This window comes from Bos mutus, chromosome 17 (assembly GCF_027580195.1).
Source record: "Bos mutus isolate GX-2022 chromosome 17, NWIPB_WYAK_1.1, whole genome shotgun sequence".
NCBI lineage: Eukaryota > Metazoa > Chordata > Mammalia > Artiodactyla > Bovidae > Bos > Bos mutus.
The window spans coordinates 2,716,152-2,990,420 of NC_091633.1; the positions used below are offsets into that span (position 1 = coordinate 2,716,152).

The 274,269-nt window shown below is 51.5% G+C and overlaps 8 protein-coding genes, 2 long non-coding RNA genes and 1 other non-coding gene across 26 annotated transcripts; 6 read left to right on the forward strand and 5 right to left on the reverse strand.

Annotated features, from left to right (window-relative positions):
* Positions 1-1,853: 1,853 nt before the first annotated feature.
* PATZ1 (POZ/BTB and AT hook containing zinc finger 1) lies at positions 1,854-20,203 on the forward strand. 5 transcript variants are annotated; one of them, XM_005908510.3, is made up of 5 exons: positions 1,860-3,981; positions 5,298-5,361; positions 11,328-11,499; positions 17,139-17,276; positions 18,685-20,203. In XM_005908510.3, the coding sequence occupies exons 1-5, from the start codon at positions 2,711-2,713 to the stop codon at positions 19,101-19,103; spliced, it is 2,064 nt and encodes a 687-aa protein (XP_005908572.1). In that variant the 5' UTR covers positions 1,860-2,710; the 3' UTR covers positions 19,104-20,203. The 5 variants fall into 5 exon arrangements, with proteins under 5 accessions (XP_005908575.1, XP_005908572.1, XP_070241927.1 ...); XM_070385826.1 differs by having other exon boundaries at positions 18,688-20,203; XM_005908512.3 differs by having other exon boundaries at positions 1,861-3,981; positions 17,204-17,276; positions 18,685-18,868.
* On the reverse strand, positions 10,193-52,035 carry LOC138991462 (uncharacterized). Its single transcript, XR_011467407.1, has 3 exons — positions 51,736-52,035; positions 42,803-42,891; positions 10,193-10,319 (listed from the first exon to the last, which is right to left on the reverse strand). It is a non-coding gene; the product is annotated as an uncharacterized lncRNA (long non-coding RNA).
* On the forward strand, positions 40,908-51,639 carry PIK3IP1 (phosphoinositide-3-kinase interacting protein 1). The gene is made up of 6 exons (XM_005908514.3): positions 40,908-41,124; positions 42,056-42,172; positions 42,264-42,383; positions 43,257-43,451; positions 43,547-43,625; positions 50,066-51,639. Exons 1-6 carry the CDS (start codon positions 41,055-41,057, stop codon positions 50,268-50,270), a joined length of 786 nt encoding a protein of 261 aa, XP_005908576.2. The 5' UTR covers positions 40,908-41,054; the 3' UTR covers positions 50,271-51,639.
* Positions 52,036-52,771: 736 nt separating the features above from the next.
* On the reverse strand, positions 52,772-107,323 carry LIMK2 (LIM domain kinase 2). Of its 3 annotated transcripts, none has more exons than XM_070385827.1 (16): positions 107,141-107,323; positions 92,505-92,604; positions 65,892-66,027; positions 65,107-65,216; positions 64,398-64,586; positions 63,136-63,241; positions 62,655-62,851; positions 61,405-61,591; positions 60,584-60,670; positions 59,824-59,955; positions 59,523-59,579; positions 58,058-58,123; positions 57,019-57,193; positions 56,286-56,341; positions 55,360-55,517; positions 52,772-54,209 (listed from the first exon to the last, which is right to left on the reverse strand). In XM_070385827.1, the coding sequence occupies exons 1-16, from the start codon at positions 107,154-107,156 to the stop codon at positions 54,065-54,067; spliced, it is 1,917 nt and encodes a 638-aa protein (XP_070241928.1). In that variant the 5' UTR covers positions 107,157-107,323; the 3' UTR covers positions 52,772-54,064. The 3 variants fall into 3 exon arrangements, with proteins under 3 accessions (XP_070241928.1, XP_070241930.1, XP_005908578.1); XM_070385829.1 differs by lacking the exon at positions 107,141-107,323 and adding an exon at positions 75,347-75,668 and having other exon boundaries at positions 92,505-92,590; XM_005908516.3 differs by lacking the exons at positions 92,505-92,604; positions 107,141-107,323 and adding an exon at positions 74,294-74,702.
* A 3,641-nt stretch (positions 107,324-110,964) lies between these two features.
* On the reverse strand, positions 110,965-141,127 carry RNF185 (ring finger protein 185). Of its 3 annotated transcripts, none has more exons than XM_005908517.3 (7): positions 141,017-141,127; positions 125,880-126,101; positions 123,149-123,167; positions 120,997-121,109; positions 119,250-119,304; positions 115,220-115,337; positions 110,965-113,347 (listed from the first exon to the last, which is right to left on the reverse strand). In XM_005908517.3, exons 2-7 carry the CDS (start codon positions 126,053-126,055, stop codon positions 113,250-113,252), a joined length of 579 nt encoding a protein of 192 aa, XP_005908579.1. In that variant the 5' UTR covers positions 126,056-126,101; positions 141,017-141,127; the 3' UTR covers positions 110,965-113,249. The 3 variants fall into 3 exon arrangements, with proteins under 3 accessions (XP_005908579.1, XP_070241931.1, XP_070241932.1); XM_070385830.1 differs by lacking the exon at positions 141,017-141,127 and adding an exon at positions 140,943-140,967; XM_070385831.1 differs by lacking the exon at positions 141,017-141,127 and adding an exon at positions 127,323-127,347.
* A 16,241-nt stretch (positions 141,128-157,368) lies between these two features.
* PLA2G3 (phospholipase A2 group III) lies at positions 157,369-163,317 on the forward strand. 2 transcript variants are annotated; one of them, XM_005908519.3, is made up of 7 exons: positions 157,369-157,992; positions 159,417-159,549; positions 159,805-159,939; positions 160,249-160,556; positions 161,206-161,335; positions 161,445-161,561; positions 162,142-163,317. In XM_005908519.3, the coding sequence occupies exons 1-7, from the start codon at positions 157,479-157,481 to the stop codon at positions 162,353-162,355; spliced, it is 1,551 nt and encodes a 516-aa protein (XP_005908581.2). In that variant the 5' UTR covers positions 157,369-157,478; the 3' UTR covers positions 162,356-163,317. The 2 variants fall into 2 exon arrangements, with proteins under 2 accessions (XP_005908581.2, XP_070241935.1); XM_070385834.1 differs by lacking the exon at positions 159,805-159,939.
* Positions 163,318-163,363: 46 nt separating this feature from the next.
* On the reverse strand, positions 163,364-173,853 carry INPP5J (inositol polyphosphate-5-phosphatase J). The gene is made up of 13 exons (XM_070385832.1): positions 173,477-173,853; positions 170,446-171,593; positions 169,977-170,093; positions 169,730-169,838; positions 169,404-169,520; positions 168,689-168,864; positions 167,821-167,932; positions 167,572-167,681; positions 167,243-167,426; positions 164,888-165,025; positions 164,653-164,730; positions 164,398-164,502; positions 163,364-164,180 (listed from the first exon to the last, which is right to left on the reverse strand). The coding sequence occupies exons 1-13, from the start codon at positions 173,657-173,659 to the stop codon at positions 163,671-163,673; spliced, it is 3,087 nt and encodes a 1,028-aa protein (XP_070241933.1). The 5' UTR covers positions 173,660-173,853; the 3' UTR covers positions 163,364-163,670.
* Positions 173,854-181,628: 7,775 nt separating this feature from the next.
* SELENOM (selenoprotein M) lies at positions 181,629-184,500 on the forward strand. Its single transcript, XM_005908522.3, has 5 exons — positions 181,629-181,936; positions 183,357-183,392; positions 183,590-183,624; positions 183,984-184,062; positions 184,150-184,500. Exons 1-5 carry the CDS (start codon positions 181,817-181,819, stop codon positions 184,306-184,308), a joined length of 429 nt encoding a protein of 142 aa, XP_005908584.2. The 5' UTR covers positions 181,629-181,816; the 3' UTR covers positions 184,309-184,500.
* A 162-nt stretch (positions 184,501-184,662) lies between these two features.
* Positions 184,663-207,582, reverse strand: SMTN (smoothelin). Of its 7 annotated transcripts, none has more exons than XM_070385836.1 (21): positions 207,434-207,581; positions 205,587-205,717; positions 200,618-200,766; positions 200,151-200,304; positions 199,981-200,059; positions 199,785-199,882; positions 198,374-198,697; positions 198,212-198,284; positions 197,563-197,634; positions 196,991-197,479; positions 196,626-196,798; positions 193,423-193,575; positions 193,261-193,336; positions 192,003-192,167; positions 191,855-191,917; positions 191,576-191,642; positions 190,471-190,644; positions 190,160-190,277; positions 189,265-189,416; positions 188,112-188,276; positions 184,830-184,969 (listed from the first exon to the last, which is right to left on the reverse strand). In XM_070385836.1, the coding sequence occupies exons 2-20, from the start codon at positions 205,635-205,637 to the stop codon at positions 188,132-188,134; spliced, it is 2,775 nt and encodes a 924-aa protein (XP_070241937.1). In that variant the 5' UTR covers positions 205,638-205,717; positions 207,434-207,581; the 3' UTR covers positions 184,830-184,969; positions 188,112-188,131. The 7 variants fall into 7 exon arrangements, with proteins under 7 accessions (XP_005908587.2, XP_070241936.1, XP_014337954.2 ...); XM_005908526.2 differs by having other exon boundaries at positions 200,151-200,244; positions 207,434-207,580; XM_005908525.2 differs by lacking the exon at positions 188,112-188,276 and having other exon boundaries at positions 184,663-184,969; positions 200,151-200,244.
* Positions 207,583-226,000: 18,418 nt separating this feature from the next.
* Positions 226,001-227,904, forward strand: LOC138991455 (uncharacterized). The gene is made up of 3 exons (XR_011467397.1): positions 226,001-226,110; positions 226,892-226,968; positions 227,772-227,904. It is a non-coding gene; the product is annotated as an uncharacterized lncRNA (long non-coding RNA).
* A 15,893-nt stretch (positions 227,905-243,797) lies between these two features.
* TRNAG-UCC (transfer RNA glycine (anticodon UCC)) lies at positions 243,798-243,871 on the forward strand. Its single transcript has one exon. It is a non-coding gene; the product is annotated as a tRNA-Gly (tRNA).
* Positions 243,872-274,269: the final 30,398 nt, after the last annotated feature.

The following is a 274,269-nucleotide window of genomic DNA, read 5'->3' on the forward strand; positions in this document are numbered from 1 at the left end:
ACTGACTACGAAGGGGCACACCCAGGTAGATTCCTGGATCCACCATTACCTGTGTGGTCTAGGGCAAGTCTTTCATTTTCTTCAATGGTAGAATGGGAACATCTCTTATCTTGGAGAGAGGCTGTGTGTTACACCGTAAGCACTCAATAATCAGATCCCTTCCTTCTTTCTTTGTCGCTGCTCTCCAACACAAAAATTGCCGGTTCCCAGAATCCACCAAAAGATCTGCGATGTGGCTCAGAGAGGTTAAGGCAGCAGCCTGAGGTGGCACAGCTAGTTTGGGCTTAGAATACAGATGGCCTGGCTCCGGGTCCAGAGAACTTCCTTCAAGCCTCTAAGCCTCATCACTTATTTTCTTCAGCAAGTGTTTTACACCTACTCTGCCTAGAAAGGCGAAGGTGTGTAAGTAGAAAGACCCGGCCCAGAATTACGTGCTGTGCAGACTTCGAGACAGGTGCTGCTGTCCTGGGTGTACCTATTAGGAAACTGAGTGTGCTTAACTAAGGTTCAGAGAGACCGAGTGACTGGCACCAGGACACACAACCAGCAAGCAGAGGTCTCGAATTCGAACTCGAGTCCTCCCGCGGTGCCACGCCCGGAAGCCCCCGGGCGCGCGTGGCTCCGCGCAACTAGGGCGCGCGGCGGTGGGAATCCCGAAAGGAGTTGGAAGCCGGGCCCGTTCATTTGCATGCTAATACCCAGAATGTTCCCCCGCCCCGCACACCGCTTCTCTTAATGGAAGCGCTCAGTTTGGAACCGTGGAAAGTTTGGAACACATACTTCGTTCCCTCTTTGCAACTGTGGGAACTTCCCGCCCGCACACGCTGTGCCTGTAGCCCAGGGCTCCAAGTCGGGCTCCCTGGCGGCAGTCGCCGGTTCTTCCCGAGCAGACGAACCTCTGCGTCCAACCCGTGCGCGGCAGCATCTCCCGGACAGCCGGGGACAAAGCGTCCAGGCCCGCCCGCCGGGCTCAGAGCCCGAGCGCTCGGCGACTCGCTGGGCTGCGGGCGCTGGGGATGCTCCCGACCTCAGGAAGGCTCCTTGGAGCCTCCTGTACCCCCATTTCCCTGGGGAACGCGGGGATGCCAGCTCCTGCCCACCGCCCTTGCCTCTGTTGTCGCCTCCCAAAACTGGTGACTTTCCACTCCCTAGGGCACAAAGCTTGGCGTGTGGCGGTTTGGGGGAGAGGATGGACGATGGCCTCGTATCCCCAGCTTTCCCGGGCTCGAAGCCCCTTCGGCTCAGTCAGTGCGCGGGGTCCAGAAGGAGCTCCGGCGGTTCGGCCTGCCCCCAGCGAGGACCCTGGCCCTCTCTGGGTTTGGGAGTGGGGAAGGCGGTCGCAAGCGACTTCTGGGGATTTCGCGCATCAAAGGGGGGTGCCGAAGCGTAGCCGACGCCCGCTGGACTTACGGGCGCACACCGCAGGCTGGGGGGCCCGGATCTGCACCCCCTTGGTCTCCCCCCTCCCCCGGCCCTGTCCGCTAGCCGCCACTCTTGGCGGGGAGGGAGGGGCAGTGGGAGCTGGTTTGCTGGCTAGGCGCTTCGTTTGCATTGGTCCGGGAGGGGTGAGACTGCAGCCCCCGGCCCCGTGGGCGGGGTGGGGAGGCGGGGGCCGGACGGGGGCTCAGTCTGCGCTAGCATTGGCGGAGCAGGGGACTGGGGAGGGGGGGGCAGGAAGCGGGGGGGAGCGGAGCTGCGAGGGGGGGTGTATAAATAGGGAAGGGGGGACGTGCATCCTCGGCTGAGTGAGGGGGGGGGCGCTCGGCACAAAGAAAGTGGAAAGTTTGCAGCGCGGGGAGGTCCGGGCCAGGGATCCGGGTGCGCACGTGCAGGGCCGGGGGCACCGAGGGCCCCCCACGCCGAGCTCGCCGTTTCTTTTTTTTTTTTCTGCAAGCGAGGGGGGGGGTGTTGTTGGTATCGCCCCCTCCTTCTCCTCCCCCCAGGGGTGAAAGTGCAAGAGGAAGTGCAGCCGCTGCCATCTTTCCTCCGCTCCGAACACACGGAGCCCGGGGCCGCAACGCAGTCGCTCAGCCGCCGTCTTCGCTCAGCCCGGGAAAGGGCCCGCCCTGCCGCCGCCGCTGCCCGCCCGCTCCAGCCTTCGCTGCCGACTCCGCCCGCCAGGCTCCGGGATCCGGCCCGCGCTGCCGCCCTGGTGCGCGCCCCGGCGCCGCCGCCGCCTTAGCCTTTTGTTTCCTCCGCTCCGGCGCCCCCGCCCCGGCTCGCGCTTTGCAGGGGACGCAGCGCGCGCCCCCAGCGGGCCCGGGAAAAACCGCGGCGCGCGCGCGCGCGCCTGCGCGACAGACCCCCTCCTCCTCCCCGCGCGCGCGCGCCCTCTTGGCTGCGCGCCGGCGCCGCCTGGCGGGCGGGAGGGGAGGTGGCAGGCGTGTTTGCGGGAGGGGCGCACCTCTTTGCTCGCGTACCCCCCCGGAGGTAGAAAGAGAAGGGGAGGCGGGCGGGCGGAGACGAGAGAAGAGTGCACGATCTGGCAGGGGTGGGGGCAGCTATGTGGGCGGTGGTGCGTCCTGCCGTCTAGACAGTCCGATCCGGGCAGGGGGCGTGTGCGCTCGGCGCACCTGCGAGATTACAGAGCCCCGGGCCGGCACGTGTGGGGAGTATAGACACGTTCGCTGCGCCCCGCTTCTCGCTGCCTAGGGAAGGGAGTGGGGCGGGTAAGTGCGGCGGCCCGGCTTGTGGGGAGGGGGCGGCGGCCATGGAGCGAGTGAACGACGCTTCCTGCGGCCCGTCGGGCTGCTACACCTACCAGGTGAGCAGGCACAGCACGGAGATGCTGCACAACCTGAACCAGCAGCGCAAAAACGGCGGGCGCTTCTGCGACGTGCTCCTGCGGGTGGGCGACGAGAGCTTCCCAGCGCACCGCGCGGTGCTGGCCGCCTGCAGCGAGTACTTTGAGTCGGTGTTCAGCGCCCAGTTGGGCGACGGCGGAGCTGCGGACGGGGGCCCCGCTGACGTGGGGGGCGCGGCGGCGGCCCCGGGCGGCGGGGCTGGGGGCAGCCGGGAGCTGGAGATGCACACCATCAGCTCCAAGGTGTTTGGGGACATACTGGACTTCGCCTACACCTCCCGCATCGTGGTTCGCCTGGAGAGCTTCCCTGAGCTTATGACCGCCGCCAAGTTTCTGCTGATGAGGTCGGTCATTGAGATCTGCCAGGAAGTCATCAAACAGTCCAATGTGCAGATCCTGGTGCCCCCTGCCCGGGCCGACATCATGCTCTTTCGTCCCCCCGGGACCTCGGACTTGGGTTTCCCTTTGGACATGACCAACGGGGCAGCCTTAGCTGCCAACAGCAATGGCATCGCAGGCAGCATGCAGCCCGAGGAGGAGGCAGCGCGGGCAGCTGGTGCAGCCATTGCGAGCCAGGCCTCCCTGCCTGTGTTACCTGGGGTGGACCGCTTGCCCATGGTGGCCGGACCCCTGTCCCCCCAGCTGCTGACCTCACCTTTCCCCAATGTGGCATCCAGTGCTCCTCCCCTGACTGGCAAGCGAGGCAGGGGCCGCCCAAGGAAGGCCAACCTGCTGGACTCAATGTTCGGGTCCCCGGGGGGCCTAAGGGAGGCAGGCATCCTTCCGTGCGGCCTGTGTGGGAAGGTGTTCACTGATGCCAACCGGCTCCGGCAGCACGAGGCCCAGCATGGGGTCACCAGCCTCCAGCTGGGCTACATCGACCTTCCTCCTCCGAGGCTGGGTGAGAACGGGCTGCCCATCTCTGAGGACCCTGACGGCCCTCGAAAGAGGAGCCGGACCAGGAAGCAGGTGGCATGTGAGATCTGCGGCAAGATCTTCCGTGATGTGTACCATCTCAACCGGCACAAGCTTTCCCACTCGGGGGAGAAGCCCTACTCCTGCCCCGTGTGTGGGCTGCGGTTCAAGAGGAAAGATCGCATGTCCTACCACGTGCGCTCCCACGACGGGTCCGTGGGCAAGCCCTACATCTGCCAGAGCTGTGGGAAAGGCTTCTCCAGGTGAGGAACGGCGCACCCCCACCCCCCATGACTTGTCCTAGCCCCCCTCCTGGAACAGCCAGCTCCTCGCCAGCATCTGGGGATTCACTTGGCCTTGTGGGGCCACATCAGGTTTGGGCAGAGGGTTTTAACGATGCTGACTTTTGAGATGGTGTGGTCACGACACGCTTTCTCTTGCCTCGGGGGACGTTCTCTGGCACTAGGCGGGCCCTGCTGCTCTTCCTCGGGGCCTTGTGGGAAGGGGCCGGCTGTGGCCACAGCCACCGGGCCTCACCATTCTTCTCCCTGGGCTCCCTTTGTGTTTCCGGCACCAGGCGAGGGGCCCCCTCTGGGGGCGGGAGGCCGGGCTCCTCCAGCGACTTTCCCCGCTTGAATGGCCGCCTGGCTGCCGGGGGAGGGACTGAAACAAGTGCCTCTGGGACGGCGTAGGACCCCACCCCCACCACTGGCGGTCCTGGGCCAGGAGACCCCGGAATCAGGGGCACGGAGTTGGGCACCCAGAGTCTTCTGAACAGCGAGATCTTTGATATGCTCTGACCTGGTGGCTCCAGAGCCTACCTGAACCCACAGATCCCCTTTATGTGCACTGGACAGAGGGGGAAGAAGGGCAGGATGTCTTTTTAGATCGACTTTTTAGTGAGACTGATAAGGAACTTGCAGACTTGTCTGCCAGCAGAGGGTTGTTTTTCCTCTTAAGAGGATATTCAGAATAAAAGGCTGGTTTTAGCTTGCCTGGGCTCTGAGGGCCTTATGTGTCTGAACACCGCCATGCAGAGAACTCCCTCAGAGGGGCCCCAAGCAGGAACCAGTCATACCGGTCAGGCAACCCCTGCCCACCTGCTCTGTCGGGCATCTGGTTTACCAGCCCAGCTGGGGACTTAGGGCTCCATTCCTTGGCCTCTGGGGACTGAATTCCATCCGGGTGGCATTCATTGGCTGCTGTGGCGGGAGAGGCTGGGGGAGGGGAACATGGAGTTTCTAAGGGGCTTTAGTCCGGACAATGAAGCACACACAGCCCCTCCCGGAAAGGCTGCAGCAAGGCAGCCTGGTCTCATTCTAAAGCCCTGTCCTTGGGACCTAGAAATCACGGAGTGTCTGGGGGTGGGGGCGGGCAGACAAGGTCAGAGACAAATGCTCAGCTCATTCCCTTCCCCCTCTAGAGAAAACCGGGCCACAGAGGCCTGGGCCTCAGGAGCCAGGGCTGCGAGCTGACTTTCCTTTGTCGTGCAGGGGTAGAGGGGGAGGTCTGGCCAAGCTTGCAGCCCCTGTTCTCTGGAGGTCTTGTTCTAAAGTCTCTCTTGGTCTCTCTTTTCCAGGCCTGATCACTTGAACGGACATATCAAGCAGGTGCACACTTCTGAGCGGCCTCACAAGTGTCAGGTAGGGGCCGGGCCGGGGCAGAGAGGGAACACGAGCCCGCTGGCGTCTGAGCGGGCCTGCCGGCTGACCGCCGCTGTGCACACCTCCCTCTGCCCCCTCCCCCTGCCCCCCTCCCCCTCGTCTGCTCTCCTCCTTTGTTCTCCCCCGCCCCCTCCCCCCAACTGCTGATGTCCCCTCCCTTCTGGTTGCTGGGTCCTGGTTCCCACCCGTCTCTGTCTTCGCTCTGCTGCTTGGCTGTCCTCTCCTGGCGTCTGCCAGTTCCTTGGATGGTGGGCCGCAGGGCACACGTGTCGTCCTGGGGTACTGGCAGCCCACTGCGTCCGACTTTGGTTCCCGGCGGTTCGCAGGGGCCACCGTGGGCAGAAGTGGTTTCGGAAGGGCTCCTGGTGGCCCGGCCCGCACCGCTTCCTCTGTGTGCCTGGCAGCCTGACCCGGCTTGGCGCTCCATCTGGGTCCCCTCGGCTCAGGCACCTCGCAGTGGGGGTGGTGGCAAGGAGGCAGGGCGCTGGTGCTCTCACCTCTGCACCGGCACCTGCTTAACCTGTCCCGAGCCACGTGTGCGCGCAGCCAAGGGCTTCTGAGAACTGGAGAGCGAGGTGGCTTCCTGTCCTGGAGAGCTCTTTGTGTAGCAGTAGGTAGGGGAGACTGAGCCAGATTCTCACCCTTGGTGTGTCTGCCTGAATGGTATCTGGGTGCCCTGTGGTGCCCAGAAAACCAAGCTTCCTCTCCTGGCCATTAAGCAGTCCTGTGTGGGTGGAAAACACGACTCTCTTTTCCTTGGTCATCTTCCCTTTCCTGGGCCGAGTTCTCACCATCTCAGGCGTGAGACCGTTGTGGGGTGACCTGCTTCTCTTTATCCTGTTGGTGGCAAGGAGGGAGTGCTCCGGGGAGACCGACAGGGAGGGCTGGACGTGCTGCAGGAGGGACGGGGAGCCCCAGGGGGCCAGGCATGGCGGCGCTCCTGCAGGCCTGCCGGGATGCATGTGCGCTCGCTGCCTCCTCTCTCTCTGACTCTCCGCTACGGAGCACGTTCTGACGCCCAGGTAGTGTGCTGAGCAGCCCAGCAGAGCAGGAGGTGCCCAGCGGGCAGTGGGGGCGTGCCCGGTGGCCTGGGGGGGTAACCTGCACTCTCTGCCCTTTTTCCAGGTGTGGGTTGGGAGCAGCAGCGGCCTGCCGCCCCTGGAATCTCTTCCTAGCGACCTGCCATCATGGGACTTTGCCCAGCCTGCTTTGTGGAGGTCGTCCCATTCGGTTCCTGACACCGCCTTTTCCCTTTCTCTAAAAAAATCCTTCCCAGCCCTTGAAAACCTGGGCCCGGCACCCTCCAGCAATGCTCTCTTCTGCCCAGCCCCCCCGGGATATCTGAGGCAGGGCTGGACGGCCTCTGAGGGTGGCCGGGCCTTTACCCAATGGCCTGTAGGCTAGCCGGGCCTCCTGAGAAGGTGTTCTGTGGTGGGGGCAGCGGGCTGGACCTCCTGCTCCTGGGAGAGACCTGTCCACTGTGCCCAGCTCCTCCTGGGTACTCGGGCTCTTCCCCAGCTCAGGGACCCCCATGTGGGGGCTGCAGGGAGCTCCTTCCTGGGCCCGCCGCGGTCTCCGTGTTTCTTTCAGGGCTTTCGGGCCTTGTTTCCCCCCTTTAGCTGATGGTACCCTGGGTGTCCGCCCCTGCCTGGAGGCCAGTGCCTCCCCTCCCCTGATAGCACCTCCCTGAAGCCTGGGGTTTCTGGAAGGGGGCCTGGCCTCCTCTCCTCCTACCCTGGGAGTGAGTCCTCCTCCTGCTGGCCAGCCCGAGCTGCCTGCTTCCCTTCCACTCACACAGGTCCTGCTTTCCTTGCTGGCTCGTGAATTAGACGGTTGTGGTTTTGAGTGTCATTCATTAGCAGGTCTGCTCAGGAACTAGACTAACCAGTAGCTTTACCTTGGGTCATCCTGATACATGGCTTTGGGGGCTGATAAAGCAGTTGTAGACCCTCCCCCTTGGATCCCAGTGGTGTGTCCTTTAGCCCCCTTGGGCTCTGTGGGAATAATAGGAGTGATGATAAAAGTTTTCATTCTAACATTTGAGGCTTTGTGTGTTTTGTCTTTGGTCTGTGTCATAACGCTGACCTCACGGTCTCTTGGTGTACGTGCCTGCCCTGCCCTGCCCTCCGACACACACACGCTCACAGGGCCGTGGTCCCGCCTCCAGCCCCACAGCCAGAACCCCCCTGACGGTGACCTGGCAGGTGAAGATGTGCTGCCCCTTAGGCTTAGGCTGGCCAGCCAGGTGTGCCGGGGCTGGGTTAAACAGGGCAGGGGAGTCTGTTTTGCATGGTGTGTGTGCTGAAAGCATCGGAGGTGAAGAGACGGCTCGCTGGGAGTTGGTTCCTGGGGCCCCTGGCAGGGCGGGGCACGGCCATACCTCTCGGCCCTCCTGGTGCCAGAGAGGCAGCGGTTACGGGGACTGATGCCTCAGCCTGAGGGCAAAGGTCCTCCGAATGCAGGGGCATGGAGGCTCAGCCTGGCGGTGACACACCAGTTTCCCTGGGGTTTCATGATGCCCCAGCACTGCTCATCTGCACGTGCTGTGGGCTGGACCTTCCCCCCACAGGGAGTTCAGCCTGACACCGAGAGGCTGGAACAGCTCAGACCTCTCCTGCTGCTCCCCGTGGCCCCACTTCTCAGGGGCTGGTCGGGGGTGGGGTTTGGGCTGGAGGGATAACTCATTAGGAACTGAGGTGGGAATAAAGGAACTGACATCCTCCAGAAGGGGGCCTGCTGGGCCCCCACACGTTGCCCTTAAGACTTCTACCCCGAGGCTGCCAGACTCGAAGGCCACCGGCGTAGGGTGTGCCCCGGTGTCCCTGCTACCACTTGGGCCCCATTCCCAAACTGCTCAACCCTTGGGAATCTGGGACTTTTGGAAGTCTGGGATGGGGAGAAACTGGTAGGGCGGGGAGGGAGCCTGGCTGGGGCTGTGGGTTGAGTGGTGACGACCAGAGGGGACTCAGGCTGGGGGCCCTGGCCGGTGTACCGCTGGCAACAGCAGGCTGCCTGCACGCGGGGCTGGAGCCAGGCGGCCGTCCCAGCACCACCGGGCCGGGGTCCTGATCCTGGCATGGTGCCCTGCCTTCTGCCCCTAGGACAGGGGCTGCCTCTGTCTTGAGTGGCCCCAGCCTGGAAGTTCTGGGCACCCCGTCTTTGAGATCCATCTCTCTCAGCCTTTCTGCTTCTTTTCCTGAGTCAAGTAGCCAGGCCCTTTATGCTCGCTGTTGTGTGAACTTCTGGCAGGCCTGGACTTGGGCACTTTCTCAGTTCCTCCAGAAAACCTCTGGTTCTCCGGCCAGAGGGTCAGTGCTGGCATAGAGAAGCCAACCACCATTCCAGCGTGGCTTTGTAACACAGGAAACGTTTTCACATTTTCTTTTTCCAAGTAGCAGATTTACACTCCTAATGATGCTTACTCAGGCTCAAGTTAGCTCTCATCCCTTGAGAGATAATCAGTGGAGGACGGGGTGGGGAACCTCAGCCTGGTCTGCGATTTCAGTTTTGCTTAGCGAATCCCCTAGACGGATAATCCACTTGTGGATAATTGAGGTTTGGTTGTCCATTATCTTTTGTTAGCAAAGCGTGACAGGTAGTGTTTATAAGGACACGTCCCAAAAGAAAGCTGGCAACGAGGCTTCTCCCTCACCTCCCTCTGGCGGCACCCTCTTCCAGAGAGCACGGAAGGTGAAATCCTCAGTGTGCGTTTTCAGCTGCGTTTTCTTACACCTGGTCCGTGGTTGCTTCCTTTCTTGAGTTGTGTTGTGTGGTATAGATTACACTGCCCTCGTCACGGGATGGGTGGTCCTCGGTCACTTGTCTAGCAGAGCCAGCTCTCATCCCTTCTCCCTGAGGTGTCCACAGCGCCCCTTATCCTGGTTTACAGTCTGGTGGGCTGGGTGAGGGAAGAATTCTGTTTCCCCCTACTGAGGCCATGAGACCAGACACCCATGATGCTTTCTGAGTCATGTGAGTGCCCAAGTTTCCCTGCACAAATCCTGTCCCCTCTGTCAGGACAGCCTGGCCCCCAAGGGCACTGATAAAAACTACCAACACCTTTCACCAGAAGACACCCCTGCTGAGGCTGGAGGTGGTCAGAGCATGAGCTCGGGCCGGCTCTCAGTCCAGCTGCCCCAGGTCCTCGCGGGACCTCTGCCTGCCTGCCTGTGGGTCGCGGAGGGTGGGAACACCCCAGGCTGACCACGGAGGGGAGGGCCCTGGCCCAGCAGTAGCTGAGCCCTCTGCTTTGTGCAGGTCACTCTCACAACTTAGCCCCTCATTTGTCACATGAATCAACTCAACATGTGAAGTAGGTGAAAGCAGTACAGTTGGCCCTGGAACAACGTGAAGGTGAGAGCGCTGACTCGGGCTCAGATACACACGCACAACTTAGCAGTCGGCCTCCTGTCCCTGTGATTCCTCCTTGTCCAGGCTCCTCTTCCTTGGGTTCGGCTGATTATAGGCGCTGTACCACCTATCACAGTATTTACTAGTGAAAAAACCTGCATATAAACGGACCCTTGCAGTTCAAACCCTTGAAAACTGTTCAAGGGTAAGCTGTATTTTATTAGCGTAACTTGTTCTATTCACATCTGTGACATTTGTTCAAGACATAACGGCCAAGAAGAACAGAGGCCGTCCTGACACACATATCTGGGGCCGGGGTGGCCACCTCGGCGTCTTCTATCTCCACAGCATCTCGCACGTTTGTTTCTCGCTTTGATTGTATAGTGAAGCAACAGATAAACGCTGTACGTGGAGACAGTGTTCAGACGCTTACCTTAAGACCTCGGGGGTCTCAGGATCTGTTTCTGTTCAACGGAGACTGTGGGAGCACCTCCATTCTAGCCAGTTGATGGGGGTGGCCCGTCTTCAGTGAGTTAATGTTCTGTCTTTGATGGCCTTAAAGGTGAATGTTGCTTTCTCTTATGGTTCTAAAACAGTAAACACACACGTAGGGAGAAAAGAAATGAAGTCAACCTTGACTCAAAGCTGAGACATATGCATGGAACCAAAATAGTTTGAAGGTCATCAGATTGAACCCTCAGGGCTTTCCCGACATTCCGTGACCTCTAGGGCTCTGTGCAGGCCCCGGCTTGGGTGGAACGCTGCGGGTAGATCCGGGACTGAGACTGAGTCGAGGGACCTGGGGAGCTGAGTGCAGCTCCCAGCTGGCGGGGTCAGGGCACAGCCAGGCTCGAGGGCCACCGTGAGGTACTGCCTGCCACTAGTACCTATGAAGGCGGAGCCTGGGCCTGCCTGGCACAAGGGGCACTTGGCCGGCGCAGGCGGTGCTGTCCCGGTTGGCACCAGTCCTGGGAATTCTCCAGATGCCCCCCAGGAGCCTCTCGGTCTCTGCTAATTTTCACATTCGCGCAGTTGACGCTGTCCTTTCATGGGCTGCTTTTTCAATGCAAATGCACGCGAATGTTATGAAGAGTAATTTCTGTTCTATCCTGCCTTTCCTTCCCATTTCCCTGTGGCCGCAACTGTCACTTTTGAATAAATAGTGAGTAAATGGAATTCTTCGTGTGAGGCAACCAGGGGAAACCCAGGGTGGAGAAGGTGAAGACTGCTCTATTTACATGCCAGCAGCTCTTCTGTAAATTCACTTACAGCCAGGGCAACGAAAGTCAGTTCTTAAATGTTCAAGAATGAAAAGTGCCTAGCTCTTCGTTTTGCAGAACTCAGCCTGCCATGAACCGGGCGTATGGGGGGCCAGTGGGAACCAGTGATCCCAGCTCAGGGGTCCCGTGGGGAAGACTGTGGGGAGCAGGAGCGGCTTGCTCGGCATCTGGGCAGGAAGCCTGGGCCACCTGCCGAATTCTCTTTGTACAGGGAGTTCCTGTGTTGGTTGGAAATGCTTTGTGGCACGGTGTGCTCAACGGGAGTCAGGTGTGGGGCCAGCTTTTACCTCACCCCGTTCTCCTTTCTGCCCTCAGACCTGCAATGCTTCTTTCGCCACCCGAGACCGCCTGCGCTCCCACCTGGCCTGCCACGAAGACAAGGTGCCCTGCCAGGTATGCGGGAAGTACTTGCGGGCGGCGTACATGGCAGACCACCTGAAGAAGCACAGCGAGGGGCCCAGCAACTTCTGCAGTATCTGTAACCGAGGTAATCGCCCTGCTGTTTCCTCACGTCGGGGGGCGGGCCTGCGCCCCGCCTCAGGCCCCACTCTGCACAGCCACCCCTCCCGCCCACCCCACTGAGCGGTGAACACCTCACCCTCAGCTAGCTGTGTGTCGCCCTTTCCTTTCCCGTCAACTTGGGGAGCTTGGAGTGGGAGCTCCCAGGAGGTCAGCAGGCGGGGACAGAAGGAGAGAGGTGTTTCCCAGGCTTGAGGCCCATGACGCACCTGCTGCCCCGGGGGCAGGATGGATGCTCTGAACCACTGAGGTCGGTGGCAATCGTGAGACCCCCGAGAGGTAGGAGAGAGAGAGACCGACCCGAGAGCCGTGCCGGCTGAGTCACAGGCATACGGGTGAAAGTCAGCAGCCAGGTAAAGAGCTCAAGTCCGTAGGTAAACAAGGGCCGGAACTTTCTAGCATAAAAATCCAGACCCGGGCAGACTGTGGCCTTGACGAGGGCAGAACATGGCAGGTGCTCGGAGCAGGGCAGCGTGCTCGCGGCCGAGGTCGGCCTGGCTGGCGTCTGACTGTCGTGTTGGGTGAAGTCGCCTCTGCCGGGCCCGCCGGCTACCGGAAGGGCTGAGGCTCGTGTTGTCTGAGGAGGAGGCTGTGCCGTGTCTGCTGACGGAGTCGGCGCGGCTGTCCGGCGTGCGTGAGGCAGCTTCTGCATGGTGCGCTTGGCTTGGCTGGGAGCGGGGACAGGGCTGCGAGTCCTGTTTCCTGGGACGCGCTGGTTCCAGTGCTCCTGGAAGTCCTATGTGTGGCTTCACGGGCTGACCACTGAGCCAGGAGGCGGGGGACCCTGGGTTTCGCCGGCCCCTCCCACCTCACCTTCCTGTACGACCTTGAACTCTCCCTTCCCCTGTGTCTAAGGCTCAGTCTCTTCATCTCTACAAGGGGTTGAGAACACCCCTTTGCCCACATCACAGGGCTGTTGTGAGGATCCCGGGAGACGGGGCGGGTGACCGTTCTCTGGGCCCTGCAAGCCACAGCACACTCGGGAGGCCCTCGTTTGTCGCCGTGTCGGGAGACACAAAGCTCTCCGACACTCTCGTCCGGACCAGGCACAGCACCCCTGCGGTCCTTGGCCGGGGTCTCTGAATCCTGTGGAGGGTGCCTGCAGAGTAGCCAGGTGTTCCTGCTGCCCTGGGCTGGGTCCACCCCCCACCAGGACTGCGCACTTGGGGTTTGCCTTGAAGGTTGCCGGATGCCGATGTGTGTACCACCAGGAAGTGCTGTGGAAGCGGGCAGGTTGGGAGGTGGTCAGAAAAGCTGCGGAGGCATCCGTCCTATTTTCTGCATGTCCGTAGAGGGCAGCGGGGCTGCCCGGCTCCGGGAGGAGACGGTTCCTTGTCTGGCTTCCTCTTCACGCCCCTGATGGCTCAGGCCCGCTGCACTGTGCTGCCAGCAGGCACTCTGTCAGGGTTTCAGAGTTGACGTTCTCAGCCTCAGAGTCGGCATCGGAAACCAGAGGTGGGAAACCGGTGCACGCGGAGGAGGATGCCAGTGAGGAGACTGAAATGAAGCCTGGATTACAGAGGCAGGGAGATCGGGTGGGGGCCCAGGGCCACAGCCCCTGGGGACCCTGCTCAGGAGGAAAGAAGAGCTGAGAGCAGCGGGGAGCAGGAGGGAATGCTAACCCAGTCAGGAGACAGCTGGTGTGGCAGAGCCAGCAACTGCTGAAAGTCAGGCTGTGTTTGCCCTGCGCTGGTGAAGAGGACTGGGCAGTGGCCACAGGCCACGTGGCTCCGGTGGGTGGGGGTGCTGGTAGAGTAGAACCAGAGCCCTCCTTCCCTCAGAAAAGCCCCTGGATCTGGACTGTAAGCAAAGCAGCTTCGGGTCCCAGCGTCAGAGCAGAAGTCCTATTCCTCTAAGAAAAGAGAAGTCCAAACCACCCTGGGTCCTCAGAAGGAAGACAGTCTTGGTCTTCGTCAGAAGAGAAGAAGCCGGGTTCTACCTTGGACTCATTCCTTGGGCAGAAATTCCTTTCCCCCCACAAAGAGGAAGAGGAAGGCAGTTTTTCCAGGAAGAGGACGGGCCACTGGGACATGGAGACCCTGGAATCAGATCACAGGGAGCTCTGGGCTGACCTATCAAAGCTGTGACGCAGGTGCTGCCGCAGGAATTAGGTGGATGTCCTTCTGTCTGCGATGGACCAAGCGGAGGGTCAGCCCGCCGATCAACAGGTGAGGCTGGATCAGGTCGGTTTCCAGGTGTCTTCTGATAGCCTGCAGTCCCAGCAGTCCTTGAGCAGTCAGCTCAACTACTCACCCATCTGCCTGTTTGCAGCCACACAGAAGACTCTTGCCCATGAAGAATGCGAGGGAGCAGATCCCACGCTGGAGACAGATGATCTCGTCTTTGAGCTGGAGACACATCGGGACATGGGCCGTCCCATCTTAGAGGAGATGAGTCCTAGCAGGGGAATTGGATGGTTGCAGAAGCCGGCTCCCTCACGTTCGAGTTGAGGAAGTCAGCCAAGTTGAATGGTGGGGACGACCTGGTGTAATAATTGCCATGCTCTCCCTTCTTCTGAAGTTTCTGTGGTAGGCCGTGTACACGTGCGGGTATCCTGGGACGAGGGGGAGCACGTTGGGAGTCTCCCTTTGACCGTGACCGAGACAACATTTGCACCCACATGTCACTGCTCCACGGGTAGGGAACGCCGTCGCTCCAGCCAGAGGCAAGCACACACATTGTCACCAACAACAGGTGTGCCATCTCCTGGGCCGTGCGGACACAGACCTGCTCAGAGCCCTCTCCAGCACAGCTCAGCTGGGCGCGGCCCCACCAAGGTGTGGACCAAGAGAAAGCAGCCTCTGACCCCCGCACGGATGTGGAAGCTGTGAGCAGAGGGTTTGCCTCCAGAGTGGGAAGTGCACACACCAGCCAAGGACATGCCGCAGAGGCCCAGTGGCTTCGTGGCAGTAAACTCTCTGCCCCTGGAGCATGGGAAGGTAGCCTGTTGGCGATGGGGGTGTCACGGGTGTGCTCGAGCCCCATCACCCCAAACCTTGTATCATGGCCTCTTTGGTTCTTGGTTAGTCAGTGATGGACAAGCAGGTGAGTTTAGAATTCCGGCCAAATGTGTCTGGCTTCAAAGATGTGTTTGTGGAAAACTCAGCTTTCAACCCAGAACTTGGCTGCTGAGCTGCCGTGTGTTTAAATTCTGGGCTCTAGGTGGCAGCTGTGGATGCTGCCTACCACCCACCACGTGGCTTTGCTATAGATAGTAAGCAGTCAGCAGCTAGGGCAGAGTCAAGGGGACCCAGTCACGTGGTCCCCAGACTGTTTTCCAGGAAAACGCAGTGAGCTTTCATTGAGCATCTGCTGTGTCCCCAGCACAGCTCTTCCCACAAGGAGTAGATATAATAGCTCCTGGGGCTCCTTCCCACCTCTTCTGTCCCTCTTGGCTGCCGTGGCCCTGTCCTGGTGTGCCAGGAGAGTGGTTCGCTCCACTTCAGAGGCCCCACAGGGATGAAGAGACACAGACTGCCTGCTGAAGCGGTGTCATCATATCAGCAGAAGTCTGATATTTCTGCTGCCTGCCAGGGCACAGGGCTGAGGTCCTCCATCCTGTGGGCCTTCGCTGCTCCTTCTGACCACAACCTCCCTCGAGGGAGTATTCCTGTGGGACCCTCGGAAGCCAGTCTGTTCCCATGCTTGGCCGCAGGCAGACCACCCAGTCACAGCGCAGGACAGCATGCTCTACTAGGCAGGGCGGGACAGTAGCATCCTGTCCCGGAGGATTTTCATCAGGAGAGGAAGCCCAGTTCACCGTGTCCCCCATTTCCCTCCAGAACCACAATTGCTACCATCGGGAGCACGTTTGTTAAATGAGATTCTACAAAAACCTGCCTGCCAGTGCAGGAGACCTGGGTTTGATCCTTGGGTTGGGAAAATCCTCTGGGGGAGGGCATGGCAAGTATTCCAGTATTCTCGCCTGGAGAATCCCATGGACAGAAGAGCCTGGTGGGCTACCAGTCCATGGGGGTCACAGAGTCAGACACAACTGAAGCAACTTAGCATGCATATGTGGCAGAAAAGTGCAGGAATTTAAGTGGTGGTAACTGAGCCTGTTGCACAAAGCCCGGGGATGTTTCTGGGTCCAGGACCAAGATGCAGGGACCATTAGACAGTCTGCCTAGTGGTGAAGGACTGTGTGATGCATGTGGTCCCCGGACTGGGTCCAGGCTCTGCCATTTAGCAGCTGTACCTGTGGCTGTGAAGCACAGCATGATACACACAGTATGCAGGGCCTGGCATGCCTCTGTCACTGGCTGAAGGTGACCTTTACTGAACAATAGTTCCAGCAGCATTTGAAAGCCAGGCCAATCCAAGCATTTTTAAAACTAGTCTCAGGGACTTCCCTGGGGCTAGAACTTCATGCTCCCAATGCAGGGGGCGGGCCCTGGGCTCGATTCCTGGTTGGGGAACTAGATCCCACATGCTGCAACTAAAGATCTCGCAAGCCACAATGAAGACAGAATAAATAAACATTAAAAAAAAACCCAAGTCTTGTGCACACGTTCACTGTACTCTCCAGCCACTGGCCCATTGGTTGTGGGCCCATTGCTACCCTGTGGCTACAATTTAACGAGAAAATGGAAGTACCCAAGGATATGTCAGCTGCCTCTGGACTGAAGGGATACCATCAAGGCACTAGCACTGCACGTGGGTCTTTTGCAAAGTTTGGGTTCCTGCTGAAGGCACTTCCGGATCCTTGGCTGTAGGGGGACTTGATGTCACAGCTCCTTCCCGTGACAGCCCAAGTAGAGTTCCTTTGGTCCAGCCAGTTCCATCTCCCAGGACTCATCGCTGCTGCGGAAGCGTCTCAAGGCCCAAAGTGACCTCGGAGCATCTGAGTGGGGCAGCTCCCAGATGGCGGGGTTGCCTCTCCCCAGTAAAGACAAGGACTGTCCCTCTTCCTTCTTCCTTAAGTGAACCTGATGGATCCTCCAAAACCTAACCAAGAAGACCACTGTGAATGAGAGATGACTGCAACCCTCCTTTTAAGACAACTTCCCATTTTCATTGTTCCTCAGAAGGTCTAAACAGTCACTAAACCCAGTCACTCTGCAGGTGAGAAATGAGCAGAATAGAGCTGGTCCTGACCATCAGGAGAAGGGGGACTCCGGAGGCGCTTCTTTGGGACTTCATTTTGCCTGCGTCCGGTCTCTTGTGCAGATGGTTTGCCTTCGTGTTAGGCAGCTGGAGTCCCGCGGCTGCCCTGGAGTCCCTTGTGTTTTCCTGACTGTGTTTCTAGTCAGGTCCCCGCAGTTGGTGTGGGGCTGTGAACCATCCGCTCTGACCACTGGCCCCCTTGAGGCACTGAGCGGTCTGGAGGCAGCGGGCCTCTGGCCCCGGCAGGAGTGGGATCTCAGACCCTCCCTCCAGGCGGACTCCACCGCAGCCTTGCGGGGCAGGCTCTGCAGAGACGCCGACTCAGGACGGTGCCGCCGCCCTCCTGAGCCTGGCGGTGGCTCCCGTGGCTGCGGCGCTCTTGAGCCAAGGAGGGCCCCTGTTAGAAGTGCTAGCCCGTGCGGCCAGAGGAGAGGCGAGGGGGAAGCAGAGAGAGGTGTCTGTGTGCCGGCCGCGGATCTCATCTCCTTTTGTCTTGTTTAGGTTTCTCCTCTGCCTCCTACTTAAAGGTCCATGTTAAAACCCACCACGGTGTTCCCCTTCCCCAGGTCTCCAGGCACCAGGAGCCCATCCCGAATGGGGGAGCAGCGTTCCACTGCGCCAGGACCTATGGCAACAAAGGCAAGCGACCCCTTGCTCTGCACTTTGCTTCTCTGCGCAGACTGTGTTGTGGGGGCGCTGGGCCGGGCGTGGGGAGGCGGGAAGGCGGCCGACTTGCTGGCCGCCTCGAGGAGGAGGCTCGAGATCCGAGTGGCAGTGGCCTCCAGGACAGAAGTCACAGTGGGGGTCTCACTGCAGGGCACTGCCGAGATCCAGCCCCCGCCTCCTCTTCCCCAGCCCTCCCCCCTCGCTCCTGGCCAGTCCCCACACCTAGAGCCCTGAGGGACGCCCCCGGCCCAGGCAGGAAGAGGAGCCCTGCATGATGAGCCTCTGGGCCTGTCCGTTGCCTGTGGCCCTTCCAGGAGGGCGTGGTGCTGCGGCTGAACGCTTTCTTCTCCTTTGAGCCTGTGGGCAGGGGGAGCCAAGGGCTGGCTTCCCCCTCGGCAGGGGCCTTTGGCTGCTGTGGGCAGCCCTTTCCGGAGAGCCTTTGGCCGCGTTTGTGAGATGCATGGCGCTGACTCCGACTCGGTTTGCGTAGAGCTCCCTAGGCCCCACCTCCACTGGTTGATTCCGGTTGTTCCGCGGTATTTCAAGTTGTTGTTGCCTTGTGGGTGATGCCCAGGTTTGGCAGACGGCAGAGCTGGCATGCTCCACACTCCCATCACAGACCTCCCTTCCCGGCATGGCGCTCTGAACCCAGACAGGAAGCTGCTTTTGGTGGAGGATGCCCGTGTGGGCCGGGCAGGGCAGATGAGCAAGGGCTGTCCTAAGGCCCGGCTTGTCCCGGGCCCTGCGTATGGACAGCAGCCGATGGAGTTGTTCAGTTCCTTCTAAGCTGTTGTGCTTTGACCAATTGGCCCGGAAGGCTTCTGGCAGGCGGAGGCGCGGAGGGCAGGGCGTGTGTTCGCAGCGTCGGGAGAAGGACCGGCTCAGCCTCAGCGGTCGATGGGGTCTGCCTGGGTCGAGGAGCCCACGGCTCTGGTTCTGCCTTGCTAGGGCGCAGCCAGTTTGGTGCCGAGGTGAGGTCACCGACATACCTGGTCAGCATCATTACCACAGCTGTTTTACCCGCAGAGGCACCTGAGAGGGCGCCTAGGAGTTGGGCTCTTGAGTTCTCCGGGTGGAGACAGTGGAGGCCCCCTCTCCATATTCCTTGAAGCAGGCTAAGATGGCGGTGAGCGGTTCAAGTGCGCCTGCGTGGAGAGTCCGCGGCGACGGAGGTCAGCGGCCCCAGGCCCTGCTGCCTCACCCCCCCGTAGGCACGCCGGGCTCCCCGACTGACCCGCTGCACTTCCGTGGGTTCTGCTGGGCGGTGGCTGGTCATCAGCTGCCTTCCACGAGTCTGTGAGCTGGCCCCTGGTGACCCCCTCCAAGGGGGCGTCCCCAGAGCCCGGCCTCACCCGCCCCTCTGTGTTCTGTTTCCTCCTAGAAGGCCAGAAATGCTCGCATCAGGATCCGATTGAGAGCTCCGACTCCTACGGTGACCTCTCGGACGCCAGCGACCTGAAGACGCCCGAGAAACAGAGTACCAACGGCTCCTTCTCCTGCGACATGGCGGTCCCCAAAAACAAAATGGAGTCTGACGGCGAGAAGAAGTACCCCTGCCCCGAGTGCGGGAGCTTCTTCCGCTCCAAGTCCTACTTGAACAAACACATCCAGAAGGTGCACGTCCGTGCCCTCGGGGGCCCCCTGGGGGACTTGGGCCCCGCCCTCGGCTCGCCTTTCTCTCCCCAGCAGAACATGTCTCTCCTCGAGTCCTTCGGGTTTCAGATCGTTCAGTCCGCATTCGCCTCGTCTCTGGTCGACCCCGAGGTCGACCAGCAGCCCCTGGGGCCCGAGGGCAAGTGAGGCAGCCAGACAGACGCTGCGTCCCTGCGGAGACAGCCGCTGGGGACGGCTGGGAAATGCTGTGAATGCGGAGGGAAGTTGTGTCTTTGGGTTCTGTAGCTGAGAAGATTTTTATTCGTTTTTAACTACCCCCGCTCCAGCCCTGTCGCCCCCACCCCCCACCCATCCCCCAATGGTCTTTAGAAATAGATTCTCATCTGATACTCGGCAGAAATAACCTACAAGACCCGGTATGGGATGAGGGCAAAAAACACTACACGCGGGCTTCCCGGGGAGGCCAGGGCCGGTTTCTCCAACGGGCAGCCCCCGGTGCTCGTCATTCTCAGTGGCCCCAGTCCCACCCCCACACCTGACAGCGTCCTGGGACCTCGGAGAGTCCAGTCCCCTGCTCTCCTTCTCCGACCCCTCATCCCCCCTTCTCATATCCCTCCACAGAAGCCACAGTAGGGTCTCTACCCACTTACACAAAGCTGATGCCCAACTGTTTTTAAGGAAGCTGGAAGCCCGCAGCAGCGTCCCGTGGACCGTGGGGGCAGTGCCCTCTGAGAGCCCCTCTGAGCTTGACATTTGACCTGGAGGGCCCCCACCCTTTCTCTGAGCCCTACCTGAAGGCTAGCATTCTGCCACTAGGACAGGCTTAGCATTGAGGACACTCCAACCCCAAATTCCAGTTCTTCTGTGATTTTTTAACCATTCAACTTGCTGTTGGGTTTTAATTCTCTAATTATTATTATTATTATTATTATTTTTTAGGACCAGTCGTAGTGAATTGCTACTGAAAGCTATCCCAGGTGATACAGAGCTCTTTGTAAACCGCAGTCACACTTTAGGGTTAGGATTAAAACTTTGTTTAGATGTACCATAATTAACTTGGCTAGTTGATTGTTTGAAGTCTATGGAAGAAATAGTTTTATGCAAAATTTTAAAAATGCCAGTCTGGTCAGGGCGGGCGGGGCTCTCTGTGCTGTTGGAGGGAGGCAGAACGAGCGAGGGTGGACATCATGCACCGTGGTTGTATCGCACGGGAGCAAGCCCGGGTCAACCCTGTGACGTGAACTGACCTGATCAGACTGTATTAAAAACATTAGTACATTACATTACTCTGCCTGCTGTCCTGACTCTGTTTTTTTCAGCTATGAGGGTCTCTGGGACTGGGGGATGGGCATCTGAGCCCCTGCACCCGTGTGCGGTCCCGGGAGGCCTCTCTTCCACTGGGACCGACAGGTGGGTGCTTCCCTGCAGACTGGGCTGCCAGCGTCCACCCACCCTCTCCCCTTTGTCTTCACTGCTCTCTGCCCCAGACCCTGAGGTCACAGTGGTGCCCAGGATACACTCATGGAGCTTGAAGGGAGAGAGACGGGTAACCAGTAAGCAGACTTAACCAGAGTCCAGATAAACATCCAAGGTAGGAGTAGTGACAGCAGGGGAGCAGGTGCGCGCCCCAGGCCCGTGAGAGGTGGATGCCACGTGCTGGGGAGCAGCTGAGCTCAAGCGCCGCAATCGCTCATCCTGAGCCGTAAGCTGCAATCACCAAGGCCGCACCCTAGCTCCCGGGCTCCACAAGAGGAGCCGCTGTGATGAAAAGCCTGTGCGCTGCAACTAGAGGGCAGCCCCGCTCTCCACAGCTAGAGAAAGCCTGTGCAGCAATGAAGGCCCAGCGCGGCCAAAAGTAAATAACAACGTGTTAAAAAGGCAGCACACAAAGGGACAGGAAGACGGATGGAACCCCGGACATCCTGAGGAACCCCAGGGAAGAGGGAAGTCCCAGAACTCAGAAACAGCATCTCACCTCCAAGCAGGTGGAAAGGAAAAGTGTAACGATGGGAGGGAAATAGACACAGACCAGAAGTAAACGAGGCGCAAAGTGATTTAGACCCACGTTAATATCAGTAATTACATTGTTCTGGCTTAAAGGTAAAGACTGGATTTTTTTTTTTTTTCTTTTTTAATGGAAATAGAGTTGACATGCGTGATGAGAGTTTTGGGTGTACCGCATAGCAATCTGTGTATCATGAAACAATCACCAGGATAAGTGCAGTAACCACCTATCCCCATACAAAGTTATAACATTATTGACTGTGTTCTTTACTATGTATATTACATTCTTTGTGGCTTGTTTTATACCTGGAGGTTTGTACCTCTTAATCCCCTTCATCTATTTTGCCCCCATCTCCCATAGCTGGATTTTCTTTAAAAGCCCGAAGCATCTACATGAAATTTGGGGTAAGTGGCTGGGCTCTGTGGAGTGTGTGATGCAGGCTTTGGGCCCTTTGGGGTGAGTGTCAGAGGAAGGACAAGGCTGGGAGGGAGCCTGAGCTGAACCCTGGGCCTAATTCTCAGCACAGCCTGTGAGGTGGGGTCCATTACTCCCCCTCCTGCAGGTGAGCAGATGGGCTGAGAGGTGGAGGCACCGCTGCCCTGCCCCCAGCACGCCCGCGCCCCATCACATGGGAAGGGGCGCCGGCAGGATTCACACTCAGTTCTGTCCTCTGACTCCAGGGCCTCTGGCCCCAGCTCCAGTGGCAGTACCTCTGCACATGGCCATACCTGGCACAGAGCTGCCTCTCTTCCCCACCAGGCTCCCACGACAAGGGCCTGCACCGGAAAAAGGCTGCAGAGGAAGTCAGGGTCAGCGCCAGGAGTGCCCGCGACAGTGAGGGCACTCTTCATCTCGAGACTGACCCCCTCAGCTCCCGGGTCCCCTTGTTGGTTAGTCCAGGCCGTGTCCTGCTCTTTTGGGACCCCATGGACTGCAGCCCGCCAGGCTCCTCTGTCCATGGGGTTTCCCAGGCAAGAATACTGGAGTAGGTTGCCATTTCCTTCTCCAGGGGATCTTTCCCACTCAGGGATCCAACTTGCATCTCCTGCTTGGCAGGCAGATTCTTTACGGGTGAGCCACCCGGGAAGCCTGGGTCCCTCTGAATGAAGATGCTCGCGCACCCCCAGCAGTCTGCTGGACTGGCTCTGGGCAGACCTGTCACACCAGGGAACCTGTCCAGCCACTCACTGCCTGGTGGTCTGGGCTAGGACAGGGGCACTGGCCTTGCCTCCCCACAGTGGTGATAACCCACAGCAGGGGCCCTGTGGCACCAAGGGACCCCAGCACATATGGCCACCAAGAAAGGTGACCACCGACAGCTGGGAGTGGGGGTGCCTGAGGCAAGTCTCAGGTGCTTCTGAGATTCTTCCACAGCCGTGGCGATGCTCCACGCCTTGGCCTCCTGACGTGAAGGGGGGACACAGCACTGACCTGGGAGGTTGTATTGAGGCTGAATCACACACATCGGGCACATCCCTGGGCGTGAGTGGGCCCCAAGCCTTCCCTGGCCCCCTCTGTTACTACTCTGCCCTTTTCTCTCCAGAGCCTTGTGGGGTCCCCAGAACTATTAATAACTTTCCACATCAGCTCGATTCCTCCAGACTCCCCGCTCCAATCCTACACTCTACGGGGGCTGCCCAGAGCACAAGCCCCTACTGGTGCGGACCTGCAGTCACAGCCCAAACTTAACAAGAGTAAGCGCGATAGCCGCCATACCAAGTGCCAGGTGCCCTTCTGAACACTTTACACTTATACACCCTCACAACCTCCCAAAGAGGCAAGGCTGTTCTTACCCTTGAACAATGTGCCCAGAACACACAGCCTTATGGGGCCTTCAGTGGTGCGGGGCAGGGGCTGGGACTGGCCCTGCACTGGGGTGAGTCCTGACCACCAGGCTCCACACTCCCCACCCCTTTTCAGCACCTCTCAACTGGCCCAGCCCCGAGCCTTTTCCCTGAAACACCAGCCACCTGGAAGGCTCTTCCTCCACAGCCCTGTGCACCTGAGTCTTAGCGTCTCCGTGGCCGCCTTCACCTCTGCCCTCCCCTGACCTTTCGCAGTGCCGCACCGGCCCCCTTCCCCAGACTGTCACCAGAGGCCCTGGCTCTCGGTGGGCTCTGAGACTGCCAACGGGGCGAGGGTCCGAGTACCACCTCTTTCTAACCCGGTAGCCTCTGGCAGGCGCAGCTCTTACTCTCGAGGCCGCTGTGAGGATTACACAGGCTGGTTCCTGTGAAGCACGTCAGGAGACATTCAGAAGGCTCCCTCCTAGTTCACCTGCATCGTCCCCTCCACCAGGCTATACCCACACAAAAGCACAAGAGCAGGACCAGCAAGTGTTTTCTGTGAAACAGGAGGGTACACACCTTCAGCTCTGAGAGCCCTGTGGCCGCTGTAAGGAGCAGCCAGGCACAGACACAGCTGGGTTCCCACAAGCCTGCATCAATGGACGCTGAGGTTCGAACATCATATGCTTTTCACGTGCTACAAAATATTCTTTGGGGTTTTTTTCCAACCAATTAAAAATGTAAAGATCATTCTTAGCTCATCCGTCTTATAAAACCTGGTGCATGCTGGCTCCCATATAGCCCGAGTCGGCTGACCACCACTCGAGACCAGCCTCTCTTCCTGTTCCTCCGGCCTCCCCTGGCTTCAGAGCTCAGACTTCTCTCAGACTCGGGGCCAGCCAACTGCGGGCTCACAGTTTATGTGAGTAAAATGGATCGGACACCCAGAGCTTATGATTTCTTGGTCTGCTGATCAGTCCATTGATCCCCGCAGAGCTCAATGCCATGTCCCCCAAACAAGGTCATTCAAAGAACTCCAAGCCCCATACAAAGGAGCACCTACTGTGCCCAGAGCCAGACCTGCCTGCCCAGTTCTCTGGTCACCTTGTTTTCATTCATGTCTCCTCTGGGGGAAGGGGCGGGGCAGAGGAGGCAGGTCAGAGGGAAGAGGGTGGGCGGGGAGCCCGAGAAGTGGGGAGTGAGGCCAGCTCTGTCCCCGTCTGCCCCAGCTTTCCCCCTGGCTTCCCCAGAGGCTTGTGCTCACAGGCACCAGGATAAAGGGCCAGGTCTGGCAGTGAGCTCAGAGTTTCAGTTCTCTCCAGTATTCCTGCAGGAGCAAATTCCACAGTCCTGCCTTCTGTTAAGCTGGGTGGCCACGTCAGACTCACCCTAACGCTATCCCCAGGGCCCCGCCAATTCCCGCCAGTTTTCACATCCCAGCCAGCCACCCAGCACCTGGCAGCAGGCCTCCAGAACTGGCGTCTTCACACACCCCGCCTCTGCCCCGCTCTCCGTGGCCAAGGCCTGACTCTCCCGGGCCCTCCCGAGGTGCCTGCTGGACCCTGGGAGGTGGTCCTCACTGGAGAGGTTCAGGGGACAGGATGTCTGTCTGGATCTGCATCTCCCACTAAACTGTGTGAAAGGAAACGCCAAACATTCACCTAAGAGACGAATCCGTCCTGACCAAACAAGGCTCCTGGAGGATAAGGCCGCTGAAGGGAGCCACCACAGGAGAACCACGCACCTCTGCTGCAGGGAAGGCCTGCTGCCTGCATTCCGTCCAGCGCCCCACACGGGGGAGGCCACACGGGCAGGGGCCAGGCCTGCAGCGCTGAGGGCGGGCCTGCGGGACCGACCACACCTCCGTCCGGCTAGCACGTTCCTTCTCCTCTGCCTCTCTCCTCTCCCGGGTCGGAACCCGTGCCCTGAGCCTGCCCACCCCACCCCGGCCCCCATGATGCTGCTCCAGGCACGCTTCAGCCGGAATGGATGCCGCGTGGTTCTTCCAGAGGATTCCGGCCTCCGTCACTCTCGGCAGTCTTCACATGGCATTCTTGATTCTTGGAAGCCTTTGCTTCCGTTCACATCCATTTGAGTGAGTAATCTTTCAGGTTTCAGCTAAAAAACTGCCCGACGTCCACGCTGAGGACCACAGATTCCACGCGCGGCAGGGCCTGTTTACTTCTTTTTGAGCTTTTCTCTGGATGATGATAAACTATTTGCCTTTTCGTGTCATTTCCATCTCCTGTCTACCTGAGGAGCTCCGTTTTTTTAAAGAAAATAATTCTATCTATTTATTTATTTGGCTGTGCTGCATCTTCACTGCTGCCCGGGCTTTTCTCTAATTTCTGCGAGCGGCGGCTGCTCTCTAGTTGCTGTGAGTGGGCTTCTCATTGCAGCCACTTCTCTTGCGGCTCTAACAGCCGCAGCATGTGGGCTCAGCAGGTGGGGCTCCCGGGCTCTAGGGCACAGGTTCGGTAGTGGCGGTACACGGGCTTAGTTGCTCCGGAGCATGTGGGGTCACCCCAGACCAGGAATTGAACCTGTGTCTCCTGTATTGGCAGGTGGAGTCTTTATCACTTGAGCCACCAGAGAAGCCCGAGAGGAATGCTTATTCATCTTATTCAGCTCAGGTGGCCCCTTGCCTGTACGGCTTTCCCCGCCCTCTCCAGGAGGGAGGCAGCTTCACCCTCACATCACTGCTCTGCGCCATGCACCGTGCCAGGGGCCCCAAGTACCTCAACAGCCCCGTGGTTGAGGAATGCTGCTGCTGCTGCTCAGTCGCGTCAGTCGCGTCCGACTCTGTGCGACCCCACAGACAGCAGCCACCAGGCTCCCCCGTCCCTGGGACTCTCCAGGCAAGAACACTGGAGTGGGTTGCCATTTCCTTCTCCAATGCATGAAAGTGAAAAGTGAAAGGGAAGTTGCTCAGTTGTGTCCGACTCTTAGCGACCCCATGGACTGCAGCCCACCAAGCTCCTCCATCCATGGGATTTTCCAGGCAAAGTACTGGAGTGGGGTGCCATTGCCTTCTCCGGTGGTTGAGGAGTAGGTTCTGTTTAATCTCACAGAGGCCCAGAGAGGTCAAGTAATTGCCAATGTTCACACAGCTGCGTGGTGCCAGAGTCAAGACCCGAATCTTGAACTGTCTGACTGTGGATCCCAGGGCCCCATCCCTAAGTGCCATCTCCCTGTTCTGCATAATTTCTACTTTTACATCATCCTTTTATGGATCCATCTCCCCACACGGGGCCAGGCTTCGTTGCAGACGGGGTTCGTGCAAAGATAATTCATCTCTGTGTTCCCAACACCTAGAATAGTGCTTGGCACTCAGCGATGGCTGATTCATTTGACAGATGTTCTGAGAGGGCGACGTGCCAGGAAGGGCTGAACTGCTCTCACGGTGCTCGGCTGCACGGGGAGGACAGGACGTGGGACACGCACACACAAGGAAACGTCCGAACCTCCGGAGAGGATGTGACAGCAGAGGGGAGAGGGAGATAAAGGCTCTGCTGGTTTGCAGGAGGTCTGAGAAGGTGGTGGCCCTGCAGCAGGAGCCTGGAGCAGGCTTCGACTCAGAGATGTAGGGGTGGGGTGGGGGGAAACGGGGCGGGGACTCAGAAAAGGAAGGACCTGGGCAAACACACGCTTGACGCCCAAATAACAGCTGACAATCACAATGACAAATGCCTTCATATCACTGAGGGAGAAAAGGGCCATTTCTGACTGTGTAGGGGCTGCTGGGGAAAGTCAGCCAGCAATCAGACAGTGAAGAAGAGCTGGCTGGGGCAGACCATGCTCCATGGTCTGAACAAAGACATTTTCCTAAGAGGAATTCTACAGCCAGGTTTAAATAACAAGTCTTCCCTCCCTAATAGCTCCCTCATTCATTGAGCACACGGTTCTTCTGATTCTCATGACTGTGACTGGTGCAGTCTCACCCAGTACTCATTTCACAGATGAGAAAATCGAGGCTCGGGACTTCCCTGGAGGTCCTACAGCCAAGAGTCTGCCTTGCAGTGCAGGGAATTGGGTTTGATCCCAGGTCAGGAACTAAAATCCCACATGCCACGGGGCAACTAAGTCCAAGCACACTACTGAACCCTCTTGTTCTAGAGCCCGTGTGCCACAACTAGAGACTCCATGCCACAACCAGAGATTCTGCATGATGCGACAAAGATCCCGTGTGCCACAGTGAAGACCGGATGCAGCCAATTAATTAATTAGGGCTTCCCAGGTGGCTCAGTGGGTAAAGAATCGGCCTGCAATGCAGGAGATGCAGGCGACCTGGGTTCGATCCCTCGGTCAGGAAGATCCCCTGGAGGAGGGCGTGGCAACCCACTCCAGTACTCTTGCCTGGAGAATCTCATGGACAGAGGACCCTGGCAGGCTACAGTCCATGGGGTCGCAAAGATTCAGACACGACTGAAGCGACTGAGCACACACACAGCACCTGGGAAGCCCTAAATGTCATTCAGTTCAGTTCCATTCAGTTGCTCAGTCGTGTCCGACTCTTTGCCACCCCGTGAATCGCAGCACGCCAGGCCTCCCTGTCCATCACCAACTCCCGGAGTTCACTCAAACTCATGTCCATCGAGTGATGCCATGCAGCCATCTCATCCTCTGTCGTTCCCTTCTCCTCCTGCCCCCAATCCCTCCCAGCATCAGAGTCTTTTCCAATGAGTCAACTCTTCGCATCAGGTGGCCAAAGTACTGGAGTTTCAGCTTTAGCATCAGTCCTTCCAAAGAACACCCAGGACTGATCTCCTTCAGAATGGACTGGTTGGATCTCTTTGCAGTCCAAGGGACTCTCAAGAGTCTTCTCCAACACCACAGTTCAAAAGCATCAATTCTTCAGTGCTCAGCTTTCTTCACAGTCCAACTCTCACATCCATACATGACCACTGGAAAACCCATAGCCTTGACTAGATGGACCTTTGTTGGCAAAGTAATGTCTCTGCTTTTGAATATGCTATCTAGGTTGGTCATAACTTGCCTTCCAAGGAGTAAGTGTCTTTTAATTTCATGGCTGCAGTCACCATCTGCAGTGATTTTGGAGCCCCCAAAAACAAAGTCTGCCACTGTTTCCACTGTTTTCCCATCTATTTCCCATGAAGTGATGGGACCAGATGCCATGATCTTCGTTTTCTGAATGTTGAGCTTTAAGCCAACTTTTTCACTCTCCTGTTTCACTGTCATCAAGAGGCTTTTTAGGCTTTTTTTTTCCTCTTCACTTTCTGCCATAAGGGCGATGTGTCATCTGCATATCTGAGGTTATTGATATTTCTCCTGGCAATCTTGATTCCAGCTGGTGCTTCTTCCAGCCCAGCGTTTCTCATGATGAAATGTCATTAGCCATTATTATTATTCCTTTGAGGAGCCAATTCTCTGAAATGTCTACTGTAACTTGAAGAGGACCCCTTCACTTGCAGAACTGGTGAATCTTTCCTCAGACCTGCTGTTCTACAGCCCCCGCCCAACCCCCATCTCAGTGAAGGGCAGCCTGTTCTCCCAGGCCAGGCCCTGGAGGCAGCCCGCACGCCCTGCTGGCTGTACCTGCAGCCCCATCTGCAAGTCGAGTGTTCCTTGGCTCCTGCTGCTGCCCAGCCCGGCCACCTCGTCTCTCCACCCCGTCATCCGGCTGGTCCCCTGCCCACACAGCCCTCCCTACCAGCAGTCTCTGCAGCCAGGGTGTCTTTTCAAACGTCAGTGGGCTCATGTTAGTGGGGGTTCCAAACACTCTGATGGGCTTTTCATCTCACTCAAAGCAAATCCAAATCCCTCTGTGAGGTGTGCAAGGCCCCTCAGGACCCGGTCTCCTGTTCCCTCTCTGACCCTCCCACCCTCACCCGGCTCTGGCCACACAGGATGTTCCTCTCACAAGCTAGCACGCTCCTACACTCCTACCTTGGGGCCTTTGCACTCGCTGTGCCCTGTCTGGAATAATGTTTTTCTTTTTTGAAGCTGTTCATCTACATTTTATTTCTTTATTTCAGCCGTGTGGCATGCAGGATCTTAATTCCCCAGGGATCGAGCCTTCACCCCCTGTAGTGGAAGCTCAGAGTCGTAAATCACTGGACCACCCACGGAGTCCCGGGAATATTCTTTCTCCAGGCACTCACAGGGCAGAGCCGTTCTCTCTAACCACCTAATATAACACAACACATCCTCCCCTCTCTGTTTCCCCAGGTTCTTCTTAAACCTTAGCACACAGCACACCTGATGTGTTAGTATTATATACTTACACTTTGTAAGTGCACGGTCTCCTTTCCCCCATAAGACAGCAGGTCACGGGCCACTGTTCCTTCCCCATCACCCTGCACAGAAATTAACTCCTTCCAGACATTTCATTGTAGGGACTGTCTCACAGTTACACCTGCCCAAGTCCAATGGCAATGTTCATGCCCTGGGGTTCTTCTGGATTGGGTTCCCTTCCTTATGTATTGGGGAAACTCTACACCCTGAAAGAGAACAAAAGCCCATTTTCCATGTTCAGCTCAGGGTGGAATTATCCTGGCTCTTAGGCTTAGGAGCTGGAGGGAAGGAGAGGGGCCCTGCCCTCAGGCTTGGACCACCTCCCACCCTCTTCCTGACGCCTGAGGCTGGCTGGAGTCTGGTGAGATGCGTCCTGCCACAGCCCATTTCCGGGGAAGTCGTGTTTTGGAAAAGAGAAATATGTGCAGATAACCAAGAAATGTGATCAAAGGAGTGGGGAGGTGTGGAAAATTTATTATAATTATGGAGGGTGGAGGGAGGGCCCCTCCATGCAGAAACATGCACCCAGAGCTCTGCAGAGTTGCCACTCGTCCAAAGAGCTGGGAACTGGGGGGATGCTCCTGCCTACATTCACCACCCTCCTGGCCTCGACCTCCATGGAGGCCAAGGTAGAATTTTGCAGCCCCCTGCCTGCCCAGTGACTATGTCTGACCCCGGGCTGCTGTGTCTTAAGGGCGGGAGAAGCCCAACTCTATTATCAGTACTGGCCTGATACCCACACCCTGATGACCTGCTCATTCACGGGCCCACGTGGCCTTCCAGGGCTGAGGCCCCAGCTCCACTCTCCTGACCGAGGTGGGCAGTGGGCCACCTTCCCTGTCCCTTCCCCGGAAAGCCGCCCTTCCCAGAGCTGTTTTCCATGAGCTGCTCTCCTCCTCAGACCTGCCTGGACTGGCCTGGCCACCTCAGGACAGTGTTCAACTTTCCCTTTGGCAGAGCTGGCTCTGGCATCAACCTGTCGCAGCTGTACGGGAGCGGCCAGCAGGGGGAGCCAGGAAAAAGCTGGATTCTGCAGCTGGACAGAAGGGGTAGTGAGGCTCAGGTGACTTCCTCCTCATTTAGACACACAGAACCAGGTGCACAGCTGAGGGTGAGGTTGGGGTGAGGGGAAGGCCAAATGGAATTCATCCAGTCAGGCAACAACAACTCGGTATTAAGCCCCTTCTCTGAGCCAGCCTAGACCCTCGTGAAGAGTAACCCCCAGCCCCTACCGTCAGGAGAGATGAGCCGGTAGAGCTCACGAGCGGAGGTCTAGCGCCGGGATCACAGGGAAGACACAGGATGGGCTCCCGGGACTCTGACTGTTGAGGCCAGAAAATTCCTGTGCTTCTGCCAATACCAAAAACACTGCCAGAGAGAGAACGCTGGGCTCAATAAAGCTGCTAAGAGCAAGCTAAATGACAGCTCACATTCCCGCACCTGAGGGAGACAGCTTCAAGAACAAGTAGAAACTGAAAACTTGATCAATATACTAATTTTCTTTCAAATAATGCAGTGGGGAGAGGGAGTGGTGGGGGGAGGGGAGGAACAGGACTGGCCTTGTGTTGACAGCGCCATAAGCTGGGTGACACGTACCTGCTAACTCGTTAGTCTCTCTGCTTTTGTATCTGTTTGAAAATTCCCACAGGGGAAGTTTATGTATGTCAACCAGCTGGTGGATGACTGCTACAGCCAAATTTCACAGGAGACACCCTGTTTATTATGGGAGAAAACTGGGCATCTCTGCTCACCCCAAATCTGCATGAGCTCAGGACAGACACCCGGAAGCTGTGGACGTGGTCGGCTATCCCTCCTCCCTCAGGTCTGCTCCAGGAGCCACGAGCCTGATCCTTTAAAGAACAGCAGAGCATGTGCACGTCCTTTCTCTGGGGTCCCTCGCCTGGTTATTCGCTAGAGCGGGAAGAAGGAACTTCAGACCTCCCTCGGGGAAACGACTGAGATGTAAATTCTGTCTTCAGTGGCCCAGTAGGAAAGCTGAGTTTGGCGAGGATGACAGGAGACTCCACGGGCATGAGGGGTGAATTCTGCTCCCGGGACACATGCGGGCGTTGTACAAGCTGAACAAGCCGCGTCATCCAGGAGCACCTCCTGTCTAAGGATGGGGACACGTTATATACACACACAGCACTTGTAGGGGCTTGTTTTGGCAATAGGAGAGAAGTTCAAAAGATAAGTTTTTTCCCCCATGTGTTTCCTCATATGGCTTCTCCAAGATAGTAATTTACAAAAAAGCATACAGCAGATTGTAAGGCTGGTGCCACTCCTGACCTCTGGAGAGCTCTGGTTCCACTAAGAGGTTTCTGGACTTCCCTGATGGTACCGTGGATAAGAATCCACCCGCTGGGTGCCGGGGATATGGGTCCGATCCCTAGACAGGGAAGATTCCACGTGCTGCGGAGCAACAAAGCCCGTGCATGCAGCTACCGTGCCTGCGTGCTCTAGAGTCCGTGCTCTACAATAGGAGAAGCCACCGCAACGAGAAGCCTGCGGACCACAGTGAGGAGCGGCCCTCCAGCTCTGCAACTAGAGAAAGCCCATGTGCAGCAACGTAGACCCAGTACAACCAAAAATACACAAAAAATTAAATGGTTAAACAAGAAAGACAGAGGCTTTCTTAGCAGTCCTTTACCCCAGAAATTCAATTCACAACTGGCAGGAGGTACTAGGTCTGGGCTGAGGCAGGCGGGAGTGGTCCGAGTTTCTGTGAGGATGAACTGAAAAATACAGCCAGCATTCTCTGACGTCTGAGGGTGGGACCTGAGACCTAGTGAGTCTGGCTCCAGAAAAGACAGTGCAAACAAGGCTATCTAAATAGTAAATACCAACTCAGAAAGCAGGATGACAAAAGAGGTTGATAAATCCAAGCACAGCACAGTAGGGCAAAAAAAAAAAAAGACACTGCATAATTATTTTAATGGGAAGGGTGTGCGTTTGTGCTCAGTTGCTCAGATATGTCTGACCCTGTGATCCTATGGACTGCAGGCCACCAGGCTCCTCTGTCCATGGGATTTTCCAGGCTAGAATACTGGAATGGGTTGCCATTTCTTACTCCAGGGCATCTTCCCAACCCAGAGATTGAACCAGAGTCTCCTGCATCTCTTGCATTGGCAGGCAGAATCTTTACCATTGAGCCAATGGGTAAATGGTGCTGGAACAGCTAAACAAACACATGTAAAATATAACACTCAAAGCTCAAACAACCAAAGGAAAAAAGAGACCAATTAGACTTCCTCAAAATTGAAAAACTTCTGTGCATCAAAGGACTCGCAGGGACTTCCTTGGTGGCCACAAAACGGAGAGGAAACCAAGTATTCTCTACCCCATTTCTAGATCATGTGGATTTTCATAACCATCAGCATAGCTGCTGATCTGGGATGGTGGCAGTAACAACAGTCATATCAATGGTCATAGCTCTCCATGCATGTGAGCCGCTCTTCTAAACGCTTTACGCGTGTTAGCACTGCCGTGTTGACTGGGGCAGCTTTTACTCTCACAGCCAAGGGAGCACAAAGTCAGAGCAGCAAGCGGTGAGACAGTTGACGGCAGAGCCACCCGAGGGGCGGGGAGCTTCTTCATGAATCTGACGGCTCTTGAAGGCGACAAAAGGCCCCTCGGCGCTGGGAGGGACAAGGTCCTATAAAGTGGAAGTGCCCCTCCAACACCTGGGCGGCGACAGCCTGGCTGCAACTGGGCGGAATTTCTATTTCTAATATCAGGACAATAAGGAAGCGGCTGCCAATACTGCATAAAGCTCGAGAACGCTAGGTGGCGATGGCTGCGTTCCAGCTGAGCCATTAAGGTAAACGTAGAAGAAAGTTCCAGGTAGAAATGCCAATGGGAACTCACAGGACACACTGAGAGCCTGAAGCTGATACGTGACCTCCTGTCACTGAAATCAGGGTCTTGCCAAGCTGGGGCCAAACTGCGTCCACTTATGACTCCCCTGTGACATGCTCGGTTCTGTTATCTGGGCTTCGCGGTAATAAGACGTTCATTTCCCTCATCCTTGCACCTCCTCCAGCCACAGTCACTCTTTGATCCTGTTTGGAATTTTTTTTTTTCTTCTCTCTTCATTTTACTGTAACAGAGTCTGGAGATTATATATTACAATGTTTATTAATTTTAGTTTATTAATATAGTTTATTTCTTAAACTATATATATATATATATATTTGGGGGAAGGGCTGCTCCGGGTCTTACCTGAGGCACATGGGGTGTTAACTGTAAGCAGGTGGGATCTTTAGCTGTGGCATAAGAACTCTTAGTTGTGGCATGCGGGATCTAGCTCCCTGACCCGGGACTGAGCCCAGGCCCCCTGCATCGGGAGTGTGGGGTCTTTGAGCCACTGGACCACCAGGGAAGTCCCTAAAGAATATCTCTGAAGAGGAGATGGGAGGAAGCTAAGTGTGGGAAAAGGTGGGTGAAGAGAACGATGTACGTGACAGTGCAGAGCAGGAGCGGGAGAAGGGGAGAGTGACGTGGGAAAGGAGACTCAGCCCAGACACAGCTGCTACTGAGGGAATCAACAGGATTCAGTGGAGGAGAATTTCAGGATTCAAAAGGTGGTACAGAGATATTTTCCCAGCTACATGCTAATTCCTGCATCCAGGACAGATTTAACAGATAAACACCCAGTTTACACACTGTTCACGTGAATATAAACGCTATTAATAACTACAGCCATGTAGGACAAATTAAAATAATTCACGGCAAACACCACGATCATCTAGGCACACCTGAAATGATACGGATGAGCGTTTTTACATTTTGAAGACACAGCCAAGGTTCCGGCAAAAGTGCTGCCTCCCTAAAGTCAGCCGGCAGAGTCCATCATGTCATGTGACTGCCCACACCAGACCTAGCAACTGGCCAAGGGCAATGACTCCAGCTCCAAACCCAAGTTGTTCCTTTCCTGCTTCCTCTTCCTGACAGTCTACAGCTCCTGGACTCCACACTTCTGACCTCCCCAATTTATGGCAAAAAATTTTTTTTTACTCTATTTGGCTGCACCGGGGGCCCTAGTTGCAGCATGTGAACTCTTAGGTGCAGTGCGTCGGGAGCATGAGGTCTCAGCCTCTGGACTGCCAGGGAAGTCTCACTGACATGTTCTTTTCAGCTCTTCCTTGACGCTCCTGGCAGCATTTGGCAATGCTGACCCCACCCTCCTTCCCGAAACAGCTTCTCTAACTTTAGACACTCTCCTGGCTGCCAGCCACACACCTTTGGCCACATTTTCTAAGCCTTTCCGCAGCCTGCTCTTCCTCTCGATCCTGGTTTCAGCGAGTGGCACCACCACCACCTCCGCAGACTCTGTAGGTCCCCCGGCTTGCTCCCGACACCCCCTCAGCCAGAGTCTTGCTCATGTGCTACATTTCCTCAGCCACACTGCCTATGTCTGTGAGACTATGAGTCGGACAGGTGTGTTTTGGGTGTTTTAATCCTCCCAACAAGCCTCTGAGGTAAATTTTATTACCATTTTCCATTTCCAGATTAGGAAACAGAAACACAGGGGCCTTAAGCAACCTGCCTGAGGTCACACAGCTATTAGGTGGTAGTTCAGCTCAGTCGCTCAGTCCTGTCTGACTCTTTGCCACTCCAGGGACTGAAGCATGCCAGGCCTCCCTGTCCACCACTACTCTCAGAGCTTGCTCAAACTCCTGTCCATCGTGGAGAGCAGCATTCACACCCAGGTGGCCTCAGCCCCAGGACAGGCCCACTGTTCTCTCACCTGGGCCACTGCAACGGCCTCCTCTAGGCCTTTCAGCTCTGTCTCAGTTCAGTTCAGTTCCAGTCGCTCAGTCGTGTCCAACTCTTTGTGACCCCATGAATCACAGCACGCCAGGCCTCCCTGTCCATCAACAACTCCTGGAGTTCACTCAGACTCACGTCCATTGAGTCAGTGATACCATTCAGCCATCTCATCCTCTGTCGTCCCCTTCTCCTCCTGCCCCCAAACCCTCCCAGCATCAGAGTCTTTTCCAATGAGTCAACTCTTTGCATGAGGTGGCCAAAGTACTGGAGTTTCAGCTTTAGCATCATTCCTTCCAAAGAAATCCCAGGGCTGATCTCCTTCAGAATGGACTGGTTGGATCTCCTTGCAGTCCAAGGGACTCTCAAGAGTCTTCTCCAACACCACAGTTCAAAAGCATCAATTCTTCGGCACTCAGCCTTCTTCACAGTCCAACTTTCACATCCATACATGACCACAGGAAAAACCATAGCCTTGACTAGACGGACCTTTGTTGGCAAAGTAATGTCTCTGCTTTTGAATATGCTATCTAGGTTGGTCATAACTTTCCTTCCAAGGAGTAAGCATCTTTTAATTTCATGGCTGCAGTCACCATCTGCAGCTCTGCCTTGGCTTCCTCTAATTCTGCATGCTGCGGCCCAAGTCAGCTAACTAAAACACAAGTCTGACTCTATATTGGATCTGCCTCATCTTCAGGATAACGCCCACATTCGGGAACCTCCATAACCTGGTGTTTCCCTCTTCGACTTCACTTGTTGGCTTCTCAGCCTCACTTTAATTACCTCCCTGAAGGCTCCAGCAGCCATGGCGACAGCCCCCTACCAGGCTTCTGTACATCCTCCAACCTGCCAAGAAAGTGGATCTTTCCCTTTCAGATTTTACTTTTTCTGATAAGCCTTTTCTGACCTCTTAAAACTAGACCACTTGCCTCTCCTGTGAGTCCCAGTAGCAGAAATCTTTAGTATTGACATCTCTGTGTGTGTGTTTTTTAAAAAAAAAAACACATTTATTTGGCTTCTCTGGGTCTTAGTCGCAGCACATAGGATCTTCAATCTTCTTTGTAGCACGAGGGATCTTCAATTGTGGCATGCAGACTCCCTGGTTGAGGCATGTGGGATCTAGTTCCCTGACGAGGATCAAACCCAGGCCCCCTGCATTGGACGCATGGACTTTGTCACTGGAGTATCAGGGGAGTCCCTCTCCACACTGCTCTGCCTGTCCACTGACGCCTGACCTATCACAAGGTTGTGAACTTCTCTAGGACAAGGACCTGGTAGGGTCCCTGTTGCATCCTCAGCGCTCAGCTTAGTGCCCGCCTGTGAACAGCATTGAATAAATAATCACTGAACTGATAAACCTTTATCATCTGTGTCAGACTTTGTGGTTGTTGCTGTTAGTCTCAAAGACGTGTCTGATTCTTTGTAACCCCATGGACTGCAGCACACCAGGCTCCTCTGTCCTCCACTGTCTCCTGGAGTTTGCTCAAGCTCATGTCCGCTGAGTCGGTGATGCCATCCAACCATCTCATCCTCGGTTGCCTCCTTTTCCTCCTGCCATGCCCTTCAACACCTACTTATAAATGCCCCATCTTGTTTTTATTTTCAAACGTGTTAGTCTGATCTTTATAACCAGATTGTAATTTTCTGAAAAACAGCAAATGTACTCAGTATTTCTAAGTTGAGGTTAGTGACACAAAAATGGACACATTTATTAAAAACTGACAATTAATTATTCAAGGCTTCATGAATGTCAACAATTCAGTGATGCAGGCACTGTTTTTCTCTCTCTCTCCCATATAAGGAAACTGAGTCAGGGAGTTTAGTAGCTTCCCTACTGGTAGCTAGTGATAGAGCTGGGACTTGAATCCTGACATTTGTGTTTGTATTCTCAACCCCTACAGTGAGAGGCTAAGGATACGTGGGATTACCTATGCTAAGTAATTTGTTTTTTAGTCGCTCAGTTGTGTCCAACTCTTTGCAACCCAATAGTCATTGAGGCTCCTCTGTCCATGGGATTTTCCAGGCAAGAATACTGGAGTGAGTTGCCATTTCCTACTGGAGGGGATCTTCCCAACCCAAGGACTGAACCCCCATCTCCTGCATTGGCCAGGTGGGTTCTTTACCAAGGGAAGCCCTTGGATGTTTTATTGCTTACCCTTAAAAAATTACTACTCTCTGTGGGCTTATTAGACTCTTTCCTTCACATACTTTGCTTTTCCCTTTTGTTTCAAATGTTTGTTGAACACTTCGTCATGTACCAAAATGTACATAACCTAACTCACTGAAGGCCAAACTTTAGAAACACCACTGGAGTTTAGCTCTTTTGACTGGACTATTATTTCCTAACAAGCTTCATAAAATCACCCCCTGCTCAGTTTGTGATTGTACACCCAAACACCTCTCAGCAAAATCTCAGTGGTCGCTTTTTTCCTTTCTGGCCATGCTGTGATGCATACAGGATCTTAGTTCCCCAACCAGGGATCAATACCAAACCCATGTCCCCTGTAGCAGACTCCTGGCGTCTTAACCACTGGGTCTCCAGGGAAGTACTTACGGCCCCTTGACAGCACATCATATGGAGAGAATATCTGGAGTCAACTCATCAGATCTCATCACAGACTTTTTTAAAACCAACATCTTGGCCCTTTCACTGACAAAAAGCATTCTTAAGCCTTTTAACAGATGAAGGCTTTCTTAGAGCTAAGTTCAAAGCAAACTGCCCATCCTTCTTGGGAAATGCTCTAGAGGCTCCCTTATGAGGTAATTCAATAGGCTTGTCTCTCTGGATTCAGTTCAGTTCAGTTCAGTTGCTCAGTCATGTCCGACTCTTTGCAACCCCATGAACTGCAGCACGCCAGGCCTCCCTGTCCATCATCAACTCCTGGAGTTCACTCAAACCCATGTCCATAGAGTCGGTGATGCCATCCAGCCATCTCATCCTCTGTGGTCCCCTTCTCCTCCTGCCCCCAATCCTTCCCAGGTTTAGGGTCTTTTCCAATGAGTCAACTCTTCGCATCAGGTGGCCAAAGTATTGGAGTTTCAGCTTCAACATCAGTCCTTCCAATGAGCACCCAGGACTGATCTCCTTCAAAATGGACTGGTTGGATCTCCTTGCAGTCCAGGGGACTCTGAAGAGTCTTCTCCAACACCACAATTCAAAAGCATCAATTCTTCAGGGCTCAGCTTTCTTCACAGTCCAACTCTCACATCCATACATGACCACAGGAAAAACCATAGCCTTGACTAGACGGACCTTTGTTGGCAAAGTAATGTCTCTGCTCTTCAATATGCTATCTAGGTTGGTCATAACTTTCCTTCCAAGGAGTAAACGTCTTTTAATTTCATGGCTGCAATCACCATCTACAGTGATTTTGGAGCCCCAAAAAATAAAGTCTGCCACTGTTTCCACTGTTTCCCCATCTATTTCCCATGAAGTGATGGGACCAGATGCCATGATCTTTGTTTTCTGAATGTTGAGCTTTAAGCCAACTTTTTCACTCTCCTCTTTCACCTTCATCAAGAGGTTTTTTAGTTCCTTTCTGGATTAGCAATGATTTAACATGAAACCAATAGTTAAACATCCCTGGAATAGTTAGTAAAACAGGAGTATTATATTTCACAATGTTATCTTCAGGAAATAAACAATCCAAAGTAACTATTTTGGGTAGCATTGTATCACATTATTATTGCAGTAATATTTCCAGAAGAAATCTGAAGTTTAGAATAACTATAGGTCACAAAAAATGACCAATATTGCACCAATACATGAAACAAAATTCAAATTTGGATCCTAAGGAAAAAAACAAGACATCATCAGTGATGACGACAGGCACATCTCTGAACTCAATCTGATTTCCCCGAGGAAGGGAGGCACTGAGCCTATTATAATAGAGTGTGCCTTTGAAGGACTGAGACATGAGTCCCTCAGTCTCAAAAAAATCAAATCACCCTGATAAACGCCTTAGTTACCAGGGAGAAAAAGCAGAGATGACTAAGCTGAAAGAAATCTCTTCTGGCCTGTTCTTTATCTCTTTCAGGCAGCACTTTTCCAGCTAAGTTGCACAGCACAAAACATGGTTTTGCCGTATATCAAAGTGTGTAAGTTAGGGTAGACAGCAGTGTTTTAAAAGGAGAAATTAGATGGTAAGAGCAACAGGTAAAGCAGCTTTGGGCTCCTGAGGAGGAAGTCCTGGCACTCCTATACGGGCACAGTGGATAATCTGAAAATGGTACGAGTGCCGGGCTGAGCACAGCTGTCTCTACTGTAATCAGGAGGAAAAGTATTATGATCCAGCGGAAGCAGCCCTTCAGAGTCTAAGGAGGAGCATTTCATCAGACAATAACTGAGTGCTCACTGCTTACAAAGGCAACAGATTAGATGCTGAGGGATCAATCCACAAGAATCTCCTGCTACTCTGAAATCAGAACTGCATCCTCATTTTCCCAAGCTGATATAGTTTATGTAATGAAATAAAATATGTATCATACGTCTCTCGCAGTGGTGTAAGAGTACTTAGGACTCACAAGGAAAACTGCACAGAGAACTTCCCCTTCAGCCTTTTCCCTGTAAAAATATCCTCCTTGAAAACAGTGTAAGCTTTCTTTAGCAAGTGAGGTACCACCTCCTTACTCTCCCCCTCTTATCCAGTTTCACTTTTTTTCATAACACTTAAGACCACCTGACATTTTTATAGATTTGTCATTTCTCTTTTTAACCTAGAATATAAGCTCCATGAAGGCAGATATTTCAAATACTTTGTTCACAGATTTCTTCTCAGTATTTCAGTATACAGAACCTTATCTAACATGTACTTATAGGAGGTTCTTAAAATTTTTGTAAAATTAAAAGTGTTTTAAAAAGACCCCTGAATATGTTAGAATTATTAAAGTATAAAAATTTGGCATATCAGTGTATTTATGTCTGTTATTCCCAGTCCAAGTCAGGAGTCAGAGGACCAGAAGCTTGTGTAGATGGGAGAGCAATTGCACAAACAAAGCAATGTGTCTTATTTGATGGGTGGACGGAACCCAGTGTCACCGAACTTCTACAGAGTCAACTCAATTCATCTCTCTGCCCTTTCCACGTCTGAATCTGAGTGAATTCAGATTCACTTCACATTAGTTGGCTTAACATTAGCTTTCTTCCTTGAGAAAACTTCTGAAACTTACGTAGTAAAAGTTTTTTTGTTCCCCTCCTCCCTAAATTACTGCCTGCAAGATGCAAGCCCTCAGATGGAAACCGTCTCCCATTTCTATTTTGAGATTCGCCTGAGTCACAAGGTAGTCTTGGCGAATCACTCTGCTCCATCCCTCAGTTTATTGAGGCTGCCTGGGAACAGGCGCTGCCAGCCAGACAGGAAGAGGGCCGTGTTGCCTAACTCCAAAAGGTTTCAGGCGTATGGATGTGGTGAGGTTTAATAATGGATATAAATTGCTGCAGATGGATTTCCCACAGGGTGGGGGTGGGGAAAGGGCAACCATTTTCCTTAACTTCCTCTATATGAATTCATGGCTGGTAGAGAGGCCAGGCTATTAAACACAGCTGAGCAAATGTCCCAATGTCTGCAGGACATATTTTTCCAACTAAAGAGACCCCTAGTGGGCTCCTACTATATATGACGCTCCCAAGCCCCAAAGAGAAGCAAAAGAATGTGACTGATATGACTCTGGCAAAGTTACACTGTTTAAAAAAAAAGAGAGAGTCAGTGTTTATAAACATGTATAAACCACAAGGCCCTTTTCTTTTTTTCAAGAACGGGTATAAAGAGCTGCTTCCACCTGGATTCTCTTATCTGTGTCCCATCCAGTCTTGAGTTCCTCCAAGTTGTGTAGCAAACATGTTCTCCCTAAGTGGTTCTGCCTTACTGACTATAATTCCAAACTCCCTGAGCCCCCAACCCCTAGAGATGCCTCTTGACAAAATTATTCTTTATGTACTCACACAAATGTAAACAGAAGAGATGAAAGGCCCCGGGGATGCAGCCAGTGCATGTCTCAAGCTGAACCACTGCTAAGCACGACCTGAACTTTTCTGCCTCTCTCCGCTTGGCTGAGTTCCTCTCTTGACTCAGGGCAGAGTGATGAGCATGGCATAGGAGGCTTAGGACCCAGGGGGCGCCTTTCAGCCGGAAAAATAAAAAAACCACCTCGCTGCAGTAAGCTTGCTGGAAGCTCCCAGTTCTAAAGAGAGGCTGTTTACCAGAAGCACATAACAAGAGCAGGTCTGACTGCAAGGCTGGGAACGGGAGGCAGAGCCGCCGCCTAGGGGGACCCCGGCTGGACTCTGGTTGGTCAGTCACCTGCAGGACGAAGGAGGTGAGGATGCTGTTGGCCTGGGTGCGAACAATCCTCGTCAGCAACATGCTCCTGGCAGAAGCCTATGGATCTGGAGGTGAGATTACAATCTTTCCTTTCTGCAGCAACTTAATGAAGCAGAAAGGGTGATGCTTCCTATTTTCCAAGCAGGACCACGACAGGAAACGGAGCTTGTAGCAGCTTCCTGTTGTCCCATGAAAGCTTTGTTGGTTTTGTTTTTTTCTTTCTCCTTTCCCTGCCTGGAGCTTGCAGCTCCATCTTTGCCATTAAGAACAAAGGCAAGTAACCACTTTCTCTTTTCTTTTTCTTGCCGGTGGCTCATGAGTGGATGGAACTTGGAGGTTCACCTCCCCCACTCCTAAGTCCTGTTCTTTTCGGGGGGCTTTGCAGGTTGTCTCCAGAGCACTTGCCCTCCTTACCCAGCCCCTTCCTGCGGCCCTCCTGCTGAGGGGAGTGGGAGTTTGGAGTCACATCCAGGCAGCAATTAGGCAGGTTCCCTCCATTTGAGGCTCTCTTTTGCCTGACTGGATATAAAGGCCTTTGTAGGATTCTCTTGGGAGGGAATGCTGCCTGTGAAAGTGTGGCCTCATCCACGGAGACAAGAACACCAGAGTTTATATAACATAGAATGACAACACACGGATGGATTTGGGGTCCTGCCGCCCCCTGACCCAAAACTCCCACCGTCTCCACAGACGGTCCTGAACCCAGGGCTCCCCCGCACCTTCCTCCAAAGTGGTCACAAGTTCCAGAGCAACAACCCCTTGCACTTGTGCAGTGCTTTCCGGCTTAAAAAAGAAAAGAAAAAAGCCAACACTGAGCAGAGGGGGCCGGGCACCGGCTAGGGGCTCTTCACTCGCCCGCCCTCCCTTCTCTTTCCGGCCTCACTACAGCCCAGCGAGGCAGGCGGGGTTTTCCACGTGAGGGCAGGGTCTCCCAGGAGGGGTGGGCCCGGGCTCCCCTGTCCGCCACTCAGTGTCCAGTCGGGGGGCTCCTCTTCCTCATAGGCTGCTTCTGGGATAACGGCCACCTGTACCGGGCAGATCAGCCCTCCCCCGCGCCGGGCCACAGCTGCCTTAACTGGCTGGACGCGCAGAGCGGCCTGGCATTTGCCCCAGAGTCGGGTGAGTGCCCGTCCCGGACGGCGGGCGGGCGGGCGGGCGGGCGGAGGCCGTGTTCCAACCCCGACCCATGGTGCCGTCTCTCCCCTCTCAGGCGCCGGCAACCACAGCTACTGCCGGAACCCGGACCAGGACCCACGCGGGCCCTGGTGCTACGTCAGCGGCGAGGCTGGAGCTCCCGAGAAGCGACCTTGCCAGGACCTGCGCTGCCCAGGTACCCAGACCCCGCGCCCAGGGCTTCCCAGGAGCTGTCGCAACACCCGCCGCGCACGTGCGGCCGCGCGACACCGGCCGGCCCCGCCCCGCCCCGCCCCGTCCGATTGGCCAGGGCTGTCTCCAGGCCGCGGGACCCGAAGCTCATTGGCCGGCGCCGCCGCCCGGAATGAGCTCATTCTCCGCAAGCTCCTAGTAAACAACTGTGGGCGGCTAGGCCCCGCCCCTCGGCCGAGCTCCGCGCCGGGAACGCCGCTGGGGGAGCCCCGGAGAAGTGTGTTGTTGGTCCACGCCCTTAGCTCGCCCCTCGGTGTTTACGGGCCGGTTTGTGTAGTTTCTGCTGTGTGCTAGGCACTCTTTCACAGCCCCCCTGCACCCAGTTTGGAGGATCTAAGATTAAAGAGAAGTTCAGCGACTTACCAAAGGCAGTGGCAGGGTCCAGATTTGAATCCAAGTTTCTTAGACTCTAGAGTCCAGCTTATGGCTCCCAGGGCAGCAAGGACGATTCTCTAGGATTAAATGGGATATGTTAGCATGTAATATAGGGATTGGCATAAAGCGTGGGCTCAGCAAATGCGAGCTGTTTAGAGGAGTTACGCATTGCCTCTTGGCATAGAGGGGGTACCCCTGGAGGTGAGCTGAGCTGGGCCTTGGAAGACGGCAAGAATTTGAGAATATGAAGACATGGGAGGCAGGTGAGGCCCATTCTCACAGCCTTCTTTGTCTTGTTCCAGCTGTGGTCCAGCCTTCAGGCCAGATCTTGCCCCTAGGTCTTGATTTCAGTGTGTACAGCGCATTCTAAGGTGGGCCCACTCAGCTTCCCCCAAACTCAGGCCACTCTCTGATGAGAGCTGTTTTCCCACTTCACCTCCAGATACCACTTCCCAGGGCCTGCCAACCTCTGCAACACAAACTGAGGAGGCCGCTGAAGTGCCAGGGGGAGATGAGGTGTTTGCTCCTGCCAACGCCCTGCCTGCCCGGAGCGAGGCTGCAGCTGTGCAGCCAGTGATTGGGATCAGCCAACGAGTGCGGGTGAACTCCAAGGAGAAGAAGGACCTGGGAACACTGGGTATGACTGCCCACCTCTGTCCTTGTGAAATTCAAGGAGAAATATTTGATTATCTGGGGTGGAGCTAATAGAACCTTGTGTCCTGTCCTTGGCAGGCTACGTGCTGGGCATCACCATGATGGTGATCATCGTCGTCATTGGAGCTGGAATTGTCCTTGGCTACACCTACAAGAGGTCAGTAGCTTCTTTTCTGGGCTCGGTGAGAGAGGAGAAGAAGGTACACAAAGTCAAACCAGACTCCTCTGTGGCATTCTTACTTGTAAAGGAAGTGAGGTCTTGGATGCAGAGACTTGGTTCTAGTTTTCACCAGGTGGCCTTGGACAAACCCTCTTCTTTGGTGCATTTACTTATCACCCAGAAAGCATGATGAGGTAGGGATTCTTATTCCCCGTTGTACAGGTGAGGAGGCCTTCATCAGAAGGGTGAAGTAACCTGCTCAAGGTTATACTGCCTGGGAGTGGCTGGAGTCACATCCAGCTCTCTTGACACCGATATTCCCTGCTATCTGGTGTGGAAGCATGTCTGCTGTGGAACCGGGTGGCCTTTCAGAAATGAGGCTGGGCTCTCATTGCAGGGACTGGGAGATTGAATTCTGTGAGTTATAAAAATCTGCTCCTAGAAAAGGTTCCCAGCCACTGCTTTTGCAGTTGGGGCTTGAATGTCCTGAGCTATAAGCAGTGGGATCTCCTCTAGGACAGGAGGAAGGAAGCGAGTTGGAGTGCATGATGATAATCAAGTTGTGCCCTGGTTGACTCTGGGAAGATTATTTGCAAAACATTGGGCAAAAATCAGGGTATTTGACTTCCATTCCTGAGTATCTGTGATATTTCTTTTCTGTGGTCTGGGAAGGCTTCCTATAAGGGAAGTAATGTAGTGGCCTGCGTTTTCCAGCGGTGAGGACCACAGCCCCAGTGGGTCACCCAGTATTAAATAAAATCGAGTTGTCTCTAGAGTGATGTAGTCAGTCTCATTTTACAGATGGAAAAGGGGACATATTGGTAAGAATAATAACAGTAAAAGCAGCAGTATTTCTGAAGGCCAGGTACTGCTTCAAATGATATGTGTGCTTTAACTCAGTCCTCACAATCACCCCTGATAAGGCCAATGATATTTACAGATAAGGAAACTGAGACTTGTTTGAGGTCACACACCTAGCATTCGGTGGAGCTCAGTCTCAGTCCTGCCAGTGACTAGCAATCTGTGTGACTTTGGGCAGGGTGGTTCTGTTTCCTACTCCAGGGCACGGCTGTCGCTGAGACTCTTGACTGCCTGGCCCAAAGAAAGAGATCAGTAAACTATAGCTGTTTTTCTTTTCTGTAAAATGTGGGCACACTGCACTTGTGCTCTCCAGGCTCCATTGCTTCTCTGATCTTCTGTGATTCAGGAAGCACAGGTTCAGAGAGGGGGGAAGTGTTGACCTGAGAGGGTCTCCTGTCCCCTAGCATAAGGTCGCTGCCCTCAGCACGACAGTGGATGGGGCAGGTTTAGGGGCACCTGTTTATCATTTCAGGGAGTTAGGGGGAATGATGGGGAGGCCCTGGTTACAGTTCGCAGCTCAGACCCAAACCGTGTTGGCTGAGTCTAGCTGTTGAAATATTTCCTCTTCAGCCACTGGATAGCACTGGGCTTGCCTCCGGTCTTGTGACAGTGTCCAGGCCTCCAGGTGCTTGAACTGACTGCTAAACGTCCTTAATTGCGAGCTCAGTTCTCAGGCCGGAGGAGGAAGCCACGCCTTTTGCTTCTAGATCTGCTCCTCTAGGCTGTCATGGGAGCGCCCTGAGAGCCTATATTTACTTTCCTGTAATCTCAGGGCGAGGCACCGAGTCACCAGACTTCTAACCACGGGACCACCCCTTTCCTCAGCAAAAGTGCCCCAAGCACAGCCCACAGGAAACGGCTTGTGGGCTGGAGGCAAGCGCTCAGCCCCCTCTCTCCCCAGTCACGGAAGTGTCCTGGAAGTACTGTGGAGCACAGGTCCTTCCACTTCTCTGCACCTCCTTGTCTCCTCTGTTCTGTGGAGCTGTGCCCCCTCTTCATGCACACCCATGCCCACCCCAGGTTACCCTTAACTGTTACATGGAGACAGCAGAACACCAGTCAGGTTAAATAACCACCACAGCCACCTAGACTTTCTTAAGACCCACTTGAGTGTCCTTCCCTGACGATTGCACCAAAGCCGCAGGACCACACTAGAAGGACCACTTTTACACCATTTCACAGCGAGGAGCTGAGACCGAGAGGATTTCAGCGGTGTGTCCAAGCTACATGGCCAATAAGGATTGCCAGTGTCTCCCAGAAGTCCAGCAAGGCTCAGGAGCTTCATGCCAATTTGCTTTGGAGTGCATAAGACAGTGCAGGCTTCCCAGCTGGCTCAGTGGTAAAGAATCCTCCTGCCAATGCACGAGACCCAAGTTCAGTCTCTGGGTTGGGAAGATCCCCTGGAGGAGGAAACGGCAAAGTATTCTTGCCTGGGAAATCTCATGCACTGAGGAGCCTGGCAGGCTGTAGTCTATGGGATTGCAGAAGAGTTAGACATGACTGGGTGAACACGCACAGAACCTTTCAAAATAAAACAGAAACTTTCAAACTATAACAGCTGGGCTTAAAAGTGAAAAGAAAAAGGATCTGGTTCTGGAACTGTGAGCAGTTCTGGGTGTGACACTGGACAAGTCATTTACCTTCTCTGCTTCCCTCATGTGTAAAATAGCACGGGGGCAGGTTAGCGATGAGCTGCCCAGCTCAAACGTTTCCTAAAGACAGTATTACTTGGTGGGCCGCAGGCAGTACTAGGTTCAGATCCCAAATCCACCCTCTGCGTGAATAAATGGTGGAGCCTCTCCACTTCTGCTGTCCTGTCCCTGAAACAGAGATCCTAATAGATGCCGCATAGGTCTGTTGTGATGATCAAATGAGTGTAGTCTGGGCAGACAGTTGGTGTTCCTGACCTTGGCTGCCTTGAAGAACTTGTCCTGAGCAGCAGTGTGGCACAGCGCCACTTCTGACGGGGACGAGAGCAGTGGCTCAGAGTTACGCAATAATTTGAGGCAGCCTGTGATGCCTAAAGGAGGTCCTGGGTGCCTCTATCACCCAGCAGGTGGATGTCAGATAAAGACAGCAGCTCCGTGCACTCCTGCTTTCTGGCCAGCCCGGCCACCAGGCCTGACCCTGGAGCAGTCAGGATAGAATTCCTGCGAGCCCTGAACCCTTCCAAGGGCCAGGAGGCTAATGGGAGGGAGTTTTCCCCTGGCTGGGAGGGGCGGGCAGGCACCAGGCTTCCTCTCAGGGGAGGAAGGGAGGCAGGTGGGAGCGGGCAAGGGCTCAGCCTGGTGGGCCTCTATCCTGGTTTTCTGGTTCAGGTGGCCAGCCTGCAGCTCACTGCCCCGAGCGCAGTGTCTGTGCTCTGGCTCTGATTAAAAGGCAAGGGGAAAACTGTCAGTCAACGCTTCAGCCCGCCCAGGAGAGGAACTGAGTTAGTGAATGAGTCTTTTGTTCTTTCTTGGCTGTCAGACAACAGCCTGGATGTCCCCCCACCTCATAGGTGTGAGAAGGGGCTGAGCTGCCTGACGGTCAGTACAGCCATGCTGGTGGCCTCTCTGAGACCCCAGAAGGAGCTGGGGGCTACCTTGGCACCTCTAGGACTCACAGGCGCCATTAGCAGGAGGCATGTGGGGCTGAGTGTGTTTTGAGGCTTCTAAATGGAAGAGACTGCCATCCAGACTTGTCCCGGCACCTGCTCCTTGCATTTACCCTTGGCTGAGCTTCAAGCCCAGCTCTGCCCCATTAATCCACATTGATTTTTCTCCCCCCCAAGACTTGTGTATGACGTAGCCTGACCATTATCAACAGCCCGGCTGACCACAGCCAGATGCTTGGTAAAGGAGGCAGCTGAGGAAAGCCTCAGTTTCTTCGGCTGTAAAATGTGGATGACACGCAGTGCTGGGTGGAAATGAGACAAAAATGACGCACGTATAAAGGGTGCGGCATCCAGCCGGTGCATAGGTGGCCCTTCTCAGGGTGGAAGGTGGGAAGGCCACTTCCTGGCACCTTAGTGGGTCCTTGGAAAGCATGAGTTCCTGCTTTCCTTCTTCCTCCAGCCCCTTAGGTTTTGAAATTCAGGCCTTGGCACAAGGCTCTGGGCACATGCTCTGCTGCTTTTGTAAATGGCCTTTGGTTCTCTGCTGGCTTGTTTGCGGACTCCCTCTTGTTCAGTCGCTCAGTCGTGTGTCTTTGCGACCCTGTGGACTGCAGCACACCAGGCCTCCCTGTCCTTCACTATCTCCCAAAGTTTGCTCAAACTCATGTCTGTTGAGTCAGTGATGCCATCCAACCATCTCATCTTCTGTCACTCCCTCCTCCTCCTGCCCTCAATCTTTCCCAGCATCGGGCTTTCCCAACGAGTTGGCTCTTTGCATTAGGTGGCCACAGTATTGGGGCTTCAGCATCAGTCCTTCCAATGAATATTCAGGGTTGATTTCCTTTGACTGACTGTTTTGATTTCCTTGCAGTCCAAGGGACTCTTCCTTAATAGAATTAAATCCAGACTTTCCAAGTTTCTCCTGACGTGGGCAGACTGTAGTTTTCTGTTGTATGCCAGAGGTAGAGGTGTTCTCTTCTATGTGGCAGTAGCCGTGACCAAGAAGTGCCCAGAGGCAGAGCGAACCTCGGGCCATGAGTGGGGGTGCGCTTGCTCCAGGCAGCCGTGTCCCCGTGGCCCTCCTCAGCCCCTCCAGGGGCTCGGGGAGCTCCTCTGCTGTGGCTTGGGGAGCCCGATGCGGATGGACAGGAGCTGCAAGGCTTACACGCAGAGACTTGGCCACCCAGGGCTAGTCGGGGGCATGAGCGCACAGGTATGCTGTCTGTGACCCAACAGTGAGGAGCAGGGGTGCGCGGGGCACACGTCATGCTCAGGATCTCACAGGATGTTAGGGGCCCTGGAGGTTCTCAAGTCCGGCTCCCTGTTTTACAGGATGATGAAGCTCAAGGCCTAGAGCGGAGGGCAGTGGTCGGGGTCACATAAACAACACTCACCCTGGCTGTCCAGTAGGAGAGTTCCTGTGGGAACCCAGATTAAGATAACGTTGCCTGGTGAGTCACATCACCTTCAGGGCAAATCGCAACAGCCCCCTGTGAGCTTTATAGCAGTCCCATGGTTTTCAAATGCTTTCCCATTCAGTAGTCTTGTCTGGAAAATCCCATGGACGGAGGAGCCTGGTAGGCTACAGTCCATGGGGTCGCAAAGATTCAGACACAACTGAGTGACTCCACTTTCACTTTCATCATCATATTTGGAGTCAGGTATCATTCCCATTTCACAGATGATGAAACCAAGGCTCCCCAAGGCGGTGTCACACAGCCCAGGCTGGGCTGCTCCAGGGGTGGAGAACTGGTTGATTTAAAGGCAATTAGGAGGCCCCTGCTCCTTTCCCTCCAGCGCCCTTGTCCTCAGCGTTTGTGACTCTGGAAATCTTTGTCCTTGCACCTCCCTGGGCAATAGCTGTGTCATCCGTCTGCTCTCGGTTGTCTCCCTGGGGACTCTGAGGCAGGCCTGTTTGCCGCACCAGGTCATCCATCAGCTGCTTGCTTCAGGGCCTCTTCAGGATGGGCTCCTTCCGGGAAGATTTCCTCTGACGGCTGAGCCGTGTCTGATTGCTGTGTTAAGGATGCTGACCTGGGTTCTGGTGTGCAATGTGCCAGGCGCACACCACCCCCTTTGGCTTGCAGTGGGCGTGGCCGGCCCAGTGGGGTGGACCCGACATGTGCAGCCGAAGACTGGGTGGGTGAGGCCCTGCCCTATCCTTTTTGTGGGGGTGACCCTGATAAGGTCAGAACTTCTCTTGAGCATCAGCCAGAGTCCAACAGACTTGGGCTCGAGCCCACCGTGTCATTTGGAGAGTTCAGCTTCTTTGGACTTACTTCCTCATCTATAAAATGAATGATAACACCTAATTGTTTGGGTTCAGAATGAAGTACGGTAATGCACGTCAAGCCCTCAGCATGGAGTGAGCACTTCATGTGAATAAAATGGGGTTAACACCTCAGCCTGATTGGGTCATGGAGTACCAGGAGAAGGCCTGTGAACACTCAGGGGTCCCATGGTCATTGTGTCCGTTTCCCGTCGACCCAAGCAGCCCGCAGAGGCTCCTTGCCCACTGCGCTTGGAGGGGATGGTCCCTCTTTGTAGCCAGGGCTCACACCTTCCGGGGAGGGGATGGTTCCCATTTCCAGTCAGAGCTCACACCTTCTGAGACTTTTGGATGAGGCATCTCAGAACAGGATGGTCAGGTCAGTTTTCTGGACGGCTTTATGGGTGAGGGCTGAAGGGTTTTCTGGATCCCATGGTGCCTTGGGCTGAAAAAGCAAAACTCCGTTTTGCTTTAAGCGTCTCTTTTGTCCCCACCATCTTCATTAGCCCCACTGCAGCTGAGTGAGGGTTGTGCTCCTGTCACCCCCATCTCACAGACGAGGTTTAGGGGCTCCTTGCTGAGTTGAGGTAGTCTGGCAGAACAGCCCTGCCTGGCTGTGACTGCGGCCAGCCCCTGCCAAGCTTCAGGGTGCTGGCCTATGAGCAGACCGTGCGGGAGGCACAGCCCGACTCTTCCCTCTTCTCCTGCCAGGGGCAAGGACCTGAAAGCCCAGCACGAGCAGAAAGTGTGCGAGCGGGAGCTGCAGCGGATCACCCTGCCCTTGTCTGCCTTCACCAACCCCACCTGCGAGATCGTGGATGAGAAGACCGTTGTGGTCCACGCCAGCCAGACTCCAGTCGACCTTCAGGAGGGCAGTGCCCCCCTCATGGGCCAGGCGGGCACTCCAGGAGCCTGAGCCCTGCCACGATGGGCAGGAGCCCATTGCAGACACTGTTGCGGGACTACCTACCCCCTCCACAGCTGGGAGGATCTACACTTTGTTGTGGTTGAAACCCCCCACTTTTTCTGTTTGAACCCGAAGACAGGAGCAGGTGGCACTGTGGGCTGAGAGCGAGGCTGGGTAGGGTCCTGCCAAGGCTCTCTCTCCATAACCGTGGAGCAGGGTTTTTCCCACGGATGGGGACAGCAGCAGCCCCCACAGCAGCGCTGTGACAGGGGCTTCCTGTGCCCCGGAACCAAACCAGGGATGGACAGGGAGCTCCCCCAGCTCCCCTTTGCTTCATTGTGCAAGGTGGCCTCAGCCTCGGCCTCCCCACGTGCTCGCTGTGGGTCTCAGTGGCGTGTGCTGTTATTCACAGTTCTGGTCACGTAGGTCGAGAGGCGGTGTTTAAAAAACATATCTGGTTTTTTCAGCATTTGGGACGCAGTCCCCTACTGACCATTTCTGAGAAATGGAAACGAGTCTGTACGAAAGTCAGCACTGTGGGTTGAGAACAGGATCTAGGCAGAGGTTGCTGGCAGCGATGTGCCTTGAGGACTGCGGGCCGGGCCCAGGGCCCCAGGGCTCTTTCTGTTCCCAAAGGAGAGGAAGGGCAGAACGGCACTGAACATTCCGCTGAGGAGGGCGAGGGGTCACAGCTGCCTCAGCCCCCAGGACCTGAGCGGGCCCGGGGCACCCCCGACAGCCTCCTCTCAGGGTGCACAGTGACCTCTCTGCATTCCTCAGGGCTGAGACAGCAGCCAGCTGACCTGCAGGAATGATGCTGTGGGCGGGGCCTCGTGAGCTGCTGCTCGGAGGTTAACCCCGGAGACCCGCCTGGAGGTGAGGTGATGGAAGGCTTCAGGACCAGCACCTTCCTGTGGGGAAGCAGGGTGAGGGTCACGACCCCTAACTTGTGAAACAATCACAGACCTATTGGAAGGGACCTTAGGGTTCCTGATGCCTTTTGGACAGAGGGGGCCTGAAGGGTGTGACACTACGGTTTGAAGAGGAAGCTACCAGTACAGTCAGCCTCAAGGCCCAGTCAGCCTCAAGGCCCTGATGGCACACTCCGGGGCCTCAGCAGAGCTAACCTGTCCGCAGAGCTTCCTTCCCAAAGCCCTGCCACCACCCTTCACGGAGGCCGGGTTTGTGGGGCCCTGTCTCTCGGGCAGGCTGTTCCCAGAAGTCACCTGCTGAGGGACCTAGGCCTCGGGGGGTCTCTTGTTGGTCATGATGCAGAGAACATTACCGGTTTCTACTTTTCTATAAAAGCATTTCTGTGTACATGTTTTTATATACCTCATTCTGACACCTGCGAATAAAAGCGCAGGAAATTGCTCTGCATTTGACTCAACGTTAAAAAAAAAAAACCCATACTGCCAAGTTTTTGTGGGGTGTCAGGACACTCCTCCTTAAAAGCTGGGAAGTGTTTGATTACCTTGTCAACACCTGCAGGGCGAGCTCCGCTGTCTGTCCTTCCCTTTGGTCCACACCAGGGGCAACAGCCAGGTGGTTGGAAACTGGAGCGTCATCACCAGGAGAGCCTCTCGGGTCGAAGCTGCAGGAAAGAGGCTGTGCAGCATGGCAGGGGGCAGCCAGTCTCTGCAGACCCTCTCCCCCTCAGCATTCTTTAGAGGCTAGGGAGGGGCTGGAGACAGGGTTGGGGGATGGGACGGCTGCAGCAGCCGAAGCAGGGATGGGTGTGCAGGGGGTGATGGGCTCCCAGGAGCTGCTCTGGGCCGAGGGAGGTCCCCGCAGGGTGACTCCTAGAGCTCTAGCAGAAGCTACCAACGGCAGTTTTTTGGGGGCTTTTTAGCAAGGATTTCACAACAGGTTCTTAGCCTCTAGGAACACCCAGGGCAACCTCTGCCTGTATCCAGTCACCACTCTATACTGCTGCCAGCAAGGGGCACCCTAGCACGTGTTTTTCCAGGAACTAGATCTTGGCCCCGACTCCAGCCAGCTTTGGGAGAAAGCACCTTTGGGTCTGTGGATGCGTGCTGTGCCCAGGATCCCGCGAGCCAGATCGCATCACCTGGCCCAGCTGGCACCCCACAGGCCCCATGTGCGGACGCAAGAAGCAGGTCTCCCCTTGAGCTCTTAGAAGGAGACACCAGGGGCAGGGGTGACGAGCACACACTTCCTCCCTCTGTTAAGGTGGCACCCAGCCCTGCAGAGAGGACTCCGGGACGGCTGGGCAGTGGGAGTGCACGGATGTCGGAGGGCGGGCCTGGGTGGGCCTGAGGGGATGGCGTGGCTGGGAGGCGGCAGGTCACCTGCCCCGAGGCCTGGCTGCCTCCAGGTTGCACACGTCCCCTGGAGCAGGCGGGTGTCTGTGTAAGGAGGTGGGGTCAGAGCACTCGAACCCCTGCTGTGGGGTCACATGGGCGGGGCCTCAAAGTGGCCACTGCAGCCTCCATGTGCGTGTCCCTGAACCAGGCCGCAAGTCACGTTCTCACTCTCCGCACCATCAGTCATGTTAACTGCTTAATTTATTTGGTCTGCTCCACGGCCTGATTTGGGCCCACCACCCCAACTCCTGCGGGGACCACCGAGGCAGCACCAGCTGCACGATGCCGGCCTCCCTGCTGCCGGGAGCCCAGGGCGAGGGCTCGCACGCTCCATACCTGAGCAGGGCGTCAACAGCAAGGAGACTGGCCAGAGGCAACACCCAGTCCCTCAGCTCACCAGGTCTGTCTGTGCACAGCGTTTCACACATCACCCCCACAGGTACAACACCGAGACAGTCTGAACGGCAACCGCCTTCTCCCGCGTCACCCAGCCGCCCCCGCCCCCAGCACAACCACACACACCGCAGTAAGGTCCCAAACCCACTCCTCACTTAGCAAATATGGTGCAGGGTCACCTCACACCCCACATGCTGGGCCTCCACTAACCAGTGTCCTCCAGAGCCCGCCCCGCACAAGCCTGGGCTCCTGGATGAAGCGCACGTGAGCGTGCAAAGGACAGCAGCCAGGACACCAGGGCTTCCGAGAGGGCAGGGCCTCTCCTTCACCCTGGCCGCCACCTGCGCTTGCGGGTGACTGCTTGTCGCTGGCAGGAGGGACGCGCCCACGAGCTCCCCGCCAGTCCGGAGCTCAGTGTGAGAACACAAATGGAGGCTCCGCCTCGAGCCTATGGGGCCCCGGGGCCCAGGAGGCGAACAGAAACCAGCCCTGCTCCTGACTCCTGGCCGGACCCACCACAAACCGACCAGGAGACGCTTTACAGCCCACTCCCTCAATGCTGCCCAGGGGAGGGCGGGACGCGCCAGGGCCGGGGAGCACCGCGGTCGCTTCCGGTCCTCGGACAGCCGCACTCTCTGCCACACTCCACAAGAAGTCCTCCTGCACCGGCCGAACCAGAGGCGTCAGGGCCCGCCGGCGGTGCACCCGGGAGCCTGCCCAGCAGGTCCAGGGTGCGCTGGTCAGTGTCAGCAAGGGCCTCTGGGAATCCACTGCCAGGGCGCTCCCGAGTGGTCACGAGTAACAGACTCCTCCTGGCTCAGGGACCAGGCTTTGTTTGTTTTCTTCACAGCTTCCAGGCGAGTGTGGGATTTACAGACAGTAACCGGGCTCCAGGACCTGCGGGGACGTTTCCCTGGTGCTGTGCCCGCTTGCCTCCGGGGACGTAGGAGGATGGCCAGTCCTGCTTCTGAATGAGCTGCCGATCCCCAGGAGGCCTGGCCGGCCCTGCCCGCAGCAGGGATGGGTGCAGAGGGGGCAGTGCTGGCTGGGGGATGCCCCCAGAAGGGGGTTGGGCCAGGGCTAGGGAGGCGGGTTCCGGATCAGGCCGTACTCCATGCTCACGGTGTGGTCCAGGTCCTCCAGCTCTGTGGGCAGTGGGATGCCCAGCTCCCCCAGGTACAGGGACAGTGCCTCAAAGAAGTCCTCCAGTTTGGAGAATGCCGGTCTAGAAAGAGCAGGAGGAGACAGGTGAGTCATGGGGGTAGGGGCGGGCAGTGAGGTGGCAAAGAAGGCACCCAGGCCTGTGGCTCCACCACTTCCTGGGTGTCTGACCTTGGGCGAGCCCTTAACCTTGGTGTGCCTCAGGTCATAGACTGCACAGGCTGCTGCAAAGACGAGAGGTGGTAACACAGGGAGAGGAGGGTCTGGCTCAAAGGGGCAGCTTGAAAATGAAGTACAGGAGGAGAAAAGCCCCTTCCAGGTCTCAGAGAAAACGCAATCATCACAGGTAGGTTTGGACTAAGTGCCCTTTTAAAGATCCTTTCAGTCCTGAGATTGAAAGTTGTTTCCATATCGATGGGATCTGCCCCGGGAGGGGCTTCTCACAGTCTTGGCAGCTCACCCCAAAGAGAAAGAGAATGCCTGGCTCCTGTTGCCCTGGAGACAGCTCAGGTCCATTCCTCCATCTCCTCCTCGATTTTGCTTAAACATCTTGTCACCTTCTTGGCAAGACCTACTCTGAGCACCATCTTAAAGATGGTGGTAACTTGCACCCTGAACAACCCTTTTTGCTTGGCTTGAGTACTTTTTCCATAGCATCTGTGTCTTTCTCACATATTAAATACATGTTCTCATATACTAAAGATAATTTTAAGAAGATTTCTTTAAAGGAAAAAATTGGCTAATGCATAAAGATGCTCACTGTAATACCTACTGTAAGGACAAACTGGAAAAACCTGAACATCTACGCATGTATGTTCCTACAGTCTCCTAGTGAATTTCACAGTCAACAGAAATGATAATCTGGAATACTGGGTAGTGACAAAAATGCAAAGAGAAATGTCAAACTTTTCTCTACTTAAGATAACTGTATAAAAAAAAATGTGTTTGGACATGGGAATATGGAAACTTGAAAACACTGTTAGCATGGTATATAGGTTTCGGTGAATTTCCTGCTGTTAAAGTTTAACGCTGTCTCTGGGTCACTTGCTACAAAACCCCCGTCTTTCTCCCTGCTGACTGACACGTCAGGGTCGTCAGGTGGCTTCAGTGGTTGATGGCCACATCTGCGAGCCTGGGAAAGGCTTGGCAATGGCTGAGGACTGGGGTGAGCATCCCAGGACCATGAGGGCTGAGCGAGGGGCGTGGACTCCAACCTGCTCTCAGGCTCCAGTCTGCAGCAGATGGCTGCCAGGGGGAAGAAGGCTGGGGGGCACTCTTCGGGGACAAACTTCTCCCAGAAGAGCTTCACGTTGAGGCCGAAGTCCAGTGTTCGGGGCAGGCAGTCAGGATCTGCATACACCTGCCCGATTATCTGCAGGTGGAGAGACAGTGGTCAGGGACGGTGCAGCCATGTGGTGGGGGAGGCGGGTGCTGGTGCGGGGACAGGACAGGAGGGATGGTCAGAAGCGGGAGGCAGAGGCTTCCCTGGTGCTCCAGTGGTTAAGAATCCGTCTGGCAATGCAAGGACGCAGGTTCAATTCTGGTTAGGGAACTAAGATCCCACATGCTGCAGGGCAACTAAGCCCTGTGCTGCAGCCACTGAGCCTGAGTGCTGCACCTCGAGGGAAGCCTGCGTGCTGTAACTAAGGCCAGATGCAGTCAAATAAACAGAAGAGGAAGGAAGTAAAAACCCAGCTGAGAGGGCTGCCCCCTCCCGTCTCTCCGTATCTTGCTAATGCAGGCTTGTCTCCTGACTAGAGAATCTGGAGGAGCCTCAGCACAGAAGCAAGACGCCCGTGACCAGCCTCTGGAGGGGTTGCTTCCACACAGCCCCGCCCTGCCCTGTGCTGGAGTTCGGGCCCTGAGAAGGGAGGCACTGGATCTGATTCATGTCCGAAGCCCTCTGCTGCCAGCCCAGGGCTCTGCATACAGTAGATGCTCAACTGATTTCTGTTAAGTGAACGATATTTTTAAAAGTGAGACTCGAACGTGTCCAAAGACCCGTGATAACCGACACGGCCCTCTGCTCCTGCTGACTCTGTGGCACTATGCATCTTAGGAGGAGGAGCCCCCGTTTCGACTGCGGGGGCCGGGCTGCCAGGTCTGCTGCCTCAGGCCTGGTCTCCGTGCTGGGGCTCACCTCACAGAGGACAATCCCAAAAGAGAAGACATCCACCGTCTCGTCGTAGCTCTTTCCTTCACAAAAAACACAGGAGAGCAGGCTGTTGTTAGGTTTGGTCCCGTCTCTGCTCTGCACTGCGTCTGGAGCCAGGTCAGGTCAGAGCTAAGAGCCAGGGCTAGGAGAGGTTCTGTGGGGGTGCCTCTAAGGCTGTGGGGACAGGCCCCGTCTGAAAACCAGTCAGCCTCAGAGAGGTCTCATGAAACAACACTGCCCAGGGTGAAGCCGCACGGGATAGTGAAAGAGAACTGGGCCAGGATGCGCCTGGACTCTGGCACTGCCTCCTGTGCACTCTCTGGCTGGAGACCTCAGAAACGGCTGCAGCGGGCCACTTCTGCAGTCTCACAGCGCTGTCTGGCTCAGGAGGCCTGGCCAGCATCTCCGGCTGGTCTGCGCCTTAGCCACGAGGGGGCAGCACACCTCAGTTTTCAGCAAGGAGTGAGAACAGGCAGTAAAGTGCCTGAGCGCTCAGCTACCCCTTGGGGCACAGGAACCACAGTCAGACCTCAGCGTGGGCCCCGGATGGGGCGCCAGCCAGCCTGAAGGCCTGATCTCGGGGAGGGAGGCGTCTTTGAGGTCCAGTCTGGCACGGGATGAAAACCATGCACCCCCGGCTTCGGGTACCTGGTCTACACACCCTGGGGCTCTGCTGCAAGACGTGGCCCCACCTCCCCTCCGGGGTGTCAGGACTGACCGTTCAGCATCTCCGGGGCCATCCAGTAGGGGTTCCCCACCACTGTGTAGCGCTTCTTGCGGTCGCTCTTGCGCAAGGTGCGCTTCTTGGTGGTGGCCTTTTCCACGGGGGGCTTCTTTCTCTCCTCGACTATGAGCCGTGACAGCCCGAAGTCAGCCACCACCACGGTCTTGTCCTGAGAGGACAAGGGTCAGGTCAGCCCTGGGGGGCGGGGGACGACCGGACGGGGACAGGACAGTCCCAAGAGGAGGAGAGAAGACGCGTATAACCAAGGGGGGTCTTGATGGTGGTGTTTGTCTTCTCAGTCTGCGCTCTTTGCATGGCAGACACCCCCAGACCTAGAGGGTGTTCTCAGCAGAGGCCCTGGGACCTGGAGAGTGGAACCCAAGAGACAGGACAGTGGATTTCGTTTTGCTTTTTTTCTCATCCTGCCTTGTTCTCAGAAAGATTTAAAGCTGGAACCAGGATAAGACAGAAAAAGACAAGATACAGGCCTTCCGTGGGGGTGGGGGGCGAAGGGGAGATAAGCTCTTCAAATAGCTACAAGGCAGTCATGTGGAAAAGGGATTAAGACTGTTTGGTGTGAGTCCAGAGGGCATGGCCAGGGCCAGTGAGTGGACACCCAGGAAGCTACACTGCAAGTCAACAGGAGTAACACTGTAGCGAGCAGAGCTGACCAGCAGGGGAGAGGGAGGCTGGCCCCAAACCCCTCCCTGTGAATTTAGTAGCTCTGTAGCCTCGGGCTGAGGCTTCAGGTGCCACAGCTGCAAAATGGGGTCCTTGGGGAGCTGCTGCCCCCAACACGGGGCAAAACCAGGAAAAGTGACAGGGCTCTACAAACAGTTGAGGAACTTCAAGTCCCTTCCAACCACAGGATTATTTCAAAGGCTGCTACTGGGAGGAGGTGGGGTTTGTCTGCATGTATGGGGATCCCCCAGCAGACAGAAGCCTGAGGCGATACCTCTGGTCTAAAGCCAGAGGGGCCAGGCAGTCTCGCTGGCAACAAGGGAGCCAGGAGGGCTGCCCTGGGGGCACGTACCAGCTTGATGAGGCAGTTGTGCGAGTTCAGATCCCGGTGGATGATACACATGGAATGCAAATAGGCCTGGAACAAGAGGTAGGAGCTGAGGCCCATGGCCAGTCAATCGGCTAGACGCTGACTCTGAGACTCGGGGGCCCCAAAACCTGCTCTTCCCCCAGGACACCCCCACCCCCCACGCCAGCTTAAGAACCCAAGCTGGACTCCAGGGCCCTCCTGCCGTCACTCCTCATCCCGGTGTCAACCGAAGGCCAAGGGCTTCCCCTCTCCCTGCTGCCGTCTCCTGCCCAGCAGCCTCTGTTCACCGATCCCAACCCAGGGGCTGCTCTGTCCTGAAGTTCCCGACTCCCTGGGCCCAGTGAGCACCCCCCAACCTATTTTACTCAGAGCTAGGCCACCCCCTCCCAGTCTCTGGCTTTAGCCACCCTGGATCCTTCCTGCTGGGAGAGGGGAAGTGGCCACCTCCTGGCCCAGCTGATCTGTGCTCCCAACACACATTTCCCTCTCTGTCTACACTTTCCCTGTGATCTACTGGTTAGCATTCAGTGCTCTCACTTAGGGAAAAAAAAATTTATTGGAGTGTAGTTGATCTATAATGCTATGTGAAGTTTCAGGTGTATTGCGGATGAATCAGTGACACATATACATATCCACTCTTGCTTAGATTCTTCTCCCATACAGGTCATTACAGAGTACTGAGGAGACTTCCCTGTACTCCTCAGTGCCTTCTTAATAGTGACGCACTTTACATATAGTAGTGTATATATGTTGATTTCATCCTCCCGGTTTATCCCTCCCCCTTTCCCCCTTGACAACCATGAGTCTGTTTTCTATATCTGTGACTCCACTTCCCTTTTGTGAACAGGCTCATTTGTACCACTGTTTTAGAGTCCACACATAAGCAGTATCATATGATATTTGTCTCTCTGTGTCTGACTGACTTCACTCAGTGTGACAGTCTCTAGGTCCGTCCGTGGCGGCGAACGGCCTAATCCATCCTTTCCGCGGCTGAGTCATACCCCACTGTGTGTACGTGCCGCATCTTCTTATCTCAGCGCTCTGACTTTAACCTCTCCCTCTTCCTACCCTCATGTGTCCAAACCAGTCTGTATTTGCTATTTCCCCATCCAGGCCTCCGCCTCTGGCTCTTGAGCCACCCTCCCACGCAGAAACCCGCCCCTCTCCCCGCAACACCAGTTCCCTCCCTTGGGCTCCTGGAGCCGCTCACAGGCCCACGGAACTCTTTCCAACCTGCCTGGCGCCCCTCCTCAGGGGGTGCCCACCCTTCTCCTGTGCCACCTGCCTCCAAGACGGTGTGTGCCTGCCTTTTCCTTCTGGCCTCCTCAATGTCAGCCCCTCTGGTCACTGTTAACCCCTACTAAGCACCTACACACCAGCCTCAGCAGATGCCTGTCCAAGCTCCTCCCAGACCCACTCTGCTGGCAGGGCTGTCGGCAGGACTCACCATTCCAGAGGCGATGCCTTTGGCAAACCTGACCTTCTGCTGCCAGGGGAACGGGTCCTGCAGGATGGAGGAAGGCCCGTCAGAGGCCGGTGGGCCTTGTTCTACTGGTGGTCCAGGCCCCGTGGGTCAACGTGATCTGCAGTAAACCCTCCCTGCCTGTGCCCAGTCCCACCCAAAATGGCCCTTTGCAGGTAAGGCAGCAGGTCTCTCTGATCATTGTGGTTCCAGAGCAGTGGTGACACAGGGGCCCCACTGATGACCCCCCCAAGGCTCTTAGGGACTCTGGGGGTGCTGTGCTCACCACGTTGCGCAGGAAGTCCTTCAGCGTGCCCCCCTCGATGTACTCCGTCAGCAGGTTCAGCTTCTTGTCCTTGTACAGTACGCCGATGAACTTGAGCACGTTGGGGTGGTCCAGGCTGCGCATCACCTTCACCTGCAGGGCGGGGAGGCCACGAGGGCGGGGCCCGGTTTCTTCCTCACCCCCTCCCTCGGGGAGTAAGCATGACACATGTGCCCCGTGTCTCCCCCTCCTGTCTCGGGTGCTGGGGAAGAAAGCCCCACGTGGATGGGGACAGCCTCCCTGGCCTCGTGCTTGGGACCCTGCCTTTCTAGGAGCTACATCTGGGGAACTGGAGAGGCAGGGCCCCAGAGTGAGGTGGAGACCAGGAGGGCAGCACCCTGTGGGGCGGTGGGGAAGGACACCAAGGTGCCAGGCTGGCCTGGCGGGGTGTCCAGCGTCGAGCTGCTCCAAAGCGCCTGCGCTCACCCCACACTCCACGAGCTCCATGAAGCACAGCTCACTGTACCAGTTCGTGCTGTCCTCAGTGTTTTTTGTACAAATAATGTGCCGTCATTTACGGGGGGGGGCAGGGACATTCCTCTAATGGTCTGTTCTGCCTTAAGAAAGGCAGGCAGAAAGAAAGTGACGACTCCAAACTAAGCTTCCTCTTCACATCTTTTTTTTTTTTCGGTGCTGAAAGCTGGGATTGAAGTCATTCTTTAGTATCAATTTCCCTCTTTCAACAGTGACACAAACTCCTAGCCCCCACCCCGCTTCTTACCTCAGTTAGAAAAGTCTTCTGTGTCTCCTCATCACACCGGATCAGCTCCTTCATGACCATCACTTTGCCCGTGGCTTTGTGCGTCACCTAAAAGGAGGGTGACTGTCACTAGTGCAGAGAACAGAGGCCCTTCTGGGGAACTGTGCGCAAATCTGTCGCTGGCCATCCCATGCCCTGGAGGACACGCTGACGTCATCAGCCGGATCAGACTGACAGTTCAAGTGCAGAACACACAGCAAGGGCCTCAGAAGGGAGCACACCTTCCTCCCCGGAGAGCTGGGCATGCACGGAGGAGAGGTGAGAACCCACAAAAGGGGCGTGTTGGGGGGAGTCAGGGGGAGGGGTGCTGCCAAGCCAAGCAAGGGTTCTGGTCATCTGACCCAGGAGCGTGTCTCTCGGGGAACAGGAGTCTGGGGGGCAAGAGGGTCAGTGCCACAGACATGCACCAGGGAGCTGGGGGGGTTGGGAGGAAGCTCTCCAGCCCCATGGCCCCGAAGGCTGAGACACATGGCTTACCTGACCCCCCCTCCCAGCTCTCAGCAGAGGAGGAGGAGGAGAGAGAGAGAGAGAGAGGTTAGTCCCCGAGACTGTTCAGCAGGGAGGCAGGAGCCACTCCCACGCCGAGGCCTCTGGGCACCTAGAAACACTCACTGACCAGAGATGGGGGGGCCACAGTCAACCTCATCCCACCCGGGGCTCCAGGTCCCCCAAGCTCACACCAGCAGCAACGCTGCCTTCAGGTGGCCTGGGAGGGCAAATAGTGAAAATCCCCAGAGGAGGGTTCGAGGGCTGGGGGGCACAGGGGCAGAGCTGGCGCTCACCTTGATGGCCTGCCCGAAGAAGCCCTTCCCCAGGACCTCGCCGTGGATCAGGTCACAGGGCCGGAAGATCTGCTGTGAGCAGCTACTGGAGCAGCGCAGGGACTCTGAGCGGCTGATGTCACGGCTGAGCAGGAGCGGCTCCTTGGGGGAGCTGGGGCCGGGGGACTTGGAGATGCTGTTACTGCGTCTGCAGAGGAGGAGGAGAAGGGATGAGGGTGGGGACAGGGCAGCCCTCAAAGACCCAGCATGGAAGCCTTGAGGCAGGAACCTCAGGGCCACCCTGGTCTTTCCAACCTCTGCAGTCAGGGTGCTGGGACGGGGGAGGGGGACTCTGACATTGGACAGAGGTGTTGTCTGGGGGCGGCAGACATCCGGAGTCTATGTAAGCATGGGAAAATCACCCGCAAAGCGGGAACTCTGAGCACCTCTCACCCAGAGTGAGGGACTAGACTCCACCAGCTGGCAGCACTGTCGATGGGTCGATGGGAATCCACCACCTTCCAGGTCTGCCTGATTTACAGCCCCGATTGGCTTAGAGCAACAGCCTACTACCACCCAAAACATGAGCAAATGGGACATCTCTGTAGTACCTGCCTGTACTTCCTGAACTTTAATAAGTGCGTATGATTTTTAGAGCAAAAAAGCCACTTTGTTTATGACATTTTTAAAGAGCAGCCAATGGTTGGTGACTGTCACTCTGACTTCCTAAAGAAGGGACTTCTGGTCCCCCCTCGTGCATTCATCTCTTGCTTTCTGGTTGTCAACGTCCTTATCTACACTTATCTGTGCCCCGTGTCCAGCCTCGGCACCCTATGCTTCCCCCACAGGCCTTGCCACCCTTTGGGATCCAGCACCGCTGCCTCCTGCCCAGCTCAGAGTTCAGTGGACAAAGCCTGACCCTCTGGCTTCTCCTGGAGAAGGAAATGGCCACCTACTTCAGTATTCTTGCCTGGAAAATCCCATGGACAGGGGAGCCTGGCAGGGAACAGTCCATGAGGTAGCAAAGAGTCGGACATGACTTAGCAACTACACTCTGGTTTCTAGGGAAAGCTGGCAGACAGCTGGGTCAGATCACACATGGGCCCTGGCTATGAACTGTTATCCTCGGGGGGGCGCTGGGTCAGCACAATCCTCATTGCCCACTCCCGGCCAGCTGGCTCCCTTCCTAACTCTGCTGGCCTCAGAGAGCCAGCTCCACTAGTCCAAGAGCTGGGCGTGGGGCAGCACAGAGCCAGGGCGGGACGGGGCACCTCAGGGAGCGTCTCCTCAGTGTCCCCTCCAGGTTCTCCTTGGTGTCCAGGGGGCTGAGGGTGTGCGCGTGTCTGTCATTCTGCGCGCAGGGAGAGAGCCGTGCATCCAGCTGCAGCTGGTCCAGGCGCTGGGAGACGGGGTCGTGTTCAATCAGGAGCTGCAGTGTCTGGGTCGTCTGGCTAATGGCGTCCTCCACCTGCAGCCAGGAGCAGTGTGAGGCAGGCCCGCAGGGCATCCCATCGTGGGCCACCCACCATCAGGCCAGAGGACCAGAGCCCGCTGTGGCCTCTGGCGGCCACTGGCCACACCGTGCCCTCTGCCCACAGCCTGGCACTCCCCGACATGGCCAGCCATCCCTGCTGCCCTGGGAACAAGCCAGGCTGACAGAGGGGGTCACCAGTGCTCACAGGCTCAGTGGCAAGACAAAGAGGGTCTGTTCACGGTCCGCCCCCCACTCCCCACAGGACACACGGCAGGTACCTCCTCCACGCGGAGCGTGCGCACGGGGGCCCCATTGATCTCCAGGATGCGGTCCCCAGGGTGGATGGCGTTTCGGTTGTTAGGACTGATGTGCATCCGGTTGACCCTGGGCCAGACGAGAGAAGGCAGGGCAGAGGCATCTTTAAAGACAGCCTGACCAATTTCACTTGTGCAGGAAGGGCTCACCAGGCCCTGGGCCCCGACTGGCCCCCAGGCCCAGGCCACTCAGGGAGAGGCGCCACCCCATCTCGGTGAAAGGCACCCCACTCACCCAGAGGCCTAAGCCAGAAACCTAGACGGCATTCCCTGCTTCGGGAGTTCCCTCACTGCCCCCCAATCCTCACGTCCTGAAGAATGCTCCATCACCATGGTTACCAACACCCGTCTCTTGCTCCATGCATCAGCCTGCTAACTGGTCTCTGTACCTCTAGGCCTGCCCTTCTCCCATCCCACTTCCACAGCAGCATGCTTCTAAAACACTCCCCTGGTCGTGTCACCTTGCTGCTTAAATCCCTCAAGAGACCCATTGGATCCTCATGATCCAGGCTCTCTGTGACTTAACAGGCCCCTTCTGGCTATTCCCAACCACCCAATCTATACCAGACACAGCCACAGACCTCCACCTCTGTCCTGAACACAGCTTCGGGCTTAGAGCAGACCTCACCTCCCTCTGACTTCCCAGCCCCAGGACCCCGCTCTGCTGTGAGCACCCAGCACCCAGCACACAGTAAGCACATGATCACCGTCTACAGGGCTGGGAGCCACAGTGCCTCACAACTGGTATTAGATGGACAGACCCTTTCCCCATCCGGTCGCCAGCCTGGACACAGCATGGAGTCTTTACCTCTTTCTCCTCCTTCCTCCATTCACTCACTCAACCAATGAAACAACAATCCATGTGCACCCACTATGTGCCAGGCACTGCTCCAGGCCCTGGGTGCGCAGCAAAGAACCAGACTAAGTTCCACAGGGAACTCTTGAGGAGGACAGATGATAAACAAACATAACCAAGCCAGATAATTTCAAAGAGCAAACATGATGGAAATTTGACCCGTGAAAGGTAAGCGGTTCTGGTGTTAGGTATCTGGCGGGAAGCAGTCATGGTGGGGGATGAGGGCGGTCAGTGCCAGGGCCTAGGCGTGGTGACAGCACAGTGAGCCCAGGAAGGAGAGACGCGATGTGGATGCAGAGCTCTGCTAAGATGTTGGGGCTCCAAGGCCTGCTGTGTGCTCCGCTCCAGAACCCCCATCCCAGGCACTCACTCTCTCACTTGCACGGTGGTGGCGTAGTTTGAGCAGGCACTCTCCACGGACACGGAGAAGCCCCGCCTGCCTTCGGTGGTGGCTGGCATGGAGATGTGTGTGACGGAGTAGGGCAGCTGGTCCTGGACGGATTCCGTGGACAGCCTCTCAAACATGGGTGCCAGTACCACCTCGTTGTGGCACTTCCCACTGCGGGGAGGAGCAGAAAGGGGGCTGAGATCCTGGAGCCCCACCTGGAAGCCCCCAGCAACGATGAGCCTTCCAGCGACAGAGCACATAGCCCCACGTTCACTGCCCTGCCCGATTCCAGCTGGCCGCTCACAATGAGCAGCTGGGTTCTCTGCCTCTGACTCAAGGTAAGAACTGGGCCTCAGCCTGACTTTTTTTGTCGACCGAGGCAGCTGGGCTGACTTCTCAGGGGCCTTTGCCTTTAACATCCTGGGCTCCCTCCGAGAGTCCCCTCCCAGCCATCATCTCCCTCTGGGAGGCCTGCAGGGCAGTATGCTTATTCTCCCACTAGGTACGGAGAGAAGGCAGAGACGTTCATTATCTCGCTCACAGCTTTCAGAGCTGGTCAAGAGCCATCGCTGTGACAGGAATACAATCAGCGCACCGAGACCCCAGCAGTCCTGCACAATTCACACTGCCACTTGCCCCGCCCGCTCAGCCACCCTTGTCAGGAAGGAGGGACACGGGGCCACCATCTTACCAGTAGAGGGTGGCGTGCTGCACCAGGGCGTATGCGTCCCCATCCTCGATGATCACCTTGCAGCTCATACAGGCGAAGCACTCTGGGTGGTACTTGAACTCCCCGGCCACCTGTGGGCAGGTGGGGAGCAGGGTGGACAGACGTGGGGAGGAGACAAGTTGGCACTGTTGCTGGAGTGGAGGCGGGGTGGGTGAGGGGCCTCCCATCAGGGCTCTACAGACCATCCCTGCCCAGTCATTGCTGACTTTGGCCCGCCCCGTCCCAGAGCTTCCAGGGAAAGGGCTGGACTGGTGCTTCTCTGTCATTTCTTTCTTTCTGTTTGTCAACACCATGTGACCTGCAGAATCTTAGTTCTCCAACTAGGGACTGAATCCAGGTCCTTGGCAGTGAAAGCAAGGAGTCCTAACCACTGGACCAGCAGGGAAGTCCCTCCTTGTCATTTCTGAGACTGTAAGAAAAAAACTCTCGGTCTCAGCCATGGGCACAGGCCCCCAGAAGTCATCAGCCCCAGGAGGGAGGCTCATGCTCCCCTTTAGGGCCCCATCCCATCTCACCGTCTCCCCTCCTTGCCTGCCCAGCCCTCCCAACACTGGACTGTTAAGTCTCTGAGAGACGGATCACATCTGGCACTTAATAGGTCCTAAAAATCATCTGTTAAGTGACTGAATAAATAAAGGGAGAGGCCTCGGCTGACGGGAAGACAGAAGGTGAATGGCCACAGGGAACCGGAGGCACTGCCAATGAACTCTGACGACGGAGGGGCAGAGATGGAGGGATGCACTCACCATGGCGGGCCCCGTCATCACCAGAGAGCACCCGTGGCAGAACTCCCCAAACTTCCCCCAGTAGTCCTTCTGGCAGTACAGCTTCCCATCCTTCTCATAGTACCAGTTGGTGAGGGGATCCTGGCATTCAGAACACCTGAAGAGCAAGGCAAGGACAGAAACCTAAACCTTTCTGGGCCTTGAAGCCCTTGGAGAAATTTGATAATTTGATAAGAGTCAAGAAACCTCTTGGCTTTTGAATTGGGATGCTGGAGAAGACTCTTCAGAGTCCCTTGGACTGCAAAGAGATCAAACTGGTCAATCCTAAAGGAAATCAACCCTGAATATTCACTGGAAGGACTCACCCTGAAGCTGAAGTTCCAATACTTTGGCCACCTGATGCAAAGAGCAGACTCACTGGAAAAGACTTTCATGCTGGGGAAGATTGAGGGCAGGAGGAGAAGGGGATGACAGAGAGGATAAGATGGTTGGATGGCATCACTGACTCAATGAGCAAACTCTGGGAGATAGTGGAAGGCAGGGAAGCCTGGTGAGCTGCACTCCATGGGGTTGCAAAGAGCCCGACATGACTTAGCGACTGAGTAAGAAGCCTCTCCCAAAAAAATACACACATGAGGAAAATGTGCATATAATTTAGGTATGGGGTACATGTCATAGGACTGAAGCCCATTCATGTGCCAGTTAAGAACTTCTGGTCAAGAATGATACCTCAATGAACCAAAGAAGCTCAGTGACCTCCACTCTTCAGAACCTACCCATCTCCAACAGCATTACCTATGAGCATCCTTGAGAAAAACAGATTAAGTGTACAGAAACAATCAGGCAAATCCAGAAAGGGGAGGTCATTCTATAAGACAACTGGTCTTTTCTGTTTTAAAAAGTTAAGGCACAGGGATTAGAAAAGCCCAGTAGACACAGAAACCCCCAAATGCAACACCTAAGCCCTGGATTCGATTCTGGATTGAAAATGAAAACAGGCAAGACTGACATTTTTGGAACTGAGGAAATCTGAATTTCGCCTATACATTAGATTATAATGCAAAATTACTGTTAATTTTTTAGATGCGATAATGATACTTTGCCTATACAGAAGAATTTATAGAAGAAAAATAGTAAAGTAATAAGGAGAGTCAGTTCAGTTCAATCACTCAGTCATGTCTGACCCTGCGACCCCGTGAACCGCAGCACGCCAGGCCTCCCTGTCCATCACCAACTCCCGGAGTTCACCCAGACTCATGTCCATTGAGTCGGTGATGCCATCCAGCCATCTCATCCTCTGTCGTCCCCTTCTCCTCCTGCCCTCAATCTTTCCCAGCATCAGAGTCTTTTCCAATGAGTCAGCTCTTCGCATCAGGTGGCCAAAGTATTGGAGTTTCAGCTTCAACATCAGTCCTTCCAGCAAACACCCAGGACTGATTTCCTTTTACTTGCAATTTACTTGTAAATAAGTAAAAAATAAAACTCTGTGTATGTGTGTATACAGACATATGAAGTGGCTTAAACTTAACAAATGATCTTAGGTGAAGGATATATGAGTTTTTTAAACTAGTCTTTCAACTCTTCTATATATCTGAAATTTTTCAAAATAAAATAATGAGGGGAAGAAAGACTCCATCAGCACCATGTAACACGTGCGTGTGAGCCTCAGAGCTCCTTTCTCCTCCAGTCACTGGGCTGTGAAGCTCCACACTCGGTCAGGCTGGGGGTGTTCTGGGGTCATGTCTATACACGCGATCATCCTCACGTCTGACCCTGGCACTCAGAGCTAAGAGCCCCTCGGCCGGGTGAGCCTGTCCCACCTCCCTCTTCCTAGTTAACAGACTGTTCTTGTCGTCGAGGCCTCGCGGCACCCACACTCTCCTTGCTTTCTGAGAGGCAGGGTGGAACTGTTCTTGGTTTGAATCCTGACCTGCCGCTTACTAGTCATGTCATCTTGGGCAAGTTATTTCACTTCTCTGACGCAGCTTCCTTATCTGTAATGTAGACTACTGTGAAAATAAAATAATACATGTTAAAGTACAGACAGTTTGGGACTTCCCTGGCGGGCCAGTGGCTGGGGCTCTGTGCTTCCACTGTAGGGGCAAGGCTTTGATCTCGGCTCGGGAACTAGGGTCCCACAAGCTGTGTGGCAGGGCCAAGAATATTTTTTAAAATAAGACAGCTTATATAAAAGGCCTAGCACTCTAACAATGCTGTAGCGTCCACTGCTATTGAGTGATGATGATAATGGAAACTCATGTTATTGGCCACTTACTGCCATTACCTGGGTGGTTTTTGGACAACTTCTCTTACTAGCTTTTTCTCACGGACAAAACGTGACCCATAGCATCTACTACAAAGAGCCACTATGAACAAGTAAGTTAATAAAGAGCAAAGTCTCCTGCAAACTGTGAAGGGCAAAGCAAGTGTGTTCTTAGAGTAACTTGGTAGGCACTGCAGATAGAAAAGATAGATCATACAGGGTCCCCTCCTCCACTTCCAAGAGCTTATAATGGGTTGAAGAAGAGAAAATCTAAACAAAACTTGATTAACAGTGCAGGGCGAGAGGCCAAGATGGGGCGTCCGCCATCAGCCACCCACCCTTAGCGTTTCTCATTTGTCCTCTGGCTGCTGAATTTCAGGTAGACGAGTATGGATGTGCAGTGCCCAGGACGGCTCAGTGCAGACCATGAGTTACAGGAGGTGGAGGGGAAGACCCCGTTCTGGGCACGCAACTCCAGCTCCTCTCAGCGTAAAAGGCACACTTTTACATGCGCTCTGAGCTGGGAGGAGACACCAGGTTCAGGTTCTTAGGAACCACATGTCTCTGGACAAGCCCCTCTCTCTCTCTGGGCTCAGTCCCCCCACCCGTAAACTGAGGGGATTAGACTTTCCCCTGGATGATCCAAGGCTCCAATCTCAGCACCATGTATCTCCCCCCACCCCGCCCCCGGGTGATCTCAGGCCAGCTGCTCGGCTCCTTATTTCTGAAGTGGCAACATCACCTATTTTTAGGCAGGCAGTGAGGACAGAACTCAGTTCTGGACGGTGGTGACGTGCCCGGCACGGGGGCCGGCAGCAGGGGCAGGGCCTTCCTTCATGCTCCCACCTTCTGATGTAAGGCATCTGGGTACCTGCCTTCTTCCTTCACTGAGGAGAGGAACAGCATCCCACTCACCCCTGAGAGACTCAGCACCGTGCAAAGGGCCTTCGGAGTAAGCCCTCAGCAAACACTTCCAGAGTGAACACTATGGGCGTGGCGAGCACCAGCGGTCCAGGTGGGAGCATTGGGGTTTCGCGGCTCCCGGTCACCGGGCCCTGCCCGCCCCTCTCCTGTCTGAGGTGGAGGAGAGCTGCTGCAGACGAACCTGCACCAACCATTGGCCGGGGCCCTGTTACACCCCTGCCATGGTATGTGCACTGCAGGGCACAGGAGCACCAAATGCGTCCTCCTCTCCACTGCCAATAGCCTCCCTTTGTCTGTTGCAAGTAGCCCAGGCCAGGACTGGGAAGGGGCCAGGGAGAGGGGCAAGTGCAGGCATGCAGGAGCCAGACGTGCTGGCCTCCTGGGAAGAAGACCTGGCCAGAGCGTGACACCACCACGCACATATCTGGGTCAAGGAATGCCTCTGCGGGGCACAGCCGGCTGCTCAGCCAGGGCCGGCCGCCACAGGCAACTTTGAAGAACAGGAAGCTGAACGTCTGACAGGAGGACGGGCTGCTTTACACAGGACACAAGTGGTTCTGGGCCTCCGGGGACACTGCTGCGGCAGATTCACTTAAATGTTCACAGCAGCCACGGTAACCTGTTTCGAGAATGTAACCATATTCTGCTGCGCTGTATGAGATACCTAACTTTCATGAGCTCTAATCCTGACCGCACCCTGCAGGGTGATAGGATTAGCCCTGTTTCACAGACTAGGAGACTGAAAAGCAGAGTCAAGTCACTTCTGCGAAGTTGCCCGGAACACACATGACGAAGCCGGAATCTGCACCAACGTGTGCCTCCGCTTCATGGTGCAGCACGCCCACTAAGCTGGGCAGTGGGGCTCGCATCTGTGAAGACACAGAGGCTGGAGCCCTGAGAGCACGCGTCCCTTTGCGTGTCAACACCTGCTGGTGCTTCTCCTGAAGCCCAAGGACCCAACGTTAAGTGGCACAATGACTCTCCTCCTCCACTGAGTCCATGGCAGGTTGGTCCCCAGCAGACTCTGCCCCTATTAAAAGGGTCCAAAACTCACTCTGGGAATGTAAGGTGTGACTCAGGAGAATTCCACCTTGATCCTCAGGGGCCATGGCCACAATACCTTCTCCCCAAAGCCTTTCCCAGCCTTCAATTTTCCGAAGTTTCAAGTGAAAATTAGCATGTGCCCTGGCTACAGGCCCAGGGCATCGAGCTTGGAGGTGGTGGGCCTGGCAGTGGAGCCAGACCCCAGGGCCAAGGCATCAGCCAACACACTCTCCAGAGCAGTGAATGGAGCAGAGACTCTCCAGCCACATGCTTTAACAACCTCCAGAACTTTCCCGGAGCACTATGGAGAGCCTGGGCAGCTAGAGTGGACCAAACCCTGATGGTCAGTTCAGTGGGCAGCTCAGATCCAAGCTAAAGCCTTTAGAGTCAGCAGGGAACATACTGGTTAAAAAATAATAATCAAACTTAAAGTTTCATAAATAATTTCTCTTAAGACCTGGGTCCACATTCCATCTTTGCCACTCACTATCTGAGTCACCTGAAGCCAGTTACTTCATGACCCAGGCCTCAGTGTCCTCATTCGCACACTGGTGATGATGAAAATTAAACCACGTACAGACGCCCAGCGAGAGCCTGGCCCAGAGCGGGGGCCCAGGAAGTGCTCATCTCCCCACCTCCCTCTCCGATTGGAGAACACCCAGGGTGAAAGGAGACAGACCCGTCCCTCTCCCAGGCCCAAGCAAGAGGGACCTGTTTCTTGGCCCAGAACCAAAGAGATTTCTGGAAACAGGGAAGGTCCCCAAATGAATTATCTATCTAGCCAGTTAGAAATCAATTGATTATAATCAATTCTGACCAATTAGGAAACAGTTACTGTTCATGGAGGGTGTGCAAGATGGAACAAGCAAGGTGCTGAGAGAAGCCAAGTGAGATAAGACAGAGGCCCCGCCCTCAGTCACATGAAAATTCTTCAGACCAAACGTTTACAGGTAAATTTTCCACCTTTGGTGGTGAGAGCGCCAGAACAGCCATTGTTACCTGGATTTACACAGGTTAAAGAACAAGCCCTCCAGCGTCCTGCTTGAGGGCCTGGCCGGAGGCTTGTCCTTAGCCTCTGAGCAGAAAGCAGAGTGGGAGAAGCTTCTTCCAGCCCCTGCCTCTGAGCACTGACTGGGGTGCGGGGGCACCTGGCAGATCTCTCTGCTCTAGCCTGAGTGAAACGACTGGGGTCGCCACACCTCCTCTGGGCCCGAAGGGGTCGGGGGCAGAATAGAGCAGGGGCCCAGAGACTCCGGTCCGTCAGAGCTCAGCCTTCTACCACCCCAGACCCCTTAATCACCCCTCCTTCCTGCAGACCCTGCAGACTGAAACAGGCTGTCAATTAAGCTGTAATTATTATGGAATAAATCGGTTGTTATCCTGTTTGAAAAAATTAACCAAACACATAACGAGCTTCTGATCAGCAAGAAATAAGTGTTGCCAGAGTGCGCTGACTCAGTTCCAACCAGAAGCCAGAAAGCCTGTGGTTTCAAGTCATCTGTGCCGTGGTGCTGCAGCTAATGGAAGAGAGCTTGTGTGTCGGAGGAGCCACGTGGGCTGCAGAGCTGGGAGCCACTCACCTGATCTGAGTCCTTCATTTTTCAGGGGAGAGAGAGTCCCAGGGGACCCAAGGCAGCTGCCAAATGTGACTGTGAAGGTGGGCAGGGTTAAGAATAGTTTCTCCCTTTGAACAAGGGTTGCTTTAGAATACAAAGATGCACTTGTTTTCTTCAAGAGACAATGTGTAAACCAAACTCACCAAATCAACGTCAGGCATTAAGGGGAAAGCTGTAAAAAGAAAAATCCTTTAATGATGTCAGACTAAAGTCCCTCTTTAATTTTCCTCTTCTGTAAATTCCGATCGGAGGGGTTTTCTTACTCGCGAGGACGCTCATGACTACGTCTCAGCCCCCAACCCTGGTGCACGGGCAGAAGGGGACGATGCCTGCCTGCCTGCCTGGCGGGCAGGGGCGCCTGGGGCACAGAAATCGCATTCTTCATCCCCGGCTCCCACTTCCCTCCCCGGCGAGCTGTCACGCCTGATCATGTCCCCATGGAATCTGGTTGCGTCACTCTCCTTGAAGCTGCAGACCCAGAACTGTGTGCTCAGGGCCTGGGGTCAAGGACTTAATTTCTTCCACAGAATCTGGCAAGGGTCGTGTCGAGGAGCCCAGGAAATCCAGTCCCTACGCTCCGCAGGGGAGGAAACCGAGGCCCAGGGTGGGGTCAGGCACCTGGTCAGAGGGCAGCCCTTGAGGACATCCTGCAATAAAGGAGGGGGCGAGGGCAGAAGCGGCTTTCTGACAAGGCAATGACACTGGTGACTGACTGGACTGCTACCTGGGAGAGGAGAGGGTCTGGGTGGTCCCTGGGTGGGGAGGCAGGGCACAGAGCCCCATGCTCGGCTAGCTCTTCAGAAGTGGCTTCAGGAATGTGGCCTCCCATCTCGGGGGAGGGGAGAGCGGCTGTGGCCCGCCAGTCAGCCCCCCCTGACTCCAGCTGGGCAAACAGAGTTGGGGGGAGGGCCGTCAGGTTGCCCGGAGGGGCTGGGGCAGAGCAAGACAAAGCACGGGCAGACCTGGGTGGCGCAGTGGCCGGGTCCTCACAGGTCCACGCTGACTGTCCATTATCTGCTTGAGCTCCTGAGAGGCTGTGTTGTGCCCCCAGAGATTAAAAGGGGCACACATTCCTGGCTTCTAAGGAAGCCACCCCACCCCCAGGCTGCCGATCCAGGATTAAGAGTAAGAGGGATTAATGAGGCCCTGGCTTAAACTAGTGGCTGCTTCAAACACTTGGCATCTTGATTCCACATGGTACAACTCAAGATCAATCCCCATCCCCAAAGGCCCTGCAGAGGAGGATATCTGCTGTCCCCGCCATGTGCCAGGAAAACTATGGGGAAGCCTTTCCCTGCTTGCTCCCTCTCTCCTCTGCGAGGAAAGCAAACCTGAGAACGGTCCTGGGGAGATACACGCAGGGGGAGATGCAGCCTCCCGAGGCTGGCCAGAAAGACCCTGCAAGTTAACTGTTGAAAGCAGCTACCACATCTGTAAAACGGGGACACCAAAGGTCTTGAGGCTGTCAAGAGACTGCAGGATGAAGTGCCAGGCAGGATGTCTGGAAGAGGCAGCCCCGAGGACCAGTTTTATCCCGCCCCTCAGACCCTGGGGTTTCCCACCACTCGACCAGGGTCTGGTGATTCTGAGAAGCCACGTGGTGCTCTGCTTTTCTGCCCAGGGCACGGCCACCCGACTGATCCCCACAGCGCAATCTGGGCAAGGGGCTGGGCTGGGGACGCCAGAGGGAGAAGCCGACCAGGACCACTGGTGAGGGGGAGGCAGACCTCAGAACAGGCTGCTCCCAAAGAATGAAAACAAGCTCCACCCCAGCCAGGAATGGCTCCAGCCAGGAGGGACCCAGAGGCCAGAACCCCCTGGGGAGTTTCTGTAGGGAGGTGGGGTGGGGCAGACAGTAGAGAAAGGCAGGTCGGAGGTAGACCGGAAGTTTCCACATCTCCCCGTGAGAAGCCCCGCAGAAGCTCAGGTCTGGGGACCTGGCAGGCATGGGGGCTGGCCCCCTAGCTCGGGACCCTCCAAAGCCGGCTGCCCCAGGTCTCACGTGCCCAGGACTTTGCCAGGCAATCCTACTCACAGGGAATGCAGGAGCCCTTAGAGGCCAGAGGCCAAGGTGCCTGCTATTAAGAGAACAAACGTGTGTAATGAGAGAGCTTACAGTGTACTGGGCTGCCCACACCCAGCCTCGCCGGCTTCCACGCTGTTTGGCAAAACCTGCCCATCCTGCTTGTTGGGACAAATTCCCGGGCAGGCGGCACAGCCCACAGGTGAGACGTGGAGAGCTGCAAAGAACAGCCCCTCCTGCGCTCCCCCAGGAAGAAGTAGCACCGTGAGCAGGCCAGCTCGGCAGCACCTTGCATCTCTCGGAGGCTCGTCCAGGTGCGTCTGGGAAGCCCCGGGAGGCCAAGCTCCCTGGCGGCTGCGGCCCGACCGCCCCTCCCCTCCCTGTTCCCAGGACCTGGGGTGGGGGGACCTGGTTCCGTGGGGAAGCGGCTTCCACTGGCTTGTGCCTGACACGCGCGATGGGAGGACAAGAAAAACCCAAGAGGCAAAGGGGGGTGGCCTTGGCCCTCCCTTCAGGACCGCGGCCCAAAGAGGAGATGGGAAGCGCGACTCACCGGAAGGGGTCTCTGGAGGTGAAGTAAGCCTGGACGGACAAGTAACTCCCCATCTTCTTCCCACGCCAGACACACAAGACACAAGCTCAGCTGCAAACCCGTCGGGGAGGGCCTCCGGCCTGCGGGCGGCCACCATGACAGGCCTGGGGCTCTGGCAGCGCTGGCTGCCCAGCTCACCTCTCCCTCCGGGGCGGCCGGAGGGGCGTGAGCGTTCTGAGCCCCTTGCCCCCCAGCGAAGTCCCGCAGGAGCTCATGGCTGGGACGCTGCTCCCCGGTTCTCCGAGGCTGGGCGGCCCCTCGGGACTCAGGAGAAGCACCTCTCTGCAGAGGCTACACGCACTCAGGCATTCTCAGGCAGGGGCCGGTGACTCGCCAAGAAAGAGGCGCTGCTGTCAAGTTAGCCTTCCTCGGCAGCCCCACCCCTGCCGGGGGAGGGAGGAAGGGGAGGGGCTCCGCGCGGAACGAGGTGTGTGGTTGGAGCAGCTATTAGGAAACAGACCTTGCAGGCAAGGGGTGGAGCCGAGCGGGAGGGAGGCTGCAGGCTGGCGCCGCAGACAATAACCAGGACTGGCTGGGTGTCCATCCCTCAGCCTGGGGAAGGGCAGGGCAGGAGACGGGGTGGGCACAGCTGCCCCAAGTGTCCCCGGCCTGAAGAGCTGCCCAAAGGATGGGAACTCTGCTCGGAGATGAAGAAAAGCCCAGGAGACCAGCTCCAGGCCAAGCCACACCCGCTAAAGGGGGGGCCCTCCGGCCCCAGAGGCCGGTCCAGAGACCCAGGGCCAGGGAGCTGCCCTCTGGGCTCTCGGCTCCGGGCTGGCATCTACTCGGTACTGGCACGAGGGTCCCCATTCATTCCTTCCCTCTGTCTGGCCTGGGCACTCCACTTCTGGGCAGAGCTGCGCCGCAGATGAGGAAACAAGGCCCAGAGCGCTATGTTGCCTGCCATTTCTCCTGTGACAAGCGCCATGTGATACTGTCTTATTTCTCTGACATGGGGGCTATCTCCTCGGTGGAAACAAGGGAAGCGAGGTACAGAGAGATTAAGTCACTTACCCATGGCCAAATAACTAGTCGGCGGCACGGCTGGTATTTAAATGCAGGCTCATGTGACTTTAGAGCTGGAGGTCTCAGCCGCCGAGCTTCATTCTGCCTCTTCAAGGTAAAACATCTCCCGCAAAACCCTTCTGCACACAGGAGGAGCACAGGGACTGGAGTCCAGGTCACTTGTGCCCTCTCATTCATTCATTCATTCATTCATTCCTGGAATGCCACCCTTCGGCCTCAGCAGGCAGTGGTGCTTCTTCCCCGGTGTCCACGGTAACCAGGCTTTTCACACTGAAAACCAGGGCACGATGGAGGGCAAGGCCCAGGGTGCCTGTGGGGACGATGAGCCACGTGTCTGGAGACGGGACTGGCTAAACCAGGGCCCACCATCGAGAGAGTCCCTTACCCTCTGCCTGAGGAAGACGGGGCCACATCCAGACCCCACTGTTGGACTTGAGGGAGCGACGCCTGCTTTCTCCCACCCGACACACGCTCCTCTCCATGCAAGTCACCCTGTCCCAGAGACAGGAAAGCCCGTGGCGAAGGTGGAGGCTGGGAGCTGGGGGGCCTCTTCCCATTCCTCTACTGATGGGGCACGGGGATAAGGACGCAAGTGATAAGACAGGGTGTCTGCACCCTGTTATAAGCTACCACTTATGGAGCACTTAGGACGTTCCAGGCCCTGCATTATCACTTATCTGTCATACTTAAATGGCCAATACATGGGGTAGATGTTATCACCCCCGTTTAACAGATGATGAAACTGAGGTTCCTAAGCGTTGTGTCACTAGCCTGAAGACAAACAGCTGCTGAGTGAGGGAGCTGGGTTTCAAATCCAGTAAGAGCCGGGGTTGGGACACTTTTTCTGTAAAGGGCCAGAGAGCAAACATTTTAGGCTGTGCAGGCCTAAAATGAATACAGATTGTGTCACTGCAGCACGACAGTGGCCTATATATATAAAACAAATGAATGGATGTCGCTATATTCCAATAATGCTTTACTTATGGATATGGAAGCGTGAATTTTGTGCTGTTTTCACGTGCCACAAAATATTCTTTTGCTTTCCTCTGTTTAAGAATGTGAAGGGACTGCCCTGGTGGTCCAGTGGTTAAGAATCTGCCTTCCAACGCCAAGGACATGGGTTTGCTCCCTGGCCAGGGGACTAGGAACCCACATGTCGCAGAACAACCACAACTAGAGAAAGCCCACATGCTGCAAGAAGACCCAAGGCAGTCAAATAAATAAATAAATATATTTTTTTTGAAAAAAAAAAAAAAAGATAAAAAAATGTGAAAATCAAAAGGTTGTACAAAAAGAGGCAGTGGGCTAGTCTGCTGGCTTCTGCCCCACAGGCAGCTCCCTCAACCACACTGTACCTGGCCTCTAATAGTGAAGACCACTTCCTGCATTCGTGCGGACGGCAGCCACGTCTGTGTCCTGCCACACGGGCCCCACGCTCCAGCCCCCGAGGCGGCCGGCGGGCAGTGAGCACTGGACCAGCACGCACCCTGCTCCAAGCCTGTGCGCAGCACCTTACACACATGAATGAACTTAAACCACGCCAGCTGACAGTCCTGTGACTCCCCCCTTTTTACGGTGGAAGGAACCGAGGTACCGAGTATAAACCCCATGCCTGAGGTCAACCAGCTGCACGTGTGAGAGGTGGAGCGAGGATTCGAACCTGGGCTGTCAATCCTGGGCTCTACCGTTGCTATGCTGGAGCCTGGCCTGGGACTGCAGCCAGACTGTCTGGGTTTGAATGCGACAAGGCCCTGCACGTAAGCCCTTGGCACGCAGTCTGGAACACATTAAGGGTTGATAAATGTTAGCTGCTAATATCATTAAGACCACTGTTACTACCACTACAGGCTCACTCTGTGGCCTTCAGCAAGTTGCTGCCTCTATCTCGGTCTCAGTGATGTTTCTAAAAAACTGCCAGCTTCGTTTTTCAGCACTATGAAGTTGCAGAGGGCTCCCTGTTTCCCTGGGTCTCAATTTGAGTTTAGACCTCTTGAGCTGACCCTGGGAGGATCAGGATTCCGGCCTGGGGGCCACACAAGAGCCAGGGGTGGGGGGCCGCACAGAGCGGAGGGGGGACGGCACGCGGGATACTGAAAGGCCCGCCCAGCTGGAGAGCGGGGAGCTCTGTTCTTCCAGCCAACTACTTCTCACCAAAAATCTATTATGTTCCCCAGTAATTTGATCAGGCAAGGAGGGGGCCCCAAATTAAGTCTGGAACTAGCAAATTATCTTCTAATTGCACCTTCCGATTTCCATCTGATGAACAGAGTGCGGGTGGAAGAAAATGCAAGCCACAGAGAGACAGGGCCAGGGAGCCCATGAGCATAACTCCTCTTGACATTTCACACAGCTCTGCTGTTCCAGCGGCGGCGGGCGCAGTGAGTCGGTGTCTAGGAATGCGAGCGAGGCTGCAGGCTCTCTCCATCCCCCTGCTCCCTCACAAAGCACTCGGTGGGTGGGTGGGCGTGTGGGGAACTAATGTGAGGACCTCCCCCAGGAAGAGGTGCAGCCACTTCCCAGGCCCCTCCCAGGCAGAGTCTGCTTGACCCCCATAAATCCAGACCTCCAGAGAAACCACAAAAGATGGGGGACCACCAGATGTGAGAAGCCGCTGGCCGCTCAGACCCAAGTGTGTGGCTCCTCGGGGCCAACTTCGAAGGGCCCAAACCCCTCAGAATGGGAGGTGAAAGGTCACAGTGAAGGCTGTATTTCTACGCCCTGCCCCTGGATATTGGTTCTGGGTGGGAAGCCACTCTTCTAGGTACCAGAGCAGCTGGCACAAGACGCGGCAGCTGCCAGAGGCAGTGCCGGGATCCCTGGACTGGCGGTGACGGCGGGGGAAGATGGCAGGAGAGGCAGTAATCTTTTGCACGTTTCTCAAGCTGGAAACCTGGCAGGGAGCCCAGCCGACCGACTCCTCGGAATCAGCTGAGGAGCGGGGCTTCAAGGTGGCTGGTGAGAGGCTGGAGGGGACAGCCCTCAGACCAGCGGCCCCAAGTGAACACTATGAATGAATGAATCACCCCAGCCTCTTCTCGGAGGCAGCTCTGGTCAGACAGCCTGATGCCTGGGGAACTCTGTCCCTGTGGGGCCCTCTACTGGCCGGGAGGACTCTGACCAGGGATGGGTACTCAGGGACCTTAGCCAGGGAGCAGCGTCAGCCCATCTGCTGGCCGTTCTTCCTGCCTCTGCTCCCCTTCTACTCCAGCTCATTTTCCACACTACAGCAGCAGTCAGCTCTCAGGAAGGGGAGTCCCAGCAATTCTACTGCTAGAAATCTTGCCCAGAGAAATATTCCTACAAATGTGCCGAGACACGTGTTCACAGCATGGTTTAATACTAAAAGATGAGGAACAATCCATGTGTCTGTCAGCAGGACTGGGCTATTGCACATCCATGAGACAGAATACTATGCAGCTGTTACAAATAATGAGGGAGACCTTAGGTCCTGAAACAGAAACTGTCCTGGATGAGGGGTTATATGAAAAATCTAGGCATCGGAGAGAATGTGCAGAGTGATCCCATTGTTTCAAAAGTCTGCATACATAGTCCTTAGCCATCCTGCTGGATTCTAGCGCATGGCTAATCGGTTTCCTCTTTAGGGCAGTGAAACAAGCAGCACAGATGAAACAGCATTCATTTTCTACCCTTTTGATACTGCCTACATTGTTTTCCTTACACTTAAGTGCCGCATATATATATACATATATATATATATATTTTTTGGTCTGTTCCAGGTCTTACTTGCAGCATGAGGCCTCTAGTTCCCTCACTAGGGATCAAACCTGGACCCCCTGCATTGGGAGAGAACAGTCTTAGCCACTGGGCCACCAGGGAAATCCCTAAGTGCTGCTTTTTTGGCTGTGCTGGGTCCTTGCTGCTGCACACAGGTCTCTCTAGTTGTTGCTAGCAGGACTACCCTCTGGTTGTGTGCACCACCTTCTCACTGTGGCAGCTTCTCTTGTTGCAGAGCATGTGCTCTAGGGCATGTGCGCTCACTAACTGTGGTGCACAGGTTTACTTGCCATGTGGCATGTACGATCTTCCCAGACCAGGGATGGAACCAGTGTCCCCTGCATTACAAGGTGAATTCTTAACCACTGGACCACTAGGGAAGCTCCTAAGTGCTGGTTTTTAAAATGATAAATGGACAAAAACAAAAAGAAGTCCCACGGTTTAGAGCAAACACCTCACACATTTTTCCTAGTGCTCCTGTCCAAAGCTAAGCCTGCCTGGGCGCCCTGCACTGGGGATCCCCAGGCTGTCTCCACAGCTTCGCTCCTGGGGTCATGGCTCTGGCCACCTCCTCCCCTCCACTTCCTCACCCGGCCATGCAGGCTCTCCCTGGGTAGTCAGTCCCCAAGCCCTTGTTCCCTTAGCTCCTTCTGAAGCCTCCTCCACCCCCAGCTGGCAGCTATCTCCTCCCTTTTCCAGGCCCACCTCCCACAGAGCACTCATATCTTCTCAGGAAGGGGATTCCCTGATGCGTCCTCAAGCACATCACATAAGAGGGACTTGGAGCCTGTATCTACCTACCTCCAGATCGAATATGTGAGGTCCACACCTGATGTTCACAGATGCCTAGTAAATGGTTCAGGAACCCTGTTATGAGCAACTTCTAGACTGGTGATGAAAACTAAGGTTTATAAAGTGTTTTCCATTTACAGAGAGCTTTCAAGCTCATCAGCCAGGTCAGTCCCTGCAACAACCTAGAAAGGAGTATGTACAGCACAGACAAGGCAAGGGAAACCCAGAGATGTTAGCAACCCATCCAAGTTACTGTGGGAAGCTCAGGGCTGAGATTAAAAGCCGGGTCTGCCGACCTCCAGTCCTAAGGCCTTTCCTCAACAGGAGCCCAAGTGAGGTATTCAGGAATCCGGCCTCTGCAACAACACAGGGCCCCAAAGTGCTGGGTACCCTGAACTTCTGCCTCTGATTTCTCCAGATTTCCTGCCCACATTTGCACTGTTAGGATATCACAAAAGATTTTATCCAATGCCTTGTAGAATTCAAGAGGACCCAGTGAGAATATGAAGTCAGGTCTAATGAGTCACGACGGATCCACGGCTGCTGGAGCCCCTGTCCTAAGTGTTCACTGCCCACCTATTCCATCATCTACAAAATTCCACGGAACCCCACTGGAATTCGTCCACAAAATCCCATCAGGACTCTGTGAAGGAGTCAAGCCAAAAAAGTAATGAGTACTTTTTCCAGGATCTCTATTCTTCCTTTTTGAAAACCAGGCCAGTTAGCCACCTCCGTTCTTATTCACGATTAGATCACCAATGCCTGATACACAGCAGGTATTAACAACTATACAGTAATAAGCAATTACACCCGGGGGGATTACCCCATTCTGCACAGTTTCTCAAAAGTTACTAACAGCGGTTTTGTTCCTACACCCATAAGGTCCCCCCACCCCGCCTTTCTTTCTTCAGTGTATTGAGGAATAATTTCTCCATCTAAACTAAACACATTTCACCTGACTGGGTACCCTTGTATACCTTGGGCTTTCCGTCCTCCCTTCCGAGTTCCGAGGGGCTGGACCCTATGTCTAAGGCTCTATTCAGACTCTGTGCCATCTGATTAAGCTCGGCGCCAAGGACTGTCTTTCACCCTGTGTTTGTTAACACGACACCACATTCCAGAAGTAGTGGACACTTGGCTCCCTTTCTGTAAAACACTGACCGAATTCCATGAGCCCTTTATTGAGGTGGGCTTGCTCACATAACATTTTAATTCTCACAACCCTGTGAGGTTGGGGTGTAACAGTTTCATTTTACAGGCAAAATACTGAAATTCAAAGAGAAGGTTATTCAAGGTCACAGGTCTGAGAATAGGGAAAGCTGGGATTTAACCCAAGACTTTGGATTCCAGGTCCAAGAGTATCATCTCCTTTGTACTTATGAAGAACTGAAGCTCAAAGAGAAGGTCATTCAAGGTCACGGGTTTAGGAATGGGCAGAGCTGGGATTTAACCCAAGACTTTGGATTCCAGGTCCAAGGCACTAACGTTGCCTCGAATAACTATTTTATACTTGTTCTTTGATTTATAGTGCTGTTTCTGAAACCGTGGTTAAAAGAACAGCAGCATGAGATGCCCCTGGACAGTGTGTTAAAAATCAAGCTTCCTGAGCCCACTCCAGACCGATGTAGTAAGAACTGCTGAGAGTGAGCCCAAGAACTGCATTCTGCGTAAGCCCCAGTGTTTCTGATGCAGACTGGAGGCTGAAAGCACAGCTTTCCTCTCTCTGTGCGCTCTCCCCCTTGATTCCATCCTATCCTCACACAAAATCCGAGAGGCAGGCAGGACAGATCACTAGCATCCCCTGCTACGAAGGAGGAAACGGCCACAGGCAGTCTGTTCATCTGCTTATTCTGGATGCAGCTCGAGTAAAGAAAGGTTTGGTGGCTGACATCCTGTGAAGCCTTGGCTCACTGGGGACGCCCCCCTCCTGGGGCTGTTCTTACGCATCTGGAACCCACAGTAGCTGCCTCTCTCTTGTCGTCAGTAACAATGCAGTGTTGCTGCTCAAGGTACACTGGGGAAAGGTGACTCCAGAATACAGGGTCATCTCATGAAAAGGCCACCTCTGGAATTGAAACAAGTTAACAAAGCAAAGCACAAGGGCTGACAAAAACAAAAACAGGGACTTCCCTGGTGGTCCAGTGACTGAGACTCCATGCTCCCAATGCAGGGGGCCCGGGTTTGATCCCTGGTTAGGGAACTAGATCCCACATGCTGCAATTAAAGAGCCCACATGCCCCAACTAAGACCTGGCTCAGTCAAATAAATAAATATTTAAAAAACCAAAAACAGCCGGTACTGCTACAAGAGTCAGTGCTACTGATGGGAGCAGAGTGGGGCTCCCCCAATCTAACCAGGATCACTACCGGGTAAGGCAGGACCAGAAGGTGACTGACGCGTAGAAAACCACTCAGATAATCCGGCCTGAGGTACTGGGAGGTTTTTCCTGGTCACGGGGAGGAGGGTGGAAAGAGAGCCTGTTAGCACTCTTCCAGCACTGCCCAAGGGAGGAGAGGTTCTAGCACCATGGGCTGGGCTGTGCAGAAAGCATGCCATCCCTCAAGGCTGCAGCACTGTTGGCTCCAGACTCTAGAATGACATTTATAGATGGAGGTCTTATTCCATGCCCCCATGTCAGAAGAAGCGGTCTCGCCTGGGAGAACACTGCAGAGCGAAGAGATGGTGATGACGTGTACTGGGCGGGCTTCATCCAAGAGTCGAAAGAGAAAGGTGGTCATTGGACAAAAACATGGTTCACCCGACAAACCCCAAGTGCCCGCTGTGTTCTTGGCACTCTGCCGAGCTCTGGGATACAAAGATGAACTGGATGCAGCTCCAGACTGAGAGAATTTCATACTCGGGGAGTGATGCTAGACATGTAAACAAATACTGACGGAGCCGTGCCTGAGGTTATACACGGAGAATAAGAGAAGGAGAAAGTCTCCTCTGATTGGTGGGGAGGAGAGCGGGTGCATGTGGGGAGGCCCCTCCACGAGGGATTGGCCGCATCTAACAGGCTGATCGCCAGGCAGACAAGAGGCATTCCAGCTCAAGGAACAACATGTGCAAAAGCACTGAGGTGGAACAGAGGAAGGCCCGTCCCCTGTGGCACTGGGCACATGTGAGCGAGCGAGCAGCGGGAGGCTGGGATGGTGAGGGAGGGCAGGGCAGACCACCATGAGCCAGGTCGCCCACGGGCAAGAGGAGTCATCAGAGGCATTAAGCAAGCAGAGGCTCTCAACCAAGAGAACAGGAAGACTGAAATACAAAGGGAGTGCCGGTCCTGAGCTGCCAGTTCCTCTCCCACTACTGGCATTTGTCTCAAGTCCACAGCTGACTGTGTGCACGTCCACTGAGGCCTGCTGCCAGCTAGTGTTCACTAACAGCAGAGCACAGCTTCATCCTCAGGCCAGGTCTCCATCGAGACGGTCCTTTCATTTATTTTTTTAAAAGTCAGTTTAGGGACTTCCCTCATGGTCCCAGGGTAAGATACAGCACTTTCACTGCAAGGGTGAGGGTTTGATTCCTGGTCGGGGAACTAGTATTCCACGTGCCGTGTGGCCAAAAAAAAAGAAGAACCCAGGAAGCTGAATTAGGCATCAGAAAGCTGTAATGTGAGCATGAACCTAAGATAAAGGGAAATGAAGAGTCACGGAGAGAAATGTCATTCTGGGAGTTGAGTGTTAACCAAACCAGCCCTGCCTGCAACAAAGAAGGCCCTTCTGGTGACTAAACCCAGATTCGGTATCTCTATGTGGACATACTTTTAGCTTTGCCTGACTTTTCACTTTCTGTTTCACTGCTGGACATTATTCTACTGACTTTTCTTTTCTTTAAAAATCACTTATTTTGGCTGTGTTAGGTCTTTGCTGCTGTGCAGACTTTTCTCTCATTAGAGAGTCGAGGCTACTCTCCAGTGGTGGTGCAAGGGTTTCTCATCACAGTGACCTCTCCTGTGGAGCACAGGCACTGGGGAGCACAGGCCTCAGCAGTTGCAGCTCACGGGCTCTAAAGCACAGATTCAACAGTTGTGGTGCATGGGCTGAGCTGCTCTGTGCCATGTGGGATCTTCCTGGACCAGGGATCAAATCCATGTCTTCTGCATTGGCAGGTGGATTATTTACCACTGAGCCACCAGGGAAGACTTCCACTAGTTTTTAAAATAATTTTAATTGAAAAAAAAATCATTACTTCTTTAAGTATGTTCAGTTCAGTCACTCAGTTGTGTCCAACATTTGCGACCCCATGGACTACAGCTCGCCAGGCCTCCCTGTCCATCACCAACTCCTGGAGCCTACTCAAACTCATGTCCATTGAGTCGATGATGCCATCCAGCCATCTCATCCTCTGTCGTTCTCTTCTCCTCCTGCCCTCATCTTTTCCAGCATCAGGGTCTTTTCCAATGAGTCAGCTCTTCGCATCAGGTGGCCAAAGTATTGGAGTTTCAGCTTCCACATCAGTCCTTCCAATGAACACCCAGGACTGATCTCCTTTAGGATGGACTGGTTGGATCTCCTTGCAGCCTAAGGGACTCTCGAGTCTTCTCCAACACCACAGTCCCAAAGCATCAATTCTTTGGCACACAGCTTTCTTTATAGTCCAACTCTCACATCCATACATGACTACTGGAAAAACCATAGCTTTAACTAGATGGACCTTTGTTGGCAAAGTCATGTCTCTGCTTTTTAATATGCTGTCTAGGTTGGTCATAGCTTTTCTTCTAAGGAGCACATGTCACCAATTTACATACTGATTCAGCCCTGGGAGACTCAGGGCTCCCTGGCAGCTACCAACAAGCAGATAATAGTGACAAGTGCTTGCTCTGCCAGCCCTGGCCCCACCAGGGCCACACACAGCTTCACTCACTCGCCCCCAAAATAATACCAGGAGGCAGGCAGTAGGCAATTTTCTCCGTTTCACAGATGAAGAAACAAAGCACAGAGAGGGTGAGTACCCTGCTCAAGGTGCCCAGCTAGTAGATGCCAGGGCCAGGATTTGCCTCCACGCAATCTGGTTCTAGAGTCTTTCTTAACTACCACACAAGACTGCTCCCATTCCACACGGACCCAACCAGTCTAACCCCCACAGGACAAACTTCATCTCCAAGTTCTTGGGGAAGTGCCCAAATCCACACTCTCCCCACCATAAATCACCCAAAAGCAAAAGATACTTCCCCCCCTACCTTACACTCAATGGTCATCTTTAGCTAATGCCATCTTTCAAAGATTTCTAAAAGTTTAAAAAACAAAATTTAAAACTTACAACTAGAATTGGGATTTGGCAGATTTCAGGGCAGTTCATGACCAATTTGGGCCACAGTAGCTGAGCCCCTTCTCTCTCCAGGGCTTACTCCTGTCTGGACTGTACCTACACAGAAGGACAGGTCAAGACCTGCTGCTGGACAGGAGGACTCCTGGGCCAGCCTCTCAGGCTCCTTTGGGAGCAGAAGACAAGTCTTTAACTTCTCACCTCAACAGGTGCAGGCAGCTGTCCCAAGTAACCCAACATTCAGAACCGTTTACAGTAACTGCAGCCACAGAGGCTGCTGAGGGAAGGATGTGGGGAAGAAAGGGCAAGGAAAGGAGTCACTTACTTCACATCTCTTGGCCGCCCCCTGGCAATTCATTCAACAACAATCCCTCCCATGCCAACATGAGCTCAGTGGTGACACATGACAGGTAAAAAGCCCTGTGGTCCCCAACCAAGTTATGCTAGCAGAGTACAGATCTGAGGATGTCATTAAGAAGATGATCAAGTGAATAAATGTGAGCTTAAACCCACAGAAAAGGCTTCAAAGGGAAAGGTCTGTGAAACAGGGGCCATGACCTATTCTGCAGCGACTTTCCTGAGACATCCATTCCTCATCCAGGTAGAGATCTAAAGGATGAGCAGGTGTTAATTAGACCAAAACAGGGTGAGGAGGCATTCCAGGCAGAGCGAACAGCAGGAACAAAGTCCCTTCAGAAGAAAGAAGAGCAAGTTTTGGATCTGTGAGGAGCAGCAAGGCTGAAGCAGAGGAAACAGAGGCTGTGGGGCGAGGCCAGGCCACAGGGGCTCTACAGGCACCCAAAAGGGCTGTGGCCTTGATCTAAGAACGCTAGAAAGCTGCTCAAGTGTATAAGGCAGAGAGATGACAGAATGTGATGTGGTCACACTGGTTTTTTTTTCCCCACAGATCACCTACTCTGGCTTCTCTGTGGAGAATGGACTGGGGGTGCAGAATGACTATGGACAGTTAGATGTCTACTGCGGTCATCAGGTGAGGGATGGTGGTAACCCAGAACACAGTGGTGATAGGAGCAATGGAAAGAAGTGGAGGCATTCAAAGCTATTATATTACTATTTAAAGAGATATTAAAACCAGCAGGCTTGGATACGCAGATGACGAGAGGTGAAGGACACCTGGGCTGTGGCCTGGGCAGTGGGCGGATGGTGGCACCATTCAACGGGACAGTAACAATGGAAAAGAAGTCAGTTTGGGGGGAAGACTGAAGGTCCAGCGGGGTCTGAGATGTCCACAAGACATCCAAAGGGACATGCGAGGTCGACAGAAGGACAGCTAGTCTAGAACTCAGTGGAAAGGTCTGGACTGGTACTGGTTTCATCAGTGTGTGGAGTATAGGTCACCAGTGTGTGCAGGACGACAGGAGCCGCGGGGGTGGGTGAGGCTGCCCAGGGAGGAAATAGAGTACCCGGAGGGGCGGCAGCATTTGAGCTGGGTAGAGAGGCGTGAACAAGCCACAACGACCAGAGAGATCGGGGAAACTCGGGGCAGCCAAGGGGAGGGGCCGCTTCCAGAGTGACTGAGACACCAACAGTCAACGCTAACACCTATTAAGTCCTGATTACGGCCAGGCAGTGCTAAGTGCACTGAGCGCACGGTCAAATTTAGTCTGCACAAAGAATGACCTTTTGAGATGGAACCAAGTCACTCCTTTATAGAGGAGGAAACTGTGGCAAAGAAAGATGAAGGTGGTGACTCAAGTGGCGCTGGGATGGAAACTCAAGCAGCCTGACTGCGAACTCTGGTTCACGTTACCACCTCCAGCGCAGCTCAGGAGGCCAGACAAGATGGACTGAAAAGTGGCTGGCAGACAGACTGGTGGGGCTGTCCTCTGGACCACCAACAAGGGAACGTTCCAGGGGAGAGACACAGTGGAAGACAGACTACAGCCCACTGTTAAGAATGCTCCAAGCTAGGAGACCAGGCCAAGAAGTCAAATCTGTATCCCCAACAGCAGCCAACTGCATGCTTTAATACAGTAGATGATGCTCTAAGTGAAGTCAGAATGGCAAACTAAGGACCAGAGTTGCCCCTGCAGCCGCTGACCCTGCGTTGCCCCATCCTAACACTCTCAGTGCTCTCTGATCCGCTACGTCTGTGATGCTCACAGGGACTTCATGAGGTGGGCAACTTTCACCATGTCTTAGAGATAAGAAAATGAGGCTCATTGTAGCTAACGACCTGGTCCAGTTACACAGCTGGCCTGGCTCAGTTAAAGCTCAAATCCAGGTCTACTGTTCCTCTGTGGAAGTCACAGTGGGAAGAAGAACCCCCCACACCCACCCCCGCCCCGAGCCAGAGAGACCTGAATTCAAATGTCAGCTCTGTGTGACTCTGAGCAAGTTACCTATCCTTTCTGGCCCTTTCTGTTTTAGGACAAAATGGGGTTGCAGGATCACTGTAAGGCAAGCTAAGTGAAACCGATTCAATCAGATAATCTAAGTGAAACTCCCAATACAATGCTTAGTAAATATCAGTTGTCCATCCCTGGCTCCCCACAACCCCTCTCCATCTCTGCCCCAGTAGCTGCTGCGGGGCTTCTATGGGATCTTAGTTTTCTCTTTCCAGAGAACAGAGCAGGACTAAGGTGCACAGCTCTGCTGCATACCAGCAGCCCCACCTTGTCCACGATGGAGTCCCCTGTGGGGGCAAAAGGCGGCCCAGCTGTTTGCCCTTTCCCTTCCCGGCGCGGCAGGCCGCAGGCCCCTGAGCACCCGCCTTAACGCCCTGCTGCTGACAGCTTCCTCAGAGACGAACTGGACAAACGGGTCAATGGGCATCAGGGGCTTGAGTGGCAGCAGCACCAACAGCAGGGGGCAGGGATGCTCCACCGACTCCCACGCCCGGAGCCGTTTAACAGCACTTTCTGTCGACACTTGAGTTCTCGAAGCCTTTGAACAGAGGCCCTTCAATGTTAGCTGATACCACTAGTGGTCTCTTTTCACCTTGCCTTTACAGAAGAGGAAATCTAGCCTCAGGGAGGTTAAATGACCGCCCCAGTCAGGAATGCAAAGACTCTGGTAAGCCAGGAGGCAGGACACCTCGATTCAGATCCCAGCTATGCCAGCTACTAGCTCTGTGACTGTGGGCAAGTAAGCTCCACTTCCCTATATTTGTAAAATAGGTAAGACCAGCACCACCATTATTAGGGTGCTGTGGAAATTAAATGAGATAATGTATGTGAAGTGCTTAGGACAGTGTCTGGTGCAGAGTGAGCATTCGATAAATGGTACCTGTTACTCTAATTATCAAGCTACTGTGCTTGTGTGGATAGGGGTGTGGGTGCTCTCAGCACCGCAGAAAACCCTCTGTCGTCAGCCAGCCCATTACACCACAGTCGGTGGCTACGTCTGTGATTTCTTCACCAGCCTTTCCTGGAGTCACAAATTTAGAGGAAATGGTCTGCAGCTTGACGAAGTGATGACAGCTTTCTATCTGCGGCATCTCTTTTCCAGAGCTCTGCCTTTAGCAAACACTTCTCGAAAGAGAAAGCTCTTCATGGCCCTGAGGAAGAAGGCCCTGAGCGTGAGCAGGAGCCGTATGGGGGGAGGGGGCCCGGTGTTTCCCTCTGAAGATGATGTCAAAGCAGGTCAGACAGCAGAGTTCTAGGTCGGGGCCACGAAGACCAGCAGAGGCAGCTTTACCCTCCTCCATGGCCAACCGTTTCTGACGAGGGTGAAAAGGACAGTCTTCAGAAAACCTGTCACCTGCTTTGCAAACATGCCAAGAGACCAAGTCACCACTCATAGCTTCTTGTTTTAACCTCAGCTACAATGAGTGCCAAAATATGGACGCTTTCGAATTGTGGTGCTGGAGAAGACTCTTGAGAGTCCCTTGCATGGCAAGGACATCAAACCAGTCAATCCTAAAAGAAATCAACCCTGAACATTCACTGGAAGGACTGATGCTGAAGCTCCAATACACTGGTCACCTGATGGGAAGAGCTGACTTGTTGGAAAAGACCCTGATGCAGGGAAAGACTGAAGGCAGGAGGAGATGGGGGCCACAGAGGATGAGATGGCTGGATGGCACCACCGACTCAATGGCCATGCGTTTGAACAATCTCTGGGAGACAGTGAAGGACAGGGGAGCTTGGCTTGCCGTAGTCCACGGGGTCACAAAGTCAGACCCAGCATATTGACTAAACAACAGCAAAGGGTGAGCGGCCCAGCTGCTTCCCTCCCCAGCAAGAGGGGCCAGTTTTCCAGAGAGCTTCAGAGAGGAGGGCCCCGGCTCTAGAGCCAACAGCACTGCTCATGGAGAAGGAAGGTCAGAGGAACTTAAGAGTCCAAATGGGCCCACTGCAAAGGCTGAGGGGAGGAAGCGGGAGGGGTGGTCACCAAGCATCCAGAGACCAGGGGGATCCTGGCCAGGCGCCCACTGGCACCAGCACAATTCCGGACTTCCAGGAGGTTTATCACCTGGCCTCCACTGTACAGCTGCGGTTCCCAGCCTTAAGTGATTTCCTGTTGTCCGGGGAACCTGAGAATCTGGCGGAAGGCACTATCAGAGGCAAGATTACGGATGTGGCTGCAGACAGAGGATGGGCTGGTGTAAGAAGGCGAGGGGAGGAGTTTGGGCCAAACTCCAGCAATTTCTCCATTCAATATCCAGCCCCACCCTGTGACTAGGAAAACAAAGGTGTGGGGGAAGGGGAGAAGAAAAGTCATTTCCTTTATTGTAACTGGAGCCCAGCTGGGTAAGAGCGGGGCTGGGAATCACAAAGAATGGATTTTCTTTGGGTAGCTGGAAGGGAGGGCCCTGCTTCTGGCAGACTTGAACCCAGACACTCTGAACCCACACTCTGAAATCAGATGAGCTGGGGTGGAAGAGACCTTTTAAGACAGTTCAGGCTGAGGCCTTGTGCTCCTCGTAACCAAGGTCACTTCTGGAGTCAGAGAGAAAATGCAGTCCTTCCAAGCCCTGAAGATATTCCTCCAATTTGGGGCAGAGTCAAATTAGCAAGATCGAAGCAATCAATCCTAAAAGAAATCAACCCTGAATATTCACTGGAAGGACTGATGCTGAAGCTCCAATACTTTGGCCACTTGATGTGAAGAGCTGACTCACTGGAAAAGACCGTGATGCAGGGAAAAGACTGAAGATGGGAGGAGAAGGGGGTGACAGAGGATGAGATGGTTGGATATCACCGACTCAACAGACATGAGTTTGCGCCAACTCCGGAAGCTAGTGGAGGACAGGGAAGGCTGGCATGCTCCAGTCCATGGGGGTCACAGAGACAGGACTGAGTGACTGAACAACAACAAATTGGCTCCAGAGCAGCCAGTCTCCCCAGGGCAAACCGCCAGGCTCTGTCTGAGGGTTCCACGCCATCCACTTCATGGGAAAGCTCAGGAGTCGGGAGACGTGCCCCTTCAGTAGAGCGAGATCAGAAAGATTCTGTCCTCGAGGCAAAGCTGCAAATAGGAGACTGACCTGAATGCTTCCCCCACAGGCATGACGTTGGTTTAACTGTGCCAGGGTGGTTCAAAGTTAAAATACACATGCGCATATAGGGGAATATAGACACACACTCAACATAGCACTTAATGACAACTACTGATTATTAATGGTTTTCTATGTGTCAGGCCCTATGCCAGGGACTTTTCACAGGTCACTACCTTTAATCCTCTTGAACCACCTTGTGAGACGAGAACTATTCTTTTCCCCATTTTACAGATGAGGTACCTGAAGCTCAGGGAAGTCACTGATGGCCAGTTAACAAACTGCAAAGCCAGGATTTGAAAACAGTTCTCTTTCATAGCCTGCACTCTTTGCCACCAGGATAACATGCCTCACTTCATTGTGAGCACGTACTTGTGTCTGTCTCATACACACACACAGTGCACTCTCACAAGCTAGCATCTCACCAGACCTACTAGTGACCCAAGACTTAAGTTCTAGAGCCAGCTCATTTCATCCATGGCCAGTCCATGTAATTTTTGTCTTTCTGGTTTCAGGCCTTGAGTCTGTGATATGAAGGGGCTGTATCATTCAGGAAGTGGTGCTTCTAGTTATAGGAGAATCCAGCAATTCTCCTATAGCTTGTTCTACCCATTCTTGCTTATTTTGGATAGAAGATATCCATAGAAGTAAGAAAATGGCAGGAACAAACATGACCATGTGGGTTGAAGGCCGAGGAGAGTTCCAGCCTGGGAACTCACAGGGCTCTGATGCTGGTTTGGCTGAGCTGTAAAATGAAAGGGTAGCCAGAGGCCCCTGCAGCTCTGACACTCTGCTCCTATCTTACCAAAGAAGCAAAACAGAAGTAGAATCAACTTCCCTGGGGATAAGAGGAGTAACCAAGGTAATCAGATGCACAGCGAAGACTGGCGAGCTCTGAGTTAGAGCTGAAAGGGCAGGAAAGTGCTCCAACTCCTCCAGAGGCCAGAGCCCTCCAGGCCAACCCTCCACGTAGTTCCCTGGGCGGAGGCAAGTGCTCAAAGGTCAATTCAGTAACTTGCTATCAGCACAGGGGATGCTCTGCTGTGTGTGGGAGCTGCTATTTACAGCATGTGGTGCCTGTCTGCACTCTGTCTCATTCTCTGTCGTGAGCACAGCCCTGCCGCTTCAGACCTCGAGGGCCACAAATGCCCACCCAGCCTCCCGGTGAAGAATGACTGCGGGCCAGGCGCTGGGTTATGCTCTGTATTATACAAAGACAAGCTCCTACTCTTGAGGATTCCAGCCATTCAGTAGGTACCTACCATGGGCTGGACCCTTGGCATATTTGACTTCATTAGATCTCAACAAGTCTGTGAGAGAGATGATTAACATCTGTATTTTCCTGATGAAGAAACTGAGTCTCAGAGAGCAGGAACAGATCTGACATTAAAGGCTGTGCTGTTTTCAAGAAACCAAGCTTCCACCAAACAATCATCTAAGAGCCACTGATATAACAGAGTTGATAATAAAAAGCAGGAAGCTAGGGAGGCATCCTGGGGTGAAGAAGAGCTGGCTGTGCCAACAGCCCTCAAGGCATCTGTGTAATCAGAAGTCCAGGTGTAGGAAAGTCGCACGTTCTCCTCCTCAGTCTCCTCATCTGCCAGGTGAGGGTGCTGGGACACCCTGAAAAGGGCTCCTCCCATCCCCAAACCTCCCATCTTTAGCCATACCTGGCCCACGTGCCGTTCTTCCAGTTCCATCTGGCGTCAGGGGGCCACACCTGACCTCTGCTCACATGCACTTCCTGGGCACCTCCCTCTTTGCCCCCTGAACATCACCCCTCGAAATGGAAACTCTCAAGTCAGAAGCATGTTCTGTATCTTCCAGAGGATGAAGGCCAGTGCCTGGCCCGCAGGGTGCTGGTGAAGACAGGCACATGGACTCACTTACCGGAAGCAGGAGGTGGGCCAGGCTTCGCTGACGGTCCTGTACAACCTCTGGTTTGGAGCGACATAGTCTCCACAGCCCTGACACCTCCAGGCATCGTCACCTGCACACAGAAGCAAGGGGTTCAGAGGCTGAAGAAGCAGGGAGTGCAGGGGCAGGATCCCCACCTTGTAGAAGATGGACTTAACAGACTCTGGTGCTGGAAGGGCTGAGTGATGCTCTGCTACACGCACGGTTCCCTACTCCACAAGATCCCTTCCGAGCAATCATCCAGCTGCTCATCTCCCCAGCAACAGCAACTCCATAGCCTCAAAAGCAGTGTCGCTCCACTTTTTAAAAAATGGTCCTGGCACTTCCTTGGTGGTATAGTGCATAGGAATGCAGGGGGCCCGGGTTCGATCTCTGGTCCAGGAAGATTCCAACTAAGCCCATGTGCCACAACTACTGAGCCCCTGTGCTCTGACTACTGTGTGCCTAGAGCCTGTGCTCCCCAGAGTAGAACCCCTGCTCGCTGTGACCAGAGAAAGTCTAAGTGCAGCAACAAAAGACCTGAAGCAACCAGTAAATAAATATTTTAAAAGCTGGTTCTGGTTGTTCCTTTTTTTTACTGAAACAAAACCTGCCTATTCCTTCCTTTCAGCCCATGCTTACAGTCCTGAGTACATGAAATGAACAAGTCTCTTTCTTTTCGGGTCGGCCTTTCCTACAACTGTCCCTAGCCAGCACCCAGAAAGGTCTGTTCTCTAGGTTACACAAATTGCAGCCTTGTCCTTCTCCTCAAAAGCCCTAGTTGTGCTGATTTCCCATCACTTCGTCTAGGAGCTCATTCATTCAATCAGCATCATGGGTCTTTTCATTGGACCCATCAGTCTAAGCTCTACACTGGAGGCTGTTGGATAAATCACCTTGCTCCTGGAAGAGGAAATGCACTGAAAAAGAAACATTCTTCCATATTGTAATTTTTTTTTACTGAGATGTTATTTCACATCAAAGTATTTAGTTCAGAGAAAGAAATTACCAGTACAGTAGGGAAAGAACAAACATTTCATGAACGCCTCCTACTTGCCAAGAACTGTGCTAGGTTCTTTCACAGACCCAATCTCAATTCTCAAAACAATACCATGAGACAGGTATTATTATATTCATTTAATAGGTGAGGGAACGGAAACTTGGGGCTGGGGGTGAAAGCTCAAGCAGCAGCATTAGCATCCCAACTCAGGTCTGGCTCACTCTAAAGCCTGTGCTCTTTCTAGTTCCTGCTCATTCTGCTCAGGGGAGCCAGTAAAGTGTCTGCAGGGGAAGTTGAGCCTTGAAAGATGGGGAAAGTTTACTAAAGCCTGAAAAAGGATGGGGAAGGGCTGTGTGGGCTCAGAGAAGTATGGGCAGTAGCACAGAGCCCGTCCATGTCCCTTCAAAAGGGACAGAACACAATGCTCCTGGTGTGATTCAGGTGCTAACTTCGTGAAATAAAGCGGGCAGCTGAGATCAAGTTGTGGTACCTGACTCGGGCCTAGGAAATGGGACAGGGTTGTTACAAGACTCTGTTGTGTGCCCGTGTGTGCAGCTTTGTTCTCTCTGGGTAACTCCAGACTGCCACAGGCACAGTGACAGGCACCGGACCCTGGTTTACAGGCACAGGGGCTATGAATAGACAATGCACGGCTCCGCACACTTCAAGACTGCCTGGCGGCCTTCCGGGGCAGCCAGGGCACCGGCAGCTGTCCTCGCAGCACAGGGAAGAGTTGAACAAGCTGGCAGAAGGTTTTAAAGCCTTGGCCCACCTGCTTCTCTCCTATGCACGCATCACCTCCTGGATCTAAACTTCTTAAGACTTTCAAGGGGGAGAAGCCTTTGTGTTTTGAAGGTGGTAGTGTTCACACAGTGCACCAAAAACCTCACAAACTCTGAGGCAGGAAAGTCTGAGACACTCTCTCCAACCGGTGGTTTAGTGAGAGGGTTTTTAGTGAATACAGACATCAAAATGAATCTTCCCAGTTCTGGAGGTACTGGCATGAAATGTTTTGGGAACTCTTAAATGAAAGGCCTGTTAAGACTGCCATGTCTCACCCCCAGCAAGTCTGATTATTTTAAGCTACACCTATTTCTTGCTTTTACTTTTAACCCACAAGGAACAGTCTCTGAACTGACCACCCACTTGCTCAACAATTTGTCTTGGCTCTGAGTGACCTCTGGCTGTTTCCGAAATTCAAGAAGAATCAGGACTTTCCACTATGAAGATATTCAAGCTAATTCGTTATGTCCATACCCTCCAGAGCCTGCGGTGCGCTCCAGTCTTCAGAAACTCAAAGCCATTAAACAAACACTTAACACGTGCTCTGTACTAGACACTGCTGCTGCTGCTAAGTCGCTTCAGTCGTGTCCGACCCTGTACGACCCTATAGACAGCTTCTTTTCCTGGTGTACTGCACAGTCTCGGCTGACTCGCCCAGACTCCCCAGTGTCTACAGAACTCAACTGTTGAACAATGTGCTATGATCTGGACTCCACCCCATCACACCTTTCAGAAGACAGTCTCCACCACCACTCCCTTTTCCACTGGCTCCTTCCAACTGCCATTTAAATAAGTTCAAGTTTTTCCCATTAAAAACAAATCTGGAGCCCGCTTTCTCCTCTAGCTACCACCCTTGCTTCTCCACTTCGTAGCCACATGTATTAAAAGCTGTCTAACAGAAGATAAACTTATGGGACTTTGCTGGTGGTGTACTGGGTAAGACTCACCTGCCAATGCAGGGGACTAGAATTCGATCCCTGGTCCAGGAAGATCCCACCTGCCGTGGAGCAATTAAGCCCGTGAGCCACAACTGAAGCCTGAGTACCTAGAGCCCGAGCTCTGCAGCACAAGAAGCCACTGCAACGAGAAGCCCATGCACCACAACGGAGAGCAGCCCACACTCGCCACAACCAGAGAAAGCCTCAGTTCAGTTCAGTCGCTCAGTCGTGTCCAACTCTTTGTGACCCCATGAATCGCAGCACGCCAGGCCTCCCTGTCTATCACCAACTCCCGGAGTTCACTCAGACTCACATCCATGGAGTCAGTGATGCCATCCAGCCATCTCATCCTTTGTTGTCCCCTTCTCCTCCTGCCCCCAATCCCTCCCAGCATCAGAGTCTTTTCCAATGAGTCAACTCTTTGCATGAGGTGGCCAAAGTATTGGAGTTTCAGCTTTAGCATCATTCCTTCCAAAGAAATCCCAGGGCTGATCTCCTTCAGAATGGACTGGTTGGGTCTCCTTGCAGTCCAAGGGACTCTCAAGAGTCTTTTCCAACACCACAGTTCAAAAGCATCAATTCTTCGGTGCTCAGCTTTCTTCACAGTCCAACTCTCACATCCATACATGACCACTGGAAAAACCACAGCCTTGACTAGATGGGCCTTTGTTGGCAAAGTAATGTCTCTGCTTTTCAATATGCTATCTAGGTTGGTCATAACTTTTGTTCCAAGGAGTAGGCGTCTTTTAATTTCATGGCTGCAGTCACCATCTGATTTTGGAGCCCCCAAAAATAAAGTCTGACACTGTTTCCACTGTTTCCCCATCTATTTCCCATGAAGTGATGGGACCAGATGCCATGATCTTTGTTTTCTGAATGTTGAGCTTTAAGCCAACTTTTTCACTCTCCTCTTTCACCTTCATCAAGAGGCTTTTTAGTTCCTCTTCACTTTCTGCCATAAGGGTGGTGTCATCTGCATATCTGAGGTTATTGATACTTCTCCCTGCAATCTTGATTCCAGCTTGTGCTTCATCCAGTCCAGCGTTTCTCATGATGTACTCTGCACGTAAGTTAAATAAGTAGGGTGACAATATACAGCCTTAATGTACTCCTTTTCCTATTCGGAACCAGTCTGTTGTTCCATGTCCAGTTCTAACTGTTGCTTCCTGACCTACATATAGGTTTCTCAAGAAGCAGGTCAGGTGGTCTGGTATTCCCATCTCTTTCAGAATTTTCCACAGTTTATTGTGATCCACACAGTCAAAGGTTTTGGCATAGTCAATAAAGCAGAAATAGATGTTTTTCTGGAACTCTCTTGCTTTTTCAATGATCCAGTGGATGTCGGCAATTTGATCTCTGGTTCCTCTGCCTTTTCTGAAACCAGCTTGAACATCTGGAAGTTCACGGTTCATGTATTGCTGAAGCCTGGCTTGGAGAATTTTGAGCATTACTTTACTAGCATGTGAGATGAGTGCAACTGTGCAGTAGTTTGAGCATTCTTTGGCATTGCCTGTCTTTGGGATTGGAATGAAAACTGACCTTTTCCAGTCCTGTGGCCACTGCTGTTTTCCAAATTTGCTGACATAGTGAGTGCAGCACTTTCATAGTATCATCTTTCGGGATTTGAAATAGCTCAACTGGAATTCCATCGCCTCCACTAGCTTTGTTCATATATGTGATGCTTTCAAGGCCCACTTGACTTCACATTCCAGGATGTCTGGCTCTAGGTGAGTGATCACACCATCGTGATTATCTTGGTTGTGAAGATCTTTTTTGTACAGTTCTTCCGTGTATTCTTACCACCTCTTCTTAATATCTTCTGCTTCTGTTAGGTCCATACCATTTCTGTCCTTTATCGAGCCCATCTTTGCATGAAATGTCCCTTTGGAATCTCTAATTTTCTTGAAGAGATCTCTAGTCTTTCCCATTCTGTTGTTTTCCTCTATTTCTTTGCATTGATCGCTGAGGAAGGCTTTCTTATCTCTTCTTGCTATTCTTTGGAACTCTGCATTCAGATGCTTATATCTTTCCTTTTCTCCTTTGCTTTTCGCTTCTCTTCTTTTCACAGCTATTTGTAAGGCCTCCCCAGAGAGCCATTTTGCTTTTTTGCATTTCTTTTCCCTGGGGATGGTCTTGATCCCTGTCTCCTGTACAATGTCACAAACCTCAGTCCATAGTTCATCAGGCACTCTATCAGATCTAGTCCCTTAAATCTATTTCTCACTTCCACTGTATAATCAAAAGGGATTTGATTTAGGTCATACCTGAATGGTCTAGTGGTTTTCCCTACTTTCTTCAATTTAAGTCTGAATTTGGCAATAAGGAGCTCAACTATACTTCAACTTAAAAACAAGCTGTCTACACATACTGCACTGCTTTCATTTCCACACTTCCTATTTACCACACAATCCACTGCAATTTGACTTCCACCCCCACCATTTCTCTGAAACTGTCTCACCAAGATCAACAGTGACTGCTTATTGCTAAATTCAATGGACATGCTTCAGTCATTCTTTCAGCAAATATTTATTGCATGCCAACTATGTATCTAACTGTGCTTGGTCGGAAAAGAGCAGCACACAGGAGACAGATTAAACATAGAGCATATATTAAACAATAACATAATTATTTTCACTATAATTGTGGCAAGTCATAGGAAGGAGATATCAAGTCCTTATAACGGAGCAAATGGTGTTGGGTAGGGCACACAAAAACATATTCCTTAAGGAAGTAATTTCCAAGTTGAGCTCTAAAGGATGAAGAGAAATTAAGCAGGCAAAGCGGAGGAGGAAAGGATAGCTGTGGAAGCTGGGATGGTGGGCAGATCTGTGCAAAGCTCCTAAGGCAGGAACACAAGCTCCTCACACACACTAAAGCTGCCTATTGTCAGCTCCCTGGTCTACTACAAACCCTCAACAAACATTTATTGAAAGGAGGACTTCCCTGGTGGTCCAGTGGCTAAGAAACTGCCTGCCAATGCAGGGAACATGGGTTCAATCCCTGGTCCGGGAAGATATCACATGTTGTGGGGCAACTAAGCCCATGCACCACAACTACTGAAGCCTGTGCGCTCTAGAGCCCATGTTCCACAACATGAGAAGCCACCGCAATGAGAAGCCAGAACATTGCAATAAAGAGTCTCTGCTCACAGTAATGAAGATTCAGCCACAGCCAAAAATAAAGAAATGAAGAAAAAGGAAGGAATGGCCCTCTACAAGGTGGCCCTAAAGAACCTTTATCTTTTAACACGCCTTACAAAGGAATGTTCTAGTCACATCTTGATCTATTTTTCATCCCTGTCACACACATTCATATTCCTGTATCCTAACGCTCACACCTCGAGCTACTCTAGGTGTTTAGGCTACTATTTACCCACCTTTTCTGCCCTTCATCAGACGTCCACCTTCCCTTCACGGTCCTCTAAAGGCAGTAAGTGTTTGTTTCACTTTGTCAAATACCTGCTTAATACCTTTTGTTCTGTAATTACAGCTCATTGTTTCTGCCTCCTTCAGTCCCTCCCTCCCAGTCTGCATCACTGCCCCCAGCTCTAAGGGGCAAAGATCGTATCTTGATCATCTTCAGATCTCCAAGGCCTAGCCTAAAGGTGGGTGCCAAATGGATACTCCTTTATGTGGCAAATCCAACTGAAAAACTTTACCCAGCTGCCAGCTATTGAGGTAATTTCCAAAGATAAGCTTCAACAGTCAGCAGCGATGAGTCACCTGGAATGTGTCCTTAGGACTACCTCCAGGTAAAGTCATATGAAGATGTCCTGGTCTGTCACACTGTACCTGGCCTAGGCAATTCCCTCAGAACCTTCAGCCTCCCATGCCTGGATTTTCTTCAGAAAAATACTCTTGGCCTTTTCCGCACGCTTACAGTCTTAAAAGTCAATGATTCTCTCTTACAACCTTCATTCTAGGAAAAGGAAGAGAAATATAGTAATACAAAGTCTTGGAGATTTTGGTGAGGCCCAGTGGAAGACCAATCTTGAGTGCTATCTGCCTGGGAAAGTCTTCCTCTAAGAAAAGACCTCATTGTACCAGGCTGTTCACCTCTCCCTTGACTGTGTTTACCGATCCTGTTTGCAGACTTAACAGCGACTACTGATTGTCAAGAGTCTGAAAAAGGGAGCTTGGCTACGTAAATGCCCTCAGCAACTTTGAACAATACAGAGCCCTTGTTAGGTGTTTAATAATCAAAAAACTGTGCCTTCACAGATTAAGACTGAAGGCAGGAGGAGAAGGGGATGACAGAGGATGAGATGGTTGGATGGCATCACCGACTCAATGGACACGAGTTTGAGTAAACTCCGGGAGTTGGTGATGGACAGGGAAGCCTGGCATGCTGCCGTCCACGGGGTCGCAAAGAGTCAGACATGACTGAGCAACTGAATTGAATTGACTGATCCCTTCATGGTTATTACTGGGATTTGTTGCTTTTAAGAAGTGCTAAGTGTGCAATGCAGACAAGGTGATAATTGTAATAAATGGCTCGTTAGGAAGTTTCTCACCTTCAGGATCTTTGGAAAAACGGTATAAAACATATTCAGCTTATACATGCTTCTCTCTCCCAACTTAATAATTGGTGATGTGACCCTCAAACAACCTGTGACTCTACTGGGGCAGGCACAAGGGTACGAGGATGGTAAGGCTAAAAATCATCTATTCAAACCTAACCCTTTCATTTTTCTGAAACATAAATGGGATCAGAGGATAACTGAGTTATCAAACCATGAGAAAGGCTCAAACCTAAGTTCTGAGACCACCAGACCTTTTAAGATTTTCATGACTCTACTGCTGCTGCTAAGTTGCTTCAGTTGTGTCTGATTCTGTGCGACCTCATAGATGGCAGCCCACCAGGCTCCCCCGTCACTGGGATTCTCAAGGTAAGAACACTGGAGTGGGTTGCCATTTCCTTCTCCAATGCATGAAAGTGAAAAGTGAAAGTGAAGTCGTTCAGTTGTATCCGACTCTTAGCGACCACATGGATTGCAGCCTACTAGGCTCCTCCATCCATGGGATTTTCCAGGCAAGAGTACTGGAGTAGGGTGCCATTGCCTTCTCCGTTTCATGACCCTGCTGCTGCTGCTGCTGCTAAGTCGCTTCAGTTGTGTCAGACTCTGTGCGACCCCATACACAGCAGCCCACCAGGCTCCCCTGTCCCTGGGATTCTCCAGGCAAGAACACTGGAGTGGGTTGCCATTTCCTTCTCCAACGCTTGAAAGTGAAAAGTGAAAGTGAAGTCGCTCAGTCGTGTCTGACTCTTCGCAACCCCATGGACTGCAGCCCACCAGGCTCCTCTATCCATGGGACTTTGCAGGCAAGAGTACTGGAGTGGGGTGCCATCGCCTTCTCAGTTCATGACCCTAGGCAGCCTCAAATAAGCTGAGACTTGCTCAAGACTACAGTTACTCTGTGGAAGGCTCAGCCTGCCACCCCAACTCAGAGCCAGTGTGTTTCCCGTAAGACACTAAAATTCACCTTAATCTTGAGCTAAGAGTTGGGTTTCTGCAAACTAGTCCTTTCCTGACTTCAAAGTGGTGAGAAATTTCAAGCGCTGAGAGCTCATGAAACCATAAAGCCTGACCTGAACCAACATGTACAGATTTTATCCTTTCACTTGAGAAAAAAAATCAATGGTGCTTCTCATGTTCCACTAGACAATGAGAACCAGGAACAAAACCCAGCCAATTCTGTGCAGCACAAAACAAGTATGGTGACTGCTGTGCCCCCTGGGAGTTGACAGGTCAGGTATAGAAATCTGATTTGTTCAGGGATAAAGCAGGAAGCAAATGGGCAGGGCAGCAACTGGTAGGAAACAGCCAAGAGAAAAAATATCACATTTTAATGAAGTGACTACCAACAAGACTAACAATAATGATTTATGTTCCAGTAGATACTCTTCTCTGCATACCAAAGAATTTTCCTCCTCACTAGCTTCCCAAATATACCAAAGGGAGTGTCTAAGGAAGAAAAAGTAGATGATTTTTAAAGATGCTTATGGACTTATCTGGACCTTAGATTCTTCATAAAAGGAGGGATCAGATTATTCTTACTAATTCTGAGGGTCTATGACACCAAACCAGGGGCCTCTCATTTTTCAGGTCAAGGCACAAACACAGGAATCTCAGAAGGTTTTGTTCTTGCTGTTGTTCCCTTCTGCCCTTCTTTAGTTTATTGGGAAACATTTCTAAGGGTTAAGCAGAAGAACTGGAATTAGACCTGGGTTTGAAACCTGACTCTGTGTCCTTGTGCAAATTATTTAACCTCTCAGATCCTGTGTCTTAAAGTTTTTTTTTTTTTAAGAAAGTAAACAAATAACTTTCTCCCCCCGTTCCTATCAGTTAAGATTTTAAATTGAAATATAGTTGATATATATTATGTTCGGAGAAGGCAATGGCACGGCACTCCAATACTCTTGCCTGGAAAATCCATGGACAGAGGAGCCTGGTAGGCTGCAGTCCATGGGGTCACTGAGGGACTTCACTTTCACTTTTCACTTTCATGCATTGGAGAAGGAAATGGCAACCCACTCCAGTGTTCTTGCCTGGAGAATCCCAGTGACGGGGGAGCCTGGTGGGCTGCCGTCCATTGGGTCACACAGAGTCGGCCACGACTGAAGCGACTTAGCAGCAGCAGCAGCACATTGTGTTAGTTTTGGGTGTACTGTATAGTGATCTGATGTCTGTGTACATTATGAAATGATCACCACACTCAGTAACCACCTGTTTCTGTACAAAGTTACTACAATGTTATTGACCATATTCCTTATTCTGTATATTACATCCCTGTGGCTTATTTTATAACTAGAGATTTGTACTTCTTAATCCTCTTCACCTTTTTCACCTCCCTTGTCTCTTAATCTTTAAAAAGAGGATAATATCATCCACCTTACAGCATTACCAAGAGAATTAAGAGAAATACATTACATGAAAATACCTCCCACAGTGCCTGGCACTTAGTTGGCAACTGAATTGTGAGTAGCTTTACTTCTTTCTTTCCTGTATACCTAGGGAGTTGGCTGGGGAAACGGTTGAGCTATTAAATACACTAGCCTCAGGATTTTCCTGGTGGTCCAGTGGTTAAGACTCTGCATTTCCACTGCAGGGGACACAGGTTCAATTCCTGATGGGAGAACTAAGATCCTATATGCCATGCGGCCAAAAAAAAAAAACCAAAAACACAAAAAACCCACTGCCTCTAAAATCTGAAGGGGAGGTTTTCAAAACAAATTCAGCAAATGTTTTCTATGTGCCCACATGCAAGACACAAAGTAGGCCACAAACTTCTGGGACCCTTCATGAGTATAAGGGGCAAGGATATGTACAAAAATAACAGACCTCGAAGAGGGACAAACCAGGTGCTGGGGGCAGGGCAAGCTTGGTAGAGGACTAAGATATTTGGTAGAGACACAAACAAGACAGGTGGTTTTTGCAGCTTTGGGGCACTCAGGTTCTCACTTCCAACAAGTTTACTTAGCTGTGAATGAGTGGGCATTTTCTTATCTGGGGGAAGGGCTACAAATTGGTGAACCTGGTTAACCAATCGTACACTCTTCAGTGGTCATTCTCAACCCATTGTCAACGGCAGAGAAGAATTACTTTGAGTCCTTATTACGTGTCAGGCAGTGTTCTAAGCATTATGCAAGCATGAACTAAACGAACATGGTTGGAAAAATCCCCTGGAGGAGGAAATGGCAACCCACTCCAGTACTCTTGCCTGGAGAATTCCATGGACAGAGGAGTCTGGCGGGATAGACTGTCAGAGGAGTCTGACAGTCCATGGGGTCTCAAAGAGTTGGACACAACTTGAGTGACTAAAAACTAAAAATCAAAAATAAGGATTCCATGAAATAAGGACTAGTATTGTTTCCATTTTACTAAAAATGAAATAGAAATGGTCCATTAGCAAGTGTTAGAGCTGGAATTAAACCACAGGGTCTGCTAACTCCAAAGTCTATGTCTTTAACTACATTCTAGACTTTCTTTCCTGGAAAAATAAATCATGGCCAGAAAGATCTGACCAAACAGAATCCCAGGATGGATGTTCAAGGTTTATTTTAATAGAATCAAGCAATGGTTTCATGTTTAGCTACTGCTGGATGTGAATGAATAGGTAAGAGAGTCTAATTCTTGCTACTGTATAAAGAAATGTCAAAAGTGGGAAGGAACAGACTTATAAGAGACTTGTACAGTTCCCTGTCCTCTCACTGAAATGCCAAAGTGATACCTGGGGTGGACCCCACACCTCCCTAGTATGTCTGAGCCTGAGCTCCCTGCCTCAGTTTGCACTGATCAGAAGCCTGGGCTAAAACCAGCCTAGCCTCCAGAAAAGGCAGACAACCCACCAGGAATGTGGAAACCTAACAGTTGGGTTTCTATTCTATGATGGGTTTCTATTCAGCTTTAAAACCTTGTGGTCTTCTTGGACCCTATCTTGCTCCCTCCATCCCATATCCAGGGCCATTCGTGTCACCCTGTCCTGATCATGACAAAAGGCATTTCCTCTAGTTGGTGCCTCCTTCCCCATTCCTATCACTAACAAGCTCAGCTCAGGGCCCAAAGTACCCTACTCCAGACTGGTGCTCTTCCTCACCCTTGTCCAATTCATCGTGCCCACCAAAAACAAACTGATAGTCTAAACATAAAATACCCACATCATGCCACTAAACCTATGGTCTCTACTGCAGACCAGAAAATTCTACAAGCCTGGCATTAAAACCTCCAGGCTGGCTTCACGCACCTTCTCAGCTTTACATTCCACTTCCTACGACTCCCACACCTTCCAATCTTTGTCTCTACCTACATATCAAGTCACCACCCCTTGTGAAGATCTTGAAACTCACCAGCCTTTGCAACTGTACTCCCACAGTTTCTCCCTTACCAGGATATCAACCTGCTAAATCCCATCCCCCTTTCTTTAACCTACCTAAGATTTCTCAAATCTTACCCTCAAGTATTCCCTGAACAAATCGGATAGCCACTCTGGACACCATGCTGTTCTTCACATGCCAAGCACATTCCTGGCTCAGAGTCTTTGCTCATTTTCTTGTATACCTTGTCTAAAATCTTCTTCCCCCAGATACGTTTCATTTCTCTGCTCAGATGGCATTAACCACAGAGGTTCTCATGACCTCCCACTGCACCTATGCCCTTATCATACTTCATTTCTCTTCCAAGCAGTTACCCCTGACATATGATATTCATATATTTACTTACTGTCTATCTCTCACCACCAGAACATACACTTCATGAGGGAAGGGATTTGATCTATCTTGCTCTGTGCTGAATCCCCCAGGCCTAGAAGTGTTTGGTATACAATAGGAACTTAATATATATTTGTGGGATGAATGTATGAATAAAGTTCTCCTTCACCTTTGAAATTCCCTAGTGTTATCACCTGAAAGCTTCCCTGGTGGCTCAGATATTAAAAGAATCTGCCTCCAATGTAGGAGATGCAGGTTCCATCCCTGGATCAGAAAGATCCCCTGGAGAAGGGAATGGCTACTCATTCCAGTATTCTTGCTGGGAAATCCCATGGACAGAGGAGCCTAACAGGCTACAGTCCATGGGATCACAAAGAGTTGGACATGATTGAGCGACTAATACACACACACAAAATGTTGTCACCTACAGGACTCATAATAGTTTGTCTTGATTTGTTTTTTTTTTTTTCCTTAATTACTCTAAATAGTGAATATCTCAAAGGCACAAACCACATATTATTCATTTCCACAAATATTTACCAAGGGCCTACTGTGTGCCAGACCCTGTACACCTCAAGGACTTTGGACTATTGGAAAGAGCACTGGACAGGTCAAAGGTTAGTCCTGGCTCTACCACTAGTTGAGTGACCCAAGACAAATCCATCTTCCTCCCTGGGCCTCAGTTTCTTTACATATAAAATGAGGAGAGTTACATTATCTCTAGCATCTGTAACACTTGGACCCAGCCCAGTGCCTTAGACACCATAGGTACTCAGCAAATATTTGATTTCTTTGTTGCTGATTCTCCTGTTACACAAGAATCTGAGTTGTCTTGGAACACAGTTCAGACATGACAAGTAAAAGTTTAAGTCCGACTTCCTTCTCTGACTCCATGAGCAACTTCATTCTAGTGCTTGTGATATAGAGAGAATGATGCACCATATTTGAAGCTGGAAAATATGAATTTTGACCAACACCATTTACTTGGTTTACTTTGCAACCTTGAACAAGCAATTTCTGAACCTTAGTTTCCTCTCCCATAAAACAGCCATACTGACCTTCTCATAGCTCTTCAAAGGCACCACGTGCCTTCCTGCCCCGGGACCTTTTTAATGTTCCCTCTGCTTGGAAAGTTCTTTGCCCTTTCTTAGCTGGACTAACTTCTTATCTTCAGGGCTCAGTATAAACTTGCTTTTTGAAGGAATGTATTCCCTATCCACTCCACTTGCCCCTGGTGCAATCTTACTGCAATTATCTCAATTGCTCACCTCATTTATTTACTGTTCATCTCTAGGAGTGTAAGCACCATAAAGGTAAGAACTGTGTCTGTTTTGTTTATATTTCTCAGCGCTTGGCTAAGCGCGTGGTTCAGAAGTATCCAATAAATATTTTTAAGGAAGAATGTACAAACTAATGCATCCAGGAGCACTAATACCTCCGGACAGCTTTTCAGTTCCTTCAGAGAAAGAGCCAATAAACATTACTGCACTCTAAGATCTTTCACAAGTTTCTGAGAATCAAAGTTCAAGACAGGGAACCGACATTACCTAGAGGTTAAAAAAAAATTAGAAATCATTTGAGATGAAGAAACTCTGGAAGCTTAAAAACAAAGGTAAAACAGGAAGAGACAGGCAGCATGTCTACCCCTAGCCCTCTTTCTCCAGAAGCCTATTATCAAGAATAAGGAGAAAATGCCATGCTCCCATGGTGAGGAAGTGACCCACTGGTGGCCTGCTCCTTGTATTCAGGATGGAGGAAGTGACTGTCCACAAGCTGAAAGCCAGGAAGCAGGGGGCAGATATCCAGGACAGTCTCCCTCCGCCACTATTCCCTCCTGTCAGCTCTAGAAAGCTTCTGGATGCTGACCCTGGTCGACCTAGAGGATGGGCCACCCACACAGGTGGCTGGGAAACAGTAAGGTCCTGGTGCTGGGGGACAGACAAGGAGGGCAGGAAGCTGCAGGGTGGTGTGAGGTGATGGGGAGGGGACTGCAGGCCCAGCCAACCTAACCCTGAAGCTACCCTTCACCCTTAGATACTTCCTTTTAGGAGGTGTTGGCCCACATTCCTCTCTGCTCTCAGAGGGACCCCGTGAGGGCCCCGGGGCGGGGGCCTACTTGCCCCAGAAAGATGCACTCTCCCTACCTTCCATCGCTTCCTAAACCCCCAAGGAGCCCACACTGCTTACTTCCTCAAAGAATCCGAACGCCCAGGAGACCGACCGCAACATACCCGCCAGAAGCCTTGGATCCCATGGGGAAAGCCATTCTCTCCGCAATTTTCCACAGAAAACCCATTACCCGGGAAAACTCTCCATTCCCTCAGAACTGCCTCAAACTCTGAGGTTCCCGTGCTCTCCATGTTCCCTCAAACCCCTCACTCTAAGGAAACCCGAGCTCCTCAGCTTCCAGAGTTTTAATTTCAGGACCTGCGGCCCCTAGGGCCACAGAAAAAGATGCTCCCCGGCATTCCCCCCCTCAGGGACTTCAGCTCGCGGGAAACCGACCCACTCCGCTAGCCCCCCACTTCTCGCGATCCCTCTTCCCCGCCCCCCACAACCTCCGAGTCTTCGGGGAGCGCTGCGCTCACTCGCCAAATTATCCCTCAGAGGAGCGGGGACCACACAGACAGAAACCCCGGAGAGGTCGCCAGCTCCCCTCAGGCGCCCCGAGCCCAGGACAGGACGACGCGGCCTTTTCTTACCTGCCTGCGCCGCCATGGTCCCGGAGGCGCGGAAATGAGGAGGAGACCGCTGCCACACCAGCTCGGCGAAGCTCCCGCCGCCGCCTCAGGCGCGGGAGGACCTCAGCCCCGGGTGCGAGCGGGTTGCACCGCTTACGGCGCCCGGTGAGGACCAAACCCGCACCTGGAACGGGGCCCGCCCGCCGACGCCCCGCCCAGCCGAGGCCAGGCCCCGCCCCCTTGACTCGGCTCTGTGGCAGCCCTAGCGCCCCCTAGCGCTAGAGGCGCCCGCCTTGGGTGCCCGAACTGGTGAGGGCGATTCAGAGCAGGCCTGAGACCTAACTCAGAGGACCCTCTACCCATTTTAAGGATGAAGAAAAGAGGGCTAAAGGGTCAAGTTTGACTACCTCAAAATGAGCTGAGCTGGAATGCGAACACAGGCTCTTAATCTCCAGTTCAAAGCTCTTTTCAGTAGAGCAAGAATCAAGAATATGAATCTGGAGAAACCAGGTTTACCCCTCAAATAGCTTTGGGTAGGGTGGTGGAGGGTGAGCTTTTCTTAGAAGCTTCCGGCTCAGAGAAGTCACTTGTCTAGAAGCAAGCTCACACTCGGTGGCAGATCCTTAGCAAGCCAAGTATGTACACAAATGACTCCGAAACACCAGATCTTCCAGTGGAAATATACCTGTGGTCTGGATTCACCCTTTTCGGATTCCTTTTTGTAGAGAAGAGCCCTGGACCAGGATTTAGGACAACAGACTGGTTTCTGGCAGCCACTACCTGGCTGATGGCCACTTCCCTCACTGGATTTGGTTCCCTGTGTGATGAAGGGTTGACCACATCAGCTGGTCCCTGAGGTCCTTCCTGTCTGATTCTCTTGTGCTGGGTCTTTTCTTAGATCAGATTTAGGTCATGAGAAAGTGTACAAATGACAAGGAAGGGACAGGAAGGGGGCCCAAGGAAATGAATCAGGACACGCCCACCAATGACGAAGTTCATCCCACTGACTCCAGTCCCAGCAAAGGTGAGCACAGTTCTCTTCCCTCTTGCCCTAACCATGTAGTCCAAACCAGATGCAGGTCAGATGGGCCACTGATGTCCTGAGTGTGAAGAAAGTGCTGAGGGGCAGTGGCGGAGATATGTCTGACTTCTGTTAGTTCCTAGGAAACTTCTTCAGCAGCTGGCTTTAGTGTCTGAGGAAATCTCTGCTCTGATATAGTAAAGATGAAACTGTGTGTTAAGTTAAAGTGATGGGGATCCAGGGAACTCTCCTGACAAGCCACCTCAGGGCTAGACAAAAGGCACGGGACTTTTATTTGTCCTGCACATGGAAGAGGTTACACTATATTTTCCCAGACACCCAGGCACTGGCAGCCTTGGAATCAAGACCCCTGGGAGGCTTTCCCTCTCCCTCTGCCCCAAAGCAAGGTACCCAGGTCTGTTTCATCTCCTTCCTCACTCTCTCTCCCTTCTTTCCCATCTCAAACCTCATGGTCTTCACCCACTGGGAGTGAGGGGATAAACAACTCCCCCAAGTTGCCCCCTGGGAAGCTGAGGGAACTCTGAGAAACACAAGTTAAAATGGAAAGGAAGAGAACAGCAGTCTATAGAAATGATATAACCCAGAGAAAGCTTTTCAACATGGACACAAAGAACATTTCAAAAGCACTGAACTCAAAGGGAGTTCTAGAGGGCAGAAAAGACCTGTGTGTGCAGAGAGAAGGCCCCTTGCGTTTCTGGTACCAAGTCAACTGTCCAGTTTGACTACATGACCATGGCTTGGTCAGTCCTTGAGGCCAGATACTGCTGACTGACTCACGATCAACTCTCTGGGCCGACAGAAATGGAAACCCGGGCCCTAACACCAGCTTAAGGTGCAAGAAGCTCTGCCATCCTGAGGGAACTGGTCTACTGGTCAACAGCCAGACACTCCGTGTCATTTCCATGTGCTTCAAACCAAATCAGTCTAGGATCTCTAATCTCCTCTCCCTGAATCATCCTACCTAAAATGGACTGATGAATCATCCAGAGTTACGCTTCTGTCACCTCTCTGCTCAAAAACCTGTGATAGCTCTCCACTGCCTACAAAATAACAGCCAAACCAGGCCCTCACGAGCTAACCACATCTCACCCTAAAGCCTTCTCTTCCTACTCCCGTCTCCCCAGGACTCTGCTTCTTCCTGAACGCATTCTGCCCCAGTGCCATTCTGCCATGCCTACAGCCACCAGCTGTGCCCACTGACCCCACTGCTCCCCATGTCCTCTGTAGTTCTGTTGTCCCATTCTGCCAGAAGTGCAGTCTTGTTTCTAAACTCTTAACACATTGTTATTTTCAAGTATATCATTTTGCAACCCCTGTGAACTAATCTAAATCTGCACTGTCCAGTGTGGTAGCCACTAGCCATATGTGAGATTTTAAATTAAGATTAAAAATTCAGTTCTTCAGGCCAGTAGCAACATTTCAGGAGACTGACAGCCACCCATGGCTAGCAATTACTGTGTTGCACAGCGCAGAGAACATCTAGACAGTGATCAGGAAAGGCTGCTAACATCACAAAGAGGGACTACCAGACATTATGTGTCTCCTCATATGATGCAGCAAGTATACACCACCACTTATGACACAGTCTTACAAAACAAACAAAAAATAAAGCCTGAATCTGGCCAAGTCTCTAGACTTAACAACCAACTTACAGGAAATACAAGCGTAAGTAGACTTGGTTAATACCACGGTGATGCGAACAGCAAAAGTGAAGCCGCAGAAAACTCAACAGGATAAATGAACTGGTTTCCTTAACAAATAAACCCCAAGGGAAAGAAAAGAGATGGAAAAGGACCATACAGATATAATAGAGACTTAAGACATCCAATACCAATGTATGGGTCTATTTTGGATCTCAACAGACTATACGAAAAAGTTATGAGACAACTAGGAAGATTTGAACAATGATTAGATACATGATATTAAGGAAGTACCATTAATTTTTAAAGGTACATGAAAAGTATTTTAGTTTTAAAAAAATCATTATTGAGATGCACATTGAAATACTTAATTGATGGGCTATGACTAGAATTTGCTTCCAAACAGTGTTCTAACAGGACAAATGAATTGGAGAGGAAGTGTGAGCGTGGGGATAAATTAAGGCTGGACCTGTGTTGACGGTTACTGGGGCTGGCAGACTGCTCCATGGAGGCTTTACTGTCCTGTTCTTCTGTGCTTTGTTTCCTTTTCTTACTGGGTTTATCAACTCCTAGAGCTCCCTTATCTTCAAATTTTCTACTACATCTTGACACTATTCAACTTGGTAACTCTGAGGTCAAAGTTTAAGAGGGTGAAGAGAGCTCCTTTCAGAGGGATGACCTATAGCTCTGATGTGCTGGGGAGCCTGAGGCTGGGCCAGGTTTGTAATCCCACCGTCTTCCAAGGAACTCCACAGAGCAGCACGGCCCCTGCTCAAGGTGGAGGGCACGGCTGGAGGACAACACAGCCTGCCTCGTCAAGGAACATGGAGAGACATGCTGACACTCAACAACCCAATTTTCCTCAAGGCTCTTTCGGGCCACAAGCCAGGCTCCATTGTGGCAGCCTGCAAGCTTCAGATTTCCACACACTTATCAGAACTGAGTCTGCCTGCCAGACAGGTCACAACTTGGGTGGGGCTGTCTATGAAACCAGGCCTCCAACCTAAGCTTCTCATTTCTAATTATCCACAGGTGTTTGAAGACTTCCATCCTCAGTTTAACATTCCTGAGGACACAAAGGTGCTTTGAAGAGGCCAGACCAGCGTGATGAGTCCCCAGCCTATACCCCCACTCCCCTGACACAGAAACTCCACAGCTCACAGTTATGTAAAACCATTTGTTTAATTCTAAATCAAATCACTTTCACAACAGTGAAAATTAGTGACTGGTCAAGGTGTGCCACTGTACACGGTGTTGTTTTCTGATAGGTGGCAGGAGGGGCTGGGGACCAAGAACATAAAACACACACAGAAGAAAGGAAAACTGCCTCGGCAGAGAGGCGCCGTGGTGAGCCTGTGGGGGATGGGGGTGGGGGAGTGGTGGAAGGGGGCTCCCTGTCGGGGCTGGGCCAGCAGTCCCAAGTCGGCTCTCCTGCCCCAACTCCTGGCAGAGGGCAAGTGGGGACCTGCAAGGTTCAAGATGAGCACAGGGCCAACCTGGCTTTTCTAACAGTTTCCTGGGATGCCTTTGCTGGTGGAGCTCTCCTGGGCTCACTCCACTTCACTGACGGGTCCAAATTATTTGTCTTCCTACCTGCAACCCTTCTTTCTTTAACCTTTCTTCTGCAGACCCATTTCTGTTGGATCCATCCAACTGAAGTCCTCTTGCCCATCACTAGGTGGGGCCATCGCACTGAGAAACTTCAGGGGGCCTCACACTTTGGGGATTTCCAGAGGTGAGAAAAAGAGCACTCTTCTGTGGGCGCCCAGAGAATGTTTAAAATCCATCAGGCACACTGTAAAGCAGGTGGCTTATTCCTACCAAATGGGCTCGGTAAACGAACCACCTATTCAATACTTGTGTTTTGTCGGTTTGAACACTGAGCTCTGGCATTGAAAGGTACGGGGCTGGGGAAGGGGGCTGCAGTGAAGAGGGCAGAGGGCCTCCCTCATCTTCCTCCAGGTCTCGGTTTCCACAGGCTGTGCAGAGCCGTATCTGGAACACACACTAGGTGGGGCTCTCAACTGGGGTAAACCCAGGAGCAGTGTGGACCGGTGAAGGGAGAGAGCCCCAGAGTAAATCCACCTCCCCCCATCCCGAGGGTCTCTCCTGCAAGAGACTAGATTTCTAGGAAGAGGCCAGACCAGCAGAGCGAGATCCATCCCACCCGGTAAGCTGGCTTGCTGCCGGCACCACTCTTCCTCAATCAGATTCAGAGTGAAAATCAGATCAAGGGCTGGGGACGAATGGCTTCCCTGGACGTTTCCAGGGGAAGGTTTCCACGGGAAGACTGCATCCTCTTATCATGCTGAGGCTCCTGGTCTCTGCGCCCGGCTCTACAAAACACCAGGGGCTCTGGAGGTGCGTGCTCCCCTGGTTTTAGCACACACACAGAAGGTCTTGGAGCCATACCAAAATCAGAGTCACATGCCGGTCTCCCCCTCCCTGCCTCTTCATTAAGGACAATCTGGCTTCTGAGGAGAGTGGTCTTCAACATGCTGCTGGGATGACTCAACACGGCCCCCTAGTATCCTCTGGGGGGTCTGGGAGAGGATGCACCCAGAGCTTCTGCAGCCTTTGGGATGGCTGCTTGTTCAATCCTTTCTGCACCCGAGCTCGGAACCCCACCTGAGTTCCACAGCAGATCTTTCCTAAGATGCAGTCGGTCCCGGGCTCGGCAATCACCTGGGTTGGTGGCCCCGAGCAGGAGGCAGATGTGCACCGTTCTGGAGGGTAAGGTGATGGGCAACCACATGTCTCTGCAGGTAATCTACGTCAAGAAATCAGGAGGTCATTCAGGCCACTCTGGAGCCGAAGACATTGAACAAGGCCCAGAGGCAATATATCTTTGGGTCTCCGGTGAGTTCATGAATCAACCCCAGCTCCAGCTGCTGCAATTAGGTTCTTAATAGAACGGCAATTTCATGCATGTCTGCGGAGGAGGAAGAGGAGGAAACAGGACAGAACAGGACTGGGATGTGGCAGGGGAACCTCTCTGTTCAAGGAGTCCCACTGACTTCAGAGGCCACTCACCAAGGGGTATTTAAAGAGATGGAAGAAAGTTCCCATACTGGGCTCATCCCTTTGTCTTTGTAATGTTAACTTTGGGGGAAACTGGACAGTTCCTCTTCTCCTGCTTCTCCCCTGTGTGGAGTCAGGACCTGCTGAGCTGGCTGGAACCGGATTTCATGGTGTAACCAGTGAGAGACGGACTCGATGCCAAGGCCTGAGGTTACAGCAGGGTGTTTACAGCAGTGGCCAGACTCCAGGGTCCTCAACGGCTGGTCTTGAGTCCCAAAACTCTGATGGAGAAGCAAGACTCCTTGATGTGTCACTAACCCCACTGATTCCAGGGGTCAGGATTAGCCAGGAAGTCAAACATCAAGAGTGGGGGTGGCGTGTCACCGGTCCAGCGGCCCTGCCGTGGGTGTGGGCCGGGAGCCCAGCATTAGGCAATCAATAGCCAGAACATGATCACCAGGGCCACAAACAGGAAGAGGCGTGAGAGGAACTGCTCGTCCACGTACTGGGGCGTTCCTGGGACAGCTGGAGGGACACAAGGGAGGGGAGAGGCTGTGAGAATGCTACAGCTGTGCACACTGCCCGCTGGGGTCAGAAGTCCAGAGCATCAACCTTCGTCTCTTTACAAGAGAATCCTGCTACACTAAAAATATTTCCAACCCCAAATAATATCAGACAAAACAAAATTAGAATTATTTGAAAAATGTGGAATCATGTAACAATGAGGATAAAAGTCTCCAGTTTATCCTAAGAGGGTTTTTGCCTGCAGGTGCACAAAGAATAGGAAAGTCTAAGAGGAAGAAAAGAAAAGCTGCGATCTGTTAAGTATCTGATGTACGCTGTTTAGTGTACACATTACGGCCTGGTAGGTATTTTCATCCCATTTTGTGTAACAAGAACTGAAGCACAGGTATGAGGGGACCTTCCCAACATCTCAAGGTCCATGAGCTGGTGGAGACGCCACAGCTGTGCTCTCAGCCTCTGCACACCATCTCCGGGTTCTGGCACTGGTGAGTCAGGAGGTGTTTCACGGAGCCCCGTGTGGGGTGCCTTCCTTTTTCAGAGGCAAGAATGAGCACCCAGACAGACAAGACGACCTGTCTCCCTTAGTGCATAGCAGGCTCGGGGCAAAAGTGGGCTGAGAGCCTGGGTCTCCACTCCTCTCCGCTCTGAGAAAAGCTACTATACAGAGCTCCTCCTCCTGCCTGTGGGGCAAGGAGTTAGGAGAATCTCCATCCCAGATGGGCAAACTGTACCCAACACGACAGGGAAAACCGCCTGTGACTGGGGCAGGGGGGTGGAGTGGCCCAAGGGCAGCCTGGCTGTGCGCCTGGGAAGCCCAGGTGAGACTGGGCCAGGCTGGATGGAACCGTGCTGCCAGGCAGGTGCCTGCTCCTCCCAGGGCCCTGACTGGCTCCTTTGGAGCACAGCACACCCGGCGCTGCGGGACCTCTCTCCTCTGCTGAAACAGCAGATGGACAGAGGAGAGACTTCTGGGGTGGAGGAAGTCAGGAAGGCCAGTCCCCAGATTGTGTGGTGCTGCGTTCCTCCCCAGTGAGGCACTCTGGTGGAGTCAGGCAGGCTGGAAGGCAACAAAGACTCATGGATTGTCTGCCACGTGCCAAGCACCAGGATGGAGGTACGAGGAGAATGGACAGCTCAGGAGAGGCTCCTGTCCTGAGAGTGTGAGCTCCTGGTCCGGAACCATGCACTGTGCCCTGCACACCGGAGGCCCCAGTGAGCACGGGCTCCACTCAGTGGCCTTGGCAGCTCCAGGGTCATGATCCAGGCCCGGGCATCAGACTGTAACAGAGCCCAGGGCATCTACCTCGCCACCCTGCCCGACACTGAACGAGCTGGCACGCAAGCTAGCTAAAGGGAGAAAGGCAGAAGCAGGTGGCAGACCCAGGCAGAGTTCCCAAAGGGCTGGGACTTAGGACCAGCCGCATGTGTGTCCTGGGGGAAAATGGCCAAAGATGCTAGTAATCGAGAGGTCCTGACTCCATGCAGTCTCCCTGCCCTCCCCGCCCCCAATGGTCAAAGGTGAGGCGTATGTGCCCAGGATGATGCTTCTACTCAGCTGGTACAGTTTATCTCTTTTCATTTTAGGGGCATGGGAAATATCTTGGGAACCACTACTGAGCGTTTTCTGGTTTGTAAAATGGAGCTGATTGCACCCCCATCCCACGGGCTCATTGGGAGGACCCCGAGTTTATGATGGAAAGCATTCTGAACACGCCTAACACTTGGTAAGTGTGCAGTGTCATGACCAGGACTACCAGTAATCTGGAAAGAGTTTAGCGCATTTTGAAAAGCCTGATTATCCATGTAGTAACATACATATTGTGCAATTCCAAGGAGTCCACAAGAAAAATTACCAAGAGAACAGGGTCTTACCTGGAGGAGGCCTCCCATCATTTATGTTAAATGCTGTGGCAAATATGCCAAAGGGAAAGGCCCCAATTCCAAAAGACATCTGGAAGCCACCATCTCCGAATCCAAACCCTTGGAATCCCTGTGTGGAAGAGACGCAATTCAGAACCAGCAGGTTTCTCCCCTACTTGTCACATGTCACCTTACTTACGTGTGGCACCTCCCACCCTCTTTTCCTCCCATCTCAACCCCAAGGCAGAGGAGCTCTGCTCTTCTGCCCTTCCAGGTGGCCCAGCTAAGGAGCTGTGAATGCCAGAAAGGGCTGGCTCTGGCCCAAAGTAGAACTCTCTGCTGATGCATGTGAGGGTTCTCAGAGCTCCAGGGGTTCTTTCCCAGAGTCCCACACTAGCCAGAAAACTCTTCATGCTTTGTAACAGCCGAAGTGGCAATAACCCCCATGCCCAATTACAAAGGAACATAGAACAAGCTACACACTATCTGTAACAGCAATAGAAAGTGGAACCGTAATCAGCCAACAATGGAGACCATGATCACAATTTCCATACCTCCTCCCAGAGAACATTACGGTGACTATGCAGGAACACAGAAAGACTCTTGTGACAAGTTATCAGATGAAACTGTTTGAACACCATGATCACAGGTACAAGACAATACGTACACAGGTGGAAAAGATATGGGTAAGTATTTTCCCTCAAATTTTTCTTTTAATATTGTCACAGAGAATTTTAAAACTTCAAAACACCTTTTCTCCTGATTATAAAAGTAATATATGCTGGCTATGAGAAATTCACATATTGTAAGAATAAATGACATAGAAGTCAGAGGTCTCCTTGTTCACCCTCCACTTCATAACTCCTGCCTGCAATGATCACTGCCAGCAGTCTGGTATCATCCTCAGCTTTTCTCTCTATAATGTGTTCTACCCGGCATCATCTTTCACATGAAAAGATTCGGCAGGAACTGCAATATTGTAAATAGGTTAACTCCTATTTTCTAAGGGCCAACTTTGTGCTGGGCATCAAGTGAAGTACTGGGACACTCAAATCACATTTAATTCTTACATCAGCATCACCCACATTCACAGATAACCAAACCAAGGCTCAGAGGTGAAATAACTTGACCAAGATCACACAGCTGGTAAGGGGTAGAGTTTAGATCTGAAACTAGATCAATAATATGGTTTGAAAATCCACGCTTTTTTTCTTTTTTAATATTTGGCTACACCAGGTCTGTGCTAGTTGTGGCATGTGGGATCCAGTCCCTGACTAGGGATGGAACCTGGGCCCCCTGCCTTGGGAGCTCAGAGTTTTAGCCACTGAACCACCAGCGAAGTCCCAAAGCATATTGTTTTATTTTTTTGGCAGCACTGAGCAGCATTTGGGATCTTAGTTTCCTGACCAGGGATCGATCCTGAGCCCCCTGTAATGGAAGTGCAGAGTCTTAATCACGTGGACCCCTCTTCCCCCTCCATGTTCTTAATTACTGTGCACATCTTAAAAAAACTCTCCTCCTCTGCATCCATGGGTAGATCCTTAGAACAAATGATTTTAAAATAATTTTAATAAGAAAAATTGTTGGGCTAACTGCTCTTCACAAAGAGCTGACCAGCTGCACTTGTGAGCCTTTCGAAGGTCATGGAAGTGGCCGCCCCCATCCCTACTGAGCGTAGCCTGGCACCAGCTCTGAACTTCCTGCTGGACCGCACTACCCATAAAGCCTAACAGCCGATTTTGATAAGATGTACAGGGAAGAAAACAACTGGTTTCCATATCCTTGGTACAGAAAAGCCTTCGACTCAGAACCAGCCTGGTAGAGTCTGAGGGCTCCTGGGATCAGGGCTGCCTTACCTAGAAAGATGCAACTGCTTCATCAGGAACCACCACCTCATTCAGGGCCAGCCCAAGGACTGGCCCTCCAGCCCCACTTCCAGCAACACCTCTGCAACCCCACAAGTCCTCACAGGCTTCTGCTCCTGGGGCAGAGCAGGCAAAGCCTGACTGGCGGCTGTGAGTGGCGCTGGTCAACGTCAGAGGTACATCTCAGTTTTCACAGCCAGGGCCTCCGCCTTCCTGGGGCCTCGGATTACTGTGTTAGGAGCAATGCTCTGCTGGGAACCAAAGCCTGGGATGGTTAACGTGGGGTCATCTGGTAGTCAAGAGCCAGGACTTCAATACAAGCCTGGTCTAGGTTTCAGCTTTGTGTGGCCCCGGACAAGTCACTTCACAAGCCTCAGTTTTCTCTTTTGTTCAGTGCATTGATGTAAGGTTTAAATAAGATCATACACATAAAGCCTTAACATACAGTTCTTTGCATATAATAATCATTCATCAAGTGTTCACTGCTGTTACTAAGATCCTCATTCTGAAAGCAACTAAAAGGTCCTTCAATGAAAAAAAAAAACAAATTATAATGCATCAAAATTCAATGAAATAAGTATTTTTTATTATTATTAAAACTAATAAAGAGGACATGAAGAACATTATGGAAAATATTGTCAAAATTAAATTTTAGCACTGGTAATCAGCTATACCCCAATACACAATAAAAAATTTAAAATTAAACAATTTTCTTGAAGAAGAAAGCAGAATACTAATGGCTACATAAAAATATACATACACAAGCACACAGACGAAAAGATGGGGAAATGAAATATACTTGTTTTGTGCACATTTAAATGTGCAAATTTTTAATCCAGTAACTCTACTAAGAATTTATCCCAGTAATCATGAACCTGCAAAAAAGTTATAAATTCATCAGAGGGGGAATTCTCTAGTGGTCCAGTAGTTTAGACTCGGTGCTTTCACTGTCGAGGGCCTGGGTTCAATCCCTGGTTGGGGAACTAAGATCCTACAAGCTGGCTGTGCAGTTGGCCAAAAAAAAATTCACCAGAGTATTTTTTAAATATAAAAAAGAAAAGGAAGCAGTTAGATATCCATTCAATCCAAAGGATTAAATAAATTACATTAAGTCCATCTGATCACTTAAATGGCCATGAAGTAAAATATTACTGATGCAAAATCTCAAGATACATCATTACAAATCCCTCCCTCTCTGAGGATATTTCTCATTGTATTGTGCATTTCTCATTGTATTGTGCTTCACAGACGCTGTGTTTTTTACAAATGGAAGGTTATGGCAACCCTGCATTAAGTAAGTCTAAAGGCACCATTTTTCCAACATCATTTGTTTGATGTATCATATTTTGCTAATTCTCGCAGTATTCCAGACTTGTTCATTATTAGACTTGTTATGGTGATCTACGATCAGTAATCTCTGGTGTTACTACTACTAAGACTTGCTGAAGGTTTTGATGATAGCATTTTTTAGCAATAAAGTATTTCTTAATTGAAGTATATACTTTTTTTGGCCATAATTTAATTTACTGTCTAAAAATTATGTCTGCTTATTACACGTTTAATAGACTATACTGCAAACATAACTTTTATACGCACTGGGAACACCAAAAAAATTGTGTGACTTGCTTTACTGTGATACTCACTCTACTGTGGCAGTCTGGAACGGAACCTGAAATATCTCCCAGAGCTGCCTATGAACTCCACAGACGCAGGGATCTTTAGTATGTTCACTATGTACATCACCAGTGCCTAGATTGATGCCCAGCATACAGAAGGCATTAAATAAAATTTTAAAAGAAATATTTTTAAAAATAAATTTTTAATTTAAAAAGAAAGAATACAATTTTAAAAGGTGGTTACAAAACAGGAGCCAAATGCCATAAAAATAAAAATATATGTATACAAACAGATCTATCTGTAAAAGATACACACACAAATCTATAAAGTTTGTGTACACAGATAATTATAGAAAAATAGAAAAGTAAACAGACCAAAATGTTTCCAGTGGTTATCTCTGGATGGTGTGATTATAAGTTATTTTCTCCCCTCTTTTCCTTTCTGTATTTTGCAAATTTCCCTTTACTTTTGTAATCAAGGAGAAATAGTGTAGGGCCAAGAGGGAAACTTCTAAAGTCAGGGGCTCATTTCAAGAAGGTTTGTTCTAGAATTTTCCTTACCCCCCTGTTCTCCGGCTCTGGCCTCTGTCCTTGAGGACGGGGAGGGGTCTTCTCTCTGAAACAGAAACGGTGTAAAGTCAGTCCATTAGGAAACGCTTTGATCTGTTTCCTGAGTGGGGGAGCCCTTCACCAAAAAGGTCAAGGCCAGGGCTCCTTTTCCTGCCATGCACATGAACCAATGCCCAGTCAGATCAACTATCAACTCTGTGCTACCTGCAATTGCCTTTCCCTAGTGTGTAGCCTGGTGGGCTGCAGTCCATGGGGTAGCTACGAGTTGGACATGACTGAGCGACCTCACTTTCACTTTTCACTTTCATGCACTGGAGAAGGAAATGGCAACCCACTCCAGTGTTCTTGCCTTGAGAATCCCAGGGACGGGAGAGCCTGGTGGGCTGCCGTCTATGGGGTCACACAGAGTAGGACACGACTGAAGCGACTTAGCAGCAGCAGCAGCAACAGCAGCAGTGTGTAGAAAACCAGAGAGAAAATCCACTTGCTACAAGATGCTCATCAGATTGCTCTTGGCTTACTCCTCTAATAGAGAGCTGGACCCAGACTGGTTATGACTGCCAGTGGGTCACTGTGTCAAAAACCCAAAATCCAAATTGGAACAGAAGATGGCCTGTCAGCAGAGAGGGCTGAGATTCAGGGTCTCTCCGTTCCACCCCATCACCTTCAGCTTTATGTCCCACTACTCTTGGGCAAGTACTTTGCTCATTACCCATCAGGCAGCAGGCTATGACAGACACCACTTCTGAAGTGCTTGTGGGTTAAAGGGGCTGTAAAATATCACACTACTGTGTAGAAGGCACTTCTTTAATGGAGGTGCCAACTGAACGGAGCAGGGTGCAAGCACCTAATGTGGGGAGGAAAGGGGGCTTCAAGGAGGAGGTGACTTTAGGGCTGCTCATTAAAGATGGAGAATTTATAGAGGAGGAGCGGGGAGTTGAGCAGGACCAACAGGGTAGAAAGGGCAAAGGGACAATAAATACAAAGGCTCATGAAGGTAAAAGGGTAAGTGTGTCCCTTAAGGGAAGGCCAGTGTGTCTGGGTACAGGGTATGCTGGAGTGGGGTGGAAGGTTAAGAGACACTGCAGGAGTTTGGGGCGAGGGGGTGGAGGGAGAGAGAGAGAGAGAGAGAGAGAGAGAGAGAGAGAGAGTGTGTGTGTGTGTGTGTGTGTGTGTGTGTCTATGTGTGTGCCTATGTGTGTGTGATGCTGGAAGAGATAGTGTGTGGGGGAGGAGCTGCAGGAAGAGAGTGTGTTTATGTGTGTGTGTGCGTGTGCACGCACCACACCATGCAGGCTCTCAGTACTTGTGTCTACAGCATGCCAGACCTGCTCATGCCTCCATCTCCAGAAATCTCAGACCCCAGAAAGTCTCCCAATCCCATTTCCTCCCCCTGACTCTCTACATCACTGCTACAGCCACCGCCCTCCCTGCAGATCCTCCCGCTGGATACCCTGCTTCCCAGGCTCCCTCACAGCACTCTGCACACCTGCGGTGGTGGAGTCCGGGGTGCTGCCCAGCACATGACCAGCCCACGAGCAGGTGCTCAGAGCACGTCTGTTACAGCCCAGCAAGTGGCAACCTAGCTCCGCTCCCCTCCTGGCTGACTCCCATCTGGATCTCAAGCGTCTGGAAACTGAGGGTCTCTAAGCACCTACTAAAGGGTGGGGGTGAGGGGTGCTGAATGGAAGTGAGTATGTGTCCACGGGGAGCAGTAAGAGGGGCCCCATGGACTCACCTGGGGTCCTGCTGCCCAGTGCTGCCCCTGCCATAGAGCGGGATGACCTTGTCGCGGCTGATGCCAGCTTTGCAAACTGGACACACCTGTCTGTTAGGTCTCGTCTCCAACCACTGCAAGCAGGAGAGAAAAGTGCATGAAGGGCGGAAGCCCACCAGGGTGGTCTGTCAGAGCCAGCAGAGGACCAGAGGTCTCACACTGGAAACATGAACACCAGCAAGGAACATCGCAAGGAACCCAAGTCTCTCATCCTGCACCTGGCACCTGATAAATATTTACTAGTGGTGCAATCAAAATTGCCTTTAAATGCTATCATAATTAAACAGGCTTTTTAATGCTTCGTTCTCTCATGGGGCTTCCCAGCAGGAAGAAACTGCAGGCCTGGAGCTGTGTCAAGAGGTCTGACAGACCCAGTCTCAAGTTAGGCTGCAGATATAACAAGGGCTTCCCAGGTGTCACAGTGGCAAAGAATCCACCTGCCAAGCCGGAGATGTAGGTTTGATCCCTGGGTGGGGAAGATCCTCCGAGAAGAAAATGGCAACCCACTCCAGTATTCTTGCCTGGGAAATTCCAGACAGAGGAGCCTGGCGGGCTATAGACCATGGAATTGCAAAGACTCAGACGTAACTGAGCACGCACATGTAAGTGTAACAAACTTTATTTTTCTTTTTGGCCATGCCATGTGTTATGTAGGATCTCAGTTTCCCGACCAGGGATTGAATCTCCACCCCCTGCCTTGGGAGCACAGAGTTTTAACTATCGGACCCCAGGGAAGTCCCAAAATAACAAACTTTAAATCTCCACCTCCTCAACAGGTCAATTGTATGATCCTGACAGTCATATTTTTCTGTTTCTTATTTTTACAGCATTTCCTCAACAACTATGTACCTTAGTCATCAGTATCTAGACATAAACTGACCATTTTCTGGTTATTTACTATGTGCTAAGGATAGATTTTTCTTATTATCTAAATTTGCTTAGTGTTTTTTAATGCATTTCCATTAATTTGTGCATTCAACTACTTCTTTCAAAATTAAAAACAACAATCCCATTTTGAGTTTTCTAGGTCCTTTCCCTGGTTGTATTAAAATAATTTTAGTTTTCTCAAAAACAAAATTAAAATAAAAATACATTACGTTAGTGTCTTTATAGACATTAGATACTGATTTATAATCTCTCTCTCTATACATATACACACACATACATACACACTCAATATTTATCTTAAAGCATAAATTGTACCTTTAGACACAATGATACGTCATTTATCACACAAATGTGAATCTAGAATTTCAGGGCAAGGAGAACGCAGCATCTGACGGTTTTATACCCTACTGCCTTTATTTTACTGTCAAAAGCGTGAAAATGTGCTACGTGCTCTCTATCGATTTAGAACAGACGTGCTCTACCAGGTTCCACTGGGGTCAGAATGCACAGCCTGGAAACGCAGTGGAAAGCCCTCTCGCTTCCTCTGCTTCTCCCGTTCAGATTCTGAGGCTCCAGCAGTCTGGAACTTCTAACCTCCCTCTACATTCCCAAGCCACCTACGAGTACAGGGCTTGACTGCCAACAACCATGGAGACTGTCAGCCAGCAGCGATTATTCACAGCCAGCCATCAATGCCAGGCCCCGCTCTGTCCCACCAAGCAGGCGCCTGGGTCTTGGAGAAGACTTACCAACTGGTTTTCATAATAATCAAATGCTGGGAAAACAGACTTTTTCATAGAAGCTCTCCATTGAGACGAAAAGAGTTCTCCCCTTCCTAGTATTTTCAAGGCCTTTAAGGCTAGACAGAGTGCTGATATGATGGGAGGTACTTTTTATAGAAACACAATCTCAACAATAAAATCTAACATACTATCACATCCAATCTGATTTACACATGAGGGAATGAGACCCAGAGAGGAGCAGCTTGCCAAAGCCACAAAGGCCACTGGCAGCAGTCAGGAGCACCCCGCCTGGGACGCCACTGACCTCTTGTTTCATCAAGTGGCTGTCAGCAGGCAGGTGAATACACAGGGTTAGGGGGAACACAGGCAAATGAGCCCACAAGCAGGGGAGATTGCAGCTGCTGACAGCAGTCTCCTGAGACCAGGGGTGTCTTGTGCAACCACAGCTGATGAAAGACAAAGTAAAATGAAATGCATCTTACCTGATGTAAACACGGCCAACTGCAAGAGTCCCCAGGGCAAGCATTCATCAAGGAGAAAGAGAAAGGGGGAAAGGTAAAAAAATGATTTCGTTAACAGAAACACTGGGTGTGGTGGGAGCAGAGAAAGGGGCAACAGGACTGAACTGTGGAGTACTGCAGCCCACTGAGAGCCTGTGGGGACTGATGGTATCAGAAATTAGCAAAGACTGAGCTAAAGCCACAGAGGAAGAGAAGCAATGGGGACAAGACCCGAGTCTCTACCCTCGGAGTCCCACTACTTATGAAGATCCCCAGGCTCCAGACCCTCCCCAAACCAGCTTTTCTACAAATCGACCTCTGGGGGGGTTACGACCTCTGAAGGAAACCAACAAAAGCTAAGGATCCTCCGTGCAGGGAAATTCACGGGGGCATCCTCACACACACGCACGTGCACACATGTCCTATTTTAGACTCAACTTCAGTGGGTTCACAGCCTCCTCAGGCCCCCAAGGAAGGTGGGATCTAGACCCAATTTAACAAAATCTTCAGGCTGTTCTCAGCCCTGAGAGCTCTGCAGGCAGGAAGCAGCTTAAAAGTTCAAGGGCACGGTAAAGACATTGTGAAATAATGGAAAGACGGGGACACTGCTTGGCAGAAAGGTCTACATTCAGCTTAGGGAGAGACTGCTGCCTGATTTCTCATTTTACAAATGAAGAAACCAAACTCTGAAACATGACACCACTTGCCTGTGGCACCAGGACTAAAACAGAAGTCTGGGCTTCCCTGGCGCAGTGGTAAAGAACCCTCCTGCCAATGCAGGAGACATGGGTTCAATCCCTGATCTGGGAAGACTCCACATGCCACAGAACAACTGAGCTCGTGCACCACAACCACTGAAGCCTGAGCACCCCACACCCTGCCCTCTGCAACACGAGAGACCACTGCAACCAGAGGCCTGCAACGAGAGGCAGACCTGCTCAGCAGCGGAGGTTCAGCACAGTCAGAAACAAACAAAACAAGTCTTCTGGCTTCCAGTTTCCTGTCCCTCTGCTGCCCAGCACTGGGTGCAGGAGACATTTACAGAACTGAAGGAAAAGTTACTCTACCTCCAGATTTATTCTTTCTCTCTTCATTCATTCATCCACTCAACCAACAAACACTTGGTGCATGCCTACCAAGCGCTAGGACAGTAGAAAACGCAGACGCAACGTATCTCCTCTGGACTCAGACGATAATTCCTTTCCCAATTACTGAACTTTACCCTCATAACCCAGAACACACAACCTCCCTGGACATAACAGACACCTGACTCCAACGTTAACCCTGCAACTCCATTCCCAACAGAGCAGAGGGCACCCCAAATTGTGGCAGCTCTCCAGTGGCAACTTCCCTCACAGGCTGCAGGGGAGAAGACAGGGTGCCTCTCCAGGAAAAATTCTGGATTCTAACAATGATGATGGTCACTCCCAGGCATTAAACAACCACTGTGTGCCAGGCTATGGCTGAATGACTATTCCTGTTTCCATGTCACTCAACAGTCGTCACACTAACCTTCGAGGCAACTGTCTCCACTTCACAGACAAGGAAGCTGGGGTTCAGAGCGAGGACAGCAGATTTGCTTGGGGACAAACCACTAGGGTTGGAAGCATTTGTTTCATTTTTGAATGTGTTCTTTCCAATGGTACCCTGACTGAATTCTTAATTTTTTAAAATCTTGGTTTTATGATATCTCAGTCACAAAACTAGAGTATCTTCAATTTCTAAGAGAGGGCTGATGACAAACAGTTCTTGCATAAAACTTAATAATCAAAGCAAGAGCCTCCAAAAAAAAAAATCGCTAATAAATTTATCCTTTTCCCTGTTGCCAATTTAAACTTACTGACACGTTATTTAAATGACCCTTTCTTCACACCAATCCTCTGCTCAAAAATATTCAACAGCTCCATGTTCTGCTTAATCAAATCTAGGTTTGACAATCTAGCCCAATCCTCCTCTAACCCTCTTGCTTCTAATACTTCCTTGCCCACACAGCAGCTTCAGGTGTCACATGAACCTGACCATGCAAACCACCTGCCTCGGGCGGCACGCTCTGCACCTTACCTGGCTGGCACTCTCATCCCTCTCGTTTACCCAATTTAACCCTCAGGGTCCAGCTCAAAAGCAAGAGCAAAAAAATAAATCAATAAAATCTTGACATCCACCCAGATTCTCAGAGCCAGGAGGGGCTTCTATAAGCACCAAGGCTGAAATGGACACGGACTCTGTCACTTCATTTTGATATACGTAAAATATGGTAACAAACATCAGGATCACAGCTAAAACATACCATTTCTACATGCTCTTCTAAGTCACTGAATGCTCCCAAACAACCCTATAAAATGAAGCACTGTGTGTGGAAGCACCTTGCCCACGGTCACTCAGGAGGAAAGTGGTGGAGTCAGGATTCAGGGCAAGATCCTTGCTCAGGGCCATTGCACTGTAACTGCCTCTTGGCTCAGTGCAGCAAGTGGGCATGGAGTGGTGCTCACTAAATGGTGAGCACTGTCACTTCAGCGATGGGGTCAGGGAGCCCAGGGTGGGGACAGGACCTGTCCAAGGTTACTCAGTTTATCAGCAGCACAGTGGGGATGAGAACCCAGGTCTCCTGCCTTTGGGCCTGAGTATATCAGGACCCAAATGCTCCAAAACTGTCCAGGGCCACAAGCTTTTTAGACTTGGCACGTGTGCCCCAGAAGAACGGAAGGGTACTGACCAGAAGAGGTGGCCGCACAGGCTGATGACGGCGTCCTTGGCTGTGTCCAGGCAGATGTTGCACTCAAACGTGCTGTCCTGGCCCCCGCTCTCACCAGCGCCGTTGCTGCTGCCACTGGGCCCCCCCGCACTGGAGCTGTCCGGGGACGCAGGGGCTGAGGGCCCCTTGCTTGCCATCCTTGGCCGTCAGCAAGCTCGGGGTGAAGACTCTCCCCAGGGAAATCTGAAAGGCAGAGACATGATTGCCCGTTTCTGCAGCCCACTCTCTGTGCCTCGCTCCACACCAACACCCCCATCTTCTCTCACGCCTGGAAATTCAGATTATGACTGAACCCTTGAGACTTCCTAGAAGTGGCAGAGGGTGGCAGTCGTGGGGTGTTAGCCAGAGAAAAATGACTCAGAAACTTTCCGTGAATGTAGCCCAGAATGGACCACGTAAATAACAGCACACAAGAAGAAGACAGCCTCCACTGGAACCAGGACCCCGTCTCAGTGTATTTCCATTCTCCCGGGGAACTGCCCAAGTGATAAATACACGCTCAATCAGACTGAAAGTTCACAGGCAGTGCTTGTAACTATGGACGGCCTCTATGCTGGTGGGTGAGTCTGCTCAAGCCAGAGGATTGTGACCAGCACACACCAGAATACAAAGAAAACCCTGGAACCGTGAAAGGTTAGGAAGCTGGCAAGGACAAAAAGTCATCTGGTCCAACATTTTCCACACTGCCATCTTTTGCATTTTCCCTTCTGCTAAGCTGGAATCCTATCTACCTTATTTTGTCTAAGTCTACCAACTTTCAATAAAGAGAAGGCTATATCCATGCTGAAAATAGAAAATCAGTATCACCTACCGTAAGTAAAAAATAAATATAAACATAATGAAGGAAAAGCTTTTACCCCTCAGGAAAACTGCAGCATGAGACCTCTTGGCTGACTAATGGATGCGGGGCTGAGGCTGGGACTCCTGACACAGTCTGTATTCACTCCACCACTGCACCACCACAGACCAAGCTGGGCACCACATGCGGGGAGAAACAGACCACCGTTCATGACCACCTCCAGTTCAAAGATCCACCAGGAGTTGAACAAGAACAAGCATGAGAACACCACCAAAGGATACCCAGAAATTCTAGCTGCAGAGTAAGAATTGGTCACCTCAGAAATTCCAAGGGGGAAATGCTAGCTGACTACCAGTCAGAGAATCAGAGGCTTGGATGCTGGTCACAGTTGAGCCTCCAGCTTGCTTATAGTGGTTCCAAGACCACTTGCTAGGTGGTCTTGAAACCCTCCCTTCTCCTCTCTGGGCCACGGTTTCCTCATCTGTAAACTGAGGCACTGGACTCCATGGTCTCCAGGTGCCCTCTCCTGCTCTGAGACTGCTGCGGCAGGCCATCCCACTCACTCTCTCCAGCGCAGGTAGGCCCACCACAAGTCTGGGACTCACCCCTGGAGCAACAGAAGACCTCCCTGATTTCAGCTTCCAGGGTACCAAGAGATAAGGACCAAAAGGCCACGGTCCCTTCAGGCCCAGGGCCTTCCTACACACCACGGACTTGGAACTCGGCGTCCACGAGCACCCCTCACCACGACAGCAGCTCAGTGACTTGAGCAGGGAGAGGCAGCCAGCTCAGCACCACTTTTTCACTCAGTTACATCATTTTACATAATGTCCCAGAAGAGCAGCTGGCTGCCAGCAGCACAGCACTGTTCTGGCCTCTGCTCCAGGTCTTCCCTGTGGTCCAGGGCTTCCTCCTCTCCACAAGTCTACTCTCTTCTTCACAGCATGGAGCCTGTCTGTGAGGGCCCCATTATGGCCTTTCTTTGTCATTCCAACTCAAGCACCCTGACACGTGTGTTTCTTAAAAAAAAAAAAATTATTTTTAAATTAAGGACTATATGTACAGATGTGGAAAGACAACCTTCAGTCAGGTTCACTGATGGATCTTAATGACAGTCGCCTGATGTGATGCAACAGGAAGCACACAGCACCAATAACAAAGTGTCCTCGCCCTAAAACACAGACTCTAATCAAGTCTGTAAAACAAATGACCATTTTCAGAAAATACGGGGCACAGAGGCACGTGTTAAACAACTCCAGGGAGCTGCAATCAGCAAATTCAGAATGTAGGAGTTTCTACAGGACAAGTAACCAAAGTTCTCCAGAAAATAAACAGCGCAGAGTTATAAACTGAGACTTGAGACACACCAGCCACTGGCAGCAGGCGGGTCTCACTGGAACCAGATTCACACAAACCACCTGCTCAAAGACGTTTGTGAGATGGCTGACAAAAACCGACTCAGCCTGGGCATTAGTTTATATTAAAGAATTACTGTTACTTTTATTGGTTGTGATAATGGCATATTTAAATTTTTTTCACCTGCTAGATATGTACAATTAAGTCTTTATGAAGGAATGAGAAAATGTTTGGGACCTGCTTTAAAGTACTCGAGGGGGAAAAGTGAAAGTGGAAAAAAAAGATGAAACAAGAACGAGGAAGTTGATGTTGCAGCTGGATGATGAATGCGGATTCATCGCATTATTTATGTGTGCTTGAAAATCTTCCATAATAAAAGGTACTTTACAAAGAGGTCAGGCTGCAGGAGAGTATAAGTTTATTTAGGTGAGAAGAAATAGATTATATAAATGAGTGTACATCCACACATTCACAAAGAAAATGTCTACACCACACACACTATGAACTATCAACAGTCATTTCTGGGATTAGGAGGGCTGGGGAACTTTGCAGGTGGGGGTCAGAGGTCCTCCCTGTTTATAATACTGACATTTTTACCTGTATTCTAAAGTCAGACAATAACAATGCCCTTAAAAAACTTTTTCCCTGATGTTTCACTTCCCAAACCTGAGAGTTCTGAGCTGAAGTCCTGGCTCCACACTGACCAGCCGTGTAAAGGCCTGTGAGTAAAAGCCTTGATGGCTTGAGTATCTCACCAGAAAAATGAAAATGTCACACCTCCTACAGGCTGCTAAGGTGGCCGTATGAGATAACACAGTGACTTGTAGGAGCCACCAAGGTAGGAGGGGGCTGCTGCTGTGGGGAGATGCACATACACCCACTGCCCCCAACTCACTGCCCTCTCCACTCACTGGCCCTACAAGGCTCCACACAGCACATTTCCTACAGAGGCCTAAGGGGACAATCGGGGTCATGGCAGGTGGCAGGGTAGGAATGGCCAGGGGACAGTGACAGGTCACCTCAGAGTTTGCAGGGAATAGCAGTCCTGCAGCAGGCCAGGCACTGGGACAGGCCGGCATGTGCCGACTCTAGGTAGACCGTATCACTTTCATTCTAATTCTTAGCAGACTGATCACGTGGTCCCTACCTAAGCTCTAGAGCTTCATCCCAGTAGGCACTCAAATATTTGCTGAGTGAGCGGGTACAGACACACATAACTGGTTTCAGTCAACTCCCAGGCCGGCCGCTCACACAAGCTCTCTCTGCAACGTACCCTGGGCCCCATCCCCAGAGCCTCCTCTCCCCACCTCCTGCCTTCCCTCAGGCACAGGAGCCTCACTGCACCAGGCCCTTCCCCGGGTCCATTCACTGAGCACCTGCAGAACACGATGTGGACAGAGCCTCTGGGACACTGGTCTAGAGAACAGAGGGCCCTGTCAGCTCAGGAACCAGATAGAGTAGAGAGGAAGTAGACCCCGGGCATATGTGCGCTGCCATCCTGCTGAAAGCTGGCCTGGTCCCCGGAAGGCCTCGATTTAGACCTGACCACAGAGGAGCCCTGCAGCAGTCCATTGTGTGCCCCTGTCCCTACCCCTACCGTTCTTCACTCCTGATCTGAACGCACTTTCCAGTTTTCAAAGCACATTCACATCTACTACCACTTCTGACTCTCACTCCACTTTACAGAGGACATCAGGCCAGAGATGTCAGAGGACCTGCCCAAGGTCAGGCCACTACACATGTAATAATTCTGTGCCCGACTCTGACTTTCCAACACATCAGCACTCTTTCCACTCTTACCTGTTGCCCCTTTAACATGCAGCATTACAAAATTAAACATCTGGTCTTTGCTTTTCCTCAAATGTATTCCTCTAACTTTTTTGTTCTTTGCAGTGATTGCAAAGCAAACTCACCCTTCATCCATCTATGCCTGAGACCAAAGGATCTCTACTCCAACTACAATGGAGGCCTGGTGCTACTACCTGGGGTGACAGAGTCATAAAGAAGAGTAAGACCATGCTGAGTCCCTGGAGTCTAGAATAGGAGCTAATTATAATAATCTTTAACAAGGGGCTCCATCAAACTTGCCTGTTTTTCCTAAACACGGCAGCCCCCCAGAGATCTGGTTTCTAGACTCCCTCAGTGATTTAAACAGGACCTGGAACTGGATGGTGGGATCTTTGATCTTCATTGTAGGATCTTTAGTTGTAGCATGTGGGATCTAATTCCCTGACCAGGGACTGAACCCGGGTTCCCTGCATTGGGAGTGAGAAGTCTTAGCCACTGGACTATCAGGTAAGTCCCAAGAACGTGTATTTTAAATAAGTGTCCCCACAGTCCACTCCAGATGATTCTGATGAAGTGTTCTGGAAAATCAGCTCTCAAATAGTAGAACTCTACCAGAATGCAGTTTGGAAAGACAATAACCTCAAGGCTTGTCCTTCAGAATGCCCAACCCCAGCTACAGCCCACAGGGACCACGGAGAAGTCAGGTCAACTCAGGGGGCAGGCAGAGGCAGGGACAAGTCTGCCTCAGACCAGCCAGCACCTGGACCATCCGTGACAAAGCTGATCATTTAAAGAACAAGTTCATACCTTGCTCTGAAAAACATCTCTAAATCTGAGATGTCCAAGGCACCACACATAGTGCTGGGACTAAGGCAGGTTTGTAATACTCCATGATCCCTTAGGAACACCAAGCCTGGCAGCTGGAGTGGACTGACTGAGCATCCTCACTCCTACGACCTTCCCAGAGCTGGCCTGGCTTACCTCACAGGATCGAAGCAGAAGAGAGAAAGCGAGAGTTGCATATCCCTGAAGGAACTACCAGGGAATGTGAGCTCGTGAAGAAATCTCTTTGCAGTACTCTTGTGTTCAGTTCTCAGGTCCTAGAGAAAACTGCAGGAATGCATAATCTTCCTTCCCTGCCCCTTTAACTCTAAGAATTCCTTGACCAGAGTGTACAGAGACATCTGGAAACGTTGGTTCTAACTATGAAGATTACAGATTTGGATGATAAATAACTAGCATGATGTGAGAGGTGATCCCGAAGAGGTCTTGTTTCTATGGGCAGACACGTGTTCACAAAGAAGTCTTCTGTCAGGAACAGTGGCGAGCCCCAGCCTGTCTTCACGGCTCATCAGGCTGCTGCTGGACACACAGGCAGAGAGGGAACCCACATTCTAAGAATGTCGACATCATACTCACAGAAGGTTAGAGTGGGAGGAAATCTAAGCAAGAGGGTGATTGAACTCGGAACACACAGAAACCAGGCCCTAAAATTTTGGCGTCTACGTGAAGTTTTGGTCCCACAGTTAGCTCACAGAGGCCCAGCCCTCAAATATAGGACCAAGGGCATGAGTGGACTTTCAGGCCCAGAAGGACAGAGGAGGCTAAGCAATTGGCCTCTTTTCCTTAGGGCTGCACTGGTCCTTTTCTTGGGTATCTCTAATCTATCTGTCCACCCAATCCCATACCAACCATCAAAGATTTATTAATGATCCTATTTGCCAGGCATTCAAGGCATAAATACAAAAGGGTTTCAGTCTAAAGGGAGATACAGGCAAGTGAACCAACAGGCAGCCCAGTGTGCTGACAGTGGTGTGTACACAGCGCCCGAGGGCAGGGCTTACTGGTGACACAAGACAAGTGGACAACTCAATTTGCCAAGTTCAGCATGGTTGGAGCCCAGAGCTCATGTGGGGGTAGCAGGGCAGCAAGGTCTGCAACCGAAGCAGGAAGGAAAGCGTGGAAATCCTTGTGCCCTTCAGTCCTGGCCTGTCAGGCTGACATGCCCAGCTGAGCCACCTAACCCAGACCCACCTCACCTTCCAAAGGCTTCCATGATCCCAATGTCTCTTCCTTTCCCCACCTAGCTCCATCCCCTGGCTAAACTAAACTGGTAGATTCACACGACAGATTATAAGACCACTAAAAATTACCCTTCTATGAGGATTTTGGTTAAGTGGGAATTTTTCTATATAGCATAAAGTAAAAAAAAAAAAAAAGCAAAATAGAAAATTATATACCAAACTGAACATACTGTATGATATTAACAGGTTAAAAGATACAGAAAAAAATTGGAAGGGGCCCAAATGTTATCTGTAGTGTCTCTGGATAATGGAACCATGGGCAAATTTTTAAAGCTGCTTTTACACTTAACTGTACTTCCCACTTTTTCCATAGTAAGTACTACATTATTAAGACACAGAAAAATATGGGAAAATGTTAAATGTCCCAGAAGTTCAGATCTTAGTACAGGACAAAAAGGAAAGCAATCTGATTAAAGAAATCTATACTAACTTGTAATGATCCTCAGCATAATAATTATTTCAGACATTTCACATTTTGAAATTTTATTGATTTATATTTTTAATGAGTAACACTCATGTGGCTGAATTCAAAAGGCACAAAATGATCAGACTGAAAAGTCTCTCTCATCCATGCAACCTAGTCATCCTGTTCTTGGCCTTGGAGACCAATGGTTCTAGACTACATCTTTAAGACATATTCCAGCTTAGAACTGCTGGGTCAAAGGGTATCTAAAATTTGTAATTTTGTACCAACACCTTTGAAAAAGGATGTGCCAATTTTTACTCCCATGAAAAATACACAAGAGTGCTTGTTACTCCCATCTTTGCCAACAGTATACATGTTTTCAAAAGAGAACGCATCCTAAGTCTCATGGGGAAAATAGGGTAATTTTGGCAGTTTGGGAAGATATTTTAAATTCACTAATTCATTTGCTAATTAACTATTAAAACCCATTATATCCCATGCACTAGACCAGGCCTTATAGGTAACAATTTCCAAACATAACACGTATTTGAGTGGAAATTCTAGGCTCAGCTGCTTCAACTTTCTCACATTGTCTTCAATTATTTGTTTTTCGGTGGGTTGTTTTTTTTTTTCCAGTTATTATTATTTTTTTTTTTTTTTCTTTTTCCTTTTTGTGTTTGTGGCTGCGCTGCGTGGCATGCAAGATTTTAGTTTCTCGACCAGGGATCAAACCCACGCTTCCTGCAGTGGGAGCACAGAACCCCAACCAGGGGACCACCAGGGAAGTCCTATCTTCCATCATTTCTAAATCAAAAGGGTTTTAGCTTGTTTGGCATCAAGTGTCAATGACTTTTCTTAAAGCTTACCAGGTTTCACAGGCAAGGACAGGGTAGGATTCAGATAACCCCAGCACAAACTTTCAAGGACCAAAAGGCTGCCTTCTGTCATTCCTTATACCACTGTCTTAAAATGTTCTTTAACTTTTTATGGGCTTTTGTCCTTAAAAATCATCATGGCACAGAGGAATATGATGGCTCTGGGTTCAAATCTCAGATCCACCACTTACTCTGTGACCTCGCGCATTACCTTCTCAGGCCTTTTTTACCCATCTGTTAAAATGGGGCAATTACCTTCCTCACAGGGTAGTTGGAGGGATTAAAGAGATAAAACAATGAGGGCTGGCACAGAGTTAATACCCCTCCACTGAGGTTTCACAGAGCACACTGAAGGTGTAACTACTTCTTCACACTCCCCATGGATCTATGCAGTCAGCAGATATTTATTTGATTAATTTGCTGAATGAATGAGTCAAAACTTCCCTTTCTGAATGAGCATTGTTCCTTGAAGGCATTGTAGATGAGACAGCAGAACTGTGTATGAGCAAATCCAGACCAGGACACAATTTTTGACCTGGGCAAAATCAGATTTCCCCCAACAGTGTTACAGTCAGGAGGGAACTGTTATATCTATTACCACTATGAGTAACATCAGCTGACACTGTGCTCAGCCCTTTACACAAACTGTCTCATCCAATCTTCACAACCTGCCTTCGAGGTAAACACTCCCTACCATATACAGCACCCCCTGCGATGTCAGATTGAGGTGCAGAGTAGTTAGGTCATTTGCCCATGGTCACAGAGCCAGTCAGAGGCAGTTTTCAACTCCCAAGCTAATGTGCTCAATTAAGTACCTCAATGATTCATTTGTATGTCCTCTCAAGTCCAGACCCAGACCCTAAGTGCCTTAGCACAGGGCTAGACACCTCAAGAGCACCTCATAAATGCGTGTGGGTTGATGGATCTGATGCCCAGGAGTACTTTGAACTGTACAACTCAAGATGAATCAATGTAGCCAACTAAAGCCGTAGAAAATAAGTGTTCTAAAAGTACAAGACATTCTTCAGGGATGTTTTTCAGAACTGGAAATGTTACATAACTGTTTGAGAGTAATTTTTTTCTTAAGCATTGTCCAAAACTCTTCAACAAATATAAGGGAAAAAAAAAAGATTATGGATATGGGACCATAGAAAGTTCAGGTTTTCCTAGATTAGTACCGATCTGTATTAGAGATAACACTACTCACACAGAGGATCAATTATTCACTGAACTGTCTTGCTTACTCCAGTTAAACACTCCCAGAGTCACATGCACAGTACGTGACAGACAGTATACATTCAATAAATATGTCAATAAACAAAAGGGAATTTGACAATTTCAGTTCAAACCAACATAACTGGATAAAACATTGTATCAAAGAAAGATCTTCAGAGTGGACAGGTCCTAGGCAAGCATGGTGAATTTCTAGTATAATACAGTGAGAGGAACAACCTAGAGCCAGAGGGCCTAGTCCAGCTCTCAGCTGGCCCTCTCAGCTAGGCCAGGGTCCTCACCTGCAGACGGGGTGATTGTGTGTGCCCTTGCTTTGTCATCCAAAACCTTTTCAAAGTGAGAGTTCAGCTTTTGTTTTCATGTGGCCAGTGAATTCTTATTCAATTCAGAGTCTACAAAATCTCATTAATTCAAATTTTATCTGAAGCTGAGGACCTCTGAAAAACTCTAAAGACAGAACATCAAGAAAATGAATAAGGTCAACAAGATTTAACTAGGTAACAACAAAACTGTCTAAGAGTTTTAATAACGTCAGCATATACTTGACAAAAACAATGATCCCACTTCTCCTAAGGTCCTAAGGAGGACCATCAGGAGAGCATGCATAAAACAGATCAGGGGAGTTCCCTGTCTAGTGGTTAGGATTTGGCACTTTCACTGCTGTGGCCTGGGTTCAATCCCTGGCCAAGGAACTGAGATCCCACAAGCCATAAGGCCAAAGCGGGGAAAAAAAGACATTATCAACAGAGTAAGAAAGCAACTTACAGAGTGGGAGAAAATATCTGCCAGTCATGTATCTGAGGGATCAATATACTGAGTATATAGAGAACTCCTAAAACTCAACAGCAAAAAAATGAACAATCTAATCCAAAAATGGGCAGAGGACTTCAAAAGACATTTCCCCAAAGAACATATACGAATGGCCAATAACAACATGAGAAAATGCTCAACATCACTAATTATGTGGGAAATGCAAATCAAACTATGACATGCCATCTCATACCCATTAGGATGGCTACTATCAAAAAAAAACAAAACAAAACAGAAGACCACAAGAGCTGGTGAGGAGGTGGAAAACTGGAACCCTTGTGCGCTTTTGTTGGAACGTAAGATGGTTCAGCTGCTGCGGGAAACTGTCTGACAGTTTCTGTATTCTGCAAAATGTCTAGTATGAGCACAAATTACTTTCACAATTAGAATTACTGGTGTGGGGATTTCCCTGGCAGTCCGGAGATTAAGACTCCACCTTCCAATGCAGGGGCTGCAGGCTTGATCCCTGGTTGGGGAGCTAAGTTCCCAAATGCCTTTGACCAAAAAATTTAAAAGAGCCAAAACATAAAATAGAAGCAATACTGTAACAAATTTTCAATAAAGACTTAAAAAATGGACCTTAAAAAATTTTTTTTAATTAAAAAAAAAAAAAAAAAAAGAATAATTACTGGTGTGTGTGTTTTCCAGTCTAGTGAGAGCTGAATGCTTTGGAGTCCAGAGATGTATGAGGGCACTGGTAGCTCTGCCAACTCAGGTAGCAGCCCAAGGCCATCACCAGTCCTGACTTTGCCAACTACCTCTGACTCCTCGAGTCCCTGCCTGTGATCAGACAAACACAAGAGTAGCTCCTGAATGACAGCATCTCCTAGAGTTCTTATCATGTCTGGGGTGAGGCCGAGGTACCCCTTTCACTGGACATGGCCATCCCAGCTCTGCACAGTCAGCAGTGGTTGGGCTGAACCAAGCTCTGAGTGGTCAGCAGTTTCAAATGGCAACTTACTCTGAACTTCACGCTCAGTCACTCAGTTGTGTCCGACTCTTTGGTAACCCCATGAGCTGTAGCCCATCAGGCTACCCTGTCCATGGGATTTTTCAGGCAAGAATACTGAAGTGGGTTGCCATTTTCTCCTCCAGGAGATCTTCCCAACCCAGGGATGGAACCCGTGTCTGCTGCATTGGCAGGAGAATTCTTCACTGCTAAGCCATTGGGAAGCCCTTTCAACATGTCCAAATCCAACTGCATTCAGATCAGGGCGTTACTGGCATTGCCTCAGATTTTGCAGTTCAGCTCATGCTGAATTACTTCAAGGGGCTTCAGGGGATCTGCACACTCTGAATATTTACATGCAAAACTGTACATGATGACAAGTAACTCAATTACAAAAGGGCTAAGGGTCTGAATAGACATTTCTCCAAAGAAGATGCAAGGATGTCCAATATGCACGTGAAAAGTTATTCAACATCAAGTCTTAGGGAAATGGGAAATGCAAATAAAACTACAATGAGATGCCACACCACACCCACTAGAGTGGAAAAAATAATAAAATAATAAAGGACAATAACAAGTGTTGAACAGGGCGTGGACAAAATGGAATTCTCATATATTGCTAATGAAAATATAAAATGGTGAGGTGCTGTGGAAACCAGTTAGGCAGGTCCTCAAAAGGTTAAAAAACAGAGTTGCCATATGACCTAGCAATTCCACTCCTAGGTATACACATCTAAAAGAATTCAAAATATGTTCACACAAAACTTTGCACATGAATGTTCAGAGCAGCATGTCATAACAACTAAAAGGCAGAAACAACTTATATGTTAATCAACTGACAACTAACCAAACAGTGCGTCCACGCAGTGGAATATTACTCAGCCATGGAAGGAACGCAGTACTGACACATGCTATGATGTGGATGAACCCTAAACACTATGCTTAATCAAAGAAGCCAGAGACAAAAGGCCACATACTATGTGACTCCAGATTAGTGGCTGTCAGGGGATGGGAAGAGGGAAGAGGAGGGAGAAACTGCTAACATGTACGGGGATTCTTCTTGGGATGATGAAGATACTCTGGAATTCAAACAGCAGTGAAGGCTGCATAACTTTGGGAACATTCACACATTAAAATGATGAATTTCATAATATGTGAATTTTATCCCACCCTCTCAAAAACTTTGAGAAACATCTACAAAATAATCGGTCAGCTCTCTTCAAAAATTTACAGTCAGGCTTCCCTGGTGCCTCAGTGGTAAAGAATCTACTTGCCAATGCAGGAGGCACTGCACTGATCCAGGAAGAGCACAGATGCCAAGAAGTAATTAAACGTCTGCACCACAGCTATTGAGCCTGCACTCTAGAGTCTGCAAGCTGCAACTACTGAACCCACTTGCCCCAACCACTCCAGCCTAAATGCCTAGAGCCAGTGCTTTGCAACAGGAGAAGCCACCACAATGAGAAGCCCACACACCACAACTGGAGAGTAGCCCCCACACTCTGCAACTAGAGAAAAGTCCACACAGCAATGAAGACCCAGAACAGCCAAAATGTAATGAATGAATAAATAAAGTTATCTTTTTAAAAAAAGTTTACATTCATGAAAGCCAAAAAAGACTGAGCGACTGTCTCAGATTGAACAGACTAAGAAGACTTGATACTAAATGCAATGTGGGAAACTAGATTGGATCCTGGAACAGAAAAAGGATATCAGTGAAACAAATGGCAAAACTTGAATAAAGCCTATAGTTAGTAGTACGGTATTTATCCTAAATTTATCAGGTAATTTTATTATGGTTATGTAAATGTTAACATTAGGGACAGCTGGGTTAAGAGTATGCTTGAAGTTTATGTGTTATTTTTGGAAGTCTAAAATCATTTCAAAAGAAAAAGAAAAAAAAGTATATGGAGCAGGTCAGCGGTTGGCAAATTTTTTTCTGAAAAGCACTGTATAGTAAATACTTTAGATTTAGCAGATCATATGGTTTTTGGAGCAATTACTCTACTTTGCTGCCAAAAACAGTATGTAAATTAACAGATGTGGCTGTGTTCCAATAAAGCTTTATTGATAGAAATAGATTTGATTTTCTTTTAATTTTCACATATCAAAAAATATTCTTCCTCTTTGGATGTAATCTACACCATTAAAAAATGTAAAAACCATTCCCAGCTCACAGGCCACACAAAAACAGGCAGTGGGGTCAGATTTGGGCCCCAGGCCAAAGACTGCAGACTCCTGCTCCAGGTCAGAATTTGCCAGTGTGCTTCCATTACCCCCCCCCCCCCCCCCCCCCCAAAAAAAGTGCTTCACATCAATTAAGTTTGGCAACACTAGATTAAACAAGGTTAGGCACATTTCTTATCCACGTCTCAGTGCCTTTGACAAGATACTACACGCTGAGAAGCTCTAAGAAGGGGTACTCATACATAGCTTTTTCCAAACTTACTTTAACCACAGAATATTTTTTTCAGAGGCTTCTCTTCAGACTAGCGGCCTGAAGAACACATTATGGAAATCCTGATTAAGGTACTTTTTTAAAAGGAAAACTTCAGATTGAAAAGTTTTAAAGACACCACCAAATTAAAACCATTTTACTCAGCACCTGGATAACATCTGAATAAGCACTTCACAACTTAAAAAAAAAAATTCTAGGAAACACAAAAAAGGGAGGAAGAATAAACACAAGCACGAAGTCTTGGCTCAAATCTAACCTTTTTTTGGCAAAGGCATGTCAGCAGGATTGGGTCATAATATGGAACCTCTGTTCCATTGGGCAACCTAAGCATTCTAACTGGTTTTTAAAAAGGGATCTGCTTGGAGTTTTGTAAATCACAAAATAAGGAGCTTTGATGTTTTATTAGAAAACTAAAGACACGCTAGAAGCATTATCTGCAGATTACAGCTGAGGATGAACTGGCAAGTCAAGTCCATCAAAGGACTGGTTTTAATGCTGAAGTTAGCCAACAGATTGCAAAAATTCTCTCAGTAGACACATCATCTATAACAACACACTGCTAGAGAGAGGAAGGAGAAGGCAATGGCACCCCACTCCAGTACTCTTGCCTGGAAAATCCCATGGATGAGGAGCCTGGTAGGCTGCAGTCCATGGGGTCGCTAAGAGTCGGGCACGACTGAGCGACTTCACTTTCACTTTTCACTTTCATGCATTGGAGAAGGAAATGGCAACCCACTCCAGTATTCTTGCCTGGAGAATCCCAGGGACAGAGGAGCCTAGTGGGCTGCCATCTATGGGGTCGCGCAGAGTCGGACACAACTGAATCGACTTAGCAGCAGGAGCAGAGGAAGAGGAATTTATGTCCCGGGGCTGGGGGGAGGCTGGCCTGAACAACCTCAAGGGGATCTTTCAGACACAGGCTCCTCAACTCTGAGTCCAAAGAGTTTACTAGGTTTTCCTCATCAATCACAAAGTCTTCAGATTCATTTCCAAGTTGTTCTGGGAAAATAAGCTCCAAACCGAGGGGGTGGGGACCCTGCTTTGTTATTCATTCAACAAACATTAATGGCCCTGATCAGATGGGGCATTCCCAAGTCCTTGAAAAGGATGGTACACAGAACAAGGAAGAGATTACATAAATTCAGACCCACTGGCCTCACTTTTAGGAGATGTAGGCTGGGGGGACATAGATGTTAAAAAAAGAGGGCAGAAAAAAAGAAGTCAGCACCAGAGAAGACTTAAAAAAAGACTTAGAATTAGCCACTTTAAAGTTGAAAAGGACTTTCATCTAAAAACTCCTGCGACAGGAAGTACAGCACCTCTGGAGGCAATCCATTCCATTGCTGGTCCCCTGTGACCACCCTTAAGTTCTTTAATTAAAATCTTGTCTTCCTGTAGAATCCACCTATTGGTCCTAGTTCCTGCCTCTTTCAACAGCAAAGATGAAGTGGAAGCTCTTTTCACCATAACACTGTTTTCGATGACAGTTCCCTTCCATTGCTCTCTTTTCTGGGCTAAACACCACCGCACCCTCTTCCAAAGATACTGAAGGAGTTCCAGTTGCTCAAAGCAAAGAATGGATTTCTAGAACCCACAGCAAGAAAGCACGTACCATCAGTGGGTTTCAAACATGGGTATGCAGAAGACCCCCGAGGAGTATGTTCAAAATGCGGTTTCCCCGGTTCCGACCCAGATTCTAAATCAGAGCTCTTATTTAAGTCCTGTACTGGGAAGTATGCACCCCACGGCATTTCAAAGCACAGGCTGTGAGAACCGTAGAGAAACACTGCCCTGTTTCACAAGTGAGGAAACAGACCTGGTACAGGGAAAGGACTCGGCACGGAAAGCATGACTGGCTGCTGGCGGCGAAGTCTCCAACTCTGGTCCTTCACTCCCAAGCCAACTCTATTCAGCCCGCTGCCCGGCCTCGGCCTCTCCACTGGGGGCAAACTCATTAAAAGCACCCCCTACGTGAGAAGCGGCCTCGACTGGGAGTCTGAGTGAGTTCCTGACTGGGGGAGAGTTTGTGGGAGCCTTCTCTCTACTTAGCCCTCAGTTTCCCCAAACTGTAATTGCTGGACAGAAGACCACAACATAATCCTGAACTCCCTCCTGGGACGAAGGGCCTGGGCCAGAGTCGGGCTTGAAGTCTTTGCGCTTCTGGGCTCAAGTGTCCAAGTCCGTGGGCCCGGTGAGGGCGGAAACCGATCCCCATCCCTCAACCTGGGCGGCCCCGAGCTGACCCCCCCACCCAACCCCTATGTACCTGCCTCTGCTCAGTTAACGCCGCCAAGGCCGCCCCAGCCTGTCAGCCCGTCGGTCGCTCAGCCAGTCTCTTACCTGGGTTAGTCTATCCGGCCGGACCTCGGAGCGCTTCTACGCGGACTCTGGTCAGCTGACGCCAAGCCGCCGCTTTCCGAGGAACTTCCGGCCCAAACCGGAAGAGGTTGGTCCATTGCGCTGTGCTCCGGGCCAGATCCTGGGCTCTAAGGTTCCGCCTGCCGGGAGGAAGGGAAAAAACACAAGGACTGTCTGGAAGCCTTTGAGAAAGCCAAGGTGTGACCATGGAAAGGGTCAGACAAGCTTGGAACATTTTGGAACGGAATGTCTAAGGATGATGGGAATCAGACTGACGAGAATATGTCAAAGGACCCATGAGCTAACTTGAAGATCCCACTGGCCAAATTGGGGCAATATGAGCAAAATACATGATGACAGTAACAGAGTATAACCGATTGACTAAAATGGTAACCCAATGAGTCTTTACTGATATAAATAAAGAAGTGATCAAATAAATGGGGGAAGAGGGAAAATTCTTTTTAGTAGACTGTGTGTGTGAGAGAGAGAGCGCACGCCATGTTGGACTCTTTGTGAACCCATGAACTGTAGCCCACCAGGCTCCTCTGTCCATGGAATTTTTCAAGACATAAATACTGGAGCGGGCTTGCTATTTCCTACTCCACAGGATCTTCCCGACCCCAGGGATGGAACCTATGTCTCTTGCCTCTGCTGCATTGGGAGGTGGATTCTTTACCACTGCGCCACCTGGGAAACCCTTTAGTAGAATGCTGACTAACAAATATGATGGAGTTAGAAAACCAGTTCAGTTTAGTTCAGTCGCTCAGTCGTGTCCGACTCTTTGTGACCCCATGAATCGCAGCACGCCAGGCCTCCCTGTCCATCACCAACTCCCGGAGTTCACTCAGACTCAAGTCCATTGAGTCAGTGATGCCATCCAGCCATCTCAACCTCTGTCGTCCCCTTCTCCTCCTGCCCCCAATCCCTCCCAGCATCAGAGTCTTTTCCAATGAGTCAACTCTTTGCATGAGGTGGCCAAAGTACTGGAGTTTCAGCTTTAGCATCATTCCTTCCAAAGAAATCCCAGGGCTGATCTCCTTCAGAATGGACTGGTTGGATCTCCTTGCAGTCCAAGGGACTCTCAAGAGTCTTCTCCAACACCACAGTTCAAAAGCATCAATTCTTTGGCGCTCAGCCTTCTTCACAGTCCAACTCTCACATCCATACATGACCACTGGAAAAACCATAGCCTTGACTAGATGGGCCTTTGTTGGCAAAGTAATGTCTCTGCTTTTGAATATGCTATCTAGGTTGGTCATAAGTTTCCTTCCAATGAGTAAACGTCTTTTAATTTCATGGCTGCAATCACCATCTGCAGTGATTTTGGAGCCAAAAAATAAAGTCTGCCACTGTTTCCACTGTTTCCCCATCTATTTCCCATGAAGTGATGGGACCGGATGCCATGATCTTCGTTTTCTGAATGTTGAGCTTTAAGCCAACTTTTTCACTCTCCACTTTCACTTTCATCAAAAGGCTTTTGAGTTCATCTTCACTTTCTGCCATAAGGGTGGTGTCATCTGCATATCTGAGGTTATTGATATTTGTCCCGGCAATCTTGATTCCAGCTTGTGTTTCTTCCAGTAATGGATGGTAAACCTGGAGGAACAGGATGGTTACACAGTAAAGGGTCTCCCATAAATTACTTATTGACTACAAAGGGAAAATAAGAATTTTACAGAGGTTAGCCTTGCAGGTGGAGAAGGCAATGGCAACCCACTCCAGTACTCTTGCCTGGAAAATCCCACGGGCAGAGGGGCCTCACAGGCTGCAGCCCGTGGGGTCACAAAGAGTCGGACATGGCTGAGCAACTTCACTTTCACTTTTCACTTTCATGCATCGGAGAAGGAAATGGCAACCCACTCCAGTGTTCTTGCCTGGAGAATCCCAGGGACGGAGGAGCCTAGTAGGCTGCCGTCTCTGGGGTCGCACAGAGTCAGACATGACTGAAGCAACTTAGCAGCAGCAGCAGCCTTGCAGGACAAGTGAATCAAAATGATCAGAGTTAACATCACCAGTTATAGGTCAAGTAAAGATCATGTGTTTCCTGGAAGAGATCAAATTTGAATATGGATGTGGTTTTGCTGTTATTACAAATTGTATCAGTGTTAAAATTTCTACATTTGGTAATTGTATTGCTGTTATAAGTTAAGAGAACTCCCCTTTTCTTAGGAAATACTCACTGAATTATTAGGGATAAAAGGGCACAATGTCTCCAACTTAATTTAAAATGATTTAGGAAAAAATGTATAAAATTGAGAGAATAAGCAAATGAGGCAAAATGTAAACAAGTGGTGAATCTAGGTGAAGGGTATGTGGAAATTCCTTACATAATTTTTGCAACTTTTCTTTTAGTTTTAAATATCAACTGAAGAAAGTCTCTTGACACCTGGTTCTATGAGGATTGAGTCATTAGCCACTGTAGTCTCTGACCTCCAACACACAAAGAAAGGAGTTTGGGGGTGGAGATCAGAAAAAAGGCACTCTGCACTGGGAAAACTGGCAGAACAGGCCTTCAGATGGTTATGTATTTTCAGGAGAAAATTTTAGGAGCCCAACTTCTTGCATATTATTATAGCTAGGAAAATATTTGTCATTAACTGACTTGTATGTTTTTCTTGACTTTCAGCAAACTTCTATCAAGATGTGTACTTGATTGCATGTAAGTGTGTCCGACTCTTTGTGGACTGTAGCCCACCAGGCTTCTCTGTCCATGAGATTTCCCAGGCAAGAATACTGGAGTGAGTTGCCATTTCCTTCTCCAGGGAATCTTCCTGACCCAGGGATTGAACCTGCATCTCTCGTATCAGCAGGCAGATTCTTTACCACGGAAACCACCAGGGAAGTCCTGACTGCACACACAATTTTAGATTTATACAATTTTACAATTTATATATGTGATTTTAGATATAAAGTCACATATATAGCAACCTCCACTATCATTTGGGAGCAGTTCCTCAGAGAAGTTCCTCTAAGAAGCTATCTCCTCCTGGGCTATAGTCCTCAGTAAGTCCTCAATAAAATTGAAACTGACTGCTCCCATACTGTGTGTTTTTATTTCATTTGACAGAAATTATATAAAAATTAAAATTTACCCTCAAAATGAGGGGAGAGCCTGGGTCCTACTAGCCAATTTACTTATTTACGTATCAAACATTTGTGTGCTTGGCATGGTGAAGCAGTAGAAAAGAAGACAAGATCTTTGCTTTCATGCCTAGCAGGTAAAATATTAAACATACAATAACAAAACTAATGGGCTACTTAGCTTCAAAATATTAATAGCAAACATTTACCGAGCTTGCCTAAGCACATTGCACACAATGGTTCATTTGATCCTCACAGCAGTCTTGTGACTGGTTTTGGTCATTACTTCTGCTTTACAAATGGTAAAGAAAAGCTTTTAAAAGCTTATGCAATTTTGTCATTTAATTAACAGTTTTTAGATGACATACTGAAAGATGATAGAGCTGCAGTTTGCACCCAGACATTGCTCTCTGGAGTTTTTAACACCCATCTTCATTGTTCCATTAATTCAACAAGTATTTATTTATTAAGTGCCTACTGTTATCCCAGGGACTGTCTTAGCGGTTTGAGTCTGACTAGGAGGTGAAGGCAGTAGATGAAATAAACTCATAAATGAAATTCCTTATCTGCCATCCTTCAAGTTCCTGCGGACACAGGAGATGTTTCTAGTCACATGAACCTGGATTTGAGTTCAGGCTCTAAGAAACAGAAAAGTAGCCCCTGATATCCAGGAGCTAGGCTGACACTCACAGGGAGCCCTTGGTGTTCTCCTGTTCAGCATAAAAGCAAAGCACAGAACATCAACATCAGACAAGGCCACTCCATGACTGTGATGGATCAAGACATGAACAAGACCTTTCCATAATCATGTCTGAATCAGACAAAATGAAGAACATTGTCCAAAGCACAAAAATGACCAAGTATTTCCCTACCATGGCTTATATAGAGATTGCTATTTCTTCATCAATTACAGCTTTAGTCCCTGTCTAGTTCCTTGTTCTAGATAAGATTTACCAAGATACCCAGTCATACACAGCATCTGATCCAAATTAAAACCCTGCTTCCTTATTTAACTATAGTGGATTTACAATATTGTGTTCGTTTAAAATGTACAGTTTTGGATTCTTTTCCATTATAGGTTATTACAAGGTGTTGAATATAGTTCCATGTGCTAAACAGTACATCCTTGTTGTTTATTTTAATTTTTAAATTTTATTTATTTTTTAGCCACACCAAGCAGCTTGTGGGATTTTAGCTCCCCCCTCCACCCCCACAGGAGTCAAGCCTGGTCCCTTGGAAGTGAGAGCACAGATCCTCTATCTATGTTATATATAGTTGTGTCTATCTGTTGATCCCATCCTCCTGATTTATCCCTCTTCCTCCCCTTTCCCCTTTGATAACCATAAGTTTGTTTTCTTCATTTCTAAGTCTGTTTCCATTTTGTTATTAAATGAATCTGTATTATTTGTTTGGATGCTACAAATAAGTGATACCATATAATATTTGTCTTTCTCTCCCTGACTTACTTCATTTAGTATCACAACCTCTAGGTCCATCCATGTTGCTGAAAAATAGCAATGTTTCATTCTTTTTAAAGTCTGAGAGTCCCTTGGACTGCAAGGAGATCCAACCAGTTGATCCTAAAGGAAATCAGTCCTGAATGTTCCTTGGAAGGACTGATGCTGAACCTGAAACTCCAAATACTTTGGCCACCTAATGCAAAGAACTGACTCATTGGAAAAGACCCTGATGCTGGGAAAGATTGAAGGCAGGAGGAGAAGGGGACGACAGAGGATGAGATGGTTGGATGGCATCACCAACTTGACGGACATGAGTTTGAGCAAGCTCCAGGAGTTGGTAATGGACAGTGAGGCCTGGTGTGCTGCAGTCCATGGAGTTGCAAAGAGTCAGACACAACTGAGCAGCTGAACTGAACTGAGCTGAAAGTCTGAATAATATTCCATTTTGTATATGTATGTATATGTATATATGTACATGTCTTTATCCATTCATCTGTTGATGGACATTTAGACTGCTTCCACGTCTTGGCTATTGTAAATAGTGCTACACTGGGGTGTATGTATCTTTTTAAATTAGACTTTATATCTTTTTCAGATACATGTCCAGGAGTGGGATTGATGGATTATGTGGTAATTCCATTTTTAGATTTTTGAGGAATCTCCAAATGGCTTTAAACAGTGGCTGCACCAACTTACATTCCCACCAACAGTGTAAGAGGGTTCCTTTTTCTTCACACCCTCTCCAACATGTATTATTTGTAGTCATTTTTATGATGGCCATTCTGAGTGATGTGATGTCATAATTTATTGCAGTTTTGATTGACATTTCTCTAATAATTAGTGATGTGAAGCAGCTTTCCATGTGTCCATTGGCCATCTGTATGTCTTCTTTGGAGAAATGTCTGTTCAGGTCTCCTATCCATTCCTTGATTGGAAGCCCTGCTTCCTAAAGCCTATCCTCGAGTTATCTCTCACAAGCCCAAATCCTAAATGACCTTCCTAAGACTGTGTTACTGAGATGCCCTAGTGTTTCTCAGAGTTCACATCCCCTGCTTTGCTGTAACAAATAATAAACCCAACTTGTTCAGCCAGGGGCGTGTTTCTGCTAATCTCTGATGGGAGAGTGTTCAAAGGTCCCATGCTTACTAGCTGTGTGACTTCAGACAGAAGTGTCACCTACAGAAGCCTCCATTTCCTCACCTTTTGAAATGGAAAGATTTAGTCCTACCTCTGGAGAAGGAAATGGCAACCCACTCCAGTGTTCTTGCCTGGAGAATCCCAGGGACGGGAGAGCCTGGTGGGCTGCCGTCTCTGGGGTCGCACAGAGTCGGACACGACTGACGCGACTTAGCAGCAGCAGCAGCAGTCCTACCTCAGAATGTTGCTGTGAGGATACGGAACAGGCTTAGAACTGAGTGACCTCTCAGTGTACTTTAAAAAAATTCCTGTTTGAGAGGCAAACTATTACATATACAATGGATAAACAAAGAAGTCCTATTGTTTTGCACAGGGAACTGTATTCAATATCCTGTTCTAAACTAAAATGGAAAAGAATATGAAAAATATATCATGTGTGTAATTGAATCGCTTTGCTGCACCGCAGAAATTAACACAACACTGTAAACCAACTACACAAGAATCAAAATAAAATGAAGTAAATTCTTGCTTGAGCTGCTACCTCCTTTGAAAAGTCACAGAACCCCATCATTATGAAAAGATACTGAAGCCAACAGCTCCATTTAAGACAAACTTGCTGATTGTATTCCCATTTGTCCTTTCCTTGGGTTCTTGAGTCAGACTGAAGGTGAGAGTTCAACTTTTCCTTTGTCAGAAATGAGGTCATTCTCACGGTCTTGTCTGGAAACATTCCCAAAACTTTAACATTGGGGAAATAGCACTGTTTATTTCTTCATGTTCTTGCTACTAGAAACGTTCCCAAGACATAACAGGATTGGAACTACCAAACTTGGAAGCACTTCAGCTTCAAAAATATATCAAGTAATAGCTTTTCTGCCTAGCACGTGGAGGTACATACAACCCCCAGAAGCCCCAGTGGTGATGTTTGCATTTATGTTGCTAGGACCTAGCATGGATTTAATAGTATTTGATGTCTACCACAAGCTGTGCTAAGTGAAAAATATTCATTTTAGTGGGGAATAATACAATAAATAGAAATGTTCTGGTTTCTTCTTCTGCTTGCTCTGAGCATCCCCAGAGTTCTTTTTTTTTTTTTTAATGTTTATTTATTTGGTTGTGTCAGGTCTTAGCCATGCAGATCTTTCATTGCAGGGCTCAATAGTTGTTGAGGTGGGGGTGGAGGCGGGGTTCAGTTGCCCCGGAAAATCTTAATTCCCTCACCAGGGTTCCAACCTTCATCCTCTTCATTGAAAAACATATTTTTTACCACTAGACCACCAGGGAAGTCCCCAGAGTTCTTATTTTAATAGCCCTAACCTTCCTCCTTGCCCCACATCTCCTCTCCTCTTGCTCCTCTAAGACAAATACTAACACTCCTATTAATAATGGGTGAAAGCCTTCCTCAGCGATCAATGCAAAGAAATAAAAGAAAACAACAGAATGGGAAAGACTAGAGATCTCTTCAAGAAAATTAGAGATTCCAAGGGGATATTTCATGCAAAGATGGGCTCTATAAAGGACAGAAATGGTATGGACATAACAGAAGCAGAAGATATTAAGAAGAGGTGGCAAGAATACACAGAAGAACTGTACATAAAAGATCTTCATGACCCAGATAATCACGATGGCGTGTTCACTCATCTAGAGCCAGACATCCTGGAATGTGAAGTCAAGTGGGCCTTAGAAAGTATCACTAGGAACAAAGCTAGTGGAGGTGATGGAATTCCGGTTGAGCTATTTCAAATCCTGAAAGATGATGCTGTGAAAGTGCTGCACTCATTATGCCAGCAAATTTGGAAAACTCAGCACTGGCCACAGGACTGGAAAAGGTCAGTTTTCATTCCAATCCCAAAGAAGGGCAATGCTCAACCTACCGCACAATTGCACTCATCTCACGCGCTAGTAAAGTAATGCTCAAAATTCTCCAAGCCAGGCTTCAGCAATACGTGAACCGTGAACTTCCTGATGTTCAAGCTGGTTTTAGAAAAGGCAGAGGAACCAGAGATCAAATTGCCAACATCCACTGGATCATGGCAAAAGCAAGAAAGTTCCAGAAAAACATCTATTTCTGCTTTATTGACTATGCCAAAGCCTTTGACTGTGTGGATCACAATAAACTGTGGAAAATTTTGAAAGAGATGGGAATACCAGACCACCTGACCTGCCTCTTGAGAAATTTGTATGCAGGTCAGGAAGCAACAGTTAGAACTGGACATGGAACAACAGACTGGTTCCAAATAGGAAAGGGAGTATGTCAAGGCTGTATATTGTCACCCTGCTTATTTAACTTACATGCAGAATACATCATGAGAAACGCTGGACTGGAAGAAATACAAGCTGGAATCAAGATTGCCGGGAGAAATATCAATAACCTCAGATATGCAGATGACACCATCCTTATGGCAGAAAGTGAAGAGGAACTAACAAGCCTCTTGATGAAGGTGAAAGAGGAGAGTGAAAAAGTTGGCTTAAAGCTCAACATTCAGAAAACGAAGATCATGGCATCTGGTCCCATGAATGAATTAATCATGGCATTCATGGGGTCGAGAAGAGTCGGACACAACTGAGCGACTGAACTGAATGTTTATTAGCCAACATCCAACTTTGCCAACATCCGCTGGATGATCGAAGAAGCAAGAGAGTTCCAGAAAAACATCTATTTCTGCTTTATTGACTATGCCAAAGCCTTTGACTATGTGAAAGTGAAGTCTTTCAGTCGTGTCCAACTCTTTGCGACCCCGTGGACTGTAGCCCACCAGGCTCCTCCGTCCATGGGATTCTCCAGGCAAGAATACTGGAGTGGGTTGCCACTTCCTTCTCCAGGGGATCTTCCCAACCCAGGGATCGAACCCAGGTCTCCCGCATTGGAGGCAGACACTTTAACCTCTGAGCCACCAAGGAAGCCCTTGGATTACAGTAAACTGTGGAAAATTCTGAAAGAGATGGGAATACCAGACCACCTGACCTGCCTCTTGAGAAATTTGTATGCAGGTCAGGAAGCAACAGTTAGAACTGGACATGGAACAACAGACTGGTTCCAAATAGGAAAAAGAGTACGTCAATGCTGTATATTGTCACCCTGCTTATTTAACTTATGTGCAGAATACATCATGAGAAACGCTGGGCTGGAAGAAGCACAAGCTGGAATCAAGATTGCCGGGAGAAATATCAATAACCTCAGATATGCAGATGACACATCACCCTTGTGGCAGAAAGTGAAGAGGAACTAACAAACCTCTTGATGAAGGTGAAAGAGGAGAGTGAAAAAGTTGGCTTAAAGCTCAACATTCAGAAAACGAAGATCATGGCATCTGGTCCCATCACTTCATGGGAAATAGATGGGGAAACAGTGGAAACAGTGGCAGACTTTATTTTTTTGGGCTCCCAAATCACTGCACGTGGTGACTGCAGCCATGAAATTAAAAGACGCTTATTCCTTGGAAGGAAAGTTATGACCAACCTAGATAGCATATTCAAAAGCAGAGACATTACTTTGCCAACAAAGGTCTGTCTAGTCAAGGCTATGGTTTTTCCTGTGGTCATGTATGGATGTGAGAGTTGGACTGTGAAGAAAGCTGAGCACCGAAGAATTGATGCCTTTGAACTGTGTTGTTGGAGAAGACTCTTGAGAGTCCCTTGGACTGCAAGGAGATCCAACCAGTCCATTCTGAAGGAGATCAGCTCTGGGATTTCTTTGGAAGGAATGATGCTAAAGCTGAAACTCCAGTATTTTGGCCACCTCATGCAAAGAGTTGACTCATTGGAAAAGACTCTGATGCTGGGAGGGATTGGGGGCAGGAGGAGAAGGGGACGACAGAGGATGAGATGGCTGGATGTCATCACTGACTCGATGGACGTGAGTCTGAGTGAACTCCGGGAGTTGGTGATGGACAGGGAGGCCTGGCGTGCTGCGATTCATGGGGTCACAAAGAGTTGGACACGATTGAGCAACTGAACTGAACTGAACTGAATGTTTATTAATGAGTCACACACCATGCTAAGGTCTTTATGAAAGTTAATCCTTCATAAAGGATTAACTTTATGAAAAAAAATCCTTCATAAACCCCCTTTTTTTTAGGCTTCACAGCTCGGCCTGTAGGATCCTAGTTTCCACCCAGGGATCGCAGCCACACCCCCCACAGTGAAAGCACTGAGCCCTAACTACTGGGCCATCAGGGGAGCCCCATCTCAGTGAGTCCTCCTAACAGTTCATAGAGGAAAGGATTATCAGCCATACATTATACAGGCTTCAGCTGTACATGAACCGTGAACTTTCAGGTGTTCAAGCTGGATTTAGAAAAGGCAGAGGAACTGGAGATCAAATTGCCACCATCCATTGGATCATCAAAGAAGCAAGAGAGTTCCAGAAAAACATCTGCTTTATTGACTACGCCAGAGCCTTTGACTATGTGGATCAGAACAAACTGTGGAAAATTCTTAAAGACATGGGAATATCAGACCACCTTCCATGCTTCTCGAAAAATCTGTATGCAGGTCAAGAAGCAACAGTTAGAACTGGACACGGAAAAACAGACTGGTTCCGAATAGGAAAAGGAGTATGTCAAGGCTGTATATTGTCACCCTGCTTATTTAACTTATATGCAGAGTACATCATGAGAAACGCTGGACTGGATGGAATCAAGATTGCTGGCAGAAATGTCAATAACCTCAGATACACAGATGCCACCTGACCCTTATGGCAGAAAACGAAGAAGAACTAAAAAGCCTCTTGATGAAAGTAAAAGAGGAGAGTGAAAAAGTTGGCTTAAAGCTCAACATTCAGAAAACGAAGATCATGGCATCTGGTCCCATCATTTCATGGCAAATAGATGGAGAAACAATGGAAACAGTGAGACACTTTATTTTCTTGGGCTCCAGAATCACTGCACATGGTGACTGCAGCCATGAAATTAAAAAACGCTTGCTCCTTGGAATAAAAGCTAGGACCAACCTAGACAGCATATTAAAAAGTAGAGATATTACTTTCCCAATAAAGGTCCATCTAGTCAAAGCTGTGGTTTTTCCAGTAGTCATGTATGGATGTGAGAGCTGGACTACAAAGAAAGCTGAGGGCCGAAGAATTGATGCTTTTGAACTGTGGTGTTGGAGAAGACTCTTGAGAGTCCCTTGGACTGCAAGGAGGTCCAACCAGTCCATCCTAAAGGAGATCAGTCCTGGGTGTTCACTGGGAGGACTGATTCTGAAGCTGAAACTCCAATACTTTGGCCACCTGACGTGAAGAACCAACTCATTGGAAAAGGCCCTGATGCTGGGAAAGACTGAGGGCAGGAGGAGAAGGGGACAACAGAGGATGAGATGGTTGGATGGCATCACCGACTCAATGGACATGAGTTTGAGTAATCTCCGGGAGTTGGTGATGGACAGGGAGGCCTGGCATGCTGCAGTCCATGGAGTTGCGAAGAGCTGGACACGACTGAGCAACTGAACTGCTATATGGCCACCAGGGGGCAGCTGAAGTTTGCACAGCTCCTGGTCGGGGGTGTGGGGTGACTGGAAACTTGCCCAGGTCCTGGGAGCAACAAACCCCTAAAGGGATCAAGATTTCAGACTATTTTCCCCTATCCTGCTCCCCATCTGTTCACCTTCAGTCTTCTCCACCCCCAGGAAATTGCCTCACCCATTTTCCACCCAGGATCAGGCCAGAAACCTGGGAATATTTTTTTTTCTCAAGACTAGAGATAATTTGTATACATAAAAAGGCCAAAGTCTTAAGTATTCGGGTCCATGGATTTTTACATCTAAATACACTGTGTAATCACCACACAGATCAAGACACAGAGCCATGCCGTACAATTCAGTAGCCTGTAGAGTCATGTTGCTACTGAGTGCTTGAAATGTGAAATCCAAATTCAGAGCCACCATGCTTTTGAACTGTGGTGTTGGAGAAGACTCTTGAGAGTCCCTTGGACTGCAAGAAGATCCAACCAGTCCATCCTGAAGAAAAGAAGTCCTGAATATTCATTGGAAGGACTGATGCTGAAGATGAAACTCCAATACTTTGGCTACCTGATGTGAAGAACTGACTCATTGGAAAAGACCCTGATGCTGGGAAAGATTGAGGGCAGGAGAAGGGGACAACAGAGGATGAGATGGTTGGATGGCATCACTGACTCAATGGACATGAGTTTGAGTAAGCTCTGGGAGTTGGTGATGAAGCCTGGGAATGCCAGGGAAGCCTGGCATGCTGCAGTCCATGGGGTCTCAAAGAGTTGAACACGACTGAGCAACTGATCTGAACTGAACTGATAAGTATGAAACGGGCTTCCCAGGTGGCTCAGTGGGTAAAGAATCCAGCTGCCAATGCAGGATATGCAGGTTCAATCTTTGGTTGGGAAGATCCCCTGGAGGAGGGCATGGCAACCCACTCCAGTATTCTTATAGGAGATTCCCATGGCCAGAGGAGACTGGTGGGGCTACTATCCACAGGGTCACAAAGAGTCAGACATGACTGAAGAGACTTCACACATGCACGTAAATATAAAATACACAAAGATTTCAAGGACTTAGTATGAAAAAAGAATGCAAAATAGTTCATTAATAATTTAAGTGTTGATTACACACTGAAATAATATTTTGCACGTGGTTTACATAAAATGTATCATTAAAATTAATCTCACCTGTTTCTCATTTTTTTCAACTGTGGCTAGGAAATTTTAAATTACATTCATGGCTTGCACTAGACTTTTATTGTTCAGCACTGGTGTGGACAGAACGGATTTATTTACTTGTACAACAGGGACTCAGAAAAGTGGCTTTACACTGACCAGCTATGACAGAGTAGGATGGGAAACAGGGTCCATTTGAACCCTGAATCTATGACACCCACAATGCCTCCCTCCTCCAGTCCCCTGTCCTAAATGAGGGTGCTGCTGCTGAGTGTTGAACCGTGTCCTGGGTGCCCCTGATGCCAGCAGCAACTGCCAGCCCCTCGGTGAGCCCATCCTGGGTTAGGGTAGTCAGGGAGGAGGAATTCCTGGAGGAGGTGATTAAACCAACACTTGAAAGATGAGCAGAAACAAGCCCAGGAAAAGCAGAGGGAAGTATTTTAGGTAAAGGGAGCAGCACGTACAAAGGCCCTAACAGGGCCTAGTTATTATAGAAATGAAAGTAGTCCTGTGTGGCTGGAACAGAGAAGCGGGGAGCTGGTGAGTTCAGCCAGGCCCAGATCCTGCAAGTCATGGCAGGCTTCAGCCTGAAGGTCAGAGATGGTCAGGGGACAAACCTAGCCAGGCTTGTGTGTGATCTGATAAGATCACTAAGTGTGGTCACTAAGATCTGCTGCAGGCTCTTAGTTCCCTGACCAGGGATTGAACCCAGGGCCCTAGAAGTGAACGTGCGGAATCCCAACCACTGGACCACCAGGGAACTCCCTCCCGTGGAGGCAGCTTCCTAGAAGACACAGCCCAGGCCCCAGCTGCTCCGGGTTGCCCGACCCCTGACCCCCCAAGGATGCCTCCCACCTCCATCCCCCAACTCAAGCATCCTTGACCGCCCTCCCCTCCTCTCTCTGTGCATGGCTCTGCCCGTGCCTGACACAAAGTAGACTCTCAGTAACTATTTTAGGTTTTGAATGAATGCAGAATGCTCTGGAGCTAGGCACCGCCTGCACCACTGTCCTGGCGCAGAGAGCTGCAGAGAGCCCTCGGGTGGGGCCGGGAGGCCAGCTCCACGGGGCAGAGGGAGGAAGGCCCTCGGCAGGAAGGTTCTCAAGGAGCTGAGAGTCTCCCAGGGCCAGGGGAGGCCCTCCCCACAGCCTAGGGGACGTCTAACCTGGCTTCTCCCTTATGCACTGTGTGACTCCTGGCAAATCACCTCCATCCATCTTGACAATGGGATGAGAAACCCTGCCCTGCCTGTCTTCCCAGGGAGGGGCAGGGGTTGTGAGCATCAGATGAGGTCACGGCTGGGAAAATATGAGCAGGAAAGGGCTGGGTTAAGCTGGGCCCTGGACCTGGGTTCAGGGTGTGGAGGGGGGAGAGGGACAAAGAAAGGAGGAAAAGAATTAGGAGAGAGAGAGACACACACATACACACACGCACACACATACACGCATGCACGAAAGAAACAGAACAGAAACATTTGAGAGATGGAGAAAGAAGGAATGAAGGAGAGAGACAACAAAAAAGAAGGGCTTCGGTGAAAAAAATGTAGAGACAGAGGAGAGAAAGACGGAGAGAGAAATGGAGAGAGGAAAGAAGATGGGAAGTTAGAGGCAGAAAGATGGAGGTGGAGGGACGGAAGAGACAGAAATTACGAGAATCAGAGTCAGGGCAGGAAAGAGACAGACAGAGAGGGATGGGAGAGGGGCCAGAAGAGACAGAGGATGACGGGGATGGGGAGACAGAGACAAACGGTGGGACGGGAGGGAGGGGGACTCCTTCTCCCAAGGACCCCCGTCCGGCACTCACACCGTCACCGACTCTGCACCCTGCCACGCCCCGGACGGGCGGGGCTCCTCCTGTCTGTGGGCCCCACTGGTCCGGTCCTGTCCCGCTGGTTTGGCTCCCGGCACCCTCTGCTCCGAGGCTGCTGAGGGGCGCCCCCGGGGGAAGCACGGCCCCAGAGCCTGTCCAGCTGACGTGGCTGCCGGTTAATCTAAAGGGAAAAGCCAGTGACCCCTCCCTCAAGGCCCTGGGCAGGCCCCAGCCTACCTCCCTTTGGGAACCAGGCAGGAAGAGACCTCAAAGGTCAGTTCCACTGCACCCCGTACTGAACAGAGCAGGAAGCTGAGACCCCGAGAGAGGCAGAGACGAACCTGCAGTCACATCGCCAGGCAGGGGCCTAACCAGGACTCCCCGCCACAGATGCTGTGGCCCTGAAACCTCGTGGATGTGCCTTCTTCTGGGTAAACTGCTTCCTGCCCAGGGGTGTCCTGAGCCTTCAGTGATAGCATTTCAGATGCCAGGCACTGTGCCCAGGGTCCTGTGAAGTGTCCACTGTGAGTATGCCTGTCACATAGATGAGAAGACAGAGGCTCAGGGAAACTGAGACTTCCAAGCTTGAAGTCACACTGTGCCAGGACCCAAGCTTGGTCTGTCCCACCTTGAAAGTCTGGTTCCTGCCCAGGCACCTCCCAGACTCCCTGGGTTGTGACCAGCACGAAAAGTTTCTGTAATATAAAAAAGGAGGGCAAGGTATGTGACAGGGTCTTACACTGGGAAAGTTCCCAGACGCTGGGAACATCAGACTTCTTCCCAGAGGGACCCCCTCTGTGTTCAGTCCCTGCCTTTGGGAACCCCAGGCATCCCTATCCTTCCAGCCACCACTTGTTCTACCCTACACCCACTTTCCCAGCCTCTGGAGAGAAGGAGTTTGGATGCTGTGCTCCCCTCCCCCTCTCCCCCTCCTCCTCACTGTCCCCAGCTATGACCTTTTGAGCTACAGACCCAGGCTGGTGCTGAAGCCAGAGATGCGTTTGCATAGCCTGTAGCTTCCTTCTCCCTCCTCTGCCCCGGGGAGCTCCCCTTCCCCACCTCTGCCCCCACTGGGGCCCGTCCTCCTGGAAGAGACCCAGGTGGAGATTGAGGGGATGTTACGGGAGCAGTAGGCTGACGGGCAGAACAGAAGAGACACTGTCCCAGCTGGCTCTGACCTCCCAGCAAAGCCCCCAAGAGCTGCACTCCCAGCTTCTAACCCGTCCCGAGCTGGGCTCTGACTGTCAGCTGAGGTTTCCTCACCCTCACTGATTCTCAGTTTCTTCATCTGCATGTGGGTTGTAAGTACCCAGCTTTCCCAGTTGGTTGGAAGTTGAATAACACATCAGCTTTGAGATATAGGAACATGCACTGGGTGTAGCCCCTCCCTGATGGAGAGACCGCCCGGGTCTCTTGCAGGACACAGGATGGGCTGCCGTGTCCCCAGGTGACTGCAGTCCAAGCATGGAGGCGCTTGCAGACCCAGCCCCCGAGTCCACCTCTGCTTCTCTGGGGACGTCCATCTCTTCAAGCCCAAAGTATCAGCCCAGCCCAGAGTTGCTTTCAAAGTCTGCGGTGGCTGTGTCTACACCATCAATCAGACCAGGAGGGCTGCTACTGGGCCACGCTTGTGCTTGGAGTCCAGGAAGCAGGGAGGCCTGGGACTCTGTTCCCTGAGTGTGCTGAGTGCCTTTCCTAGAACCAGGACTGGGCAGGGGGAGCACCCCAACCGCCCCGGGGATGGATGCTCCCATTCCCAGAAGCCTCAGAGCTCCCGGATGAGGGGGGACCACAGAGCCCCAGCCCTGCCCTCGTCTTCTTTACCCAGCTTTGGCAGAGCCTCATGGCCTTCCGCCAGCTTTGCAGAGGTAGGCGTGGGAGCCATCCCTGAGGCGGGGTGATGAGGCCAAGTTCAGGAGCCTCCTCTGAGCCCCTGGACACCCCTTCAGCACCCAGGGAGACGCAGACACTCCTCCTGTCCCCCGCCCCAGGTCCCAGGGCTTTGGCTCCTACCGTCCCCATCCAGGAGGGCTGGGCCGGCGGCAGGTGACTGAAAGGCGTGGAGGAGAAAGGCCAGCTGCGTGGGGGCGTGGGCCCCGGCAAGTGCACTCCTCAGCCAATCAGCGGCCTGCCTAGCCGGTGGATTCGGTTACAAGCCCCGGATCACCCCATACTCCAGCCTCCTTCCTACTCCTCCCAAAGCTCCATTCATTGGCGCCGCAGCACCGGCTCGGCTGGGCACCGCTTCCGCTCCGCGGCCGCAGAGTTGCTGCCTCGTGGGCCCACCGGGGTAGGCTTCCCGAGGGCTTTGTCTGGCTGCGCCAGGGCAGGATGGGGGTTCTGGTGGCACTGTTGGGGGTGCTGAGCTTCCTGGGGGAGGTTCCGGGAGGCTCCCCTACCCTCCACTTGCACAGCACCTCCTGCCACTTGGCCAGGCCCACCGCCAGCATCCCTTTGGGGTCCCTGAGCTTCCTGGGCAAGGATGTCCAGGGACTAGCTCTGTTCCATGCCCGCTGGGATGGGCACGGGAGATTGCAGGTGTGCAGCCGGCAGGATGAGCCAGAGCTCACTGCAGCCTTCCGTGCACTCTGTGCTGGTGAGCTCACCCGGGGCTCCTTCATCCACACCCCTGGACCTGAGCTGCAGAGAGCCCTGGCCATCCTTCAGAGGCAGTGGGAGGCCTGCCAAGGGCCTGCTGAGAGTCCAGCAGGGACCAGGGAGAAGCGAGCAGCAGGGCAGAGTGGAGCGCCTGGCATCCGGCACCAGCGGGTGAAGAGGGGCTGGACTATGCCTGGCACGCTGTGGTGTGGAGTCGGGGACTCTGCCGGGAACTCCACGGAGCTGGGTGAGACCTCGGGGTGTGGACTGCGGGGCTGGTGGGGGAGGAAGCGCAGGCTTTAGCCCTGGCATCCACTCTCCCAGGCTGCGTGTCCTGAGGGAGCGACTTAGCTTCTCTGAATCTCAGTTTCCTTATCTGGAAAACGTGCGCGCATGCTCAATCATGTCCGACTCTTTGCAACCCCATAGACTAGCCCGCCAGGCTCCTCTGTCCCGCCAGGTTCCTCTGTCCATGGGATTCTCCTGGCAAGAATATTGGAGTGGGTTGCTGTTTCCTCCTCCAGGGGATTTTCCCGACCCAGGGATCGAACCCGTGTCTACCTCATGGCAAGCTGATTCCTTACTGCTGAGCCACCAGGGAAACCTTCTGTAAAATGGGGTGACCATAAACCTCATCGTGGGGTGCTCAAATGAGGTTATAGATGGGAAATGTCCTACTCACATCTGGGAGCCATCATCAATCACCATCTGAGGGTGGGGGTTGGCTGGGGCTGGCTGTCCAGGTTGCTGCTGCTGCTGCTGCTAAGTCGCTTTAGTCGTGTCCGACTCTGTGCAACCCCATAGATGGCAGTCCACCAGGCTCCCCCGTCCCTGGGATTCTCCAGGCAAGAACACTGGAATGAGTTGACATTTCCTTCTCCAATGCATGAAAGTGAAAAGTGAAAGTGAAGTCACTCAGTCGTGTCCGACTCTTAGCGACCCCATGGACTGCGCCCATGGGTTGGGCTGAACCAAAAAGCCATTACCCAAGAGGAGGATTTATGGTCTCAGAATGCCCAGCCAACTGCACGAGGAGACCCAAAGGCTTCGGTTCAAATCCCAGCTCAGCCCTTCCAAGCTGAATGAGTCACTTCCCCTCTCTGAACCTGGACAGTAAAAGTGACAGCTCCCTCCCAGGCCTGCTGTGTGCTGGGGTGGGAAGTGCCAGACGTTTGGAAGATGCTCAGCAAAGGGCGTTATAGCTCGGGAGGTGGAAAGCATGCATGGCTTTTTTGCACTTCTCGGTACAGCTGTCTGCGCTTACGTGCAGAGGACTTGGGGGAGGACTTGGCGCTTACACTGGAGCAGGTTGGCATCCTGACAATGCCTCACTGCGCCAGCAAGGTTGCACCCTACTGTTTGCCTTCCCATCTCACACACATTCGGAACTTTGGAGTTTCACTTGGGGTGCGAGCCTGAGAACTCTAGAGGCAGACACCTGTTCACCTGAGGAAGATTTTTCCATGGACAAGGGCTCCTGGGTGGGCTGCCTGGCACTTGGCATTGCCCAGCATAGGCTGTACCTGGGTGTTCTCTTCAAGTGTTGGAACCGTGAGTCCCACAGAGGCTGACACAGAGGTGTCTCTGCTCCCGACACCACGTGGGCAGAGCTGGCATGTGGTGCCCAGGGTCCTGGGACCGCTGAGCCAGTGCCCCCTTTGCTCCCTGCAGGGGTCTTCCAGGGCCCTGATCTCTGCTGCCAGGAACATGACCACTGCCCCCAGACGGTCTCGCCCTTCCAGTACAACTACGGCATCCGGAACTACCGATTCCACACCATCTCCCACTGCAGCTGTGATGCCAGGTTAGTTAGCGGTGGGCAGGGAGGGCTGGGAGCTCGGGGTGGGGTTACCCAGTTACTGGGTGCAGAGTCTGGGCTCCAGAGGGTCCCAAAGGATCAGCCAGCCAGACTCCCCTGTGCAGTAGGAAAGCTGAGGTTTAACAGGATGTGGGATTCTTGGACCTCACGTCGCCTGGCTGGTAGTGGTGGCTGGGTGGCCTGGGAGAGGAGCCAGGTAGCCCTCTCAGGTCCGGGGACTGAGCGCCGGCTCTGGGGCAGGTTCCAGCAGTGCCTGCAGAACCAGTGGGACTCCGTCTCCGACATCGTGGGCGTGGTCTTCTTCAACGTGCTAGCAATCCCCTGCTTTGTGCTGGAGGAGCAGGAGGCCTGTGTGGAGTGGTACTGGTGGGGCGGGTATGTTGGTTCCCCTTTTGACCCCCTTCACAGCCAGGGTTGGGGAGCTGGGGCTCCAAGGCTGGGGGGGAGGCCTGTCTGTATGTCCGTCCTCCAGGGAACCATGTCTCGTCCTGTCCTCCCTGTCCTCTCCTCGGGGAGGGGGTGGGGGCCCCAGGACACAGACATTCCCTGGTGCCCCGTACAACCCAGTGGGCTATGGGCTGAGGGAATGGGACTGGCAGAGCCCCGATCTCCATGGAGATGAGCCTGGGGCCCTCTGGGAGGGATGATTCTGGGTGACCAATGCCACCATGTGCTGCCTCCCAGGTGTAGAAGGTACGGCTCTGTGTCCCTCGCTCGTCTCCAGCCCAGGACACTCTACAATGCCTCTTGGAGCTCCTCTGCCACCCCGTCAAGTCCCAGCCCCCAGAACACAGCCCCCAGCCAGCCTCGGCTGATGCAGCATCCTCAGAAGTGGCCATCACAGCAGAAAGAGTCTAGGCACCCCAGTCAAGCCAAGGCCACAGCCCTCCAGGCGCCTGCGGCCTTCCCTGGGCCTGCCATGCTCCCCAGAGTCCAGCTGGAGGTCACCGATCCAGGTCTCCAGGGGCCTCAGGGTGGCTTAAAACCTCAGGGTGAGTGCAGAACCTAACCTAGCTTTGGGGGTGCCTGAGGTAAAGAGGAGCCTCTGTGTGGGGTTGGGGAGACCCTGTGTTATTTCCTTTCCTGCTCTGAACTTCCAGCAACTCCCAACTTCACCCATCAAATCACACTACAGCCAGAGGGATTTTCATAAGCTGCAATCTTGACCAGGGGATTCCCCACTGAGCCCCCTCCACGGTGTTCCAGCACCCAGGGGTCTTTGGGTGCTGGTCTTGCAAACCCTACTCCCCAGTCAAAATTCCACCTGCACAAACTGGATTTGTTTCCTCTGAAGCCACTTGCTCTCTCCCGCCACTGGGCCTTTGCTTATGTCACTCCTGTTCCCTGGGGCATTCTCCCTGAGTCTTCCTCCTTCAGCGTCAGCTTAGCAGCCTCTGCCTCCAGGAAACCTTTTCTGAGCACTCTTACCTTTCTGGGCTTCCCCCATGGCAGCACTGCTGTGTGTGTGTGTGTGTGTGTGTGTGTGTGTGTGTCTCCTCTACGTATGAAGCACTCTGAGAGCACAGAGGACAGATGAAGGGACACTGTATGTGTGGGACTGAGCCTGTGCCAGAGGGCAGCGGGCACCAGTGAGACCTCGATGTGGGGCGGGGCTCCCCTCACCACTGCCCCTGCCCCCAGGCGTCCGCCAGGCCTGCCGCAGCTTCCGCCGCCTGGACCGGTGTGAGTATCAGATCGGGCCCCAGGAGACTAAGTTCCAGCTGTTCAACAGCGCCCGGGACCCCCTCTTCCACTGCAATTGCACACGCCGGTGAGGCCTGCTCGCACCCCTGGGGGATGGGCTGCCTGTTGCCAGCCACTGGGAAGGGACTCCAGGCTGGAAAGGCCCTGCCCTAGTCTGAACCTGCCTCTGCCCTCAGGCTGGCCCGCTTCCTGAGGCTCCACAACCCACCTGTGGGCGCCATCATGCATCGGGAGCTGCTGGGCATGACCTGCTTCAAACTGGCCCCTCCGCTGGACTGTGCTGAGGTCAAAGAGTAGGTGATGGCAGGGCCAGGAGGGACGGGGGTCTTCTCCAAGGGGGTGGGTTGCCTCTCCCCTTTTTATGCACCTGGGCTGAGAGGGCGATGGAGCGGGTCAAGGGCCCACATAGGTTGCATCTCAGCTCCGTCTTCTACTTCCTGTGTGATCTTGCCAGCTGAATCCCCTGTCCATACCTCCATTTTGTTACCTGTGAAATGGAGGTAGACACCAGGGCGTGTTGTGTGTGATGTATGTAGGCAAGGCCTGCAGAACAGCTAGTGAAGCACCTCCTGAACTCTTCCTCCTAAGCCACAGTATCATTTCGATTCTGATCCTCAAAACCAACTCCTTGTTTCTTTTCCTATTTCATATGTAGGGAAACTAAGGCTCAGTGGCCCAGGTTTCTGCAGTCATCTAGGGTAGAACCCCGGCCTCTAGGTACCAGATTAGGTTTATTCTGCCCCCTGCTAAGTATAACCACTCCCCACCCCAGCCCCATCCTTGCTCCTCTCTGGGCCTTGGTTGCCCTGTGTGCAGAGCAGGGTGGGTTTCTTGCCAGCTATGACCCCCTGTCCTCCTCTTCTGTCCCCACAGCTGTTCCAGTGACCCCAGGGCCATCAGAGTGGCAGCTCAGCACCTGCGGCGACTTCAGCAGAGGCGACGCCAGCTCCAGGGGTCGGGCACACACCACAGGCAGGCAAGGCCTTCAGAGCACCCAAAGGCCCCCACATCATTCTACGACCGGTGCCTGCAGCTGACCCAGGGAGCCAGAGGACCCAAAGGGCAGCAGAAACCCTGGAACCAGTGACCTCACTTCTTGTTCTCCTGGGCACTAGATCGGACCCAGGGCTTTGCTGGGCCCTGGGAAGGGGGCAGGTCTCAGCTTTCCCTCCATTGTGAGACTGAAGCATGGACAGGCTCTTGTGGACAGACAGAGGGCCCCATGGGTAGGGTTGGGGGGGGCCAAGGCCCAAATGCTGGACCATGTCTCCTGCTGTGCTGGGTGATCTTGGGCTGGTGACACAACCTCTCTGTGCTTGGATGTGGTATTCAGGAGGCTCATTCTGCTGCCCCAGGCTTGGGCCTTCTCAGGGACTTAACAACCAGATGGGAAAGAGGAGACGGTAATATTGCAGAAGCCCCAGGAGGTACCAGGAGGAGGTACACATATGTCCATGTTGTGAAATTAACACACGTCTCAAAAGAGTTGTCCAGGAAAACCCCAGAGCCTGCCTGCTGAGGTCTGGGGGCAGAGGGTGGTGAAGGAGGGATGTCACAGAAGTGCCTGTGTCTGAATACAGGATGGGGGAGCTAGAGAGGGGCTTCTTAACTCCCCTCTTCCTCAAGGGACCCCTTCTATTAACAGCTGCTATGCCCTTCCCAGCCCAACCCTGGCCCATTCTTTCTGCCCTAAACCTAAATTCAGATCTTCCTTATGCCCTTGGGCAAGAGACCTCCTTCACTCTGAGCCTTAGTTTCCTCCTCTGAGAAAGAGGGATGTAGACAGGAGCTACCTCATAGGGTTGTTGAGGATTAAGTGAACCAACTCCCAGACAGCACTCAGCACCCAGTAAATGTTCTCTCTCTCCAACACCCAGCCAAACTGCACTTAAGACAACTGATTTGCAAAGGTTCATAGCACCTCTTGAAGGCTTCAGTTTGCTCATCTGTGAAATGGGGCTAAGAACTGCACTGAACTCAGTGCCACAACTCAGGCTTATGGTGCCGATTAAAGGAGATGGCATGTGTAACGTATACAGCTGGTGCCTAGTCATTGTCAGACCTGTCATCCTCTTGCCTCTGTAGTCCTTTCCTCCGACCACCTGCTCCCCACCCCAGACTGCTAGCAAGTTAGGAAGGAGTCGGGAGTGAAGCTGGAGAATTTAATTCCTAAACAATGACCTCTGGGTTTGCTCCGCCCCCCATCCCAGATGGGGGCCAGGATAGGGCTTTGCTGATTGTCACAGTTGAGGTGCCAGGACTGAGTTTGAGGGACCACCCCTGGCCAGAACAGAGTGGCAGGTGCAGATCAAGCTGGAGCAGCAGCCGGTGGGAGGCAGGTGGGTTTGCAGAAGACTGAGGCAGAGTGGGGGGACCCCTGGGCCCGCCCGCCCACCCCACCCTCAGGGCCCCAGGCCCCCCTCCTCTAGCCCCTGCCGACCCTGGGGGCTGGGAGACAGGCTGCCGGAGGAGGCCAGGGCCTCCCGATCAGGTCCCCAGCAGCCACCCCCACCGGGGTCTACAGTCTCTAGGCGCAAGGCAGGCAGCAAGCCCAGGCTTCGAGGCACAGATGGCGGGAAGGCCCAGGCCCCCGGCAGCCCAGGAGGCCCCTCCTCACTGCTGCCCCGGCTGCCACCGTTGCCGGCCCCGTCGGGGGCTGCCCGGGGCAGGCGGCGGCTCTGGGGCGAGGGGCTTCGGCTGGTGCCCCGGCGCTCCCGGGACGAGGGCCGCAGGGCAAGGGTGGGGAAGCGAGCCAGGCCTGGGCTCCTGCTGCGGTGCCGCTTGGACTTGCCGGGGCTGGGGCTGCGGGACTTGGGTGCCAGCAGCTCCAGGGTGCTGTCATCCTCATCCTCCGAGCTGGCGCCTGAGCTGTCTGTGCTGCTGCTGGTCGGCTCCGAGGTAGGCAGCGAGATCTGGGGGCGGGGAGCAAGGCTGCTCACTGGGGTGCCCCTCTCCCTAACAGGCTGTGGAGGCCTCTGGGAACCCCTCCCGCCCTCCCCGTTGGCAGGCCCAGGAAGGTCAGGCTACTGAAGAGCTCACAGAGAACGCAGAGGCGCTAGAGGATCTGAACAGTCTTCTGGCGCCACCTCCCCACCCCCAGCCTCAAACCCTGCAGCCAGGACCACTCACCTGGAAGGGCTCAGTGACACCGATGAGGATGCCGTGGATGTGGCTGTAATAACCTAGAATGAAGTCTCCGTGGCCTTTGGGCAGTGACTCCTCACTGAAGGTCACCTGGTGGGTCGGGAGGTTTAGGTCCAGGTTGGGGTGAGGGAGGCAGCCTCAGGACCCCTGAAACGGAATCCTGAGCCCCCAAGGGCAATGAGGGCTTCCTCCCACTCTCCCTCCCCTTAAATACCTGGTAGGAAAAAAAAAAAAAAAAACCTGGTAGGCGCTCCCGTCCACATCCTCGTGTTTGGCCCAGACATAAGCCACGTAGTCCTTGCAGTGACGGAAACCCACCTGGGGCGAGAGCAATCAGGATCGTGACCCGTAACGGTGACCCTAGCAGCCTCCCTGGGTGACATAAAACTCTGGAGAAGCCCTGTATGGGTCCCTGGCTGCCCCTTCAGGCCCCAAGTTCCCTCCCCGATCTGCTGACCGCCCCTGCCCTTCTCACCCGGTACAAGCCAATCCAGTCCCAGGAGCTGCGGGCGAACACCGTCTCTATGCGGTACCTCACCACGGCTTGCTCCGGCCGCGCCCACTCGTCTGCCACCTCCAGCCGCACCAGAGGCACGTCGTCTCTGAAAGCAAACTGCCCAGGGGCAGGGGGCAACATCAGGGGAGACCCTCCAGCATTCTCTGCACCTAGAGCCCTTGGGCCTCAGCCGGCACAGTTAGGCTGAGATGAAGGGCCTTTGAGGCCGCTGCACCAACTGGGAAACAGGAGGAGGAGCAGGTCCAGGATAAATGCTAGGCCTCCTGCCTCCCAGCTTAGGCTCCCTGCCTCCCAGCTTAGGGCTCCTTTTGTCCTTAGCCTCCGTGAGGAGTGAATGAGAACACAATTTTGACCCTTGGTAGACTGTGGGTTTGGCCCTGGCTCTGCCACAGGCATGCAGTGTGACCTGGGGTAAATTTCTTGACCTCTCTGAATACCTGGGCTCCTGTCTGTAAACTCTGATGGATCACATTTAACTCTTGGGGTTGCTCTGCAGATTCAGAGAGATACCATGTAAAGCATCCTATAAACGTCTCAATATACAGTAGGTGCTCAATGAATGACTCACTTATACGCTAACAAGAGACAGGTAAAGTCCCATGATGCCCTGGATATCCTGGGGTAAACTGAACACCCCTGAGCCGGCAAGTAGAGCTCTGGGGAGAAGCCTGAAGACCTTCTGGGCTCTGCTACTAACCTGCTCATGACCTCAGGTAAGTCCCAAGACACCCTAAGTGAGACTCAGCTTCCCCACCTGTACTAAGGGACCATTATGAACCTTGTTTGTTACCAGTCCGTGGAGACAAATGATAACCATGAGTCTCCTCTTCCAAGGGTCACCCCGGGTTGATCGGGGGGTCACCATGGGGATGAGGCTGCTGGGGTGGTAGGCGGCCAGGGTGCTGGCTCCATCTCTGTCCCTCGGGGAAGGACTCAGGGGGTGCCAGCCTCAGGCTTTCGTTGGCTCCCCTGTTTATCTGGTCTCCACTTTCTTCCCCACCTTATCTTCTAAGCCAAGCTGCTTCAGAAGAAACCAGCACCTCCTCTCCCTGCCCCTGGGTTCCTGACAGCAGGAACCAGGCTGGGTGGCCAGGCTGGGGTCTTGGAAACACCCTCCAGGGCCTTGCGGGGTCAAAACTCTTGCTGAGCTCTGTTCTGTGCTGCTTTGGGTAAGAGACTGAAGTTCTCTGGGGCTCTGTTTCCCTCATCAGTGAAACCAGGAGGAGAATGTGGACATCCTTGGGGCTTACCAGTACATTCAAAAGGATGACACATTGACGTATCCTACACAGCTCAGGCGCAAAGCCAGAGGAGGAGGTGAGGAGGCACTCAACAGGCAATGTTTTATAAGGGAGAGTTCTAGATAAAGAATGCAGGATAGAGCACCCACAAGGAGTGGTTCTCAAGGTGAGGTCCCTAACTGGGGATTAAACCTCACATTCAAGGCTTTTACCAAAGGTCACGGGAGGCCAGACATAGGCAGATTTCCATTCCTAGCTGAGGACACTGGCTGCTGTCCAGCCGACTGATCATATGACAAAGTTAGCTGGGAAAATATTCTCTGGCTTGTTGGGCTCCATCTTATCAGATCAAGAGAATCGGAGAGCCCAGAGTTGGGTTTCAGGGCTGGAAAGTGGGCTCCACCCTACTGTGCCGCTGAGCCTGTGTGCAACTTGGGGCTCGTGCCTACCCAACTAAGGGCCTCCGTTTTCCTGAAAAAACAAAAACAAAAACAAAAAACAGAGAGTTGGATCACATGATCTCTATGATCCAGTTCTGACATTTTGGATTTTCCCTTTTTACTGTCGCAAGTAGGGGCCTCAATCCAAACACAAAGCTAAATTTTATAGTAACTATTCAGAGTCTAGCTGTGTATTGTTTTATATCTCTACTCCCTCTCCCCACCACATATGGAAAGATGGTAAATAAATAATAAGTGAATGTGAATGAACACTACATGGCATTTGAGTATATATTTTGAGTTTGCTCGTCTTACTGTATATGTGAATTTTAACACAATTGCCCTAACCATTTCTTGGAAAAGGAGAGCTAGAAATGAATGGAGAAGATACACTCTTTGAAATCAGCCTAGCCTGGGTTCAAATCCTAACTCTTCCCTTTGTTAACCATGTGATCCTAGGAAACGGATGCTGTGTCTCTGAGCTTCAGGGTTTTTTCATCTAAAAATGGAGACCATAATCCCACTCCCAGTCTGTTATAATAAGTGGATGGTGGTGAGGGCCTGGGGTTACCCATGGGCAGTGGGATGCTGAGCTGGGCTTGGGGATGTCATGAGGGGAGGCCAGGACTCACGTGCAGGACGAACTGTGCAGCCACAGGCTTGTGGTCACTGACGGTATATTCCATGTGGCTGCGGTAGCTGTGCTGGGTCACCTGGAGCCGGTGGCTCTCCCTTCCTGAGGGGCTGGGACCTCCACCTGGAGCCTTGACCTTCCACAGGATACGGTCTGTCCAGGCTGGCTTCCGCTTCTTCGCACTGCGATGGGCAGGAGTAGCCTGAGAATCAGGGGCTGCGATTCGAGCCCCCCTGTTCCCCTTTCCTCTCCTTTATCCTTATTCCTTTATCCCCTTTATCCTGTCTCAGCCCACATCCCCACCTCTCATCCTGGGGCTGAGCTCACCTGGTATCATATTTGTTAGTACCCACGTCAAACTTGAAGGTGGGTGCAAAGTTGAGGGGCCCCTCCTGGAAGCCCTTCAGGATGGGCCAGGTGTTCTTGGCCATGTTGAGCTGCGAGGGTCCAGAAGCAGAGAATTGGACAAGAGCTTGTTCAGAGCAGGTGAGGGCAAGGACCATCGTCTAGGGTACAGGTGGTCCTAGGGCGTGTTCTGTGTGCTTGGGGTTTGGGGTGCAGGTTGCAATCCCCCACCTGGTCTTTCTCCCAGAGCTGGTGGAGCTGCTCACTATCGATGGCAAACTTGACAAAGTGCAGGTCGTAGCTCTCGATGCGGAAGTTCAGGTCTCCGAACCAGAACACGAGGCTGTTCCAGGAAGGGAAGAGGGGTGCTCAGCAGGGTCCATGGGAAGAAGAGCCCAATTCCATCTTCTCTGCCCCCATCCAACCTGACAGCGCTGGCTGCTCCCAGTGATGACATAGGGGGGTGGGTGGGTGGGTTGTCAGGTTCTGACTCCCAGCAAGGTCCTGCCCCTCAGCAAATATCCATCCTGCAGGATCCATCCACTTCCCGATCAAAGTGAAGGTCACTCAGTCGTGTCCGACTCTTTGTGACCCCATGGACTATACAGTCCATGGAATTTTCCAGGCCAGAATACTGGAGTGGGTAGCCTTTCCCTTCTCCAGGGGATCTTCCCAGCCTAGGGATCGAACTCAGTTCTCCTGCATTGCAGGCGAATTCTTTACCAGCTGAGCCACAAGGGAAGCCCAAGAATATTAGAGTGGGTAGCCTATCCTTTCTCCAGAGGATCTTCCCGACCCAGGAATCAAACCGGGGTCTCCTGCATTGCAGGCGGATAAGGGACGCCCTCCCGCATTCCGGTTCCTAGACATCGTGTCTCCGCCCCCACAGGCCCCGCCTCTCCCTACAGGGCCTTTCTACCATTCCCCTTCCACTGCTGCTGCTGCTAAGTCACTTCAGTCGACTCTGTGCGACCCTATGGACAGCGGCCCAGCAGGCTCCTCTGTCCACGGGATTCTCTAGGCAAGAATACTGGAGTGGGCTGCCACTTCCTTCTCCAGCCTCTTCCCTAGCCCCACCCAAGCTCCAAGAGGCCCATACTCGTGATCCAGGATGCCTTGAGCGCCAGGCCCCTGGAACTGCTGGAGGCTGAGGATGGTCTGGAAGTTGTCCTTGCGCTGCTCCGCTTTATCCATGTGGGCCGGCAGGTGGCAGTTCAGGAAGCACAGCATGTGCCCAAAGGCAGCCAGTCGCACACTCACTCCACCCTTGTTGCCCTGGGGAGACAGGTTGGGCGGGTCGTGGGCGGGGCTTAGGCAGGGAGGTGAGCCCTGGGGCGGGGTTTTGGGTGGGCGTGGTCAGCGGGTGTGGCTCAGGACTGGTGCAGGCTTGGAGAGGGGTGGGTTCTAAGGAAAGGAATGGAACACTAGGAAGTGGTGGGAATAGAAAGGGGCCACTCTTTGCAACCCCACGGACCGAAGCCCGCCAAGCTCCTCTGTCCATGAAAATTTCTAGGCAAGATTACTGGAGTGGGTTGATATGTCCTACTCCAGGGGATCTTCCCGACCCAGGGATTGAACCCTCATCTCCTGTGTCTCCTGCATTGGCAGGCGGATTCTTGACCACTTCGCCACCTAGGAAAGTTTTATAGAAAGGGGCGGGGTCTAGAAAAGGAGAGGTAGCAGGGGGTGGGGAGAGGCAGGTCTCAGAGTAAGGGGTGGAGTTTGGGGAGGGGATGTTGCCACTGCTTGGGGGCGGGGACTAATCTACAGACCCCTTAGGTCCCTGGTCTCTCCCATGTCCCTTCCACGCTCACCCAGTAGCCTCCCAGGCCAGTGCGCGTGCAGTCAGTCTGCACGTCCCTCAGGAAGGGCAGATGGTAGTACTTGGCAAACAGCAGCAAGATGACGCCCTGCATCCGCACGGTGCTCACCTGCCGCAGAGGCGAGAGGAGGCTGAGCGGCGGGACACGGCCCACCCCGCCCTCGCCTTTTCCGGTCCTTAAAGGTCTGCTCCTCCATCCTCCTATTTCAGGAACCCAGCCACAGAGGCTCAGCGGGCCCCACAGTGAGTCATGGCAGAGCTAGTACTGGGAAGCCAGGGGTCTCCACCTCCCAGGGGGGCAGCTGAGGGAGGCGTTACCAGCACAAAGTTGAAGGGCCCTAGAGCGTCCATGAAGAGCTCGCTCCACTGGTCCGTAAAGAGCGCGTCCTTGAGCCGCTTGTTGATCATGGAGTTCACTTCCTGCAACCTGGGGAGGGGGGCGGAGTGGGGGGCGGATGGCGAGGCGGCGTTCGGATTGGGGGGTGCCCTAGGAACCCCTCCCACGGGCAAGGGACTGGGAGGCCCCAGGGGCTCAGGGGGGGGTCCGCTCGCCCTGCCCCCTCACCCTATGGCGATCATGTCTGCCCTGTCACTGTCATCGCTGGTGCTGCCCAGGTGGAGAAGGGACGTGACATCGTCGGGAGGCATGGCGGTGCCCACGTTCCACGTGACCACAGTGATCCTGGGGATGGGGGTACGGGAGGGGTTACTACTGGGCACCACCCCTTACCCTCAAGCTCCCTCCCACAGGGCTCTTAATGGGGAGACAAGCTGTGGGTGAATGCCCTCAGAAGGACCCACCGTGGGCCCAGGACCCCTCCCACCAGACTCTCCAGAGGAGATCAACTGAGGCAGGGGTGGGCAAGTCCCTTCCGAGGGGACTGCTGTCTTCTGAGGGTCCCAGAGTGGGTCTAACAACCCCAGGGACTCTTCCTCAGGGGGGTCAGCTGGGCCAGAGTAGGGCCCACCACCAGAGGATTGCTTGTCTCAGGGCTCAAGCCCTGGCAGCCAGCCTCTCGGGAGAAGGCCCTCACCAGAAGCCAGGGTCGCTCTTGCAGGTGGGCTGGGCTGACCAAGAGGAGGATGACGAGGTGGGTGTAGAAGAGGAGGTGGTCACCGGGACCGGAGTTTCTCTGGGCTGAAGGCTGGGACTCAGACGCTCACCAGGCCCGGCACCCTGGCTGCTAGGCCTGGGGAGGGCCATCTCAGGAGCTGGGGGGACACCTGGGGAACGGTTGGGGGAGCGGCTGGGGGAGCGGCTGGGAGACCGAGGTGGCTTGGGCAGAGGTGGGGGCCCGGTCTGGGCTAAGGCGGCACCTGGCCGAAAGGTGGGGGACAGAAGTCCCGGGGAGCGAGTGCTAGGCTCTGGAGGACCCTGGCCCACATCCAGGGGCAGGGTCTGGGGTGGCCGGGGCAAGACAGGATCCTCAGGGCTGCTGCGGGGGACCTCGGGCCGGGCTCTGAAGGACGGGGAGACCCGAGGATCTGGCGGGGCTTGGATAAAGGATGGGGAGCTCACAGCACCAGATGCCTGAGCTGGGGCCGGGAGATGCCCTTCAGATTGAGGGGGAGGTCTAGGGGCTGGAGCGTCCCTCCGTTTAGCTGGTGTCCATCCTGTGGAGGCCAGGGCTGGTGTCACGGATGCTGGAGCCAGGACCTGTTCCTGAGATGGCGACAGAACTGGACTGGGCCCTGGGGAAGGGCTGGAGGGGGGCTGTGGGGGCTGTTTCTCAGATGTCACGGCCAGGCTCAGGCCTGAAGCAGCCAGTGCTGGCTTGGGTCCCATGGAGGCAGGTGGCACCTGCTTCTGGTCCCTGGACAATGGAGCCAGCCTAGGCACTGGGGTAGCTGAGGGAGGCCTTGGCCCAGCTGAGGCAGGCATCAGGAGCTGCCCCAGGGACGTCGGAGCCAGGACTGAGCCTGAGGTTGCAGGGGGAGGCTTCGGCCCAGCCGAGGCAGACATCACCAACTGGCCCACGGATGTTGGAGCTAGGCCGGAGCGGCTGTGGGCAGGAGCTGTTTTCTTCCCTCCAGGGGTGGACGCTGGAGCCAAGATGGGTCGGGGAGACACCAGAGCCAGCCTTGGACCCTCTGAGGAAGGTGGAACTGCTGCTCGTGGCCCCACAGGCGTCAGAGCCAACCGCGGTTCCAAGGGCACTGGGGCTGACTTCTTCGCTGGGAGCTGAAAACGTGAGTCCATCTTGTACGCGTGCGTGCTAAGTCACTCAGTCGTGTCTGACTCTTTGCGACCCCATGGACTGTAGCCCACCAGGCTCCTCTGTCCATGGAATTCTCCAGGCAAGAAACTGGAATGGGTTGCCATGCCCTCCCACAGGGGACCTTCCCGACCCAGGGATCGAACCCGCGTCTCAACATCTCCTGCACTGGCAGGTGGCTTCTTTATCACTAGTACCACCTGGGAAACCCCCATCTTGTAGGAGCAGGCAGAGACTCAGGGTCAACCGACCCTAAGCAGTCCTCCACTCCATAGAGATCATAGCAGACTCTGTCTAGCTAGAAAAGGCATATATTTCTGAGGAAGTTCTTCCTAATTTCTCACCTGAGTCGATTCTGCTGTGAATCAGTTTCTCTTTTAAAGGAAACAGGACACGGAAACCTATCCCCTCCCTCACCTGTGATACCTCTTTCATAGATGCAGAGTTTAAAATCCCCGACTTACAGGAAGCAGAGTGTTAGCCTGGGCCTGTGGGCTCCCCTTAACCTCCTGGCTGGCATCTGCTCCCTCGCCACCCTGGAATGTTGGGGGGCTGGAGCCAGCTTCCCTGAGCACTGCCCCACTCTCCCTACAGTCCGTGCTGCTTGCCTGGCCAAGGGCTACTGATCTGACCCCCCAGGTCTGCCCACTCTGGACATCCTGGGTCCAGCCTGTTAAACAGCCCCCCTTCCTCCACTGTACCCAGGAACCCTCATGTTCTCCCCTGGCAAACATCCCCAACTCCTTGGTCATGGTCCCCTCTGTCCTCTTTACCTGTACCCAGATCCCCTGCAGGAGCAAGAGCCCTGCTGGGACTGGCTGATCCCAAGCCCAGCTCTGTGTGACCGTAGGCTAGCATTTCCCTAACTAGGGCCTCTGTCTCCCTGTCTGTAAAGTGAAGGAACCTCGTGAAGGGTCTGTGGCCACACTGATCCTGGGGAGCCCGGTCTCACCTCTCTGCATTTCTGAGCTCATTTGCTAGGATCGCATTTGAGCTCCAGGGAATTGTCCATCCTCCCAAGTGTGATTTCAACATCCAGAGCAAGTCCAGGGTTCTGTTGATCCCGGTGCCACACGTCTGTGCACAAGTTGTACCCTCTTACCCTCGTCACTTCTCCTGGGAGAGCAGGCCAGCATGTACCCTCTTCCTGTCTGGCAGTGGAGTTGGGGGCATTGGGCCCAGCAGGGAGGCCCTCTCCCTTTCCCATCTGTCCTGTTTCTGATGCCCCTGTCTCCAGAAGTCAGGATGAAGTGTCCTTTGCCAGGGAGGGCAGATGAAGGTTTGCACTCACCCTGGGGCGGCCCCATCCCTGCCTCCAGAGATGCAGTCCTGCCTGTATCCCGCGTCCTTTTCAGTTCAGAGAACCTGAAACTGTCTCCACTTCTGTCCCCAAACTCAGCTCTTTGAGGCTTGCATTTTGGGCATCTTCCTTGGTTTCTAGTGTCCCACTCCACACCCCCCCAAACACTACACCGCCTCCAGTACTAACAAGTTAGACATCCCAGATGTCACAGTTTCAGTCTTCAGGGACAAGCCTCCTCATTTTGCATTGGCTCAGAGAAGACAAGCAACTAGCCCAAGGTCACACAGCAAAGCTGAAGCATGGCTGGGTCCCCTGATACCCAGTTCAGGGCTCTTCCGTAGGGTCCTGGAGATGGCTAACTCCATCTCTCTCTGGGCGTCTCATCGCTACCTCCTCAGACCCTAGGGTACCCTGTTTGCCCAGTCCCTGCTTGGTGGGCAGAGGAGAATGCCAGCCCCTCAGTTGGGGGCACCAAGGTGCCTGCAATGTGTGTGGGGTATAGGACCAAGGACCAGGAATGGGGGAGACTAGCTTTAGGGGTCTTACCTTGGAAGGTGCCCCAGTTTGTGAAATCCCATGGGGCATGGGCAGGGGCCCCAAGCCAGCCCGGGTCCCTGGCCTCCTGCTGCCACCGTCGCCCCGGCCCTCCATGTCTGCAGCCCAGGCAGCCCCAGGTTCCCTCCCGGCTCCAGCTCCAGCTCCTCCGCTCCCGGGAACCAGTGATGTCATCAGTCGGTTCAACCTGCTGAGAATTTAAAGGCACAGGCACCCACTTTCCAATCTAGAGGTGGTCGGGCAAGGTGGCCTACCCCCTGGGGACTGGCTGCTGAACCTGGAATGGTCTTGGTAGGAGAGGAAAGGGTGGGGAGTGGGCCCATGGGCCTGGCACAGGTCCCAGCATAGTGGAAGCTCTCTTCTTGTTTTCACCCTCCTTCCAGTAGGCCTGGCCAGCCCTTGCTCAAGGGAGGGGCGCTGACATACCTGAGGGTAAGGTAACTCAAAGGTCAGCCCCCTCTCCAGGGCCTCGGAGACACCGGGGGTCCTGGCCCTGATCCTGTGGCCTTCCTGACTCCCTGCCAACTCAGGGCTTGCCTTGGCCCCCACCTTTGCCCCATTTTCAGGCCCTGGTGCCTGGCCCCCTTCCTGGTTCTATCTTTCCCATCCCAGAGCCAGACACTCAGGCTCCAGCAACTGGAGCCCTTTTGCCATCTCAGCCTCAACACCGGCCCCTCCTCTTCTGTAGACACTTTCCCACCTGTCCCCACAGCTCCTCTCAGCTTTCCTTCTCCAGGACTCACTGGGTGTGGCTTGGGAGAGGGACTTTCTCAAGGTCATCTGGTGAGCTGGGGAGGTCCTCTGAGTCTCAGAGAGGACAGAGAGCTGCCTCTGTGACCCACAAGAGCCAGTTGGGGTTTCTGGGGGAAGGGGACTAGGGTGGAGAACGGCCAAGCGGTGGGAAACAGATGGTGAGAGGGTCAAAAACAGGCCTGGGAACTTCTTTGGCCAGGACCCAGCACAGGGCCTTGTCTCTCCCACACCTAGGGAAGTGTTGGCTGCGTGCATGGACCAATCAATCAATGAGAAGTGTGAACGAGTGACAAGCTTCAGATCTGGGTGGATATGGCTGTGGGCTCTGCTTCTGCCTCTTCCCTACTCTCCCTCTTGTCTGCTAAGCAGTCCCTGAAATCTCAGTTCCTCCAGAACTGCTAGCTTGCTTAGAAAGGAGTGCTCTCCCTCCGTTTAGGCAGAAAATGCTCGGTTTTGCACCCAGAGCTCCTTGCTGGCCACCAGTGCCCTCTGTGTCCTCATGGGCCCTTGCGGCCCCCTGCAAAAAGGTCATGTGGACAGATGCCCCCTTCCCCTCTCCTGGATGGGCTTCCCATCTGTGCTTAACTGTCTCTGGTCTAGTCTGAGTTTGGGCCCAGTGTCTTCGTGAGGCTGGAATTTGAAGAGGCAGAGACCCAGGCTGCAGTAGGGTCCTGGGGTAGAAAGGTTGTCTTTGGATGGTGATGAGGGAGGTGACGACAGTGGTGACTGCAGGGGTGGAGAGGAAACTGCACATAATTATGATGATGGAAGGGGAGGACCGGCAGTGATGGGGTGGATAATGTGATAGAAGGGATAGTGGAGGTGATGGTCATGGCAACGGTAGAGGTAACAGCAAAGGTGGGTGATGGTGGAGGTGGCAGAAGGAAGAGATGCTGATAAGGGTGATGGTAAAAGTGGAGGAGAGACGTGGGCAGGAGAGGCGTTGGGGGTGTTATGCTGACGGAAGACGAGGCGATGGTGGAGTTGGAGGTGAAGGTGGGGTGGCAATGAGGGAAGAGGTGAGTGTGGAGATGGTGGTGGTGATGCTCAGGCCGCTAGAAATGGAAAGGAATTTGGAACCGACCCTGCCTAGCCCTCTGACTTCTATTTTACAGATGAGAAAACTTAGGCCCTCAGGAGTAGTTGGCTTCTGCTGCAACCCTGGAAGTGATAGAGGACAGATCCGGGTCCCAGGAACCAGTCCTAAGGCTCAGCCACCAGGGCTGATACAGGAACATCAATGCCTTTGAAAAGCCAGGCAAATGTCAGGCAAATAAGCATGCACAGGGGTCCTCTGCAGGGTCTCCACCATCTCTCAGATCATGCAGAGGACTCTGTTTCTGGCTCTGCCACTGACCGACCTGGAGAGTCGCTCAGATTCTGAGTATAATGCAGACTCAAAGCAGGAGCTACCTGCTAAGGTTGCTGTGAGAATTCAACCGTATAATACATATGAAGGGTTTAGCACAGAGCCTGGCACAGGTAGGGCTTGCCAGGTGGCTCAATGGTGAAGAACCCGCCTGCAGTGCAGGAGAAGCAGGCTCAGTCCCTGGGCTGGGAAGATGCCCTGGAGGAGGGAACAGCAGCCCACTCCAGTATTCTTGCTTGTAATATCCCATGGAAAGAGGACCCAGGCGGGCTACAGTTCACAGGGTAACAAAGAGTCAGAAACGACCGAGTGACAAAATAGCAGCAGCAACAGCCGGCACGAGCAAGCTCTCAGTGAAGGTAGCTGCCCTGGAGTTAGCATCGCCACCACCACCACCATCTCTTCTAACCTGCACATTTGGTGGATGACGAAACAGACCCCGCATAGTTGTCTCCCTGGGGAGGGGAAGGAAAAGAGGCTCTGAGACCCAGACATGGCCTTGCCATGGGAAGGGGGCGGGGGGCGGACCCCGGCTGAGAAAGGAACAGGGTAAAAGCTATATTTGAGCTCCTGGCGTGATGACTAAGGAGGTTGATAACAGGCTCCGGGGCTCAGGGCGGCAGGCTGGGGGCAGCTGCCAGGGAGAACCGCCCCCCTGGAGACGGCTGTCTCCCGAGGCACCTCGTGGCTCCCAGCTCCCATCCTTCACTCCTGGGGGTAGGGGGCGGTGTTCCAAGGCAGAGAGTACATCTCGTCCCGCCCCCCTGGGAATCTTAGTGTTCCCCTCTAGGCTGTTTGGGTCAGGGACAGGAAAGGAGGTGGCTGATGCATTAGCTCAGTCACTCCATAGTAACCCTGTGAGATTGGTAATCAGATCCCCATTTGACAGAGGAAGAAGTCCCCCTAGGGATTACCCAGCCAGGAGGGGACAGGGCATGCGGTTCTCAGGTAGATGGTGGACAATTCTCCCCTACACAGGTTCCCATTGAACCCTTTCATTTTTTAGAAAAAAAAAAAAAAGATTCAGCCATATTAGTTGTAAAAATTTGTTTGTTATTCATTTTGGCTGTGCTGAGTGTTGCTGCACGGGCTTCTCTATAGTTGTGGTGGGCTCTAGAACACACAGGTTTCAGTAGTTGTGGCTCCCAGGCCTAGTTCGCCCCTCCCCACCACACCCATCCCCTCATCCTGGCATGTGGGATCTTCCCTGACCAGGGATCGAACTGTGTCTGCTGACCTGGCAGGCAGATCCTTTATCACTGAGCCACCAGGGAAGCCGTGAACCCATTCTTTGGAGGAGAATCTGTGTTGCCAAACTGAAAAGGGAAGAAACGCCCTGGGAAGCAGAGAGAGAAGCAGGTGCAAAGATAGAGTGTGCCAGGCTCTGGCTGGGAAAGGATGGACATGTGCCCGCATGGCCCTTTGGCTCAGAGTAAATCCCCCGGAAGCAGGGAAGGGAGGGAGAGACTTTCTTCTTCCTCTTCCTCAATCCACCTCCCAGGGAACCTGAGGATGGTAATGGTACAGAAGAGTCTGTCCACCTTTGGTTCGCTCCCTGGTCACCTGACCCAGGCCCACTGTGAGGAAGGCCACTAGCTGAGAAATTATTTGAGATGTAGAGGATGCTACAGAGTACGGTGGGAAGGTGGACAAGGTAAGCATCAGGGAGGGCTTCCTGGAGGAGGAAGCATACTGGGCTTGGAGCATTTCTCCTCCCAAGGCTTCACTCCTGAGTTACCTACTGGTACCGAGTACCACATGTTATATTACTGTCCCCTCTGGGGGGAGGTGGCATCCTCACTTCCCACCCTGGCCCTCAAAAAGGGGTTCTAGGAGGAAGAGTGACTTTCCCAAGGTCACACAGCTGGGGCCCAGCTCAAGCATCCATCCTCTCTCTCCTCAATTCCCCCTCCTCCCAGGCAGCCTGGCACTGCTGTCAGCTGCTTTGAAGTGAGCGGCTATTTTTATTCTGGTGCGAGGGGATCTCGGGCAGCAAAGCCATGTAGGTTAGAAGGCTCTAGGACAACCGGCTTCAGCAGGCAAGGAGAGGTTTAATGCAGCAGCAGAAGATTGCCTGGGGGCCCTTCTTTCCTGCAATGCTGACCTGCCCTTGGCTCCCAGGTCTCCGGAAACGTCTTTATCAGAGCTCAGAACAGAGCACAGAGCCAGACTAAATCCTAGCCCTGATCCCAGGTCCAGCTTGAGCCCAATCTGGTGTTAACTGAGCCCCGATCCCACACTAAGAATGAGCCTCTGCCCCATCTCTAGATTGAGCCCTGACTGTGTCTGGTCAAGTACTGAGCCTGATCCAAGCCTGATTAAGCCTGATTCCAACTTGAGGCCTCTATTCTGGACCCAGATCCAGCCCTGATCCTAGCTTAAGACTGAGCCACAGTCACAGACTGAGCTCTAACCTTGGTCCAGGCTAATCTTTGGTTTTAGACTGAGTCCCAAGTCCAGGTGTAGATTGAGGTCCGAGTCTGGTCATTAACTGAACCTGGTGGCAGGCTGAGTCTTGAACCCGGTCACACGCTGAACCCCGGTCTCAGACTGAGCCCTGACCCTTGGTCACACAGCTCCGGTCACACAACTTTGTACTGAACTTAGTGCACAAAGGCTGACCGCTGAACTTAGTCACTGAGACCAAATCCCCATCACTGACTGAGCCTGGACTCCAGCCCCAGCCTCAGTTCTGAATGTGGCCATAGGCTAAGAACTGACCCAGACCTTGTCTGAGCCTGGCATTGTCACAGTCTAAACCCCAGCACCGGCCCCACCTGAGGAAGCCTGCTGGCCTAGATTCCAAACTGCCACACGGGGTGTGGATTACGAGCAGAGATCTGTTCTGGGAGAACCTGGGCCTCCTGTGGCTGCCGATGCCAGAATGTTCCCGGCACTGTTGTGGCCAGCGTCTCTACCATTGGTTCCACTAGCTGGCTAGTCAACGCTCAGCGGCTCAGGCTCTGGCCCCTCCAGAGACCACAGTGTCCAGGTTAATGCAACGAGAGTGGTTTGGTGGCACCTGTCCAGTGAACAGTGTGGGCCCACGAGGCACCGAGCTTTGGCTCTGTCAGCGGAAAAGCCACAGGCTCCATGGGGCCTCTGGCTTCAGCCAGTCTGGGGCCCTTGCTGTGGTATGGTGTGGGGTAGTGGGAACCCAAGGCTGTGACCCATTAATTTTGTAAACAAAGATTACTGTTTCTGTTCAGGTGATACATACCCACTACAGAAAAAATACTGTAAAGGAGGGAAAAAGATTCGTCTATAGATTCAAGTACCGAGAGATGACCGTTCTGATTTCCTAGGCTGCTTCCTTCCAGACTTTATGTTTTGGTCTAGGCATATATATTTATATACACATATTTCATATAATTTTTTGGCTACTCTGTTGCTACCACAACATCCTTTGCAGCTCATATCCTTGACGGCTTTCAGGAATGGATCCCAAACAGTGAAGTCAGGGAGCATTCCCATTCTCCAGCTACTTGATTGGACCATGGATGGACCTAGTGAACATTGAGGAGACTTTTGCTGAGGGCTTTTGGGAAAGAAAGTTTGTTTTTTCTCCTGAGGAGTTTACAAAAAAAAAAAAAAAAGATTTCCCCTTGATTAGATAGAAGTGAAGAAGTCTGTAGTGGTGGTGATTACTGCTGGCAGTCATCTTGACACCATGCAGATAACTCTGCTAAGGACAAACTGATGTTATGGAAAGCAGAATGGAAAGAGATCAGGCCTTGGTGACTTTATCAACCAGATCAAACTTCATGTGAAGCCCTCCCTCCCTGAACTATTTTGTTATTTGAACCAACAGATTCCGTTTATTGTTTAAGCCCATTTAACTTGCGGTTTCTGTGACTTGCAACCTGGAACATCACAATTCCCAACTGATATTACTGTTTTAGAGCTTAAAAAAAAAATTAACACCATAACTGTGAACACTCTACATGTCATTCAACACCATGCCACATCATTTTAAACAACTGCTTGATTCTTCTTTGCGACCCTATGGACTATATAGTTCATGGAATTCTCCAGGCCAGAATAGTGGAGTGGGTAGCCTTTCCCTTCTCCAGGGGATTTTCCCAACCCAGGGATTGAACCCAGGTCTTCTGCATTGCAGGAGAATTCTTTACCAGCTGAGCCACCAGGGAAGCCCAAGAATACTGGAGTGGGTAGCATCTCCCTTCTCCGGGGGATCTTCCCTGCATTGAACCAGGGTCTCCTGCATTGCAGGCAGATTCTTTACCAACTGAGCTATCAGGGAATCCCAACCTAAGCAAGTACCAGCATTTACTTTTCTCATCCCCTGCTGTGACATGCTTCTGTCCAAGCTCATTTTTCACCATTGTAAACAGTGTCTTGATAAATATCTTAACCTAACCATTGATTCCCTCTCTCAAGATTACTTTGGGTCAAATTCTGAGACGTGTAATACTGGGTAGAAAAAATATTTTTAAGGTTTTGATTTAATGTGTCAAGTTGCCTTTCAGAAAGCTTGGATGAATTCCCACTTTCACAGCAGTAAACAGAGTGTTAGGCATAGCCTATCATTTCAATAATCTGGATAGAGCCAATTATATTTACTGTGTCCTCATGTATTTATAGATAATGAATATTAAATAACAGCCCTAAGCCTGTTATATCTTCACAATCAAGTCAGTGAATGGGAGGTAACGATATGAGGTTCAGTGTCTATGGCCCACCATACTTTTAGGGGCCCACAAAAATGTTTTAATTTTAATTTTTGTTTTAAGTCGGAAGAAAAAAAATGAATAAATAATAATGAACCTAGCCTGGATTATATTCATTTCTTTTAAAATCAAAGCAGTTGTAAAATTCAATTAAAAAATATTTATCTAGCTGTATCACGTGGCATCTTCCTTGCAATCACATGGGAACTCTCCTTGGGGCAGCAGGCTCTCTAGTGGTTTAGGGTTTAGTTGTCAGGATTGAACTTGTTCTGTCTTTAATTACAAAGCAGATTCTTAACCAACGGACCACCAGGGAAGTCCCTCCAATTTCTAATATAAGATATTTTAATAAAGGAAGGGGCCCAGGAAGGCAAAACTACCTAGCATCCGTGAAAGCCATAATGCAGCCTTGGCTGGATGTTGAGGAGAATTCTGAGTTCCAGTCCAGATTCGGTGGGAAAAAGCACTGCGACCAGTGTACAATGTCTGCCTTAGGCTTGAAGAGGGGAAGTCACATCCTGATCGAGTCGTCTTTGTCTTGGTGACATGAACACGGGAATGTTTTGGGTTCAAATCCACGATCTACAACTTAATCGGTTTACCTTTCTGAGCCTGTTTCCTAACTTGTAGAAAGGAGATCATTGGGCCTTTTTGAGGTGCTGTGCCGGTACTGTTCTAAAGAGCTCTCTCATGTGTTGCTGCTGCTGCTAAGTCGCTTCAGTTCAGTCCGACTCTGTGCGACCCCATAGACGGCAGCCCACCAGGCTCCCCCATCCCTGGGATTCTCCAGGCAAGAACACTGGAGTGGGTTGCCATTTCCTTCTCTAATGCATGAGAATGAAAAGTGAAAGTGAAGTCGCTAAGTCGTGTCCGACTCTTAGCGACCCCATGGACGGCAGCCCACCAGGCTCCTCCGTCCATGGGATTTTCTAGGCAAGAGTACTGGAGTGGGGTGCCATCGCCTTCTCAGCTCTCATGTGTATCAACCCCTTTATCCTCCCAGCTCCGACGTAATATTCCCATCGCCATAATGTTTGCTAAGGAAATTGAAATCCAGATCGGAATCTCATCTAGAGAAGTAAAAAACAAAACAAAACAAAACACAAAAACAACACACAAGCAAGGATTCTCCAGGCCTTAGTTTCCCCATCTTCCAGTCGGGTGCCTGACCCAGAAACTCCGGTGCCCGTGCGCATCCCGCCTGCGCCCTCTGCCGGCGTGCTGGGGCACTGTCTGGACGCATCCAGTCGGAGCATCCATCCTGTGGGTCAGCAGAGGGAGGGTGGACATTGTTGGGACCCGGAAAGTAAAGGGCTGCGGGCCAGAGAGGAGCCCAAACCCCGCCGGGAGCGCGCGGGCTGCCCCCACGCAGGTCCTGGGCGGAGACCGAGAGCAGGAGGCGTGGTCCCTAACGGGGCGGGACCTCCAGCGGAGACCCGGCCAGCTCTCCGGGCCAGACGTGGCGCAGTGGCCGGGCGGTTCACCTCCAGCTTGCGGATCATCTTCGGCCGGGTTTCAATGCACCTCCCGCTGCCTCCGCCGCCGCTGCTGCTCCTCCTCGCGGCAGTCGCGGCCGCCACCACCACCTTCCGGCCCGACTGGAACCGTCTACAAGGCCTGGCCCGAGCCCGGGTAGAGGTGAGTGCGGCGGCCCCCCAGCCTAGGGACCACCGCCCCTAAACCCCGTGACTCCTTAACTTTGCAATCACTGCCCGTTCTGGCACAGGACTTTCCCGACTCCCTCGTTCCCCTCGGAGCCGGGACTGTCCCTCCCACTTCCCAGACCCAGAACGCCCCAGCACCCACCGTGGAAGCCCCAGACACCCGATCTTGCGGCCTGGAAATCTGAACCCCTCCCTAGCGCCCCATCTGGCCGGACAATGGGCCCCCGACACATTGGCTGTGTCCCCTAACTTCTGGCTAGTGACTCTCCCAAATCTGCCTTCTGGAGCCCAACTTCCCACCCCCCCACCCCCCCATTCCTCTTTTTTCCTGGAATTCCTCCCCACCCCAGTTCCGGTTGGTCTCTCTCCCTTTCCCCGGAAGGGAGGGATGACCTTCTGGGAGCCTCCCTGCCACGCGGGGCAGGGGGCTGGGAACTGCCTCGCTGCCTTACCAACACTTGTTCCTCAGGAATCCCTCCACCCTCCCCTGCCAGGGAATGCCCCGCCAAAGTCCCTGTCTGGTGTGTGACTTGGATGGTCACAGACCCTCTCTGGGCTTTAGGTTTCTCCCTGAAAAAAAAAAGGGGGGGGCAGTGGGGGGTGGAGGGGGAGGAAAAAGAAGGACTGAGAACAAGAATGGTAGTCCTAGGGTCTGGACTCCCATTGGGAGCTAGCTCCCCTTCAGGGAGTATGGGGAGGGGCCTCTCGGGGAAGCAACCAGAAGGTCTGCAGGGCTAGGCCGCAGGTGGCAGGGAGGGCCGGCTCTGCGTGGGCTGAGGCAGGGACCAGATGGTAGGCGTCTCTAATGGGGCCTCCCAGGGAAGTTCTGAGATGTTTCCTTCTGGTCGGCCTCCACCCTGAGATTCTTGGGGCCACAGGGGAGTAGGGTGATCATTTCTCTTGTGTCAACCTGGCACTAGTGGTAAAGAATCCACCTGCCAATGCAGGAGACGCAAGAGATGAGGGTTCGATCCCTGGGTTGGGAGGATCCCCTGGAGAAGGGAATGGCAACCCACTCCAGTATTCTTGCCTGGAGAATCCTATGGACAGAGAAGCCTGGCGGGCTACAGTCCACAGGGTTGCAAAGAGCCGGGCATGACTGAAGTGACTTTAGCACAAAGGCACAACCGTCAGTAAGATGTGCAGGCAAGAGCTCCAAGGCTGGTAAGTGCCCTCAGGCCTCTGGCTTTGCTCCTCCTGTCCTCTGGTGTGGTTAGGCCTCAGCTTCCCTATCTGCACAGAGTTCCCCTTCTGCCTCCATCTCCACATCTTCCAAACCTCTGTTCCAGGGAGTAATCCACAGCCTGACCCAGCCCAGCTGGGGGATGAGGGTGAAATGGGGGTGAGGGTAGATGTGAGAGGCTCCTGACCTATCCCATTTTGTCCCCCTCCAGACATGTGGAGGATGACAGCTTAATCGCCTGAAGGAGGTGAGTTTGAAGGAAGGGGTCCTCAGCTCTGTCCTCCCTGAGTCTTCTGAGGGGTGGGCAGCATGGTCCCAGTGACTGGATGGGGGAGGGTCCCTGGGCTGGGAGTCACAAGCCTGCGCCTGACTTGCTCTGTGACCCTGGGCTTCAGTGTTGGTACCTGGAAGGGGTTGGGGCCTGATGCTCTGGTTCCTCCACAGGTGAAGGCCTTCGTCACCCAGGACATCCCACTCTAGTATCCTCCTTCTGTTCTGGGGGAGGGAGGAGAGGGAGGGGATCTTCCAGAATCTCCTTCTGCTTGACTTCACCGAGAGAGATGATGAATGGTTTTCATCTGACAAGTGGGGCTGATTGAGAGTGAGCTGCCCCGTGAATTCCGAGGTGGTCTTGGGGTTGGCAAGAGAAAATGATTAGGTATGACCGGCACAGACCCAAGAACAGAGAGGAGGCCCTCTTTTTTGAACCCTAATTTCCTCATGTGTAAATGAGGATCCTGCCCTACCTGGGCAGACCAAGTAGTGTCCACATCGACAAGGCCCCCGGGAGATCCCACCTGCCTCTGCCCATCACTATCCGCCTTAACACGGTCTGCAGCCACAACCTGGTGATGAAACACCTGCCGGGGGCCGACCCAGAGCTCGTGTTGCTGGGCCACCGCTTTGAGGAACTGGAGGTGAGGCCTGGGGAGGCGGGAGGGGGGCGGGGGAGGCGGGGCGGGGGCGGGGCCCGGAGCCCTGACCCCGCCCCTCTCCGGCTTCAGCGAATTCCACTCAGCGACATGACCCGCGAGGAGATCAACGCGCTGGTGCAGGAGCTCGGCTTCTACCGCAAGGCGTCGCCCGACGAGCCTGTGCCCCCGGAGTACCTTCGGGCGCCCGCTAGGTCCGCCGGAGACGCTCCTGACCACGCAGACCTTTAGGTCTGGGAGCGCCACTCCCCCACCTCCCGCCTGAGCCCTGGGGACAGAATGAAGCGCTCAGCGGCCCGGGAGCACCTCCCTCGTTGAGGGCCGACGCCCCGTCCCCGAGCCGGCAGGGATGGAATTGGGGGGGGTCCCTCCTAACCCCTCTCTCTTCCCTCCCCAGCTCCACTAAATTCCCTTCCGCCTTAACTGAGACTCGATTCTTTCTTTGCTGTGGCGGGGGAAGAATAAGAGCTCCCCGAATACCCTCTGGGAGACCCCGCATTCCCAGCTGCCTGAGTAGGGACGTGGGCACACCTTGCCCGGCCGCCCTCCATCCAACCCCCCAAGGGAGGCAGAGAGAAATCCGGGTCGTTGAAAACCAATAATTTATCAAAACGCTGCGTGTTTGCGTGGGAAGGTGCCGCGACAGACAGGGCAGCGGTGGGCAGGCGCAGAGGGAGGGGATGGTGCCTGGGTGGTGGGCGCTGCTTGCCGCGGGCGGCCGTGCGGGCGGCGGAGGGGAAGCTAGACATTCTTGCCGCGCAGGCGCAGCTCGTGGCGCCGCAGGTGGTTGTAGAGCGATTGCACGTAGGTGAAAACGCACTTGGGGTCGGGCTTCTTGCCCATGATCATCATGTCCTCCACCTCCACCAGGGGTACGCAGTCCACCAGCATCCTGCCGGGAGGGGGCACAGGAGTGATTGTCAGCGCCGGCCCCACCTCCTGCGGCGACCCCTCTACTCGAAGGTCTTTCCAGTGCCGCAGCCTGCGGGTCTTGCATAAACTCGACTCCAGATCGATTGACCGGGGGAAAAGCCTTCTAGGAAGGCTGAAACCCCAGGCCCTACCCACCCACGCCTGGAGGCACCCTGGTGGGGAGCAAGGCCAGGCAAATGAAGGCGAAAGAGGAGATCCCTGCCCCATCCCTTGTGTCCAGGCCCGTGGACCTACTGCAGGGTCGAGGTCTCAACCCCTAATCCTGGGGAAGTCCTGACTTCAGACCCCGTCCACTCATCTCTGGAGGGCCGCCTCCTTCTCACTCCCAAAGGTACACTCTAGCTGGCAAAGCCTTTCATTTGGACCGTTGTACCCAAGGGGCCTCAAATCCTTCTCTGCATCCAGGACCACTTCAGTGACCTGAACCCTGGATTATCTGCCAGCTCCCTGGCCTGGGACCTGCTGTAGAGCAGCTTGGGAACCCCCATCTACCTCAAGGGACATCCCTGCTGTGTGAGACGGAGGCCAGGGAGGTGTATGTATGTGTGGGAGGCAGTTCTTTAACGGGGGTGCAGATGAGCGTCCCAGTCAGTACACACTGGACCATTAGCATCACACTCGGGGCCAGGACACCCTGCTGACCATCCTCCAGGGGATCTTCCCAACCCAGGGATTGAACCCAGGTCTCCCTCACTGCAGGCGGATTCTTTACCAGCTGAACCACCAGGGAAGCCCAAGAATACTGGAGTGGGTAGCCTATCCCTTCTCCAGCGGATCTTCCTGACCCAGGAATCGAACCAGGGTCTGCTGCATTGCAGGCAGATTCTTTACCAGCTGAGCTATCAGGGAAGCTCACAGAACAGAAGAGGCATTCATTTCCAGCTCCACCACTTAGTAGGTGCAGGTCTGGGCCTGAGGCGATCCAGGCCCCCAGCCCTGGACGTTGGCACCTGCCTGGGGCCCCCTTCCTTCCATATTGCAGGAGCCCTCGCCCCACTCTGAGGGGAGTGGGCTGCGGCTACTAAATAACTGACAGCCCCAGGGCTCAGAGACAGAGCGCGCTCCCTGGCTCCATTTCCCTTCCTGGAGCCAGACCTCTCCTGCCTCCCATGCGCCACGCCTGGCATACAGTTAACACTGTCACTGTTGTTAAGTGAGTTTCCTTTGGCAGGGGGGGCATGAGGAAAGGAATTGTTCCTGTTCCCAAGACACCCAAGGGCCCAGGACTACCTGCCATCTTGCGCCTTCAAGGTCAGACCCTCAAGGTCAAACCATGTAAGGGCCAGGGCCCACTTTCCTTTCTCCAGGACTCCTTCAGGGAAGAAGCCAGGAAAGCAGGGGACCCGTTTCAGTGTAGGCTCTACTCCTGGCCAGCTGTGGAAGCTAGAGCAAACCCTGCCCTGTGACTCAGTTTCCCCATCTTTACAACAACAGCATAGTCATTCTTTGCCTCATTTGAGTCCTTGGAAGCGCCGAGAATGAGTAAGAGGTTCCTGACCCTGTTGCTGACGTGCTGTGTGCCCTGGGGGTCGTCTCTGCCCCAGACTGGGCCTGTTCCAGCTGTACTGTGGTGAAGAGGCAGCCTCTCTCTGTAGCTTCTTCCAGCTGCGGCTATCTCCCGGGGTATCCTGGCCTTTCCCATCGTGGGGCTCCCTCCCACCTCTGGTGTCTTCCCTGGAGACCTTATAAAGCCATTGTTTACACCGGGGCTCACGGCACAGGGCTCTGGCTGCCCCAGTGACAGGCCAAACACCAGGCAATCCGAACAACAGCACGGCTGAGTCACACTTTCCAGCTGGAACGGGGCGGACTGGGCCCCTCTCCCTCCAGGCTGGCCTGCTGGGCAGCAGCTCCCAAGTCCATATATGACCTGGAGACAGCGCCATGCCCATCCTCCCCTCACCTGCACGGCTTCTCTGAATCTATGTGTGCATGTGGGGGTGGCCCCTCACAATGGCTCCAGGCCCTGAGGGGCATCTGGGTGCATTGCAAGCTCTGTCCCTGATTCACATTACTTTAGGCAATCCCTTTTCTCCTTCTGGGCCTTTTGTCTTTTCTTCTCTCTATGAAATGGGTGGGAAAAGGGATGGGGCCAGGAAAAGAGCCACAAGGTGGGGAGTTTGAAGTTCCCGTTTCCAGCCCCGGCTCTGACCTACCACCCCCTGGCACACGATGAGTCCGCCACTCTCTTCTCTCCTCTGAGCTCCTGGTATGTAATGGGCAGTAAGCTCAAGATATGAATTCTCTACTGTGACCCTGATGTGAGATGACCAGACAGGAAATGCCACGGCTGGTTTGGGGATCCAGGACCTCCACCAGAAACATCTTCCTGTTAAACTGGTCTTGTTCCTGAGCCTTTCACCTTAGAGCATGGCACAGCCAACCCCCCAGTGCACCAACTGGAGGCCTGGGACCCTCCTCCCTCCCCAGTGGATCCATCAGAACTCCTATCTCTCTAGTTAAGGTTCTCTAGCTGGCTAGTCCATCCCCTCCCTCCCTGTCCTTCATCCAGGCCTCACCCAAGGATTGTTCTAAAATGCTACCTACATCCCTTCTCTGTTTGGAAAACTTTTATGACTCTTGTCTTCAGAAGGAAGTTCGGACTCCTGAATATGACCCCTTCCTCCCCCTCACACCCAGACTAAACAAACATCCTCCCCTGCCTGGGTGTGCCATGCCCTCCACGTCCCTCAGCCCCACCCCGGTGCACTTGGCTGATCCCTCTGCCCGGGATTTCCTCTCCCTCCTTTAGCCTGAACTTGGTATTCAGATGCCAGCTTAGTGTGCACTTTTTTCAGCGAGCTGTCCTAGACCCGCTGGCTGGGTCGGGTGCCTCCCCCGCAACCCCGGGATCCCATGGCCTCCTGGGCTTCCTCCAGCTCTGTCCTGCCCATCTTGGTCATCACTGCCCATTGAGAAGAATGGTCTCATCTGCAAGGTACTGAGCAGCCAGAAGATCAGGCTGTGTCTGGCTCCTTCTGGCTCTTCTCAGGGGGCCCCTCTGCTTCCCCCTCCCTGCTCCGACCTCCCCGGCTTCTCTCTGAGCCCCCATCGAGCAGATCCAGCGCAACAGGGCAGGCGAGCAAGGCGGCGTTCCTCACCGTGGGGCCCCGAGCGGGGGTTAGGACTTTTTGGTTTTTACCAGCCCCTTCTGGACCAGACAGCGGTAGAACTCCTGGATGTACGTGTACACGCACTTCCAGTCAGGCTCTCGAAGCCGGACCATGTCCTCTGTGTCCAGGAGCTGCGGGCAGTCCGCATGGGTCCTGGGGAGGGTAGGGGGCCGGGGAGGGGCGGGGTGGGCCGGGCCCGAGTGGGGCAGCGGGGTGGGGGAAAGAGGCAGAGAAGAGAGAGGGGAGGAGAACAGAGAGAGACACACACACACACACACATACAGAGACATGAGTTCAGTTACGTTCTCAGTGCCGCAGTCTGCCAGCCTCCCGCATGCCCCCTCCCCACCGTGGACGTGCCGCTCAACTACCCATCACTAATGGTGTGCGATGCAGACAGGGGTGGGGGCCAGATCAGTCACAGGTGCAGAGAACTCTCGGGGCAAGCGGGAGGGAACGAGGGGTGGGGGGCGATGGCATTGGCGCCGGGGTTGGAGAGGAGGGCTGTGCCCCAGGGAGCGGGGGTGAGGAAGGCGTGAGAGGAGGTGGAGGGGGGAGGAGGAAGAAGAAATCTGGGGGGAACCAGAAAGAGAGAAGGAGAGGAGGAGAGACAGGTGGAGGAGGGTGCTGAGAGTGAGGTGTGCAGACGGGGCAATGATTCCAAAGTGGAGGGCTTGCGGAAGTCCTATATAAGCCTCTGGCAACACCTATATAGGCTGGGCGGGCACGGTGCCCGGGCCAGGAGCCTCCTTTTGGAATCTCCAGCCGGGATCCCGTGGGAGCAGGAAGCTCTGGTGATAGTGGGAGGAAAGCAGGACAGAGAAAGGGCAGAGAGAGAGGGAGAAGGGGGCAGACGGAGGATGGAGGGGATACGGACAGGGCCACCTGGTGGGCCTTGGCCCGGGCTGGTAGGTGGGCCTCCGGCTCCTTCGTTCCGGCGGGCACCTGGCACGCTCAGCAGCAGGTGGGTGGGGTGGAAGAGGACGGGGGCTTTCTGGGGAAGGTGGGGGGTGGGTCTCAGCTGCTGAATGACAGTGGGGCTGGCCGGCTCCACGGAGCCTCGAAGCGGCTGGGCCTGGCGCAGATCGCCCAGCCCCAGACGCCCGGCCGACACCAGCAAGGAGCCGACAACCACACTTACTCGGCGGACGAGAAGGCCACCTCGAAGTTCTGACGCCGGTTCTGTGGGCTGAGCTGCCCGTAGTCGAAGGCCTCGGGGAAGAAGTTGTGCACCAGGGCACAGAAGGCCATCCCGTCACTCCAACTCGAGGAGAAGTTCTGGATGTCCACATGCTATGGGCAGTGGGAGGACTGGTCAGCGCCCCCATGCCCTCCACCCTCTGTGTTTTGGCATTCCAGATCTAGGGCAGCCGAGCTCAGAGAGGCCCTGTAGCTTGCTCAAGGTTGCACGGTAGGTGGGCAGTGCCTTCTCCCACTGTTTGTTAACTCCTGTATCTGCTACTTAATGGGCCAGAGTGACCAAGAGGCCCAGCACCACCCCGCTAAGGCCATGGTCATGCCCTCATCACTCTTTCTCTTACGTATAGATAGTCACCCAGTGCATTGAGAGAGCAATGAGGGGGAAGACTCCAAGAGTGGGGTCTGGTCCTGAACCCTGCCCACCATCCAAGGGCCCTCTCTAGGCCCTGCAACTTTATCACTTATTCAGGAATCTAGGGCATGTTATGAGGCTTCTCTGGTGGCTCAGATAAAGAATTTGCCTGCAATGCGGGAGACACGGGTTCAATCCCTGGGTCAGAAAGAGCCCCTAGAGAAGGGAATGGCAACCCCCTCCAGTGTTCTTGCCTGGGAAATCCCATGGACAGAGGAACCCGGAGGGCTATAGTCCTTGGGATTGCAAAGAGTCAGACGTGACTGAACGACTAACACACACACACACACACACACAGCCTGTTATGTGTCACAGAAGAGGAATTCCCATCGTCCCTGCCAGACACAGTGGCTATGAAGGGTACAGCTGCAGCTGGGGGACATATGGGGGTGGGGAGGCCCTCACCGGGCCTCCTGGGGCTCACCTCGTAGCCACGTGTCTTGGCTCGGCACCAGTCTAGCAACATCTGCTTGATGCTGTTGGCGTTGGGGACCCCGAAGCTGGTGGAGCGCTGCACAGCCATGCGGGGTCCGCCCGGGCTGCTGCGGGAGTCATGTAGAGAGCCGGGTTACAATGGGCACTTTCTCCACCTGCCCACCCAGTAGGCCAGATCTCCACGCCCCCGCCCACCAGAGCCCAGACCCCGCCCCGTGTGGTCATTAGGCCCCCCGCCCACCAGAGCCCAGACCCCGCCCCATGTAGTCACTAGGCCCCGCCCTGCCCACTGCAACTCACCCTGCCGCGCCTTCCTTCTCCAACTTCTCAATCATAGCCTTGCGCGCCTGGGACGCTGAGGTTTTGGGCAGGCTCTGCGCCTTCATCAGCTCTTTCTTCTTCTCTGCCTGGCGTTTTTCCAGGGCCGCTAGGCTGCCAGACCGTGGGCTGGCCTCATCTTCCCGGTCGAAGATACTGAGGGGTGGGTAAGCGACCGGTAGGGCCCCGGGAGCGGCTCCTGTGCCTCGACCCCGACTCGCCAAGGGCTAGTCACGCTCCAGACCTTACACTCTTCCCGTATCTCCACCACCGGCAATGCCGGCCAGCAACGGAGGGGCTCCCATCACACACGTTTTACAGAGTAGACTGAGGCTCAAAGGAATAGAAAGTAGGAGCCAAGCTCTTTTCAACAGACTTGCCCGTGGGGAGTTCTCTTCCAAGGCTCATTATATGCCCAGGTTACAGGTGTGTTCCCATTCCAGGCACTGTCAACTAATAATGACCACCGATGTGCTAACAGCAATGGTAACAATAATAACAGCTCGTGTCTCTTGAGCCCTTTCTATATGTCATTTTAAATTGCACAAGGATTAGGGCTGAGCTTACCACTTCCACTGGAGATGAGGAAATGGAGGCCCGTGGCCTCAGATTTCAGAGGGCACGGGGAGGGGGACCAGTGCAAGGACTTGAACACAAGTCTCTGATGCAGAGTCTCTGGACCCCTGCAGTACCCAGCCTGAATTCTTGACCCTACCTACCCCAACGTCCTCTGTAACATAGGCGTACCCCTCCACCACGGGGTTAAGATGTAAAGATGCTCTCTGTGACATGGGACGTGGTCTGCAGACACTGGAAAGTGGCAGTGCCATCAGGTAGCTCAGTGTGGTGGGGAGGCCTCGCTAAGACCCCAAGCAAATCGTTGGCCTCCCCCAACGACTTGGCATAGTTGAGAATTACATGAAATGGCAAGGCAAGCAGGAGTGTTCTGACTCCCACTCTACCTCTCTCTGGCTGTGTGCCCAACATCTCCCAACACCTTGCTCTACCCATCTGTAGAATGGGCATGCAATGAGGTCTCCTGCGGCACTGACTCCTCCGTGGTCTGGGAGAAGGTACCTGTGCTCACCTGCCCATCTTCTTGGATGATGAAGAGGAGAAGGTCTTAGTTTGCATCATGGTGCTGCCACCACCATCTGCAAGAGAGGGAAAGGGGAGCACAGTGAGGTCCCGGGCTGGGAGACGGGGCGGGAGGGCTGGCGGAGGGATGGAGGGAGCCACAGGCAGAGAAGAGAAAGTGACGGCTGGACAGAGAGACACACAGACGAAAGTTTGGAGTGACAGTTCGAGGAAGAGCCTGAGGAGGTGGGCTGGCAGGCAGGCACGCGGAGACGCCCGGTGGCCTTACTCTCTGAGCGCCTCACAAAACTCGACTCCACTGTGGTGGTGCGGGCCGTCCGTGTGCCGTCATCTGCATGGGCAGGGGTGAGAGGAAGGGTGTGAGCGGCGGGATGGAGGGGCCGTGGTCCCGTCCTGAGCCCAGCTTGGCCCCTTACTGGATTGGACGAGCCGCTCGGTCTTGGTGACCGTGCTGACGGCTGAGCCGTCAGCCGTCTGTTGGCTGTGCCTCGTGCTGGTCTTGGTTGTCGTGTTGCCGCGGCCCTCCCCTGGCCGGGCCCGGGCCTCTTGCAGCCGCCGTTCTCGTTCCTTGTCCCGCTGGTCTGGGTGGGGGATGGTCCCACGCATGCCCAGAAAGGTCACCATCGCCCACACAGCACATATGCACGGGCACACGGGGCACACAGATGGGGTGGAGGGCAACTCGTTAGCAACACTGAAGACACGGGGGCAAGGGCCCTCTCTGGGAGTAGCTGGGGGGGAGGGGGGAGCTATAACCTGGGAGGGAACGGGGGCATGTGGTGCACTCGGAAATAAGCAACAGCTGAACTTGAAGGGGGAGAGTATGTGGATCCAAGAAGGGAGTGTCTGTGCGAATGAGTAGCTGAGTCTGGGAGGGAGTATCTCCAGTTAGGGAGGGAGTAGCAGGATCCAGGGAGGAGAAGCTGAGAGAGGGCAGCAGCTGCAGGGGCCTTCAGATAGGTCTTAGCAGGGAGAAGAGCAGCTAGAAGTCCACGGACGGAGTCCTTGGAGGTAGCTGAGAAGCCATTTGATCCAGGGACGGGGTAGTTGGGAGAGAAGCTGGCAAAGGGGGTAACTGCCCCAACATCCTCTGTAACACAGGCGTACCCCTGCCTAGAGAAGCAGCAGGTGGGTGGGCATAGAGGCTGGCCAGCCATCCGTGGGCCCTGCAGGAAGCAGCTAGATCCAGAGAGGGAGTAATTGAGAGAATCTGGAGATGCAAACGGGACTAGAAGCTGGAAGAAAGAATAGCTGGGTCCGGGGGTGGGAAGTAGCCGTGCCTGGGGAAGGAGGCAGAGCCCAAGGTGGTCATCGGTGGACCTTGAGGAGAGAAAAGCAGCTGGGAGGAGGAGTATCTGGATTCAGGGAAGGAGCAGTTGACAGAACTTGGAGAAGCAACCGGATGGAAGCAGGAGTTTCTGGGGGAGAGAGTAACCGGGGTCTAGGAGGGAGAAGAGAAGTTGGTTTTGGGTCTGGGAAGCAGGAGAGAAGCATCTAGAAAATGGAAGCGCTGGATCCAGAGGAAGGAGGCCAGGCAAGAGCCTCCAGAAAAGGCAAAGCTGAGTCTAGAGAATACACTGGGGAGGGCGTTACTGAGCTGGAGTGTCCATGAATAGACCCCAGAGAAGGGGGCAGCTGGGCCTGGGGGCGGGGTGGGGGCATTGGGCTCTCTACCTCTCTTCCTTTGCCGGAGCTCACGCAGTGCAGCCCGGATGAGCTTCCGCTCCTCAAAGTCCGTAGTCTGATCCAGCTGCAGACAGAGCCCCCATCATTTCCCACCTGGTGCCTGCCCGCCCGGGCCCCCGCCCACCCCAAGTCCACCAGATGCGGCCATACCATCTTGTCCAGGACGCTCTCATCCTCGATGGCCATCAGCTCCTCGGCACTCAGCGGGCTCCGGCTCCCTGGTGCTTTGTCCACTCGGGTCTGCTCGGCACCATTGGCCACCTCCACTGCGGCAGAGGGGGGCTCTGCGGGCTCTGGCTCCATCTGCAGAGAGGGGAAAGGGCATGGGTTATAAGCAGGGCTGTAGATGAAACCAACCGTGCCTCCAAAGGACAGGAGACCAGGCCCTGGGGCTACTGGCACAGGCTTTGAGATACCACTAGCCAGCTGGACTGTCTGCCCAGGCATGGCCACGCTGGTGTGAGGCTCAGGGAAGAGGCACTGAGAGCTTTGTTGCTGGGCTTCCCATGTACCCAGAACTGTCTTGATGCAACTAAGGGTGGCGATAATGGTGATTTCCATTCAGTAGTGAGCACTGTGTGAACACTGAGTATTCCTAACAGATGGGAAAGCTGAGGCTCAGGGCAGCTGTGGGACTTGTCCCCAGTCCTTCTAGAAGTGTGACACGGCCCCGCGTCTGCGCTGAAGCCTAACCCCTGAACCCGAGTTCCTTCTGCCACTTCGTTCCCAGCCCCCTCCCAGGCAGGCTGTGCCCTGTCCTGCCCGTTCCCAAAGCCTGGGTCCTCCTGGGCCAGTGCCCAGGCAGCATGTGTCCCCCTTCCACACGGTGAGGGAGCTGGACCAAGGCCCACAGGCTCCTGACCAGGTGTCTGACCAGGGCTGCCCAGAGCCAAGTCCTCTCTGGAGCTCGCCCCTGCTCCCCACTCCCAGCACGTCACCCCCTAAGGGGCCCCTCTAGCCTCAACCTAGCCTCCTACCCATCCCAGGGCATCTCCCCAGACCCCATGCAGACAAGCCCCCAGCCCAGCTATCACAGCCCCATCCCCTCCTGGCAGGGCCCCTTGGTCTGCTGTAAGGGTAAGGAGAGACGAGGTGGCAGCTGCTTCGGGGAGGCTCGGCCTGGCTGGGGCAGGGAGTGGGGGTGGGGCTGGGGGCTGGGCCCCGGCCAGGGGCTGCCAGGGCAGCCGCCACGCGTGCCTCAGGGCCAGGGGCATGGCACCATCTCGCCTTAGCCTGGGAGCACCGGCGCCCCAGTCCCCTGTACAGACAGGAAAACTGAGGCTCAGAACGGGTGGTGGCACCCCTAAGGTCCTCCGGCAGAGGCCGAGCCTGGCTCCAAACCAGCCCCCCCAGCAGCCCACAGGGACTTACGAGACTGGCGCTGTGGGCAGGGCCGGCAGAGGAGCGGCGGCGGGTGCTGAAGGCAGGTGGGTGGGCCACGGGGGTCCCGGCATCCTCGGCCGCCTGGAACAGGGCCTCGGGGTCTGCGGCGGCCAGGAGCAGCTCACTGGGCTCCAGCTCAGGCTCAAGGTCAGGCACAAGCGGGACCCCCATCCGCAGGCTCAGCACCTCCACCTGCCTGCCCAGTGCATCCAGCCGCCGGCTCAGAGCGGCCGTCTCCACCCGCAGCTCTTCGGCTGCCCGGGCCACCGGCTCCACGGCCGAGGCTGCTGCTTCAGCGGCCTGGGTCACCGCCGCCCGGCCCGCCTCAGCCACCGCCCGCAGCTCCTCCAAGGCCCGGCCCAGTCGCTCCTCTAGGGCTGCGGCCAGCTCCGAGCCCGGCCCCGGGACCCCGGCATGGTGCTGGTGGGGGGCTGTGCGGTGGGATGACGCCAGGGACTGTGCTGGGGACTGCTGCTCCTGGCTGGCCGACTCGGGCTTTGCAGCTGGTCCTGAGGGCGCAGGCAAGGGCAGCGGGCCTGCCCCGCCCCTGCTGGCCTCCCGGCCCGCCGCCCGCCAGCTGGGGCTGTAGCCCAAATAGAAACCTATTCTGGGCTCCCTCTGGAAGGGGGCCGTGGGGGGAGGGGCAGCCTGCCCAAGCAGGCGGACCGCCAGGCCTGGCCCTGGCCCTGCAGAGATCGCAGACCAGCAGCACAGCGAGGCTGCCCAGGTGCTGAAGCACTGCCTATTCCCCGTGGGTGGGGAGACTGAGGGAGGGGGCAAGGAACGGGCCTGTCAGGGCCCCCGTGTGCATGAGGGGAGAGGACCCAGCCTGCCAGGCTCCAGACGCCTGCATCCTCTGCTCTGCCCTCACGCCATGCTGTTTTAGAAAGCCTCGAGCAGGTTGGGGGCAGGACTTCGCGCAACCTGCTGTGGCGAGTGCCTGGTCCCTGAGATAGACGTCCTCTGCCAGCCTCTGTGCTCAGATCCAACCACAGCTTTGAGCAGGTGCATCCCAGGCACACCATCTGCCTCCCTTTGCTTCTGGAGGGGGACGCTGAGGCCAGTTGGTGATCTCAGATCCCCAGGCCCCCGGTGGTGTCTCCCATCACCCCCAGAGCCTCAGCCACCCTGTCCTTACCTCCTTGGCAGAGAGTGCTTTAAGTGCCGACCTGGGAGGGGAAGGGTGCTTCCTGCCCCCGCCCTCTCCCTGTCACCCCTAAAGCTGGCTCTATTCTCTCTCACTTCGAAGCCCCACTCAGCCCCTGGAGCAGCACTGAGGCCATTACCTGGGCAGCCGGGTGGCTCACTGGGGATTCCCTCCCCTGCAGAGCGTCCAGCCAGCTGATGCTGGGCTCCAGGATGAATAATGGAGGGCTGCAGCGGATTCAGTTCCCACGGCACCTGCCGGGCTGCTGCCCCACCTGACTGGCGCCCCCTGCCTGTGCCCCCATCGGTGCTTCAGCCCAGTATCCCCTCCCCCGAGATGCTGACGCAGATGGCAATCGCTAATCTCCAGTCTCCCAACGGGCCAGGCTGATCTCGGATGAGCAGATGAGCGGCTCTGCACCTCAGGGCTGAGGTCCAGCGCAGGGTCGGAGCAGGGCCCCTGTGGCCACTACAGGATGGGGGGTGGGTGTGGCGGGACAAGCCCTCACCACCCTCCCTGACCTCACTTTTCCCATCCGTTCATGAGGAATGCACTGGCCAATTCTGGAGTAGGGGCCGGAAATCATCACATGGGAAGCTTAAGGCCGGTACGCAGTGAGCTTCCGACACGCCTAGTGGCTGATTGGCGAGGTCTGGCCTTAGCTCTGCCACCAACTGGTTGTGGGCTGGGGGCACCTCCCCTGTCTGGGCCTCGTTTTCCCGTGTGTGTAGTAGGAGAGGATCCTGGCGAGCCCTAACACCCTGAAGCCGTCCACGTGAGGCCGATGATGGGGAGGCTGACGGGGTGAGGAGCAAGGGCTCACCTTTATGCTGCAGCCTCCTCGGCTACCCAGGGAGGCAGGGCTGAAGCTGGTGACGTGAGTGACACTGCCCAGCCGGGCTAGGTTCCCAGGGCTGCTGATGTGGGTGATGGTGCTCTTGCCCCCACTGCTGGTGCTAATGAGGGTGGGGGGCGCCCGCAGCCCCAGCGTCAGTTCTGGAGGGGGAGAAGGACGACCGTCAGGATCAGAGGTGGGGGCATTGCCAGTCCAGGCTGATGGCGCCCCTCGTTTCCAGCACACCCTCTGGAGACACCCTGAGCCCTGGCCACGGCACGTGTCCTGTGTGCGGAGCTGGACGGCCATAGGCACGCAACCCCCAGCAGTGGGGAGGCAGAGGGGAGGCCTACCTGCCCTCTGGTTGCCCGTGGGCAGCAGCACCCGGCCTGTGGAGGCCTGGCCCCGGCCATCCTTGATCTCGATGGTGAATGTGGTCTTCATACTGGCCCCTGGCTCGGCGGCGCCCACGGCCACAGGCAGCGGGGCGCTGGGCTCCTCTGAGCCGGCCACGGGCCCCCCTGCTCTGTTTTCAAGGGACCTGACGGCCAAGCCCCGCCCCCTGGGGCCCTCCTCCCGAGGGCAGCTCTGAAGCTGGGCCAGGGGCCGGGCTGTTCCCCGCGAGGAGGGGCCACTGGAGGAGGAGGAGGAGGCGGCAGGGGTGGTGCTGGTGTGGGAGGGGCCTGGGAGCCTGGCAGGGGTCGAGGGGCCGAGGGCCGCGCGGGGTGGGCCTTCCTGGAGCCCAGCAGCCATAGGAGAGTCCGATGTGAACTTGCGCACGCGGTCCCGGACGGAGCCGGCCCGCTGGAACGGGGAAGGTCCGCTGGCGAGGGGGGTGGGCTCTAGACGGGACGGGGCAGGCCGTCAATGGTTGGCTGGGACAGGCACTGCCCAGAGCCCAGGGTTGGGGAAAACAGGCAAGTACCTCGGTTCTGGGCTGGCTGGCGGGGGCTGAGCACAGACAGGGAGAGTTGGCAGGGGCGAGGGTCAGCCAGGTCTGGCAGCATGGGGAGGCGGTAGCGGCCAAGTTGAGGCGGGGCAGAGAAAGGAGAGTGGACAGTGGAGACCACCTCTTGGAGTCCTCTCTTCCACACCCCTCTAGCCTACCAGCCCATCCTGCAACTCCCACAGCTCCCGGCTTCCCCACGCAGCTGCGTCCCTCTCTCTCTCACAGGCCCCTCCTCCCGCTGACCCCAGGATGACTTGGACACTGCCAGGAGCTGGGGCTAGGCTTGGGCCGGAGGAAGGGTGCCCAGATCCTCCCTGCCGATGGGGAAGGGGGACACTCCCCTGGCCAGCACTGCCCAGGGCTGCAGCTGGGAGATGGGTGCACTCCCTTTTTGGGGAAAAGAATGTGCCTGAGGCCCGTTGCCTTTCAAGGCTGCAGGAGAGCCTCTGGCCATGGGTGGGGGGGAGTGGGCCGGGCGGGGGGCGGGGACACCTCAGGGGCAGTGGGAGGAGGCAGTGTCAGAGAGGGCCTGGACCCGAGGGTGCTGGAGCCGTCCAGGCACCACAACCCATTTTGCAGGCAGGGAAGGGGAGGCCCGCGCTGTCTCTGCTGCCGGAACCCTCACCTGCTCTCTTTGTGTCTGAGCGACCTTTGGTGGGGCCTTGGGCGGCAGGGGGCTCCGTGGGGCTGGGCGGGAACTGCAGGGGAGACACGGTGTGGGCAGGGGTCTGACTCCCAGACCCGGGAGCTCACCTGCTTGGCAACCCCGCCCCTCATCCCGACTCACCTTGTCGACCACCTGCCCGTCTGTGCTGGGGGTGGCTGGAGGCTCCTGGGGCTCAGGGCTGGTAGCCCTGGGCGGGCTTGGGGGAGGCTTGGGACTGCCCAGAGCCTCAGGGGCAGGGCACAGGGCCTCCTCGGCAGGCTCCAGCGGAGGCTCAGGAGAGGTAGTGGTGGGCGAACCGTCGGCTGAGGCAGGTGGGCTGGGTGTGTCCCCGGGAGGGGCCCGCAGCAGGAGCGTCACCGTGGTCACATCCCGGCTGGAGCTGCTGGGGGTCGGGGTTGGCTCTGGGACCTCCACCTGCTGCTTCTGTTCCTCTGGCTTCGGCACCTGCGGGAGGCCCACAGGATGCGGCCAAGGCTCCCTAGGCTGGCAGCGCCCCGGGCAGGGCATGCAAAGCAGAGGGGCTGGGCACGGCTTCCTGCAGGTGCACCTGTGCAAGCGTGGTCGCTGGCGCACCACGAGCGGTCTCTGATCCCCACTTCCCAACCTCTTGGCACTGCCTGGTCACAGGAAGTTCAGAGAGGACTAGCTCCTGATGTCAGGGGTTAGGGACAGCAGCAGACCTTCTGGGGACTCCCAGACTTAACAGATTCCTGGAGTGGAGACCCCTGACCCCTGGCCTCAGCCTGGTTAACCCGTGGGGTAGGGGGCTTCCCAGGTGGCACAGTGGTGAAGAATCTGCCTGCAATGCAGGAGATGCGGCTTTGATTTCTGGGTTGGGAAGATCCTGGAGGAGAGAATGGCTACCCACTCCGGTATTCTTGTCTGGAGAATCCCATGGACAGAGGAGCCTGGTGGGCCACAGTCCACGGGTTAGCAAAGAGTCAGATACAACTGAGCGACTAACACTCGGGGCAGCCCTGCCAGGTCCAGGGGCCCAGTGGCTCTGCCGGCCACTTAGGGAACCTGCAGGGCCCGACCTCTCACCCACACGGCCTGGAGAACAGACCCTGTGAACAGCTGGGGCCTGAAGGCGGGACCCGATGAGCCAAGGTAAGGATGTGGGCTGTCTGGAGCAGGAGGGGCGGCCACGGATGGTCTAAGCTGGGCCGGAGCCAGGGTCTGATTTGCATTTCAGGGAGATACCCGGTCTGCTGAGTGGAGGCTGGATGGCTAGTGTGGGGGTGGGAGGTAGGCCTGGGAGCAGGGAGGCCAGCAGGGTGGTAATGGGAGACAGACAGGAGCCTGGGAGCAGTGCAGATAAGCTGGCTTTGCTCAGGAGGCCTGGGTAGAGATGAACTCTGGCATGGGGACATGTCACCAGAGCTTGCCTGGGAGAGTGGGGCAGAAGCCTGAGATTAGAGCCCCAGTATTCCCCAAACACAAGCTGGGCACCCCCCCCAACAGTGAGAGACACACAGGTGCTCTGTGGTGCTGGCATTGGTCGGCCCAGGACCTCACCCACGCCCCTTACCTCACACGGTTCTAGCCGGCGTGCTGCCTGCCCCTTGCTGTCCTCTCTTGAGCCACTGTTGGGACGCCCGCTGTACAGCCTTCCAGCCAAGGTGGCAGCTGGAAGGGAAGGGAGAAGTGTCAGGTGAGAGCCAAGGGGTCGGGGGGTTGGTGGAGGGGTCGCTGAGGGCAGCGTGCAGCAGGGCCGGGGCGCGTACCCTCGATCTCCTGGGCCCGCACACGGCGGATGGCGGCTCGGATCAGCTTCCGCTCCTCGTATTCCGCGGCGCCCCGCAGCTGCGGGTGAGGGGTGGGTGTCGGGTGTTGGGCTGTGAGTCCAGGTCTTCACCGGCCCAGCCCCCTCCCTTGCCCCTGGCCCAGGCCTCACCAGTGCAGTCAGCTCCTCCACATCATTCATTGACTCCAGCCGTCCTGCCAGCCGTGCCAGAGCAGCCCGCTGCTCAGCCTCCCGCTGCTGGGAGCTGCGGGGACACCATAACTGGTCACCTCCGCGGCCAGGGCCGAGTCCTGGAGGATGTGGGCTGAGGGTGGAGGCCAGGACAGGGTACCCGGAACTTCAGCAGAGGGGCAGGTAGCTGTGCACACCCTCTGGCTACACGCTGGCACATGCACGCCCAGGGACCTGAGTGCTAATACCACACGGGCGTGGCCAGGCACGTGGTCCACGCCTGCAAACATCCTTGTATACTACCCCAAATGCGTGCCCATGCGGCCGTGTGCACACCCAGATGGGCAGCAGACACCTGGCTCAGGCCTGCCTGCACAACACGAGCTGAGCCCTGGCACATTCGGTCCCACCTGCGTGTGTCCCCACTCCCCGCCACCGACACTCACTGCAGCCAGTTCTCCTTGTTGTCCTGCCGCTCGGCACGGAAGCGCTTCGATGCCAGGGCCTCCTCCTCGCGTTCCAGCTCCTGCCGCTGCAGCTCCCGGATGGCCGAGCGGATGCGTCGCCGCTCTGCCAGATCCGCCGTGACCTCCAACTGTGGACAGGCGGAGGCGGCAGTGGGGGGTGGGGGGCAAGTCATTTTGGCTGCCAGGGGCGGAGGGCGGGCAACCAGCCGCCCACGGCTTGGCCTGGGGCACAATGAATGGTCTGTCTTGGCTCCCTCTGCCTCAAGCCCATCACGTGCCTGCCCGCCCACTCAAACCTGGTCTCAGGGGGAGACCCACATCACGGCCAGGGCTTCTGGAAGGCCCACCATGCACGGTGATCCACAGACTGGGCAGCCGGCATCCCACCCACCTGAGCCAGATGCCAAGTCAGGCATGCCTTCCTGTGACTCTACTCCTGCCTCTCAGAGCCCTTCATCGAACCCCGAGAGCCACGGAGTCATTTGTGGAGGAGGAGAGAGGCCATCCTAAGGGCTTTTAACAGCGTCCCTCGGCAGGGAAGGGTGATTCGGGCTGCTGGGGTCCAGCTGTGAGCAAGGGAGACTCCCACGGTCCCGGAGCACCACAGCCTTGCTGATGGGTGGCAGCCTCATCCATATTGGACAGATGGGGAAACTGAGGCAGGGGCAGGCCCTCAGGAGTCAGAGCTCCCTGCCTGGTCGGGGGCTCTTTTTCTCCCTACGCTGGTCCAGCTCCAGCCACCATTAAAGAGGCAAAGGGGCTGGTGCCCGTAATGTTAGGGCCAACCCCCCAGACAGATAAGGCAGCTTGCACTAGGGTCTACCCAGGGCCCTAGAGAGGGCATCCATGGGGACAGGTGCTCCCATCAGCTTCTCGGCCCGTCCTTCCCTGGCAAATTGAAGGTGACTGGTCTAACCAGGTCCGGGAAAGGGCACCTTCTCTGGGTGGTCAGCCAGCCCTACTGCCCCCACCCTCATCCTCCCCACGGAGCCTCTGTGGGAGAGGGGAGAAGGACTGGCTTAGGGCCCCCAGGACGATAATGGCAGAGATAGGCCTCCAGGGTGGGGTCTGTGTCAGGTGGGGGCAAGTGTACACACAGTGATTTCCTCCATACCGCCCACCCCCCCCGCCCCCGGTCCCCAAGGGACAGCCCTGGGAACCCTCTGCTGCCATTCTGTTCCGCTTCCTCCGCCATCATTCCTTCCTGCTCCCTGGGGGGTCAGGTGGGAGCTGGGGATGTTTCAGCGGGGGGTGTGGCTGGCCCAGCTTAGCCATGAGCTCACTTGTACCAGTCTGAAGAGAGCAGAGACAAGTGACAGAGCCCCCCAGGGAACCTTCAGTCTTCACATTCCCTAGGAGCTATGGGAGGGTCCCTGGAGGCTCAAGACAGGACAACCACCCCCCCACCCCCCGCCACCAGCTGGCTCCAGCCCCAGTCAATCTCTGCTGGGTGGTCAGAATCATATCCCCAACTTCTCTGGTCTTGGCTTTCTCACTTGGTCCCCCTTCGGGGCAGTGGGTGGGGATAGAGGAGGTGACTCGGGGTCCCCCACCTTGCAGAGCTGTGTATGGTTGATTCCAGAGTCAGACAAGAGGGGAGAGAGAAAAGTGAGGGAAGCGAGGACAGGATCCCCAGAGGCATTTATAATGTTTACTGAGAATCTGTGTGCAGATCCTGTGCTGAGTCCCATAACTGTCCCAACTTCACAGAAGCCCTAGGCACTCTATTACTCCCATTTGACAGATGAGGACACTGAGGCTCAGGGAAAAGTGATCTGAGCCAGGGTTTGAACCCAGGTTTCTGTGAGGAAGTCACTTGACTTCCCTGGTGGCTCAGACGGTAAAGCGTCTGTCTACAATGCGGGAGACCTGGGTTCGATCCCTGGGTCGGGAAATTCCCTGGAGAAGGAAATGGCAACCCACTCCAGTACTCTTGCCTAGAAAATCCCATGGGGTCGCAAAGAGTCGGACATGACTGAGTGACTTCACTTTCACTTACCATGACTCTGGGGCCTTCCCTGGGCTGAGGATAGCTCTGTGACTGTTGTCTGTCTGCTATGGTGAATATCTTGATGACCCTCGTACTATACTGGGGACCCCCTGCAGCCTGGACTAGAGATGCCCCGGGGTTTAAGGGAGTCTATTATGCGGGAGCGGGTGGAGAATGAAGCTCAGCTCTCCACCCCCAGTCCTGACCTTGACTCAGGCCCCAAGCCCTCTGTGGTAAGCTAGGAGATTGTGGGCCTGGGAGGCCAGCTGATGCAGCCCCTCCTGTGCAGAGGGTAAAGAGGCTCAGAGATGCAATGAGCCCTAGCCCTTTGTCTCCTGGGTTCCCCTTCCCAAACCCCTGGAATCCTGAGATGGGGTTCTCATCCTTGAAGAAAGGCTGATGTGGGAACTTCTGCCCACCCCTGGGAGCCTCAGTGTCCCCATCTGGAAAATGGGAGCCTCTGTCTGATTCCCCCCCGTGGGTGGGGCAGGGCTGGGGAATGGACAGCCCCACCCCACTGGTGACCCTCGCGCATGACCCGTCCCTTTGGGCTTGGAGACAAAGGTCCGCCCACCGTGTCCCTGCTGTGTGTCCCGCGTTGCCAGCCCTCTCCGGCCCCACCGCCCTGAGTGGAGGGGGCTGTTGTTGGGAGGGAAGGAAGTACAAAGCGCCATTGTCCGCCGGGGGGAAAGGGAAGGAGATGGGGCGGTTTCCGAAACTGCCCGGTGAAATTCTCCTGGGAGGAAAGAGGGTGCTTCCTCCTCCCGGGGGGCTGGGCCTCCGAGTACTTTGTACTCTGGCTGCCGGGGGCGACTGAGCCCCGGCGTCTTCCTGTCCCCACCAGCACCACGGGGGAGACTTTGCGGGCATTCGCTCAGTGCCGGCTCCTCCAGGTACGGAAGAGGGACCGGCCGGCAGCGAAGCCAGGCCTCGCCAGAGGGCGCTGAAGGCACGCGGGCCGCTCGACCGCGGCTGCCCGCACCGCCCACGCCTCTCCCAAGCAGCCCGGCCCGAGGCGCCCGGCCCGGAGCCAGCCAGACAGGAAGCCCCCCGCCACCGCCTGCTTTAACATCCCCGGCTATGGAGAGGAAACACAGGTTCGCGGACTTAAGCAGCTTCCGCAGGTCACCCAGCTAGTGTCAGTGCCCGATCTCCAGCCCGGAACCGAGGCGGAGGGCGTCCCAGTGTGTGGCGGAGGCGCACGTGGTGTTCGTGGCCCCAGGCACCCCCTTCCCGCACAGCCCCTCTCCGAGTTCGCAGGCATATGCGGGAGCACATCCGGAGGGCATCTCGGGTTCCCCAAATCGGCCCGACGCTCAGGCGCGGGTCAACTTTTCCCTTATAAGGCCCGGCCCCGCGGGGAGGAGCCCGGCTCGGGACGCCCCCTGTTCCTGCCACGAGGCCGGCGCGCGCGGGGCGGGACCCTCGGCAGCGCTGGGGCGCAGTAATGGCGGGCGCCTGGCCGAGGAGGGCCTGGTCCGAGAATGGGAAGAATTTAGGGAAAGGGAAGGCGGGGTTCGGGGTCCAAGACGAAGGCCGAGGTCTTGCTAGTCCTCTCCCAGGGAGGGGGTCGGGGATGAGCGGCGTACAGCCAACGCTCCAGCTTCTCCGAAACCCTTTTTCCAGTGCCCAAGCCTGCATGAAGCAGGGGTGGCGGCTGAGAGCCGTGAGCCTGGGCGGACCCCTAGAGATGGGGATGCGCGGAGACCTGGCTTTCTCTTCACTACCCGCTTAGGATTCTGACTTCCTGCTAGGAAGTCGAGCTGACAAGGTGGGAGACTTTGGAACCCATCTTCAGGTTGCACACAGCCGCCTGTGGCGGTGGCAGACACCCAGAGTCTGAGGTGCTGTCCGAGGCCGAGTTTCTTGGGTAGACGACGGCAGTGACTGGGCTGAGCTGGCTGGCTCCAGCCCCTGCCTCCAAAGGAATGGAATGGGGGTGGGGTGGGTCATTTGCCTTCTCCCAGGGAAAGTAAATCTTTAATTTACCCCCTGGACATGGGTCAGGGGCTGAGGGGGTGGGGCTCTGGCCCCTTCTCCTGTTCCACTGCTCTCTGCCCTTGCTGGTGGGCACATACTTGCCCTGCTCGATTGCCCCACTACCTCTCTGTGCATGGTACCGATGTTGGGGGAGGGGCTTCAAGAAGAAGCTAGGGAAAGGGGATATAGGGGGCCCATCTTTTTCCACACCAAGATCTAGGCCCATGCCTCATTCCATCCTCATGCCAGCTGAAGGACCTAGATATTATGTTCACACACATTGCCCCCACCTCCCATTTTACAGATAGATTAGAAGTCACAGAGCTCCTAAGGGTCCCCAAGGCCTGTCTTGATGAGCTCTTCTGGCCTTGACTTATCCAGGTCTCTTGGTCTCCCATGATCCTCTTTGGGGGTTTGTTTGGATCCTGGCTAATCCTTTTCCTAGCTGGGCAGGTGACTTCCTTTTCCTAGTCACCCTGGGCAGGTGACTTTACCTCTCCGAGCCACAGTATTCTCCTCCTGGTTCTTGGAGCTGCTGTGACCATTCTGCGAGACGGTGTGCTTAGCCGCCCAGCCTGCTCCCTGCTATTCCCTGGCGTATTATTAATCATTGCTGCTACTGTTATCATTGGGCTGGCCTCCAGGGGTGGATACTGCCCAGGCTGTTGCTTGGGAGAGGCAAATCCAGCCTCCCCACACCTGTGGCTGCACATGGGCAAGTCCTCACCAGTTACTGTTTAAACAGGTGGTGGCACTGGGGGGCTGGGAGGAACAACCTCAGCACCTGGCATGGATGGGCACATGCCACCAGAACCTCTGCATCAGCCACGTGGAACAGCCCTAGCCCTGTTTCCCTGAGCCCTCCCTCTGGCCCCTCCCCCATCACCTCCTCTCGTCACCTGAGAGGTATCCTGGACAGACCCTGCCTCTCCGGCCTGGCTTGTCTGTCCTCATAGTAGAGATGATGGGACCACTTACCAGCTTCCGCAGGGCTCCCTCATCCAGTCCAGCCAAGGTTTCGTCTGCCATCTTGCTGGCCCTGAGCTCCGTCCGTCCCTTCCCGGTGAGTTCCCCAGTGCCTCTGGCACCTGACGCCAGCTCAGGAAATTCTGCAGTGGATAGACGTGAGTCAGGCCTGCGGAGACCTCCAGAAACCACAGGCACTTGGGCTCTTGTGCCTCAGTTTCCCCCTCTAACCCATGATCATCCATTGGTGTCCCATCCTTCTTATCTGTGATGTCACTCCTGGCTGGGAGGTGCTTTCTTCCCTCAGGTAGTGTGTGCTGGAAAACTCAACGAACCAAGAGGAGAAGCCCCTAGTTCCAGTCACCTGGACTGCTAGCTTGCTGTGTGGCCTCAGCTGGGCCCTTGCCATATCTAAGCATCAAACAGGGAGGGTAGGGATCTGGATTGTGAAGCCAGGGCCCAGCAAGGCCCACCCAAGCTGTGCTCACCACCAGGGGGTGCCGGCCACACTCCATGGCTTCCTGCCCCACCCACCCATCCCCAGGGCCAGCCCAGCCCCCAGTCATCCCAAAAGCTCAGCCTCTGGCTATGGACTAAGCCCAAACCCAAGTCCTTGCTGCTCTAGCGCCACTCGCACTTCCCCAGGTAACTTAAGCCATTGGAGGTAACATTCTGTCTTCCAATGCTTGAGGACAGCCCTCTGCACACACCCCTCTCCACTCCTCCCCTTCCCGCCCTCCCCCGATGCCAACTGCCCTGACTTCATGAAGCCAGGTGTCCGGACACCCAGCTTCTCCTGCCAATTCCCACACTTAGAATTCAGTTCCCTAGCTGGAAAAACATTCAGAAACTGATCCGCCCAGCTCCTGGACTTTGAAAAACAGGATTGGAGAGGGCCATAGGATTGTCACGGAGGAAGGAGGATCCCAAAGACCCAGAGGGCAGGGAAAGGATTTAAACTTGGCCACCTCTAGCTTCTGAAGTCCCCTTCCAAAGTGCCCTCAGGGGCTCAGGACACTCCCTCTTGCCCTATTACTGTCTCTCAAAATGGCCCCCTAAATCCTGGCCCAGCTTCCCAGCGTAACTCTTTTCTTCCTCCCGCAGCCCTAACCTTTCTGGAATCTCCAGGGCCCATGGCCTGACACACCAGAGGTGCTCAGTTACTGTACGGTGACTGAAATGGTCCCAGGATTGCCCCTGCTCCCGCTGATTCATCCCGCAGTCACCCCTTCCCCCTCCCCAGAACAGTCACCTTTTGAGTCACCTCATCCGGTGAATGGGTCTGGGGGTGTCCTAGTCCACACACCTGGGGTTCGTGGGACTCTGCCTGTTCAAGTCGCTGCTTGCTTCCCCATCCCTGTAGTCTCGGACAGGTGGCAACCTCCCAAACTCCCTCTGCTGCGGTCCTTCATGAGCAGTCACCAGACTTAGGTTCTGTGGATACTCTGAGTTCCCCCATGTCTTCTGAGGGGCAGGGATCCCTAATGCTGAATCTAGAACTCCTAGGGAAGTCTCTTTCTCTTCAGGAATTCCCGCCGCTGCTCCACGCCAGTCCCATGGCTCCCTGTCACACAGTGTGGGGTCCCCAAAGTTTGTGAGGGGCCTCAGAGGAACGGAGGAGCTTCCTCGGGGTTTCTGCCCCCATAGACTTACACCCCTGGTGGTCGTGGAGCCTCCTGGAGATCCGTGAGCGTCTTTACCCCGGGTCTCAGAACTTTTACCCCGTCGCTTAGCGCCCCCGTGGATGGGTGGGAGCTCCCAGACCTGAGGGTCCCAGAACCCTGGGAGTCCACATATCCGGGTGCCACCCTCGAACCCGTTGGGGGTCCTGCTGCCGCCCGGAGGCCCCGCACACCCACCTCTCCGTCTGGTCCGCCCGTCCCGCGCGGGCTCAGGTTAGGTCGTTCGGAATCCAACAGATGGACGACTAGGAGCGGTCAGGCGGAAGGCGTCGCGACCGGGATCCCAGGCCCGCTCAGCAACCGTCCCCGGGATTCTGCTAGCACCGCCTGTCCAGCCGCGCCAGCAGCCCCGAGGACCCCGCCCCGAGCCCCCGCGCCAGCCAATTCCGGGGAGGGTCCCGCCCACACTCCTGCCCTATTGGGGAAATTCAATTTTGACTACCACGCCCCTAGTGGAGGCCCCGCCCTTCGCGGGCCCTGGAAGTACAGGATTCCAGTCTTGGGGCCACTGCTCCTGCAACCTTGGCTGGTCGAGTGGGCGTCGCCAGGAGGACGCAACTTTGCGCCAAAGTCGGGGAGGGCGCGCGAAGCCAGGGTAAGTGGCCCGGGATAGTACTATTCGCGGAGCCTTCGGGACAGCCTCTCTCCGCCCTCCTCTTTGTTCGTGAGACCCTGTCCCCTCCCTCAGCTCCGCCCCCTCCTCGCTTCTGTGCCTGGGCTTGGCCGCTGCCCCAAGGCTGCTTTCAGGACACCTGGTCCAGGCCACCTCAGAGCAGGGACTAAGTGGCCGGCAGCACATTGACCCTACGTGGGGGCACCTCAGGGGCCGCCTCAGATGCAGTAGTCAATCACACACCTCTTCCCCAACCCACACACCTTTGCACACACATTCACCTTATCTGTCACTTCTCCCTGCCAAGCTCCTCAGGGTCGCCCTCTTTCAGCGCTGGGGTTTTAAACTGGAACACCAAGTCCAGAATCTCATTCAGTAAATGGAGGAAATCGAGGCCTTGAGAGAGCCGACATGCCCAAGACAACATAAGGAATAAATAAGGGGACCTCAGAGCTCAGACCCCCCTGGGAAAAACCACTCAGTCCCTTCTACTAGAGATCAGGGTCCCTTCCGCAGGTCTCCATGGAGACCAAAGGGACTTGGAGCCTGGGAGGTGGTGTCTGGAGTCCTGTCTGTCAAATAATAACAATAATAATGTAAACTCATTTATTTTGTACTTGCCATGTACCAGGCATATAATCCCTATGATGACTGTTTGAGCCCAAGATTACCGTCTCATTTTACAGTTGAGGACACGTGATAGGTAGTGGAACTGTGATTCATACCAGCACGTTTTGAGTATAGAACCTGTGCTTTTAACCACTGTGATATGGGATTATGGGGAAGTGGCTTCAGCCTGTTGCATCAGGAGACTCAGCCCCACTGTCTAGAGCCTCTGTGACCATCCGCCACCACACCTCACCCCCATCTAGACAGAGGGGCAGTATCCACTCTGAAACTCTTTTAAAGACGTCAACTTATTTCACCCCCACATTCCTGAGAGGTGATCCCATTTTACACATGGGAAAACCTCAGCGCTGAGAGGGAAGAGACTCCTTAAGGTCACATGGGAGGAGGAGCAAACAGAGCCCAATTTGGGCACTTTAATTCGAGCAAGCCGCATCTACTCTCTTTCTAGTTAAACTAGATGTAATGTTTTAAAATAAACTTTGTTTTATTGTTACCATTATTATTATTATTTTGGGGGGGGTGGGGTACGTGGCTTATGGGATCTTAGTTCCCCTGCCACGAATTAAACCCGGGCACTCTGGCAGTGAGAGCTCAGAATCCCAATCACTGGACTGCCAGGGAATTCCCAACCTAGATGCCTTTTTATTCTCCAGGACGAGGGTCAGGACCCTCCAAGGCCAACTAGGTCCTAGTCAAACCTCGCGCGCCCATTGGAATAGCCCCCTGGGGCGGAGCACAGGTAGGCCACCTGAGTGGCGGCTGTCTTCTCCAATGAATGGCCTTCTTCGTCCTAGCTCCGCTCCTCACCCCGCCCCCACCCCCACCCCCAGCAGGGAGAAACGGCACGGGTGAGTCTCTGTGTGGACTTTATGTGACACTCACGCGCTCACTAGTTCCTGGTAACACTGAAGATAAGCACTGGTCCCGCCCCTCCGTCAAGCCCTCAGGGCTGGGGTCCTCCTCCAATCTTACTTGCCTTCCCTTCCCATCTGAAAGGGGCGGGGCGAGATGGTGGTGAAATAAAGATCAAAGGGCGGCCCGTGAGGTCCTGGAGAAGCTTGCAGACACAGTACAGGAAGGAGCAAAACGTCCGAAGAGGAGGACCCTGGGGTTTACTGAGCACCTGTTGCATGCCTGACATGGGATTTACCGGGTTGCAAATTGACCACGGAGCTAGATATGTATTAACCCAAATTCTACAGAGGAGGAAACTAAAGTTCACGGAAGTGAACTGAATGAACTTCCATTCAGTTCAGCTGAATGGCATTCAGCTGGTAATGCCATTCAGACCTGAGTGGAATTCTGTCCCATGCCAAAACCTCTTTCGTTTACCTTGCTGCGACTAGGATTGAGGAAATCCTGGAAGACTTCTTAGAGGAGGTGATGTTGCAAACTGATCCATGAGGAAGGGTGCAAAGAAATCCATCCCACGGAGAAGAGGGAGAAAGATGTGAAAGGGTATTAGTGGCTAGGGAACAGTGTGAATAAGGCCAGAGGTTTGTAAGTGGGAAAAGGAGGCAAGAAAGGCTGTGGATAGAGCAGGAAATGGGGATGGAAGACCTTCCATTTGTTAAGTGCCCTAAATGCCAGGTGAGTAGGGTGAAAACTGTGGCGGCCTGGGCTTCAGTTGGTCCATCTGTAAAATGAGGGTCTTGGCCCAGCTCACTTCAGGCCCTCCCAGAAAGGGTTCAGATTCCTCTAGGTCCAACTCTAGACTGGCAGAGTGGGCAGTGGCTGGAACAGCTCATGGGCCAAGGGTAATATTTTGCTCTAGTCTCTGAGTCTGAAAATAGATATTTTTACCAAGCTGGCAGTGCCAGATCCCTGCATCTCTCTGGCTTCCCCTCCCCCAATCCGGGGTCCTGCAGAGAAAGCCCAGTCCTGGGGTCAAGAGGCAAGAGGAGTGATGGGTTTTAGACCCGGCTGCAGCCCAGGCAAAGTTTTCTTTCCCTTGGAGCCTCAGTTTCCTCATTTGCACAATGGGGTATTTGTGGCCTGAGCTTTCTGAGCCCTCTCCCTATCGACTAGACAACATACAATTCCAAGACTTCCAGGGAGACCCCACCTTGGGAATGTGTGCACAAGGGGCTGTAAGTCCAGTCAAGGCCGAGACCATGAGCCTATTGGAGGTCCCGAGGCTGCTGGGCACCAGGAGGAGTGAAGGGGTTAGAGCTGGGTCAGAGTTGGGCCTGCTCTTGGGGTCTCACTGCCTCATGAGAGTAGGGGGAGAGACAGTATTTGGACTCTAAAAGTTGTCGAGGGACTTCCTTTGTGGTCCAGCAGCCTTCCAATGCAAGGGGGTGTGGGTTTTGATCCCTGGTCTGGAAGCTAGGATCCCACATGCCTCGAGGCCAGAAAAACAAAACATAAAACAGAAGCAATATTTTAAAAAAATAAATAAAAGTTGTAGACAAAGAACCCTCACCTGCTGTTTGGCATGTGGAAGAGGTGGTGAGAGGGTATGGCATGAGAGAACAGGAAGGCAGGTGGGACTCTGAGGATTTTGCTGGGAAAAGGTCATATAGGAGAGGCTGGAGCATGGGGGGCCCTGGAGAAGAAGAACTGGTTCTTGCTGGGGTTGGCTGGACCCAAGGGCTGTGACCCTCTTCCTCCTGGGCAGAACTGGAGGCCGCCAAGGTCATGGCCTGCAGCCCCAGGAGTGGGGCTGGGGATCTGTTTGGCAAACCAGTTTGGCAAGGCTGTCTCCTCTGTGATGTCATCCAGCCGTGGTGTTCTCTGTGCGACACGGTCAGATAAACGTCTGGGCTTGGAGGAGAAGGGGGCCCGGGCCTAGGTGCTGAGGGGTGGGGAAGGAGTGACCCTTCAGTGTAGGAAACTGGGAGGCAAGTGAGCCCTGTGAAGGCAAAGCGCACCTGAGACACCCACTGGGCTGTGATGAACCCCAGGAGAACAGCCTCACGGACAAAGGAGAGGCTTCTGGATGGGCCAGCCTGGACTTCCTGTGACTTCCGGGAGTTCCCTGATGCCTGGTGTCATCTAGGCTTATCGCTGGGGCCCTGTATAACTGCTGGCCAGTGGGTTGGAACCATGAAAATACATGAGTGGCAGTTTTATTTTTACTACGAACCTCATGGCTTGAACCCCGTGAGGTAGAACTCCATCATATACAGAAGAGGAGACAGGCTCGGCGAGGCCAAGCCACACCAGCACCTCACACAGGATTAGAACCCAGAACCCTTGATCTTAACCACAGTATCCTGCCACCTACCAATTGGGATCTCTGCCTACATGGTGCCTTATATATTTTTTAACTGCTTGTGAGCACAGCAGCTGAATCACGGCGTCATAGAATCGTAGATGCCCACCTTGTGGTCTAGGTAGGTGATCAGTCCTAGAGAGGTCAAGGAACAGGCTTCAGGTCACACAACAGTTTGGAGGTGGAACTACTCCATACCCCAGATCCCCACCCTCCCCTTGTTTCCCTCTCAAGGCCTGGCACACCCATGCACGAAATAGTAGTTGTTAGCACATATTGAGTCCCTATATGTGCCATTCAGTCATTTATCATCACCACAGCCATGAGAGGTATGTGCTAAGATTATATCCATTTTACAGATAAAGAAGCTGAGGTTCAGGGACTTCCTTGGTGGTCCAGAGGTTAAGAATCTTCCTTGCAATGCAGGGGACATGTGTTTGATCCCTGGTCAGGAAACTAAGATTCCACCTGCCATGGAGCAACTAAGCCCGTGCGCCGTAACTCTAGAGAGTCCGTGTGCTACAACGAAGGATTCCACATGACCAACGAGGACCCCGCATGCTGCAATTAAGACCTGACCTAGCCAAATAAAAGAAACGAATATTAAATAAAAGAAAGAAACTGAGGCTCAGAGAAGGGAAATCATTTGCCCAGGTTGACACAGCATGTTGGTGGTAGGGCTGGAATTTGAACCAATCCCTTGGTGGACCCAAGAAGCCTCACTGGAGGCATGAAGACCTCTGGACAGGAGGTGGGCGGCCCCTTTGCAGGCTCCCGAGGTAAGCAGTGTCCAATTTATAGTTTCCACACAGGCCTGGCCTCCCTGGGGCGGGCAGAAAAGTGCTGAGGCTGTAGAAATGCTCTGAACCTTCCCAGAGGAGGCGGCCACGGTGGGAGGGAGTGTTTGGTGTGGACCTCAGAGCCAAGTGTAGACGTGGCGGCTGGGCCCGCTGCAGGCGAGGGAGGGCAGGCGGGGTGGGGCCCCGAATCGAACCGGCCTGTTAGTAGCGTTCCAGCCATCCGCCAGCCAGGCTCGGCCCTGCCCGCCCTTCTAGCTCCTCATCTGGATTTGAGATGACAACGCTGGGCCTAATAAAAGCAGAATGGTAGCAAAGGCAGGGCCTGGAACCACAGCCAGCGGGATGCTGGGATCCCCCATCATCTCATGCTGGCCTGGAACAGGTTTCTGAATATTTAAAATAATAGCAACTGCTTATGAAGTGGACACGTACCAGGCATTGTGCTAAGGTCAGCCCACGGTAACTCATTTATTCCTCATGATCACCCCAATGAGATAAGACTCTTATTAGCTCTATTTGATGATAGAGAAACTGAGGCACAGAGAGTTAAGCAACTTGCCCCTGATGGTTATAACAGCGTCTTACTGCTAAGCACACACATGTCCGTCCTGGGCTCCATGCTAAGCACTTTCCGTGTGTTTTCCCATTTGAGGAAAAGGCATGAGGCATCCTAGGCAGATAAACATTTATTTAGATGATGAAAAGAAATGAGATCCAGAGAGAAAAGGGACTTGCCTGAGGTCACATGGCTGCAAGGGGCCACTCAGACCCTGGATGCTAATACTAGAGAGAGTAAGACCTTGGCTTCTGGAATCAAGACAGACCTAAGTATGCTGATGACATCACGGATCCTTAGCTGTGTGGCCCCGGCAAGTCACATCACCTGCCTGAGCTTCTGTTTTCTCCTCTGTAAAATGGGGGTTGGTTGACATGATACCAATACCACCTGCTGGCTATTAAGCCCAGCTTGGGAATAGTAGATCATTTACATCATGCCTCTAGTTTGTGCATGGGCTGTGCTTAGTCGCTCAGTTGTGTCCTACTCTTTGTGACCCCCAAGGACTCTAGCTGGCCAGGCTCCTCTGTCCATGGGGATTCTCCAGGCAAGAATACTGGAGTGGGTTGCCATGCCCCACTCCAGGGGATCTTTCCAACCCAGGGATCAAACCAGGGTCTCCTGCATTGCAGGTGGATTCTTTACCAGCTGAGCTACCAGAGAAGCCACTAGTTTGTGCATCCCCTCGTTCAATCCTCACAACAGCGCCCTGTGGTTTGCAGCTTTTCATTGAAAGCGTGGTCAGCAACTTTGGCATCTCCTAGGAGCTTGTTGGAAATGCAGAATCTCAGGCCTCGCCCCAGACCTACTGAATCAGGATCTGTATTTTAACATGACTCTCAGGGGGGTTCATGTGCACACTATAGTTTGGGTTCATGACCACAGGAATCAACTGGGTGATGAGGGTGGGGAGGTGTCCCTTATACCTGAATATTCCTAGAAGAGCTGCTGCCTCCGTGATCTCCAGGAGAAAGATGTTCCCCAGGGTCCACTGAGGAGAGGTCAGTGAAATCAGCAGTCTTGGGCTGCTGTACTGATTCTTGCTTAGGTGCTGGCTGGGGAGGAGTCAGCCCACAGCAGACTGCTCCTCACGTAGCAGATGGGCCTGGGAAACCTGGCTTGTGACCTGCCAAGGAGGAAACTACTCAGGACTTTGGAGGGAATCTATTATACACTGCTGGATTCCTACTTAAGGGACTTTTTTTTTTTTTTAAATGTGGGCCACTTTTACAATCTTTATTGAATTTGTTATGATATTGCTTGTTTTATGTTTTGGTTTTTTGGCCTCAAGGCAACTGGGATCCTAGATCCCTGATCAGGGATTGAACTCGAACCCCCTGCATTGGAAGGCAAAGTCTTAACCACTGGATGACCATGGACATCCAGGGGATTCTATTTTGAAAGGCTCATCTGCTTGGCTGAAGGAAGGCAGGGGGTGGCCCGGGCGGATGTTGGAGCTGGGACCTTCACTTCGCCTGCTCCCATCCAGGCAAGCAGTTCCTAAAAAGCTGCCCTCAGAGCATGAATTGGGACCAGCCATATTGACTCGGCCCTGTAGGAGTTCCAAAGCACGTTCACCCTTTATCGTTTTTGATCTTCGTAACGATCTTATACAAAATATGTAAACAAACAAAAAGAACAAAACCACCAGTCAAGCATGGAAGTTTCCTGCCTTTAAAGAAGGGTGAAGTGCAATCCCAGGAGTGTTGCTACTTAACTTGTACCTCCTTCTTAGTTTGTTAAAATCCTGTTCTCAGATTAAAGGTGCTGTTGGATTAAGAGGTTAGGTCAGGGGTGAGTCCATTCTCATTCTTTCAATTTATGAAGTTGTTCATTTAAAGCATGCCTGTGTAGCTCTCTCAGTAAGACATAAGTATCCACGCAGGTTCATTCAGTACTCTCTGGAGCTCAAGAGTTTCCCTTTAAGGGCCAGAGCACTATCTGAGGAAGCCAAGTCCTCCTTCTCCCATTTCTGCCACTGGAGAAGGGATCTCCTGCCTGCCACCCGCAGGTCCCAGGCATTACTCAGTACCACGAGGCAGCTCCCCAAATTGCAGGCAGACTCTAGGAGGAATCTGTCAGTCTCTACAAGGCTTGCCTTGTGTCTCCAAAACTTATTAAGTGACATCATAAGGCTTGGCAAATAGGATGAGGGAGTCTGACCAGTGAGGACAGACAGAAGCCTGCAGGCATGGGTGCAAAAGGGTGTTGAAAGAGTCTGTCGCTTTGTCGTGTCCAGCTTTTTGCGACCCCATGGACTGTAGCCCACCAGGCTTCTCTGTCCCTGTAATTCTGCAGGCAAGAAATACTGGAGTCAGTATCCATTTCCTTCTCCAGGGGATCTTTCCTACCCAGGGATTGAACCCAGGTCTCTTGCATTTTGGGCAGATTCTTTATCATCTGAGTCACCAGGGAAACCTCCAAGCAGAACAGAAATGGAGACTGCCAGGAGGCAGAGGTGAGGACAGCGCTGAGTGCTTTGAAGAGAGAATGAAAAACCCCAGTTAGCTTTACAGGACACGTTCATAAGCAGGGTCCTCCTCCAGCCTCAGCAGCCTTGTGTGGCAAAATTTAATCACACCCAGTTCACAAATGAGGATCCTAAGGTCCTGCAAGGTCATTGAGCTACACTTAAGCGAGCCATGTGTCTTAGACCTGTGCTTGTACGAGTGAATAGTTGACGTTTGTTGAATAAAAGTAGAAAGTGTGCATTACATAGCACCTTTAAAAAGAACTGTAGGGATTTCCTTGGCAGTCTAGTGCCCATTGCAGGGGGCACAAAGATTCCACATGCTGTGCACTGCGGCCAAAAAATAAATAAAAAGAATTGTAAATGATGAGAACTTTACATTTTTAGATAGTCTTAAGTATCTTCCCACCAGATACTAATTACAAAGATACCTTTTACCATAGAGAAACCTCCTTAAAACAAGTGATATATATCTATATATATCAGTTATAAAAAAGAACAAAATTTTCTCATTTGCAGGAACATGGATGGACTTGGAAGTCAATACAGTAAGTGAAATAAGTCCAGCAAAGGTTAACACTGTATGATGTTACCTGTATGTGGAATGTAGAAAATATAATGGGGCTTCCCTGGTGGCTCAGACAGTAAAGAGTTTGCCTGCAGTGAGGGAGACCCGGGTTTGATCCCTGGGTTGGGAAGATTCCCTGGAGAAAGAAATGACAAAGCACTCCAGTATCCTTGCCTGGAAAATTCAACGGACTGAGGAGCCTGGTGGGCTACACAGTCCATGGGGTCACAAAGAGTCAGACATATATATGTGTGTGTGTGTATGTGTGTGTGTGTGTGTGTATATATGTGTGTGTATATATAAACAAAAAATAAAGAAGTAGACACATAGATACAGAGAACAAACTAGTGGGTACTAGTTGGGGGACAAGGTAGGGATAGGGGAGTGGGTGGTATTGGGTGTAAGACCAATATTGGGTGTAAGACCTTTTGAGGATGTATTGTACCAGACATGGAGAATATAGCTAAAGTTTTGTAATAATTATAAATGTAACATTTACAATTGCATAAAATTTTTTAAAAATTAGATAAGCTAAAAATCTTGACAAAGTGACACATTAATATATAGCTCCTTTGGATGACACCTTCTCTACCACTGCTCATTTTTCTCTTCTAATTTGAGAGAATATTTCAAGTCTCTGTATATTCCAGATTATTCTCACCTCAAAAGCCACCTCTCCCAAGAAGCTCTACATAATCTCTACCGCTACAAGTTGCGTCTTCCTCCCTTGAAATCCCACGACCCTTACTGGCACCTCTCTTAGGGCATTTATCACCTCGTGGTGGACATCTATGACATCGTCCACCCAGCCCCACTGTCCAGCTCTTTTTCCTCTCTCCCTGACTCCAACCATGATGTTCTTACTAGGAGCTGCCATGTTGTTACAGATCACACTCCAAGCGACAGTTGATTGGTCTAGGGGGTAGACTTCTGACTCTGCTGGGCCAATCGGACACTTAGTTCCAGAGGGGGACGGGAACTGAGTCCCTCCCCCACTGGAACTGAGAAGTTCATTGGTCTGTTCCTGGTTCCTGGAGCCTTGAGATAGGAAATATGGAAGCCATTAGCCATTGTGTCCTCTGACACATGGAGGAACTCTGTCTGCAACTAGAGAGAGAAGATGGCTAACACAGCAAAAGAAGGAGGGAGAGAGAGCTGGTTCCATCTGGCTTTTTTGCTTGGATTTGTGGTTTTTTGTTTGTTTGCTTGTTTAAGTAGCAGATTAATTTTTCACAATTTTGGAAGTCTGAGATCAGGCTGCCAGCATGGCTGTTTTGGTGAAGGCCTATTTCTTGGATTGAGACAGCAGCTTTCTAATTGTATTCTTACTTGGTAAGAGCAAAGAGAGGACTCTGATTCTATCTGCTCTTGAAGTTTTCCATCGTTTCCAGGAATAGTTGATTGGTTGGTTGGCCCTGCTGTCTACTAGGTACCTCTCAGAATCCAAGCTTCTGATAAAATCTCCTTCCAATAAATCTTTATTAAGGTAGCCAGCATAGTTTTCTGTGGCTTTCAGTCGAAAGATACTCAGAGTATAACTACTCTGCGTTATTTACATCAATGTTTTACCTCTCCCTCTCATCTGGGGATCGCCAAATGTCCACCTTCGATACAGTTCTGCCTGGCCTGCAGCTGGTGAGAAAACTGGGACAGTTACTTACAAAGATAATTTTCAAAAATTACTAAATTCTGAGATTAGTCCTTTTTAAATTTTATGGTGACAGAAAGTAATGCTCTATTTCACCTTTTCTTTAATGTTCTTTGACAAATAACAATGTGTTGGCAACTGTATGCCTCTTTCAGGGATGTGAAATCCCAGAGTCTGGGGAACGCTGTCCAGGTATTGATTCCTTTGGCAGGGCCCTCGCCTGGCTCCTCCCGAAGCTCCTGGCATAGCGCAGGGTAGGAGATGCCTCCAAAAGTGAGTGAGATGAGCTAATGGGTTTAGAGAGCAGTTCTGGTCTCCTGCCTGTGACGAGATGATCTGATTTAAAACTATTACAGCTTGTTCATTCATTCTTATATGATTTTTCAAAGGAAGCTTCATTTTTTAAAATTTACGTATTTATTTTATTTTTGGCTGCGCTGAGTCTTCATTGCTGTGCAGGCTTTTCTCTAGTTGCAGCGCACGGGCTTCTCATTGCAGTGGTTTCTTTGGAGCTTGGGCTCCAGGTGCATGGGCTTCGGTAGTTGCAGCACATGGGCTCAGTAGTTGTGGCTTAGTTACTCCAAGGCATGAGGCATCTTCTCAGACCAGGGATCGAACCTGTGTCTTCTGCATTGTCAGGTAGATTCTTTACCACTGAGCCACCAGGGAAGCCCCCCTCCCTGCCCCAATTTCTTTATATATTTGCATAATATCTCACTAGACTTGCCTGACTTTTCCTTTTAAGTGGACATCAGATAATTTTCCCCTTTATCCTAATTGTCAAGGAATGGCGTGGCTAGGAGGAAAGCTCAGAACGAGCTCACTGTGGTGGGATAGAACACTGGAATGGAATTCAGACAGCACTGTAGTCCAGCTCTGGCTTCCCCTCCAGCTGGCTCCAAGGTCTTAGGCTGCTGCTGCTGCTGCTAAGTCGCTTCAGTCATGTCCGACTCTGTGCGACCCCATAGACGGCAGCCCACCAGGCTCCCCCGTCCCTGGGATTCTCCAGGCAAGAACACTGGAGTGGGTTGCCATTTCCTTCTCCAATGCATGAAAGTGAAAAGTGAAAGTGAAGTCGCTCAGTCGTGTCCAACTCTTAGCGACCCCATGGACTGCAGCCTACCAAGCTCCTCCGTCCATGGGATTTTCTAGGCAAGAGTACTGGAGTGGGGTGCCATTGCCTTCTCCGAAGATCTTAGGCAACCTGCTTCATTTCTGTGAGCCTTGGTATCCCCATCTGTGAAAAGGGAATGATATCTAGTCTTCCTTCTGTATAGGACTGATAGGGGCTGAGTAAGGCTTTGGCAGCAATTTGGGAATTGGACATGGAGGAAACAGGTACCGAGCGTTGTTTTACAGGAGCTGTTGGGGGCATTGGATAGGGAAATGATTAAGAAATAGAAATGGAATTCAGGGAAGTGCAGGGGAGTGGCAAAGGGCTTCTAGCTAGTCCTGGTTCTGTCTGTTACTTGCATGTGACCTCACCTCTCTGTGCCTCAGTTTCTTTATCTGGAAACCCAGGTCCCACTGTCAGGAAGTAACTCTTCCTGATCCTTCACACAGGGTATCAAAGTATGTGGACAGCTAGTTGGAGAGAGAGGAGCACTCTGGGGGGCGGAGTCTGCATGAGGAAGGCTTGCAGTTAGGAATTACTGGATAAGAAATACTGGTCTCACGTGTTTCGTTTCATGGGGACAATCATAAGATTGGTTTGGCCAAAAAGCTTGGTTATGGAAAACTCTAACGAACTTCTTTGACCAGCCTGAAACTTCTCTATCGTGATGAGAATTAAACAAGATAATGTAGAGCACTTAGCACAGGCTGGCACATCGCAGACTCAGTAATGATGCTTGTCCTTGCTGCTCTTGTTTTATTTTACAGATAAGGAAAATGGAGCCTCCGAGAAGGTGTTGCGGCCAGCCCAGGCACACAGCCATCAGTGGTCGAGCAGGATTTGAATCCACGTCTTCCTGACTCTGAGGCCAGGCTCTGAACCACTGTGTTACAGTCACCCCATTGTGGGGCCTCTTTGCCAGACCCCAGCTGCCGGCCTGACTCAGCATCTGTGGGTGGCCTCGCTCCAGTGCATGGGCAGCAGAGCCAGTGAGAAGCCTCCCAGTTCCTTGAAAACCAAATATGGCCAGACCAGGCCCTCGGAGGTCTGACCCCCAGGCTGGGCCTGCTCCTGCCTGCTCCTCTGTGCTGTGGGGCCCTGCTCACTGTGCAGCCTCCTGGCTCTGCCCCAGAGGACTCTGGGAGAGCCCCCATCCAGATCCCCCTCTTCATAGGATCTTGTTGAGCAAGTTACTGAAGGAGAACACGCAAGACCAGTGTCTCTTCTGTGCTGTGGTGATTCCCAGCTCCAAGCCTTGCTCACACAGTCCTCTCCGCCCGGACTTCCTCTCCCTCTCTAACCAGCTCTTATGCATTCTTTGGTGCCCAGTGTGAGTTGTCAGGACATGTGTGACCCTGAGTAAATCTCTCATCCTCTCCATCCATCCGTCCATCCATTCACCCATCCTTCCATCCAGTGAGCACTTGCAAGGTGCCAAGCATTTTGACATATAGTCACTCCTTCCAGACTAGAAGCTCCTTGAGAATTGCAGACCAGAGGTAGAAGATAATTGTTCAACTCATATCCATGGGCCAAGTCTTGTCCATACCATAGTCCTGGTGAGGCTCTTATCATGATCACCCCCTTTTCACAGTTGGAAAGACTGTACTCAGATAGTTCAGTTCAGTCGCTCAGTCGTGTCTCACTCTTTGCTACCCCATGGACCTCAGCACGCCAGGCTTCCCTGTCCATCACCTGGAGCCTACTCAAACTCATGTCCATTGAGTCAGTGATGCCATCCAACCATCTCATCCTCTGTTGTCCCTTTCTCCTCTTGCCTTCAATCTTTCCCAGAATCAGAGTCTTTTCCAATGAGTCAGTTCTTCCCATAAGGTGGCCAAAGTATCAGAGCTCCAGCTTCAGCATCAGTCCTTTGAATGACTATTCAGAACTGATTCCTTTAAGAATGACTGGACTCCTTGCAGTCCAAGGGACTCTCAAGAGTCTTCTCTGACACTGTACTCAGACAGTGGATGTCCAAAGGACTCAGCAGAGGGGACTTCCCTGGTGGTCCAGTGGTTAAGAATCTGCCTTGCAATGCAGGGGACAAGGGTTCAATCCCTGGTTGGGGAACTAAGATCCCACATTCTGAGGAGGCAGCAGCCCGTAGGCTACAACTAGAGAGTCTGTGCGCTGCCATGAAAGATCCCATATGCCAAAACTAAGACTCAACACAGCCACATAAATAAATATTTAAAACAAATACACCCCCCACCCCGGACTCAACAGAGATGAGTAGAGGTGAGGCTTGAACCCTGACCTGTTGGACTCTGGAGGCCAGATTCCTGGCCACTAGGCAGTACTGCCCGCTCCCGTGGAGGGCTGGATGGCGGTGAGACCTGGGTTCTGGGGAAGGGCTGGGCCCACTTCTCCGTCTGCTCCTGGCTCTCGAGTAGTCTCCTTAATCCAGCGCCTTTCCAGTCTGGAGGCAGCTGTTCCTCACTTGTCTTCCCTACTCAGCCCCTCTGTGACCAGAGGTAGTCTGACGCTTGCCAGGGTGGCTGGGGGAGGATTAATTTTTTTTCCCTTGCCTCCCCCTGACTGAGACGTTGAGAATGCCTATCCCATCTCAGCTTTCCAGTTGGTGCTAGTGGTAAAGAACCTGCCTGCCAATGCAGGAGACATAAGATGCTGGTTTGATCCCTGGGTTGGGAAGGTCCCCTGGAGGAGGGCATGGCAACCCACTCCAGTATTCTTGCCTGGAGAATCCCATGGACAGAGGAGTCTGGCGGGCTACAGTCCATAGGGTCATAAAGAGTTGGACAAGACTGAAGTGACTTAGCATGCACAGCATGCACGTCCCATCTCAGAGCCTACAAAGTCCTTTTCAAGATCTCCAATGTTTCACCTCCGCCCTGCAGGGGAGGCAGGGCAGGGAGGCCCTTCCTCATAGTTCCGCTGGGAGAACTATGGCCCCAGCACATCAGGAGGTGGCCCGGCCGCGCCTGAAATCTTTTGCTTCAAGGAATGGAGTGTGGAATTGTCTGCTAGATCTTTCCTGAAGCCATGGTCTGAGGTACTTAAGAGTCTGACAGAGATTCCAGCTCTGCTACCCACTAGCTGTGCAGCCTTGTGGGAGTCACTTCACCTCTCTGAGCTTCAGTCTCCTCCTCTGAAACACGGGGGCAGTGCGACTTAGCATGCACGCATGCTCGTACCCATCTGAGAGAGGCTGGGAGGCTGAAATGAACTAATGCTCGCGAAGCACGTAGCCTGGAACATAGTGGGTGCTCAGACAATGAGGTTATTATTGTTCCAAGTGCATAACATGGAATATCAGATCAGGAGGCTCATCCAGGCCAAGGGTAATAGTCCCTAACATTCCTTTATCATTGCTGTGTACCAGACTCGTTCATCAGAACAACATCCCTGTAATTCAGTGCTTCAAGGAACGGAGTGTGAATTATCTGCTGGATCTTTCCTGAGGCCATGATATGAAATACTTAAGAGTCTGACAGATCCCAGCTCTGCTACCCAACCAGCTCTGCAGCCTTGTGGGAGTTACTTCACTATCTGAACCTCAGTCTCCTCCTCGGAAATATGGGGGCAATGCTAGCAGCCATCTGAAAGAGGTTGGGAAGATGAAATGAACTAATGAACTGATTTTACAGATGGGGTAACTGAGGCTCAGAGAGGGAAAATGACTCGCCCTAACTCCCTGCCCAGTGAGAGGAAGAGCCTGGGCATGGACTCAAGTCTGTGTCTACAACATCAGCTTGGAGCCACTGTGCTGGATTCTCCCTCACGCTAAGGCCCAGAAAGGGAAAGAGAGTTACTTGGGGCCCCACAGCAGTTGAGGGTGGGTCAAACCACATTGCAGAGGCCTTTTCCATTCTGGCAGCTCCACATGGGTCTGGATAATTCTCCAGCCCTAGGGCTAAAACTAATACATTCACAGTCCTCAGAACTCAGGTCTGGGGGTCTCATCCACAATCTCAGGTTGCCCCCCAGATCCCATCTTCCCCAGACATCCCATGGTCATCCCTTCCCCACCGCAAGCTTTCCACATGGACCCCCCCTTTGAAAAAAAAATCAGCTGAAACTTTGGCCAAAGAAAACTCATTGATGCCCACAAACCAGCCAGCCAGGGAGGAGGCTGCCCTGGAATGTTGGAGGGGGGTCATCAAGCTGTTTGTGAGCTGGCCAGCCGAGAAATAAGAGCAGCTACCATTTTTGGTGAAAGCCATAACTCCCTCTATGGGAAAGGATCCAGGGCAGGCCAGTTTAGAGGCTCCAGCCTCAGTTTCCCCTTCATCACCACCATGGAATTTATGGGGTTTGAATAACTTCAGCTATTAATTCAACAAATATCGGTTGGGTGCCTGCTGTGTGCCAGGCACTGAGCTGGCTGCTTGGGGGCACAGTGGGGTGAGAGCTGAGCCCTGTCCTCCAGGACTCACTTTCCAGCAGAAGGCAATCTCTCGGTAAGTCTCTCAAAGAACCAGAGCCTGGTGGTCCAGGCCCACAATGCTAGATCAATACTCTTGGGTCTGGATGGGTTTCAGAATTCAGAAATTTGGGGAATCTTAAATGGTGATGGGGTGGGGTCTGGGCCCACTCATTCCAATCAAACAACAGATATTGCTGTAGTGAGAAGTGTGAGCATTGGTAAATAAAAGTTCTACACAGCTTCAGTCCATTTGGGTCAGATTTTGCCTCCAAATGAGTTTTCCTGGAGGCTACAGAAAAGCTCTTGGTTGTCTAGGTGTTCTGGACTATGGTGTGGAAGGTAGGTGTTAAGGACCTGATTCCTCTCCCCAATATACAGATGAGAAAACTGAGACACAGGGCAGAGGAATCACATGCCCAAGTTCCTGGAGCAAGCAAATGGTAGGTGGGAATGCCGGCCTCAGTGACTCTAAATTTAGGGCTTGCCACCGCCAGGGACCCTGCCTGGGAGAGAAGCAGGGGCGGAGGAGAGAAGGTTCCTTGGCTCAGCCTCCATGCCCCAGCAGCCAGTTCTGCCAGGAAGGAGTTAAGCCCCACCTGGGCCTCAGCCAGGCCTCTGCACCGCGTCTCCTTGCAGGGCCTGCCTGTCTGGGGCCTGTTTACCAGGCCGTGCTTGCATCACCGGCTTCGACGTGCAGTGCAAACACACTCACATTCTTGGGTCATGAGAAATGCACAGTTGCGGTGACATCATGCCCAGAGAGGAGGTTTTTGCCAGCCTCCTGCTGCCCACAGTCAGAGCTGTTTAATTAGCACTCTTAACTGGAACTCTTGTCTTCCTATAAAAACCAACTGGAGGAACTCTCATGGGTGGAGATGCTGGGGGTTGGAGTGTGTGTGTGTTTTAAGGGATAAAAATAGCCCATCTGGGACTCCTTTTGGGGTATTTGTAAGTATTAACGCATCACTGTTTATATTAAATCTATGTCACTCGGACATTTTCGTCTGAATCTGGCTTGGAGATGGGACCAGAGAAACCACCCGTGTCCTTTTGTTCCCTCTAGTTTTTCCTTTTGGGAGGGAGACACGTAGGCCAAGTGAAAGGGCCCTTGGAGACCATTCAGACCAACCCTTCATTATGCAACCAAGGAAAGGGAGGCCCAGAGAGGCAGGGCCTTCCCTGAGGCCACACAGCAAGTCTCCATGTTCCCACAGCCCGTGCACGCATTTTGCAGCGCTGCCCTCACCCCCAACTTTGGTTTTGTGAGTTGGCTTTTCAGGGTGTTGAGAAGAGAGGTGCTTCCGGCTAGAAACTTCCTAGGTATGTTTGAGATTAGAGTGGAGATGATGGTGGTGGTGGTGGGAACAGAGAAGACCGATTGGGACACAGGAAACCTCAACCTCACCCACTTTGCCTCCCCAATAAAACCTCATCCAGGCTTTGAAATGTCTGTTCCTCTCCCTAGACAGTCCCAGTCTCCTTTTGCCCAAGAAATACTCCCACTGGCCTCCTTTTCGTGACTATTGAAGACTTATTTCCCACAGAGTGGGTGCTAGAGTATTCGCAAATGAAAATAGAAGACACTCAGTTAAGTCTGACTTTCAGACATACAAAAAGTAGTATTTTCATACAAATATGTCCCATGCGATTTTTTTTTTTTTTTTTTTTTTGCTATACTGCATGACTTGCGGAAACTTAGTTCCCCAACTAGGGATTGAACTTTCACCCTTGGCAGCGACAGGAGGAGGTCCTATGCCAGGGAATTCCCTGTCTCGTGCATACTGAGACAGAGAGCTATCTGGCAGCCCTATTCTCTTTCATCCTTGTCATCATGACTGTGGCTGACACACTCGACCATCTTCCCATCAGCCTTCCTTCTCCTTCTTCATTAACTGAGCCCTGATTTTGTCTGGAGCCGCATTGTGTCCCAGGCGATGAATCATGTATGTATAAGCTAGTCCTGACAACTCTGGTCTCCTTTGCTTTCCCAAATTCCCCTGCAGTCAAGGATGATCTGGTGACTGCAAGTTTCTTGACACCTTCCTTTTCAAAAAGAAGAAGCTCACTCCCTCTCCTTGAATATAGGCTGGACTTCCTGACTCATTTCAAAGAGTGACTTCCAAGGCTAGGTCACAAAAACCATTGTTGCCCCGCTCTCTTTGATGACTCACTCTGGGGGAAGTTAGCTGCCATGTTGTGAGAACACTCAACAGCCCTGTGGAGAGGCCCATGTGGGAAGAACTAAGTCCTCCCACCAACAGCCAGCACCAACATGCCAGGCTCATGGGTGAGTGGCTCCAGCCCCAGTCAAGCCTTCACATGATTACAGTATGGGCCAATATTTTGACTGCATCATGACCCAGGGAGATACTCGTATTAATCATAGTTTTAATTTTCTATGTTTTATGATGTTTTAATATCTTTGGGGACTTTGGTGTCTGGGAAGAGACTGCCCCTCCCAAGCCCAGCTCATTCCTAGACATAGTAAACAGCTTGTCCGTGAGCCTACTCTTCATGTACAAACCAACCAACTCTGAGTCCATACCCCCAACTACCTCCTTATCTAACTGTCACATATCAAACCAATATTTCCTGCGCTGTAAGTCAACCCAGGGAGGGGCAGACACTGGACAGCAAGGGGGCAGTCCCTACGCCCCCAAAGCCCACTGGGATTTTTCAAGCTAGCCAGTCCTAAGCTGTTTACTCTGCCCTGGTTTGCCCTTTCCACAGAAGCCCCAGGAAAGGCTGTGCTCTTGAGCTTCTCTACCCTCTCTGGCTCCTGACTCACACTGCTGCTTTCACCTGTAGCCCTGCGTGGCTCACTATACCTTCTGCTTCTAGGGGCACTGTAAGTAACATTAAACTTTTCTTTCAATGATATTGACTTCCCCATGTTGGCACACAGTTACCTTTATAAACTGAGTCAGGCACAGATCACTCCTGAGAGATCCTTATCTAGAACCACCCCACTAAGCCATTCCTGGATACTTGACTCACAGAAACTTCTAGAGATAGTAGATGTTTACTGCAGCAGCTAGGTTTTGGGTAATTTGTTTTACAGCAGTGGATTACTAATGCAGATGGTCATGTGACCTAGTTCCGGCTAATGAGACGTAAGAGAAAACATGCTGAGATGCTTCTAGGGAGCTTCCCTGATAAAAGAATCAGAAGGAAGAGGAGAACTCAGGGGAAGGGTTACAAGGATGATGGTTACAGAAGTGATAGCCATCCTGGGACCATGAGGTTCTCAAATATAACGATGAATGAGTGAAAAAGTAGGAAGAATCCCTGTCTTTTATGACATCATTAAGCTGCTGGAACAACTCTGTGGTCTCCTGCATCCAGATTTGTAGACAAGCAAACAGTAAATATTGGGGTAGGAAATGGCACCCACTCCAGTGTTCTTGCCTGGAGCAAACTATGGGCAGAGGAGCCTGGTGGGCTACAGTCCATGGAGTCCCAGAGTCGGATATGACTTAGCGACTGAGCACAAATAATAAATATTTTTGTAGTTTGAGCCACTGTGTCCTACAACTTGCAGCTTAATGCATCTTTAACTGATAGAATGTGCACGCCCAGTAGCATCTCACTTAATGGGAGTAACTTTATTCAGTGACTTTATTATATAGAATCTGAAATGGAGAGAAAAGGACATCTGAGCACCAAAACCAGCATCACAGTGTCTACACCAAGCCCTTACTCTTAGGTAAGCTTTCTGAGCCTTCACTCATAGCCTTTTTACTTTTACTTTTCATACAGTAATAACCAGCTTTTTTTCCCCTTATTTTTTGGCTGCATCACATGCATATGGGATATTTTCTTAGTTCTCTGACCAGAGATCAAACCCATGCCCTCTGTGGTGGAAGGATAGACTCTTAACCATCGGACCACCAGGGAAATCCCCCAACAAGATTTTCCAGGGTATCTTCCCAGGCCATAGCTTGGAAATCAATCAATCCCATAATTAATCATCTGCTACATGCAAAGCACTGCAGGAGTCACCATGCAGGAGTCGCACAGATGAGTTTCAAGCTGGAAAGCAACATGGTTCAAACTTGAACTGCAATGTCAAGATTGCAGCAAGCCTGGAAAAAAGAGAATGTTTTCTAGTGGAGTGTCAATTTATTAAGGAAGCATATATTTAAAATTATTTCCCATGGAAAATTCCATCTACAGGGCAAATCACTCTAACTCTTCTTATGTGTTGCTAATACTGGTTTCCAAAATACTTGTCTGTTTTGACTTTCTGAACCCCGTAAAAATTTTTAGAAATGAAATAATGTGCCAGGCCTGAGTTCTGAGGAGATGCAGCAGTTCTAAGCTATGCCAAAGCACAATTATTCTGCCTCTAGATCACATAGAATCTGAGGCCCGGGGGAGGAAAAGGAACAGCTCAGTAAACGAGGGGCAGAGTGAGGACTAGAACCCAGGACTGTGTACTTTCCCTTTCTCCGGGCAGCGAGGAAGGCAGTGCTGATTCGCTCAAACCACTCAAACATTTCCTTGCAGGAGGAGCAGAGCCTTGACCCAGTGCTGCGAGCTCCCCCGGGGTCAGGAAGCTCGGCCTCCCCAGGATTTCCTGTGTGTGGGAAAGAAACAGGATGAGTAGATAAATCCTCTGAGGCTTATTTGCAAGTGTGTGAAGACTTCTCCTTGGTGAATCTGCAGCAGCCCTGGCCAAGTGGAGCGACCCGCTGATGTGTTTTGTGCGTTTCTAAAAGTAATAAAAAAAGAATGACCTGCACCCATGAAGCACAAGGCTGGACATGGTAGGGAGAAGAGCGTGGGTCATTGTCCCTGCCCTTGAGAACAGCCTTGGTGTGCGTTCTCCCTGAAATGGACTTTAAGACAAGCATTTAAGAGCAAGTAACCTATCTTGGAGGTAATTCCAGGGCATCCTTGTAGGGGAAGGAAGGGAGGGTAGCCAATAAAGGGAACATTATCCAGGCAGTTGCTGTGATGGGAAACCAGAGCTCAGGAACTCTCAGAGACAGGGTAGAGGAGCCTCACTTAGTCCAACACAGGGGCGAGGGAGCTGGGATACCCATCCTTTGCTGATTGAGTTCTGAGGTGTGGGGGTGGAGGGTGGGGTGAGTGAGAGGGGTAGGAGCCAACTCTCAGGTCACTTCCGGCTTGCCTGCGTGCAGACCTCCAAAACGCTCCTGGGTCCAGAACAATGCCCTTCCCCAAAAGCAGCCTTTGTTGAATCCTGCAGCTGTCAGGGGGATATGGGTGGTGTCTGCTCCGGGGTCTGAACAGTAATTGGTTTTACACTCGCAGGAAAAGACAGACACAGGCCCAGGAGACCTGCCTCCCCTCCCTGTGTGAGGATGTGGAGGCTGTGTACAGTGCAGTAGTCGGGGCGTTTGCCTGTCCAGGTCCCCGTCACCGCTTTCTTCTCATGCTGGGGAACCACGTTGCCCACTGCCACACAGGCACCTGTCTGCCTGAACATCTGCGTCTTCCTCTTCTACACTCAGTGAGACCACATCTCCCAGCCTCCCTTGCGGTTAGGAGGGGTCATGTGACTAATTACCGCCAATGAAATGTGAGCAGAAGGGACGAGCATCTCTCACAGACTTAGGCCACTGAAAGCTTATAGGTTCCCTTCTGTTTCTCTTTCCCTCTCAAGGCGGCCTGGGAGGCCACGTGACGTGGGTGGTGGGCTGTCTTCTGTGGTCCTGGGAGGAAGATGGCATCACACAAATCACTATCGCCAGTTAGCTCTAAGGAGAGAGTTTAGGTGCCTTGGGCACTCTGGTGATCCAGGCCGAGGACACTGCAGGGGCAAAGGCCCTGAAGCAGGAAGAAGGAAGCCAAAGCGAGCCTGTGTGACTAGAGGTAATGAGCAAGGGAGAGTGGCTTCAGAGGAAGATGGCTTAAGATACAAGAGTGGCTTGTATCTTGATCCTTAGACAAGATTCACGGGTTTTGGGGAACAATTTAATGGGCATGGCCCAGACACCTCCTTGGCAGCCTCCTCACTCTTCCTGGGCGCAGAGCACCAGTTTAAGGAACCAGATTGTCAGACACTTCCCTGGTGGCCCAGTGGCTGAGACTCTGTGCTCCCAGCGCAGAGTGCTGGGATTCCATCCCTCCTCGGGGAACTAGATCCCACAAACCACAAGTAAGAGTTCGCATATCACAACCAAAGATCCCACATGCCGCATTTTCAATGAAGACTGAAGGTCTCGGATGTGGCAACTAAGACCCAGTGTAGCCAAAAACCCAAAATAATTAAAAATATGTTTTTAAAAAAGGAAACCAGATTATCCAAGAGGGGTCGAACCTAGAAACTCAGAATGTAGGTGTATGTGCGGTTTGGATGGTCATGGGGTTCACAGAGCCCCGTGTCTGGAGTCCCTTGTCCCAGAGTCAGCACCCCCTGCTTGGTCTGTGGTGGGGGAGGGGCTTTCCTGTGACCCACTTCAGAAGATTGTGGGTCACAAGGCCCGAATTTGGTGAGTCTTGAAATCAGCCGGCCCAGGCCCTCTGGTGACCCGGGTCTCTCTTATCATATCTAGAGAGATGACTCCAATATCAACGATTTAGGCTTTCCTTATGGGTTAGCCTGGGAACCACACCACATTGTTTGGTTAAACCTCGAGTACGGACGGACTTAATAATGAACTGTTGGGCCAGTGCTACTTGCTTGACCTCCAGGGCTGTCTTTTGCTGCCGCTCCCTCTCCCCCAGAGCAGTGTCCTCTCGGGAAATGCAGCTGACCAGGCTGCATCCGTGGGAAGGCCTGGCCCTGCTGAGGCTGCAGGAAATGACCCTCTTAGCAGCCACGAGCTGTGATCCAGAGGACAATGACAGGGGGACGGAAGCCTGTTTGTCCCAGCAAGCTTGTCCCTTTGGGTGTGTGCCAGCTGCTGGGAACACAGCCCTGATGAAGATTCAGTGGAAAAAAAAAAACAAAAACATTTTTAAGAGAATTAACAGACCCTCCTATGGGCTTTAGCCAACTTCAGAGGCGCTGAGGGGTTTTGTTTTCTTTATTGGTGTGTGTATGGGCATGTGCTTTAAAAACATAAATGAGACATAATCAAGAATCTAAGGTTTGGAAGGTCAGCTGTCCCACCCAAGCAGGAGGCCCCCGGTGGCATCTGTCTTCATGTGGCTGAGCCCCCCCTCTCCACACCGCTGTTAATCTCGTCACTTGGCTCTGGCCACTGTCTCCACCCCATCTCCACTTACGACCTAGAATCCAGAGAGTTCTTCTCAGACCCAAATCAGGTCAACACCTCTTGGGCTCTGCAGGCTGGCCCTGTCTCTCCACTTATCACCTGTAATGCCACCTCCTCCAAGGGGCTTCCTGGCCACTGTCTATGAAATGGCATCTCTCAACGGTGCTCTCTCATAGCACCTATCACACTGAACCCCATTCAGAATGCTCTGGCTTTTTACACATGCCAGGCACACAGTAGGCACTCAATTAATGTGTGCTAATCGACTGAATGTTTTTCAGTGGTTGTTGCATTCACATCAGAGTTGGCTGAGAGAAGCCAGATTTTACTGTATTTCAACTAACATTATTGAGTACAAATTGTGTTCCAGGACTGCGAGGCAACTCAATCAGGAATTCTGCTCATTCATTCACTTGTTCAGGAGCTTCCCCGGTGGTTCAGCGGTAAAAGAATCTGCCCGCTAAGCAGGAGGCATCCGTTCCATCTCCAGGTTGGGAAGATCCCCTGGAGAAGGAAGTACCTATTCCAGTATTCTTGCCTGGGAAATCCCATGGACAGAGGAGCCTGGTGGGCTACAATCCATGGGGTCGCAAAGAGTTGGACGTGACTGAGTGGCTGAACGATAACAACAAATGCATTTGTCCACTTGGAGGGGAGAGCCCTGAGTGAACAGTGACTCGGTCGAGGGGTGCAGAAAACTTCACAGGAGAGGGCATGTGAGGTGGGCTTTCCGTCAAAAGGAAAGCCAGGTGGGGTGGAGGAGGTTCTCTACCTGGAAGGAAGTGCAGAGGTTTGGAAGCTGATAGTGAGTGTGTTTGGAAAAGGAGAGAACTGTGGAGTGTGGAATTTAATTTATTCCGTCTTTGGATGCCCAGGAAAGGCTGGGACCTGGCAGCAGGGGAGGACACTCCACCTTGTTTAAACAATGAGATGGATGTGCGTGGCTGAGCTGAGAGACAAAGCTGTTCTGTGGAGGTCTTGAATGCCATGCTAAGTAGTCTGACTTTTCATCCATAGGCAACAGAATCTAATAAAAATAATCTGTTTTTTTCTCGGTGCATGGCTCTTGAGATCTTAGTTCCCTGACCAGGGATTGAATCGGAACCCTCAGCCATGAGAGTGTGGAGTCCTAACCGCTGTACCACCAGCGAATACCTCTAAAAATAATCACTTTGGGAAGTCTGTTTTAAGAGCCTAGATGTCATCAGCTCCTGCACTGCAGTTCTCTATCAATGCAGACAACCTCAGGATACTTCTAGAAAATATAGTGGCCCCATCCTGGAAGAGTCTGACTCTCTGTAAGTCAGGATTGGGGCCTGGTCCCTCTGATTTTTCACTTTTTCTCTGTGTTCTCATCATTCACGGGGTGTGGTGACTAGTGAGGCTCAGAGAGGTAAAGGCATTTGCCTAAGGTCATCCAGCCAGGCAGGGGCAAAAGGGGCATTTTGAACCAGGTCCTCCACTTTGTATCGGCAGCCTCCTCCGGACAAGCTCCTTTCTCCAGTTTTATTTTTCCCTGAATGCAAGAATCTGGGCCATGGCTGGGTCCGCCCGCCCCTGCGCTCCCTGTGTCTCCCGGCTCCCAGCCTCAAAGGTCAGGTATCTCCCAGCTTCCCGCGGGCATGTCCATTTATGGCTCTGTTGTTCCAAAATGTGGCCAAATTTATAAACTCCCCTTTCCCGGAGCCATGAAGCAATTTGTACGCAGAGTGCAGTGCGGGGGCAGAGCTGGGAGCTCCGTCCGAAGCCTGGACTTCAGCCCGGGGCCCGGGCCTAGTGAGCTCTGGCGTTGGAAGGGACCCAGACCCTCCCTGGGCCTCAGTTTCTCCACCGACAGAGCAAAGGAACTGGACTAGACCACTCCATAAACCCTGAGTCTAGACACTTCCAACTTACGGCTTACAGATGCCAATTCCTAAATCCCTGGGCCTGATAATTGTAAAAGGAGGTGTTGGAGGATGGAGTGCATGCAGCTTCTGGCCTCTTCCTTTGCATTGCTTTCTTTTTCCTGCTTGATTTTTTTTTTTTTTCTTCTTTTTTCCTTTTTTTGGGCCACACGTGGGATCTTTAGTTCTCCCACCAGGGATCAAACCCGAGACCCTGCGTTGGAAGCACAGAGTCCTGACCGCTGGACCACCAGGGAAGTCCCTATAACACATTGCTTTTTGCATCTGACTTTTTTTCTTAGCGTAACTGTTTGGACATTCATCCATCCTGGAGAGTATATTGTCTTTCTTTTTTTTTGGCTTCTCTTCCATTGTATAGATATTTTGCTTTCTAAAGACATTGTACAGACATTTTGCTTATCCATTTACCAGCTGATGGACAGTGGGAATGTTTCCAATTTGGGGCTATTGGGAATAACATTGCTATAAATGTTGGCACCCAAGTCTTTGTGTGGGCGTGTACTCTCAGGTCTCTTGGGTGGACACGATATTCCCAGCCTTTTAAAGCGCTGTGGTGTCCTCCACTGGCGGGACACATTCTGATGTTATCACCAGTCCCCTATCAGTGGACGCTTAGGATGTTTCCAAACTCACAAACCTTGCTGCTCTGAGCTGCTTCTTGCACCCATCTTTGGGCACGTGTGCAAGGAGAGAGCTGAGTCAGAGAGTATGTACAGTTTACATTTTTACAAATCGCTACCCCCCACCCCGGGGATAATCTTGCCTTCTTTTCAAATGAACAGGAAATGATGAAAGAGAGAGAGAATCTACTGTAAAGATATCACCCTCCCCACCCCACCCACTGAGCTTGAGGGACTGGACAAGGAGAGAAAAGGCTGCTTCAGGGGAAAAGTCCCCAGGACAGGGCAGTCCCAGGATGGCCGAGGCCAGGAAGGAGGAGGCAGAGGCTTGTATAGGGACTAGAATCCTTCCCCCTAAACTTCTCCTTTGCAGGGCAGGTAGGTAAAGAGCTCTCAGTTGCTGAGGGTATGCAGAGACTGGCCAGCCATGTGGCAGGGGCTATAAAGAAATTTTCAAAATCTGATGGGGGTGGGGTAGGGTGGGTACTTCCCTGGTGGCTCAGTGGTTAAGAGTCCACTTTCCAATGCAGGGGACATGGTTCAGTCCCTGGTTGGGGAACTAAGACCCCACATACCGTGGGACAACTAAGCCCATTCGCTTCACCCAGATAAGCCAGTGAGCTATGGCGACTGAGCCCACGTTCTCTAGCGCTCGTGCTACACAAGGAAAGCTCACTCACCACAGCGAGAAGCCCTAGTGTTACACTTAGAGAAAGCCCACATGCCGCAAGAAAGACCCAGTGCAGCCAAAAACAAAAAACAAAAAATTGATAAGGAACTGGGCTGCATGGCTTCTAAGACAGCCGTGTGGCTGTGGGACAAAGAATGTGGTAGATTTTTGCTAGTAAGGACCCTTGATTTAAACCCCAGCTCTGCTGTTTCCTAGCTCTGTGAGTGCGCTGAGTGCCTCCAGCCTAAATTCAGTGCCTCCAGCCTCAGTTCTCTTAGCTGTAAAATGGGGATATGATTCCATCTCCCATAGTCAGTGGGGAGATGTCAGTGATGTCATGTGGGTGGGGCTCAATTTTGGGACCTTTGATTTTGACTGTCTTGATCTTGTGATCATGGGCTAATCTGCCTCAGGAACGGGGCACTGGAGGGCAGTGACATGTGCCCAGTAGCCTCCAGAGAAGGAATGCCCTCAGCAGCCCTCACAGCCTGTATTTACATCTAGGTGCTCCCTATTCCAGCCATGTGACCTTGGGCAAGGATGTAATCTGTAGCTCAATGTCCTCATCTGTACAACAGTAACAACACCAACCTCATAGGGCTGTTGGGCATGGAGAATAGGTTAAAATTTCATGTGACAGAAAATCCCAAAATAACAGTGGCTTACCCAGGAATTGTTTCTGTCACCTCTAGAGATAAGCAGGCGAGAAATCCAGGGCTGGTGTGACAGCTCCGTGGAGAAGTTAGGGATCTAGTTACCAGCTCTTCCAACCTTAGTATATGGCTCTAATCCTCTCAATCCAACAGAGCAGCCAGGGATCCAGCTGTCACATCTATATTCAAAAAGGAACACGGAGGAAGAGGGGGCAAAAGGGCAAAGAATATGAACCAGTCCTTGAAGGTTTCCGCCACTGTGTCCAGACCGTTCCACTTACGTCTTATGGACCAGAACTTTGTCAGGTAGCTACACCCCTGGTAAGGGAGAGGGGAACAGATACAGGATAGACAGGGAACAGCGTTGTTTCCTCCAGTACCCAGGGAGCCATTATTCCAACTCCTGTCACCATAGATTTATCTTGCCTGGTCTAGAACTTTATACAAATGTCATCACACTGAACATTCTCTTGTATCTGGATTATTTCATTCCACATTATGTTATGAACTCCTGAAATTTTTTTTTTAAATCTCCCTCCATCCAGAAGGAGACATTCATCAACATTTGGTCTTTCATTAATTTCTTCCATCACTGAGTCACTCATTCAACAGATATTTCTTGACCCCTTACTATGTGGGGAGGGCTGGCCAAACACAATCATTCACAGCAAAGACTGATGAGCTCTGAGTCTCCCAGGATGTTCTCTGATCCCAAACTCTTTTGGCTCCAAATTATGATGGAGACAGCCCTCCTCTGAACTTCTCCAGTATTGAGGAGAATCTTCAGTAGGCAGAGGCCCCGTAGGCTATGTGGCTAGGAGTTGGAACTCTGGCACCCTGAGATGGGCACTTAGTAGGTGCTTAATAAACAGCAGCTGGAACTGTTTTCTTGGCACTAGCACAGGAGCCTTGTAAGAAGCAGAGCCCTCCTCTTTTCTAATTCTTCACTGGCCTTGTAAGGTAGGTACCGTTTTACCAATGAGAAAATGCTCAGAGAGGTGAAGAAACTCCCCTGAGGTGGCACAGCTGGCGAGTGGCTGGGTCGGGATTCAAACCCAGGTCTGTTGAGTGTGGAGGCCTGAGCTTCTCTGCTCTGGGCAGCCAGCTCATGGCTCCCTGTGCTTCCTTCGAACTTTGCCTCCCTCGAGGGAGAGCCCAGCGCTGTCATGGACAAAGGCTGCACGCATTTTGCTTTGCCATTCTTGTTGTCTTTCTCCCACTTGGGAGTCAACCCAGGGTGCTCTTTTGGCTCCAAAGCCAGGCGTGTCTGTTTCTGCTTAAAATCATGTTGGAGGGAGTAGGGAGGGCATAACTTGCCAGCGGTTCCTGCCGGTGTCCAACAGCTCATCCTGGGTGCTAGCCTAGATGGTTTCACAGCCATTTTCCCCACCCTCCACCTTGCTTCCTGGCGACTGTCACCTCGAGGCTGTACAGAGCTCTGCTTCTAAGCTTCTGCGGAGTGGCCCCAAATGGCTGCATTTTCCTAAGCGACATTTTCTAAGTGATGTGCACGAGATTACACATCTTGGTCGGTTGTTCCCAGTGTCCTAACTCACCCAGCCCACTCCTGTGAGTGAATGAGCCTTTCATTCGAACGGCTGGCTTTTAAAGGGCCCTTGCATCTGTTTTTCCGACCACAGAAAACCTATTAGAGAGGGAGAAAAAATGTCAAACAGTTAAGTTTTGTCCATGGAAGCAAATTTTCCAGGGAAGAAAATATGTCAATCTTGTGATATAATTGAGTGGCTCTCAAAAAATAAGTTTTCAGCATGAACCGTTTTGCAGAGGCTGGTTAAGGTGAAGTTCAATGTCCAAATGGTAGAGGTGGAGCTGCTGGGATAGGAGGAGTGGGGTGACAGCGGAATGGCTTCCTTCTAACTCCCTAGACACCCACATCTCTCTAAACTTGCTTCCGGGTGTGGAACCCAGTTTGAGAACCTCTGAGACTCAGAAGTTTGGGAACCTTGGGCCCGAGCCCTGGGGTCCTCACATGTGATTCATGTGAGGGAGTGGGCTTCCCTGGACTCAGTTTTCCCATCTGGGAAATGGCACAGTTGTACTAAATATTTCCTAACCCTTCCAGTTCTAAAATTCTGTGTGACTGGGGAGAATTTAGTCTGAAGTGCTGAACTGCTGGAATGTAGACTTTTTGAAAAAAGAAACAGAGTTCTCTTGTTTGAGGAGCTCAAGCAACAAACCAACTGCTATAAAAGCGTTTTCCAAGTAGAGGTGCTGTGGGCCTCCTTTCAAGAACTGATAGAAAAATGACCATTTACGTCATTATTTGAAAGTAGGAGGACTTCCCTGGTGGTCCAGTGGCTAAGACTCCCTGCTCCAAATGCAAGAGGTTCGATCCCTGGTCAGGGAACTAGAACCCAGTGCCTCAACTAAAAAATCCCACATGCAGCAACAAAGATGGAAGGCCCTTCAGGCTGCAGCTAAGACCCGGCACAGCCAAAAAAGTAAAATAAATAAATACATATATGGATACATTTAAAAAGACCATCTGAAAGAGAGGCTATTATATTTTTTAAAAAAGAAAGTAAAGTTGAATCATTATGCACCTTAAAATTATATAGTGCTGAATGTCAGCCTATCTCAATAAAACTAAGGGGAAAATGGGAATAATATTAAAATGCAAAAAAAAAAAATACTACTCAAGAAATATCACTCCCATAAATCAATCCAAAAAAAAAAGTCCCTAATGTATTATCTTATCCAGCATGTGGAACACTCTAAGGAAAAAAAAAAAAGTAGGCTAAAGATGCCCCCTGCTCTCCCATCTGTGTAATTAATTTGTCAGTAAGCCTTCCCTCATGCTCGGTATATGTAACGGACTAAGTAGGAAAGTATTTAGCAATGAAAAGTCAAAGTGAGCGTTAATGTAGAGAGTTACTAAGCATTAACGCTAGTGGTAAAGAACTTGCCTGCCAGTGCAGGAGACATAAGGGATGCAGGTTCAATCCCTGGCTTGGGAAGATGCCCTGGAGGAGGGCATGGCAGCCCACTCCAGTATTCTCACCTGGAGAATCCCATGGACTGAGGAGCCTGGTGGGCTAGAGTCCATGGGCTCACAAAGAGTCAGACACAGCTGCAGAGACTTAGCGTGCACAAACATTAATGCAGACAACTAAAAAATCAAGCATACACATACAACTGAAAGAAATAACTATTCTGCTTTGCTCTGACTGAGGGGTTTCTTGGAATACAGGACTTTGAGTGGCTAAAACCAAGAACATCCCAGGTAAACCAAGATGAGTTGGTCACCAACCTTACACAGCAGTTACTATGTGCCAGACACTGTTCTAAACATTTTTCACATTTTAACTCTTTTAATTTGCATTACAACCCTATAAAGTACATACTATTAATACCTCCATTTTTACAGATCCTCAGGGAAAACTCAAGCTCAGAGAGGTTAAGTGGCTTTTCCAAGGTCACACAGCTGACTGGAGCCAGAGCCAAGATGAAAACCCACCCAATATGACTCTAGTGTTCCTAATTGTTACATCATATCATCTTTGCTCCTGAATCATATCTTTGGCACATGACAGAGCTGTGGCCAGCCTGTGACCAAGGCCAGTTGGGCATCAGGAGACTCAAGATTGGCTCTCTGTGGAATAATATTGAGCAGCCCCCAGCTTCTCTGAGTCCTGGCTTGCAGCTCGGTGAAATGAAGAGGCTGGTTTGGAATAGTGGTTTTCCTTTTTTTTTTTCTTAAGCAGGAGAGCTTGTCAGGCAATTGGGACCCCAATATATAAAACAGACCATAGTCAGGAAATTTATGTCTTCAGGGTTGAGCTGAAAATTCTTTAGAGTATATAGAATTCCTGAAATTCTGCCCCATAGCCTGAGGCTTCCAGAAGCTGAGTGTGAAAACTCGTGATTTAATTGCTCTCTAAGGACCTTTTAGGCTTTAAAATTAAATCCAACATTTAATTTAAACATTTTATTCGTTCACACTGCAAAAATGTTTGAGCAGGATAAGATTTGCCAGGTGCTGGTCCAGGCGCTGGGGCTTCAGAGATGAGGTAGAAAGGGTTTCTCTGCTGTCTTTCGGGGCCGCATAGTTCTTTGTTCTGTCCTGCGCATTGTCGAATGCTCAGCAGCATTCCCGACACCGGCTCGCAAGGCGCGGGGAGCACCTGCCCAGTTGTGACAGCCCAAGGTGCCTTCAGCCGATGCCAAATATCCCCTGGGGATAAAAATCGGCCCTGGTTATGAAGTACTGAGCTTAACTAATGAAGACCTCTTATCTCATGAGCTTGTATTCCTTCCCTGGGAAAGAGAAAGACAACAAACATATTTTTTGGAAAAAAGAAATGAATGGGAATTCGCTGGCAGTCTAGTGATTAAGACTGAGCTTTCACTGCAAGAGCACAAGGTTCAGTCCCTGGTCAGGGAACTAAAAATCCCACCATCCACATGGCACGGCTGAGAAAAAAAAAAAAAAGAAATTATCATAGAATGATCAATGTATGATGAAACTAAAATGAGAAGATAGGTGTTATTGAAGCACTTCTTCAGGGTGGGTTGGGTGGGCCGAGAAGATGTCTCTGAGAAGGTGATATTTGATCTGAGTGTTGAGCAGGAAGGAGCCAGTCACGCAAAGATCTGAAGGAAGAATGTTTTGGTCAGAGGAAGAGTGAGAGCAAAGGATAAGAGGATGGAGGGAACTTGGCTTGTTTAAAGAACAGAACAAAGGCAAATGTGGCAGGAGCATTGAGGATAAGGGGCAGGAGGGGAGAGGTGGGCTGAGCTGGGTGTGGAAGGCAGGTAGAGGTGGGGAGGATCAGATCATCAAGGGCCTCTTAGGCCAGGGGAGGGAGGTTTGATTTTATTTAAAATATAAGCATCCTCTATGTGCTCCTGGGCTGGTGCTGGGGGACACAAAGGTGAGTAAGATAGTTTATGTGTGAGCCCACAGAGGATGAGGCAATTAATTTTATCTGGTGTGAGTCTAGGAAGGCTTCGTGGTGGAGGTAACATCAGCGCTCACTTGAAGGATGAATAAGAACCTGTTATGCGTAGATAAAGGATGGTGGAAGTTGTTTAGTGCACCTTATGCAAGTGATTCTTTCTACACAAGTTGTTAAATAAATTGCTAACTCCTGGATCCTGTCCCTAGAGGTGCCAGGGCCCAGGAATCTGTATTGAGCCAGTACTGTAATGATTCTGATGCAGGTGGGGGGGAACTCCACTTTGATAACGGTGCTCCGTGGCTTTTGTGCCACTCATGTAGGGCTCAGTGGAGTATGAATGATGTCTTCTTCCAAGTGGAAAACATTCACTGTTCCGTCCTGTACCAGGATCAGGGATAGAAGACAAATGGAGAAGTACCCAGTTTCTGCCTTTCTAACACCCTCAGTTACTCACTTCTCTTGTATAAGGAAACAGAGATGTAGAGAGGAGGGGACTTCCCCAGTGGTCTAGTGGTTAAGACTTTGCCTTTCAATGCAGGGGTTGCAGGTTCAATCCCTGGTAAAGGAGCTAAGATCCTACATGCCTCATGGCCAACAAACCAAAACATAAAAGAGAAGCAATACTGTAACAAATTCAATAAAGACTTTAAAAAATGGTCCACATTAAAAAAGTGTGTATATATATATATATCTTTTATATATATATGTGGAAGAAAGAAACTTAGAGAGGGTAAGTGTATATCCCCAGGGTCTCATGGGTGTTCCCAGGTGGTACTAGTGGTAAAGAATCTCCCTGCCAATTCTGGAGATGCAAGAGACTCAGGTTCAGTCCCTGGGTTGGGAAGATCCCCTGACGAAAGAAATGGCAACCCACTCCAGTATTCTTGCCGGATGAATCCCATGGTCATAGGAGCCTGGTGGGTTATATGGTCCATGGGGTTGCAAAGAATGGGACATGACTGAGCGGCTGAGCACAGGGCCACGCAGCTCAGAAGAGACCCATCTGGACACTGAATTCAGGCCTGTGGACTCCTAGTCCAGGGCTCTTCCCCTTCCACCAGCCACACTCAGGCCGCTCTTCCCTGGAGGAGATACCTTACAGGCCACCTGTGAAGCCAGCGTCCGCTGGTTGCAAGTCAGCCCTGACTCACCCAGACTGCCCTGTGTTAAGCCCCCAGGCCAGGAACAAAGGAGCCGAGGAGGAGCGTGTACACAGGGCACTACGTGCGAGGCTGGGAACGCGCAAGTGCCCTGAGTGTGGCTTGCTTTCCTTCCATCTCGACAAGCACTTAAATGTTCAGACCAGAGGAAATGTGTTGGCAGCTGTGAGATGTGTAGACAGGGGCTCTTGCAAGAACTGGCTGGTAGGAGGCAGGAGCCAGGGATGAGAGCGGGCCTGGCTGCTGGGAACGTGACTAAGAGCCTTCCTTCCCTGCAATCCAACTCTCTTTCCTTGTTAACGGGGTGTCTTTGCAGCTGGGGCTCCAATGGGTCTGGGTCTGGACATATGTAAGTGGGTCATAACGTGTAATTGGGTCAGAGTGTGTAATTGTGTGGGATTCCCTGGTGGCTCAGAGGTTAAAGCATCTGTCTGCAATGCGGGAGACCTGGGTTCTATCCCTGGGTCAGGAAGATCCCCTGGAGAAGGAAATGGCAACCCACTCCAGTATTCTTGCCTGGAGAATGTGTAAGTGGCTACACAGGTAAGAGGGAGAGTAAGCAGATGAGCAGGTGAGTATGTGACTGTGTTAGTACCTGAGAGGGTAAGCATGTAAAAGACACGAGCGCAAGAAGGTATGCATGCGGCATATAAGGAGGTAAACAGACAGGCTGGGAAGACTATAAGCATGTAATTGAGTAACTAGGTCAGGGAGTAAGTGTGTAGCTGTAGAGAGTCAGCAAACAAAAAAGTGATTGTGCAGGCTGGTCAGTGTGTAAGTGGGTACGTGCACAAACATGGGAGCGTTTGTGTGTGCCTGCCGAGAGACACGCAGCTTCCAGACACGGGACTGGTATGTACCAAGGTTGCTTTCAGAACTTCAGTCTGATTGTGGTTTCGGCCTGTCATCGGGTGAAGCGACAACATCTAAGACCCAGTCTGGAGTATTGTGAGCACAAAATAGCCTCAGGCTGTTTGGGAGATTAATGCTACTCACCGCCCTCGGCGGGCACACCGAGCCTCAGTGAGTCAGCGTGCTGCAGGGGTGATGCCCCAGAGTGGCCTCCCGTGTCCACGAAATGATTTCAGGTGCAACGAGGATAAACACTTTCCCCTATCATTTCATGTGCTTTAGAGGAAAAATTTAAAACTGGACATCCAAACTCGTGATTTCATTATGGCTCTTGGTTTTGGGAAGTGTTTATTACTTTTTTTAAAGATTTATTTTTAAAAATGTATGTATTGATTTCAGCTATGCCGGGTCTTAGTTGCAGCACATGGGACCTTTGCTCTTCGTTGAGGCATGTGGGATCTTTAGTTGTAGCATGCAAACTCTTAATTGTGGCAGGTGGGATCTAGTTCCCTGACCAGAAATGGAATCCAGGTCCCTGCATTGGGAGCTTGGAGTCTTAGCCACCGGACCATGAGGGAAGTCCCAAGTTCATTATTATTATCAATTTTTTTTTTTTTTGGTCATTACCATGCAGCTTATGGGATCTTGGGCTTCCCTAGTGGCTCAGATGGTAAAGAATCAGCCTGCAATGCAGGAGACATGGGTTCGATCCCTGGGTTGGGAAGATCCCCTGGAGGAGGGAATGGTGACCTACTCCAGTATCCTTGCATGGAGGAGTCCATGGACAGAGGAGCCTGATGGGCTGCAGTCCACAGGGCCACAAAGACTAAGGGATCATAGTTCCCCAACCAGGGACTGAACCCGTGGCAGTGAAAGTGAAAGTCCTCACCCCTCGACCGCTAGGGAATTCCCAGGGTGAGTTTAAATTGCTACTAGATATGTTTGAGTTTTGAAAAAGTGAGGTAAACTCAGTCCACAACTGGGGTCTATGCAGAGCCTGATCTGCCAGCAGCAGTAGCAGCAGCAAAGCGAGAGGCTACCGTAGCTCTCATTCCACAACCAGGCACTACTGGGTGGTCCCATCCATCACAGTGTCAGCAGCAGCACACGTGGAATCCGCTCAGTCGTGTCCAACTCTTTGAGACCCATAGACCATAGCCCGCCAGGCTCCTCCGTCCACGGAATTCTCTGGGCAAGAATACTGGAGTGGGTTGCCATTCCCTTCTGCAGGGGATCTTCAGCAGCAGCAAAATCGTGTTTCCCTGCTCTCTACCCGGTGGCATACGAATACCTACAGGGCTCAGCAGCTTCTGCCCACCCTGACCTCTGCCACAAGGTCCTCAATGACAGTAGATGACCCAGAATAGCACATCTTCTACCTATGGCACCAAAAGGAATTGAGCAGAAGCCCCAGCATCACGAGAAGAATGAAACAGGTAACAATAACATTACAAGGACTCGGAAAAATTAAGCTGTCATTGGAACTGAAGACCACAGAAATAGTCCAGAACCTATGCTGAAAAAGGGTGATTTCTAAAATACAAGATTTGAATAGGCTCAAGAATCTCCTAACAAAATAACCAAAATGTCCAGGATGCAATAAAAAATCATAGTTTATACCAAGAACTAGAAAATCACAATTTGAATAAGAAAAGATCAACAGATGCTGATATCAAGATGGAGTAGATGTTGAAACTATTTGATAAGGATTTTGAAGCAGTTATCATAAACAGGCTTCGATAATAATAACAAATTCTCTGGAGACAATATTTTTTTTAAATGTATTTATTTAGGCTCTGCTGGGTCTTTGTTGCTACACGGGCTTTTCTCTAGTTGTGGTGCTAGAGGACAGGGCATGTGGGATCTTCCCGGATCAGGATCAAACCCATGTGTCCTGCATTGGCAGCAGACTCCTCACCCCTGAGCCACCAGGGGAGTCCCAGAGGACAAATTAAAAAATTGAAAATCTTATGTTTCTCTGTTGGTGCAGTAGTAAGGAATCGCCTGCCAATGAGGCACACTGGTTTGGTCCCTGGTCCAGGAAGATCCCACACACCTTGGAGCGGTTAAGCCTGGGCACCTCTATTACTGACCCTGTGCTCCAGCGCCTGGGGGCCACAACTCCTGAGCCTGTGCACCATCGAGCCTGTGCTCCACAAGAGAAGCCACCCCAGTGAGAAGCCCGTGCGCCGCAACTAGAGAAAATCCTGTGCAGCAACAAAGACGCAGCCCAGCTGAAAATAAATACAAACAAGTCAAATGCTAATCTCGTAAAAAACAGAAAATCTCAACAAGGAAACAGAAATTATAAAAACAACCAAATAGCATTTCTAGAACTGAGAGATACAGTAACTAAAATAAAAACCTTGCTCGATGGGCTCAGTGGGGATGACAAAGAATAGAATTAGTGAACTGAAGATGTGTCAATAAAATTCAATCTGCACAACAGAGAGAATAAAGACTGAAAATATACGAAAAAATATATCTGATAAATGACTCTTACCCAATATATACAAAGAACATTTAAAACTCAACAATAAGAAAACAACCTGACTGGGAATTCCCTGGTGGTCTAGTGGTTAGGACTCCTGTGCTTCCACTGCAGAGGGCCAGGGTTCAATCCCTGGTCAGGGAACTAAGATTCCAAAAGCTGTGCAACCAAAAACAACCCCAAACCCAAAAACAAACAGACAAAATACCAACCAAACACAATCTGATTAAAAAATAGGCCAAAGATTTTAATAGACATCTCACCAAAGAAGACATAAAGATGGCAAAGAAGCATATGAAAAGATGCTCTACAACATATGTCCACATATAAAGCATGTTAAAGCAATAGTTAGATACCGTTCCACACTTAGAATGTTCAAAATCCAGAACATGGACAACATCAAATGCTGGATGTGAAGCCAAGGGAACTCTTGTTCATTGCTGGTGGGGATGCAGGATGGTACAGCGACTTTGGAAGACGGCATGGCAGTTTCTTACGAAACTAAACATGTTCTTACTATACAACCCAGCAATCACACTCCTAGGTACTTACCTAAAGGAGCTGAAAAGTTATGTCCACACAAAAACCTATACAAAGACTTTCTCAGAAGATTTACTCATAATGGCCAAAACTTGGAAACAACCAAGATGTCCTTGTGTAGAGAATGGATAAATAAATATGGTACACCCAGACAATGGAATACTATGCACTATTAAAGAGAAATGAGCTGTCAAGCCAGGAAAAGATATAGAGGGAACTTAAGTGCATAATATTAAGTGAAAGAGGCTAGTCTGAAAAGCCTATATACTGTATGATCTCCACTCGTGACATTCTGGAAAAGGCAAAACTATGGAGACAATAAAAATATCAGTGGTCATGAGGACTTGGGGGATGGGGGATGAATAGCCAGAGCACAGAAGGTTTTTAGAGCAGTGAAAATGATGCTATAATTTGGACACATGTCATCATGCACTTGTCCAAACTCATAGAACGCATGAAACACAAAGGTGACTGTGTAATTCGGGTGATTATGATGTGTCATCGTGGACTCACCAGTTGTAACAAACGTACCATTTTGTGGGGAATGTTGATAATAGGGGAGGCTGTGCACGTGTAGGGGCATGGAGTATGTGGGAAATCCCTGTTCCTTCATCTTGATTTTGCTTTGAAGCTAAAACAGTTCTTTAAAAAAAAAAGGATTAAAAAAACTGAATAGAATCTTGCAGATCTGTGGGACAATAACAGTGGACTTCACCTTTGTATTCTTGGAGTTTCAGAAGAGGAGAAAGGAGCTTCCCTGGTGGTCCAGTGTCTAAGGCTCTGTGCTCCCAGTGCAGGGGGCCCGGGTCTGAGCCCAGGTCAGGGAACTAGATCCCTCATGCCACAACTAAGACCTGGTACAGCTAAATAAATAAAATATTTCTTAAAAGAAGTAGAGGAGAAAGTGTAGGATAAAAATGTTCAAGGAAATCATATTTGGTCATGTTCCAAATTTGGTGAAAGACATAAAAATATAGATACAAGGAGTCAAGTGAATCCCAAACAGGATAAATTCAAAGGGAGCCACAGCAAGACACCTCATATTTAAACATTAAAAAAAAAAAAAACAAAGACAAAGAAAAAAGGTTAAAAAGCAGCAGAGAGAAATGATGCATACTTATATAGGAATACCACCTTGGATCACAGCAGATTTCTCGCCTGAAGCCATGGAAGCAGGAGGGAAATGGCACAACATTTTTCCAGCACTGAAGAAAATGAGCTGGATCCAGTGAAACTATCTTGCAGGAGTGAAGGGGGAAATAAAGACATTGTCATATGAATGGAAACTAAGAGAACTTCTTGCTAGCAGACTTGCCACGGACGAATGGTTAAAGAATGTTCTCTCATCAAAAAGAAAATCATCACAGAAGAAGTCTGAAGCCTTTAGAAATGAAAGAACAATGGAATGGGCAAAAATAGAAGAAACCTATTCTTCACCTCACGATTTTAAACCATATTTTGTGGTTGAAGCAAAATTTATAATGCCATCTGATGTGGTGGTATTGGGAGGCAGAGATATTGAATAATATCCTCCACACTGAGAAGGAACGTTGAGGCTGAAAAATGAAGTAGGCAACTCCGTAAAGTCCAATTATGAAGTTTATTGTGAGTAACTTGCATACAGGTAGGAAGGATTGGGCGGATGCATGATCAGAGGCACTCACGGCTATATTTCAGGCCGCTGAGGGGTACTGGAAATTTGAATTTTACTACAGGTACAAATGAAATATGACCACTAGCGAGAAGCACAGTCACACCAGTGGGAACCAGGGGGTTTTTCCGACCCCTAGGAGGCTCGTGCCCATTAACCATCTGTGTTAGTGAGAGGCACTCTTCCGGGTTTCAGGTCAGATGAAAGCTGATGGGGAACTCCTCTGCTCTGGGCACGTTCCTTGGTGAGTTAGGCTACAGCTCATTCACATGGAAGGCTGAGCTGACAAAACGTGAGTCTAAGAAGGAACTGACAAAGGGGAGTCCCAGTGGTTCTGCTGCAATGTACGTAGAAGAAATGCTTAAGACAGTTACATTTAAAAAGTGAGAGGGTGAAGGGATCTAAACCAAAGTATGGTTTCCAGGGACCTGCCTGGTGGTCCGGTGCCTAAGACTCTGGGCTCCCAGGGCAGGGGGCCTGGGTCTGATCCCTGCTTAGGGAACCAGATCCCACATGCGACGGCTGAGGGACCCCTCAGGCTGCAGGTAAAGACCCTGCGTGCCACAGTGAAGACTGAAGATCCTGAGCGCCGCAGCTAAGACCCAGAGCAGCCAGGCAAATAAATAGTAAAAAAAAAAAAAAAAAAGTATGGTTTCTACATTTCACACAGCGTGGTAAGCATCGACACCAGTGTGCTGTGATGGATTACACAGTGATACCGAGAACCAGAATTAGAAAAAAACCCTATGTATACATTTATACATACTGCTGCTGCTGCTGCTAAGTCGCTTCAGTCATGTCCAACTCTGTGCGACCCCGTAGACAGCAGCCCACCAGGCTCCCCTGTCCCTGGGATTCTCAAGGCAAGAACACTGGAGTGGGTTGCCATTTCCTTCTCCAATGCATGAAAGTGAAGAGTGGAAGTGAAGTCGATCAGTCGAGTCCAACTCTTAGCGACCCCATGGACTGCAGCCCACCAGGCTCCTCCATCCATGGGATTTTCCAGGCCAAAGTACTGGAGTAGGGTGCCATTGCCTTCCCCAATTTATACATACATGTGTATATAAATGTATATTCATACATACATTTATTATACAAAGCAATATACTAAAAATATTATAACTATGTCACATTTGGAACTCTAAAAATAATACCTAAATGCTTAGGTAACCCACATGAAGGCAGTAGGAAGCAACAGAGGATGAGAAATAGAAGGAAAAGATAGAAATACGTATAAAATGGCACATTTAGGCCATAACACATCAATAGATACTTTAAATTTTTTTAAAAATTTAAAACTTTTATGTATTTATTTTGGTTGCGCTGGGTCTTTGGAGCTGCGGGAGGAGTTGTGAGCGTTGCAGCGCTCGGGCTTCTCATTGCGGTGGCTCCTCCTGTTGAGGAGCACAGGCTGTGGGGCACACAGGCCTCAGTAGCTGTCGCTCATGGGCTTAACTGCTCCACAGCCATGTGGAATCTTCCTGGACCAGGGATCAAACCCATGTCCCCTGCATTGGCAGGCAGATTCTTATCCACTGCACCACTAGGGAAGTCCATCAATAGTTACTTTAAATGTAAATGGTGTAGATATACCAAATAAAAGAGACTGGCAGAATGTATAAAAAATTATGATCCAACTTAGGGAATCTAAGGAATTCCCCTGACTGTACACCATTTAGGATCAATAAGCCATTTTGATACATTACTATTAACTAAAGCCCTTCCTTGGTAGCTTGGATAATAAAGTGCCTGCAATGCGGGAGACCTGGGTTCAATTCCTGGGTTGGGAAGATCCCTGAGTTGGGAAGACCCTCTGGAGAAGGAACTGGCAACCCACTCCAGTATTCTTGCCTGGAAAATCTCTTGGACAGTGGAGCCTGGTGGGCTACGGTCAATGGGGTCGCAAAGAGTTGGACACGACTGAGCGACTAACACTTTCACTTTTCAAAGCCCATAGTTTATTTAGATTTTCTTAGTCCTTCTTCTGTTCCAGGATCCCATCCCGGAGACCACTTTCCATTTAATTGTCATTTCTCCTCAGGCTCCTTTAGGCTGTAAGTTTCTCATAATTTCCTTGTTGATGACTTTGACAGTTTTTTTTTTTTTGGCTGAGCCGCATGGCTCGTGGGATCTTAGTTTCCTGACCACGGATTGAACCTGGACTCTCAGCAGTGAGAGCTCGGGGTCCTAACTGCTGGACCGCCAAGGAATTTGCAACCTAGACAGTTTTCTTAAAACTTTTTGGCCTTGCCATGCAGCATGTGGAATCTTAGTTCCCTGACCAGGGATCGAAACTGTACATTCTGCATTGAAAGTACAGTCTTAACCACTGGCCCACCAGGGAAGCCCCAACTTTGGCAGTTTTGAGAAGAACCGGTCAAGTATTTTGGAGTCTGCTCCAAAATGGATACTGGATTTGTCCAGTGTTTTTCTCATAAAACCAGGTTATCGGCAGGGGCTTGGGTGGGAGGGGTGGGGAGAAACCTCAGAGCTCTCCATTTTTCCATGACATCATATCAAGCACACGGGCTATCAATGTGATTGATGACTGTTGATGTTGGCCTCGATCACCTGGCTGACGTAATGTTTTTTAGGTTTCTCCATCGTCAAATTATACTTTGTTCCTCTCTCCATATTGTACAATTTGGAAAGAAGTCCCAGTGCACAGGCTGGGCCTATTAAGGGGAGAGTTATGCTCCCCTGCCTTGAGGGTAGAGTAGCTACATGAATTCTTTGGAATTCTTTTGTGTATTAGTTTCCTCAAGCTGCCATAACGAATTACCACACGCTAGATGGCTTAAAATCAGATACGTATCCTCTCAGAGCTCTGGAGGCTAGAAGTCTGAGGTCGAGGTGTCTACGGGGCCATATTCCTCTGAAGGGACCGGGAAGGAAATGTTCCTTGCCTTTTCCAGCTTTCTGGTGGCCTCAGGCATCACTTGGTTTGTGGCAGCAGGACTCCAGTCTACCGCCACCTGGTCATCTTCTCTGTGTATCTCTATGTCCTTGTTATAAGGACACCAGTCGGGACTTGCCTGGTGGTCCAGTGGCTAAGACTTGTTGCTCCCAGTGCAGGGGGCCCTGGTTCAATTCCTGGTCAGGGAACTAGATCCCACATGCCGCAACTAAGAGTTCTCATGCTGCAACGAAGACCCGTTGCAGCCAAAATTTTTTTTTTTTTAAAGGACAGCAATCATTGGATTAGGGGCTCACCTTGAATCCAGTATATCTTGAGATCCTTAACTAATCACACTTGCAAAGACCCTATTTTTGAATAAAATCACATTCTAAGTTTCCAGGAGACCTGAGTTTTGGGGACACACCCTTCAGCCCACTCCATCCAATGTGGGATATCTCGTCTCTGGCCCTCATTAATTTATTCAATCATTTATATCATTATGAATTAATGGCTGGACTGGAAGAAACACAAACTGGAACCAAGATTGCCGGGAGAAATATCAATAACCTCAGATATGCAGAGGACACCACCCTTATGGCAGAAAGTGAGGAGGAACTCAAAAGCCTCTTGATGAAAGTGAAAGTGGAGAGTGAAAAAGTTGGCTTAAAGCTCAACATTCAGAAAACGAAGATCATGGCATCCGGTCCCACCACTTCATGGGAAATAGATGGGGAAACAGTGGAAACAGTGTCAGACTTTATTTTTCTGGGCTCCAAAATCACTACAGATGGTGACTGCAGCCATGAAATTAAAAGACGCTTACTCCTTGGAAGGAAAGTTATGACCAACCTAGATAGCATATTCAAAAGCAAACATATTACTTTGCCAACAAAGGTTTGTCTAGTCAAGGCTATGGTTTTTCCAGTGGTCATGTATGGATGTGAGAGTTGGACTGTGAAGAAGGCTGAGCGCCAAAGAATTGATGCTTTTGAACTGTGGTGTTGGAGAAGACTCTTGAGAGTCCCTTGGACTGCAAAGAGATCCAACCAGTCCATTCTGAAGGAGATCAGCCCTGGGATTTCTTTGGAAGGAATGATGCTGAAGCTGAAACTCCAGTACTTTGGCCACCTCATGAGAAGAGTTGACTCATTGGAAAAGACTCTGATGCTGGGAGGGATTGGGGGCAGGAGGAGAAGGGGACGACAGAGGATGAGATGGCTGGATGGCATCACTGACTTGATGGACGTGAGTCTGAGTGAACTCCGCGAGTTGGTGATGGACAGGGAGGCCGGGCGTGCTGCGATTCATGGGGTCGCAAAGAGTCGGACACGACTGACTGACTGATCTGATCTGATCTGATTTTTTTTACTCTGAGTCATAATCCAATGCTACTTTAACTTTTTGCTCAAATTGTTTCAGCTTTGGTCATTAAAAGCTCCTTCAGTTGGTTCCTGTGATAGTATTATTATTAGGAGCACTTCCTTGCTCTCTAGCAGTACAAGATACTCCAGACTCATCTTGTATATTTCCTACTCCAGTCTTAGAATCAGCCATTTCTCTAAGGAGCCCTGGTTCCTTTTATTGGGGAATGGCATTAGAATCCAAAATCTGGGCATTAGGCCAGATTCTTAAGGTTTCTGGAGTGTCATTTCTTTTAGGCCCTCTCAGCTGACAGAGCGAAAAATGTTTTCCATATATATAACACATACACATATTAAACACATTTATTACATAACAAATACTATTGTTATATAATAACACTAAAATAAGTTGCTTCTGTAGTGTCTGACTGTGCAACCCTATGGATTGTAGCTTGCCATGGGATTCTCCAGGTAAGAATACTGGAGTGCGTTGCTATGCTCCCCCCTCCAGGGGATCTTCCTGACCCAGGGATCGAACCCATGTCTCTTACATCTCCTGCACTGGCAGGCAGGTTCTTTACCACTAGTGCCTCCTGGGAAGCCCATTATATAACAGGAGTGAATGATAATCGCGCAGTTGTGTCCAACTCTTTGCGACCCCATGGACTGTAACCTGCCAGGCTCCTCTGTCCATGGACTTCTTCAGGCCAGAATACTGGAGTGGGTTGCCATTTCCTTTTCAGGATTACATAACATATGTATATATATATATATATATATATATTAAAATTTGAAGAAGGCTGAACACCAAAAAATTGATGCTTTTGAACTGTGGTGCCAGAGAAGACTCTTGAGAGTCCCTTGGACTGCAAGGAGATCAAACTAGTCAATCCTAAAGGAAATCAACCCCCAGTATTCATTGGAAGGACTGATGCTGAAGCTGAAGCTCCAATACTTTGGCCACCTGATGCGAAATGAGGCTGGGAAAGATTGAGGGCAAAAGGAGAAGGGAGCGGCAGAAGATAAGATGGTTAAGTAGCATCAGTGAATCAAGGACATGAATTTGAGCAAACCTTGGAAGACAGTGGAAGACAGAGGAGCCTGGCATGCTATAATCCATGGGGTTGCAAGGAGTTGGACACGACTTAGCGACTGAACAGCAACAAAGTGGTGGTTCTGAGATTCAAAGAGGGACCGTTCTTTTGGCTTGGAAAATCCTTCTCCACTCCCAGACCACGGCTTTGACCACTTGACCATTCCTGCCCTGGTCTTTACCCAGAGGGCTTCACTAGTGTCTCACTGCTTCCTACTCCTCCACCTCCAACTCCTTGAACCTCAAACTGAACTCATTACTTTCTTCCTCAAACCTGCACTGAATTCTTTATTTACTCTTTCGAAAGGGGCAACCTTTCTCCTATCATGCGTGCCCACCTCTGCTTCCTCCATATCTGGTCAGTTATCCAGCCTGTGAATTAACCCTGATGTCTCTTCCTCCTCCTCTCCATTACCATGGCTGCTCCTAAGGGCAGAGTCTTTCTAATCTGCCCGGGACACTCTGGACTTGGTGCTTCAGACAAACCATGCTCTTTCATGCCTTTGCACCTTTGCATTAACTGTTCTCTCTGCCGGGTTGTACCCGTCCCCTCATTAACTGCCTGGAAAATTCATAATTATCTTTTAAAATTCTGCTGGGGCATCTGGAAAGCTTTGCTTATCTTCTGTTTATACTCTTGCTACTCAAAATGTGGTCTGCAAATGACCACACTTTGGAACATCACTGGGGAACTGGTGAGTGAGTGAAAGTGAAAGTTGCTCAGTCATGTCCGACTCTTTGTGACCCCATAGACTATACAGTCCATGGAATTCTCCAGGCCAGAATATTGGAGCGGGTAGCCTTTCCCTTCTCCAGGGGGATCTTCCCAACCCAGGGATCGAACCCAGATCTCCTGCATTGCAGGAGGATTCTTTACCAGCTGAGCCTCAAGGGAAGCCCAAACTGGTAGGAATGTAGAATCTCAATTTCTGTCTCAGACCTTCTGAATCTACATCCGCTTTTCAAAAGATGCACAGGGGATCTGTGTGCAGGCTGGACTTTGAGAAGTGTCATATACCACTTCTGACCCTGCCCTTCCATTGTGACCTGAGGTGCATTTTTGGTAATTACTTGTGTCCATTTTCCCCTCAGGACTGTGAATTCCCTGAGGTCAGGGTCAGGGTTCATGCCCCATTCAGGGGTCAGTCCAAGCCTTGGCAATTAATTGGTTGAACCCTCAGGGTTCTTTAGATCTGGTCTGAGCCCAGTGGCAAAAAAGAATTAAGGACGTAATGTTCTTTTCGAACATTATTTTACTTTATTCTCACAAAAATATTATCAAACAATGCATGTGTGTGCATGCTGAGTTGCTCAGTCATATCCAACTCTTTGCAACCCCCTGGACTGTAGCCTGCCAGGCTCCTCTGTCCTAGGAATTTCCCAGACAAGAATACTGGAGTGGGCTGCCAATACCTTCTTCAGGGGATCTTCCTGATCCAGGGCTCGAACTGGAGTCCCCTGCATCTCCTGAATTGGCAGGCAGATTCTTTACCACTGAGCCATCTGAAAACTGCCAAACAATGCATATGGCCCCACTTCTCCTACACCCCCCAACTTAGGATGAATTCACAGAAGAATCAAATGGAAAAATGAACAAGGGTTAATGTTTAAGACTGTTTATACTTATAAAAAATTAGAAAGGATTTAATTGTCCTATTTTATGCAGCCATTAAAAATGGTGTTAGGACTTCCCTGGTGGTGCCATGGATAAGAATCTGTCTGCCAGTGCAGGAGACATGTGTTCAATCCCTGGTCCGGGAAGATTCCACGTGCCACGGAGCAATGAAGCCCGGGTGCCACAACTACTGAGCCTGCGCTCCAGCACATGCAAGCCACAACTACCGAAAGCCGCGCATCTGGAGCCTGTGCTCCACAACAAGAGAGGCCGCTGCAACGAAAAGCCCAGGGGCCACAAGGAAGAGGAGCTCGCACTCATCGCAACGAGAGAAAGCCCATGCAAAGCGACGAAGACCCAGCACAACCAGGAAATAAATAACATTTTAAAAAGGAAAACATAGTGTTATGTGGGAGCTCTCTGGTTGTCCAGTGGTTAGGACTCAGTGCTTTCACTGCAAAGCCTGGGGTTCTGTCCCTAGTCCGGGAAGTATGATCCTGAAAGCCATATGGTGTGGTGACAAACAAGTGTTATGTGACTATATACAGAAAAGTAATATTCATAATATAAAGACAACTTTCTAATTTAAAAATTATGTATAAATTTGACAAATTCATACATATATATACATAAAAATATATTCCTTTTCAGATTCTTTTCCTTTATAGGTTATTGCATAATGTTGAATACAGTTTCTTGTGCTGAATAGTAGGTCCTTGTTGGTTGTTAAAAATTATAGTTTATGTCTCCATTTTTTAATCATTATAAGAAACTGAACACACAATATGATGTTGTGCCATGTTCTTTTAGGTCATTTCAGTCATTTGAAGTTAGTATTCAGTTCAATTTAATGAAATTCAAATGAACAATTTGAAGTTAGTATTTAATAGCTGTATGTTGTGTATGGCTTGTGCATGCAGATATTCTAATTGTTGAGCTCCATGTATTAATTTTTTTAGTTTCTCGTTTATTTGTTTCTGGCTTATTTTTTTTTTACTATTTTATGCACTATTGCTCTGCATTTAAATCTAAAATTAAATCAAGAAAACACAGCTACCACTATAAAATCACTGGCAAAATTATGTAATGCTTGTATTGTTTTATAATGACATGAGAAAATTCTTTGTGTATGAGAAGTGTGTCTATCCATTATTAGTCACATGTGGATAACATTCGTGTATTTGAAAAATACATAGAACTCACAAAAAAATTTTTTAACAAATTCAAGCACCATAGACTTATGTTGGTAAGCATTAAAAGTAACAGTCTGTTCCCCAGCATCTGTTAACTGATGGGCTTTTCTCACTGATTCTTCTGAGTCATTCCCAACAAGGGTACTTGTCCTCGGAGGCCTGATGTCTTCGGAGCCAAAAAGAGATCGAATTCCATTCAGAAGCAAAGGAAAGCTTTATAGTTCCATCAGAGAATTGAGAGCTAGGAGTGTTGGACTCTACGTAGCTCCCGCTCCTTCTCAGGCTGCGAGGGGGATGCTTTCTAGAGTTCTTATCTGTAGGGAAGCGGGGAGCTCAGGGCTCAGCGTGTCGAGTGCACTGTCTCTGCACACGGCCCGCCGCCGCCATCTTGAATTGCCTGTGGCGCGCAGCCCTTCTGCTGAGCTGAGATGTTGAAGCAGCCATTTCGCATCAGAGCTCTTGTCTGAAGTGCTGTGTGGGTGCGGGCTGCTGCATGCCGCCCTGCTATGAGCAAGTAAAACTAGACTAAGTACAAAGGAAAAAGAAAAGGTTAGACTTTATTACCCAGATTCTATTTTATTTCCTAGGAACTGTTAATGGGCTTTGCTGGTGACACTTTCTTCCTCTTAGAACTTCTGGTACACAACATTGTGAAGCAACTACACTCCAAAAAAAAAAAAATTAACGCCCCCCCCCCACAAAAATGAGAACTTGTTTTTCTGCCATTTGCTTTCTTTAATATTTTTCCAAGTCCTTTCACATGTCTACCTTGATTTTTTCAAATGGCAACATCATTTAAAGGAGTATAAATAATTTATTCCATTCCCTTGTTGACAGACATTTTAGTTGTTTCATCTGTCATTGTTTCTTATTATATGAACAATATCATAAATAACCTTTTACATATATATTTGGCTTTCTTTTATACAATGTTTTTCTGATTTAAAAATAATGCATATGCATGGTTAAGTTTTTAAAGAAATGTATAAGAAAGCATAATGCCTAAAGGTGAAAATTTAAAAATCATCCTTAATTCATCAGCATGAGATACTGAATCTCAGTTTCTTAAAATATTTTAATTACTTTTCCTAGAATTAATAGAATAAAAAGAATGGAAGTAAAACCAAAATCTTCCTTCACCCCCCTCCCAACTGCTCTATATTTATAAAGTGATTGCGAAATAGTAAGAGATGGGAACATTCTGTATTTGGTTGAACTTTTTCTTAGTTGGTATAACTTTAAATTTCCATGTAATAAAATTTTATCACTTGTGGAATAAAAATCAGAAAACAAGTATGATGGCTAAATAGACAATAAACACACTATACATTTAAAAAATTTATTGAAAGGAACAGAGTTTAAAACCTGAATCCTCAGCACTTCCTTGGTGGGCCTGTGGCTAAGACTCCATGCTCCCAATGCAGAAGGCCCAGGTTCAATCCCTGGTCAGGGAACTAGATCCCCCATGCTGCAACTAAAACCTGGTGCAGCCAAATAAATGAATAAAAATAAATACTTAAAAAAAGACTCAAACTCTCTAGAAAAAAGTAACTGAGAAAACCTGGTCTCTAAGACAATGTTCAATAAAAGTGATAATTACATGTAGGAAAAAGAAAAAAAAAGACATCTGAGGAAAACACACCTGTTGTCTATTCTTTTTGTGTGTGTGTGTGTCTTTTTAAAAATCTTTAGTTAGAGGATAATTGCTTTACAATATTGTGTTGGCTTCTGCTGTACAACAATGTGCATCAGCCACAAGTACACATTTGTCCCCTCCCTCCTGAATCTCCCCCACTCCCCACTGCATCTCACCCTCTCGGGTGTCACAGAGCACCGAGATGAGTTCCCTGTGCCCATACGGCACCTTCTCACTGGCCATCTATTTCACAAATGATAGTGTATTTATGTCAGTGCAACTCTCTCAATTTGTCCCACCCTCCCCTTCCCCCTCTGTGTTCAAAGTCTGTTCTCTATGTCTGCATCTCTATTGCTGCCCTGCAAATAGGGTCATCAGTACTATTTTTCTAGATTCTATATATTTGCATTAGTATATGAAACTTGTTTTTCTCTTTCTGACTTACTTCATGCTGTACAAGCATGAAGCTCTAGGTTCATGTATAAGCTCTAGGTTCATCCACCTCACTAGAACTGACTCAAAAACATTCCTTTTATGGCTGAGTAATATTCCATTGTATATATGTATCATATCTTATTTATCCATTCATTGTCCAATGGACATCTAGGTTGCTTCCATGTCCTAGCTATTGTAAATAGTGCTGCAGTGAACATTGGGGGTACATGTCTTTTTCATTTATGGTTTTTTCAGGATGGCACCCCACTCCAGCACCCTTGCCTGGAAAATCCCATGGACAGAGGAGCCTGGTAGGCTGCAGTCCATGAGGTCGCTAAGAGTCAGACACGACTGAGCGACTTCACTTTCACTTTTCACTTTCATGCATTGGAGAAGGAAATGGCAACCCACTCCAGTGTTCTTGCCTGGAGAATCCCAGGGACGGGGGAGCCTGGTGGGCTGCCGTCTATGGGGTCGCACAGAGTCGGACATGACTGAAGCGACTTAGCAGCAGCAGCAGCAGCAGTGAGGTTGCTGGGTCATATGGTAGTTTTATTCCTAGTTTTAAAAGAATCTCCATATTGTTCTCCATAGTGGCTGTATTAATTTACGTTACCACCAGCAGTGCAAGAGGGTTCCCCTTTCTCCACATTGCCTCCAGCTTTTATTTTTTGTAGATTTTTTTGATGATAGCCATTCTAACCAGAATTTTGGAAAACTCAGCAGTGGCCATAGGACTGGAAAAGGTTAGTTTTCATTCCAATCTCTAAGAAAGGCAGTGCCAAAGAATGCTCAAACTACAGCACAATTGCACTCATCTCACACGCTAGTAAAGTAATGCTCAAAATTCTCCAAGCCAGGCTTCAACAATACGTAAATGGTGAACTTTCAGATGTTCAAGCTGGATTTAGAAAAGGCAGAGGAACCAGAGATCAAATTGCCAACATCCCCTGGAACATCAAAAAAGCAAGAGAGTGCAGAAGCTTTTAAGTTTAATTAGGTCCCATTTGTTTATTTTTGCTTTTATTTCCAGTATTCTGGGAGGTGGGTCATAGAGGATCCTGCTGTGATGTATGTCAGAGAGTGTTTTGCCTATGTTCTCCTCTAGGAGTTTTATAGTTTCTGGTCTTACATTGAGATCTTTAATCCATTTTGAGTTTATTTTTGTGTATGGTGTTAGAAAGTGTTCTAGTTTCATTCTTTTACAAGTGGTTGACCAGATTTCCCAGCACCACTTGTTAAAGAGATTGTCTTTAATCCATTGTATATTCTTGCCTCCTTTGTCAAAGATAAGGTGTCCCTAGGTGCGTGGATTTATCTCTGGGCTTTCTATTTTGTTCCATTGATCAATATTTCTGTCTTTGTGCCAGTACCATACTGTCTTGATAACTGTGGCTTTGTAATAGAGCCTGAAGTCAGGTAGGTTGATTCCTCCAGTTCCATTCTTCTTTCTCAAGATAGCTTTGGCTATTTGAGGTTTTTTGTATTTCCATACAAATTGTGATATTATTTGTTCTAGCTCTGTGAAGAATACCATTGGTAGCTTGATAGGGATTGCATTGAATCTATAAATTGCTTTGGGTAGTATACTCATTTTAGCAAGGTGAAAAGGCAGCCTTCAGAATGGGAGAAAATAATAGCAAATGAAGCAACTGACAAACAACTAATCTCAAAAATATACAAGCAACTCCTACAGCTCAACTCCAGAAAAATAAATGACCCAATCAAAAAAATGGGCCAAAGAACTAAATAGACATTTCTCCAAAGAAGACATACAGATGGCTAACGAACACATGAAAAGATGCTCAACATTACTCATTATCAGAGAAATGCAAATCAAAACCACTATGAGGTACCATTTCACGCCAGTCAGAATGGCTGCAATCCAAAAGTCTACAAGCAATCAATGCTGGAGAGGGTGTGGAGAAAAGGGAACCCTCTTACACTGTTGGTGGGAATGCAAACTAGTACAGCCACTATGGAGAACAGTGTGGAGATTCCTTAAAAAACTGGAAATAGAACTGCCTTATGATCCAGCAATCCCACTGCTGGGCATACACACTGAGGAAACCAGAAGGGAAAGAGACACGTGTACCCCAATGTTCATCGCAGCACTGTTTATAATAGCCAGGACATGGAAGCAACCTAGATGTCCATCAGCAGATGAATGGATAAGAAAGCTGTGGTACATATACACAATGGAATATTACTCAGCCATTAAAAAGAATACATTTGAATCAGTTCTAATGAGGTGGATGAAACTGGAACCTATTATACAGAGTGAAGTAAGCCAGAAAGAAAAACACCAATACAGTATACTAACGCATATATATGGAATTTAGAAAGATGGTAACAATAACCCTGTGTACGAGACAGCAAAAGAGACACTGATGTATAGATCAGTCTTGTGGACTCTGTGGGAGAGGGAGAGGGTGGGGAGATTTGGGAGAATGGCATTGAAACATGTGTAATATCATGTATGAGACGAGTCGCCAGTCCAGGTTCGATGCACGATGCTGGATGCTTGGGGCTGGTGCACTGGGACGGCCCAGAGGGAGGGTATGGGGAGGGAGGAGGGAGGAGGGTTCAGGATGGGGAGCACGGGTATACCTGTGGCAGATTCATTTTGATGTTGGGCAAAACTAATACAATATTGTAAAGTTTAAAAATAAAATAAAAATTAAAAAAAAAGGCAAGAGAGTTCCAGAAAAACATCTATTTCTGCTTTATTGATTATGCCAAAGCCTTTGACTGTGTGGATCACAACAAACTGTGGAAAATTCTGAAAGAGATGGGCATACCAGACCACCTGACTTGCCTCCTGAGAAATCTGTATGCAGGTCAGGAAGCAACAGTTAGAACTGGACATGGAACAACAGACTGGTTCCCAATAGGACAAGGAGTATGTCAAGACTGTATATTGTCACTCTGCTTATTTAATTTATATGCAGAGTACATCATGAGAAACGCTGGACTGGATGAAGCACAAGCTGGAATCAAGATGGCTGGGAGAAATATCAATAACGTCAGATATGCAGATGACACCACCCTTATGGCAGAAAGTGAAGAAGAACTAAAGAGCCTCTTGATGAAAGTGAAAGAGGAGAGTGAAAAAGTTGGCTTAAAACTCAGCATTCAGAAAACTAAGATCATGGCATCTGGTCCCATCACTTTATGGCAAATAGATAGGAAACAATGGAAACAGTGGCAGACTTTATTTTTGGGGGCTCCAGAATCACTGCAGATGGTGACTGCAGCCATGAAATTAAAAGACACTTGCTCCTTGGAAGAAAAGCTATGACCAACCTAGACAGCATATTAAGAAGCAGAGACATTACTTTGCCAACAAAGGTCTGTCTAGTCAAAGCTATGCTTTTTCCAGTAGTCATGTATGGATGTGAGAGCTGGACTATAAAGAAAGCTGAGCACCAAAGAATTGATGCTTTTGAACTGTGGTGTTGGAGAAGACTCTTGAGAGTCCCTTGGACAGCAGGGAGATCTAACCAGTCCATCCTAAAGGAAATCAGTCCTGAATATTCATTCATTGGAAGGACTGATGCTAAAGCTGAAACTCCAATACTTTGTCCACCTGATGCGAAGAACTGACTTCTTGGAAAAGACCCTGATACTGGGAAAGATTGAAGGCGGGAGGAGAAGGGGACGACAGACGAGATGGTTGGATGGCATCACCGACTCAATGGACATGAGTTTGAGTAAACTCCAGGAGTTGGTGATGGAGAAGGAGGCCTGGCGTGCTGCAGTTCATTGGGTTGCAAAGAGTTGGACACAACTGAGCTACTGAACTGAACTCGTGCCTTGGCTATTGTAAATACTGCTGCAATGAACACTGGCATATACGTATCCTTTCAGGTCATGTTTTTTTCTGGGTAAATGCCCAGGAGTGGAATTGCTGGATCAAATGGCAGCTCTATTTTTAGTTTTTTAGTTATTTTTAGTTTTCTGAAGGACCTTCATCCTGTTCTCCATAGGTTCTCCAATTTACATTCCCATCAACAGTGGAGGAGGGTTCCTGTTTCTCCATACTCTCTCCAGCATTTATTGTTTGTAGACTTTTTTGATAATGGCCATTCTGACGAGCAGAACAATAACACAGTTTATAAATGTTTAACTAACTCAGACATCCTTTTTAAAAAATCTTCATTAAACATTATTTTTCTGTTACAGAAGTAACACCTGTTCATTGTATCACACTCAAATACAAAAGTATGGTTTAGGATTGGGACCATGCTGTACTTACTTCCACAGGCCTGGATTTCAGAGGTTTGATAAAGTTCACTGAATGAATGAATGATTCCTGCCTTCCTTCTCCCATCTCACTATCTTCCTATTCACATTTAAAAGAAGTCAGACCCTTAAAGTTCTAGAATGTGGCTCCAGGAATCGAGTTTCAGCTGCTGTGGGAGCCAAGGAGAATCAGGCTCCATGGTGGTGGGCTGTCCAGGTCTCAGGCAGAGGGGTGCTGGGTTTCCCCTCTTCTAGGCCCCTTTCATCACGAGTGAGGCTGCAGCTTACATGAATTGAACTCTGGCAATAATTCCAAAGGTAACAAGCTTAGGGAAAATAGCAGCTCAACTACAATGTTCTGAGGAGGTTGGAGGGGCAGAAATTTCTGGGTGACAACAGCCTGTGTAGCCTCAGTTTCCTTTATGAGTCTCTTTTGCCAAGGCCCAGCCTGGGAAAAACCTGAAGTCATTAACAGTGGGATCTGGCAACAGCCCAAAATACCAGGAACAAGTTCACCCTTCTGATGCTTCAAATTCTTTAGAAAACATGGGCTGACGCTGTGGAAAGGGCAAGTTACAAAACAGTCTGTACAGAGAGTACAGAGCTTTCTCTGTAACTTTATTCAGCTTCTCTGCATAGAACCAAGTTGGGGAAGGAAGGCTGTTTGGCAGTGTGTTATCTGCGGTTATCTCAGGGGGTGGGAGGAAATTATTCCCAGTGATTTTTATTTTCTTTTTGGTGTGCCTCCAAAACTTCTACAGTGAACATCTATCAGTTTTCATAATCAAGAAATCTTTAAAAAATTAAAAAAAAAAAACCAACCAGGCAGTTTGATACATGTCCTTTGTCCTGCTTGGTAAGTTTAGGACTTGTTCTAGATAGAATTAGTAAAAAGAGGAACAATCCAGCAGCCTGGTTATGGGAGACTGTGGGATTGTCTGACACATTCGTTTTCCCTTGCTGTGTAACAGAAGACCACTGAGTGAGTGGCTTAGAGCAGCATATATTTATGATCTCAGTTTCCGTGGGTTGGCAGTCCAGGCACAGCTTAAATAACTCTTCTTCTCTGGGGCCCACAAGGCTACCATCAAGGTGTTGACCAGGCTGCTTTCTCATCTGGAGGCTAGAATGGGGAAGAACCTGTTTCCAAGGACACTCAGGGAGTTGGCAGATTTCACTTCCTAGGTATGTAGGACTGAGGGCCCCAGCCTCTCGCTCTTTCTTTGGTTCGAAACTGCCCTCAGCTTCTAGAGGCCAAGTGCAGTTTCTTGTCACGTGGGCTTTCCCAATATGGCCACTTCCTTCAACAAACCAGCAAGAAGAGCCTCTAGAGCAAATTTGCTAGCAAGATGTTGTGTGCATTAGTTGCTCAGTCATGTCTGACTCTTTGTAACTCTGTCCGTGGGATTCTCAAGGCAAGAATACTGGAGTGGGTTACCATTTCCTTCTCCAGGGGATATTCCCAACCTAGGGATCAAACCTGGGTATCCTGCATTGCAGGTGGATTCTTTACCATGTGAGCCACCAGGGAAGCAAGCAAAGTGTTATCTTTAAAAAAAAAATTTTTTTTTGCCACACTGCACTGCATGTGGGATCTTAGTTCCCTGACTAGGGTAGAACCTGTGTTCCCTGCATTGGAAGGGTGGAGTCTTAACTGCTGGACCACCAGGCAAGTCCCCAAGATGGGGGACTGTGTCTTATACAATGTAATACAGTCACGGAATGACATCCCATCCTTTTGGCCAGATGCCAGTGGTTAGAAGTAAATTGCAAGTCCTACCTCAGGGGGATGTCTGACTTCAGGGGAAAGGATTACCCGAAGGTGGTGTTATGAGATGAAGGTCTGTATCCCACCTCCCCAATTCATGTTGAAGACCTAACCTCCAGTGTGGCTGTGTTTGGAGATGAATTCTCAAAGGAAGTTATTAAGGTTAAATAAGGTCATAAAGGTGGGGTCCTTATCTAATAGGATTAGTGTCCTTATAAGAAAAAGCTCCAGAGATTTCTCTCCTTTCACACACACACGGAGGACAGAGCGAGAAGGCAGCCACCTGTAAGCCAGGAAGAGAGCCTCCCTAGAAGCCACATGGGCTGGTGACCCTGATCCAGGATGTCCAGCCTCCAGCACTTTGAGAGAATACATTGTGTTGTTAGAGCTGTCCAGTCCGTGGTATTGTTATGGCTGCCTGGGCCAACTTGAACTTAGCGTCAATGCCAGTGGCCACTGACCACGGTAAGGGCAACTTAAGAGTCCATCAGCCACACTTAATATTGTGAGGGTGGCTGGAATTCCAAGTAGAAATTTCAGAAGCTTCTAATAACATGTGGATATTTTTGTAAAAATACAGATTCTTCTCAGAGATCATCCTTCTGTAGACCAGTGTAGGGCCTGAGAACTTTCCATGAACCCTCCCAAGGTGATTCCAATGCTGAAGCACGTCATCCACGTTTGATGGTTTGAGTCCAACAGCTTCAAATTCCAGCCCACTTGCTGGCTATGGGACCTTAGATCAGGGACTCCTCCTTCCAGCTAATTTTCCTTCATCTGCTGAAACATGTCAAGTTATTAAAAGAAAATAAAAAACACCCTCTGGGGAATTCCCCTGGTGGTCTGATGGTTAGGACTCAGCATTTTCACTGCCATGGGATTAGGTTTGATCCCTGGGTGGGGAACTGAGATCCTGTAAGCCATATAGAGTGGCCAAAACCACCCCTGAAACAAAAAACAAGCAAACCTACCCCTGGTGTTAGCAGCTCCTCTTCCCAGTCCAGCCTCAGCAAAAGGAGGCTAGAATGCCTTATATCCCTCTCCCCACCTGTCTAGGTCATGGAAAAGTTCGAAATCAGAAGGGGTACAAGTTTGGGGGCTGTTCAAACATGGAGGTGACTTAGGTCTTTCTTCTTCTCATGTTTCCTTTTGGGGAATGCTGAAATATACCGTGGGGGCATGGAGAAGGTGAAGGTCCAGATATAGATCTGAAGTCAGCTGGGGGATGAAGTAAGGACCAGTGTTCCTGGACACCAGGAGGAAAAGCAGTCTTTGGCCAGGCTGTCCATGAGCAGGTGGAGTGGCCTCCATGGGGTGACTGCCATGCAGGGGCCTCAGTTTTCTGGCATCACAAGGACAGCATGGCTGGGAGTAGGGCTGTGTGTGGACTAGTTGACTCAAGAGAGTATTAAGTGACCTACCGAAATGAAGTATGGGAAACTTCTTGTACTAGGTCTACAGAATATAATTCACACCAGAATCTTGTCAAATGAGAAGGTGCATGAAAACTGCAGAGCCCCGTGCTTGGTGTGTACTACGGGTTTGCTAAACAGAAGTTATTTTTCTATTATATCAGAATCTCCTGGAGCATTTGAGTGCCTATAACACCTCTGTTCATATTGTCCACCGTCATGGGTCCCGTTCCTTTTGAAGCTGAGAGATCTGGGGTTTGAAGGATGAGGTTTGGTCCCCACAAACTGAGGGACCCTGGTTTTCCTCCTTTGTGATGGCTGGAGTACTCTGAGTATTAACTGAGCTATTAAAGGCAGAGGGCTTAGCCCCACTCCCAGCTCTAGCAAGTGCTATTACTGTGTGTTGTAATAAGGACACCAAACGGTGGCAGACTGGGCGGCAGGGATGTGTTTTAGTCTGGGAACCTGGGTGAAATATATCACCAGGTCCAGATTCCTGGGCACGTGGCCTGTGCAGTCACAGGGGCCCCATACTTCAAAGAGCCCCACGCTCAGGAGGCCCTCAAATTTGGCTCAATGCTCTGGTGTCACCATCTTGAAATTCTTCCTAAGGTTTGACAAAGGCCCCTTAATTTTTGTTTTGCACTGGGCCCCATAATTATATAGCTGGTCCTGTCATATTACATTTTGACTCAGGGTTCTTAGGAGCCATCTTCATGTGAAGTTTCCAAATTTCTTATATCCCTTTATCTTGTATGAGTCTTTTTCTTAAAATTAAAAAAAACTTGGCTATGCTAGGTCTTAGTTGTGGCACGCAGGATCTTTGATTTTCACTGTGGCGTGCGAATTCTTCATTGTGGCGTGTGGGATCCAGTTGCCTGAACAGGGATCGAACCTGGGCCCCCTGCATTGGGAGTGAGGAGTCTTAGCTACTGGACCGCCAGGGAAGTCACTATCTTGTACGAGTCTTGATATATCTTGAGTGCCTCCTTCAATATGAAATTTCAGAAGGCAGGGGTTAGGAGAAGGTGGACACTCGAGGACTAGAAAAGGGGGAAGGAGCCAGGGCTGGAGACAGTGTTCAGGATACCCTCAGTATAGTCCTGACACGTGCAGATGGATTAAAGGATGTGGTTTCCTGTTAAGACCCATGCATGGGGCACGTGGAGGCTTGACTCGAATTTTGAGTGGAAGGTAGAGCTCAGAGTAAGAGAAGCAGGGGAGGAGGGGCACAAGCAGGTTCCACTTCTCCTTCTTAGGCTGGTAGGCCCAAGGACAAGTACAGAAAGTGAAGCCAAACGTATCTAGTTATCATGAAACAGGTTCACGCAGGCGAGGCCAGGCTCTGGGGGACAGAATGCTATTACAGCAAAGCTCTTCGCCTTAAAAAGAGGGAACTCAGAGAGGTATCCAGGCAGAGAGCCATAAACACAGCCTGAGCCCTCGTTCCCTTTTTGGGTGCCCCAGGCACAAGGAAACTGCATCCCATTTGGCAAAGTGCTAAGAACAACTTGGTATCAATTTGCTTTTCGGCCCAAGCCAATGATGCCTGTTAAAGACTCGAGGTTTCTTGAAATTTTTCCAGTCACTTTTGATTATTGCAGGTTTTCCTATAGTTAGAGATAATGAAACCCCCAAAGTGGTTGAAGGGTTTGTTCTGGGTCAGGAAGTGATGGGAAGAAGATATGTAACTACCTACTTCCTCTGTAGGGCTCTTGAAGAGGGCCATCCCCTCCCATTGCCATGGAGACCCCAGCGAGGCCCTGCCTCTGGGGCTGGCTCCCTGGGCTATCAGCTCAGTGGTGGGGGTGGGCGGGCGGTGTGTGTGTGTGTCCCTGGACTCTGATTTCATGCTTGCTTTGTCGTATTCTCTTCAAAACTTGTGGTATAACACAAATGATCACACTGGAAAATGAATGTGGTAAAATACACAGAATATACTGTGGTATAATTGTGCTGGTCGTGGAGAAGTGGATATTTATTTTTAAATGTCAACTCATAGCGCACTATGAATGATGTGTTCTGACGATGGGATGTCTTGAGGACTGTTGTTGCTGTCTTTTTGTGTGCTCAGTTGTGTCTGACTCTTTGTGACCCCGTGGACTGTAGCCCATCAGGCTCCTCTGTCCATGGGGTTTCCCAGGCAAGAATACTGGAGCGGGTTGCCATTTCCTACTCCAGGGGATCTTCAGGATTGAACCCGAGTCTGTTGCATCTCCTGGGCTTCCCAGGCATTGCTAGTGGTCAAGAATCCACCTACCAATGCAGGAGATGCAAGGGCTTCTGAGATATTCAGAATTAGACCTGAATAGGAAAACATCTTTTATTTTTATTTATGTTAAGGATCAGGGTCTTAACTCTGTATATTAAATACACATATTTTTAACACAGGGAGCAGTGGGAGTGCTGGTTTTTGATCTGACCAACCCTCTGGAATGTGCCCAGGGTCCCAGGCTGGCTGTCTGATCTGATACAGATGAAGGAGGACATATTTCTAACAGGAATTGGACCTCCTTAATCCAGGCTTCCTACCACATCTGCTAACAGGCCATCTGGCCCAGGTGTCGTCAAAGGACCTCAGCCCACGAGAGGAATGGAACGTGACATGTTTGCTGCTACCAGCTCTCCAATGGTGATGGGGCAAATAAGGAATTGATTTTCTTTATAAAAGAGTCAGAGTAATAGTGTGTTCTGTGAACACTGGCTATTTGAAGTTAAAAAGATAGCAAGAGAATGGTTGTCTGCTGAGTTGAAGCTTTCAGGGAATTGTTGCCTTAATAATACCATTATTAACATTTACTGAGAACTTACTAGGTACCTCGCCCTGTGTTCAGTGCTGTGTGTACATCTTTCTCTCCTAATACTCAATCTTTGAGGTATGGACTGTTGCTACCCCTCTTTTTATAAAGCAGGCTTAGAGAGGTTAAGTAGCTTGCCAGCATCCTCAGCCTTGCCAGTGCAGAAACTCCGTGGCTCAGTCTGCTAGAGTTAGCAGGTTCTAGCTTGCCTTTTACAAAATGATCTCATATTTCCTAAATACGTACTGTGTGGCAGGTGCTGGTAATAAGGTGAATTGGAATGGTTTAGTCAGGGCTCTGGCCACTTCGTGAAGAGATGACAACTCAAACTGAATAGGCAGAAATTGGATTTATTGACTTACAAAAAATGTCCAGGGTTGGTTTTGCTTCAGGCATGGCTGGATCCAGCAGACAAAAATGTCTTTGGGATTCTGTTCCTTAGTTGCCATGTAGGTTCCATTCTCAGATAGGCAATCTTGTGGTAGCAAGATGGTTGCCAACAGTGCCAGGCTTGCAACCTTACAGTTCTAAGTTCAGCAAATTAAAAGCAAAAGGAAATGCCTTTTGCTCTTAAAAAACATTCGCTCACCACCCCGCCAAAATTTGGTTTGTGTAAGACTGGTTTGGCTTGGATCATATACTCATTCCTTTCCAACCACCCTGGCCAAGGGGCTACAGGGCTCTGGTAGGTTAATCTGCATTATGTGTTCACCTTGGAGCCATGGGTAGTCATCAGAGGGATAAAACTGGAGGAGGGCTGAAAACCCAGCAGGCAATTGATGTGCAGTTATCAAAAGAAGTGGGGATGGATACTGGGGAGACAAAGGCAACAGTAGGGAGTTCTGAGAATATAAAGAAGGGGCACCTAACTAATTAAGCAAGGGGCCAAATTATTAACTTATGATGGAGATATATGCCTGGTTCATGACCCAACTAGACACCGACCTAGAGCACTGCCCGCGTGTCAGTCCAGCTAGGAGCAGGTTGATTTAGTATAAAATCAGAACAAATGCAATTATGTGTTTCTAAGAAATTTGTTGTTGTTTAGTCACTGTCAAGTCCGACTTATTGTGACCCCATGGACTACAGCACACCAGGCTTCTCTGTCCTCCACTATCTCCCTCAAATTTAAGAGTTTGCTTAAATTCATGTCCATTGAGTCGGTGATGCTAACAATCTCATCCTCTTCTGCCCTCTTCTCCCTTTGCATTCAATCTTTCCCAGCATCAGAGTCTTTTCCAATGAGTCAACTCTTCACATCAGGTGGCCAAAGTATTGGAGCTTCAGCTTCAGCATCAGTCCTCCCAGTGAATATTCAGGGTTCATTTCCTTAAGATTGACTGGTTTGATCTCCTTGCAGTCCAAGGGACTCTCAAGAAAGAGTCTTTAGCATCACAGTTCAAAAGCATCAGTTCTTCAGTGCTCAGCCTTCTTAATGTCCAACTCTCAGATCTGTACATGACTACTGGAAAAAATCTAGCTTTTGACTATATGGACTTTTGTCAGCAAAGTGATGCCCCAGCTTTATAATATGCTGTCTAGGTTTGTCATAGCCTTACTTCCGAGGAGCAAGAAATATGTCCATCAAAGCATTTGTGGGCAAGTTGGCTCAGTTGTGAGGAAAAGAAAACCTAAAATACCAATTATTTAAAGACGATGTAAGTTTATTTATAGTTAAAGCAAGTCCAGAGGTAAACGGGTTAGGCCTGGTATGGCGGCTCCATGGTCATCACACACCCAGGCTCCTTCTCACTTGTGGCTCCATCACCATTCACACACAGCTCCTTCATGGATCAAGTAATGTGTCCAAGTTCCAGCCATCGAGCCCACATTCTACCCTGCAGAATGAAGGGAGCAGACGGGCACATACTCTTTCAAGAACAATCCCAGAAGTTGCTCACACCCCACAAGCAAAAGTTGAATCAATGGGTTCTATCTATCTGCAAGGAAGGCTGGGAAATGTGGGGTTTACTCTAGGAAGAACAGATACAGGGAGACAACAGGTCTTTGTCAGAAGGGCACCGCATCGGATAGCCCCTTTTCTGCTACAGACAGTGGCCTCACCAATGGTTGAAGACCAGTCATCTGGAACCCAAGCACCTTCCAAAGGCAACCCTAAACGTGTAGAACGTAAGCAACTGTCACTGTTAGTTGCGCTCTTGTTTGATCATCACTCTTCCATTAGCATATTCTAATACGAAAAAGTCCAGTTGCAATTCAACTGCTCCTTCCTTTTCTAAAAAATTTTTATTTTTAGCTGTACCGGGTCTTGGTTGCTACATACAGGCTTTCTCCACCAGTGGTGAGTCTGGGCTTCTTGCTGCAGTGGATTCTCTTGCGTAGCACAGGCTCTAGGGAGCATGGGCTCAGTAGCTGCAGCTCACAGGCTTAGTTGCCTTGCAACACCTGCAATCTTCCAAGACCAAGGGTCAAACCCATGTTCCCTGCATTGGCGGCAGATTCTTAACCACTGGACCACTAAGTCACTTCAGTTGTGTCCAACTCTGTGCGACCCCATAGATGACAGCAAGTTCTAACTGCTTCTTAAAATTATACATTATTTTTCTTAGAAATGAGTATGTTTTTAAATTAAAAGAAAATGTGTTTTCAATAAGTACTAAAACAATGCCAATATGTATAAAGTACTAACTTTCTCCAAACCCTTTATTTTAAACCATAGCAGCCTGCTGCAGGGCTTCCCTGATAGCTCAGTTAGTAAAGAATCCATCCACCTGCAATGCAAGAGACTCTGGTTCGATTCCTGGGTCAGGAAGTCCCCCTGGAGAAGGGATAGGCTACCACTCCAGTATTCTTGGGCTTCCCTTGTAGCTCAGCTGGTTAAAGAATCCTCCTGCAGTGCGGGAGACCTGGGTTTGATCCCTGGGTTGGGAAGATCCCTTGGAGAAAGGAAAGGCTACCCATTCCAGTATTTTGGCCTGGAGAGTTCCATGGACTGTGCTGTCCACGGGGTTTGCAAAGAGTTGGACACGCCTGAGTGACTTCCACTTTCACTGTTCAGCCTGCTCCATGTCCTCCCGCCTTTCTTTCATGATCATTTAAACACAGCTGTGTGTTTCATTTTCACAAAAATGGGTTATCATGATAATACACAACTCTGAAAATTTCTTTTTGCTTAAGAAATACATCATTGACATGCCAGAGGTTAAGAGCTAGATATCTGACTCATTCTAACAGCTGCATAATGCTCCAGAATATAGTTCTTCTATAAGTGATTCAAGCACTCCTTTTGATGGGCTGTCATTTCCATTCTTCTGCTACCTTAGGCACGTTGCAGTACACCTGTTGTATGGATGTCCTTATTTATATCTCAGTGCTCTTAGTTCTGAGATGGGGTCTTTGAAGTAGCACTGTTGGGTTAAAGAAAAAAGAAAAGCCATCCAGTCGTGTCTGACTCTCTGCAACCCCATGGACTATATAGTCCGTGGAATTCTCCAGGCCAGAATACTGGAGTGGGTAGCCTTTCCCTTCTCCAGGGGATCTTCACAACCCAGGGATCGAACCCAGGTCTCCTGCGTTGCAGGTGGATTCTTTAACAGCTGAGCCACAAGATGCATTTAGAAAATTTTAATCAATATGATGAGATTACCTTCTAAAAGATGGCTGGAACAAATCACATTCCCACCCGTAATGTATGGAAGTTTTCACTGACCCTAATTCTTGCCAGTACCAGAGGTCACTGCTCTTCTGATCGACAGATTGTTGCCATCTGGTTGACAGTGACTTATGGTACCTTGTTGTTTTGCTTCACATCTTACTGACCACGTGTACACTTGATCCTCTTTCATATGCTTAGTGAAATGCAGACAAGCATAATGGTTCAAGGATTCTGGAGTCATTCCACCCAAGTCTGTGTCCTGGTTTAAGATGTGTGACTAGCCACTGTATAACTTGGGCAAGTTACTTCATTCCTCTGAGCCTATTTCCTTAGCTGAAAAACAGGGATATTATTTATTTCATAGGGTAAGTTGTGAGAATTGAAAGAGATATACTTGTAAAGTACCCAAAATTCTATCTAGTCTATAGCAAATACTAAATAAATGGTTGGTGACTATTACTGTTGAAATTTTAGATTTCTTGAGTTGCCTATTGGGTGCTCTACCGGTGTGATTGTTTTGTAGGGATGAATTTGTGGTAACTCTTTGTATATTAGCCATACTAATCTTAATCTGTCATTTATGTGGGAAATATTTCCCCAGTCTATCATGCATCTTTTACAGGTTTTCCCAAATTTCTGCTTATGTAGTCAAACATGTAATTTCCTTTAGGGTTTCTAGGCTTCTTGTTTCACTTATGATCTCCTGTTATAAAATTATAGTCTCCTAAAAATTCTTCCAATAATTTTCATTTCAACATTTACATCTGTAGTCCTTCTGGTATGTGTATGATGTGAGGTATGGATTTGGTTGTTCTCTGGAGTTCTGTTTCAATAGTAGTTGCACATATCAGATTTAATTGAGAAACTTCATGAAAAGAAATTTGGGAAGAAAATAAATTACAGTATTTGCGGCAGTAAGTAATTAATTGGGTAGTTCTGAGTTTTAATGGAATTTGATTTTTTCTCTTAATGGACTCTTCCCCTTCTCTCTTTTTTCACATGAAATATTATAGGAAACTCCAACATACAAAACTGGCTGTAACCGACATGGTGAAAGATAATGACGTTACAAAGTTGAAGAGTAAGATAATCAAGAGCCTTGTTAACAAGGATAAAATTTTATAACAAAAGTTTAGATTTTATTGTGAAATGGGGGAAATGACTAAAAGATTTTAGGCAGAGGAGTGACACAATCAGCTCTTCCAAGAACGGGCTGAAGGAGGACAACCGTGTTTGGGAGTAACATCGCTAGAAAAGCGCCAAGTCCCAGCGACACACTGTTCCCGCGGACAAATGTGATGGACATGGAGACGGTTGCGGTGTGTTTAAATGACACATCACGGGGTTTAGTGGCTGACTGGGGTATCTGGGCTGAGAGAGAAGAAAGCGTCAGGAATGACGCCTGTGTGGTGGTTTGAGAAACACTGGAGGAGGGCGCCATTTACCGAGAAAGGGAAACAGTGGAAGAACAGCGGATCGAAGGGCAAACGCTGGGGCTAGTGTTGCGACGTGTGCCTGTGCGTACGCTTAGTTGTGTCTGAGCCTTTGTGACTGCATGGACTGTAGACCAACAGGCTCCTCGGTCCATGACATTTTCCAGGCAAGAACACTGGAGTGGGTTGCCATTTCCTACTCTGCAAGGTATCCGGATGTCAAATAAATGGGGGAATATCCAGACAACAGGTGGTCATTCAGACATGGAGCTCAGGGAATGTGCCTGGACTTAAGATAGGAGTCTGAAATTTATCAACATGCAGTCAGAAACCACAAAGCCATGAAACTGGATGAGATTTCTCAGACCGTCTATAGGGCAAGAAGACCTAAGACATAGGAGGGCCACTGCTTTGGTTGGGTTCTTGGACTGTAAGGAACAAAACTCAACTCTGGCAACTGAGCCTCTGCATATGGTTGTACAGGAGGTACCTAGTACAGTGATAGGTTAACAGTCTTCTCAGGCAGTGTAATTTATTGGAGGGATATGAGGCAGCTCTCAAAAATCAGAGAAGCGTAACATTCAAGAAAATCAAGAACCTGAACTGAGGAAATCTCAGTAACAGGAACTTACATGCCTCTTACACATTATCTGCTGGCTAGCTTCCCAAAGGGAAGGTGAGGTGCTATTCTCAGAAAAAAGGGGGAAAGCACACTGAGTAGGCAAATGCAGCTGTCTACCCTTGGCTTTCCAGTACATGCATTCTTTAGAGCAACTTTGTAAATGACTCCATTCAACATACTGTAGAACATGAATTCCATCTTCTCAGGGGAAATCATCTAAAATGATTTCTAGTTAACACATTCAGTGTCAAATCTAGATTTCTGGGTGATAGTCATTCCCCTCTAGATCTGAACCCCATCTTGACAGTCTACTATCTATGGATTTACTGGTGCCTAATCATCACCAGCACACCCGTATTAGTTTGGGGGAACACTGCCAGCAGAATAGCTCAGGTCCAATGGAGGAAAGTTTGATTGGGGTAACTTGGAACATGCTCGAACTTCAGCCAGGAAGTATGAGGGGCAAAGTATTGAAATGGAGGAGAGGGATAAAAAGACAAGGTAGGAAATATGGGTAGAAGCTATACAGACTTATTTCTACAAGTCACAGGGCTAGAGCTGGTAGTTCTCCTAAGGTATGCATAGGTGACTGGTTCCAGGACCCCAGTGGATACCAATATTTCAGGATGCTCAAGTCTCTTGGGTAAATGGCATACTACAGTTGGCTTTCTGCACCCATGGGTGCCGCATCCCCAGATTCAACTGTCAAGTGTGATCCATGTTGAATCCAGGTGCAGAACTTGTGGTTGTGGACAGCCAACTGTGCGTTCTCTTCTTCCTTGCTTATACACTGTATTTTTCCTTCAGTCAAGAGTTTTTGACTAGTGGGAAGACCTACATTTTTATTCCTGAGGTATACGTGGGTTGAAAATTTCCAAGTCTTTTTGAATCTTCCCAGATACCAATATTACATGTCAGTCTCTATTCAAACTTTTTCACAAAAAATCTTAGTAATATGGCAAATTGCCCTCATAATTCTGCAACTTGTGGAATCAATCTCCAAGTTTTAGTTTATAATTAAGCATGCCTAACTCAAGTGGTCTTAACCTTCCATATCCACTTCAGATTGTTCTACTATCAACAGCTACCTGATCATCCAGATGTTTTCTCAACAGGTACAAGATTCCAATGACACGGGGAGTATCTCTATTAGCTTTTTTGCCATTTTAAGTGGCTCATTGCCCTCCACCCCCACCCCAGTCCACAGACAGCAAGTGTTCCTGCTGCCTTTAATTCAATCAGTGCAATAATCAATTCCAGATCCCCCATGCTTCTGAGGGTCTGAAGCCTACTATTTAACTGTTAACAATTTCTGTAACCAGTCATTTGGTTACAAGCAAAAAAAAAAAAAAAAAAAAAACCACTTTGTTTGACAAAAACAATGAAGATATATGGTGGTCTCACAAACAATGGAAAATCTGGATAATCAGGTTTTGACAACAGAAACTAGGACATCTTTGGGGATGTCTTCATGTAACTCCTATGATTTCCTTGGGACACTACAATCAGGACTCAGTTCCTATAATTTTGTGTCACCTCTCTTAAGACTCAAAGTCCTGGTGGGAGGGGAATTTATATTGTACAAGCTTGGATCACACAATCCAACCTGAGTCAGACAGGGGGCATGAGACAAAAATACTGTCATTTACAGCATTCCCACAGAATGGCAAAGAGTAGCATTCTGAAGGAAAAATGGGTACCTATCACTAAAAAAAAGGTGGGGGTAGGAGACAAAAATCAATGGATGTCTGCTATACCAATACTGAGAACTGAACCTACAAAGGAGCAATAGCCGGCAGGGAAGGAGGGAAATGACACTTGAGTCAGGATGCTGGTGGGAGTTGTTGTGCTGCTGAAGATTCAGATGTTTATGTAATGGATTTAGCAGTAGAAGGCCATTATTGACTTTGACTGCAGGAAGATCCGAATACTCAAAGATTTCAAGGAGAATGTGACTTTATCCTCCTCTCTGCCTAGTGTGAACACTGCAAGAGGTCTTAAATAGATTAATGTTGGTTGAGAACTGGAATAACCTTTGATGAACACCAAAATTATAGTTTATAAGCCAAATACACTCAGACAGTAAAAATTAAGGAAGTTACCAAGCTCAGAAAGGTTCAAGAGTCATCAGTTTGAGTAATGGATGAATATATTTATCTAAATATTCACTAATATAAAGGCAGGTCTTTTAAATTATTTGACAAAACAGGCTCAGTGTTAAGTAA

Coding starts and splice junctions, on each gene's coding strand:
- LIMK2 (XM_070385827.1), bottom strand. Junction 63,242..64,397: donor ACCACCGTGCAAGTGAGAGA/GTGAGTGCCTGG, acceptor CGTCTGGCCCAG/GGTCAACCGGATGCACATCA. Junction 54,210..55,359: donor AGACTGGAGCCTGAGAGCAG/GTTGGAGTCCAC, acceptor TGCTCTTTCTAG/ACCGGCATTCTCCAAACTGG.
- PATZ1 (XM_005908510.3), top strand. CDS start 2,711: ATGGAGCGAGTGAACGACGCTTCCTGCGGCCCGTCGGGCTGCTACACC. Junction 3,982..5,297: donor TGTGGGAAAGGCTTCTCCAG/GTGAGGAACGGC, acceptor TCTCTTTTCCAG/GCCTGATCACTTGAACGGAC. Junction 11,500..17,138: donor CTGCAGTATCTGTAACCGAG/GTAATCGCCCTG, acceptor TGTCTTGTTTAG/GTTTCTCCTCTGCCTCCTAC.
- PLA2G3 (XM_005908519.3), top strand. CDS start 157,479: ATGGGGGTTCTGGTGGCACTGTTGGGGGTGCTGAGCTTCCTGGGGGAG. Junction 159,940..160,248: donor GAGTGGTACTGGTGGGGCGG/GTATGTTGGTTC, acceptor GCTGCCTCCCAG/GTGTAGAAGGTACGGCTCTG. Junction 161,562..162,141: donor GACTGTGCTGAGGTCAAAGA/GTAGGTGATGGC, acceptor CTGTCCCCACAG/CTGTTCCAGTGACCCCAGGG.
- SMTN (XM_014482468.2), bottom strand. CDS start 205,637: ATGGCAGACGAAACCTTGGCTGGACTGGATGAGGGAGCCCTGCGGAAG. Junction 191,918..192,002: donor CGAGCGGCTCGTCCAATCCA/GTAAGGGGCCAA, acceptor CTGCCCATGCAG/ATGACGGCACACGGACGGCC. Junction 190,278..190,470: donor GAGAAGGAAGGCGCGGCAGG/GTGAGTTGCAGT, acceptor TGACTCCCGCAG/CAGCCCGGGCGGACCCCGCA.
- INPP5J (XM_070385832.1), bottom strand. CDS start 173,659: ATGACATCACTGGTTCCCGGGAGCGGAGGAGCTGGAGCTGGAGCCGGG. Junction 167,682..167,820: donor AGCTCTGGGAGAAAGACCAG/GTGGGGGATTGC, acceptor GGACCCTCGCAG/CTCAACATGGCCAAGAACAC. Junction 164,731..164,887: donor ACTGGATTGGCTTGTACCGG/GTGAGAAGGGCA, acceptor CTCTCGCCCCAG/GTGGGTTTCCGTCACTGCAA.
- PIK3IP1 (XM_005908514.3), top strand. CDS start 41,055: ATGCTGTTGGCCTGGGTGCGAACAATCCTCGTCAGCAACATGCTCCTG. Junction 42,384..43,256: donor CCAGGACCTGCGCTGCCCAG/GTACCCAGACCC, acceptor CTTCACCTCCAG/ATACCACTTCCCAGGGCCTG. Junction 43,452..43,546: donor GAAGGACCTGGGAACACTGG/GTATGACTGCCC, acceptor TGTCCTTGGCAG/GCTACGTGCTGGGCATCACC.
- RNF185 (XM_005908517.3), bottom strand. CDS start 126,055: ATGGCAAGCAAGGGGCCCTCAGCCCCTGCGTCCCCGGACAGCTCCAGT. Junction 115,338..119,249: donor CAGAGCCGGAGAACAGGGGG/GTAAGGAAAATT, acceptor TCTTCCACACAG/GGATTCCAAGGGTTTGGATT. Junction 113,348..115,219: donor TGATGGGAGGCCTCCTCCAG/GTAAGACCCTGT, acceptor GTGTCCCTCCAG/CTGTCCCAGGAACGCCCCAG.